We start from the raw sequence: 288,358 nt of genomic DNA, 5'->3' as shown, positions 1-288,358 counted from the left end.
CAATTTACCCAAATAAAGAGCAGTGAGAGAAATAAATATTGCACAGGATTATAGTTCCTGCTGGTAGCACAACTATAATAAAGTATGACAAGCAACAAAGCCATGGGTAAATAATAATGCTAGTGTCACATTTATCCCAAGAGAAGCCCCGGAACGCCGGAGGCACACCTTAGGCAATGTTCACACAGTTTTTTTTTTTACACATTTTTTGACACAGAAACCCCACTAAAAACGGCCAAAAATGGCTCCCATTGATTTCAATGGAAGGCGGAAGAGTTTTTTTACCACGAGCGGAAAAACAGTCTCGCAGGAAAAAGAAGCGTTATGCCCTATCTTTGGGCATTTACGCCTCTGGCCTACCATTGACATTAATGGGGGGCAGAGAAAGCATATTTCGCTGCGTTTTTTTGCCCGTAGCACTCAATGGGCGCGAGCGAAAAACACAGCGAATATCGCAGCAAACGGCGTGCAGGCAGGTCAAAATCTGCCTCAAAATCCCAAACTGAATTTTGAGGCAGAATTTTCCTCCTGCAAAAAACTGTGTGAACAGGGCCTTAGAAGCACCGGAAGCTTCCTTGCACAAACACGTAGTGCTTACTTCAGTACAATAACACTGCTCAGCAACCAGAGCACTCATGGCCGAGTATATTCAAGCACTTCACAATGGCGTGTAATGAGGTAGTCCACTTCATTTCTTTACAACCTCCATTATTGACATTCCAGACTTTTATTTCTTCGTATATTACTACTAGGCTTACAATAAAACATGGAACACTGCAATCTTTATTTATTTTTTTTAGGCCCCTAATATTACTTCATATCCTTTACTGCTCAGAGTACCTGGACAGAGCATTCCCCATAGGCAGCATAGCTAAACTACCCGGCACAGGAGGTATGGCGCCTCCGCTCTTCTCTCACCCGCAGCCTTCGCATCACTAGTAGCGGGTGTCCCCAAATCAGGATACAGACAGCTTTCCCTCACTGAAACCTGATGCAGGGAGTCCGGCTGCTACCAGGATGAAGGCTGTGGGTGAGAGAAGAGGGGAGCCGCGGCAGGCACAGGACGTCTCTGTACAGTACGGCCCAGTTCACACAAAAAATTTTTGCACAGATTTTGACGTGGAAACCACGTCAGAATCCGCACCAAAAGACATCCGAAACCGCCTCCCATTTATTTCAATGAAAGGCGGAGGCGTTTTTTATCTGAAGGGCTTTTAGCCGCTCGTGGGAAAAGAAAGAGGCTTGTCCTTTCTTACCGCGGTTCCGGACTAAATAAACCTGCGAAAAACAGGTTAAGTGCAGGCAGGTTAAAATCTGCCTGCCAAATACTCTGTGTGAACTAGGCCTAGAGTTCCAGTGATAACTGACCAAGTATAGGAAGTGACGTCCCTGAAGCTTCGAAGCGTATACATTTAACGTAGGCCTATGAAGGATTCCATACAGTGGCATCCGTCACCCACAGGCCAACGTGGCATCCATACATTTTTTTTTTTTGAATGCCTTGGGATAGAATAGCATACTCGACTATGCTACGCTTTCCGGAAAAAAACACAAGAACATATGCCCGATGCATACTGCCCGAGGAAGGCCAAAAGATCACTATTGGCCTCCATCAGTATAATGGATTCCTTGAGTTGTACTTTGGTCAAGCACATACTACAGCTATACTCCATCCTGGAAAGCAGCTTCCACTACGGGTCTCAAAGAGAATGATATATATATACAGTCACTTTAAACAGAATTTGCTACATAGGGGCTGTACAAACCCGAGGAGTCAGGTAATCAATGCATCTAGAAGTCTGCTACTGGCCCCGAAGTTTTCTATTAATGTCTATGAAGTTCTAACTTCTTACACAAAAGGTCACATGAGCGCCAGGATTGCTCCTAAAGTCTACAGTATTCTCCATAGAAAAGTAGATGAAATTATAATTGACCAGACTGTAGCATATAAAATGACTGGGGTGCCGATGCTGAGCAGCAGTTTTTTAGCGGTTGCTCGGAATGATTCAGTTCCCATAGTGGAGACAGTTTGCTAGCGGACAGGTTTGACTAGCTGGGTGCGTGTGGAGCCCTAAATAAAGGCAACCCGGGACCTTATACTTTGAAAGCTGTTATATTTTGTGGCACAGTGAAAGCCTGAATGGATTGAATAAAGTAGGAATTGTTGATCGCATCCATTTAAAAAGCTGAACTGTGGACTTGCAGATACAGACATGCAAAAGAGACCTTATGCAAAGTGACGAAACACTGCAGGATAGCAAAAGAAACACTAGCGTTAAACCCATAATCCCAGCAAAAGCTGCTGGCAGATGTAATAAATGTGAGAAGCTTTTTTGCCTTTTGAGGAATATAATTCACACGTTCGCCTATACGTCTAAAGCTGGTCATCGTTGTAAAGATCCCTCAACCCCCTCCCCACTATCCGCTAGTTTCAATATTTTTGGTACACAAGAGAAGAGATCGGTCCCAGTAGGAAGCAAAATAAGAAACAATCTTTATTTTGCCTCATACATATTTTGCTCGGACAAGAACTAAGTAAAGTACCGAGCCTGCCAGGGGTGAATGTTACTGCGTCCTAAACCTGTACAATCATAAAAGATTAATCATCCTGCAACCGGGAGAAATTGTGATTAGTCCATTGTACTTGCTGAGGGTTTGACCATGGAATTTATCAAGTCAATATACGAGGTGGGGCTCAGATTATAAAAGCTTATAGTTCATTTATGTGTTTGAGGCAAAGTTTACGCAATATCACTCTACTTGTGGTTTGTCATATGCCTAACACTAAGTTTCTCTCTACCTTATCAACCATTGTTAATAATGTATGCAGAACAGGTTTGGCATGTAAGCTTTAACAAATAAAAATTTGCATGTCTGTCAAAAGGAAAAACATTAAAAAAAATAAAAAATACTAGATCCATTAAAGTAAAGCATTCTAGATTCTAAAACAAACTCTTCCCTATAACCTGATTTACACAGTCCCAACATAGTCCAAAGCACTGTACTGTCTGATGGAGAGGACGCAGAAGTGAGGAATTATTTATTGCATGACCAGTCACTCAAGAGGGCAGAAGTACAAGAAATCCCGCTTGCTCTGCTGTAACTACCACAGAAATATTAACGAAGTGTTGGGATTGTGAATAGACATCCCGTGGAATGTCTATTCACTGCCTAAACACTTCAGTATCGTGAATGTGTTAGTATAAGACAGCACATAGTGATCTAAAAGGATCCCTTTGTGCTGAGGAAATGAATGGAGAGAAGTGTATGACGCTGATTGGTCACTGATTGGTCAGCGTCATACACTCCTCTGTACAACGCCCACTTGGTCAATAGTAAAACACGCCCAGTTGTCCATTGAGAAACTCATTAGCATAAAGCTAAAATTGCTAATAAAGTGGTGAAAATAGCAGTGCTTTTTATTTTAAAAAAACGATCTGTCACCTACATTATAGCGCCGATCTCCTTATATAGGAGATAGGGCACTTATAATGTGGTGACAGAGCCTCTTTAAGACTGTGTTCACATCAGCGTTGGTTTCCGTTCATGGTTTCCGTTGCAGCTTTCCATCAGCAAATGGTTTGTTTGTCTCCGTTCTGTAAGGCTTCAGTTTTTTAGCCGGAACAATAGCCTAGTAGTGTAATAGCGAAGCTTTAATTTCCGTTTGGCTTTCTGTTCATGGGTTTCTCAGACAGAAAGCTGCAACGGAACCCATGAATGAAAGGCCGACGCGGATGTGAACAGGCCCTTACAGCGGAGTAAAGTGCCTCGCTGTACCCAAGAAAGTATGATCTGTGATCTGTAGAGGTACAAAGCGCAGAGGTATGGGCAGCACAGCAGAGCAAAAGTCTCAAGGGCAAACGGGTGCCAGCCTCCAGGAACCCGACTTGAAGATCCCACAATATACAGACAAGGACAAGAGGAAGAGGCAGCACTCCAAAGTAGAAAATCTCAAATTTTATATATTCTCCCATATGTGCAGAAAGGTAGTGCAACGTTTCAGCTGCTCAACTGCTTGACAAAGGCTGCACTACCTTTCTCGACAGACACCATTGACTTATAAGGGTTTCCCTCATAGAACGGACAGAATTGCTGATGGTAGTGTGAACCCAGGTATGTATAAAGATAGAGAGAGAATAAGGTCCTGTTCGCGCAGCGGAACTTGTGTGTCAAAATTCTGCCGCTCATTCATTTTAACGGGACGCTTCTTTTTCCCACTAGCGGGAAAAAGAAGCATCCTGCCCGATCTTCGGACAGGATTTTCACCCAAAACTCCCATTGAAGTAAATGGGATGAGGAATCTTCCTGTTGACGGCAGGAATAATTCCGCGGCAGATTTTGCAACATGACCCGCCACACAAAATTCGCAATGTGAACATTATATAGTAAAATATAGAGGGAAATTTCAATAATGGAGATATATATAGTATGATCCCTCCCACTATCATCGCCTTGTGTTCCCAGTGCCATCTACCTGCCCCCTCCCCAGAATCATCTCCATGTGTTTCTCGTACCATCTCCCTGCCCCCCCCCCCCCCAGGATCATATACCTGCGTTCCCAGTACAATCTCCCTGCCCCCCAGCATTCTCCCCCCTCCCTCACAGTATAATTTCTCTTCCCATTCAGTATTTCCCCTTACGGTCACCCCTCTTCAGTATCATCTCCCTCCTAGTATCACTTCCCTATATAAAGCCGCTGTCTTCCCCAGGTCGGCACGACCTCCTCTCTGCATGGAGTATAGTAATGCACTACATGTAGCAGCATCTGCTAATGTGCTGTGTAACTAGAGAGAAGAGACATGTTACACTGCACAGGAGCGGTCAAAGCCGTCAGTAAGAGTTGCCCACTGCTGCTGCTGCTACAAGTAGTACAGTATTACGCTGCAGTGTAGAGAGGAGATCGTAGATAAATATACCGGATGGCGTCCGTGGTCAATAGAAGTGAATGGGTCTGTAATTACGGGTGCATGGGGCCTTAAACAACGATGACAAACTGATACCATTTGCACCGGATCCGTCACCATTGAAATCAATGGCAATGCAAACGGACACCTATGGTTTTCGTTTGTTTGTTTAGATTGCGTTCATGGGTTAACCTGACAGAAGTCCGACGGAACCCATGAATGGAGTCCCAACGCAGATGTGAACGAAGCCTGAGATAGCTGCTGCTTATAGGGGGGGGTGATGCAATGATGTGAGGAGGGAGAGGATACTGGAGGGGGGATTATATAAGGAGGGAGTGGATAGTAGGGGGAAGATGATGTGAGGAGGGAGAGGATTGCAGGAAACCAGCGCATGTGCAGATAGATAGCAGGAAGTGCCGCCACATTCAGGCATGGCCGAGAGACTGGTCACATGCTCCACCATGTCACGTGCTAGGGTGGACAAGAGCAGGAGGCAGAGGAAGAAAGGTCTCCACCAGAGGGCGTCTTACAATAGGATGAAAAAACAGCATAACTGGTATTGAAGGTAGATTACTAAGTACTATTTTCCTGCCTGTAACACATTAGAAATAAGTCAAAGTGGCCAAACTTTTAATTTGCAAAAACAAGACAATCCCTTTAAAGTGCAGCTAAACGTTTGACAAACTTCTGACTTGTCATAGTGACATGTCAGAAGTTTGCATTGGTGGGGGTCCGAGAACTGAGACCCCCACCAATCGCTAGAACGAAGCAGCTGAAGAGATCGTGTGAGCGCTCAGCCGCTTCGTGTCTGTTCGGCTTTTTCCGGAAATAAATGTATCGGCGTACGGGCTCATAGACTTCCTATAGTCCATACACTGAAACATTTATTTCCGGAAAAAGCTGAACAGACACGAAGCGGCTGAGCGCTCACACGAGACCTTCAGCTGCTCAGTTCTAGTGATTGGTGGGGGTCTCCGTGCTCGGACCCCCACCAATCCAAACTTCTGACATGTCTCTATGACAAGTCAGAAGTTTGTCAAACGTTCAGCTACTCTTTAAAGCTATACTTACTGTCAATATATAACCCTGTTGTGTCTATGCTTCTTATCAACAAGTAACCATTGGCTTAGTAGCACAAAAAGAGGAGATCTATAGGAAAGCCCGTAATTTATGCCCCCTTACTAAATGTAGCAAATCGTACGAAACCTTAGGGAATAAATGAAAGGACTAAAGAGCAGCCATATTGAAGATGGACTGAGTAGGAGCCAGTTTTACTTTCCGATTAGTACGTTTTTACTATAGGGAAGGTGAATTATTAACAGCACATATTATTTTTACTGGTGTCTAATGTAACACAGGTGTGGTGGATAGGCAACAACAGGATTTCACACGAAGAATAATGTAATGTGCACAGGAAGAGTCCATATTAAATGAAACACCAAGACAGCAGACTTGTAGCTTTGCAGCAATGAAAGTAAAGAAAACAAAAAACCTCAGGCGTTAACAAATTAAAAAGTGTCTTAAAGAGCAAGTACATTATAGAAAAAACAGCCATACGACAATGGGCTCTTGTATAAATATGCATCTCAGCACCATCTTTGTATATGCAAAAAACACCCCAAAAAAGACCCAAATGCGCTAGAAGTCAATCAGACAAAAGGAAGAGGAAGGTGGTGACATCTTAAACATGCAGTGAAAAGTTGTGAATCACTTATACATATGATGCAAGTCGACCAGCAGGGAAGCTTGATAGGTGTGTGTGTGTATATTTAATTTTGTTTATTTAATATTACTTTATGTTTTTACTTTATTTTTAAACTTTAATGTACTGGCATATATCTATATATTGATAGTACACAGGCAGTTGTTAGGACATACCTAAGTATGCCCTAACAACAGGAAATATGGTAAGACAGCCCCGGTGTCCTTGAAAAGACCCTGAGCTGTCTGCCCATATATGGTATGCCCTCAATCGAGTCACAGGGATTCCTGTGATGCGATCCAAGGGGCATCCCACCTTCTAACTTCCTCTTGAATGCTGCAGTCAGCTTTGATCGCAGCATTCATGGGAATAGCGGTAGAGGTGAGAGGTTTCTCTGATCTCCGCCGTTATAGAGCGGGGCTGCGGCTGTGTAATACAGTCATCGACCCCGCCACTGACAACAAGTGCACGCGGTCAGCATGAGGTGATGCGGCCGGTGCTGCACTAATGAGCGGTGGCGCAGGCACTGAAGACAGAACGTGGGGGGTGTTTTGTAGTTCGCCCGCCATGTTCTGTCTTCCGTGCCGCCGCTCATTAGTGCAGCGCTAGCCGCATCACCTCATGCGGACCGCGTGCACGTCAGAACTCGGGAGCGGGGCAATGGCTGTATTACAAAGCAGCAGCCCTGCTCTCATACATTCATTTGTTACTATACTTAGCTGTATGTATGTATGTATGTATGTATGTATGTATGTATGTATGTATATATATATATATATATATATATATATATATATGGATGATCACAGTGTGGAAGCCTGTGCCACCCATTTTTACTCTAAATGTTCTGTTTTTTTAAAATTGTTATTTCTTTAAAATATTGATCAAAAGAGAATAGGGGAGATTTCAAAGGAGGTACTATACAGTTCAGCAGCATAAATGGGGGGGGGGGTGAGAGCCAAAATGTCCCATCTGCCCCGCTGTCATCCAGACATGGCAAAGGCGTTAACCAAATATAATACTAGTACTCTTTATATCCAGACCGCTTCACGTAAGAGGTTCATCTGTGTGCGATTTATTCCCAACAAAACCCTCTTTTCATAACGGTGTCATCTGATTCCACAATAGGGAGCAGTAATTCAATCCACCCAGACCCGTCATCATTTGAATAGTTTCTCAAATGACCCCAATTTTGCGAAGTTAATTCCACAAATATACACAGCCAGATGGGCGCGACTGTACATCTGCTTTATCTTTCACTAACTAAAATCAAGGGAAGTTGACATTGTTCAGAAGTTCAGAGCATTATTATAACCAGCTCATAGGGAGTTCCTCCACACATGCAAATACACTTCCTTTAATTCAATAATAATCAGACAATGTCGGTGTCGTACTATGGGACGTTCGGTCTGTTATAGTGAATTGTATTCCCCATGAAACAATGATGGAGCATTCTTAGAATTCTGTTACTCCGCCTGGAAATGTTTGAATAAGTTGACAACTGTTTGTTACCATTCCTCTTGTCAACGGGGCAAGCCCCTAGACACTTTTGCACTCTCCATTTGTGCTGACTGTGTCACATGTGTGGACACACACTATTGACAAGGGGAAAGTGAACGCCCAGTTGTCAAGTTATTCATAAATATCCAGGAAGATTAACACCGGAACAGCAAAAAGCAAAGGATTCTCCAGCATTATGTCAGAGAGAAGGTTCTACTAAAACAGACATGTCCTATTTTTGCCCGTTTTCCCAGATTCCTCAATAGACTTAAAGGGAAGGTGTCATGACTTTTTTTTATTATTATATTGCTTTTAATATAATGTAAACAAAAATTGTATTCATTTGTGTTGTCACTTCTAATGTATTCATACTTTTACTTCTCTATGGGGTCTGCCATTTTTTTCTTCATCTCTGTATGTGTTGATTAACGACACATACAGAGATGGAATACGGCAGCTACAATACATAGGAGCCAATGAACGGCTCCCGTCCATTACCTCTGCTATCTGGCAGGCGCCATCATGAAGACCAGCTGCACTGCAGGTAAGGTGTGTGTGTCTCTGTCTGTCCCTCTCTCACAGACCGCCGCTCTCGTGACCCCCGACGGGTCCCCCCACCCGACGGCCCCCCCCCCCTGTAGTCGTGCAGGAGACTCTGTATAAAGGACGCAGCTTATCCTTCTATGTAATGTGATGTCTGCCGTCCACACATGTGGATGTGACTGTTCGTCCCCCCCCTGTGTAGCGACGGTTGGTGTAGGGTAGGTTGTGGTGTCTGTCGGTGTCCTGGGAGGCGAGTTCTTCTCCTCGACCAGTGATTCAGGTGTTTATCACACGGTCCTGTCCTGGGAAAGCTGGGTGATAACAATTTGCCCACTGTTAGTGTGGTACCCGGCTTTCCCAGACCCCTGAATGGTAAATCTCTAGTTGTGCTGAGACTGTTTGGGGATGTGACTAATGAACCTCTCACACTCCAGTAGGAGGGGTAATGGTGGTCACCCAGCTTTCCCAGAAGCAGGTATAACCAGGAAAGGGCTGGTTGGACGGGCTGAGGGTGCACAGGGTTTTTGGTGATCCCCCTCTGTCATGTGATCGGACCTAGATTAGCGGTTCTGATGGAGACGGGGTTCATGTGACTATAAATCTGTCGATAACAAGAGAGAGTGCACTCAGGACAAGCCCTGCCCTCATGCCGTAGTTGTGTGGTTCTGTCAGCAGTGATGGCGCTGGGTGGCTCTGACACCCGCCTCCCCCGTCGGGTCATCTCAGGACAGAAGGGGGTGTCCGGATTGGAGACACAGCGCCGCACCTGTCCTCAGGTTGTGTCTGGTATTGCAGTTCACCTCCATCGAAGTGAATAGGACCGAGATGTAATACCACACACGAGACAGGTGCGGCGCCATGTTTTCCTGGACGACCCCGTTAAGACTTTTCCCGTATCTGCAGTGCTGTGTGTGGCAGAGCGGAGTGTGCACGGGCGCCGCTGATACTTCATAGCCGCTTATCAGCCGTTTTGAAGAATCAGCGACACACACACAAACATTTTTTTATGTGGCAAACACACGCCGTGTGAACCTGCCAACTGAAAAGTCATTCACTTCACTTTCATCATTCTAAGTGTATGTTCACGCGATATGTTTTCAGCTGAAAAATCGGAAGCAGGCGTTCTGTTCCGACGGGGTGTTTTTTACGTGGTCGTTTTCCAAAAACGGCACGTAAAAAGGACACCCGCCAAAATGAAGTTCATTGACTTTATAGAAAAACAGCTCCAAAAACGGCCGTAAGAAAGGCCGCCAAAAACGCGAGTTTGATTAAAAAATGGCTGAAAATCAGGAGCTGTTTTCCCTTTGTTTGGTAAGCGTGTGAACATACCCTTAGCCTTTTGGTGTGTCCTATAACTTCTGCCAGCTGCAGAATCACACCCAAAATGGCTGCCGGACACTGCTTAGCAATTTGAAGACACCTTTTCCTGGTTTGTAGGAGGGGGGGGTGAGATTCCCTCCCACATCTACAGCAGCTGTGAGTCAGGTTGCTTTGCCTTATTCACCTTGCTGTAATTCTGGGAAGTGCTCCCCCTGGTGGGCCAACATAGGAAAACATGTCAAATTATTATTTAATTTTTAATACTTTTCACTATATGGAAGAAAAAAAAAAATACACCAAAAAACGTAAAAAATATAATATAAATAAGTAACGACACTATTAAAAAAAAAAAAAAGTTTGATTCGCGACACATTCCCTTTAAGTCTATGAGAGATCTGTGAAAACGGGACTCGCACAGATGAAAATCGGTTGTGAAAAAGGCCGTTCTGACATTTGGTCTTGTGACTATAGCCTAAGAACAAAGAAGAATTCTTGTGTCATGCACCATCCCCTCAGGTCCTGCCCTAGTCATCACACCACTGTGCATGAGCTTAGCCCTGGAGTGTTTCATCAAAGTATCTCTATCCCCTACATTCATCCATGGGATAAAAAGGAGATGGTCTTTAGGGCGGATTTACACGAGCCTATGTGTTTTGCGCACACGCAAAAAACGTGGCGTTTTGCGTGCGCAAAAGGCACTTAACAGCTCCGTGTGTCATCACATAGGATGTGCGGCTGCGTGATTTTCGTGCAGCCGCCATCATTATGACACTCCGTTTGGATGTCTGTAAACAGGAAAGCACGTGGTGCTTTTCTGTTTGCAAACATACTTTTGACTGCTGTTGCGCGAATCACGTGCGTCCCACGGAAGTGCTTCCGTGTGGTGCGCGTGATTTTCACGCACCCATTGACTTCAATGGGTGCGTGATGCGCGAAAAACGCAGAAATATAGGACCTGTCGTGAGTTTTACGCAGCGGACTCACGCTGCGCAAAAATCACTGACAGTCTGCACTGCCCCATAGACTAGTATAGGTCCGTTGCACGGACGTATTACACGTTCGTGTCAATCCGCCCTTAGGGGAACATACACGTAATGATTCTGCCTTGATTTGCATGTGGATTCTGCAGCAATTTTGACGGCAACGCACATGGTGTTTTGTTTTTTTTGCAGTAGAAGCAGCATATTCATTATTCACGTGGATTTCATCCTAAAAAGCTATAGAGTGGCTGCACTGAACTTTATTAAGCTAATCCGCATGCAAATCCACAGTAGAAATAAGAGTTTTAGACGCAGATTTCTCTGAAAATTCACAGCGTATATTTTATTAAAAATTCTAACAGTTAAAAGGGTTTTCCCATAATAATTATTTATCACCTATCCACAGGAAAGGTGATAAATATCTGTTAAGTGGGTGTCTGACCGCTGGGGCCCCCACCGATCACTAGAACGGGCCTTCTTTGCCGCTCATAGGAATGGAGTAGTAGTGCGCATGCTCGACCACCGCTCTATGGGGCTGCCGCTTTATTTCTATGGGGCTGCCGAGTGCTATCATTCAGCAGCCCCATAGAAATAAATGGAGCCGCGGTGGTCGGTCGGGCCCCCGCCGATCAGATATTGATCACCTATCCTGAGGATAAGTGATAAATATTGATTATAGGAAAACCCCCCACTATACATCTGGAGAAGACAACTGTCATTATTGTTACATATTTGCTATAATTATTGTACTTGCTTGGGCTGTAGCGGTAAAGACTGCGAATGCATAACTCCATGAATATTCAGGAAAATTACATGTATGGCAATGTGCGGGCACAACACCCCCCACCCACACGTGAATAATTTTCCATTGTGAAAATTAATTGTTTCACAGGAAAAACCTTTGTTTGCTCCATTCCCAACAATAGTCCTGTTAGAAAGAAATATCAGATCTGCGCCACATTTTACCATATAGGGCCAGCTTAAAAAAATGCGAACGATAAATGCACACTATACGTTTTACTTCAACAAAGAGCTAGAGAACCCGTGGCGGCCCTGCGTGGGAGAAAAGAGCGTAGGATTTCTATAGCAACTGGAAGCTCAGCAGTATTACAAGTAAAAGAGCAGCCCAGCCCTTCTGCAGCCTCATCTCTCAGGAGACCTCGGATTGCCTTGGTTTCATGACGGAGTGTAAATACAGGCTCAGCTCCACAATGCTATTGAGGAACAAACCGTGCAGTGTTGCAGCAACAGCGGGCGACAGAACTCGCCTGACAACTTTTCATTTTCTAAAGACGGAAACCAAACAAAAACAACCAAATAATAAAACCGAATTTTTAAAGCCTGATGCCAAAATAAAATGTAAGACTAATGCATGAATAAACAGAGGTAATGTTTTTTTACAAGACGGTTTAGCTGTGACATTGCCCAAGATGACAGTTTATGAATTGCAGAAATCAGGAGAGTCGCACGCCATTCAGGGCTTCTTAGGAGACTGTGCACAGACTAGGCCTCATACACACAACCGTAGCCATGTGCACAGCCGTGATTTTCAGGTCTGCCGGCAGCGGAGTGTCAGCCGCGAGCCGCCCGCAAATCGCGGGACATGCACATGGCCGCGGCCATTATTTTCAATGAGCCCGGACCGCAGAACACGGCCGTAATAAGACAGGACCGTTCTTTCTGCGGTGCTGGCTCCCGGGCCGTGCACGGACCGTAAAAACTACGGTCGTGTGCATGGCCCCATAGGAATGAATGGGGCCGCAATTCTCCCGTGGATTTTCGGGGGAATTGCAGCCACAAAAGCACGTTCGTGTGCATGGGGCCTAATGGATTTATTTGGGGGTTATCCCCTGCTTGATGTCAGGAAAAGAACTTCTATGTTGTGCATTTGTGGTCAGAGAGAGGGTTGTTAAAGGGAAACTCCTTCAGATGTTGCAGTCTTTAGGCCACATGCACACGATGCATATTACATGCAGTGGGTCTTTCTGCAGCAAATTGGCAGCGTAATACAGTGCCAGCAAAGTAAATGACAGCCTAAGTAACTTCAGCTACACATTGCAGAATTTTTTCACACGTAAATGGATTTTAAAATCCGCAGCACGTCAATTTAGCTCGTATTTCCACCTAAGAATTCTATCTGACAAATTCTTTAAAAAAAAATAAAAAAATTTGCATCTGTTCCTGCATAAAAATATGAAACGCGCACCCAAAAACACATTTTAAAAACTGCAAGTGCAGAATTTATCTGCGGATTTGATCCTGATAGTCCACATTAAATTCTGCAACATGTGCATGTAGCCTTAGTTATAGCATCGAAACCATGAAACGTCCAATATTCCTCCAGTTGAAATTCCACAGTATGAAGGTATCTGAACAGACATGCGAGTTTAAGCAAATGCACTTCTGTAGCATAGTGCTCCCAAGACATATCCTCCAGGCTGAAGAGTACATCCACACACCGCGTAAATACTGCAGTTTCCATCCGGATTTTCCGTGCGGATATTCAGAAGCATTTTCGCAAGAGAAAATTTACATGCGGCAGATTGATCTGCGGTGCAGATCCCCAGATTCCGCAATTCTTCTGCTGGTATTTTTCTGTGAATGTGGATGAGATTTATTCAGATCTCATCCACTTGCTACTGCAATACGGTGTATAATTTCCGCACGGAAAATCAGCAGCATTTATGCTGAAAGAAAACAGCGCCGTCTATATTCAGAACTACCGGATAATGATGCACTTACACAGAAAGTTTCCGCTCTTTCCACGATGAAACCAATAGCTCCAGTTTTGACCACTGTCTTTGTTTGGACCACTGTCAACCAAACTATCTGCAGAAATGTGCGCTGAACACAAGTCTTTCTGGTCCTAATAGGTCAAACAAAAAGTTGAAGCACACAGGGGCACCAGTGGGGGCTGAGAAGGAGCACTGCCTAATCCTGCTCATACACCGAATAACCTTTACAAGGTGGATACAAAGGGTGGCGCTCTTCAGCACCCAGCGGGTCGGTCATTACATGGACAGGCAATTGATTTCACTGGATGCCATGTCATTGTGGTGGCGCTACAGAGGCATTGATCACATGCTGTCAGGTTCCCCTATGGATCACAGATGATCGCTGGGGTCCCAGCAGTGGAACTAGTTGTGATTAGCTCATTTTCAGAGGACCTGTCTTCAACGGTGCATATATAGCAATTCCATAATATACTTCCATTACAGAAATCACTCCCTTTAGAAACAGCAGTCATCTAAGCATAGAGCAGAAAAGTAACGTCCAGGCTGCTGTGACGACTGAAAGTAATCTATGGAATAAGTGCTATAGGGTATAGGTTAGTGTTTAGATGAAGCCATACTATTAGATCTACTCCCCGAACAGCTATACATTTGTAATATTCCACAACAGACTGAAGCTTTAGCTGAGTATTATTAAGGAAAACCTGTCAAAACGCCCAGTGCCTCAGCTTATGAAACAGCGCAGGAAAACGGCTTTCAGTCTGAAGATCTGAACCACATGAAGCATGAGGATCGCTCCTGGCCATTGCTGTCCCACGCAAGAGAGAAGCAGATTGAAGGTAGAAACCACGTGAGCCGCGTCTCCGCATTACTGCACAGCTACATGAGGTTTGTTACACAGGGACATGGACATCATATGTTCTTTAACTGGCACAGCCTCATCTTTTATAATATACTTAACCCTTACATCTCTAACACTGCGGCTCTATGACTGCTACCCACGCTGGCTTCCTCCTCCTTACCACTCTTCCTTTTTGGGCAGCATTTCCTCTCACGAAGGAAAAGCTTGCCAGTAGAGATAAGGCCAACATCTTATTCTTAACCCTTTATGTTCAGAAGAAATCACATAGGTAGAGCTATACAGCGTTTTAAAGGGGTATTGATACGATGTAAGGCCCTGTTCACACGTAGTTTTTTTTTTACCACCGAAACCGCTGCAAAAACCGCAGCATAAAACTGCCGAAATTGCCTCCCATTGTTTTCAATGGGAGGTGGAGACGAAATGCCCTATCTTGAGGCGTTTCCCACTCAAAAACCCCATTGAAAATCAATGGGAGACAGGAAAAACACAGCGAACGGCCGACACGTTTGCCGCCAAAAACAGCTTGCGGTTTTTCACTTTGCCTGCTGATGAAATAGGTAAAAACTGCGTAAAAAAAAAAAAACGCTAAAAATACGCCTGTGATGCACAACCACTTAAAAAAACCGGAGCAGATTTTTTCAGGCAGAATTTCCTACCTGCAAAAACCTCTGTGTGAACATACCCTAAATCTTGAAAACTAAAAACATTGTAATTTATCTTATTCATTACACACAGCAAGAAACTGTAATAAACAGAATGTTACTAGGCCGACATGATCACATCATTACGTACAGCTTGTAAACTACACTGGGAAAGCCAGGGCATCTGTGCTGCGGGAATGGCGCAGATTTCAAGGGGTATTCCAGTTACTTGAATATGAACCTCTGTCACACATCTCTACCCAATATATAAAAAAAGTCTCAAATTTGCATCGTTCTCGTAGTACAAAATGACCTTCATGGTCGCCTGATCTTGTGGTTTGGCCTAATAGCTACAACCTGTAGGCTCCGGTTCAGCACATGCGTCGAGTGCATCTTTATTACCGGATGCAGGAGATGCTGTGGATGCCGATAACGCTTTAGGTCACGAGACGCTCTGAACACACAAACAGACTGATCTGTGCGCAGGGTATGATGGGATATGTAGGAGATCAGGTCACATGATAAAAGTGGCGGCGCCATTATACTTGATGAAAAAACGACAACGCTGCTGCAGCGGTAGGAGAGCAAAATAAGCTAAAGGGAATCGAAGAATAGCCACACATGTGGCATTAGAGAGCCTACAGGTGCAGAAAAACGTAGTTGCGTTTTTTTTTTGTTTTTTTTAAAACAAAAAAAATGAACTGGAATACCCCTTTAAATACCTTTTTTCTTTTTTACATCGCAGAATACACATACAATTGCATGTGATTTCTATTATTATTGCGAGGAATAATGTGATCACGCCTCATTTAGTCTTCGGCCCTTTGCACATCACATTTGGAAGATCCGTTTTGCCATATGGTTTATTATTATTTTTTGAACCTATCAAAATTGTTTCTCAGCACTTCATGAAAAAACACAACAAAAAAAAAACACATAACGGGAGAAAAGATCACCACAATGTTACGCGCAAGGGACCTCAAAAGGGTTGGTTCTCCTTAAAACATTGTCTGACGTGTCACTGATGGGGGTCACGGGGTTGCAGCACTCCTCTGAATTCTGACTCCATTGTCAGAATGTCCCATTCACTAAACTGGATTAGCATGCATATATACGCATTAGGTCTTCTTCACGCAGGGGTTTTATCTGGCATTTTAAAAGCTATGGACACCTTTTGAGGGCATTTTGTTTTTAATAAATTTGTCAGTGTTTATTGTAATGTTGTAAATAGTCTTTATTAAAAAATAAAAAAATCTTTTACTTTGAGATACAGCTGTTCTGTATTCTCCATACAGAACAGCTGTATCGCTCGTTTTACACTGAATCCATCAGTCCCATGGACCGGACGGGTTCAGTGTCGGCAGGTCTCTGACACGCAGGATCCACATGTAATCGTTCACATCTGCATAGGGGTTCCGTTCGTAAACCGAAACCTTACGGAACGGAGACAAACTGAAAACCATTAGCAATGGTAGCATTACCATTGAAATCAATGGTAATGCTGATTGAAAACTATGGTTTCCATTTGTGGGTTTCTCCTGACGGAAAGGTCTGACTGAACCGATGAACAGAAGCCCGACGCAGATGTGAACGAAGCCTAAGTTATGAACTATTAATAGTTGGATGCTGGGATGTAAACACCAAAAATATATTTTTCCCAACATTTAGGTTGCCATTTCTCGCCTCATCTTACGAGTGCTCGGTGTACATTCAATACTTAGTAAAGTACAAAAGATCAGTCCACACGATACAACACCCCGACTTGCGTGTCTGGCCTGGTGGGGCACCTAGGGTTTGCTGTCCGCATTATTGTAGCGGTGGGCTATACCATCTTGTGCCTTGCGTGTCTGGCCTGGTGGGGCACCTAGGGTTTGCTGTCCGCATTATTGTAGTGGTGGGCTATACCATCTTGTGCCCTTGCTTATTCGTGCGATGCAATAGCATTTGGATTCTATTTTTGAATACCTTGTTTTGGGCATTTATTTTCCGGTTTCTCTTCTCTCCTTGGTTCAATGGTTTGTGAAGGTGCCCTGGTTTGCCATAAGAGTATTGTAATGCAGGTTTTATGTGCTTTTTTAACAGTAGCATGCTTTTATAAATAATTTTTGGTGGCTTTTATTTACTGTCATTTTGTACATGCGTTTTATTCTGGTGTTTTTGAAAACCTATAAAAAAAAATGCCATAATCCGAACATGCGATGCTTTGAAAAAAAAACAAAAAAAAACACAACTGACCCCAAACCAAAATGCTTTATATGTAGTGTTTTCTATATTTGACTATAGACTTTAAAGTAATATCTGGCTGCAGAGTTTTTGATCGAAGGAAAAAAAAAAACGTCACGAAAAAAAAAAAGCAGCAAAACGCTTTAAATCAATAGTGGTACAAGTCCCAGATATCACATTGCTGAGGATCCCCAAAAAAAGCAAAAAACATTTTAAATAAAGTGATTTATGAGTAAACCATGAGGAAACCATTTATGGAATAAAAGTGAGAGTAGTATCCGTGAACATTACAGATCTTTTCATTGACGGCAATGTTTTAATTACATGACTCAAACCCAGCAAAGTTTCTCTATGAGTCAGACAATGTACGTATACCTGGCACCACACAACAGAAGTGGCCCGGGCCTGGCAGAGAACAAATGCTCATATTAGAAGTCATACAATTTACCTTACAGGGTTGTATATATTTATTGTACAGTTAATTAGGCTCCATTTACCCTATAATTTTAGGCTGGGTTCACACGGTGCTGTCAAAGTGTGGATTTTGAGTGCGATGTGTGAACCTAGCCTTACTGTGCAGGCGGATATACATTTTATAAAACCCCAAACCAGGTGGTCACATTTTACATACTGGATTATAGTGCTGTATTACACAAAATGGCCCAGGTCAGATGGGGCTCATGTGTAATATTCCATGCAATATGTGGTGATCAGAGTGGGTCCTCACCATGGCCAAAGTGTGCCCACAATGCATCCTGCAGGGAAAGGCACTTTTATTGTTAATGCCCGCGCGATTATGCAGCTAAATGTCAGTTTACCACACGGACTTTAACAATAAAAATGCTTTCATCTGCAGTCAAGGCGGCGGTTCTCGGCCACATCGCGGGCACGTCTCAGCCTCGGTGCATCTGCAATGGGAGAAACGAGCCTTATAGTTCATTCTGGCCTATGAAAAATACAACAGTGTTTGATCGAACAACAAGAGTGCTGACCAGGTCCATGAGAACGTTGTGCACATTGCATTTTCTTGTTACTTACTGCAGACCATGTAGAGAAGTACCCAAGAAAAAAATCAATAAATCACCAAAGCATGCCATTCACCGCAAAGAGATCCAGCATGCAATAAGGAAGAGCATTCCCTAATCTCTAGAGGCCTGAGGGAGGCTGAGGAGCACGAGGTGCGAGATTCCAGGGTCATGTGCTCCCAAAATCATATGTTCATTTTGTACTGATTTCAGTATGAACATCAAAACTAAACCAATATTCACAGTGCCCGGTTTTTGCCATGGAAAGAGTATAACCATCACACACAACATGGATCCCCCAAAAGTAACCATGGAGTACGGAACGCATGATATTAGATATTTGGCTCTATTTAAGTTTATGCTAAATATAAGCAACGAGAAATAAATGATAGCAAGAGAACATTACAAAAGCAATAAAAAAAGCTGAGGAGAAGGCAAAAAGACAAAGGATCCATGTGACAGATTCCAAATGACAGAAGGTGCACGTCAGACAGGATAGCTGTTGACAAAACAATAGTCTATTGGAGGGTATCGTCTTTCACAAGACACGGAGGTAGCCGCTTCAAAGTGGCTGCTGTCACAGGGTACATTAAAGCCAATAGGTGGAGTAACAGCTGGACAACGCGCAAAACACGTAGCAGCTAAATCCTCCATCTATTAATGCAGGAATGTCGCACATCTGGTCCGTGTGATATGAAAGAGTGAGGTCAACTGGCATAGCCTACATTTACATAACTGCCACTAAATAATTTAGGTCCATTGGAGTTATATATCAACCACCAATGTATAAGGCCCGCAAGTCAATCTTCTAAACAGGGAGCATCACCATAGTTTTATTTTCACTTGCCAATCCGCATTTAAGAAGAACATATTGGTGCATATATCTGTTCCGAAAGCCCATATACCAGGGCCAGAAGACGGTCACCAAAGAGGATTATGGGAGCTGCATCTGCACATCACCTGCGACTTGGAGGAGTAGCATGTAATCACCCGATCCCTATAATATAATAATGATCCACCCACGTCTGAGCTGCATAGATAAACTACACAACTAACCGATCAAATAAACATCATGATCTGGTATATCGATCATATCCTTTTTACTGGAAATGGCAACGGTCAATGTTTTTGCTGTCACAAAGTCACCTTTTTAACTTTTGGATTAGAAGTACACAAAACACTGACCTGCCAGCTCACATTATATGGCAATACACGTCGAGGCAATGAAGGGTTTCCAATATATAGTGGATTTAAAAAGATTTGTGTGGCATACAGAGCAAGAAGTCTGAACATTTAACTAGTCCGAAGGATACAGGGATCCATGACAAACAGAAACGTCTTCCATCTCAAATATACTTTAAAGAGGCTCTGTCACCAGATTTTGCAACCCCTATCTGCTATTGCAGCAGATAGGCGCTGCAATGTAGATTACAGTAACGTTTTTATTTTTAAAAAACGAGCATTTTTGGCCAAGTTATGACCATTTTTGTATTTATGCAAATGAAGCTTGCAAAAGTCCAACTGGGCGTGTATTATGTGCGTACATCGGGGCGTGTTTACTACTTTTACTAGCTGGGCGTTCTGACGAGAAGTATCATCCACTTCTCTTCAGAACGCCCAGCTTCTGGCAGTGCAGACACAGCCGTGTTCTTGAGAGATCACGCTGTGTCGTCACTCACAGGTCCTGCATCGTGTCAGACGAGCGAGGACACATCAGCACCAGAGGCTACAGTTGATTCTGCAGCAGCATCGGCGTTTGCAGGTAAGTCGATGTAGCTACTTACCTGCCAACGCTGATGCTGCTGCAGAATCAACTGTAGCCTCTGGTGCCGATGTGGCCGACACGATGCAGGACCTGTGAGTGACGACACAGCGTGATCTCTCGAGAACACGGCTGTGTCTGCACTGCCAGAAGCTGGGTGTTCTGAAGAGAAGTGGATGATACTTCTCGTCAGAACGCCCAGCTAGTAAAAGTAGTAAAAACGCCCCGATGTACGCACATAATACACGCCCAGTTGTACTTTTGCAAGCCTCATTTGCATAAAGACAAAAATGGTCATAACTTGACCAAAAATGCTCGTTTTTTAAAAATAAAAACGTTACTGTAATCTACATTGCAGCGCCTATCTGCTGCAATAGCAGATAGGGGTTGCAAAATCTGGTGACAGAGCCTCTTTAAGGGGTAATTCACACGTCGTCGATAAATTTGCAGCGAATACGAAACGTGTGCAAGGGTCTTAGAGTGCAGGAGGAAAGCCAAACAAACTGGATGGGAACGTACAAACCGCACCGGAATCAGCACCAAGAAACGCCCTAAATCGCCCCAAGTTTATTTTGGCAGCTCGCGGAAAAAGAAAAGTGGCTTACTTTCTTCGAGCGGTTTCCACCTGTTAGCTCCCATTGAAATCAATGGGAGGCAGAAAAATCCTATAGCGGAAATTCGGAGCGTTTGTTTTTTTTTGCAGATGGCAACTCAAAATCGGTCTCAAAATTCCTGAAGGAATTCTAGGGTTTAAAGTTCCTACGGAGCATTTCTCACAATAGTACACGGGTTACACAAGTTCAAAACACTGGACGAGAATATCTCATGGACGTCAGTCTCGATTCTGGACAGTGGTAAACGTATCCAGTTATTGCCAAGTTGAAATAATCCATGGGTTTTATTAGCAGTTGAAAGTTGGTTCCAAATGCATATGCCCACAAAACACTGAAGAGCACTGATGTACAATGTTACTGCCGCATCAACAGAGTCAGCTGGGGGCATATTCTAAAAATAACAATATAATCTCAATCTGTATGTACCAAATCCAAAAGAAAAGCAAAGTCCCCAAATAATGTAGCCACATACCGTAATATAAAAGCATTGTTGTATATTTAAGAATCAGTGACATACTTTACCCAACAGACCTGATACGTTCTACTGTAATGGTAGATGACCATATTGCAGTATTGGACAAAAGGAGTCCATAAGAATACCATCGAGACACAATTTATTTTTTTTAAGTGGCCCAGCCATAAGATCCATCATAGATATCAATTCAGAAGCTCAAAAAGTTGGGCAGCCGTAGAATATTTTTAGGAATATTGGATACCTGGCGCCTCTGAATTTTCCCAGCATTACCACAATGTATACTGCTATAAAGAATGAGAATGTCTCCAGCCGTTCCCGAATGTATACTGCCGTGAAGAAGGGTTTTTATAGCCACCAACCCACAAGATGACTACCCATGGATTCATTGTTCGAGATTCAAGAACCGATGAAGTCGACATTAAAAAAAACAAAAAAAAAAAAACACCCCATCGTCTGTATGAAAGCGGCAGATGCTACATCATTTCCAAGTTCATCCTACATCCATGTTCTACTGATATCTCAGAATAGGCAGAACTATAACAGTGTTTCGAATAGAAAGAGAATAACCATAGTTTTTACAAAACTATTCCGTGTTCATTGTATATATACACGTGTTCAATTCAAGAGTGGAAGGAGAGAAAGGTCGGCTTGGCGAGGTCTCTAAAACCTAGATTTGGTAAGCATGGAATCTATTAATTTTTTTTTATGAAGAGGTGAGCAGAAGCCTAGACAGAGGGGCTGCTGTTGATTATAGTGTTTTTGGATCTCTCGAGAACACGCTGTGTGTCTGCACTGCCAGAAGCTGGGCGTTCTGAAGAGAAGTGGATGATACTTCTCGTCAGAACGCCCAGCTAGTAAAAGTAGTAAACACGCCCCGATGTACGCACATAATACACGCCCAGTTGGACTTTTACTTTAAACACGCCCACTTGGACTTTTGCAAGCCTCATTTGCATAAATACAAAAATGGTCATAACTTGGCCAAAAATGCTCATTTTTTAAAAATAAAAACGTTACTGTAATCTACATTGCAGCGCCTATCTGCTGCAATAGCAGATAGTGGTTGCAAAATCTGGTGACAGAGCCTCTTTAATGTAGATAAATGTAGTTATGCATCTGGGTACCAACAACCTGCATGCATCATATGTCCTAGGGGGAGCTACACTGGGGGAGTCACTTGTTGAGAAGGATCTGGGTGTACTTGTAGATCATAAACTAAATAACAGCATGCAGTGTCAATCAGCTGCTTCAAAGGCCAGCAGGATATTGTCGTGTATTAAAAGAGGCATGGACTCTCGCGGGACAGGGATGTAATATTACCACTTTACAAAGCATTAGTGAGGCCTCATCTAGAATATGCAGTCCAGTTCTGGGCTCCAGTTCATAGAAAGGATGCCCTGGAGTTGGAAAAAATACAAAGAAGAGCAATGAATCTAATAAGGGGCATGGAGAATCTAAGTTATGAGGAAAGATTAAAAGAATTAAACCTATTTAGCCTTGAAAAAAGACTACAAAGGGGGGACATGATTAATTTATATAAATATATGAATGGCACATACAAAAAATATGGTGAAATCCTGTTCCATGTAAAACCCCCTCAAAAAACAAGGGGGCAGTCCCTCCGTCTGGAGAAAAAAAGGTTCAACCTGCAGAGGCGACAAGGCTTCTTTACTGTGAGAACTGTGAATCTATGGAATAGTCACCGCAGTACCTGGTCACAGCAGGGACAGTAGATGGCTTTAAAAAAGGGTTAGATAATTTCCTAGAATAAAAAAGTATTAGCTCCTATGTGTAGAAGTTTTTTCCTTCCCTTTTCCCATCCCTTGGTTGAACTTGATGGACATGTGTCTTCTTTCAGCCGTACTAACTATGTAACTATGTATTATAATGTAGATTGGGAAATCTGTGGACCACAGCAGCACGCCTCTGTCCTCTCCTCCATCCCCATGACTGGCCTCTGCACAGGACTGCTGAAGGCAAGGCAGGCAGCACTATTGTGGGAAGGAAATGGACAACGGTCACCGTAATAAGACGTTCCACCAATACCATGACAGCGCCCAGTTACTACATCCCGGTACGGCTCATTATCTCTCACCCAGTGTCTCGAGCACAGGAAACTGAAGATGACAAATACACCACAAAAGAATGCGGGTTTCTATCTCACTGCTGCAAGTTTCAAGAGAGTATAATTACTATGTGGAATTAACTCTACGCTCGTATAAAAATGAATGCAATGTGATAAGAATCAAGAAATGTGACTATCACTGACTGACATTCTCATGGTATCACTGAGTTAGCTGACAGAAACCCATGGATTCCAGAAAAAAAAAGTGTCTGCATCCCTCTGTAATGCATCCGGACCCCTTCGGTCCTGGTAGGTGTGTTCTGTAACTCGCCTATGGCACGGCGCTGCTTCCAACCTACCACAGATTTCACCGACGAGTTTCCTGATGAACCCCATGGGCCATTTCTTTCTGGGAACCAGCAATTCATGCTGGATGAAGACAATGCAAAGAAACGGTTAACACTCCCTTTACTAAACTTTATCTGAAAACTAAATCCAAATGATGGGTGCCACAGCACAGTAGTTGGCAATGCCAGTTTGTTAGAAAGGGAAAATATTTGCAAGGAGTTTGCAGGTCCTCATTAGGTTTGCGCGGCTTTCCTCCTGCACTATAGGGTCCTCTGCACACGTTGCGTATTAGCTGCAGATTGAACAACGGCAAATCCGGAGCGGACTACAGTACCAGCCATGTAGACATTGTGATATGGACAGTAGATTGTGAGCCCTATGGGGACAGGAATAGGTAAGAACACAATCCCTGTGAAATGCTGCAGAACATGTTGGTGATACATAAATAATAGATAAATGGAATGAATGTATTAAACTAGGGAATGCTGTGGTTAGTAGTCGGCTTTTCCAGGTAAGAATATATGTGCCATTTCCCAGGCCTTTTATCAAGGATTTAGTACAACATTTGGTTGTGTCTGTGACTAGTACTGCAGCTCACAGTAGATCAGTCCCATTCACATGCATGGGACAGAGCTGGAGCGCTGCAGCCCCTTTATTTAGTGGACCAGCAGTGGTGCTGGGAGTGGGACCCCCACTGATCAGTTATTACTGGTCTACCCTAAGAACAGGCTGTCAATGTTACATTTCATTACCTGTAAAAATAGGAAATAGAAATCTTCAAGTCAACCCACAAGTCTAACAAGGGCGACGTACATTGCTCATATTTCTAGTAAATCCCACAAAGACATTTGCATAACACAAGGGAGGTTTTACTTCAAATCCGGCTTTAGTACAGTCAATTGAGTATTGTATGTATGTATCTATGTATGTATCTATGTATGTATCTATGCATGTATCTATGCATGTATCTATGCATGTATGTATGCATGTATGTATCTATGCATGTATGTATCTATGCATGTATCTATCTATGCATGCATGTATCTATCTATCTATGCATGTATCTATCTATCTATGCATGTATGTATCTATCTATGCATGTATGTATCTATCTATGCATGTATGTATCTATCTATGCATGTATGTATCTATCTATGCATGTATGTATCTATCTATGCATGTATGTATCTATCTATGCATGTATGTATCTATCTATGCATGTATGTATCTATCTATGCATGTATGTATCTATCTATGCATGTATGTATCTATCTATGCATGTATGTATGCATGCATGTATGCATGCATGTATGTATGTATCTATGCATGTATGTATCTATGCATGTATGTATCTATGCATGTATGTATCTATGCATGTATGTATCTATGCATGTATGTATCTATGCATGTATGTATCTATGCATGTATGTATCTATGCATGTATGTATCTATGCATGTATGTATCTATGCATGTATGTATCTATGCATGTATGTATCTATGCATGTATGTATCTATGCATGTATGTATCTATGCATGTATGTATCTATGCATGTATGTATCTATGCATGTATGTATCTATGCATGTATGTATCTATGTATGTATGTATCTATGTATGTACATATTCAAAATCTAACAAAATAGCAAAAAAACGAGACAAGTAACTACATATTACAGCAGTAAGTAGTAAAACGTGCCATGTAATAATACGCGCAGCCCCAATCACTGCCCATAATTAGTTCTATTTTATACAAAACAATAATAAAATTAAACCAGGCAATTACATCTTCTACAGTGTCAAAAACATAAAATACACTGAATTTCTAGATTTGCCCAGAACATGTATGTTATGTACAACTGTCAAGGGGAGACAAAAATAAGGGTCCCTTTACATTGGCGGATTTCTTCCAGTCAATGAGCGTCGGTCGACGATATAGATCATCAATCGGCGCTCGTTGAGCTCCATAAACAGAGTAGTCATTGTACTGTATGCAGAAGAACAAGGTCATTCTTCCCCATACAGTATATATCACGGTCAGCTGCACATCCCGTTTAGATGGGGAGACGTGCTGCCGGCAACGAAGATTTTTACTGTCTCGTAAATGATCAGCCAACAAACAAGCCCTCCGATCATTGCCTCATGTAAAAAGGCCTTTAGTATAAATGGAAACAATCCTTTTTCTATCCATTGAATGCGAATGGTTGCTAAACATTTAGGTAATTTGGTATGCTGAACCAATATTAAAGTAGAACTCCACCATAATGCAACATTTTGTAGATTTAAAAATGTGGAAACGTTGTAATAAGTTACTTGATAGCAGTCTAAGGCTGGATTCACACGAGCATGTGCGGTCCGTAAAAGTACGTAACGTATTTCAGCCGGAAGTCCCAGGACCGAACACACTGCAGGGAGCTGGGCTCCTATCATAGTTATGTACGACGCTAGAAGTCTCTGCAGGACAACTGTCCCGTACTGTAATCATGATTTCAGTATGGGACAGTAGTTCCACGGAGAGGCAGGGACTCCTAGCCTCGTACATAACTATGATGCTAGGAGCCCGGCTCCCTGCAGTGTGTTCGGTCCGGGACTTGCAGCTGAAATACGTTCCGTCCGGGACTTGCGGCTGAAATACGTTCCGTCCTTTACGGACCGAACATGCTCGTGTGAATCCAGCCTTAAAGTAAGGTTATGTGCACACGATAACTGCAATTACGTAGCGGTTTTCAGGAGAAAACAGCTCCTGAATTTCAGACGTAATTGCTCGTACTCGCGTTTTGCGGGGCGTCTTTTATGGACGTAATTTGGAGCTGTATTTCATTGGAGTCAATGAAAAACGGCTCCAATTACGTCCCAAGAAGTGTCCTGCACTTCTTTTGATGAGGCTGTAATTTTACGCGCCGTCTTTTGACAGCGACGCATAAAATGACAGGTCGTCGGCACAGAACATCGTAAAGCCCATTGAAAGGTCAGATGTTTGCCGACGTATTGGAGCAGTTTTTTCAGACGTAATTCGAGGCGTAAAAAGTCTCCATTACGTCTGAAAATAGGTCGTCTAAACCCAGCCTAAGGGCTTATTCAGACGAACGGGATCTACGTCCGTGCAACGCGCTTGATTTTCACGCGTGTCGCACGGACCTATATTAGGCTATGGGGCTGTGCAGACAGTTGCGTGATTTGCATGAGTCCGCTGCGAAAAAGTCACGACATGTCCGTTCTTTGGGCGTATTTCGCGCATCACACACCCATTGAAGTCAATGGGTGCGTGAAAATCACGTGCAGCACACGGAAGCACTTCCGTGTGCTGCACGTGATTCGAGCAACAGCAGTAAAACTATGAATGAAAACAGAAAAGTACCACGTGCTTTTGTTTACAAACATCCAAACGAAGAGTCATAATGATGGCGGCTGCGAGAAGATCACGCAGCCGCGCATCATTCGGGGCTGACACACGGAGCTGTTAAGTGCCTTTTGCGCACGCAAAATGGCTCGTTTTTTGCGTGCGCAAAACGCACACGCTCGTGTGAATCCGGCCTAATGCTCCATACATACGACATGGTCATGTGCATCGACGCTGTAAGGGTATGTTCACACAGCAACGCCAATTACGTCTGAAATTACAGAGCGGTTTTAAGGCGAAAACAGCTCCTGAATTTCAGACGTTTTGACAAGTGAATGCGTTTTTCGCAGTGTTTTCTACGGACGTAATTGGAGCTGGTTTTCATTGGAGTCAATGAAAACGCACTCCAATTACGTCCCAAGAAGTGACATGCACTTCTTTGAGGCGGGCGTCTTTTTACGCGCCGTCTTTTGACAGCGGCGCGTAAAAGCCTGTCTGCACAGAACAACGCAAGACCCATTGAATTCAATGGGCAGATGTTTGAAGGCGTTTGAGACGTTTTTTCGGCCGTAAAACGCCTGAATTACCTCCGTAAATAGGGCGTGTGAACATACCCTAAGGCGGCACGTGGAGTCCCTAACATGAGCCACCCTATGTTATTACCATGAGACATTGCTTTTCCATGAAGACTACACACATAATATCGCATGCTAATCTTTTTCTCTGTAATATGTTCGGTACGCGGTACAGAGTTTTAGTTTGTAACTATGGAAGGCTTTGTACAACACAGATCTGTTATACGGTACTGTACATTTTGGGGTATGTACACACTACCTATTTTCACATTCTTTTCGGGCCGTAAACACCCCGAAAAACGGCGGGGGCTGAACACCTCCAAATATCTGCCCATTGATTTCAATGGGAAAAATGGCGTTGAATTCCCACGGAGCGTTTTTTACGTTAAAAAAAAACCTCGTAAAAAGAAGTGCATGTCAGTTCTTGAGCCGTTTTTGGAGTCGTTTTTCATTGACTCTATAGAAAACCAGCTCCAAAGACGGCCAGAGAAAACGCCGCAAAAAACGGCAGTTGCTTTTCAGCCATATTATGTTAAGTGTGCGAACATCGCCTTTGGCTACGGTCACACTGGTATTTACATTCCGTTACGTCAGGTTTCTATTGCCCCTGACAGGTAGAGGGGATTTATCAGCTATACGCGGTAACAGAAAGGACAACTGATGGATCGAATTATAAATCCACAGAATCCCTTAAACCAAAGTTTACACGGCACAGATTTGCCACAGGGAAAATCAGCCGCAGATTTTTTTTAATATAATCCGCAGCTGAATTCTGATTGGCTAGCAGATACGCACATGGATTAGTCCGACTGTAATTCAATGGAGCTATTCCACGTTTCTTTCAGGAATCCGCAGCAATAACGAACATGATGTGTATCGTTTATGACGCCCGGCGGATGTTGTCCGTGTGCTATCCGTTTCTTTTCTTGCAACCATAAACTTCAATGGGCGAGTCTGATCTGCAAAAAACGGGCCAGAATAGGACACGCTGCGAGTTCCTTACAACAGACACGCTCAGTAAAAAAAAAAAAGGTTGCTGAATAGCAGCATTGACTTGTATTGGTCAGTGTGCTAAAAACGGACAGCGCACAGACGTGAAATATGAATGTGAATAAGGCCTTCAGAGGGTATTTGGGCTGCGGTTATCCAATAGGTAAAATCCTCCAGAAAATAGATATTAAACATAGAATGTACCTTCTCAACAACAACACTGAAGAGGATCTGCACTTTCTGCAGACAATTGTTATGTCATAAAGACATATCAAAAATACGGATCGGTGGGGGCCGGGTACGTCAGCTGAGCGCCCTGCATCTTCGGCCGTGATCGGAACGCTCTAAGGCTGACTGAGAACGTCTACGTAAGCGTCTTCAGCCTAACAAGAACAACTAATCACAGCTGAGCTCTTTTGCACCTTCGTTTCAGCGACTCTAGGGGTCTCAGCACCCGAACCCCCACCGATTCAAACTTTTGATATGTCTCCATGACATATCAAAAGTTTGCAGAAAGTGCAGATACTCTTTCAAGGTGGACTCACACACACAGCATTTTTTTAGTGGCGTTTTAAGATGTTAGCTTGAAAATGTGATCCAAACATGACTTTTTTTTAGGCAGCTTGGTTTTATTTTAATTTGCGCTTAAGTCAATGGCGTTATTTAAAAGTCAGACGTTTTTTTTTTGCATCATTTAGTAACATTTTTGTCCCATAGACCACCATTTTTACTCTAAGTGTCATTGTGTTTTTTAATGGCTTTTTTTCTGAAAAAAAAGCACGCGTTGCAAAGCGGAATTTTTGCATCACATGAATTTTGAAACACTTGAATTGCAATGTGAAAAACGCCACCTACAGAAACCCAGGTTGTAGAACACACTATTTAGAAAAATGCCACCCAACTGGCAATAAAAAACGCATTTACTATTTTCCCCAAAAAGTGAGGTGCGCTTTTTTTTTTTTAGGCCCAAAAAACCCCACCAAACCAAAAAACGTGCGTGAAAGAGGAATTCTAGAAGAATACTACTGAGCCTTCACCTGACAAGGATCTAGCAATGTCTCAGGTAAATGACCTCACAACGGTTACTAATGGCCACACATTTACCTCATGACATAGTTACCTCATGACAGAATGCTATTTGCATTGGCTTCAGTCCTAATGACATTTTTCAAACACCGCTCCTAAACGGCGAGCAGCATCCATAAACAGCGCATATTGAGAACGTTACTCACTTTATTGAACAGATTTCTAATCGCTCTCTAAATCAAAGAATAATAAAAACCTCCATCATTCAGGAGAGAAGACAAACCGTGCCATGGTCCCGCACACCACACTCAGTCCGGGGAGGCAAATTGCTGCAGACGTCAGGAGCCCGTTTATCATTTTTGGTAGCCAGGCAAGAAGAGCTCCCATCAATAGAAAACAATCCAAAGAAGTCGTCCACCAGCCACGACTTTCTGGACACATTGTTCGGGGGAGGGGGGTATTGGTGGAGGAAAAGTGGGGTAGTAGTCCCTAGCAACCAATTCGATTTCAGATCTTACATTCTCAAGAGGGCCTCTGAAAAATAAGGCAACGGGGCCTTGAGTCTAGGGGCCACACGGGCTCACGGCACATTATTATTTAAGTGGTATGCTCCCATTTTCTCCCCCCGTTAAGATTTTTTTTTTCCTTCTGTAACCTGCGCGAGGCAAGCTGTGGATCACACGGATAGGCCAGCAACAGTTTCGGCATGACGGTTTTCTTTTATAAAAAGCGGCGCTTCGGCTGAAGAGGTGTCAGTCTGACTAGAAGAGGATCCGGAGCAGCGCCCCACACTCCCTCCCTTACAGCAAGTCGATGAATTTTTTAGCGGGTTGTCGCCGTTTTTAAATATGGGCGAACGGTGTCTAAAAATATTGAAAATTTTAATTGGACTATTTGGCTTGAGTGTTGAAACTAAGGGTCTGTTCACATCAGCGTTGATTTGCGTTCACGGGTTCCATTGCAGCTTTCCGTCGGAGGAACCCATGAACGGAAACGCAAACAAACCATAGCTTCCATTTGCATTACCATTGATTTCAATGGTAATGCTTCCGTTGCAAATGGTTTCCGTTTGTCACCGTTCTGTAAGGTTTACGTTTTTCTAGCAGAAACAATAGCATAGTTGACTACGCTATTTCCGCAAAAAAAAAAAAACTTTCGTATATGGTTTGTTCATGTGTAACCCTTAATACCGCAGCATTATTTATTTCAAATTATCTCGTGTCTTTGTTATTATGTTTTCTGGTTTATTATAGAAGTGGCGCCTGTGAGCCCACGTAAGACGCAAGCCCATTGGTTACCATGGGCAACTCCTTCACTTTTCCTTTGTACCGGTTTTGATACATCTCCCTCATACCTGCCTCCTTGGATTTGTCCAGCCCTGCTCACAATAGATCAATTATGCGTCCAAGGAGACTTTCTATTCCAGCCCAGAAACATGGGGTGAGGCGCATAGTATGACACGTACCGTAACTTTTTTTTTGCCGCTTCTCTCTTTTTTTTTTTTTTTTTTATTATGCTTTGACACTAAAGTCACAAGAGCATCAGATATTCTAGATACACCATGTGGAAAAAAAGTTGCACAATTTTTTTTTTATTTCGTTAATATCCCATCTAGCCGCAGCTACATAAGTTTGGTTGCAAGTTATTCCTATGTGCTGCAGCCGCGGTCATCTCACAGTACTTCTTGGAGAAAGATAACCAGCCACGTGTATCATTGCCCTTTGATACGGTGCAGTGACTGGTGCGCTATAGTTATAAACCAATTCCAATACTTCCTAGAAAACTAATTGACATTGGCGACAGTTCTCACAACAATACGCAAATAGTCGCTTCGCGAGAGACAATATCATAGAGTGCGCCATTTTGTGCAGGTGTCATGTGACATCAAGAGGAATATAATGCATAATTCAGTATAGATACGTCCCCCAGTGCGGATACATCTGACCATCAGGTTACAATAATAGTCGGAGAAGACGAGGACACTTTCATGACAAGTCTCCTTGAATGACACCATACAAGACGTGACCCACAAACAACGTCCTGCCCACCAAAGCATCTAAAACTGGTACAAGAACCCTATAAATGATGAGAAACATATTCCCACAATTATTCTCTCACCAGACATAGCGCATGTAACATGAGCGGGCAGCGTAGGGCACCTCTACATCCAGCAGGCAGGTGGCATGGATATATGAGTGGTCCTACTTGCCATTAGCTATCACTACTCTGCCCAGTTACAGGCACACCCCCGGCATCTGACCAGCCTGGTACATGCAGTTACCTGGGTAATTGGCGACCTACTATCTACCACAATGTACCAGGTGTCTATGGAGGAAATGCCAGTCATTAATAGGAGCAGCCACACCATCATGCCATTCACGCTGCTCCAGAAAGGAGTGGCAGGGGCCTGTTACCAGTAAAATGGTCTCCCCATGCCCTGATGCCACCAGCCCCCACAAAGACCACAGTGCCACTCACCTATGCCAGGGGCCACATACACGAAGTACAAGCAGGACGAGGACAGCGAGAAGAAGAAGATAAAAGCGAAGATGGATCGGTTGGAGACCCGCAGGAGCTTCCGGAAAAGCGGCCTCATGTTGCCCGCAGACGAAAGGCGGCTCTCAGAGGAGCTCACTGGCGGACCGGCTACTGCTGCTGGAGGACAAGCCCATCAGGTGACAGGAGTGAGGGACGAGGAAGAGCACACCACCGGGAGGAAAGAAGCCGGAGATCGCGGCGGCGGCGGCGCCTGCACAGAAGCTGCTACACCAACCCCCAGGGGGAGGGGAGAGAAATCAGATAGCAGCAGCGGCGGGAGGAGGGAGGTCACTGGGCTGTGTGAGGAGGCGGAGGAAGGAGGAGGATGGGGGTTACCGGCAATAGGAGGGGGCTGCTCTTCAGGATGTGTCCTATATGTTCTAATAGTGTAATAATGTGTATCCAGTGATACACAATGATCGGGGTGTATAGAAATATAGGAGGGGGCTGCTCATCAGGACGTGTCCTATATGTTACAATAGTCAGTACATATATCTATATGTATCCTCCAGTATATAATGATCGGGGTGTATACAAATATAGGAGGGGCTGCTCATCAGGACGTGTCCTATATGTTACAATAGTCAGTACATATATCTATATGTATCCTCCAGTATATAATGATCGGGGTGTATACAAATATAGGAGGGGGCTGCTCATCAGGACGTGTCCTATATGTTACAATAGTCAGTATAATAATATGTATCCAGTATGTAATGATGGGGGTGTATACAAATATAGGAGGGGACTGCTCATCAGGATGTGTCCTATATGTTATAATAGTCAGTACATATATCTATATGTATCCTCCAGTATATAATGATCGGGGTGTATACAAATATAGGAGGGGCTGCTCATCAGGATGTGTCCTATATGTTCTAATAGTGTAATAATGTGTATCCAGTGATACACAATGATCGGGGTGTATAGAAATATAGGAGGGGGCTGCTCTTCAGGATGTGTCCTATATGTTATAATAGTGTATACATCTATATGTATCCAGTATATAATGATCGGGGTGTATACAAATATAGGAGGGGCTGCTCATCAGGATGTGTACTATATGTTATAATAGTGTATACAGTACATCTATATGTATCCTCCAGTATATAAAGATCAGGATGTATACAGCTAAAGGAGGGGGCTGCTCGTCAGGATGTGTCCTATATGTTATAATAGTCAGTACATATATCTATATGTATCCTACAGTATATAATGATCATGATGTATACAGCTATAGGAGGGGACTGCTCATCAGCATGTGTCCTATATGTTCTAATAGTCAGTGTATACAGTACATCTATATGTATCCTCCAGTATATAATGATCGGGGTGTATACAGCAATAGGAGGGGCCCATTTCAGACCTTCATCTCCAGTAGAAACTTCATGACAGAACATGTGTGGCAAAAATGTAAATGTTTATTAAAACAACCCAAAGAAGGAATGCAACGTTTTGACTCATGCAGGAATCTTTGGGTACATTCACACATTGCAGTTGAGGTGCGGTTAAAACTGCATTGAAAAACCACATCCGAAACCCACATGCAATGTTTGGACTCATGCAGGAATCTTTGGGTACATTCACACATTGCAGTTGAGGTGCGGTTAAAACTGCATTGAAAAAACACATCCGAAACCCACATGCAACGTTTGGACTCACGCAGAAGTCTTTTTCAAGCATACATAGTATACAAAGTTGCAAGTACAGTATATATAAGGCTTTCATTACAGAATCAGCCAATCAGTGTGTATACCAGGCAGATCACCATCATTATTTCCCCTTCTTTACCACAAATGAGAAGTATTCTTAGGCTATGTGCACACACAAAATCAGAAACGTCGGAAAATACGGAGCTGTTTTCAAGGGATAACAGCTCCTGATTTTCAGGCGTTTTTAAATCAAACTCACGTTTTTCGTAGCGTTTTATTACGGACGTTTTTAGAGCTGTTTTTCTCCATAAACGTCTCAAGAAGTCACATGCACTTTTTTTTCGCGGCGTCTTTCTACGTGCCGTTTTTGGAAAGCGAGGCGTAAAAAACACCCCGTCGGAAAACAGAACCCCGTATTTCCTATTGAAATCCATGGGCAGATGTTTGGAAGCGTTTTGCTTCCGATTTTTCAGCCGTTTTTTGGGACGCATACGCTGCGTGAAATTCACTGACAGTCTGAACGGCCCCATTCCGTTCGTAGCACAGACGTATTATACGTTCGTGTGAATAAGCCCTAATAGTAATTAACCCCATCATGTACCTCACACATTAACCCATTATGACTGAGAAACATGATGGCGTTAATTACTATTGGCCGGATTCACACGAGCGTGCGCGTTTTGCGTGCGCAAAAAACGCGTCGTTTTGCGCGCGCAAAAGGTACATAACAGCTCCGTGTGTCAGCCGCGTATGATGCGTGGCTGCGTGATTTTCGTGCAGCCGCCATCATTAGGACACTCTGTTTGGATGTTTGTAAACAGAAAAGCACGTGGTGCTTTTTTGTTTTCATTCATACTTTTTATTGCTGTTGCGCGAATCACGCGCGTCACACGGAAGTGCTTCCGTGTGGTGCGCGTGATTTTCACGCACCCATTGACTTTAATGGGTGCGTGCTGCGCGAAAAACGCACAAATATAGGAAATGTCGTGAGTTTTACGCAGCGGACATACGCGGCGTGAAACTCACGGACAGTCTGCACGGCCCCATAGACTAACATAGGTCCGTGCGACGCGCGTGAAAATCACAGACTGTCTGAACGGCCCCATTGACTAACATAGGTCCGTGCGAGGCCTGTGAAATTCACGCGCGTTGCACGGACGTATTATTCGTTCGTCTGAATAAGCCCTTAATGTGAGGCACATTCAAAATTCATTACACCTCGCGCCTCACATCACAAAATGGAAGAACTTTTTTTTTTTTTCTTATTACTGTTGGCAAAGTATCGTTTTGGTATCAAAATTGCTATACTACACGAAGTATCGGTATCCAAGTCCAAATTCTGGTATCGATACATCCCTACTGGAAAGAGATGGCATTCCAGTGTCTGAAGTCTGAGCAGGACCCTGTCAGTACCGGCCCCACCATGGGGTTTTAATAAATGACATTAAGTTGTATTCACACAACCGTGATTGGACTGTGAAAAACAGCCTGTCAGCCGGATTTCCCAGCCCGACCACGGTACATGTGAAAGGGACTCCTGGCATCAGACATTTAGGCTACAGTCACACAACAGTGAAAAAAAAATGGCCATTAAAAACTGATCAACTGTCAGTTTTTCATGTCCATTTTGCATCAGTGTCTCCAAATAGATTTCCTTTGTCAGAGTTTAGTTTGTCCCAATCCCCTGAAAATGCAACAGTGCCCATCTAGATAGTGCCACAGTGCCCACATACTGACACAGTGCTCACTTAGGCCTCATTCACACGGCAGGGTTTCCCGGCCGGGTGCCGGCCGTTCATAAATCGGCCGGCACCCGGCTGCATTAGGAATAATAGACCCCTAATGGGGCTATTCACACGGCCGATTTTTTTGACGGCCGGGAAAACCGCCCGTCAAAAAATAGGACATGCTCTATTTTCGCCCGGGTACCCAGCCGCCCGGCTCCCATAGAAGTCTATGGGGCCGGGTAATACCCGGCCATCACCGGGATGTGTCCCGAGTGACGGCCGGGTTTTCCGGCTCTTGCGCTCTATCTCCTCCTCCTCACAGCGCAGAGTGCATGTGAGGAGGAGGAGTTGATGCCATTCTGACGAATGGCATCGCTGTACACGGTGTGGCAGGGCCGGGGTGTACAGCAGGTGGAAGGGAGCGCTGCGCTGGCTCCCTTCCCCTGCTTGTTAAAAGCGCCCTGGCCCGGCGACACCTTTGATGGCGCCGCTAGCAGCTGCAGCAGCTGCTGCTGCTGCTACTACTGTAGCGACGCCACTATAGCAGAGCGGGGAGGTATCTCCCCGCTCTGCTATGTGCTAGCCGCACTTTAGCTCCTTGAAGGAGCGGAATCCCCGTGTGTTCGGGGATTCCGCTCCTGGACAGAGCGCTTGATGTCTCTGTCCATATCTGGGCAGTGACATCAGGGGAAACTCCTGAAGCGGAATCCCCGAACACATGGGGATTCCCCTTCAGGAGTTGCCGATGATGTCACTGTCCGGATCTGCCCGGCCCGGCACGGATGCATAACTTTATGCAAACCGGCCGGGCAGAATGGCCGATTTTACCGGCCGGCACTCGGGCTCGGACGCGACCCGGTCGTGTGAATCCCGCCTTATAGTGACATAGTGCCACACCCCATATAGTGCCACACACACTTGCATATAGCAGCCCCATGCAGATCGCACCCCCACCGCCCCTTGTAGATCACAGCACCACCCCCACCTGCCTTGCAGATCCCACCACCACCCCCACATGTAGATTGCACCTCCACTTGTAGATCGCAGCTCCACCCCACCTTGTAGATCGCACCCACATCCTCCATGTAGATCGAAGCAGCACCCCCTCCCTTGTAAATCGCACCACCACATGCAGATGGCACCCCCCCCCCTTGTAGATCGCAGCCCCCAGATCCTTCTTGTAGATAGCGCCATTGTAGATGCCACTAGGAGCTGAATCCCCGGCCAGAGGTTGCCGATGCTCTGACCGGGGATTCAGCTCCTAGTGGGAGCTACAGTGGCGCTATCTACAAGAAGGATGGGGGTGGGGGTGTGATCTACAAGGGGGGGTGCAATCTGCAAGGGGGGTTGGTTGTGCGATCTGCAATGAAGGGTGGTGGTGTGATATGCATGGGAAGTAGTATCCGCAGGGCGGTGTGGCTATATACTCGGAGTCCCTGCTTCCCCACGAAACTGCTGTTCGGTACTGTATCATTTTGTTCAGTACAGAACAGCAATTCGGTGGGGAAGCCGGGACAGAACAGGGCAGACCAGGCAGGCGGCGTGGCAGATCTTCCTCCTGCAGCACGGCACGATGGCGCCACTAGAGAATCAATTCAAAGTTTCTGTTAAAAAACAGAATCGTCAGAGACCTTGAGGGCGAATTAATCTCATTGAATTATTCGCCCAGCCCTACCTCCAGGATATAATGATCAGGCTGTATACAGCTATAGGAGGGGACTGCTCATCGGGACGTGTCCTATATGTTATAATAGTCAGTGTATACAGTACATCTATATGTATCCTCCAGTATATAAAGATCAGGGAGTATATAGCTATAGGAGGTGACTGCTCATGAGGATGTGTCCTATATGTTATAGTAGTTAGAGCATATATTTATGTGCATCCTCCAGCATATAAAGATCAAGATGTATACAGCTATAGGAGGGGCTGCTCATCAGGATGTGTCCTATATGTTACAACAGTCAGTGCGAACATCTGTATGGATCGTCCAGCATATTGAACAGGATGCGTCTATCCATAGGAGGGGGTCAGGACTGCTGATCAGGAAGTGTCCTACACATTAGGGCAGTCAGTGCATTTAGATCAATGGATAATTCGGTATAAAAAGCTGAGCTATGTGTTATAATAACCAGTGTATTCAGCTTAATGGATCACTTAGTATAATGCTCAGGGACTACATGAGGGTACTGCTCATCACCATGTCTCCTATCTTTATATATATAAATGGATTTCTGTTGTGTGTTCTTTATGCACGGCCAACGACTGGACCAATCTGCACCAAATTTGGCACATAAGTAATTCACGCGCTTTCGAAGGTTTTAGGCCTCATTTACACGAGCGTGTGCGTTTTGCGCGCGCAAAAAACGCAGCGTTTTGCGTGCGCAAAAGGCACTTGACAGCTCCATGTGTCATCCGTGTATGATGCGCGGCTGCGTGATTTTCGCGCAGCCGCCATCATAGAGATGAGGCTAGTCAACGTCAGTCACTGTCCATGGTGCTGAAAGAGTTAACTGATCGGCAGTAACTCTTTCAGCACCCTCGACAGTGCATTCCGATCACCATATCGAGTAACCTGTTTAAAAAGAGGTTCATACTTACCGAGAACTTCCCGGCCGTTGCCTTGGTAACGCGTCCTTGGTGACGCGCCTCTCTTGACATCTGGCCCCACCTCCCTGGATGACGCCGCAGTCCATGTGACCGCTGCAGCCTGTGCTTGGCTTGTGATTGGCTGCAGCTGTCACTTGGACTGAATTGTCATCCCGGGAGGTCAGACTGGAGGAAGAAGCCGATGCTTTTCTGTTTACATTCAGTTTGACAGCTCTAGCGCGAATCACGCAGTTCGCACGGAAGTGCTTCCGTGCGACCTTCGTGGTTTTCACGCACCCATTGACTTCAATGGGTGCGTGATGCGTGAAAAACGCTGATTTTTAGAACATGTCGTGAGTTTTTTTCAGCGCACTCACGCTGCGCAAAACTCACGGACTGTCTGCATGCCCCCATAGAGTAATATAGGTGCGTACGACACGCGTGAAAAGCACGCGCGTATATTACGCTCGTGTAAATGAGGCCTTAGACCAGGTTTCAGCTCTCTAGGGTCTACCGGTCTCAACCTATTCACAAAAAATTGCAATACAAAAGCAAATATGGCACCACTGGCTTCCACATCAAGGGTCCCCCTCATTATCACATCAGCTGACCCGAATGAACCCCTTTTAGACCAGTCATATATCCAAAAAGGAACCCTGCACCTGGACGAAAGACTCCAGCAACAAAACGCATCGATGCTGCCCGAACTGCTGAATCCTCCCAACAGACCCAAGGCCGTCTCCAGGCTGACAAAATACGTCACAGCCAACAGCGAGCTGCTTAAATGCCCCAGCAGACTGAGGCACGACTGCAGTCTCAGCGAGACAGACGAGCAGCAGAGACTCCCCAGCAGACTGAGGCACGACTGCGGTCTCAGCGAGACAGACGAGCAGCAGAGACTCCCCAGCAGACTGAGGCACGACTGCAGTCTCAGCGAGACAGACGAGCAGCAGAGACTCCCCGGCAGACTGAGGCACGACTGCGGTCTCAGCGAGACAGACGAGCAGCAGAGACTCCCCGGCAGACTGAGGCACGACTGCGGTCTCAGCGAGACAGACGAGCAGCAGAGACTCCCCGGCAGACTGAGGCACGACTGCGGTCTCAGCGAGACAGACGAGCAGCAGAGACTCCCCGGCAGACTGAGGCACGACTGCGGTCTCAGCGAGACAGACGAGCAGCAGAGACTCCCCGGCAGACTGAGGCACGACTGCGGTCTCAGCGAGACAGACGAGCAGCAGAGACTCCCCAGCAGACCAAAGCCTGTGGAAACTACATTTTTAACCACACACACACAAACAAAAAAATAGACCCGTGCAAAGCCGGTCACCCTAAGGGTATGTTCACACGGCCTATTTTCAGACGTAATTCTGGAGTTTTAAGCCTCAAATTACGCCTGAAAAAATGTCCCTAATACACCTACAAACATATGCCCATCGCCAGGGGCGTAGCTAAAGGCTCATGGGCCCGGGTGCAGGAATTCAGCTTGGGCCCCCCTACCCCTCCCCAGCACCACCATCATCATCAGACCCCTGCGCGCTCCTATGCCCAGACGCCTTGCCCAACAGCCCCCGTAGTATAATGCCCCCACACAGTTAATGCTCCCATAGCTGCCCCCACACAGTTAATGCTCCCATAGCTGCCCCCACACAGTTAATGCTCCCATAGCTGCCCCCAATATCAGCCCCCCCATACAGTATAATGCCCCCATATGTGCATAATTACTTACCTATCCCCGTTCCCACGTCGAGTGGAGGATCCTTCGCCTCCTCCGGTGTGTACTATGAGTGACTCAGCGCAGGAAGGCGCGATGATGTCGCTACATCCCGCCTGCCTGCGTCGAGCCGCTCACGGCACAGGGAATGCTGGATCATGGAGATGTCAGCTCCTTGCTCCAGCATTGATTGGAACCGGGACCTCGGTGAGTGACTCACGAACCCCCAGGGGGACGCGACCCACAGTGTAGGGATGTCACGATACCAAAATTTGGATTTCGATACCGATACTTTGTTTACTTTGCCAACAGTAATAAAAAATAAAAAAAAGTTCTTCCATTTTCTGATGTGAGGCACGAGGTGTGATGATGAATTTTGAATGTGCCTCACACTAATAGTAATTAACCTCATCATGTTTCTCAGTCATAATGGGTTAATGTGTAAGGTAAATGATGGGGTTAATTACTATTAATGTGAGGCACATGGAGGTTCATCATCGCACCTTGTGCCTCACAATTAGGCCCCATGCGCACGACCGTAAATAACCTCCATTCACTTTCATTGAGCGCAGACACATTTCCGTAGCGCTACGGATGGGTGTCCGTGCCGTAGAAATGTTCCGAAAATTATGGAACATGTCCGTCCTTTTGCATTTTGCGGGTCGTTCTCCCATACTTTGTATGGGAGCACGGCCCGAAAATGCGGGTGGCAGTCGGCGACCGGCCGTGCCTGCAATCGCGGGCCCTGATTGCGGGCACAGTCGTGTGAATGGGGCCTAAGTGATAGAAAGCAATTTTTATTTTATTTTTTTACAGAGTACACATCATAAATGATGCAAAAAAATTGTTGTGCAGGTTATTACGGGCGCGCCAATACCGAGTATGTGTATGTTTTATGTATTGAGACTTATTTTAATGTTTATTGTAAAAAAGTGTATGTGTATTTTTTTTATTTAACATTATTTTATTTTTAAACTTCAATGTACTGGCCTATAGCTATACGCCAGTACATTAGCCTGTGTACGGATAGTACACAGGCAGTTGTTAGGACATACCTCAGTATGCCCTAACAACAGGAAATATGGTAGGACAGCCCTGGGGGTCCTTCAACAGACCCTGGGCTGTCTGCCCATATATGGTATGTCCCTTAATCGCATCACAGGAATTCCCTGTGACGCGATCCAGGGGCATCCCCCCTTCTCACTTTCCCCTGAATGCTGCAGTCAGCTGTGATCGCAGCATTCAGGGGAATAACGGCGGAGATGAGCGGTTTCTCTGATCTCCGCCGTTATAGAGCGGGGCTGCAGCTGTGTAATACAGCCATTGCCCCGCTCCTGATATAAGTGTGCGCGCGGTCAGCATGTGGAGATGCGGCCGACGCTGCACTAATGAGCGGCGGTTCAGGCAATGAGGACAGAACATGGGGGTGTTTTGTAGCGCGCCCGCCATGTTCTGTCTTCAGTGCCGACGCTCATTAGTGCAGCGCCGGCCGCATCACATCATCCTGACGGCGCGCACATGTTAGGACTCAGGAGCGGGGCAGTGACTGTATTACACAGCCGCAGCCCCGCTCTCATACACTCATGTGTACTATACTGTATTGTGCAGTTTGCGGTGGAGGAGGGGGGGGGGCTGTGATTTAACGCTCCCCCCATCTCCACCGCATACAACACAATACATTACAAGGCATCACATACATTACATTACAACACAATACATCACATTACACTGCAGCTTACCTGGAGTCCTCCGCACCTACTCTTCTGCTCTGTCTGGAAGCCGTGTCACGTGACAACACGGTCACATGGTACACTAAGTGTACCATGTGACCGTAACCCGGAAGTGCCGGCTTCACGGCACAGAAGATTTTTTTACAAAAAATGCTGTATGGCAACGGGGGCCCGTGGGCCCCCCAGGCTTAGGGGCCCGGTCGCAACTGCGACCGCTGCGACCCCTATAGCTACGCCACTGCCCATCGCCTGCAATGGGTTTTACGATGTTCTGAACCCACGAGCCTTTATTTTACGTGTCGCTGTAAAATCAAGGCTCGTCAAAAGAAGTGCAGGACACTTCTTGGGACGTTTTTTGGAGGCGTTTTTCATTGACTCAAGTGGCTTAAAAAACGTCTGAAATTCAGGAGCTGTTTTCCCTTGAAAACAGCTCCGTATTTTCAGACGTTTATAGTCTAGTGTGTGGACATACCCTCATAATGAGCAGGGTGCATTCATCAATAGTGAGGCATGACGTATATACACAGTGGAGTCCCATTATTATGACCAGCAGCTAATATCCGGAGTAACCGCCATGTGCAGCACGGACAGCAGCCAGACGGGCTGCGAGTGACTCAATAAGGTGCTGGTAGGTTCTCTCAGGTATCAGGAGCCGCTGACTGCAGTGCATCCCACATCTGGAGGGTGCGTGGGGGAGAATCCATAGAGCGAACAAGACGATCGAGGTGGTCCCACAAATGCTCCATTGGGTTCAAGTCTGGCGAATTAGGGGGTCAGGGAAGTACTTGGAAGTCTTGGTCGTGCTCTTCCAACCAGACGGACATTTCTAGCCATGTGACATCTCGCATTGTCTTGCTGGAAGATTCAATCTGCCCCAAGGAAGACAAACAGCATGTATGGGTGGACGTGATCTGCAACGAAGGATTCATACCCAAACCGGTTCAGAGTGCCTTCCACATGGATGAGTCGGTCCAGAGAATGCCATGAAAGAGTTCCCCAGACCGTAACGTTGCCGCCACCAGCTTGTTTTTCCAGCAATGGTTGCAGGGTGTCTGTTCTATTTCTCGCCTGACACGCCAACGTTCATCCGTTCGATGAAGCACAAAATGTGACATCAATTCCGATACTGTTGTGCAAATTAAAGCGTTTTTTCCGATGCACCTTTGTCAGCACAGGAGCAGTGACCATCCGTCTGATTCTGAGCCCCATACGCAGTAGGGTTCGCTGAGCTGTTGTTTTAGACACTCGTCTGGTAGCCCCCTGGTTGATTTTCACGGTGAGCTGCTCCACTGTAGCGTGTCGTTCGGCCCTCGCGCACCCTCGTAACTGACGTTCAGCTCTCACATCATTGGCACGTGGTGCTCCGGTGTTTCCAGGTTGGTTATTCCCAATGGTGCCATTTGTCCACTCACGATACACTTTCACCACAGCAGCACGCGAACAGTTCACAAATCACCCCCTTTTTGCAACCGCTCAATCGACGAAAAAATAATTATAAAAAGTTACGGCTTTCAAAATATGGGAATTTTTTTTTTCTTACAAATAGTTTTTTTTTGTAAAAGGAGCAAAACATTAAAAAAAAACCTATATAAGTTTGGTATCGCCGTAATCGTATTGACCAGCAGAATAAAGAAAATTAGCATTTTTACCACAAGATGAAATACTTAAAAACTAAACTCAAAAGAAAATTTAATTTTTTTCCAATTCCACCCCACATATAATTTTTTTTCCGTCTCCCAGTGCATTATATGGTACTTTATATATCGTGCCAATATAAACTACAACTCCTTCCGCAAAAAATAATCCTTCACTACATTGATGGAAATATAAAAAAGTTATGGAACAAAGTTATGGGGGGTGTAAAACTAAAATGAAAAAAAAAAACACAGCTTGGCCTGTAAGGCCCTGTTCACACAGTTTTTTTTGCCACGACAAAAAACAGCAACGACCGCGGCAAAAAACTGCCGAAGTTGTTTTCAATGGCAGGTGGAGGCGTTTTTTTCCCGCGAGCAGAAAAAAATGCTCACGGGAAAAAGAAGCAATATGCCCTATCTTCAGGCATTTTCCACCTCAAAAACCTGAAATGAATGGGAGAAGTAAAAAACGCTGCGAACGTCCGATGTGTTTTTTGACGCGTTTTATGTAAAAAACCGCTCACGGATTTTTCCTTTGCCTGTTTTAGAAATAGGTAAAAAAAAAACGCCTGTACTGCAAAACTCCTCCTGAAAAAACTGCACCAGACGGTTTTTGCACAGTGGTTTTCACAAAAACTCGTCAAAACACTCGTCGAGGCGTTTTTTTCCTCTTTCTGACTGATTGAAATGGGGTTTTGGAGGTGGAAACCGCCTCAAGATGGGTCATGATGCTTCTTTTTACCGCGATGCGTTTTTTTACTCGCGGTAAAAAAACTCGTCCAACTCCCATTGAAATCAATGGGAGGCATTTTCGGGCGGTTTTTGAGGAGTTTTGCGGCGCGGTTTCCGCGTAAAAAAAATTCGTCAAAAAAACAGGGCCAAAAAAAAACCGGAGCTTATTTTTCCAGGCAGAAATTTCTGCCTGCAAAAAACTCTTGTGTGAACATACCCTAGGGGTTATAGAGGGCTGCAGTGTAGAAAACTGGATATGCAGCGAGAGCTGTCAGGTGGTATATACATGTATATACACTGCAGGGCTGCACAGATGATGAGCTGTTACACCTGTCACGCAAGGCCGGGCGGGCATCATACGAGCGTGATCACATAAGGCAAGACCGGACAGGTGCTGAGCAATGGGCATGGCAGCGCCAGGAGAAGTGCGGCCGTGTTCCTATCATCACATTACTGTATGTACATGGCCGGAGCGCAGGCCTGGCACTAAACAGCGGGTGTAATTATTACGTGCGTCCCAGAGCGTCACTCTCATGGGCGGGGCCGGTTTCATAGGGGTGGGCTTATTAGAAGGTATCCAGAGCCTAATCCGCCTACATTCCTCCGTCACTCTAACGACCAATCACGACCTCTTCAGCAATCTCACTTCACGCTGATTGGTCGGGCCTCTTTCGGAGCTCCGCCCCGGACACGATTGTGACTTGTGATTGGGTACCGGAGACGCTTGGGTAGGGCATTAGTCGGGTGTGGTCTTTGCACTATCCTTTGTACCATGATTACGGCCAGTAACATGGAGGGTGATCGTCACAGCCCGGACATTCCAGGACACGTGATGTAGCTGCAGTCATTGAAATGTTGTAATGAGTCATGGAGGGATGGGTGCCGTTCTGTAGGAGAAGGGTCTGTCGGGTGGAGCGATATGACGACATCTATCACCTGCGTCAATACAATGAGAAATGACGTCAGGGAGATTGCGAGAATCCGTTGCAGTGCCCTGCCTTTTTATATAGGGCACATGACCGTGCATGTGACCCCTTCATCACACCCCAAAATCAATAAACACCCCAAATCCCCTAAACTAATACAGACCCAGAGCAAATTGGTCTAGGGATATATTAGACAGTTCCATGAATAGCAGTTCTGTAATATCGCACCATTTACAGTAGGAATGGTCCTTGAATAGACAAGTCCTGAGGAGGACAGTGAATTTATAAGCAGATTGCTGGGTGCAGTTTATGGTAGACTGTAGTCCAGAGTCTGTTACTGGACTGCTGTAAGTAAACGCTGACGGGTGTGCAGGTGAAAAGTGGTATTATGGGAGCGCGCCCATATCCAAATGATGGTATTCCAATAATTAAAACCAGCGCTGCCTTTTGGAATATATAAGCCCCATATAGTCAGGAGTCCGTTGCCTCCCTCCCATCCTCAATCTTGCATCGCACCGTCTACATGTCATTGGCATGTGGACTAGATATATGATTGGTTTTTATATGTGGTCCTCTATGGATGGGCACATAAGGAGGAGATGATCTTCATATACAATATATTTAGTGAGGTCCTAATGAACAGAGCAGGGAGTAGTGGGGGGCAGTTTACAGCAGCGTGTGGCTCCATTTTTCTTTTTTACTCCTTTTCCGGGGCCCCTGACAGTATTACCACTTGTAGTGCCACGATGGTGGACCTAATCCAAACGTATGTGGTGTTTGTGCTAGAGGACTACCTTCTTCCATCTGGTATCTTCCCCAAAGCTGAGCTGATCACCAGGTAAAGCCGTCATCGCCTACACATAATTGTCACTACTGTGGAAATTGCAATGTAAGCCCCATTCCTCAGTACAGGTAACACACCACACCACCCCCCCCCCCTCTTATTCATGAATATAAGGCATAATTCATACCAGCGTATCAGATTTGTATCCGCAAAAAAAACGGATTGTTTTTCATCAATATAAATTTCTGTATTGCGTCCTTGTGTCGTAAATTTTTTCCCCCCTGCCAGCACATCATGGTTTCACTTTTCTTTTTCTGCATTTCTTTAGCAACTGGTCCATGAAAACCGGACAGCACACGTATGTTGTCCATGTGCTGTTTGCTTTTTCATTAAGCCATAGACTTAAACTGGCGAGCCTGGTCCGCAAAAACGAACCAGAATAGGACATGCTGTGAGTTTCTTGCAACGGCCGCACACTCTGTACGAAAATGGATGTGTGAATAGTCCCATTGAATTGATGGGTCAATGTGCTATCCGTTGTTTAAACAGACAAGCACACTGACGAGAAACAAGTCTGTGTGAATAAGGCATAAACCTGTGATCTCACGTCGCAATTGAAATGTGTTTTTAATCGTAAATTGTGGCAAAACCACGCGCGCATTACCAGCCGCTGGCTATAGAGTTAAATAATAAAAGACTGGCTGCCTTCAGTGACCACTAAGGGGATCTCACTGCTTACCTATTTATACTGCTCCCATTGAAGTCAGTAGCAACCATATACCTCTAAATACATATGCAGAAATGAGGGGCTACAATCAACCTCTGCAGAACACTAGTCTGCTCTGCTCTGAGATCTACAATATTTCAATAGACTCCATAATAATCTTGGAGAGTAGATAAGCATACCTCCAAACTTTCAAAGAATGGAAAGAGGGACAATTTAGGCGAGTTTGTTACATTAATCCTCTTACCACACCTAATCCCTGTCCAAAGACGCTCAAATCCGCTCAGTCTAGTGTTACTGCGCAGGGACAATCGGTGTAGGGGAGGCAGCATTGAAACAGCGCCATGGCCCCTTCATTTTTAGGATTGAAGATACACAGAGTTTCTCCCAGTAATGGTCTCTCCTTAGTGTCTCCACCCAGTAAGGATGCCCCATTATTGCCCACACACAGTAAGGATGCCGCCTTATTGCCCACACACAGTAAGGATGCCCCCTTAGTGCTTCCCCAGACAGAAATAATTCCCCTTAAAATAATAAAATAAATACTTAGCCCCATTCTCACAACGAGCGGAGCTTATCATCTGGAGCAGAGCCTCCTCTGGCTTGTGCAGTCTGCAGCCAGGTGCAGACAGTCACCATGACGTCAGGGATCAGAGAATGAATGGTGGAGTAGGGAGCTGATGGCTACCTGCTCCACCATTGAATACAACTCTATCCTGAGGGCTCAAATACAGTTGGAACATAGGAAATGCAGCAGGCGAAATCCGGGACTGTCCCGATGAATCCAAGACGGTTGGGAGGTCTGGACAAGTATTACAGATTGTTTATTGAAATTAATGAGCGACTTCTAGATTTTGTGATTTTGATCCACTACTGATTCCCAGAACTAAATGACTGTATAGAGGGGTTAAAGGGGTTGTCCAAAGTTGATAAATGGAGCTATAAAGCTCCCCCATGTAAAAATAAGAAGAATTCTAATTACCTGTCCGTCGTCCAGCGATGTCGTTTTCTTGATATCGTTGATTGAAGTTGCGGTCGGTCCCTCTTTGTATCCTGCTCGTTGCCTAGGTTCCCGGCCACCGCTATTTACCTTTAGCGGTGGCCGCGCATGCGTAATGACATCCTCTGCGTCCGGAGCAGAGGATGTCATTTACTCATGAACGCGCATCTCGGCGCATGCGCAGGAGATGCAAGGAGATGAAGTGGAAGGCACCCGTCGCGAGAAGTCTGCGCTCCGCTAAAGGTAAGTGTGTGTGTGTGTGTGTGTGTGTGTTAGTCTGTGTTTGTGTATATATGGGTGTGTTTGTGTATATGTGTGTGTGTTTATGTGTGAGTGTATATATGGGTGTATTTGTGTGTATATGTTTGTGTATATTTTTGTGTTTGTGTATATGTGTGTGTGTTTGTGTGTGTGTATATATGGGTGTGTTTGTGTATATGTTTGTGTGTATATGTTTGTGTGTGTGTGTGTGTGTGTGTGTGTGTGTTTTTGCATATGTGTGGGTCTGTGTATGTGTTTGTGTATATATGGGTGTGTTTGTGTACATATGTTTGTGTGTATATGTGTATATGTTTGTGTGTATATGTGTGTGTGTTTGTGTATATATGGGTGTGTTTGTGTGTGTGTGTGTGTATATATGGGTGTGTTTGTGTATATATGTATATGTTTGTGTATATGTGGGTTTGTTTGTGTACATGTGTTTGTGTATATGTTTGTGTGTATATGTGTGTTTGTGTATGTGTGTTTGTGTGTGTGTGTGTTTGTGTGTGTGTGTTTGTGTTTGTGCATATGTTTGTGTGTACATGTTTGTGTGTATATGTATATGTGTGTGTGTATATGTGTGTGTGTTTTTGTATATATGTGTGTGTGTGTGTGTGTGTGTGTGTGTGTGTGTGTTTGTGTATATATGGGTGTGTTTGTGTATATGTTTGTGTGTATATGTGTGTGTGTATATGTGTGTATGTGTTTTTATGTGTGTGTTTGTGTAATATATGGGTATGTGTTTGTGTATATGTTTGTGTGTGGTTGTTTGTGTGTGTGTAGGTGAGTATAAGTATCGGTATTGTTCACATTGCTAACTTTTTTTTAATGTTGTTGCAGATTTTGATGTACCGATTGGACTACGTCTTTCGATTCGTTGGACTACTGCGTAGATCTACGTTTTTTGAAAATTGTAATAAAATGGTTAACGAGGGTTTTGTTGGGGATTTCTTATTTCAATAAAAAAAATTGTCTTTGTGTTTTTTTTTTCAAACTTTATTAGTGCCTAGATAATGGCAGTTGGCTGATTGACAGCGTCCATTATAAAGGCGGTACTTAGTGTTAGCCGGTGCAGAGGCTAGCACTAACCACCCATTATTACCCCGGTACCCACCACCACCAGGGGTGCCGGGAAGAGCTTGGTACGATCCAGTACCCGACCATCTGTTGTGATGGTCGGGTACTGGGGCGGCCGTAGGCTGGTATTATGAGGCTGGGAAGGGCCAAAATCAGTGGACCTTCCCACCCTTGTAATGCTAGGCTGCTGCTGCTGTGTTGTATCTGACTGGTTATAAAAATGGGGGGGACCCCCACGTCGTTTTTTTGTAAAATTTAACAATAGACGTTGGGTCCCCCACATTTTTAATAACCAGCCATATACAAGGCCGCAGCAGTCTGGCATTACATGGGTGGGAAGGGCCACTGGTTTAGTACATTCCCAGGCTAATAACACTGTGTTGTTTGTGGCTGGTTATGATAAATTGGGTGGAACCCCATGTCTTTTGAATAAAAATAATAAATAAATAATTAAAAAAAACGACATGGGGTCCCCCCCCATTTTCATAACCAGCCAGATACAACACAGCAGCAGCAGCCTAGCATTACAAGGGTGGGAAGGTCCACTGTTTTTGGCCCTTCCCAGCCTCGTAATACCAGCCTGCGGCCGCCCCAGAGCCCGACCATCACAACAGATGGTCGGGTACTGGATCATACCCAGCTCTTCCCGGCACCCCTGGTGGTGGTGGGTACCGGGGTAATAATGGGGGTTAGTGTTAGCCTCTGTACCGGCTAACACTAAGCCTCCCCTTAGTAATGGACCTTGTCACTCAGACAGCGGCCATTACTAAAGTGATAGTAATAAAACTTGAAAAGAAAAGACAAAGATATAGATAATATATTTTATTGAAATAAAGCACCCCCAACACAACCCTCATTAACCATTTTATTGATGAAAAAAAAAAGCGTCATCTAAGTAGTCCTCGAAACCGACGTAGTCCAAACACCAAACCTGTAAAAAATCAAAAATATAAAAACAAAATGAAATAAAACATGTCGTAGGCTTACTTTCACTTTCATGTGTGATACTGACTGTTATACCATGTATAGAAGCCTGCGGCAAAGTTGGCTTAGATACATGGCCATACAGACATATATACAAACAAACATACATACATACATGCACGTATACACATACAAACATGACAACATACATGAAAACATACATACAAACATACATACATGCAAACATACCTACATGAAAACACATACATGCAAACATACACACATACAAACATGACAACATACATACATACATACATGCAAACATACATGCACATATACACATACAAACATGACAACATACATACATGAAAACACATACATGAAAACATACACACATACAAACATGACAACATACATACATACATACATGCAAACATACATGCAAACATACATGCACATATACACATACAAACATGACAACATACATACATGAAAACACATACATGAAAACATACACACATACAAACATGACAACATACATACAAGAAAACATACATACATGCAAACATACATACATGAAAACATATACATACATACAAGCAAACATACTTACCTACAAGCAAACATACATACAAGCAAACATACATACAAGCAAACATACATACATGCAAACATACATACATACAAGCAAGCATACATACATACAGTGGAGGTAATAAGTATTTGATCCCTTGCTGATTTTGTAAGTTTGCCCACTGTCAAAGACATGAACAGTCTAGAATTTTTAGGCTAGGTTAATTTTACCAGTGAGAGATAGATTATATAAAAAAATAAATAAAAAAAATAACATTGTCAAAATTATATATATTTATTTGCATTGTGCACAGAGAAATAAGTATTTGATCCCTTTGGCAAACAAGACTTAATACTTGGTGGCAAACCCCTTGTTGGCAAGCACAGCAGTCAGACGTTTTTTGTAGTTGATGATGAGGTTTGCAAACATGTTAGATGGAATTTTGGCCCACTCCTCTTTGCAGATCATCTGTAAATCATTAAGATTTCGAGGCTGTCGCTTGGCAACTCGGATCTTCAGCTCCCTCCATAAGTTTTCGATGGGATTAAGGTCTGGAGACTGGCTAGGCCACTCCATTACCTTAATGTGCTTCTTTTTGAGCCACTCCTTTGTTGCCTTGGCTGTATGTTTCGGGTCATTGTCGTGCTGGAAGACCCAGCCACGAGCCATTTTTAATGTCCTGGTGGAGGGAAGGAGGTTGTCACTCAGGATTTGATGGTACATGGCTCCATCCATTCTCCCATTGATGCGGTAAAGTAGTCCTGTGCTCTTAGCAGAGAAACACCCCCAAAACATAATGTTTCCACCTCCATGCTTGACAGTGAGGACGGTGTTCTTTGGGTCATAGGCAGCATTTCTCTTCCTCCAAACACGGCGATTTGAGTTCATGCCAAAGAGCTCAATTTTAGTCTCATCCGACCACAGCACCTTCTCCCAATCTCTCTCAGAATCATTCAGATGTTAATTTGCAAACTTCAGACGGGCCTGTACATGTGCCTTCTTGAGCAGGGGGAACTTGCGGGCACTGCAGGATTTTAATCCATTACGGCGTAATGTGTTACCAATGGTTTTCTTGGTGACTGTGGTCCCAGCTGCCTTGAGATCATTAACAAGTTCCCCCAGTGTAGTTTTCGGCTGAGCTCTCACCTTCCTCAGGATCAAGGATACCCCACGAGGTGAGATTTTGCATGGAGCCCAAGATCGATGTCGATTGACAGTCATTTTGTATGTCTTCCATTTTCTTACTATTGCACCAACAGTTGTCTCCTTCTCACCCAGCGTCTTACTTATGGTTTTGTAGCCCATTCCAGCCTTGTACAGGTCTATGATCTTGTCCCTGACATCCTTAGAAAGCTCTTTGGTCTTGCCCATGTTGTAGAGGTTAGAGTCAGACTGATTAATTGAGTCTGTGGACAGGAGTCTTTTATACAGGTGACCATGTAAGACAGCTGTCTTTAATGCAGGCACCAAGTTGATTTGGAGCGTGTAACTGGTCTGGAGGAGGCAGAAGTCTTAATGGTTGGTAGGGGATCAAATACTTATTTCTCTGTGCACAATGCAAATAAATATATATAATTTTGACTATGTGATTTTCTTTATTTTTTTTTATATAATCTATCTCTCACTGGTAAAATGAACCTAGCCTAAAAATTCTAGACTGTTCATGACTTTGACAGTGGGCAAACTTACAAAATCAGCAAGGGATCAAATACTTATTTCCTCCACTGTACAAGCAAACATACATGCACATATACACATACATGCACATATACACATACAAATATGCAAACATACATACATACAAGCAAACATACATATATGCAAACATACATACATGCAAACATACATACATGCAAACATACATACATGCAAACATACATACATGCAAACATACATACTTGCAAACATACATACATGAAAACATACATACATGCAAACATACATGCACATATACACATACAAACATGACAACATACATACAAGAAAACATACATACATACATACACACACATACATACATACATACATACATACATACATACATACATACATACATACATTCACACACATACATAACAACATACATACAAAAATAAACTCACCTAAGACGTTCCCACGAAGAGCTGAACGGTCCCATCACTTTTCTTCTCCCATTCACAATAACAGAGCGGTGGGCGCAGATGAAGTAATCACGTGTGCCTGATATGATTACGTCATCTGCGCCACAACGCATTGTTACTATGAATGCGAGCGGCGCCAAGAAGAAGGAAGATGGCAAGTGACGGGGCCGTTCAGAGCGCCGTTAGAACGTCTTAGGTGAGTTTATTTTATTTTATATATTTTTAGTTGTTCGCCGGGTGCTGATGCAGCACCGATGCGGCGGGTACAAAAATGTAGTGACAGGGTGGGGGAGTGAAAAGTGGCTTGCCGAAACGGGGTGAATGTAGTGTAGTGTAGTGTAGGGTTGATGACATTCACGGTAAGTTCGTCTCAATCGGGCTTACCATGCCCGCTTGAGACGAACATTCTCCCGATGTTGCTAGAACTACAGTATCTAGCAACATCGGGAGCGCGCACACTGCAGAGCAGGGCAGCTTGATTGACATCGAGCCGCTCACGCCCCTTTTTTAGAAAAGATAACCAGCACTTGCTGAGTTATCAAGTGTAAAAAAAAGGCACTTAGGAAATGAATTTTAATTTTTTTTTAACACCAAATGTTTTAAAATTCATTTCCTGCTTAGAATGTATAAAAAAAAAAATTTGAGTCAACTTGGGACAACCCCTTTAACCCACTTTGGCAATCTCAAGAGATTTTTGTTACTGAAAATCTGACTATATTCTGCGCAAAAGGCCATTCAAATGATTTGATTTAGAGAGTTGTGTCACATCAGAAATCTCTTGAGAGGTTGGAAAGCCCCCTCTTAGGCCAGGCCACCACAGCGATTATATGCGCACGATCATCGCACATGTCCGGTAAAAACACATTGCGGTATACCATTAAATATATTCCTATAATGTGGATTTTTAGAAATTATTGCAGAGAACCAATATTAGGAACCTCCCCCTACTTAGTACTATGGGAGCTAGAATATCATATGATCACAACACAGAGTATGTTATATGTCCCCGGCCACAGAATAAAGTCAGCCCAGAAATCAGCTGGTCACTGAGGATCTAAGCCACCAAGTGTTTACCTATGTGCGTCCACTCATTTCAATGTGGTATTACACTGCGCCCATCCAAATACGTAATAAATGGCATGTCGAGTCTGCTTGAGCATGAGCTGCTCTCTGCTCTGGAGTGGGGAATACCCCATCTATGACGTCACTATGTCCTAATAAAACAAACGCTTTAAGCTCTGTATCGAAACATTTAGGGCTCGTCCACATGCTCCGGAATTGCCGCGTTTTTTTCAGGCCGGAAAAAACGCAGCAGAATACTGTAGCAGCATAGTGGATGAGATTTAACAAATCTCATCCACATGCTGCGTAAAATGTCAGAGCCGGGGCGTGGCTTGGACATGGTGGTGTAGAGACGTGTCCGCTCGGAGCTCCGGACCCACGCCACAGAAATCGCTCGTTAAGGGCATACTTACCGATCCCGGCGCCGCATGACGAAGGGGAGAAGTCGTAGGAACCCGCCGGACACTTCGGGAACCCCCTCCATAGGCTGATACCTCCGGTCTTCACTGGACGGCACTCCGCCGCGCTCCTCTTCCTCACCGCCTGTAGGCCGCACTCAGCCTCCGTCACCGCGTGGGGCTTCCCCGCCTCCCCTCTTCGAGGAACGGGACCCGCCCGGCGGCCGCTTGCACCTTCCAGGAGGAGAGAATTCGTCTTAGGCAGGAGGTCAGTGCATAGCGGGTGACATCGGAGCGGCTTCCCCACTCCAGTCCTCGGCCCTGCTCCCTATACTGCCTCAGGCAGCCTCCGGCCAGGGGACACCAGCAGCACCATTACACGCGGTCGCGCAACAGCAGCCCCCGCCGCCACATCCAGGTGCACTGAGCCAAGACACGCCGGCCATCTTTACTCCAGGGAGCCCCAGCCAGTCTCTTCCCAGGGTCCCCCGTTACCCATGGAGCGTGCCCTAGCAGAATTATGGGAGATGGTCAAAAGTACTCCCCACCAAAACCGACCTAGATCATCGTCTTGCCTGGTTGGAAGAAAAACACGATCGGGCCATTGGCGAGGTCACACAGGAGGTACGTGCACTGACCGCTCGGGTTGAAACTTTGGAGCGACAGCATTCCATAGCCTTACTAGACATCTCGGTCCTATCACAGGCCCAGGCCACCCAAGCTACGCAAATACGGGACTTCTCTCTACACCTGGATGATGTAGAAAACGGGGAGACGGAATAATTTGAAATTACGAGGCATAGCAGAGTCTGTCCCCCCAGATGGACTTTATGACACTGGGTCACAAATTTTTAACCACCTCCTCGACTGACCGCGTGACATGGCCATCAAAATGCACAGAGTCCACAGACTAGCGGGCCCCCAGAACAGAGAAGGCAACCAACCCAGGGACGTGATTTGCAGAGTACACTTCTACAAGCAAAAGGAAGAAATAGCCAGGAGAGCCTGGGAGAAGGGGTCTGTTCCTTTTGAAGGCGCTGATGTCACAATCCTGCCAGATGTCTCGAGGTTGACGCTCTCCATGCGTAGATTAGTCCGACCCTTGCTAGAGGCGACAAAGGCTGCTGGCGCAACCTACAGATGGGGACATCCTTTCCACATTATTCTCCGCAGGTTGGGACAATCATTTGCAGTTCGGTCCCCAGATGACCTAGAGGAGACGTTCCGCTTTTTGGAGATCTCACGGCTACCTGACTGGACCGAGCCCCCAACTTCGTCCGCACTCAGAGTGGGTACGTTCGCAGAGTTTGTGCCCCGCTTCCCGCCTCGTCATGGAGAGGAGCAATCCGTGACCCGACCTCCAGAGCGACGACCCCCGCACGGAGGGCACAGATGCGGGCCTATGGAATCCCGGCCATCAGGACGCCGCTCTCCACGAAGGGACTGATTGCCCCCCTGTGTCTATAAATATGGACAGATAAATGCAAACCCTTGCTTCCCTCCTTTTTCTCCAGCAGGATTCTCTTAGAGCGGTGACTGGCGTTGAAGGGGTTGCTTTCAAGGCAGAGCTCAAACGGAGGGTCGGGGAAGCAGGTCTATATTGGTGGGGGAGGCTACTACTGCAGTCTAGTGTTGAAGAAGGGGTTGGGTCCATTTGATAGATGTTCTGGTGGGTTCGGTGTTTCGATACAATTTATTGAAATTTTTGCTGTTATTTGCTGTGTTTGTGAGACACTGTTTTCTCTGCACCTCTGTTCTTCCGCATTCCCCCATTAGGGTTCCGGGAGCTGCGCAGTGGCGGGAGGCTTCCTCTGGGAAGGCGTAGCTCTCGTAGAGTACTGGAGGTTTTAGCACTCCAACCTTAGAGTGTTTGTGTCTTTCGTTTTTCTCTTTTTCTTTCCTTTACTTCCTTCCCCCCCCCTTCTGTCCATACATTCGTCTGTCATCATGCCTGACATAACTGTTATCTCTCTGAACGCACAAGGGCTGAATATTCCCGAGAAGAGGTCCTCCATTCTCTTTCTCCTGTGGAAAAGGAAAGCACAGGTGGCGTTCCTGCAGGAGACTCACTTTCGGGCTGACGGTATACAGAGGCTCACAGACTCCAATTACCCGGACGTGTACCACAGCACGTCTCCCGACTCCAAGACCAAAGGGGTTTCTATCTTGATTTCCCGCACTCTACATTGGGAGCATCTGGATGCACAGATGGAGCAGGCTGGTACCTCTTCGTGAAGGGTAAGCTGGATGACACAATGTACACTCTGGCTACCTACTACCTCCCCAACACTGGTCAAGTAGCCTTCTTGGAAAAGGTGCTTGGAGCGTTGGACGGCTTTCTGGAAGGCACACTCATACTGGGGGGAGATTTGAATGTCACACTTGACCCCATGTTAGACTCCTCAAGAGGCCATTCCTCTTTGTCTCGGGCGGCACATCGTCGATTGCGTCGGCTATTGCACGAACACCAGTTAGTGGACACGTGGAGGGTCCTACATCCAGCGTCCAGGGATTACACGTTCTACTCAGTGCCCCATAACTCCTACTCCAGGCTCGACTACTTCTTCCTGCGCCACACGCACCTCCCTAACCTTGCTTCGGCATCCATTGACAGCATCACACTTTCTGATCATGCCCTCATTACTCTTACTCTATCCCGCCCTGCCGCTCACTCTCGCTCTTGGCAGTGGCGACTCAATGAGTCACTTCTTCAGGACCAGACGGTGGTCGCGGAGATTCGCAGGGACTTAGTGGAGTACTTCGCACTAAATGCCACATCAGGGGTAGATCCCTTTTGCATCTGGGAAGCACACAAATGCGTGGTATGCGGGGCGTTTATCCGGGTGGGTACTAAACTTAAAAAAGAACGAGCGGCACTCTTGAGGGACTTATTGACCCGAATACACCGATTGGAGCAGTCACATAAGGCGACTCAGGATAGGGAGGTGGGGGCGGAACTGGGACAGTTGAGAGAGCAGGTGCGTTCAATATGTCTGGCTAAGGCAAGGGCCTCCATAGTTAAATGTAGACGTCACTTTTATGAATTCAGTAACAAACCCGGAAGGACTTTGGCTAGAGCACTTAGAAAGACCCGCGCCCGTACATATGTCCCATATGTTTTAGGTCCACAAAATCGCCGACTCCAGCTTCCACAAGACATCTCAGAAGCCTTTCGTGCCTACTATCACGCTCTTTATAATCTCCCCAGAGCACCTCCTTCCGCGGAAGGTGGTGGTCACATGGAAAAGATTGACCAATATATACGGTCATCGGGGATGAAATGTATCCCTCCTGAGGCGATTGCAGCTCTGGAGGCACCCATTTCCCCGGAAGAACTGGAATGGGCACTGAAGGACTCACCCACGGGGAAGGTACCGGGCCCAGATGGTCTGCCTCTTCAATATTATAGGGCCTATCCGGACTTACTCTCGCCCCACTTTCTCCAGGCATTCAATCCTATTACCGAGGGGGGGGGGGGGTCATTCCCCGAGACACCTTGAGGGCCCATATTACGGTCATACCGTAGGAAGGGAAGGATTCCTCTCTTTGCCAGAATTATCGTCCCATTTCGCTACTTAATGTGGACTTGAAACTATTTGCTAAGATCCTGGCACAGAGGCTGACCCCGCTCTTGCATGACGTGATACATAAGGACCAGGTGGGCTTTATGCCTTTGCGTGAGGCACTGGATAATACCACTCGAGCGATCAATTTAATGTACCAAGCGGCTATTGCCACCCCTCCCACATGCTTTCTGTCAACGGACGCGGAAAAGGCGTTCGACAGAGTCAACTGGGACTTTATGCAGGCTACCTTGCGGCACGTGGGCTTAGGAACACACATGATAGAGTGGATTTCAGGCCCATACTCCTCCCCGTCGGCGCAGGTTAAGGTCAACGGGTACCACTCCCCCTCATTTACAATCACCAATGGCACAAGACAGGGCTGCCCTCTGTCCCCATTAATTTTCATTTTATGTCTGGAGCCCTTTTTGTGCCATATTCGATCCAACCCGGACATATCAGGCATAACCTTGGGCGAACGGGTCCACAAGGTCGCGGCCTATGCGGACAACTTGCTCTTCTTCCTCACGTCCCCCCGGATTTCCCTGCCCAACCTCATGGCCGAACGACATAGATATTCGCAACTGTCTAACTTCAAGGTCAATTACCAGAAGTCCGAAGCGCTCAACATTTCGTTACCGCAAAACCTGGTCGACGACTTGTCAGAGTCCTTCCCATTTAAATGGGCAAGAGACTCCCTTAAATATCTAGGAGTGCAGCTTCCCGGGGACCTGTCTCGCCTCTACGCGGTGAATTTCCCGCCGTTGCTTCAACGGGTGAAACAGGATTTGGACTCGTGGACTTCTGGTACTTTCACCTGGTTTGGGAGGTGCGCAATTTTCAAAATGAATATTTTGCCAAGGATCCTGTACCTCTTCCAGGCTCTCCCGATACATGTCCCACGCCTGTTCTTTCAATCTCTGTTGTCTCTCCTACACAAATTCATCTGGGCGGGGAAACCTGCGCGTATTGCCCGTTCCATGCTTTTTCGTACAAAGTGGGAACGGGGTGTGGGTCTTCCAGATTTTATCTCCTATCACCGCGCATCCCACTTGGCACGAATCCTAGACTGGTTCAGACATACGGAGATTAAGGAATGGGTGTCTATGGAACAGGCATTTCTAACGGTCCCCCTGCAGACCCTACCATGGTTAGGTAATCATACTCCCCTAGCCGCACGGACACACCCGACGATCGGGCCCACCTTGGCAGTAGCGGCGCGGATATTCCCTAGAGCAGAGATCTCGCCGTCTCCCTCCCCATGTACCTGATCTTGGGTAATCCTGCCTTTCCGCCGGGACAGGAATTTGGCCCCTTCCTGTTATGGCTGAGGGCGGGGCAGGGACGTGCGACACATTTCATGCAGGAGGAAGGTTGGATGTCGGGCGCACAACTACAGTCCTTGACAGACCCTGTCTCCTTTTCTACATGGTAGGTCACCCAGCTACGACATTTCCTGGTGAGCTTACCTAACCCGGCGGTGTATGCGCGGGATAGCTCCCCGTTTGAACTTTTATGCACAGGCACGGGCACAATGCGACATTCCCTGTCCAAATTATACAGGCTTTTGGTCTCGCCATCTAATCAGCACATCCCTTCCTACCTGCTTAGCTGGGAACGTGATCTGGGGCTCACGTTCACTCCTGAACAACGAGATCGTCTGTTTACTATGACACACAAGTCTTCCATGGCCAGCAGATATCAGGAGGCAGGGTATAAAATTCTGTCACGCTGGTATAGGGTGCCTTCCAGATTGCACGCTATGATTCCAACGGTTTCACCTCTGTGCTGGAGATGTGGGGACCATGTGGGTACAATCTTACACATTTTCTGGGACTGTCCACTCTTGGCTGCTTTTTGGTCCGAGGTGTGGCGCATTTCCTCTAAATTTACGGATTTCTCCCTGCCAAGATCACCAGATTTTTTCCTGCTCCATTTGTGTGAGATGCCTTTGCCCATGTACAAGCGATCAGTCGTTCGACACTTGGTGAATGCGGCGAGGGCATGTGTACCAGCATTGTGGAGACAGACCTGTCCCCCGTCAGTCGGCATGTGGTGTCATAAGATCCAGGAGATCATGAGAATGGAGGACCTCACAGAATCAATGAAAGGGTCCCATTCATCCTTCCTCAAAACCTGGCGGGAATGGATCAGGTTTCAATCCTCCGAGGAATACAAGGCCATCATGGTTCCGGGTCCCCCTCCCTAGGCTCAAGTAGGTCAGACACTGGTCTATCCTTCCCTTCTGTCTCTGCTTTTTTCTGTTTTCCTTCTCTATAGCTCTGTTTTGCAATGGAGTCTTATGCATCACTGCGGGTTCAGGGTGCATAGCTGCATGCCTTCCAAAACCACTCAGAGATGTTGCACTTATTTTTGCTCTTACTGAATTTATGCAATGTATGTAACGGGCCTGAGGCCGATGTCAATAGCACATTTGAGTGTATTCTGATGATTTTTGTCTGATTGTCTGTTATCTTTATGGTGCAAAATCAAAAATAAAAGAATTTATATTAAAAAAAAATAATAATTCAGAGCCGAAATTGACCTGTAATGCGTATTTTTCAGACAGCAGCATGTCAGTTCCTGGTACTGAAAGTGTGCAGAATTGCCACGTTTTTCATAGAAGTTGTCTCCATTTCCTACATTGGGAAAAACGACGCAATTTACGCACCATTTTCTGCTGCAAAAACCGCAGGAAATGGTGCGTTTTTGCCGCAGCGGAAAGCCTGTGACTTTTAACGGAATTGCTGCAGAAATTTTCTGCAGCAATTCCGTTGTGTGTGGACAAGCCCTTAGTCACTCAGACTAATGTGGGTAATCGGGTCAGACAGTAGACATCCGAGCGGGCAAAGTTTAAAAACCCGCTATCAATTATGTCATTGAGTTGTCTTGGTTGCCGTGGCAGCAGAATGTGACTACAGGTGAGAGGCAAAACCAGAAACAAGGGAAGGTGAGTGATATGTGGCATGATGCCAGTTGCCAAGAACACGCAGTCCGAGACACAGGATTAAAGAGAGGAGTAACAAAACTTTTCAACGTGCTGGAAGTAGAATTCAGTCCTTTTTTTCCCGCTCAAACGTTTAGTCAACGATAATAGAACAACATGAAGACGGTCCCTGTTTTCCTTAGTCATAAAGTCATATGAGGTTGATTTTTATGTCCTGAGAAAATGTAAGTCACATGGGCGTCTAGGAAACACAAAACGATGTGATCCCTGAACACAAGAACTTTGTGCGTCTGCATATTGTAGCCCTAGCAACTTGGCAATTCCACGCTCTATTTATCTGCACATAATTATTAGAGTAAATGCCAAGTTTCTGTCACATGAGCTGCCATTGAAGAATTCTGCAGCATTCACAAAAAGGGCAGCATTCACCCGTATCCCAGCGAAAATGAGAGGTTTACAAAACTATTTATAGCCAAACTTCCTTGATGAGGAAAAAAATGCATAGAAGCAAAAGACGTAGTTCAGTCAACATGCCTTCATTCTCCACCTGGATGAGGCGGCCGGCATCAGGTGGGTTGGGGGACGCTTGTTCACCAGATGTAGGACCTGCACCTATCAGACATTTAGGGCATATCTTGTGAAATGTCTGAGTTGGGAAGTCCCCTTTAAGAAAACAGCAAAATTAGGCCTTCAAGACAGCGTATTTTACCATTTTTTGGCTCACCGCCTTCCATCAGCCATAATTTTTTATTGTTGCCATTGCTGTGTGAGGTCTTGTTTTGTTTTTGTGTGTATTTTTGGATAATTATTTCGGTATATATTTTATATTTTACAAATGAATTGAAATACCGGTGTATTCCAATGCATTACTACCTGTTCTTATAAAATATACAGGTATCTGTTCGTATGCCCTAAGGGTATGTTCACACGCTTAACAAAAAACGTCTGAAAATACGGAGCTGTTTTCAAGGGAAAACAGCCCCTGATTTTCAGACCTTTTTTGAGCAACTCGCGTTTTTCGCTGCGTTTTTTACGGCCGTTTTTGGAGCTGTTTTCATTGGAGTCTATGAGAAAACGGCTCCAAAAACGTCCTGCACTTCTTTTGACGAGGCTGTAATTTTACGAGCAGTCTTTTGACAGCGACGCGTAAAATGACAGGTCGTCGGCACAGTACATCGTAAAGCCCATTGAAAGTAATGGGCAGATGTTTGCCGACGTATTGGAGCCGTTTTTTTAGACGTAATACGAGGCGTAAAACGCCTCCATTACGTCTGAAAATAGGTTGTGTGAACCCAGCCTAAAGGTGGCCATACTAACAATTGTGGTGGCTCCAGCCAACCATCTGATGTGTATTTGATGTTTGGCCGACATTTATTTGGCAGATGTCCGGTAAAAAAAAGAACCTTCTGCATTTGTTTACATTGGCCCCTACTTAGCCTTGCTGTTTGGTATACTTAGTATACCAAAGCATTATTGCCTGTCAGTGTAAGGCCTTATTAACACGGACCTGTCCGTATTGCTCGCGCAAAAAACACTGCGTTTTGCCCGTGCAAAAGGTCAGTGTGGCATCAACATATGGTGCGCGGCTGCGTGATTTCCACACAGCCGGCATCATTATGACACTGGATTTATGTTTACAAACAGAAAAGCACGTGGTGCTTTTCTGTTTTCATTCATTTATTTTACTATTGTAGCACGCATTACGCGCGGCACCCGGAAGTGTGTCCGTGTGCCGTGCGCAATTTGCACGCACCCATTGACTTTAATGGGTGCGTGCTGTGCGAAACAAATATAGGACATGTCATGAGTTTTACGCAGCGCACATACACTGCGTGAAATTCACTGACAGTCTGAACGGCCCCATTCATTAACATAGGTCCTTGCAACGCGTGTGAAAATCACGCGCATAGCACAAACATATTATACGTTCGTGTGAATAAGGCCTAAAACTGACAGACAATCTATTAGGATGTGCCTCTGGCACGGCCTAATAGGTATACAGCCAGGGCAGACCTGGGGACCTTTGTTAGGCCCACCGCTGCCATGACACCCCATTGGAGGCCCGCGATTGCATTTGCGGGCCACCAATGGCTGACCGAGGGAGCTCCCTCCCTCTGTAAACGACTTAAATGCTGCGGTCGCTTTTGACCGCAGCATTTAAGGAGTTAAACGGCCGCAATCAAAGTAAACTTCGATCGCTACCGTTGGAGCAGGAGCCCGGCTGTAATCAGACATCTAAGCACCCGCTCCAGTCTGCACGGGGCACCCGTGCAGGACTTAGACTAGGCTGCCGTGAAAAGGCGGCAGACTGCCCTAAGGCCCCTTAGTGACTGCTGTGAAAAGGCGTATTGGTGGTCACTAAGGGGTTAAGGCGTAAATCTGGATAACCCCTTAGATTTAAGCCACTCTGTCATTCAACTGATTTGGCTTCTTTAACCCCTGACAATAGGCTGCCATTGCCGGTGAAGCTCGGTGTGGCCGCTGCAGGGGAAATGTAGTATTATATGGTGCCAATTCAAATAAATGGGCAGCCATGTTATATATACATGGTCGCGTTGAGTCTGTTAGGCCTCATGCACACGACCGTAGCCATGTGCGCGGCCATGATTTTCGGGTCGGCCGGCCGCAGAGTGTCACCCGAAAATCGCGGGCCGTGCACATGGCCGCGTCCATTATTTTCTATGAGCCTGGACCGCAGAACACGGCCGTAATAAGACATGTCGGTTCATTCTGCGGTGCAGGCTCCTGGGCCAAGGTCGTGTGCATGGGCCCATAGAAATGAATGGGACCACAATTCTCCCGTGGATTTTCGGGGGAATTGCGGCCGCAAAAGCACCTTCGTGTGAATGGGGCCTTAGAGTAGAAGCCACTATTTTCAACGGCTCCGTGCTCTGGCTCATAGAGGAGGGTTTTAGGTGGTTAAGCCATTTCTAAGCTATACTTTGTTTTTCTCTCTAATTAGACAAGTCAAGCATTGTGACATGAAGTAAATTGTGGGCAGCCAGTCTTCATCTACACCATAAATAAATTAGATTTGGCCACAGTGACAAAATGTGTTCTGTCTTTGACAAGATTCCAATAATGAGAAGGCAGATGTGGTTATGTGTATGGGAGGGTCAGTGAATTGCTGGAGATTAGCATTCTCCCCTGACCTTCAGGCAGCCAGAACTGAAATGATAACAGTTGTGCTCTGAATTAAATGGATTGTAAATGCGTGAAGGCAATAAATAAAGCAAATATTCAATAGAACTTCATGTGCAGTTATCACTCTGGATACTGCATTACTACACTAAAACACACAAAATCTAGAGGACCGGTCATCTGTCCTGACATGTTTTAGTAAATAGTTGCATTCCCCATAAAATACACTACCGTTCAAAAGTTTAGGGTCACTTAGAAATTTCCTTATTTTTGAAAGAAAAGCACACTTTTTTTCAATGAAGATAACATTAAATTAATCAGAAATACACTCTATACATTGTTAATGTGATAAATGACTATTCTAGCTGCAAACGTCTGGTTTTTAATGCAATATCTACATAGGTGTATAGAGGCCCATTTCCAGCAACCATCACTCCTGTGTTCTAATGGTACATTGTGTTTGCTAACTGTGTTAGAAGGCTAATGGATGATTTGAAAACCCTTGTGCAATTATGTTAGCACCGCTGTAAACAGTTTTGCTGTTTAGAGGAGCTATAAAACTGACCTTCCTTTGAGCTAGTTGAGAATCTGGAGCATTACATTTGTGGGTTCGATTAAACTCTCAAAATGGCTAGAAAAAGAGAGCTTTCATGTGAAACTCGACAGTCTATTCTTGATCTTAGAAATGAAGGCTATTCCATGCGAGAAATTGCCAAAAAACTGAAGATTTCCTACAACGGTGTGTACTACTCCCTTCAGAGGACAGCACACACAGGCTCTAACCAGAGTAGAAAGAGAAGTGGGAGGCCCCGCTGCACAACTGAGCAACAAGACAAGTACATTAGAGTCTCTAGTTTGAGAAATAGACGCCTCACAGGTCCTCAACTGGCAGCTTCATTAAATAGTACCCGCAAAACGCCAGTGTCAACGTCAACAGTGAAGAGGCGACTCCGGGATGCTGGCCTTCAGGGCAGAGTGGAAAAGAAAAATCCATATCTGAGACTGGCTAATAAAAGGAAAAGATTAATATGGGCAAAAGCACACAGACATTGGACAGAGGAAGATTGGAAAAAAGTGTTATGGACAGACTAATCGAAGTTTGAGGTGTTTGGATCACACGGAAGAACATTTGTCAGACGCAGAACAACTGAAAAGATGCTGGAAGAGTGCCTGACGCCATCTGTCAAGCATGGTGGAGGTAATGTGATGGTCTGGGGGTTGCTTTGGTGCTGGTAAAGTGGGAGATTTGTACAAGGTAAAAGGGATTTTGAATAAGGAAGGCTATCACTCCATTTTGCAACGCCATGCCATACCCTGTGGACAGCGCTTGATTGGAGCCAATTTCATCCTACAACAGGACAATGACCCAAAGCACACCTCCAAATTATGCAAGAACTATTTAGGGAAGAAGCAGGCAGCTGGTATTCTATCTGTAATGGAGTGGCCAGCGCAGTCACCAGATCTCAACCCCATAGAGCTGTTGTGGGAGCAGCTTGACCGTATGGTACGCAAGAAGTGCCCATCAAGCCAATCCAACTTGTGGGAGGGGCTTCTGGAAGCATGGGGTGAAATTTCTCCCGATTTACCTCAGCAAATTAACAGCTAGAATGCCAAAGGTCTGCAATGCTGTAATTGCTGCAAATGGAGCATTCTTTGACGAAAAAGCAAAGTTTGAAGGAGAAAATTTTTATTTGAAATAAAAATATTATTTCTAACCTTGTCAATGTCTTGACTATATTTTCTAGTCATTTTGCAACTCATTTGATAAATATAAGTGTGCGTTTTCATGGAAAACACAAAATTGTCTGGGTAACCCCAAACTTTTGAACGGTACTGTAATTCTGTAGAATCTTTTCTTTGAGATCTGCTTTGTGCAATTCCTCTGTTAGTCCTCCTGAAAATCTATGTATAAATTGACAACGGGTTGTTACAAATCCCATTGTTAATGGGCATGTCTTTACACACGGACACTGTCCAATCAGTGCTGACTGAGTGAGACTGTATAGGGACACACCCAGGGGCGTAACTAGGAAACACTGGGCCCCATAGCAAACTTTTGACTGCGCCCCAGTGTTCCACACACAGCCCCTCCTTGTAGATAGTGCCCCCCTGTACATAGTGCCCCCTGTAGATAGTGCCATACAGCCCCCCCTGTAGACAGTGCAATACTGCCCCCCTGTAGACAGTGCAATACTGCCCCCCTGTAGACAGCGCTATGCAGCCCCCCAGTACACTGCTATACAGCCGCCCCCCCCCCCCTTGTATATAGTGCGATATAGCACCTTCCAAACAAAAAAAAATAATTATACTCACCTAGCCCTGTTCCCCTGACGAACGTAGCAGCTCCTCGTCGCCCACTGAATCCTTGCGTAGGCCGGCGTAATCCAGTGACGTCATCAAGCCGGGATCCTGACCCTGCGCCTGATGGGCTGCAGACCGAATGTGACCCTGCGCCTGATGGGCTGCAGACCGAATGTGGCCTGTAGTCTATGGCAGAGCAGGGAGTTACCTCCCTGCTCTGTCATAGTTTACAATAGTATCTGCGACCTAAGGATGCAGATACTATTGAATGCCATAGCGCCAGGGCCCCCTCATGTCGCGGGCCCCGTAGCAGCCGCTATAGTTGCTAGAGCAGTAGTTACGCCAATGGACACACCCTATTGATAAAGAAAATGATAACACCTAGTTGTCAATTTATTTATACATTTTCAGGAGGAATAACAGAGGAATGGCACATTGCAGAGTTCTAAAGAAAGATGCTTCAGATTTGTAATTTTAGGAGGAATGCAGGTGTTTACCAAAACAGACATGTCAGGAGAGCTTTTCACCCATGCAGTATGCATCAGGAATTGCATTCGCTTTAGGCCGGATTCACACGAGCATGTGCGTTTTACTCACGCAAAAAACGCAGCGTTTTGCGTGCACAAAAGGCACTTATCAGCTCCGTATGATGCGCGGCTGCGTGATTTTCGCGCAGCCGCCATCATTATGACACTCTGTTTGGATGTTTGGAAACAGAAAAGCTTGTGGTGCTTTTCTGTTTACATTCATAGTTTGACAGCTGTTGCGCGAATCACGCTTGTCCCACGGAAGTGCTTCCGTGTGACATGCGTGATTTTCACGCACCCATTGACTTCAATGGGTGCGTGATGCGAAAAATACGCACAAAGAACGGACATGTCGTGACTTTTTCGCAGCAGACACACGCTGCGTAAAAATCAGGCAACTGTCTGCACGGCCCCATAGACTAATATAGGTCCTTGCGACGCACGTGAAAATCACGCGCGTTGCACGAACGTATATCCCGTTCGTCTGAATAAGCCCTTAGAGCTATATCTAATAGGAGCCACAGAGAGCGAGGAAGAAGAGAGCACTGCACAATTCATTCCGATTGTCAGCTGATCGGTGACTAGAGCTCCCTAGCTGCTAAACATGGCTGCCATTACTTGCGGTCTCCTGGATACAGCTACAAGAGGAAGCACTCAGAAGAACTGTCTCACATAGGAATAAAAAGCACAGCACTCCGTGTAGAAAAGGAGCTCATGTAAAATTCATTAGGTCAAAGACTAAAAAATCGGTTTCTTTCTGTCTGTACGTGCTGCGCCCACATCATCTGTATAAAGAAATAAAGTCAATACTGGCACAGGAAACATTTATTTGTTCAATGCATCACTACCAATTCTGATGGAGTCATGAACTGCCCTAACAAGGCGGAAAGCCAATGAATTTTTGCAGAGAAAACCCTAGACGTCCCAGCCAACACTGCACCCTGGGTAAGTGACATTGTGCATGTCCAAGCTTGTTCAATGTGCAGAGTTTTCACTTTACTAAACAGTGAGATCGACTCTCAGATGACTCTAGAAATCCAGAAAACCATTGAGAACATATGTGGTTCCAAAAATCCTTCGATTTTATTCATCTTTCTTTCAAACATATACTTTCCCTTTTTAGAAACTTCAAAGGATAAAATGCATTGTCCCATCACGAGAACTCTATACTCTCTATGTATGTATCTTTTGAATGGCCGCCATGTAATACTACATTTCCCCTGCAGGGGAAATGTATGGCGGGCCACAAATTCTAAAGCCCCCAAATACCAACTGTAATTGCCAGCTTTATTGTCAGTAGGGGTTGTTGTGGTGAGACATTAAAACTTGAAAGGGAACTGGGGGCAGAAGAGACAACTTGAGTGTTGGTATTATTGTTATTCATTCATTTATGGATGTATATAATGTATACGTAGTCTACCATTTCACACAGTATTCTAATAGAAAGTATGTAAAAACATTTCCCTATAAAGCCGAAATAACATCACCTTACTACATAAAAGGTTTTTTTCCCAGGTACACAAAATTCTTGTAGGGCAGCCTAAAATACAAAAATAATAAACTTTTCTATATACTTACTTTTATGATCATACTCTTTTCTCATTAACATGTTGTTTACAAGGAGAGACAATTGGGGCCCATTTTGGTGACATCATGCGGTACAGGCCATTACACCAGGAGAACAGAGCATAATCACAAGGTTAGTTTAATGTATGTATTACAGGTATATGGCTGGAAAACTCCTGTTAAATGTATCTAGTCACAAATAAAAGAAAATTTGAGTTTTTGAATGTTTTATTCCAAAATCAATGCTGGATCCTTTCATAGAGAAAAAATTTGCAAAGGTTTTCCAGCTTACCTCTGAAGGAATCTAATCCTAAATATACGCCCCTGTGGATGAGACCTTACTCGCTTCCTGCAGGTTGTCTTGCAGCTACTATTGTCAGCCATATAACCTCTTATGAGGCTGGTTTTTCTGTCACTCGGTCATCCAGTGGATCGTCCTCCCTTCCTCTCTTAGGCAGTCAGTTACATTGAGAGAACCATCATCTCCCAACCCCCACACTTGATTGAATTTCTGTAGTGTTTCAATAGAATTCACTATAGCTGGCAGCCTGGGAAATAAATAAATGAAACGGAAAAGATAAAAAAAGGGGGGGGGGCTACCAATTGTATCAGTTTTATTGTATGCTCTGAGACATATACAGTACCGGACACAGGTTTTGTAAATACATTATAGATCTATTATTCTTTTATGGTATATCCCTTGGATATACACATTTGCTTATGATGATTATCATTACCATTTCATCTCAAAATGTCCTGTTTATAGCACCATAAATAACTAATCCAACAAACTAAAGCATAAATTGGTGGAGGTATATAAAGGCAGCGATGTCATTGCTGCTCCCAGTGACAGTACCCTCAATGCAGGTGCTAAAAATGACAGAACGGTCAACAGTCTAATGTGAATGCAGACTGTGCAGTTTTGCCATTTAGAGGGAGCTTCCACTTTGGTTGAGTAGATGGAGCACGTATAATGTTCTAACATTGTAATGTAAATCCTGTCAATGTTCAGTCTCTCAATGAAGTTAAAGAATAAACGTAAAGGCAAATAAAACTGCGATTGTCACTGGTTCAATAATCTGCTTTGCTGGTCGGGGAAAGGGGGTGTGTGGAGTTTTCTTTACATTTTTTTCTAATATTCTCTTTGCCGTTATATCCCTAAACTTTTACCAAACTCTTTGCTAGAATCTATTCTGTGAACTAATTTCTACATACGTCTCTATCATGGACTCCTTATGCTTACTGTATGACTCAAAACCAAACCACCCACACTACAGCCTCAGAGGGGGCGAAACAGCCATAGGCTGAACGTCGCGTGTTTGTCTCCATGTGAATACCTACTGCAATAAAGAAGTGGTGAATGCCGTGGACATTTCTTCTCATACCACATATATTTGGAAGGCTGCCCATACATAATAAATTAAAGGGGTTGTCCAGTTTTCATTTATTTGTAGAATATTAAATCATACAGTTTTCTAAAATACATGTATTAAAAATTCTGCTTACATACATTTATTATAGTGCATGAGGCCCCTGTCACAGTGGAATGGTATAGCCCACAGAGTAGTCCTGTGTAATATATCCACAGGCTATATGAATATGGCTAAACATGGCGTCAGTCATGTGACCCAACCCCCCCCCCCCCCCCCCACACACACACACACACCATGTGACATCTAGCATTCAGTTAGTAACAGACACATCTAAGGACCAAGTGAATAGGACTAATGGTGGAATAATGATAAACAACTACTTCATTGTGCCTGTATTCACTATCTCTAGATGATTTATAAAATGGCTGCCTGCCTCTGGGGGATGTTGTCATGTTGTAAATAAAGTAAAATATACAGGTTACTGAGGAGCAGAAGTTATAAAGTATTTCTACATACAGCACTATTATATACCTGGACAGTGTTACCTGAATGCCAAGGGTCACATGATGTGTGGGTAATGAGTCACATGACTGCCGTCATCTTTAGTCTATTCCGATATCCTATGGATGCATTTCTATGGACTATTCTGTGGGCTATACCATTATTTATTTTTTTAGAAAAATACAACTACACTAGTATAAGAAAGGTATGTGAGCAGAATTTTAAATATGTATACATTAGAAATCTGAATAATATCCTATTCTTTAAATAAAATAATAAAACAAAAGTGGACAACCCCTTTAAAAAGTTATCCGAGACTCAACAGGGGCTGAATGGCAGATTGTGCCTGCTTCTGCAGCTTGTCCCATTCACTTGGGCAGCGCAGCTCCTTCATTGTGATCAGCTAGGGTCGAGGAGGTCAGACCCCCTTCGGTCAAATATTGATGGCCTATCCTAAGGATAGCCATTTAATGTTTGTCCTGGATAACCCCTTTAAAAATTAACCATCACTCATCCTATAGATTCTACACACAACCGTCCCATTATCATGCCAGAAGAGTTTACATTATCATGTCAGGTTTCCCAGTTCCTGTTCATGAGAAACCAATTAATAAAATTATTTCAGCTGCCACTAGGGGGAGCTTAGTGCATGTGGATTTGCAGTGAGCTCCCCCTAGTGGTGGCTGCAAACAATTTTGTCATGTAAATACAAAGAGATTTATTAACTTTTCTACACCGCTTTTCTGTATAGAAAAGTTGCGAACAGCACAGTAGTAACAACTTGTGGGAACTTTTGTGCGGTTTCCGCTGCTCGGGTCACGTAAAAAAAAAGTGGGTGGAGCAATGGCCGATTCTAGCTTTTCTGCTGCCTGAGGCAAAAATTGAAATGGCGCCCCCCAGATCTTGATTGATGTCCCCTTCGCTGTTCTACATCACTAGCAGCTCACAAAAAAAAATCATACCACCCATTATCTCACTGCAGATCTTACAGTGACTACAGTACTGATTAGAGGCAGAATAAACATTTACATTAAGTGACTCACAGGTGACTTTCTCTGATTCTGCTTGTTCTTTTTCTCTTGTCTTCTCTATCCGGTCCAGACCTCTTTGATGACGTCTCCCGGCCACAGCCCATTTCTGCAGTTTGCCGCTCAGATGTCTTCAGCTTCTCACTTTTCAAACATTTCTGTACCTATAAACGAAGATAAAATTCTCATGGTGCCACACACTACGCCCCTAAATATAATAGTGCCATACACTGCACCTCTAAGTCTAATAGAACCATACACTGTCCCTGATTATAATAGCACCATACACTATGTCCCTGTTTAAAATAGCAGCATATACTGTGTCCCCCACACAGTGACCCCTGTAGATAATGCCCCCATAGAGCATCTGTAGATAGTGCCCTTCATAGAGCCTCCTGTAGATCGTAGCCCCTGTAGATGGTGCCCCACATATAGCCCCCTGTAGGTAGTGTCCCCTATAGGCACGAGGACGTCATTGCGCCGCTTGTGTCGTTCAAAGGCGCTGATTGGCAGAGCGCCTTGCCCTTTCATTCAATGACGTCATCACGCCACTTACATCATTGAAAGGCGATGAATAGCGGCGCACGTTATGCATGTAATTGTATCTGTGTCCTATACACAGGTACAATTATAGTGCAGGAGGGGGTGGCGGCTGGTTTCAGTGGTGCCCCCACTCAGAGACGCAGCAGGCCGCCGCCTCAGGCGAGATACTCATCTCGCCTCATGTACGGTGCGGCACCGGGTGGAGCATAGTGGAATAGAGCATGGCCCACATTTATTATAATCATACGTAAATTATAGTGAAACCTACGTCAGCTCCTAGCTGGTGAAGAGTTCATTCTGTGATGAATGGACAGCCAAAGATGCGGCAAATTTATTAAGAGGTATGCACCGAAATCTGTGACTTTTTATGCGAGAAAACTGGTGTACACCTTTTAATATATTCCGCGCATTGTGTTTGCAGTGTATGTCTAGAAAGCCTCTGACACATACTGCTGTATGCTACTTCTATTATAAAAAAATATAAGTGTACCCTACAAATAATGTAGACAACTAGGCATTTCAATGCAGGTAAAAAAAATAGTTATGTCGATGCAAACCACCCCGACATAATCCAAAAGTACGTTCTTTTTGTACACGTCGGGTCAATGGCACCTATATGTCTGGAGCATTCCTTAGCACATATGTCTGACGTACACTGCAGTGTGAAAAGACCTCAACCAATAGTCTGTAAAGGAGGCTTTTGCGGTCTCCGCTGTGGGCAATATTTGGAACGTGATTAATAAATTCTGCCTTTGCACCTAGCCGTAAAAAAACCAACATGACCACTCCGCTTTTCTGTAGACCATATTCAGTCGTTGGCCAATACAACTGACTGTATACAATTTTTTAGACAAATGATTAGCTGAAATGACTAAAATTGCCCAATTTAAAAACCCTCTTTAGGGCTGAGAAAACAAGACTACAGTAGATTGAGTACAGAAGAATCTGGAGTATGCGCCACTACCCATGTCTCCGGTAACCACTGAACTACGTAATTGAGATAGAGACTGTATTGTGTTAGGATACAATTCAATTATATGTGACACTGGAGCCTGTAATTCACCAGTAGATATTTGTATACAGAGCCGGCTATCGTGTTGATATAAGTTTCCGAGAGAAAGCTGTGAAATGTATTTACACATTAGATTATTAGTAAGCCATTTCTTCTGATGATTTAGTCTTTCTGGTATGTAGCAAGTCACACATTATAAAAGGAAATTAACATATATAACAGTGGAGCCGATTTACTAAGCTGTTTACGTTTTAGACAGCATCAACTTAGACCAGGCAGTCTGGAAGATGCGCCAATTTGATCACAGTGGTGCACGCTATATAATAAATCTTGCTAGACATGCTAAACTTTATTCTCTTCCTTATACCAACTCTTCGTTGGCTTGGGTTTCTTTTGGCGAACTTTAAGCCCCATCACCACTAAGACCCCCCTTTTTTAGACATTTTTTAAAAGTGTCTAGTGAGGTAAAAATATATTTTTAAAATGAAATGCACAAAATTGTGCCAAAATTTGATGCATTTTTCTAAAGATTCTAGGAGCAGCCAATACTAAATCTATCCCACTATTCCCTACCTGCAAGCATTAATGAAATTGTTTGCATTGACATTAGCTCTGTACACATGTTTTCATGACTTATGTAAACCAATTGGACTGGGTCATTGGTACTGAACTGGTGGACCACAGTCCGAATCCGGATGTCAGACAACAGCTGTCCAGACCCCTGCACTCAATTGTATCTGCGTCCTTATGACGCAAATACAATTGAAAAACCTAAACTGCGCAGGCAAGGGAACATCAGTTCCTTGCCCAGCAATTTTCCTGTGATGCCTGCCTGCGTCGATCCGATGGAGAGGGCCTGGCCAGAAGAGGCCAGGCCTTCTTCGCTTGATGACAGCTTGGGAACGGAGACGGGCGAGTTTGTGGCTGTTTTCTACTTTCTATAGGGGACACTACCTACAGTGGGCGCTGTGTGGCACTGCGACACTTTCTAGTGGGGGCACTGCGTCACTTTCTAGTGGGGGCACTGCGACACTTTCTAGTGGGGGCACTGCGTGACTATCTACAGAGGGTGATGTGTGGCATGTACAGGAGGCACTGTGTGGCACTATGTACAGGGAGCACTGTGTGGCACTATGTACAGGGAGCGCTGTGTGGCACTATGTACAGGGAGCGCTGTGTGGCACTATGTACAGGGAGCGCTATGTGGCACTATGTACAGGGAGCGCTGTGTGGCACTATGTACAGGGAGCGCTGTGTGGCACTATGTACAGGGAGCGCTGTGTGGCACTATCTACAGGGAGCGCTGTGTAGCACTATCTACAAGGGTCAATCTGTGGTACTATGTACAGGGGGCAGTGTGTGGCACTATGTACAGGGGGCACTGTCGTTGCAATAGGCACTGTGTAGCACTTGCATCTTTGCTTGTTCAAATTCAAACAATCTCACCAGAAAGTCAGAGAATGGAGAGTTGATTTCAAAGGATGTATGTTCCATAGAGGTATACTATGCAGCTGTTATTTGGCCTCTGGAGAGAGGTGGCCTTTATAAAGATGGCTGCAACCCTTATTTTTATCACTAGTGAGAACTTGTGCAGGGAGCCCCTGTCCACTGATTCTACAAACAAGGGTACTGTGAATTTACTTGAGGATTATGAAGCAAGATGGGGAAAAGCGGCATTAAAGGGTTATCCGGGATGTAAAATGAATGGCCTATCCTCAGGATAGGCCATAAAGATCAGATTGGTAGGGGTCCAACTCTCGGCACCCAAGCCGTTCAGCTTACACATCTCCGCTCTGCACAACGCCGTCACATTTGTAGCGGCTGTGCACAGTATTACAGCTTTGTCTGTTCACTTGAATGGGATAAATCTGCAATACTGTGCATTGACACTATGAATATGACAGAGTTTTGCAGTGCGGAGTTGCGTAGGTAATGAAGGGGTAGCAGCAGCTGCTGGAGCGGCACAGCCCCTTCAAACAGCTGATCGGCAGGAGTGCTAAGAGTCAGACCCCCACCCATCAGATATTGATGGGCTATCTTGAAGATAAACCATTCATTTTACGTCACTGGATTACTCCTTTAGAACTTCCTGGTCCAGGTGGTTAGGGCTCAATCTTTGCTATGGGGCCCCTCACCTCTATGTACACCCCTGATGATTCCATCACGTCAAGGACAGAAACAGAACACCAATGAAGGTAAAAGGCAATTGCCACGCATACAATAAAAAAAAATAAGCCTGAATAAGGAAGGGGGGAAATTCTGGATTCCAGTAATGTATATCTGAGCCTCATATTGTTTAACTAAGTGGCAATTTTATAAGTAAAACAGCACTGTTTCTTATATCATATCGTCTTATCATGTAATACCTTCTGCCCAATGAAAACGACAGAGGTGAACCACTAACTTTAATGGGTTGTTTAGAATTAGAATACATTTTTTTTTCCAGAACCAGTGCCACTCTGGTCATTGGGCTTGTCTGGTATTGCAGCTCAGTCCTATTAGAGTAAATTGGGGATCAGCTTCAATACCAGACACAGCCCATGGACAAGTGACACTGTTTTTTTCTTTTATAAAAGCAGACCCTTTTTCTAATCTTGTACAATCTCTTTAAGCTTTCAGTGGAGCAGATAACTTTCCTTCCACTTACAGCCAATCAGTTAAGCATCTTGAATTAAGTAGCGTCAGTGCTGACATAACTAGTTCCAGCATGGGGGCCCAATACACCCTTCTCTGTCTCTGGTTATGCTGCCTCTTATGATTTCTATACAAAAGCATTGGATCGGCAGTGACAATTAATGAATGAAGTCACTCCTCTCTGACATACTTACAGTTAGTAGATCCTCTGTTTCATCATGTTATTTGCGTAACCCCACAAGGAACTATTGACAGGCGGAAGTTCAGCGGAACAACTATAGATTTATTCTTATGAGTTAAGATACCAAACTATGAGAAGGAAAAGAAAAATCACAGGTGTGACAACAATGCTCCATCTCTTGCAGTTGGCCAATATGTGGGACCCAACAGTGCTCCTAGTTTGCAAAGGCCCTGCATCTATTTTTCTTGCAGTAGAGGATACCTGTTGAGGTGGAAAAGACTTTGGGTACATTCAGTTATGACTAGTGGTGCAGTACAAAATGTACCTATAACTGCTCCTATAGAAAACAGTGTTTACTACAATGTACATCCGGCTAAGCCAATTTCGAGTTTTTGGTCGAGATTTCCTTTAAAAGGTTATTCCCATCTTAGACATTTATGGCATATCCACGGAATATGTCAGAAATGTTTGATAAACGCAGGTACCAACACTAGGACACACATCTACATTGAGAATAAGCGTCCTCCGACCCTGTCCCACCCAGTGAGGTGGACAGTGCATCCAAGCAGGGAATGAACGTGGCCACGCACATTACTCTCCATTGTGAAAACTGTCCTACACGCTTAGTCGTGACTCCTATAGAACAAAACTAAGAGAGGCAACCTCGCTATTCATCCTCTGCCAGGATGCATCGGCCACCTTACTGTGCGGGATTGGGGTTGGGGGCCCCTGTTCTCCACATAAGTGCAGGTTCCACAGCTGGGATATTTATGGCATATCCTGTGGATATGCCATAAATATCTTAGATGGTACTAACCCTTTAACCCCCTTAATGACCGCCGATACGCCTTTTCACAGCGGCCACTAATGGGCTTTATTCCGATGCAGTAGCCTTTTCACACGTTGCATCAGAATAAAACAGAGCAGGGAGCCGTTAAATGTCCCTGCTCTCAGGTACCAGAGGTAGCTGAGGGCTGGGAGCATCCCTGCTCGAACGGGTGAGATCGATATCAGTATAGATCTCACCCATTTAACCCCTCAGATGCGGTGCACAATGCCGAGTGTCTGTGTCTCTGATGGCAGCCGGGGGCCTAATAAAGGCCCCCAGGTCTGCCTGTAGTGTATGCCTTCTAAACAGACAGGCAGGCAGTAATACACTGCAATACAGAAGTATTGCAATGTATTATAAAAACGATCAGATGATCGCATATCAAAGTCTCCTAGTAAAAAAAAAGTTGACTAAAGTTAATAAAAAAAAGTGAAAAAAAATATGAAAAACCCACTTTTTCCCCTTACAAAATGCTTTTCTATTAAAAATAAAAACCAAAATAAAAGCAAAAAAGTTACACATATTTGGTATCGCCGCGTCCATAACGACTCAGACTACAAAGCTATTACATTATTTAACCCACACGGTGAACGCCGTAAAAAATTAAATAAAAAACAATGCTGTTTTCTGTGAATCCTGACTTTAAAAAAATGTGATAAAAAGTGATCAAAAAGTCGCATCTACTCCAAAATGGTACCAGTAAAAACGATGTCATCCCGCAAAAAAAAATCCCTCATACAACTGCATCGGCGGAACAATAAAAAAAGTTATGGCTCTTCAAATATGGACACACAAAAACAAATAATTTTGAAAAAAAAGTGTTTATACTGTGTAAGTAGTAAAACATATAAAATCTATACAAATTTGGTATCTTTGCAATCGTAACAACCCGCTGAATAAAGTTATTGTGTTATTTATATCACACGGTAAACGGCGTAGATTTAGGACGCCCAAAAGAGTGGCAAAATTCCTGGTTTTTTTTTCTATCGCCTCCCCCAAATAAAAGTTAATAAAACGTAATCAATAAATAATATGTACCCCAAAATGGTGCTATTAAAAAATACAACTTGTCCCGCAAAAAAAAAAAGACCCGATAGAGCTATGTCGACTCAAAAATAAAAAAGTTAGAGCTCTTCGAATGTGATGATGGAAAAACTATAAAAATTGCTTGGTCATTAGGGCCCAGAATGCAAGCAGGGGGAAGGGGTTAATGTATTCTGCGTGCAATGTTTCTACCACCCAGACCTTTACACTTGATTTCCTATCACCTACTGTGTATGAAGTGACATTGTCTACTTTTCAGGCTATTATTTCAACAATACTGATATGTCACAGTTTATGTGTCATAGGAAAGATTAACAAGGATTAAAAATCTGCAAGAAAGACAGGAGTAACAACATTTCTAAGGAAGTAAAAAAGAAGAGATGTAAAGTACCGATAGATTACGAGGGTGACATTTCTGAAAATAGCCGTCTGATTACGAGAAGTGTCGCCTACTGGCTACAGCAACAAATGCATCATACTGTGTAAACATGCAAAAGTAATGCGGAGTCAATAGACTAAAACCGACCTGATGTAATTCTTAACAGGAAGTAAAAGAGAAAAATACCTGGACTATCCCAGTGTTACCTCAGATGTGTGATTCATTCTATTCATGTTGCAACATTTTCGAGTAATAATTTAGCCCAATGATTTTATTAACATATCTCAGAGAAAATAACTATATTAATTAAAAAAAATAACGAAAAAGGCCATACTTACTGATACAAGTGCAGGTAAAACACCAGTTCCCAACAGGATGCAGACAAACCACAATGTTATATAGAGGGAGATAGAACAGGTGCAAAAATACTGATGAACATCCACTCTCTCACCTATTATTTGTGAGGGGGTGGCTGCTTAATATTATCATTGCACACATAAAAGACTTCTCTTAGTGTGCCAGTCCCACGGTTACATGTAGCGCAAGATGCTGGCATACGGCCTATTAGTTACACCCATACTAGTAGATCAGGCGTGCTGCCCAGCGCCTCTAAGGCCCTGCTCACATGGAGTTTTTTGACACTTTTTTTTTTTTGCAGTGGTCGAAAGTGCCACCCATTGTTTACAATGGGAGGTGGAGGCGTTTTTTGCCCACGAGCAGAGAAAAACACTCGCAGGAAAAATAAGCGACATGCCCTATCTTCTAGGTATGTTCTGTAAGCAGTTAGCAGGCAAAGTGCTAGATGGCAGGTATGTGCCACTGAGACTGCTACTCTCAGTGGTATAAACCCCAGAGCAAATGGCCACTCCAGGATTTCTACGTCTGACTTCACACAGAGTTTTTCGCAGGCAGAAAATCTGCCTCAAAATTCTGTTTATTTTGCTCTGCCTGCACGCAGATTTTCATGGCGTTTTTTGCCCATGGCCATTGAGTGCCGCGGGCAAAAAACGCAGCGAAATACGCTTTCTCCGCCAGGGAGGCATTTTCGGCCATTTTTTGGCGCGTTTTCCGATGCGGTTTCCGCGTCAAAAAACTGTCTGTAATGACCCTTAGAGTCCAGATGGGGGGCTCCTGGTTTAATTAAAAGAGACCAACTGACTTGGGCAGAGAAGCGGTTATGTGTGAGCTGCATGAAGGTGAAGTGCTGAGTCTGGTGGGCTCTACTGAAGTGGGAAACTATTGCCAGAAACTACAAGGTTCCTGGGTGAGCAACAACCAGAGTTTTGGTTGCTAAAAAAACCCCCCACAAGGTTCTTTAACCCCTTAGTGACCAGCCTATTTTAGGCTCTAATGACCAAGCTATTTTTCTAGTTTTTCTATAGTCGCATTCAAAGAGCTATAACTTTTATTTTTCTGTCGACACAGCTGTATGAGAACTTGTTTTTTTTTGCGGGATTAGTTGTACTTTTTAATGGCACCAATATGGGGTACATATTTTTTGATTAACTTTTATTAACTTTTTTTTCGGGGGAATAGAAGAAAACCCTGATATTCCGCCATTGTTCTATGCGGTTTAAATTGACAACATTCACTATGCGGCGTAAATAACCATTTTATGTTTTACGACTTTTGCACAATAAAAACACTTTTGAACTAAAATTATTTGTTTTTGCATCGTCGCTTTCCAAGAGACGTAATTTTTTTATTTTTCCGTCAATGTAGTGATTTTTTGGGTTTGTTTTTGTCGGACGAGACGTAGTTTTGATTGGTACTGTTTTGGGGTACATGGGACTTATTGATTAACTTTTTTTGGGGGCAATGGCAAAAAATAGCAATTTTGCCATTGTTTTTTGCGGTGTAAATTCCATACTAACATTATTGTTTGAGTCATTACGGTCGCGGCGATACCATATACATGTGTCATATATCCAGAAGAGGATTGAAGATCAACACAGTGGCCAGAGAGTGACGTCACCCGTCAAATACCCCACGGCAGCATCTGGAAATGGGGCCAATTTGAAAAATGTAAGTATATTACCAATGTATTTACATGAATTAGTTACAAGCATTAACACATACACATTTTAACTCAGAAAACCCCCTTTAAGTTTTAGGCCCCATGCACACAAACGTGCTTTTGCGGCCGCAATTCCCCCAAAAATCCACGGGAGAATTGCGGCCCCATTCATTTCTATGGGGCCATGCACACGACCGTAGTTTTTACGGTCCGTGCATGGCCCAGGAGCCCGCACCGCAGAAATAACGGACCGGTCTTATTACGGCCGTGTTCTGCGGTCTGGGCTCATTGAAAATAATGGGCGTGGCCATGTCCCTCAATTTGCGGGCGGCTCGCGGCTGACAGTCCGCAGCCGGCCGACCCGAAGATCACGGCCGTGCACATAGCTACGGTGGTGTGCATGAGCCCTTAACCCGTTACTGACCGCCAATATGCCTTTTCACGGCGCTGCAGCAGAATAAATCTGCGGCCCTGGGAACAGTTAAGACTCCCTGTTCTCAGCTACCTCTGGTAGCTGAGAACTTGCAGCAGCACTGCTCGAGCTGGCGGATCAAAATCCGCCCGTTTAACCCCTTAGATGCGGCGCTCAATAGCGAGCGCCGCATCTAAGTGATTTTGGAGAGAGGGAGGGAGCTCCCTCTCTCACCCCACTGGCACCCTGCGATGAGATCGCAGGGTGTCAAGTGTCCGCGGGGCATTCCTTAACCAGGGATGTATCCTAAGCTTTCGGCTTTAAACCCTTTCTGTAAAATATCTTACTCCAATATAATTTTTTTTAATTTTTTTTATTCACATTCAATTAAAATAAAGAAAAAACAGCAACACTTACAATGATGTTGTTCTTTCGTATATCGCAGTCCACACATCTTTTATAGTTGTCCTGGAAGGCAGCGATTTTCTATTATTTATTTCCCCTCCCCCAGTGCTAGAGCATGTAAATGGGTTGTCCTGGCACGGTCAGAACAACCACTGCTGCACTTTACTGGGCTTGCAGCAGCAGAGGTCAGAACCATCTATTCTAGGATTTCTTCCCAAAGATTCTCTACTCCTTTAAGTAAACGGTAAATACTTTTCTATGTCCAATAATCCAGAATATCTGCTAATCTGGCACATATCAGGTCTATTTAATGCTGGATAAGAAGAGTTTTACTATATTTATCGTACCATGGGGTTATATAAGCTTCTCTTTCTCGGGGTCATATCGCTTTTCATACTGTCTTCCCTTCTGCAACTCTATTGTTAAAGTTGATAACACGATTATAAAGGAAAGTATTATGATAAAGAAAGTAATTGTGCAGGATCATTATTTCCTGAAGTGTTGACTGCATTGCTTATACTACAATAATCATAACATTATCTCTAGTCATTTTCAGATGGTTGTGTCACATCTGTACATGTATAATTACACGTTATTCCACAACCATAACAATATCATTTTCTGGCAATTATCACAGAACAAAGATTACACCTTCGGACTAATATGATGCACCGATCCATCCGATCACTTTCAGTATTTTATTCTAGCCGTAGACATACAGGTAAGTCATGTGATACAGTGAAGGAAATAAGTATTTGATCCTTTGCTGATTTTTTAAGTTTGCCCACTGTCAAAGACATGAACAGTCTAGAATTTTTAGGCTAGGTTAATTTTACCAGTGAGAGATAGATTATATATAAAAAAAACAAACCTGAAAATCATAGTCAAAATGATATATATTTATTTGCATTGTGCACAGAGAAATAAGTATTTGATCCCCTACCAACCATTAAGAGTTCAGCCTCCTCCAGACCAGTTACACGCTCCAAATCAACTTGGTGCCTGCATTAAAGACAGCTGTCTTACATGGTCACCTGTATAAAAGACTCCTGTCCACAGACTCAATTAATCAGTCTGACTCTAACCTCTACAACATGGGCAAGACCAAAGAGCTTTCTAAGGATGTCAGGGACAAGATCATAGACCTGCACAAGGCTGGAATGGGCTACAAAACCATAAGTAAGACGCTGGGTGAGAAGGAGACAACTGTTGGTGCAATAGTAAGAAAATGGAAGACATAGAAAATGACTGTCAATCGACATCGATCTGGGGCTCTATGCAAAATCTCACCTCGTGGGGTATCCTTGATCCTGAGGAAGGCGAGAGCTCAGCCGAAAACTACACGGGGGGAACTTGTTAATGATCTCAAGGCAGCTGGGACCACAGTCACCAAGAAAACCATTGGTAACTCATTACGCCGTAATGGATTAAAATCCTGCAGTGCCCGCAAGGTCCCCCTGCTCAAGAAGGCACATGTACAGGCCCGTCTGAAGTTTGCAAATGAACATCTGGATGATTCTGAGAGTGATTGGGAGAAGGTGCTGTGGTCAGATGAGACTAAAATTGAGCTCTTTGGCATGAGCTCAACTCGCCGTGTTTGGAGGAAGAGAAATGCTGCCTATGACCCAAAGAACACCGTCCCCACTCCGAAGCATGGTGGTGGAAACATTATGTTTTGGGGGTGTTTCTCTGCTAAGGGCACAGGACTACTTCACTGCATCAATGGGAGAATGGATGGAGCCATGTACCGTCAAATCCTGAGTGACAACCTCCTTCCCTCCACCAGGACATTAAAAATGGCTCGTGGCTGGGTCTTCCAGCACGACAATGACCCGAAACATACAGCCAATGCAACAAAGGAGTGGCTCCAAAAGAAGCACATTAAGGTCATGGAGTGGCCTAGCCAGTCTCCAGACCTTAATCCCATCGAAAACTTATGGAGGGAGCTGAAGATCCGAGTTGCCAAGCGACATCCTCGAAATCTTAATGATTTACAGATGATCTGCAAAGAGGAGTGGGCCAAAATTCCATCTAACATGTGTGCAAACCTCATCATCAACTACAAAAAACTTCTGCCTGCTATGCTTGCCAACAAGGGTTTTGCCACCAAGTATTAAGTCTTGTTTGCCAAAGCGATCAAATACTTATTTCTCTGTGCACAATGCAAATAAATATATATAATTTTGACTGTGATTTTCTGTTTGTTTTTTTTATATAATCTATCTCTCACTGGTAAAATTAACCTAGCCTAAAAATTCTAGACTGTTCATGTCTTTGACAGTGGGCAAACTTACAAAATCAGCAAGGGATCAAATACTTATTTCCTTCACTGTACATGCCTTACAAAGCATTTGTATAAAACATCGGGCACCTCATATTTGGGCAGGCCTTCTCCTATAATCCAACAAACCCATATTCCTCCATGAGAATGCTAGATAGTAAATTATAAGCTGCCCCAGGAAGCAGCGATACACGTGGGGTAGATTCCAGGCTGCAGCGCTTTTTTGGGTCATATATACCATTGCTTATACATAACTAAAATTCATTTGTATTATTTATCATTTTTTATCTCCGTTCAAAATCCTTTTCTGGGTACTTAGACATAATTTCTACTGTAACTTGCGATTTGTCTTGCATTACTATACCGGATAATGCAACTTGTATACATAGTTGACCCATGAGTATTCTTCATACATTATTATGGGTAATTTCTGCAGTGGGTCCTGTAATATATTGCATGGACCTAGTTTTTGTGTCTTGTTTAGATGTTTTTTAACCTTACTTTTGTATCAAATAAAATATGGATTTTCACTATTTGTGGGGGTGCGCTTTTCATAATGTGCATTTTTGTCTTTTTAAGGATACTTACATCTAAAATAATAAATTTCTACTGCTCCTGAATCTAATGCTTGTAGTGTGCTTTAGGCCTAATTCACACGAGCGTATTTTACGTCCGTGTTACGGACGTTAAAACAACGGCCGTCACACAGACCTATGTAATTCAATGGGGCTATTCAGACATGCGTGGTTTTTCATGCAGCGGACACGAAAAAGCAACGCTTGTCTGAAGTGCAGGTACTATTTTTGTGTGGTTTTGTGCACCATGCAGCCCATTGAAGTCAATGGGTGCGTAAAAACAACAAATAGCACATGAACGTCATCTGTGTGATGTCAGTGATTCGCGCACTAATTGCTAAAGAAACGAGGAGATAAAAAAAAAAAAAAACACCTCCTTCAGGTTTTTTTTCAGACGTAAAAAAACGCATGACATACGCACGTAAAAAACGCAGATACACCTATCTACTACAAGTGCTACCAATTGACATCCCTTTGACATTTTTCAATAAACTGAAAAAGATAATAACGAAATTTATATGGCAAGCTAAAGGATGTAGAATTAAATATTCAACACTCGTAAAACACAAAAATGCAGGTGGAATTGGCCTACCAGACATAGAAAACTACAAAAACGCTGTTCACCTATGCAGATATATATAGTGGCAAAGCCCTACGAAACGCAAACTCTGGGTCGATCTCGAGCTGAGTTTACTAAAAAATAGAGTTGAAGATATCATATGGCCAACACCTTATAATAGATTTAAATATTCTGATATACTCAATCCTTTAACAAACCAAACTATCAGAATATGGCACAAACTGAACAAAAAACACAATTTTATACATAATATAAGTAGTCACACACCAATCTATTATCTGATACCGAATAAACTCAAAAAAATTAAGAAGAAATTATCCACGAACACGAAAGAAGCTTTACTCTCAGCAAGTAAGTTTATTTTAAACAAGAAACTGATTACAATGGAAGAAATGGAAATTGCATCTTCTAATATTAAGTTGGATGAGCAGACATTCAATATAATTGCCGACTCAATTAAAGCCTTTCTGACGGATATTCTACATACAAGTTCAGTTAGTTTGTTCACTAACTTTTACTCCTCTAAGATTGTTCCCAAAAAGGCAGTTTCAAAAATTTACCAACTTCTCATCAATAACTCAGAAACACCCTCATTCATGACAAAATGGGAAAGAGAATTGGGTAAAAAGTTCACTAAGGAACAGACAGACCGAATATTAAAAAACTCGCAGTCCACTTCCAGTTCTACAAAAATACAAGAGCTAAATTATAAAGTAATAGCACGTTGGTACAAAACGCCAGAGCTTCTGAACAGAATAGATCCCAACCAAAGCCCAATATGCTGGCGCTGCAAAAAAGAAACAGGGAATCTGTCACACATCTGGTTTAACTGTGATCTAATCAAGCCATTCTGGGAGAAAATAGAAACAATCATAAATACTGTTGAAGATATCAATATCACTTTGACATTAGAATTAGTAATCCTAAATCTGGACATGTCATACCGGATCATAAACCACAATTCCTTAATTCCCCACCTTCTAAATGCAGCGAAACTTATAATTGCTAGACACTGGAAGGAGATAGATACGCCATCCACCTCGGAATGGATGGCCGAGGTCTGTTCGGTACAGTCATTCGAAAAGACTAAATGGTCAATTGAACAAAATCTAGAGAACTATTACAGGACTTGGAATAGATGGATAGATACCCAGAACGCAGATGCTTTGTATAACATAATGGGTTAGATCACATTACAAACTTCCAAACCAAAACTAAATTGGTAACATTAACCAAATTTGCATAACTTGAAGTACATGTAAACTTATGTGGAGAGTATATATGTAGCTTTCTGAATTTGAGTATAATACAGCAGAGACAACCGTTAATTGTTATGTTATTTCTTTGTATTGGCTTATTATGTTACCCCTGTCCCCCATCCATTCCTTTCTGTACCCCTATCCCCCTCCCCTCCTTATTATGTCTCAAAAATGTAAACAAATAAAAAATTTACAAAAAAAAAAAAACGCAGATACACAAATGCCACGCGGAACTGCAACACAGCAAGAACGCTGCGTTTTCTGCGGACGCAAAATGGAAACGCTCGTGTGAATCTAGCCTTACACTACATGATAATTGCCATTTCATATGTTGACATCAGACTTGTGATTACTCAGCCATAAAAAACAATCTTTGATGAACAGTTAATATGCTTACATTGCTTCCACAGGAAGTCTGAAGCGCTGTAGTCAATGTTGTAACCTTTTTCCTGTTTTGGAATTAAAATGAATATTAGACCTGACAAAAAAGTCCACATTTTTACATTGGAATAAAAAAAATAATAAATAGATAAAAAAAGTTGTCTGTGAATTATGTATTAATCGCCTTTGCAATGAAATACCTAAATAAGATCTGGTCAAACCAATCACATAATTAGTTGAATAAGATCCCTCTTGTGTCCAATCAAAGTGTCTAAAATAGTATAAGTACACCTGTTCTGAAAGGCCCCTGAGTCTACACCACCACTAAGCAAGAAACAAAGACTCAAGGAGCTCTCCAAAAAATATCCAAACCTTTGAACATCCCACCGAACACCATTAAATCCATTATAACAATGGTAAGGATATGGCACAATTACAAACCTGACGAGGTCGCCCACCAAAACCCACAGACTGGGCAAGGAGGGCATAAATCAGAGATTCAACAAAAGACACTCTTCTGTCTGTTTAAAGATTAAGCTGTCGCTGGCTCGACACACCGCACTTGGCCTCAAAGTGAAAGCTCACCAGAACAAGGAATTCATTTTAAAATGAAATAATAATAAAAAAAGCTGGTTTGTTTTGGGCTAGGCATAGTCAGCAACTATTAAAATTGGATTTTTTTGTACTCACCGTAAGATCTATTTCTATTTGCCACTAGGAGGCGGACACAAGGTAGGAAGTGTTAAAGGGAATGTGTCGCGAATTAAACATTTTTTTTTTTTAAGTAAGTTACTTATTGCTATTATGTTTATGGTTTTTGCTGCATGTTTTTTTTCTTCCACATGGTGGTGATGTATTAAAAATTAAATAATAATTTTACATGTTTTCCTATGTTGGCCAACAGAGGGAGAACTTCCCAGAATTACAGCAAGGTGAATAAGTCAAAGCAGCCTGACTCACAGCTGCTGTAAATTTGGGAGGGAATCTCACCTCAAGGGAAAACAGCTCCTGATTATCAGCCGTTTATAATCAAACTCGCGTTTTTCACATCGTTTTTTACGGCCCTTTGTGGAGCTGTTTTTCTATAGAGAAAAACGTCCCAAGAAGTGACATGCACTTCTTTTTCGTGGTCGTCTTTTTATGTGCCGTTTTTTGAAAATGAGGTGTAAAAAAAACACCCCGTCGGAACAGAATGCCGTATTTCCCATTGAAATCAATGGGCAGATGTTGTAGGCATTGTGCTTCCAATTTTTCAGCCATTTTTTAGGATGTTTATGGCCCAAAAAACACTACGTGTGCACATACCCTAAGGGTATGTTCACACAGCTTATTTTCGGCCATTTTTCGGGCCGTAAATGGACGAAAAATCGGAAGCAAAACGCCTACAAACATCTGCCCATTGATTTCAATGGGAAATACGGCGTTCTGTTCCGATGTGGAGTTGCCAAAACACTGCGCACACTACACACACACACACACACACACACACACAGTTACAGCAGGTGTGCGGGGGGGGGGGGTGTGTGAGAGGGAGGGAGACACACACACACTGCAGTGTGACCGGTCTTCATAATGGCGCCGGCTTTCCCTCTAAAAAACAGCTTCTACGCCATATGGCAGAGGCAATGGACGGGAGCCGTTCATTGTGTCCTATGCCCTGTAGCTGCCATATTCCATCTGTGTATGTGTCGTTAAGAGACACATACACAGATGAAATAAAATATGGCAGCCCCCGGTACAGTGAGAAAAAAAAACAAAACCCCCAAAAAACCAGCTAGAACAGCAGATGTTAGGCCTGGAAAAAAAGAAAAAATAGGGCGGGATCTGTGTCCCCTAATGAATACAACGAGAAAAAGATGTCACCAAGTACAAAAATCCAAATTTTCTCGTATATTTTTTTTGGGGACACAGCATCATGGGACGTTATAAAACCGTCCCAGAGGGTGGGAGGAAAAATTCAAGTAAAGACTACAGCAATGGGACCCGCCTAACGCACAGCTTCCTGCAACTCGCGACCTAGACTAGCATCAGAGGAGGCCAAGGAATGGATCTGGTAAAATTTGGTAAATGTGTGAACTGAAGGCCAGGTAGCAGCCTTGCATACCTGAGCAACTGAAGCTTGATGCCTGACCGCCAAGGAGGCACCAGCAGCCCTTGTAGAATGGGCAGTGAACCAAAAGGTAGGAATTTCACCCATGGACTAATATGCTTCCAAGCTTACAGACCATATCTAGCACACATTTGTGGCCTTGGACGCCACCAAGCCCTAGCGTGGCCCCTTGGGAACAAAAAAAAGGAATCAGAGTGCCGAAATGACTCAGGTGCAGCAAAGTACAGATGTAGCCATCTTTACCTTGACTTAACGCATTAAATACACAATGGCTAGATCTCTTATCTTGACTTTTTCAATGACTTCTATGGCTTTTGTTGTGTGATATCACGCTGCAGCATGTTATCAGAATAAAATTAAAGATGGCTACATCTGTAGATGCGAATTGGCCTCACCACATCCAAGCAATGTAAAGCCTGTTCCCTTGGATGAGAAGGGGAAGGACAGAAAGAAGGGAGAACAATGTCCTTGTTGATATGAAAAGCCAAGATGACCTTCGAAAGGAAGGTGAAAGTCGGAAAACCACCTTATCGATGACCAAAAAGGGGGACCTGCATGACAGAGAAGCAAATTACGAAACCCTACTGATGGAAGGGATGGCTATTAGGAAGGCCATCTTCCAGTAGAGTAAACACAGTGAAATATCCTGCAAGGGTTTAAAAGGAGCAATCTGAAGAGCCTCGAAAACTTAAGATGAGATCCCAAGACTCTGTGGATTGTCTAAATGGGAGGACAGCATGAGCCCCTGCAGGAAAGTCTTCACCTGAACTAAAAGGGCCCAGGTCTGCTGGAAAAGAATGTAGAGATCAGAAACTTTAGGGTATGTTCACTCAGCCGTTTTTCGGGCCGTAAACGCCCGAAAAAATCGGAAGCAGAACGCCTCCAAACATCTGCCCATTGATTTAAATGGGAAAATGTAATTCTGTTCCGACGGAGCGTTTTTATTGGTGTTTTTTTTACACGTAAAAAAATGTCCGCGAAAAAGAAGTGCGGGACACTTCTTGGGACATTTTTGGAGCCGTTTTCCATAGAATCTATGAAAAAAAGCTCCAAAAATGGCCGTAAAAAACGAAGCGAAAATCGCGAGTGGCACAAAAAACGTCTGAAAATCAGGAGCTGTTTTCTCTTTAAAACAGCTCCGTATTTTGAGACGTTTTTGACTCTGCGTGTGAACATACCCTAACTATTAAGTGAAGACAAACCAAGTCCCAGATCAAGACCTAATTGCAGGAAAGACAGAAGTCTAGGTGTAAAACATGGGATGAAAATTACTCCTCACACAAGGCAAAATGAGTCCTTCCAGGTGCAGTGGTACAACTTGGCGATTGAGGTTTCCTGGCCTTTAGCATAGTCTGAATTATGGAGTCAAAGACCTTGGGACCTCAGAACCTCCGCTTCAAAAGCCAGGCCGTTAAAACACTTCTCAGGTAAAGTTGGGTGTAATAACGGACCTTGGATAATGAGGCTGGGTCGATTGGGAAGGCGTCAAGGTGGGTCAGTGAGCAGGTAGACAACATCGGCGTACCAAGCACAATAAGGCCAATCTGGCACCACCAGAATTGCAGGAAAGTCTTCCCTCAAGTCTGAGAACTATGGACAAGAGCGGAAGGGGACGGGACGGAACAGATACAAAAGGGAAAACTTGCCCACGGAGTGACCTGTGCGTCAACCATAATGGCCCTGGGATCCCTTGCTCTGGCCACATAGGTTGGAACCTTGTGGTTGAGACACGATGCGAAGTGATCCATGACCGTGTGCCCCACATCTCCCAAAGGCGTTAGAAAATGTCTGGGTAAAGCGACCACTCTCCTGGATCCAGCTTCTCTAGACTTAGGAAGTCTGCGGTATAGTTGTGGAGTGATGTTTGACAATTTTCCTGCCTGGAGGGATCCTTCACCAAGAGATCGTCCATGTAAGGGATGACAGCAACTCCCCTGGTGCGGAGAAGCACCAAGAGTTGCCAGAACCTTGGAGAAGACCTGAGCAGCTGTGGCGAGCCCAAAGGTAAGGGCGACAAATTGGAAATTACAAGAAACGAAGGAAGCTGATGACACCTTGAGATGGGAATGTGGAGGTATGCATTACGCATGTCGATGGACGAGAGGAACTCTCTAATAATGCCACCACCATGCAAAACCTCCTTAGGACATGAACAAAGCGGTTCAGCTTCTTCCGATCCAGGACTAGATGGCATGACCCATCCTTTTCTGACGAGATTGACATAGAATCCCTGAACACTTTTCACCTGAGGAACTAGAACTACTCTGCAGGAGTAAGGAGCAAACAGCCTGGGAAACCGCAGAGGCGCGATTCGGTGCGGTGTGTAGTCCACAGAAAGATTCTTCCTGTGAGAAAGGTGGAAAACTATTTTGTAACCTCTCAAACTCAAGCATCGTTCACATGAGCGAGCCAAGTCTCCTGAATGAAAGCAGTAGTCATCCCACACGAACATCCAATACGAGTGGGGAGACACCTTCATGGCGAAAATGTCTTGGCAGAAGAGGACTTCTGGGGTTTAGGTCGTGGTTGCCAGGCAGGTCTAGGCTTGAAGGATGGCCGTCTTGGCTCGGAGGAGCTAGGAGAACGCTCTCTGGAAGGAAGAGTTAGGAAAGGAACGAAACCTTTGAGATTGGAGAGAAAAATGCAGATGGCATGGCCCGTTCTGGGGCAAAAGAGAACTCTTACCGCCAGTATATTCCGCAATAATAGTCTTCAACAAAGGGAAGGCCAACAAGGGCCTTTTTGGAAGCCTGGTCGGCCGGACAAGACTTCAGCCAAATAGAACACCGCATGGCAATGACATAAGCTGATGCACGAACAGTGAAGCGAGCTGACTCAAGCGAAGATTCAAAAAGAAATATAGAAGCTTGAATTACCAAGAACGAAGATCAGCCATGTCCTGTTGTGGCGCATCTTCCAGAATACCACAGTGCAGCTGCTTACTCCTAACAGAGCAAGCCTTACTCACCTAGGCTGATCGCATTGCTGACCTGTGGTTACGAAAGCAAACTCGGTCTGGGAATCCAGCTTTTTGTCAAGAGGGTCACTGAGTAATGCTGCATCAGACATTGGATGGTGGAGCTTAGACAGCCGTGAGATTGGTTTCTCCCTCTGAATCCACCTATCATTTAGAAACCAATTCTAGGGATAGCTGTCCAGGGATAGGCTGGAAGTATCAAATTAACATATGCAGCGGCTGTTGCAGGAAGCCCTAGTGAAATGGGAGGTTTTTTTTGTGGTATGGGTCTGTCCTATACTGTATAGGACAGACACAACACAAAAAAAAACTCCCATTTCACTGTTAAGGCCCCTGCAGCTTCCCCCAACAGTTGCCCAACCTCAATAAAAAAAAGCACACCCTCAACCCCTGACCGGTACCTCAGGCAAGGGGACTGAGACAGGGGAGAGTGGTGTTGGAATCTTTCATACTCCCCCTCTGCTGTTTGCAGGGTCACCTCTTCAGTAACCTCACACTAAAAGGAGGGTTACATACACTCCACCTGCGGATGCAGATCAAACAGGTTAGGTTACCGGTGGAGAGGGATATTCAGTGCAGAGAACTGCCTGGTTTCATGGCACCCACAGGGGGTTGACTAGCTTGAGAACAGGCGGACAACCTGCAGCTAAAAATGAGAGAAAATCATGTCTGTCTCCTATGGACACTAGGCTGCCTGGGTAGAGCTTACACTTGCTACCTAGTGTCAGCATCCTAGTGGCAATGGCCTATACCCATGCTGCTGTCTGCCCATTGATATTAACGAGAAAAGTGCTTTTCCACCACATTCGTGACATTATTAGAAATGTACGTCTGATTGGTAGGGCTCCCTATCAATCCAGAGAAGGAGGCTTTTGTTTGGCAGTTTCCATAATTTTTTTAATAATGAAGTCACCACACACGTGTAAATGAGGAACATGGGACATTGAGTCATCAAATGGAGTTAAGGACCATATCTGAAGTCTCCTTACTATGGTGGGTTAACCTCTGATGCTCTAGATCAGGGGTCTCAAACTCAGCAGGGTAAGTGGGTTGCATAGAGAAAAAATGGGAAGTTGACGGGTCGCATTACTTTCAAATTTGATACAATACAAAATTGTTAATAAATTACTTATTTGAACTACTAACACTATATTATAATAATAATAATACTACATTACTATAAAATTAATACTACATTACTATAATAATACCGCTAGGTTAAAAATTTGAGATATTTCGCCACGTGTTTATTTCAACAATCCAGTTTTCCATTTTAAGTGTCGCTAAATGCAGTCCGGCGGCTCAGTTGGCAGCCACACGTCAAGATTGGGCAGCCCCTTTTTAGATAGTGCCACAGTGCCCTCCGCAGATGCTGCCACAGTGCCCTCCGCAGATGCTGCCACAGTGCCCTCCGCAGATGCTGCCAGTGCCCTCCGCAGATGCTGCCACAGTGATGTCAGGGGCTTGCCCAGAGCTGGAGTCCCAGAGCAGAGCCGCTTCTAGCACTCTGCCTGGGATTCCAGCTCTGCTCCTGACATCACTAGCCGATACTAGCGCTCTGCTCGGGACTCCGATCTGGGGAAGACCCTGACACACTGTCCATATATGGACAGCGATGTCAGGGAATTCCACAGAGTCCCGGAGCAGAGCCGATACTAGCGCTCTGCACGCGACTCCGCTCTGGGGAAGACCCTGACACACTGTCCATATATGGACAGCGATGTCAGGGAATTCCACAGAGTCCCGGAGCAGAGCCTGTACTAGCGCTCTGCACGGGACTCCGGCTCTGGGGAAGCCCCAGACATCGCTGTTCATATGTGGACAGCGATGTCAGGGAATTCCAGAGTCTCGGAGCAGAGCCGATACTAGCGGCTCTGTGTCCCGCGGGCCGCAGCTCACTGCCCCAGGGGCCGCATGCGGCCCGCGTGCTTGAGACCCCTGCTCTAGATAGTTCCCATTCACAATAACTGCATGTACAGAATACCAGGGCAGAACTAGCAGGAAAGACACCTGAAACATGTACTTAGTGGATGGAATCCGAAGTGCCACGTCGAAAGTGTCTGAGCTCTACAGTATGAACCAGTCTACTGCTAATTGTAGTCTATGAAGATTTTGGGCAATGTATAACTGTATGCTTTATTTTATGTACTTGTTAACAATAGGTATCGGTCATTGACAGTATCATAATAGGAAACCTCACTAATTTAAGTGGAGCACATACTATCGGCCATATGTGTATGTGGACAAATGCAATATTTAAGTAATATTGCCATTACAAATTTTAGAAATGAAAATCAGGAAAATCACGAATTCAGTATGGTCATTATAAAGCAATACATAGCCGTTGGTGAACATTTTGCAAGCTACTTGACTTACGGAAATACTGGAAATAAAGTGCAACAATCATTGCAGAATACCCATTTCATAACTTACCTCTTGCTTCAATATAGCTACATTGTATCTTAAAAAAACATTTGATTTAAAGTGCAATATGTGAGTTTTTAAAACGTTAGTTTTTAAAGTGGCCAACAGCGGTATTCGCAAATACATGTTAGTGCATTAGTCCTGCTCATCTGATTATAGCCTAATTCACACTTATTTGCTATCTGTATTGTTTCCATATAGACTAGGTTAACGATTAACGACACATACAGAGATGGAATACGGCACATACATCCCCATAGAGAATGCGAACGGGTGCCGTGGTCTGTGTGGGAACGGCGCATGCGCTGCTCCCACACAGTCCAAAAGGAAGGTCTTCGGCAGAGCTACATCCGGCGCCATTTTCATGTGGACCAGAAGCCGCGGCTGGACAGTAAGATGACTACTTCCGGACATATGTTCCAGGCAGCGAAGACGCGAGGAGTAGGATGGGAGGCAGCAGCGGCGGCAGGAGCAGGTAAGTTATGTTTGTGTATGTGATGTGTGTATTATGTTCGTGTTATACTGTCCGATTACCACTGTATCTAATTCTACTGCACTGTGTGCTGCCATTTTCTGAGCGAATGCACAGTGTAGGAGGATTAGAAGATTCAACCACCTCCTTCTCCTGGCACTAGCCAGGATAAGGGAGGGGGGATTGTGTGAGCTCACTAGAGCGAGTGTCTCTACACAAAATTTGCAGCATAAAGCACTGAGGTTGCTTTACCACATTGCAAAGCTGCAATTTTGGAAATTGCTCCCTCTAGTGACCAGCACATGGAAATGTTATGAATTAGAATCTAATTTATAATATTTCCTGACTTGTGAAAAAAATTAAAACAATGTTTAATCACTTAAATACTAACTGCTTAACTGAAAAAAATAAAATAATTTATAGCGACACATTCCCTTTAAGACAATTTTTGTTAAGTTTACAGTTGAATAACCCAGCAGTAAGGCCTCATGCACACGACCGTAGCCATGTGCACGGACGTCATTTTCGGGTCGGCCGGCCACAGTGTCACCCGTGAACCGCACAAAAATCGCGGGCCGTGCACATGGCCATGTTTATTATTTTCGGAGCCTGGACCACAGAACACGGCTGTAATAAGACATGTCCGTTCTTTCTGCGGTCCAGGCTCCTGGGCCATGCACGGACAGTGGAAACCACGGTCGTGTGCATGGGCCCATAGAAAGGAATGGGGCCGCAATTCTCCAGTGGATTTTCGGGGGAATTGCGGCCGCAAAATCACGTTCATGTGCATGGAGCCTTAGTGTTTTCTTTCCCAGTGGCACAACCACAAGGAAAAAAAAAAGAATTGACTATGCACGTAATGCACGGACTAGCCAGGTCCCCTAGAGTGGGAGGGTTCAAATATGGGACCCACATTTAATAATTCAAGACTTTCTGAACCGGACTGCGGATAAAATGAGATCTTTCTTGATGATCTATGCTGACAATCTAATTGTCTATGGGTAAGGTCTTCAAATGTCTCCCTTTGGAGAAAAAAAGCCGGATTTTAACCTATCTAATGCAATTTGTTTGGGTCATATGTCTATGGCCAGCTTTAGACTAAATCACATAAGAATTAAAGATTTCTAGAAAAACAAAACAAGTTTGTTTCTGCACATCATAAAAAATGAGGTGAAATTAAATAAAAATAATCAATTTGTTTACTCACGTAATTGTTAAAACTTTTAATGTAGTATGTACATTATTTTATACTGTTAACATAATTAAGCAACAAGTATTATATATTATGGCCCTTCTTACAGCCTATTATATGCAAGGAAAGTCTTTAAAACAGCAAATATGGCATATGTTTTATTCTATTTACATTACATTTGTTATAAATATAATACATCATCCTCTATTCAAAAGCATACTTTTCATCATACGGAGGCGATAAAGTTACGCAATAAAGTGAATTGTTTGACTTGAATGTAATGGTTGTGTAAAATAGTGCATTCTTTTCTGAGATGAAACAAGTTGTTACAAATGTGAAGCAAAATAGTCATTATCTTTTGCTTTTGTCTACACACTCCTGTATTCAAATCATAAAACATCCCCAAACAAATCTAGCTACATCTGGGAAATTAACAGCCATGAAGACCAAAGTGCAAATGACAGCAACACGTCACATGAACGGGCTTAGAGACGATCGTTATTCTTTCGGAAACATGTTTTAAACCATACTGTAACATTTTGATTGACTATGAGAAAATATTTTTTTCCTGGTAAAATTAAATGAGTTCATGTACAGAGCCGGTAGGTGAATCAGTCGGGTCCAAATGTCTTGCATAAGGGAATATTAATAGTCAATAGTCTTAATGTTTTCTACAGGAATCTCTCAGAGTATCAGATAATGAGGCGGAAGGTGATTTACCCTCCAGACATCCGGGAACATGGGAGCTTTTATGGTAAGACCATTTATTTCATCCATTGAACATTGGATTAGGAGGTAAACACCCGTCACATGTTATTAATGACGATCAGCGCTGGCATGGAACTCTGCTGATTGGTTTCGAATAGCGTCACTTGGTTGGCCAGCTTCGCAAACACTCTTGGAGTTCCAAGGTTATAGATTCCGGTGTGGACAAAACAAGCGTTCAGCTTCAGGCTAAATACCTCTTGGCTTTTTAGTTGGAGTTTGTACTGAGTTTGCCCCAGCCAGGTAAAAGAACCATGGATTTCTAAAGCTTCAGGGCTAAAAGAAAAAAAAAAAAAGAAAAAAAGTTATTATGTGACCTCCCAGAGGCTTTGCAGCTATAACCTAGAGCATCCTGTTTACTGATCCTGAGTCGGAGAAAGCAAGGCATAACGACTATAGAAGCTGTAATGACGTCTTGGCACGGTGCCCAGATATAGGCACAAAATGGCTGAATAGATTTATTTTTTTTAATTGTTCTACAGAAGAACTAATGGTTGTTTTTTTTTTTTTCAGTTGAAAATGCACTTTACATTTTTTTCTGTACTAATGTAAATGTATATTACAAACAATCAGCACATCAAGTAGTAACACTTTGATAATTCTGCCCCATCGCACATAACAGTTTCAGCATAAATACATTAAAAAAATATGGGGTTCAAGCCAAACTCCATATTTATGAAGCCCCAGTGGCTTATTTTGTAACACATACGAAAGGCGCGAGGTTTCTTAGAAAATCGATAGAAAACAAACCCAGGTTCGACAAGGGCTTGCATCCGGTTTATAAATCTGGAACACAGGGGGAGAGATTGTGGCACCGCTCGTACAGTGCACCTGTATTAATAAATCCCCCTTATAGTGTTAAAATATATCGGGAGCTGTCAGGAGCGGCTTCACATGCGACACTGTGAGCAGCTGGATGGAAGAGCTGGCTTCAATAGACCACAATAGAAGCAGACTTGTACATTTTGTAACCAATCTCCGTGGCAGAATTTTAGCATAATGTATAGGACATAGTGATCGCACTTGAAGTGCTGACACTTTGTAACATACATTTACATTAGTGCAGAACTCCTTTAGGACACAGCCTGTTTTGGCCTTGTGGACACAGATTATTTTTTTTTAAATCTGCTGTGTCGCTTCATGTGGTAATAACTTTGGAATGCTTTAGCCTATCCAAGCGATTGAGATTATTTTCTTGTGACATATTGTACTATGTTAGTGAAAAAATTTTGTCGATTAAGTCAATATTTGTGAAAAACGTCATTTTAGAGAAAATGTGCAAAAATGTGCACATTTTTACATTTTAATGTATCTACTTGAAAAACAGACAGTAATACCACACAAAATAGTTACTAGCTAATATTTCCCATATGTCTAATTAAATTGGCATCGTTTTTTTCACGTCTTTTTATTTTTCTAGGACATTACAAGGCTTAGAACTTTAGCAGCGATTTCTCGCATTTTCAAGAAAACGTCAAAAGGCTATTTTTTCAGGAACCAGTTCAGTTGTGAAGTGGCTTTGAGGGCCTTATATATTAGAAAGTCCCCATAAATCACCCCATTTTGAAAACTGCACCCCTCAAAGTATTCAAAACAACAGTCAGAAAGTATTTTAACCCTTTATGCGTTTCACAGGAATTAAAGCAATGTAGAGGTGAAATATACAAATTATTTTTTTTTTGCTGAAATGCATTTGTAATACATTTTGTTCTGTTACACAAAGTTTTACCAGAGAAACACAACTCAATATTTATTGCCCAGATTCTGACGTTTTTAGAAACATCCCACATGTGGCCCTAGTGCGCTACTGGACTGAAACACTGGCCCCAGTATCAAAGGAGCACCTAGTGGATTTTAGGGCCTCCTTTTCTTTAGGAATATATTTTAGGCACCATGTCACGTTTGAAGAGGGGGTTGTGGTGCCTAAACCGTCGAAGCGCCCCAAGAGTGACCCCATTTTGGAAACTACACCCCTCAAGGCGTTTTTCTAGGGCTATAGTCAGCATTGTGACCCCACTGTTTTTTTGCAGAATTTAGTGGAATTAGTCTGTGAAGATGAAAATCTACTTTTTTCTGCTAAAACTTAGATTTTTTTTCATTTTTACAAGGAAAAAAGGAGAAAAAGCACCCCAACACTTGTGAAGCAATTTCTCCCGATTACAGCAATACCCCATATGTGGTCGTAAACTGATGTTTGGACCCACAGCAGTGCTCAAAAGGGAAGGAGCTCCTTTTGGATTTTGGAGCGCCTTTTGGATTTTGGAGCGCAGATTTTGCTGGAATGGTTTCAGGTGCCGTGTCTTGTTTGTAACGCCCTGGAGGGACCATAACAGTGAAAACCCCCCAAAAGTGACCCCATTTTGGAAACTACACCTCTCAAGGAATTTTTCAAGGGGTATAGTTAGCATTTTGACCCCACAGGTTTTTTTTGTAGAACTTAGTGGAATTTGGCCGTGAAAATTAATATCAACATTTTTGTCCACTAAATTGTTCCATATTTTCACAAGGGATAAAAGGAGAAAAAGCCGCCAAACATTTGTAAAGCAATTTCTCCCGAGTACGGCAATACACAATTTGTTTTTGTTTTTTTATTAGAAACGAATTAACCCTTTCAGGACTGATCCTTTTTTGCTTTTTCATTTTTCACTCGCCGCCTTCCAAGAGCCATAACTTTTTTCTTTTTCTGACAAATAGAGCGGTGTGAGGGCTTATTTTTTGCGGGAGGAGTTCTAGTTTCTATTTGACACCATTTAAAGTACCATATAATGTACTGGGAAACTGAAAAAAAATATCTTTGCGGGCTGAAATTGGAAAAAAACGGATTCCTCCAATGTTTTTTGGGTTTTGTTTTTAAGTCTTTCACCGTGCGGTAAAAACGACAACTTACCGTATTTTTCTGACCAAAAGACGCAGTTTTTAGCCCCATAAAAATGGGCTTAAATTTGAGTGTGTCTTACGGAGTGAAGGTCCCTTTAAGATGTTTTCTAGTACTCTTTATGCAGGAAAGTACAGGAGGGGTTTATTGCAGCTTGGAATGTCTTCCGGTGGTCTGTGTCATCTTTGTCCCCTCGGCTGCCGTGCTTCTGCTGTCTGTATTGTCGGCAGCATGGAGGCTGGGGTAAGAGGTCAGGAAGGATCGCTCATTTCTGTGCAGTGTCCGGAGTCTTTTGAGAGAGTTTAAAACGTTGTTTCTTGCATGATACCGGCAGTGTGATGGCTAGGGGAGGGGGTGGGAGGGAGGTCAGAAGGGGTCGCTCTGCAGTAGCTGCTTAGGTCTGCTAATGCATCTTCTCACAGCCACTTCCCTGCCCCTGTCTTTAGGACAACACAGTTGGAGGACCTTGGCGTGTACCACACAGAGTCAGAGATGGGCTATGCCCTCTTTGAATCAAAATATAATAAAAGAAAACACCTTTCTCTGTTCTATCCTGCAACCTTTTCTGATTAGCCTAACTGCATAACAATAGGAAGCAGCCACTACAGGACAACATATTGCTGCTCCAGTGGCAGATCATCCATTAGGGCGGTTCGGGCGGCAACCCGGGGCACAAGGCTCTTGGGGGGCCCATGGTCGCCCGAACTGCACGTGCGTTATCCACAGCGGTATGTGTGTGGCTCTCTTTACAGGGGGGCTCTGTGGTGCTATTTACAAGAGGGGGAGGGCTGTATGGCGCCATCTATAGGGGGCTGTGTGTAACACCCTCTACGGGGGGGGGGGGATGTGTGTGGTGCAAGCTATAGGGGGCATGTGTGATATATACAGGGGGCTGTGTGTGGCACTATGTACAGGAAGCTGTGTGTATGTGGTGTTTTACAGTGTATGGTATAATTATATACAGGCGCGCAGCATTTGGCACTATTATATTTAGGGGCACTGTATGTGGCACCACGATAATTTTATTTTCGTTTATAGGTGTGGAAATGTTGGAAAAGTGAGGAGCCGAAGACATCCGAGTGGCAGATTCTGCAGAAATGGGTCATGGCCAGGAGAAGTCGTCATGAGAACTGGACCGGATGGAGAAGAAAAGAGGAAAAAAACAACTATAATCTGAGACGTCGTCACCTGTGAGTCACTAGATTCATAGAGAATCTGTCACCTCTCCTGACATTTTTATTATAGGAAATTCTTGTATTTCACAAAAAGTCTTTCTGCAGTCCAGGACTGATAGACAATTCCCCTTGTCAGGAGGATGTGTCCCTGCACAGTGTGATACGGTCAGTATGTAGGGACACAGCCCTGTGACAAGGGGAATCGTAACACCGATTTGTTAATGCTTGCCCAAAAAGGTAGTGTTAAAAATAGTTGCGGCAGGGCGGAAGGGGGGGCCCAAGTTTGGGTAACAGCCCAGGGCCTATGGTCTACTTAATCCGCCACTGTGCTGCTCCCTATTAACAGACCGCAAGATACAGAAAAGAAGAACAAGTGTAATAAGGCAGAAATATACTCTCCCCATAAGTGTGACATTTGTAGATGTACCCCCAATTCTTTTTCTCATTTACTTTCAACTAAAATTAGGGTGCGTCTTATGGTCCGAAAAATACGGTAACTTTATTCTGCGTCTTTTACAAAGAAAAGCCTATTTGTTAAAAAGAAATAAAAATTGTTTTGTATCATGACATTCTGAGAGGCATAACTTTTACATTTTTTTGGTCGATTGAGCATGTGATGGCTTATTTTTGGCTGGACGAGCTGTAGCTTTTAATTGTACCATTTTATGGTACATACAACTTCTTGATCACTTTTTTAAAAATAATTTTTTTTTAGCGCTATGGTGACCGAAAAAAAAAAAAAAAGAGCGATTTGGGCGTTTTAAATTCTAATATTTGTTACAGCGTTCACCGTGTGCAATAAATTACATTTTACTTTATTCTGCAAGTCTTATGATTATGGCAATACCATATGTATATAGTTTTTTTTATGTTTTGCAGCGTTTGCACAATAAAAATCACACAAGGTGCATCGGGAACGACACGGATAGGCTTCCTGTCAGAGTGACAGGAAGTCACTATCACCCGGAGGCTGGTCCTAACAGCTTCCGTCCATGGCAGACACGGAGGCCATTGTTTGGCCTCCAGTTGCCATGCCAACCATCGGCAAACCCCACAATTTCAGAGCTAAGATGTGGCTATTGCAACTGATCGCCGCATTTAAGGGGTTAATTGCCAAAATCAGCGGCAAAGGACCGCTGCCCGGCAAGAGTGAAGTGTCAGCTTTTGGAGACAGCTGACCTCCCAGTTCCCGATGCACACTGTCGCTGACAGTGTGCGCCAGGAACGACTCAGTAACTATACGTCCTAGTTCGGGAAGTAACCTCCCGCGACAATGTATAGTTACTGAGTGGTACGGCATGGGGTTAATAAAGCTTAAAGGGGTTTTCCAGCTTCTGACAACTGATGACCTATCCACCGAATAGCGGCCGAGTTGCAGTACTGCTCCTATTCAAGTGCATAGGAGCAGATAGATCTGCAGCACAGCCGCTATGCTATGTACGGAGCCAACTGCTTCCGGGCTCCGTACATAGCATTATGTGTGCCACAACATCCGGTGCCCGCAGGCTTATCAGTGCGGGGTCCGGGTGTTGGACCCGAACCGATGACATACTGATGACCTATCCGGTGGATAGGTCATCAGTTATCAGAAGACAGACAACCCCTTTATCTGAAATGTAGCTACATATCACACCTCAATATGAAAACATACTTTTCACTCTGTCTTTTATGCACAGAGATTATAACACATTGGATAACAGGCACATCTAAGGGTACTCTTACACAGCATGGATCGGCACTTGTTTGCTCCATTCACAAGGAGCTAGTATAGGGACGAGCGCTCGTTACTACGACCGCTCGTCCCCATACATTTCTATCATGGCTGTACACAGGGCAATTATCGAAAACGAGCGTTCTGTGAACGCTTGTTTGCCTGATATTTGGGCGGTGTAAAAGGGCACTTATAATCCAAAATCTGTATTCTGTTTATTCATGGTGTACAGTACTGATAAATAGGTATGCAAACTGTGGCTCCTCTATGAATACAGCATCAACAATATCAAAATATATATATATATATATATATATGTATATATATATATATATATATATACACACACACACACACACACACATACATATACACGTAGATACATACATACATACATATGTACGTACCTTGTTGTCTTATGTCTTAGATCTATTATTACTTCAACTTCTGCCTGAGAACTATTGGAGAGCACAAGAGTAACTGGAACTATACAGAGACTGCAAAAGGAGAAAAAAAAAAAAATGGCTGTCTGGTGGTCATTTTTAGATCATCCTTAATATCACAAACATTCACTGCGTACTCTCCCCAACGATCCCTGTGGATCAGTGCTTCTCAAACTGTGAAGTGCCCCCAGTGGATTATAAGGCGCAACTCGAGAGGCAGTTTTGATAGGCTGATCTCTCCTGTTGCACAGGCTGCTCTAGCTGATGTAATCTCTGATTTAGCAACAGAATTTATTCCTTTTGTGCTTATTTTAATGTTACATTGAGTACAGGAAAAAAAAAAAACAAACATTTTTTTTTCTTACATTTTGACATGCACTTTGACCACTGATGAGGCCCAGCTGCGGAAGGTGAGACCTCAGTAGAAAAAGTTTCTGCCCCTATGACTTACTATGGCACTGGGGATGCATGTAGTTCCTACGTCACTATTTTAGGGCTTTGTAGTTCAGCTTTTATAAGAACTTATAGATATCCCAATCAAAATAGAAACAGTTCTTACAACATACACCTTTTTAAATATCACAGAGCTTAAAGGTGTTTTACAGCGAATAAAAACCACTCACAATGCGGTCTAAAACATAAAAAAAAAAAGTCGCTCACTTGACCGATCCCCTGTCGGTCGCCTTTTGCTGCAGAGACGTGTCGACACAGGGACATGTGTCAACACTGCAGCTAATCACTGGCAGCAGCGACCCACTGCATCGGTCACATGTCCATGTGTCGAAACGTCTTCGCTGAAGCAGGAAGAAGAGACCGGCAGAAGATCAGAAAGCGATGGAACGGAAGTGGGGAAATCGGTCAAATGAGTATGGCTTTTTTTATTTTTTGTACAGCATTGTGAATTAAAAAATGTGTTTTTATTCGCTGGAAAATCCCTTTTACTATTTAACAGTGTATGTGAAAGACTTCTCAAATGCCCAATCAAATTACCTTTTCTGATGGAACTGGTGGTTAAAAGATTCTGGGTAGTGAAGGCTGGTTTTAATCAGATTCGAGAGTTGTTCTGGTGACGGTCTCACAGCTACAGCCGTATTTTCTGGTTTACTAAATCTCAGCAGAACCATTTCTGGCGGCTCCTTAGAGAAAAAAACAAAAAGAGAAAACGTTTTTTTTTTTTTTGAATTTAAATATACTGAAACTTAAAAGGGTAACTAAACTTTCAAAAAACTTTTGACATGTCATAGTGACATGTCAGAAGTTTTGATTGGTGGGGATCTTAGTACTTAGACCCCCATGATCATTAAAACAAATCGGAAGAAGTGACGCTTCATTTCTGATCGGCTTTTCTCAGAGAGTCGAGCAAGTAGAGCACGGGCTCAATAGAAAGTCTATGATCCCGTACACCACTCGCATGTATAGATGTACATAGCAGCATAATATATGTTTCTCTGCATTGTACAATACATAAGAGGATACAATATACAATGATAACCAATGAGGCGAAGGCTGCATTCACATCTGTGTCAGGGCTCCGCTCCGACTGATCTTTTGGTCGAAACGGAACCCTGACACCATTGGTTACAACGGTGACTGATCTGGTGCCAATGGTTTCCGTTGGTCTCCGTTGTGTAAGGTTTCAGTCGCTTTGACAGAATCAATACCGTAGTTGACTGCACTATTCATTCCGTCAAAGCGACGGAACCCTTGCACAACGGTGACAAACAGAAACCATTTGCACCGGATCCGTCACCGTTGAAATCAATGGTGATGCAAACGGAAACCTATGATTTCCGTTTGTGTCAGTCAGGGCCCCATTCTGACGGAAAGCTCCAACAGAACGTCAGAATAGAGTCCTAACGAATATGTGGACAAAGCCTAAAGCTGGCAATACAGAGAAGATCAGCCGACAACCTGAGTTTATGGGGGCTTCCAACAACAGTATTAGTGGAATAGATCCTTTGTTTCTGCAAAAGATAAGCTGAAGTGTCTGGCCACGGCTTGTTATTCCCCTCTTCCCACTGAAATAAGCATGGAGCGGCTTTACACATGCCAATAAATAACCGAAATATAAAACTTTGTGATAACCCTTCCCGCAAATTGACTTACCAATAATCTTCTGACCACAATAGGATGTAATGGTATGCCCAGTGAATGGCATGGGCACAGGAGCTGTCCCCACACCATCAGCAGCGGGTGACGGCCGTAATATACAGCTGACATCCCGCTGCAACAGCTGGAAATCGGAGATGAAAATTAATAATGTATATGTACCCCAAAATAGTGCCATTTAAAAACCACTCATTCCACAAAAAGAAGTACTCATACAGCTATGTCATAATAAAAATAAAAGTTATAGCTCTTTGAATATAGCAAAATGAAATTCCTGCGGTAGAACAACTACACAAAAAACATTATTGTAGTTAACGGATCGTGGCATCAATAGATCACCTGCTTTTGTGGGAAAGACAATGCCTCTGTTCCAATTGTGTGTAGCGTCACATGATGCTGGCCTTCTAAAATTAGCTGTTTGTTATCTTCTATCACATATGCCTGAAATGAAAACAGTTGAGAAATGTTTAGTATTGTGAACCTTGTTAGCCAATAATTGCTATTAAAGAGCAACTTTATGAAAAACGACAAATTCAATTTTGGGTAAAAGTTGCCCACAATCATCTACCCACATTAACCTTGGATTTTAGGATATAGTGATTTGGAGAAGAATAAAACAGTGAGATGTTAAAACATCGCCGTTTAACTGCTCTCTCTTAGAATGTAACGGTTTAAAAATAATTTTTAGAATAAGCCGTCGTGTGTGTACATGAAGAATAACACTATATCTGACCATTATATGACTTGCATCCTGTATTTTCCGCGCTGCAGGCTTCATATCTAGCAGTAGACTGCAGTATTGATTCCGTCAAAACAAAGGAACCCTGTCACAGCGGTGACAAACGGAAACCTTTAGCAATGTTTCTGTCACCATTGAGGTGAGGGAAACGGAAGCTAAGGTTTGAGTTTGCCTTTCCATTGAGGGATTAACCGGACGCAAATCTCAGACGGAACCCCACAACGGAAGGGCAACGCTGACGTGAACACAGCCTTACTGTGAATCCACTGGGGTGACAGAACAATTAAACAGACGCTGATCCTTCTTGTGGGTCTCTCTCCGCAGTATCTCCCTCCTCCTCTCCATGGCCATCTATGGGAAGCGGCTGTAACCTGATCCATCAAAAAACAAGAAAATCTGTTTTCATGTCTAGGCTTTGAACGCCGCCAAGCCGTTGCATGTAACCTCGAGAACAACCAAAAAGGAATTGCTGTAACGAAAAGACTCTGTCGTAGCTAAATAAATGCTGACTACTCTCACCACTTCAAGGCAATGTAAAACATTCTAACTGGGATGAGAAGGGGAAGGGTAGAAAGAAAGGAGAAACATCTCCTCGTTGATATGGAAGACCGAGACGACCTTCAGAAGTAAGGGACAGGTCAGAAAACCTCTTTGTGGATGACTAAAAAGGGGGATCTGCAGGACAGGGCAGAAAGTTCCGAAACCCTACTGATGGAGGTGAATGATACAAGGAAGACTACCTTCCAGAAGAGTAACCGCAGTGAAACATCCCACAACAGTTTAAAAGGAGCAATCAGAAGAGACTCTAAAACCACCATAAGATCCGAAGGCTCAGTGAGTTTTCTAAATGGATAGACAGCATGAGCCACTGCTTGTAGAAAAGTCTTTATTAGTGCCCGAAGGGCTAAGGCCTGCTGGAAAAGGATGCACAGGGCAGAAACTTGACCTTTAAATGTAGACAATCCAAGTCCCTGAAAATTCATTCGACGGAGTGACCAGGGCGTCAACCGCAATGGCCCTGGGATCCCTTGCTCCGGCCACGTAGGTTAAAACCTTGTGTTAAGACATGACGCAAAGAAATCCACATCCGGTGTGCCCCACATCTTGACATCTGGGTGACATGACCACTTTCCCAGATCCAGCTTCTCTCGACTTAGGAAGTCTCCTGTATAACCGTCTCCTACTCCTGGTATGTGGACAGCTTATAACGCTGGAACAGGACTCTCTGCCCATAGAAGAAATCAAAAGGACTCCTACCGAGTCCATCGACTCCTGGTGCCGTCCTGGTGATTGAGATAGGTGACCGCTGTTGAGTTGTCGGGATTGGATCCTGATTGGATTACCCTGGATAAGGAGCGTCCGGTGGGAAAGAGCCAGAAAGATTGCCCTTCATTCCAGAAGATTGATGTGTAGACAAGACTCCTCCGTTGGCAAGGTGCCCTGGACAGTGTGCCCCACTCGGACAGACTGGCGTTTGTTGAGATGACAAGCCACTGGAGGGGAAGGAAGGAGCGACCAAGCACGATGGCAGGCAAAGTCTTCCACCAGCACAACTCCTGACGAATCTGAGAGGGAAGGAGAATCAGTTTGCCCAGAGAAGTCAAAGACTTGTCCCAACGCAACAAAATCACTCCCTGGAGAGGCCTGGAGGGGAACTGCTATGAAAGTCAAGACCATCCTGCCTAGTACTCGCATGCAAAAGCGAATGTTAGAGGGTGTTTTTTTTGCAGAGGAGAGCCATTTCTGCTCAAAGGGTCTTGATCTTGTCCTCCAGGTGAACTCTTGCAGATATGGTGCAGAATTTCATTTCCAGAAACTTAATGCTCTGAGATATTATCGGGGAGGACTTCTTGTTGATGGTCCAGCTGAACCAATTCAACATGTCCAAAGTGATGTGTAAATTGTGACAATTTTCCTGTGTGGAGGGGGCCTTCAGCCATACTAACGGTTGATGCCAGCCTGCAAATATTTGTGATACTTGTCAGCATAGAATATAAAGTTCCCTGTGGCTGATCTGTCCATTACTTCTAATTGGAGGCATTCCAATAATAGATACTTTATATGGCCTAAAGTATTTGGAAAGCCCTCCTAAATACTGACATCAGGTGTTTAGCCACTCCAATTGCAAACAAAATCAAGCACACAGCCATGCAATCTCTATAGAAAAATATTGGTAATAGTATGGGTCATACTGAAGAACTCAGTGACTTTTTAACGTGGCACTGTCATATATGCCACAAGTCAGTTCATTAAATTTCTGATCTGCTAGATCTGCCAAGGTCAACCTGAAGTGCTATTATTGTGAAGTATAAGCATCTGGGAGAAACCGCAGCTCCGCCACAAAGTGGTAGACCATGCAAACTAACAAAGCAAGGCTACTAAGTTCTGATGCGCGTGGCACATAAAAATTGCCTATCCTCTGTTGTATCACGCACTACAGAGTTCCAAACTGCCTTTGGATGTTGCATCAACACAAGAACTGTGTGATTGGAGCTTCATGAAATGGATTTCCATGGTCAAGCAGCTGGACACAAGCCTAAGATCACAATGCCAAGAATAGTCTGGAGTGTTGTAAAGCACGCCATTACAGGACTATGGAGCAGCGGAAACGTGTTCTCCGGAGTGATTTCACTATCTGTCGGTCTGATGGAAGAAACTGGGTTTGACGGATGCCAGGAGAACGTTACCTACCGGAATTGATTAGTGCTTACTGTAAAGTTTTGTGAAAGCGGGATAATGGTCTGGGGCTGTTTTACATGTGTTTGGCCTCTTATTTCCATTGAACTGTAATTTTTAATGCTACAGCATACAAAGAGACCGTGGTATGCTTGAAACTATGTGCCAATAGCTCGAAGAAAAAAACAAAAAACTGCACAGAACCCTGACCTTAAACCCATCAAACACCTTTAGAATGAATTGGAACGCAGAATGACAGACCTTCTCGTCCAACATCGGTGTCTGAAATCATAAATGCCCTTTTAGCTGAATGGGTAAAAAATTCCCACAGACACTCAAAAATCTTCCTAGAAGTGGGGAGACTGTTATATGGTCAGGTGTCCACATACTTTTTCCCATGTAGTCTATATTTTGGAATATTGCTGACTATGAAATTCCCTATGATCATATTTAAAGGGGCTACCATTACATGCAAAAGTTTTTCGGTGTCTGCAGTAATGACATCTAGAAAAGCAGGTTTATGTTGCTAAATACTTTCTAGAATTTATTTTAGTTTATTTTCTTAGAATTTTTATGATGAATATTGGTGTGCATTTAATTTGTCAATTATTTTAAATTGTAGTTATACAATGTGCAAAGTATAACACTTTACACGGATATCAACTTTGTCGAATAATTAATCTTTCATTATTGTACATAGTATAAATCACTTCATTTTTTTTTTTATCTTCTACCCATTTGTTTATTTCCCACAAATCTAGTGTTTTGAGAGCCTGTTTCACTGAGTATTGCGTCAATTTAGTTTTTTTTTGGCAGTTTAGAAACCAAATCTGTATACTCAACACTAGTTGTTCGGTGTGAGTAATCAGAATGTATAAGGTGCAGATTCAAGTCTGTGTGCACTTGTGTATGCAGCTCCTATGCAGACCTATGTTTCTCCAATTTTGCAGACTACAAACAAACCCTGTGCAAGTATGATAACTAATACAGTGCCTCACAAAATAATTTTCCCCTTACAACCTGGAATCAGAATGGATTTTAAATTTGATTTTAATGTAATAGACCTGACAAAATAGTCCAAATTGTTACAGAGGAATGAAGAACATACATTGTTTTAAAAAACAAAAGAAACCCTGAAAAGTTGTGCATAAGTATTCAACCCCGTTGCTATAAAATCCCTAAATAAGTTCTGGTCAAACCAAGTAACTTCAAAAGTCACATAATTAGATCAAGAAGGTCCCCCTTGTTGACGGAAAAAGCAATTGCTTAACACCTTAACGACCGCCGGTGTTCTTAGTCTACAGCGACGTCTTTTGGCGTCGCTGTAGAAGAGGCTGATGAGCGCTCCGGTGAGCTCATCCTCTAAGCAGGAGCTGTAACTTACAGCTCCTGATCTTAGAGAAGCCTACTGAATACAGCTGGGGTCGGAAAAGATATGGATCCCAGCTGTTTAACCCTTTGATCACCATGGTCCGTGACCGTGGCAAGATCAAAGGGAACTCCACGGTGACGTGATCAAACACCGGGGAATCCCTCTGCAGTCAGCCCTGGGGACCTACAAAGTACCCCAGAGCTGTCTGTTAAATAAGTCTGCTGTTTGGGCACACCATGTGCTGCCCTAACATAAGCTTGTGTCATAGTGGGAGTATACGTTACAAGTAAAAAATAAAGTTATAAATAAAGTTATCCCTTAATGATTTAAAAAAAAGTAAACTAAATTTAAAAAAAAGGTCCAAAAAATGTCATTTTGCATAAAATATCTTTTATTGCACCTACACTAATTGCTCCTACACTAAATATTGGGTATCTAAACGACCGTAATAACCTGAAGAATTTATCTAACAGGTTATTTAGCGTGAAAGGGATAAAAAATAAGGAACGACGATCCTGAGAATCGCTTTTTCTTCTAGTCACGCCGCAAAAATAATTTTTTCTCTACCTCCAAACTATGAAAAAAATAATACAATTTCTCCCACATAAAACAAGGCCTCATACGGCCACGTCAATGAAAAAATAAAAAAAGTTATGGCAAAAACTGAAAAATGTAGCTGGTCATTAAGACCTTTTCAGGCCCAGTCATTCAGGGGTTAAAGAATAAACCTAAGAAAACACGCTTTGAGTTTACCCAACAGCATATTGCAGATTCCCCAAGCAAAACAAAAGAAGGTTCCTTGGTCAGATGAGACTAAAATTGAACTTTTTGGCCATCATGGGAAACACTTTCCATCACCCCAAGAACACCATCCCCACAGTGAAGCATGGTGGAAGCAGTCATGCCGTGGGGAAGCCTTTCACCCCCCTAAATGGTAACCTAGCAATTAAGGTACTTTTCATCTGTGTGAAATTTTATATTTTCATTTTATTCCTACGATCCGAACAATAATAATATGGGATCTTTTAGTCTTTATTTGATCATTTTATGTCACTTTGATAATCTTTATTCGTCTTTGTGAGAACGTCATGTCATTTCCGTGGGGCAAACAGGAAAGCGGGATTAATAACTATTTAAATGTTGGTATCATGTGAACACCTGTATGTACTGGATGATGAAGTCAGACCGACCTCGAAACCTGTTGTACGTTGATCAATAAATGCTTTTATGATCGAATGATCCTTCTCTCCTCTTACTTTACTGGTGGCAATCAATAGATCTTGATATTTACTGCATTATTAGATTCTAGAGGTGAAGCAGCGGCTATGCGGACCGGAGCACCGTTCTCTGAAATACATGTGCATCCCAGATATGTGGCTGTTCGTTGCACAACTCGGTCTGGTGAGTGCAGCTCAGTTTCCTCTGGCCAGAGGACCATTGCACACTATGGAGCGCTTTTTATTCTATTTGCCTCAATCCAATTGAGAATCTGCGACATGACTCCAAGAATTACTTACATCAACTCATCCCACCTAACTTCAAGGAGTTGGAGCAGTTTTTCCTGGCAGAATGGGCTAAAATCCCAGTGTCTAGATGTGCTAAGCTAATAGAAAAATACCCCAAGAGACTTGTATCTGTAATTGCAGCAGAAGATGACTCCACAAAGTATTGACTTTCAGGGGGTGAATACTTAATGCACATTAAAGTTCTTATTTTTTTGCCTTAATTATGGTTTGTGTCATCATAAAAAAAGCATTTTGCTCTTTCAAAATGGCAGCCATGTAGTGTAAATCAAGTAGTCCAAACCCCCCAAAAATCTAATTTTTTTTATTATTCAAGTTTGAAGTGCAACAAAACACCAAGGGGGTGAATACTTTCGCAAGCCACTGTAAATGTAATCCTCGATCACCATTATATGCATAGCTGAAATTTCACATGGCTCACCTTCCACAATACAATTATATTAAGGTTTACTTCACTGCACTTCTGTATCAACCGAACGGGTTCATCAGGTGATGATTTTAATGATCCGTTTATATGAGGAAGCGTTTTTTTCTTAAACTGTGATAAGCAACTTCGGAAAAAAAAATCTGCACAGGGGGTGGTTGAACTTATTATCTGCAAAATAAAGACATTACAATAAAATTGCTGTATAGATTTCAGAGACTGGCAAACTGTACAATACTGGTCATGTATTTTCAACTCTGTAGCAATAGACATGTTGTTCAAAGTAGGGTTGCATGATGCATCAAAATATCGATACTATATTGATGTGCACCCTCATGTATTTCGATACTGTAATATATAAATGTAGTCACAAGCATGATGTGATGCGGCTGGCACTGCACTAACAACATGGCGCACGCACACCGCAGCGCCCGCCACTTTCTTTATCTTCAGTGCCGGTGCTCATTAGTGCAGCGACGGCCGCATGACATCGTGCTGATCTGACTCTTGCTGTGCCCGCACGATCAGCCGCGGGACAATTGCTGTAATACACAGCCGCAGCCTGCTCTTACGGTGGAGATCAGAGAAACCTCTGATTGCCGATGTTATCCACCTTGAATACCACGATCAAAGCGGACCACGGCATTCAAAGGGAAAATGAGAAGGCGGAATCCATGTGATACGATCGAGGGACATACCTTATATGGGCAGACAGCCAAGTGTCCATTGAAGGAACCCAGGGCTGTCTGGCCATATTTCCTGTTAGGGCATACTTAGGTATGCCCTAACAACTGCCTGCGTACTATTACTACACAGACTAATGTACTGGCATATAGATATATGCCAGTACATTAAAGTAAAAAAAATAAAAATTACAAAAAAAGTAATGTTTAATTGAAAAAAAAAAATCTGTAAAACAAAAATACACAAATGATTTTTTTTTTTTTTTTTACAATAAACATTAAAATTTAAGTCCCAATACATAAAATAATATATTTTCAGATGACCTTGTTTTTTAACTAATTCAATTGTCATTTATAGATCCTTGTTCCTTGGATTTTGAGTGTTATATTTTATTGAAGGAAACAGTATCTATTACACCTTTTAATTAATAAATATTTTTGTATTTCTTTTGATACTAATTAACTTTACCTAGTGTGCTGGTTTTGTCGAATAATCTTTTTTGTTTTTGTTTTTGTCACTTAATCGGATTTTGGACGGCGCCGTGCATAATAGTTTTGCATTTTTCTAGGTTATTTAATTAGATAATATTTATATTTATATTTATCTTATAAAATAATATATACACATATTTGGCATAGCTTCGACCTTAATAACCAGCACAATAAATTTATTGTGTCATTTATGATAATTGGCATATGCTGTTAAAACCCAAAAAACTTTTTTTCCGAAAATAAAAATGTATATAAATTAAACAATATAAATGTACAAAAAAATATATAGAAATCAAACAAAGCCTCATACAGCCACGTCAACCAAAAAAAAAAAGTTGTGAATGCCGGGATACAAAGAGGAAAAAATAATTACAAATTCTATCCTTAGAGAGGCTCTGTCACTAGTTTAGTAATACCCTCTTAGCTAATCTAATAGGCGCTGGCACACTGATAATGCTAGTGAAAATTTTGTCCCAAAAAGATTTTAAAACTTGAGCTTTTTTTCTAAATATGCAAATGAGCCTATAATTGACAACAGGGTGTCAACAGCAGCAAATCTCCTGAGGTGGAGCCTCCTCACAGCCTCTGACACTGTCCTATCAGCATGAAGCTGCTTCACACAGTGTGAGAGACTGAGGCTGGAGGGAAGGAGGATCTCCGTCATATCTCCAGCTGTGGTTCTAGTGGCATATGAAAGATGATATTCTAATCTTTCATATGGCACCAAGATCGCAGTAAAACACAGTAGGGAATAGAAGCTGTATACTATATGATCACACTGTGTTGCTGGGCAGGGAAGGGGGGAGAAGCTGTATGATGATTGGACAGCATCATTCAAAAAAAAGTATCGCCAAATTAGCATATTTAGAAAAATGCACATAACTTTAGTGTAATTTTTTTTTTAAATGTTTATTTGCAGTTATCAGCATCATATTAGATTAGTTAGGAGATTGGGAATTAATAAACTAGTGACAGATCCTCTTTAAGTATCGTTTTGGTATCAAGAATCGCAAAACTACACGTAGTATCAATCGAAGTCTAAATTCTGGTATCGTGACAACCCTAGTTCAAAAGGGGATGCCCCATCAGAAAAATACCGCCTTATTTTAATGCAACCTCGCGGTGAGCTGATCAATGCAAGTCTAGCCATTGGAAAAGATTCAGCTGACCACACATTTCCTCTGCTGCAAAGAGTAGTGTAGTATTACATGGAAACTATCCATTGGCTGACAGAGGGGACCGCCCCCATTCTAACAGATTAGGTGCTGCAGTCGCTGTAGACTGCAGCACCTAAATGGTTAAACGGCCGGGATCAGAGTTCGGATCTCGGCCGTTGCAGTGAGGTGTTGGGTGTAACATACAGTTGACAGCCACTGAGTATGGTGCGGGTTAAGCCAATGACCCCCTTCAATACTCCACCTTGGCGGCTGTGACGTACAGTTAAGTGACATATTGCCAAGGAGTTAAAACTGGGTGCATACAGATATATAACACTTGAGTAAACAGGGAATATTCTTTACATTTAGAAACGGAAAACTTGTAATGGTTATGTCCACCTCTCAAAACGTGAATGGCTCAAGACAGTGTACCAGAGCGCTCCTGTAAAGTGCTGTCCATCTGTGTCAGCGTCCAATTTTATTAACTAAAATGACATACCTGTTCTCCTCCAAAAACGATGTCACCAAAGGTGTAATTGTCCGATGGCTGTTCAGCACCTAAATATGGTAGACATAGGTATATTTAGACCAACAGCAAAACTTGTGTAATATATAGATTAGTAAACTGTATACACTGTGCACAATTAGGCAAGTTGTATTTTTGAAGATGAATTTTATTATTGAATAACTACAGTGATGTCTGTCAATCCAAAATTCAACCTGAATATTTAAGTAAAAGTGAGGTTTTGTCTTTCTTAGGAGATCTGTGTGCGCAGAATTATTGGGCAACCATTAGGCGATGTGCACACGTAGTGATTTCAGGCATTTTTCGGGGGCGTAAACACCTCTAAAAACGCCTGAAAGAAACCGTAAGTGGACCGCCTCCAAACATCTGCCCATTGATTTCAATGGGAAAAACGGCGTTTCGTTCAGACGGGGCGTTTTTTTTACACGGTCGTTTGAGAAAATGTAAATAATGGTCTACAAGCACTTTGCGCTTTTTATCGTAATAATCCGGTCTCCCTTTTGTGCGCACACACCAGAAGATGACATCAATGCACAAGCGTGGGATTGTGTGTGCTGGGGGAAGACGTGGAGCTGTCAATCAAACGTAAGAAGGCTAGGTAAACTTGGAAAGACTTAATGAACGAAGATTTGACTCTCTCCAAACGAAGATTTGACTCTCTCCAAACGAAGATTTGACTCTCTCCAAACGAAGATTTGACTCTTATGCTCATTAGCATACGGTGTGGGAATACAAAAATACTGAATACTAAAGCTACAGAGCCGACTATGAAGACAATTATAGGTTACATAGAAATGATTTTTCACCCACTACCACCAAATATTGCTGGTTTAATAGGTGAAATTCTGGTGACAGGTTCCCTTTAATGACCGCCCACCCTCTTGGCAGCAGGCGGTGCAGATGCTCAGTCTACTGCGACGTCTTTTGGTGTCGCTGTAGAAGAGGCCGATGAGCGCTCTAGTAAGTGCTCATGCTCTTAGCAGGAGCTGTAACTTACAGCTCTTGATCTTAGAGAAGCCTCCTGAACACAGCTGGGATTGGAAAACATTCGGACCCCAGCTGTTTAACTCTTTGATTGCTGCGGTCCGTGACCTCGGCATGATCAAAGGAAACTCCCCTCTTTGATCTAGTCATCGGAAACCTGGTGACGTGATCAAGGAGCAGGGAATCCCTCTGCAGTCAGCCCTGGGGACCTACCAAGGACCTCAAAGCTGTCTGTTCAGTTAGCCTGCTGTTCGGGCACACTATGTGCTGCCCTAACATAAGCCTGTGTCAAAGTGACACCGTATAATGTATTAGCATACAGGAGTATGCTAATACATTATAAGTAAAAAATAAAGTTGTAAGTAAAGTTATCACTAAGGCCCCATGCACATAAACGTGTTATTGCGGCCGCAATTCCCCCGAAAATCCACGGGAGAATTGCGGCCCCATTCATTTCTATGGGGCCATGCACACGACCGTAGTTTTTACGGTCCGTGCATGGCCCGGGAGCCTGCACCGCAGAAAGAACGGACCGGTCTTATTACAGCCGTGTTCCGCGGTCCGGGCTCATTGAAAATAATGGCCGAGGCCATGTGCATGTCCCGCGATTTGCGGGCGGCTCGTGGCTGACAGTCCGCAGCCGGCCGACCCGAAAATCACGGCCGTGCACACGGCTACGGTCGTGTGCATGAGCCCTTAATGGGATTTAAAAAAAAAAAAAGTAATGAAAAAATGATAAAGAAAATATCCCCGAAAAAAGTGTCGTAATTTAGCATTAAATATATTTTATTACGGCTACATTACATAAAAACCTACACATATTAGATATCTGAACTGCAGTAATAATCTGAAGAATTAATCTAGGTTATTTAGTGTGAAACCTGAACGGAATAAAAAACAAACAAGAAAAACTATTTAGAGATTCGCTTTTTCCTATATTCACGCCGTAGAAATAAAAAAAAATTCTACCCCCCAAACAGCAAAAAAACAAACAAAAAAAATACAAGTTTTCCCGCATAAAACAAGGCCTAATACAGCCACATCAATAAAAAATTAAAAAAGTTATGGCTGCTGAAATGCAGAGGCAAAGATAGAAAAACGTAGCTCATCATTAAGGCCTTTTCAGGCCTGGTCATTAAGGGGTTAAAAACGGCTGAAAATCAGAGGCCGCTTTCCCTTGAAAACAGCTCCTTATTTTACAGCCGCTTTTATTTTAGCGTGTGAACATAGCCTTAGGCGGGATTCACACGACCGGGTCCCGCCCGAGCATCGGCCGGTAAAATCGGCCATTTTTCCCGATCGGTTTGCATTATTTTTGCATCCGGGCCGGGCAGATCTGGACAGTGACATTAGCGGCAACTCCAGAAGGGGAATCCCCATGTGTTCGGGGATTCCGCTTCAGGAGTTTCCCCTGATGTCACTGCCCAGATATGGACAGAGACATCAAGCGCTCTGTCCAGGAGCGGAATCCCCGAAAACACGGGGATTCCGCTCCTTCAGGGAGCTAAAATGCAGCTAGCACATAGAGCGGGGAGATACCTCCCTGCTCTGCTATAATGGCGTCGCTACAGTAGTAGCAGCCGCAGCAGCAGCTGCTAGCGGCGCCATGGAAGGTGTCGCCGGGAAAGGGCGCTTTTAAAACAAGCAGGGGAAGGGAGCCAGCGCAGTGCTCCCTCCACCTGCTGTACACCCCGGCCCTGCCACACAGTGTACAGCCATTCGTCCGAATGGCATCAACTCCTCCTCCTCCTCCTCACATGCACTCTGCGCTGTGAGGAGGAGGAGAGAGCGCAAGCCACGGAAAACCCGGCCATCACTCGGGACACATTCCGGTGATGGCCGTGTATTACCCGGCCCCATAGACTTCTATGGGAGCCGGGCGGCCGGGTACCCGGCCGAAAATAGAGCATCTCCTATTTTTTGACGGCCGGCTTTCCCGGCCGTCAAAAAATCGGTCGTGTGAATAGCCCCATTAGGGGTCTATTATTCCTAATGCAGCCGGGTGCCCGACGATTTATGAACGGCCGGGAAACCCTGTCGTGTGAATGAGGCCTTAGGCTATGTTCACATGGAGTTTTTTGCAGGAGGAAAATTCCTCCTGCAACAACTGCTCCAGACGTTTTTTGCACAGTGGTTTGACAAAAACTCGTCGAGGCGTTTTTTCCTGCTTCTGACTGATTGAAATGCGGTTTTGGTGGTGGAAACCGCCTCAAGATAGGTCATGTTGCTTCTTTTTACTGCGACACGGTTTTTCCGCTCGCGGTAAAAACCTCGTCCACCTCCCATTGAAATCAATGGGAGGCATTTTCGGGCAGTTTTTGACGAGTTTTGCGGAGTGGTTTCCGCAACAAAAAACTAGTCAAAAAACTGTGTGAACAGGGCCTTCGTGTGCAGAATTATTATGTAACGAAATGAAAAAGGAACATTTTCCCATCTCACTTGTTTATTTCCATCTGTTAACCCCTTCCCGCTTTGGCCACTTTTGACCTTCCTGACAGACTCATTTTTCAAATCTGACATGTTTCACTTTATGTGGTAATAACTTCGGAATGCTTTTACTTATCCAAGCGATTCTGAGATTGTTTTTTCGTGACACATTGGACTATGTTACTGGCAAAATTTGCTCGATACATTCAGTATTTAATTGTGAAAAACACCAAAATTTTGAGAAAAATTAGCAATTTTCAAAATTTCAATGTATCTGCGTGTAAGACAAAATAGTTGCTTAACATCCCCCATGTCTACTTTATGTTGGCATCGGTTTTTGAACATCCTTTTATTTTTCTAGGACGTTACAAGACTCACATTTTTAAGAAAATTTCAAAAGGCTAATTCTACAGGGGCCAATTTAGTTGGGAAGTGACTGAGGGCCTTATATATTAGAAACCCACAATAAGTCACCCCATTTGATAAACTGCACCCGTCAAAGTATTCAAAACATTATTTGGAAAGTTTCTTAACCCATTAGGCGTTTCACAGGAATTAAAGAAAACGTAGAGGTGAAATTTACAAACTTCATTTCTTTTTGTAAAAATTCATTTTTTATCCATTTTTTTGTAGCACAAAAGATTTTACCAGGGAAACGCAACTCAATATTTATTGCCCAGATTGAAATATCCCACACGTGGCCCTAGTTTGCTAATGGACTGAAGCTCATGCCTCAGAAGCAAAGGATCACCTAGAGGATCTTGGAGCCGCCTCCTTATTGCAATATATTTTAGACACCATGACAGGTTTGAAGAGCTCTTGCCATGCCAAAACGGTGCAAATCCCCCACAAGTGACCCTATTTTGGAAACTACACCGGTTGAGGAAATTACGTAGGGGTAATAGTGAGCATTTAGACCACACCGTTTTTTTTGCAGAAATTATTGAAAGTAGGCCGTGAAAAAGAAAATCTAATTTTTTTCCAATAAAATGTAGGTTTAGCCTACTATGTAAGATGGATGCATATATTTTCTGTATTGCTGTACATTTCTGGCTTGTTTTGATTTCTTTGTGTTGAAAAATACCCGAAAATAAAGAATGTTAAAAAAACAAAACGTAGGTTTAGCGATTTTTTTTTTCCATTTTTACAAGGACTAAAGGAGTAAAAGCACCACAAAATTTGTAAAGCAATTTCTCCCGAGTAAAACAAAACCCCATATGTTGTCATTAATCTCTGGACATACGACAGGACTCAGAATGGTAGGAGTGCCATTTGGAGCTCAAATTTAAAAGGGATGGTTTGCAGAGGCCATGTCACATGTGCAAAGAACCTGAGGGGCCAAAACAGAGGAAACCTCCCAAAAGTGACCCCCATTTTGGAAACTACACCTCTTGAGGAAATTATCTAGGGGTATAGTGAGTATTTTATCCCCACAGGTTTTTTGCAGAAATTATTGGAAGTAGGCCGTGAAAATGAAAATCTACATGCTTTTAACGAAAATGTAGGTTTAGCTAATTTTTTTTCGTTTTCATAAGGACTAAAGGAGAAAAAGCACCACAACATTTGTAACGCAATATCTCCAGAGTAAAACATTACGCCATATGTGGTCATAAACGGTTGTTTGGACACGTCAGGGCTCAGAGGCTCCATTTGGCTTCTGGAGCTAGGATTTAGCTGGATTCGTGTGTGAACGCAATGTTGCTTTTGGTATAATAAAGGGGTAAACGAAGGATGAAATGACTAATTCATAGACGTTTGGTACTCTTTGAAGCAATCCTTGATACATAGGCCTGGTTTTTCGGGGTAGGTTTCACAGTGGTAAATAGTGTCCTTTCTAATTCCCCTTTTGGAGAACACTGCACCTTTTTGTGTTCTTTCCTTCTTTGCAATTTGGGGCACTTCATTGGGGACATGTTGCTTGGTACCATACGTGGACCATCGCTACCAGCAGATGTGCTTGGGCCCTCTCCTGCCTGGATCCCAAATGGAAGTGCCTTGATAACCACCTTTTGAAAGTTAAGGAATATCCCTGTTCGGCCTGCACATCGGGATAGCACGTAAGCATTATACAATGCCATCTGTACAACGTGTACGGCCAGCTTTTTGTACCATACCTTTGTTTTCAGAATTGACCGACCAATAGCAGCAATTTCCGATGAGGGGGGCCGCAACGGCACCCTTGGCGAATAATAGAGATGGCCTGCTGTCAGGGACAGTAACCATCTTTACTTTGTCACCGTGCAATCAGCACCGGTGACCGTTTCCTGCTGCGCAGTACCTATACATAGCGAGTGCCGCATCAGCGTTGTTTTGGAGAGGGGGTAGCTCCCTCTCTCTCCCAACACCCGGCGATAAGATCGCCGAGTGTCTGTGTCATCTATGACAGCCGGGGGCCTAATAAAAGGCACCCAGGTCTGCCTGTAGTGAATGCCTGCTAGGTCATGCCAGAGGTCTGTCCGTATTAAACGGAAGGGCAGTAATACACTGTAAGGCCTCATGCCCACTTCCGTTTTATCCTTCAGGGTGCTAGCCTTTTTTTTTGACGGCTAGCACCCTGACCCATTAATTAAAATGGGGCCATGCACGCTTCAGTTTTTTTGACGGTCCCGTTGTACCGTTCCGACAAAAGTAGAGCATGTCCTACTTTGGTCCGAGATTCCGTGAGCGTGGGGCCCATACAAGTCAATGGGTCCGTCCAAAAAACTGAAGGCATACGGAAGGCATCCGTGTGCCGTAGCCGTTGCCAAGCAACGGCCGGGCGGGCAGAAGTACACGTAGAGAGAGATATTGCACTGCACTAATCGGCAGCACCTTCTCTCTATCCAGCACTTAGAGAGAAGAGGCTGCTGATTAGTGCTGGATAGAGAGAAGGGGCAGCCCTGTCTGGCAGAGTTTACGCAGCAAAACAAATAAAAAAGAAGCTCAAACGTACCCCGGCCGTTGTCTTGGTGACACGTCCCTCTTAACATCCAGTCCAACCTCCCTGGATGACGCGGCAGTCCATGTGACCTCTGCAGCCTGTGATTGGCTGCAGAAGTCACATGGGATGAAAAGTTATCCCAGGAGGCCGGACTGGCGGAGGAAGCAGGGAGTTCTGGGTAGGTATAAACTTTTTTTTTCTGAGTTGTGATTTTTGCAGCGGAAGTCGCTGCACTTGACTATTTGTTGCAGGTTTTTGAAGGAAACATTAGAAATCTATATTGTGAGCGCCGCGCATGGTACTCACTGTCCAGCGGTAGTCACTGTCCAGGGTGCTGAAAGAGTTACTGCCCATCTCTCCATCCAGCACTGATCAGCAGCCTCTTCTCTCTATCCAGCAATGATCAGCAGCCTCTTCTCTCTATCCAGCACTGATCATAACTCTTACAGCACCCTGGACAGCGACTACTGCTGGACAGTGAGTACCATGTGCGGTGCTCAAAATATAAATTTCTAATGTTTCAGGACCCTGTCCATGCTGTGTACCGCTACTCACAATGAAACGCGGATGGAATTGTGCATGAGGCCTAATACAAAATTATTGCAGTGTATTATAACAAAATGCTTTACTATTAAAAAAAACTAAATAAAAGTTAAAAAGTTACACATATTTGGTATCGCAGTGTCCGTAACGACCCCAACTATAAAGCCGTTACATTATTTAACCCGCACGGTGAACGCCGTAAAAAATAAAATAAAAAACAATGGAAAAATTGCTGTTTTCTGTGAATCCTGCCTTAAAAAAAATTTGATAAAAAGTGATCAAAAAGTCGCATATACTCTCAAATGGTACCAATAAAAACTACATCCCGCAAAAAAAAGCAGCCCTCATACAACTGCATCAGCGGAACAATAAAAAAAAAGTTATGGCTCTTCAAACATGGAGACACAAACAAATAATTTTGAAAATAAAGTGTTTTTACTGTGTAAAGGTAGTAAAACATACAAAATCTATGCAAATTTGGTATCGTTGCAATCGTAACAACCCGCTGAATAAAGTTAGTGTTATTTATACCACACGGTAAACAGCGTAGATTTAGGACGCAAAGAATGGCGAAATATCAGGGTTTTTTTCTATCCCCCCATCAATAAATTGTGTGTACCCCAAAATGGTGCTAATAAAAAATGCAACTTGTCCCACAAAAAACAAGACCTTATACAGCTATGTCGACGCAAAAATAAAAAAAAGTTAAAGCTCTTGGAATGCGACAATGGAAAAACGTAAAAAATGGCTTGGTCATAAAGGTTTAAAATAGGCTGGTCATTAAGGGGTTAACCCCTTAACGCTCCTTGACATACTATTACGTCATGGTAAGCGCCCTGTTCGCGCTCCATGACGGAATAGTACGTCTCGGGAGTAACGGCCGTTTCGGCCGTCCTCCCGACACATACAGGAGCTGTGACAGCTGCTGTCTCGTAAAGCAGCTGTCACAGCTCCTACAGCGGGGACCAATCGCTGTGTCCCCGCTGTTTAACCCCTGAAAAGCAGTGTTCAATAGCGATCACGGCTTTTTAGGGGTTAAGATGCCATCGCCGGCCTGCTACACGATAGCGGCCGGCGATGGTGACTATGGCAACCGGACACCAAACAATGGCGTCCGGCTATGCCATAGACGGAAGCCTAGTGGGTCCTGACGAAGTCAGGACCCACTATGCTTGCTGTCAGTGAGTAGCTGACAGTTCTAATACACTGCACTACGCATGTAGTGCAGTGTATTAGAATAGCGATCAGGGCCTCATGCCCTCATGTCCCCTAGTGGGACAAAGTAAAAAAAAAAAGTTAAAAAAGTTAAAAAAAGATGTGTGAAAATAAAAGGTTTAAAAGTAATAAAAGTAAAAATCCCCCCTTTTACCTTATCAGTCCTTTATTATTAATAAAAATATATAAACAAACAAATAAACTATACATAATTGGTATCGCCGCGTCCGTAACGGCCTGAACTACAAAATTATTTTATTATTGATCCCGCGCGGTGAACGCTGTAAAATAAAATAAACCGTCCCAGAATCACAATTCTTTGGTCACTTCACAAAAAATGGAATAAAAAAAGATCAAAAAGTCGCATGTACCTAAAAATGGTACTGATCGAAACTACAGTTCGTTACGCAAAAAATAAGTCCTCGCACGGCTTTATTGATGGAAAAATAAAACAGTTCTGGCTCTTAGAATAAGGTAACACAAAAAGTGAATGATTGTTTACAAAAAGTATTTTATTGTGCAAACGCCATAAGACATAAAAAAAAAACTATAAACATCTGGTATCGCCGTAATCGTGTCGCCCCGCAGAATAAAGTGAATGTCATTTATAGCGCACGGTGAACGCTGTAAAAAAAATAGAATAAAAAAACAATAGTAGAATTGCTGTTTTTTAGACACCGCGCCACTTAAAAATAGAATAAAAACTGATCAAAAAGCTGCATGCACCCCAAGAAAACTACAATGAATTCCTCAAGGTCTCTAGTTTCCAAAATGCTGTCACTTTTGGGGGGTTTCCACTGTTTTGGCACCACAAGACCTCTTCAAACCGGACATGGTGCCTAATAAAAAGGAGGGCTCAAAATCCACTAGGTGCTCCTTTGCTTCGGAGGCCGGTGCTTCAGTCCATTACCGCACTAGGGCCACATGTGGGATATTTCTCAAAACTGCAGAATCTGGGCAATAAATATTGAGTTGCGTTTCTCTGATAAAACCTTTTTTGTTATAAAAAAAAAAAATGGTATAAAAAGGATTTTCTGACAATAAAAAAAGTAGATTTCACCGCTACTTTGCTCAAAATTCCTGTGAAACACCTAAAGGGTTCATAAACTTTCTACATGCCGTTGTGAATACTTTGAGGGGTCTAGTTTCTAAAATGGGGTGTTTGATTGGGGTTTCTAATATATGGGCCCCTCAAAGCAACTTCAGAACTGAACTGGAACCTAAAAAAATAAATAAGGCAATACTTTGCTTCTTACATTATACTGATAATGAGCCGTGCCCACCCCGAGATGACCCCAGTTTTGACCGTTTGTATAAATGGAGACCCCTATTAGACCGTTTTAGTGCCCGGTTTTCCCAAGCATACACCCCCGAGAAGTGTATTTCTATTGATGAGCCCCTGGCACATTTTAAAGGGAGGGTTCAATTCCGCCAGTACCTGCCGGGTAAGAGGGCAAGGTATGGCGTAAAGATGTATAAGCTGCGAGAGAATCAGGGTATACCTACAAATTTAGGATATATGAAGGGAAGGACAGCAGTATTCAGCCCCCAGAACGCCCCCCCCCCCCTTACTGGGAGTTAATGCAAAAATTGTGTGGGATTTGGTGCACCCACTGCTGGACCAGGGTTACCACCTCTACCTGGATAATTTTTATACCAGCGTCCCACTCTTCAACTGCCTCACTCCCAGAAGTCCTGCGGCATGCGGCACTGCTAGAAGAAATCTGAGAGGCCTCCCTAAGACTCTGAAGGCAAACGCTCAGAAGGGGTGAGAGCAGGGCACAATCTAGCAGCAACATATTGTGTGTCAAGTACAAGGACAAGAGAGATGTCACCAGTACCCATGTACCAGTACAGAGACCCCCAAACCAGACTGCATCCTGGACTACTATAGGTACATGAGAGGGGTGGACTTGTCAGATCAAGCCCTGAAGCCCTACAGCGCTATGCGGTGTGGTATAAGAAGCTGGCGGGGCACATCATACAGATGGCATTGTACAACGCGTACGTACTACATCGATGTACAGGCCAGACGGGAACTTTCCTGGAATTTCAAGAGTTGGTTATCAAGAAACTAATTTTTATGGACAAAGAAGGGGGGGGCACCCAGTACTTCTGGAGGCGAGGCCACACGCATCGTACCAGGGCAACACTTTCCAGGAGAAGTTCCCCAAACTGGCAAGAAAGGAAAAAGTCAAAAGAGGTACAAAGTCTGCTATAAGAGGGCGATAAGGAAGGACACAATATATCAATGTGACACGTGTCCCGAAAAACTAAGGCTCCGTATGAAAGAGTGCTTCAAAATGTATCATACAGCCCATGATTTTTAATCTACCCCAGTTTTACTTACCCTGATGCACTCGGCACAGCTTATCCCCCCTCGTCTTTCCCCTCTGAGCCCTGCTGCGTGCATAGGCAGCGGATTACAGCCACATGTAGGGTATTGACGTACCCGTGAGAACCCACATTACAGTTTATGGGGTGTATGTCTCCGGTCAAAATGCTCACTACACCTCTAGATGAATGCCTCAAGGGTGTAGTTTTTAAAACGGGGTCACTTCTTGGGGGTTTCAACTGTACTGGCACCTCAGGGGCTACTGCATACATGACTTTGCACCAAAAAATCCCCAGTAGGCCAAATGGTGGTCCTTTCCTTCTGAGCCCTCCCATGGGCCCAAACGGTAGTTTATCACCACAAATGGGGTACTGCCGCACTCAGGACAAATTGGGCAACAGAATGGGGTATTTTATTTCTTGTAAAAATTAGACATTTTCAGCCAAAACTACATATTATTGGAAAAAATAATTTTGTTTTTATTCCCAGCCCAATTCAAATAAGTTCTGTGAAGAAACTATGGGGTCTAAATAGTCACATTACCCATAAATGAATTGTTTGAAGGGTGTAGTTTCCAAAATGGGGTTACTTCTGGTGGGTTTCCATTGCTTTGATACCTCTGGGACTCTGGAAATGCGACATGGCACCCGAAAACCAATCCAGCAAAATCTGGACTCCAACAAACACATAGCGCTCCTTTCCTTCTGAGCCCTCCCATGGGCCCAAACGGCAGTTTATCGCCACAAATGGGGTATTGCCGCACTCAGGACAAATTGGGCAACAAAATGGGGTATTTTGTTCCCTGTGAAAATAGGAAATTTTGATCATAAATTACATCTTATTGGAAAAAATTTAATTTTTTTAATTTCACAGCCCAATTAAAATAGGTGCTGTGAAAAAACTGTGTTGTCAAAATGGTAACAACAACCATAAATTAATTCCTTGAGGGGTGTAGTTTCCAAAATTTGGTCACTATTGGGGGATTCCTACTGTTTTGGCACCTCAACACCTCTTCAAACCTGGCATGCTGCCTAAAATATATTCTAATAAAAAAGGGGCTTCAAAATGCACTAGGTGCTTCTTTGCTTCTAGGGCTTGTGTTTTAGTCCACAAGCGCACTAGAGCCACATGTAGGACATTTCTAAAAACTGCAGAATCTGGACAATACATATTTAGTAGTGTTTCTCTGGTAAAACCTTCCGTGTTACACAAAAAAAAATTGAATAAAATTGAAATTCAGCAAGAAAAATGAAAATTGCTAATTTCACCTCCACTTTGCTTTAATTCCTGTGAAATGCCTGAAGGGTTAAAAAACTTTCTAAATGCTGTTTTGAATACTTTGAGGGGTCTAGTTTTTAAAATGGGGTGTTTTATCATGGTTTCTAATACATAGGCCCCTCAAAGCCACTTCAGAACTGAAGAGGTACCTCAAAAAAAAGGCTTTTGAAATTTTCTTTAAAAAAAAGAGAAATTACTGTTTATGTTCTAAGCCTTGTAACGTCCAAGAAAATTAAAATAATGTTCAAAAAACGATGCCAATCTAAAGTAGACATATGGGAAATGTGAACTAGTAACTATTTTGGGTGGTATAACCGTCTGTTTTACAAGCAGATGCATTTAAATTCTGAAAAATACTATTTTTTTATAAATTTTCCCTAAATTTTGAAATTTTTCAACAATAAACACTGAATATATCGTCCAAATTTTACCAGTAACATGAAGCCCAATGTGTCCCGAGAAAACAATCTCAGAATCGCTTGGATAGGTTTAAGCATTCCGACGTTATTACCACATAAAGTGAAATATGTCAGATTTGAAAAATGGGCTCTGAGCCTTAAGGCCAAAACCAGGCTGCGTCCTTAAGGGGTTAAAGAGAACCTTTCTCCTGCCCATACATGTGCAGCTGAGTGCAGCAAGTAATAGCCAGGGCTTTACAAACACTTTCTCACTTGAAATTATTTTCGTATCTTCCTCCGTTATTTACATATCGGTGCCATTATATCTGGCGCCAGATATGTAAATAAGCCCCTGAACCGTCAATGGGGCATTTCTATCTAACTAAATGGCAAGGGGGCGTGATGTCTTAGCTCTGACACTGTCCAATCAGCTACGGACAGTGGAAGGGCGGCTTGCGCGGTGCTCCCTCCTGCGAGCGCGCGCACACACACACACACAAAGAGAGAGCGCTCTCTGCAGAACCACCAGTATGTGTGTTCCCGCAATGGGACATTATATCGTTAATAGCTTCAGGAACGCGGGGAACCAAGCATCGGTTCAAACAGTGCTAGGTATGCATGGCAACGTCAGTTCTGGCCATGCAAGTATCAGTGGCTGACGCCCATCCATCTTGTCCGTCAAGAGTCACTCATCTCCTCAGGCCATAAAACCTTTGAAAAAAAAAAATATATAAAAAAAAACAAAAAAAACGGTCTTCAGATATTTCTTCGCCAATCTTGACGTCTTAACTTCTGCGTCTTGTTCAGTGGTGGTCGGGTTTCAGGCTTCCTCACCATGGCCATGTCTCTGAACACCTTGTACTTCTGAGCACTCCAGGGACGTTGCAGTTCTGGAATATGACTGCACTGGAGGATAATGGGTTCCTGGTCGCTTCGCGTTTGATTCTTCTCAAATCTTTGGCGGTTAATTTGCGGTTTTTTTTTTCGCAACACGTTTCTAGCGACCCTGCTGTCCATTTGCAACAAAACGTTTGATGGTTCTGGGTTCACGCCCCAATATCTTAGCAATTTCAAGAGTGCTGCATCCCTCTGAAAGACTCAACAATTTTTGACTTTTCAGAGTCCGTTAATTCTCTTTTTTGGCCCATTTTGCCAGAGTAAAACAAGCTGCCTAAAAATCCTGCACACCTTGATATAGGGTCTTGATCTCCTTAGGCCACACCCACCCTCATTACACAAATACACATCACCTGATATGCTTCATCCAATAAGCAGTCAAGTTTACACAGCTTGGAGTTGGAAAATATGCATAAAAATGATGATCTGGCCAAAATACTCATTTGCCTAATAATTGTGCACACAGTGTAGATTATAATATTTAAAAGGGTTATCCAGGAATATGTACATATTAATCTAATGATAGCAATGGGCTGGAAATATAAAAAGAATGACTGTAGATGGGTCTCCTGTCAGCCAGTGTCGCAAACAATTCACCAGCCAGGTGACCCATGGGACCAAGTCATCCTATGGCTAAAGTGATGCAATGTTTGCAAAGGGCCTTGGGTTAGGACATTCATGGATATATTCAAGATCGGGGAGAATTTTGACCACATACTTCCAGCACGTTGCCATCCCAGTTTTAATGTCGGAACCTTTAATCTAATAAACGAAAGGCTTATAAAATGTATCTTTATAATGTAAACTGTGAATATTAATTAATAAATTACATTGAAATATTACTTTACCTAAGCAGGATTGTTTGCACCGAACCACCTTGAAGCACATTTTGGACCTCTCTCTGCTGGTCAGTTTAGTATCTATTATGGAACAAAGGAATAAATACGTTTCCTCAGCTTCAGTAACACCCTTGCTGAGCTCCTACAATGCAGTTGGACAGTTACATCAGATTACTACAATACAGCGCCTGTGGTAAGAACTCCACTCGCCATAATGAAAATCAACAGTACAGCAAGAATGCTGGGAAATTTGAGGCCTGAAGATTTGTGAATGCAGATCTGGACTATAATACAGGCTGTAACTTCGGATCCGAATAGAAGTAAACAATGTACTTTAAAAAGATATTGCGAAAAAGATATTGCGAAAAAAAACATAAAAAAAAAACAAAACTGTATGTAAACTGTAAAAAAAAAGTGGACACACGCTCAACGGTAACCTATTCCACAAGTTTAAAACACATGTGTAACATGCATTTGATAGGAAGCAATAATTGTGTAAAATCTGAATATTGCTTTATGGCATATCCTGCGCCTACGCCATAAAAGTGTAAGATGAAAAAAACCCATTAAAATGTCTTTGGAATGAAACAAATTCATTGTTGGGTGCAGCAAGGATTTAAGTAGGCAGATATTGTCTATGGGCAGTGCGCATGTCCTGTTAGATGCTTTTGACCCGGTAGTAGAGGTAAGGCCCCATGCACACGAACGTAAAAACGCCTGTAATTACGGCACGTTTTTACGGGCCCATAGACTTCTATTGGCCACGGGTATCTCCCGGTATGCTTACAGGAAGGTGCCCGTGCCGTTGAAAAATATAGAACATGTCCTATTTCAGGCCTAATTACAGGAGCGTTGCTAGGCGACGTCAGTAAATAGTCACTGTCCAGGGTGCTGAAAGAGTTAAACGATCGGCAGTAACTCTTTCAGCACCCTGGACAGTGACTTCCGATCACAATATACAGGGTGGGCCATTTATATGGATACACCTAAATAAAATGGGAATGGTTGGTGATATTAACTTCCTGTTTGTGGCACATTAGTATATGGGAGGGGGGAAACTTTTCAAGCTGGGTGTTGACCATGGCGGCCATTTTGAAGTCGGCCATTTTGTATCCAACTTTAGTTTTTTCAATGGGAAGAGGGTCATGTGACACATCAAACTTATCGAGAATTTCACAAGAAAAACAATGGTGTGCTTGGTTTTAACGTTACTTTATTCTTTCATGAGTTATTTACAAGTTATGGGTGACATTATGGGTGTCAGGTCCGAGCATTTCTAGATGAACAGTTTCCTGGAAAGTGGATTGGTCGTCGTGGGCCAGTTGAATTGCCCCCTAGGTCTCCCGATCTGACCCCCTTAGACTTTTATCTTTGGGGTCATCTGAAGGCAATTGTCTATGCTGTGAAGATACGAGATGTGCAGCAACTGAAACTACAGATACTGGAAGCCTGTGCTAGCATTTCTTCTGCGGTGTTGCTATCAGTGTGTGAAGAGTGGGAGAAGAGGGTTGCATTGACAATCCAACACAATGGGCAGCACTTTGAACACATTTTATAAGTGGTCAGAAACTTGTAAATAACTCATGAAAGAATAAAGTAACGTTAAAACCAAGCACACCATTGTTTTTCTTGTGAAATTCTCGATAAGTTTGATGTGTCACATGACCCTCTTCCCATTGAAAAAACTAAAGTTGGATACAAAATGGTCGACTTCAAAATGGCCGCCATGGTCAACACCCAGCTTGAAAAGTTTCCCCCCTCCAATATACTAATGTGCCACAAACAGGAAGTTAATATCACCAACCATTCCCATTTTATTTAGGTGTATCCATATAAATGGCCCACCCTGTAGATCAACCTTTAAAAAAAAAAAAAAAGACGTTCATACTTCCCCAGAACTCCCTGCTTCTTCCTCCAGTCCGGCCTCCCGGGATGACGTTTCAGCCCATGTGATCGCTGCAGCCAATCACAGGCCAATCACAGGCTGCAGCGGTCACATAGACTGCCGCGTCATCCAGGGAGGTCGGACTGGTTGTCGAGAGGGACGCGTCACCAAGGCAACGGCCGGGTAAGTATGAATTTCTTTTACTTTTTCTGCGGAAAGGGCTGTCCCTTCTCTCTATCCTGCACTGATAGAGAGAAGGGCTGCCGATTAGTGCAGTGCAATTTTGCAGCGAAAACGTGCCCGTAAATACAGATGACCCCGGACCCGTATTTACAGGCACGGGTCCGTAAATACTGGTGCAATACGGGTCCGTAAATACTGGTCGAATACGTGTGACCAAGAACCCGTATTTACAGGAGGACAAAAATACGTTCATGTGCATGAGGCCTTATGCACACGACCGTATTTTTTCCCACCCGTAAATACGGGTCCGGTGTCACACATATTCGACCCGTTTTGCACCTGTATTTACGGACCCGTGCCTGTAAATACGGGTCCGGTGTCACCCGTATTCCACCCGTATTTACGGGCACGTTTTGGATGCAAAATTGCACTGCACTAATCGGCAGTCCCTTCTCTCTATCAGTGCAGGATAGAGAGAAGGGGAAGCCCTTTCAGAGGTAAAAGTAAAAGAAATTCATTCTTACCCGGCCGTTGTCTTGGTGACGCGTCCCTCTCCTGACATCCAGTCCGACCTCCCTGGATGACGCGGCAGTCCATGTGACCGCTACAGCATGTGAATGGCCTGTGATTGGCTGCAGCGGTCACATGGGCTGAAACGTCATCCAGTGGTGTCGGGCCGGATGTCGAGAGGGACGCGTCACCAAGGCAACGGCCGGGAGACCGGACTGGAGGAAGCAGGAAGTTCTCGGTAAGTATGAACATATAGGTAGCTCTATATTCTGATCGGAATTCACTGTCCAGGGTGCTGAAAGAGTTACTGCCGATCAGTTAACTCTTTCAGCACCCTGGACAGTGACTATTTACTAACGTCGCCTAGCAACTCTGCCGTAATGACGGGTGCACACACGTAGCCACCCGTCATTACGGGAGCTCCATAGACTTCTATGGGCTGCCCGTGCCGTTATTACGGCCTGAAATAGGACATGTTCTATCTTTTTCAACGGCACGGGCCAATAGAAGTCTATGAGCCCGTTATTACGGGTCGTAATTACGACCCGTAATAACAGGAGTTTTTACGGTCGTGTGCATGAGGCCTTAGGTAGTGAAATAGTAGAACCTAAAGATGTTCAGGGGAATGGTGACAGCATAGATTGCCTTGTGCATTCGTCCAACATGTGTTTTCCCCCAATGTTCACTTATAACACTTTCACTTCCCAATACTTTTCAGGAGTGTAAAAGGACATCCCTAACAACGGTTTCCCTATTATTTTAGCACAAATCAACATACCTTTGTCAGCTGTGGGATTGACAGACTTCTGCAGCTTCCAGGTTCTACTGCTGCTAGAAACTTGCACTACATGAAATTCTTTAACAGCAGCTTCACTCTAGAATCAGAAAATACAATTTGTTTTTGGACCATTTATTATAGTAAATACTAAATAAAAGCAATGCTATAATCATGCATATACATAGCAACCATTATCATAAAACTAAAACATCCTTGAGAAACTATCATTGAACCGCAGTGCTAAAAATCGTACAAAATAAGGAATCCTAGATACCCAAAAGGTACCGCAATAACCGTTACTGGGTAATGAGTGGAGCCAATAGGGGTAATGGTATGTAAGAATTAATTGAGAGGAGGCAGGAAAGTGATCAAGTCCCTAACCTGGCCCTATATATAGTCCAAAAGGGACAACCCCATTGACTAACCCTAGCACCCCCTTAGGGGTCCCTAGCAAAACATCGCAATGCATTTTCCTACAACATTTGAGTTCATCAGGGGAAAAAAAAAAAAAAAAGGATGGATCATGCAAAAAGCAGAATCTCTCTGAAAAATACAATGCTCATGCACAGGGATTCCCCGGACAGACACAACATGACGAATAGGCAAATACCGGGTGGATTCTGTATGTACAGGTAGTCAGCCACCAACTATTGTGTCACCGTTTCCTGTATGATGAAATAAGGTGTCTATCGCTGCAGTGTCACAATATGACAATTTACATAGACAGTCAGGAAGTTGAGAGGTTTCAGTCTCAATTAAAGGAAAGGAAACAATATATATAAAAAAAAATAAAATAAAAAAAATAAAAAAATAAAAAGTCCAGTTTTGTAAAAATTTATGTTATTTTTTGCATAATTGAAAGTTTACCAAATTTTTCTATTTACTTTCTGTATTAATTCCTCAGTGTTCAAGATCTCTGCTTGTTGTTATTCTATAGGAACTTTCGTGAGATAAAGTTCTGTCCATGGTCATGTGATGGACACACGTGCACGGCTCGCTAGAAGACAGCTCTGATCCATATACTGTAACGAGCCCTGCACGTGTGTGTGTCCATCACATGACCATGGACAGAATTGTATCCACTGGAAGTAAACAATGAATATTCTGACTGAACAACAACAAGGAGAGACCTTAAAAACAGTTATTAGAAAATTACATAACCCCTTTATGGACATGAGAGTTTAGGGACCATCAGGCAACTTTGTTAACAGGAATAACACAATTGTCCCTGACAAAAGGTGTCATCCTCAGATTCTAAACATTTTGACTCAAAACCTAAAATACAACCAAACAGCGACATTAGAGACGGGGCCGAGGTAGGAGGCAGATAATCAGAGTTATTACAATAAAAGATGACGGGGGTGGTAGGGAGAGAGACAAACAACTGGTGTACAGAGGACGTCACAGCAGTAATCACTTTTTCTTCACATTTGCAACCCTCCATATCCAACAATTTGACACAAGCATTGTCCCCTGTCTTTTTTAGAGAGAGGAGGCCCCTGCCCCTCTGTATCAACTACAGGAGCGGCAATGACCAAACAACATAGGTGCACATCCGTGTGATGTCCGTGTTTCACGCATCAATTACATAAAAAAAAAAAAAAAAAAAAAGTAGTGCTGGCAAGTGCGTGAAAAAACACACGCCACACGCAAATCACACGGATGCAAAAACGCAATGCACACAGATTTACGTGCGTTTTTTACGCTCATTAGAATGTAGCCTAAAGGTTAGTAATTGTTATCATATTCTAGATGATGACCAGAGATCTGTCTGTCTCAAACAACTTAGACTTTGTATTGAGTCCGTACACCGCTGCATCGATGTCCGGAAAAAGACGAACAGAAATGAAGAGGCCGAGTGCTCACACGATCGCTTCTGCCGCTTCCTTTTAGCGATTGGTGGGGGTCCAAGCACTGAGACCTTCACCAATCAAAACTTCAAACATGTCACTGACCTGTCAGAAGTTTGCTTTTGAAAGTTTAGTTACTGTACGTGCTAGGGGTTAAGGGGAAGTATGGAGCGTACGGGCTGAGCTCGCTCCATACACAGCGGGTGACGGGCTGCTACACGCAGCCAACATCTCACTGCAACGGGGGGAATCAAAGTTCTTTTTGATTCCGCCCGTTTAACACAAATGCCGAAGTCAATCGCGACCGCTGCATTTAAACGGTTAGAATCAGGGGGCGCCCCCTCAAATATGCCATTAACTTAGCAAATCGTTTTATTTTTTTAGAAGTGGTAAAACATAAAACAAAAGCATATTCACATGGTATCGCCGTAATCGTATCAACCTGTAGAATAAGGTGAATATATCGTTTTTACCACCTGATGGATGCCGTAAAAACAAAAACACCCATGCCATGAAAAACTACAACTTGTCTCGCAAAAAACAAGCCCTCGTATGGCTATATAGACGGAAAAAAACCCAAAAAAAACTTATAGCTTTTGGTGGGGAGGAAAAAAACAAAAGTGAAAATATGGAAAATGGCTGAAGAGGGAAGGGGTTAAGGGTATGAAACTGTTCTGACATGCCATAGAAGTCGAAGATCAACCTGTACTTTAGAAGTAATTTTACTTTGTGATTTACGGAGTTGTCATACAAAAATAACCTTTTTAGACCCATTAATGACAAGTTATTGACGATACGGTAGTCTAAACTTACTAGCGGGCGGCCAGTTTTACGGCCAGCTTTTTTTCCAACTTGTTCTTTCAGATTAGGGCAATGCACTTTAGTCAATATTCTGCTAAATCAGAGACATGACAGAAGATATCAAACCCCATTAACTCCCAAATCAAAAAGGCTAAATTGCTCTGTAAAAGTACCAGAGCCTTGTAGTTATACAGAAAGATTCTCACTGATGGAACTAACAAAAAGCTATTGTCACCGCACTGAACTCACAAAATGAACGTTGAGGTTTCATGACACAAGTTCATCTTGTTCAAACTATTAGCCCATTTTGATAAAAAAATGCTTGAAGTTTGCAAACAATAAAACTTGTTCAGGTATACAAAGCAATTTTGATGGTAAGCAGGAGCACAAACGGTGAAATCCCCTATTGAAATAAAGGAGTCTTCTAATATTCAAGCTCAGTAGAGGGATTTTCCAAAATTTACCAGAATCTAAGAAAACAGGATTTTCAATCCCTTTCTCAACACATTGGGGAATACAGATGATGACCTTGGGGTATAGCTGCTGCCAATAGGAGGTGGACACTAAGTAAAAAGGTGTCAGCTCGACCAACCAGGCTATACCCCTTCCTACAGACACTTTGTTTCTTCTACTGCTTATGTACAAACTAGTTAGCGAAGAAAAAAAACAAAAAACGGTTACTACTAACAAGGAGAACCGCAAACCATATGAGAACTAGAGTAAAAATGCTCCCCTTAGAGCTCCCACTGTCATAACACCAGAAAACATTGGGTGGGTGCTGTGTCACCCAATGAACATGACAAGAAAGGGATTTTACGGTGAGTAATGAAAAGGAAAAAAAAACCACCCTTTTCTCATCTGCGTTATTGGGGGAAACAAATGACCTTGGGATGTACAAAAGTAGCCCCCAGGGAGAGAATAGATTGGGCATGGTCAGTGTCCCACCAACTGCAAAAACCTGAAACCGAGAAAAGCGTTGGAGGATGCAAAAGGTATACATTCTATAGAACTTAGAGATGTGAAGACAAGACCGAGCGGGTGAGAGCACATTGAAGACCCATGGGCCAATGACAATCTGAATGGACAAGCCCCAAATTGGTGATAGCAGGAATGAATGACAAAGAAAAGAAGTTGCTGATTGGACGCACAGATGGGGGTGTAGATACGCATCCTTGATGTCCACTGAGGACAGGAATTCCCCCTGCACCATGGATGCAATCACCGAGCGTAAATATTCAAGGCGGAAACTGCAAACTGACATAATGGTTGAGGCACTTCAGATCCAAGATGGGGCGCATCGTTCCCTTTCTGTGGAACGACAGGGATGGAAAAAAAATCCTTGAAATCTTTCCTGTGGAGGAAATAGGACGATCACTGGGATTTGAGAGAGTAAATGGCACGGAAAAAAAAAAGATGGAAGCCGTGAAGACTCATGGGAAAGGATTGGAACCAGCGGCACAGAAGAGTATTCTGTTTTGTAGCCCAGAGAGACCAACTTTCTGGACCAAATGTCCGGAAAGAGAAGTCGCCCTTCACGGAGCAGACTTGGAAGGTTGAGCGAGCCATGAGGGATGTGGTTCAAAGAAAAGCTTCTTCTTTTAGTCTTGCAGGTTTTGTTCCTGGAAGAATGGGAACAGACTAGAGTAAAACCGAAAAGACAAAACTAAGCAACCCTCTTCCTGACGGAGGCTGTTTTGGGTTGAATGAGCGCTCTTACCGCCCGAGTCCTCATAAATGAAGAGGCGGGAGCTGTAGAAGGGGAGAGCCGTTTAAGATCCTAGACTGCATTCGCAGGCCAGCACTTAGTGACCGAGGGATTTAGGGGATGAGCCCTCGCAGAGGTACTTCCCTGTACGGTAAAGCTGGTGGGCAATTTGGCAAAGGAATCCAGCTTGCTTTCAAGATGATCCTGTAAGGCACAAGCCATAAACCCCACGTTAGGCTCCCAGAGGTCCAGAAGGGTCACCCCTCCAGCATGCCTCCTCTTGGAAGATGATGGACGCCGAAAGGAAGGTGGCTGGAGCAGTGTCCGACCCCAGTTCTGGTGGATAAAAGGAGAGTAGGAGCTCCACTGTGCCTTCCTTTCTTCTAGAGTTAGGGTAGTCAACAGTGCGGTTATGACGCACTGTTCTTACTCCTCGTAGTGGGGAAACAGGATGATCAAGTCAACCCTATATTCTTAACTTAAAGTGGTTGTCCAGGATTACAAATACATTCCTGCTTTTTTTTTTTTTTTTAAACAGCTCCACAAATGTCCACAGGTCGTGTGTGATATTCCAGCACAGTCCATTTCACTTCAATGGAGTTCAGCTGCAATACCAGACACAACCCATGGACAGGTGTGGCGCTGTTTCTAGTAACAGTGTTTCTAGCAGCTGTTTTTCAAATCCTGAACAACCCCTTTAAAAGAGGGAAAAAATAAATAAAGAAGAGTAGGTGGACCTGCCTAACAGGTAGGTCTGCCTCCTACTGACACTATGCTAAAACCGGTTAGCTCAGTGACGCAGGAGGGTTATAGTCTGGGAGTAGGGGCTTACAGTTTGTTTTATCAAAGAGGCAGCAACTGTATCCCCTAATGAAATAGACAATAAACTGTTAACTCCTTAATGACCGCCCACCGTTATTGACGGCAGGCGGTGCAGGTCCCCAGCCTACAACGACGTTTTTTGGCGTCGCTGTAGTGGAGGCTGATGAGCGCTCGTGTGAGCGCTCATAATCTAAGCAGGAGCTGTAACAAACAGCTCCTGAACACAGCTGGGGTCAGAAAACATTCGGACCCCAGCTGTTTAACCCTTTGATTGCCGTGGTCCGTGACCGCGGCATGATCAAAGGCAATTCCCCTCTTTGATCACATCATCGGCATTCTGTTGGTGCGATCAAACACCGGGGAAGCTCTCTGCAGTCAGCCCTAGGGACCTACAAAGGACCCCAGGGCTGTCTGTTCCGTTTGCCTGCTGTTCGGGCACACTATGTGCTGCCCGATCAGCAGCCTGTGTCATAGTGACACAGTGTAATGTATTCGCATACAGGAGTATGCGAATACATTAGTAAAATAAAAATAAAAAAAAGTTATCCCTTAATGGGATTAAAAAAAAAAAAAGTCCCCCCAAAAATATTTTATTGCCCTATCTACTTGACCGTAATAACCTGAAGAATTAATCTAACGGGTTATTTAGCATGAAACGTGAAAAAAAAAGAAAAACAATGCTGAGAATCGCTTTTTCCTATATGCACGATGTAAAAAAAATAATTTTTTTTTTAAACCCTATTTATCCCGTATAAAACAAGGCCTCATAGAGCCACATCAATGAAAAAAATTAAAAAAGGCAAAAACGGAAAAAACTGAAAAATTTAGCTGGTCATTAAGGTCTTTTCAGGCCTGGTCACTAAGGGGTTAAAGGGAACCTATTATGTTGACAAGGCCGGTCCTACTCAGCGATTGACAGCTATCTCTGCATGCACACTCATGGAGGGAAGGTTGTTAATAACAGAGTAGGACTGACCACTGACTTTCTAAGCCCGGATTGAGCAGGAACTTAAATGAGAAATGACAAGCTACACGGAGTCATTTTGCACAAAGCTATATATTATGTGTTCAGCTCGTACTATAGAACGTGCAGCTCGCAGATCAGAATGGCATGTCCCACATGACACGTTACCTTTAAATCTGTGGCCGTCCCACGAAGGAAAAGCTAAAGCAATGGTAAATTGTTCCTCTCCCAGAGCTACATCTTTTCTCACAATGTGTTTGGGCTTCAAGGTAAACATCCACACTTAACATTGTAGCCTATATTCAGTCTGCGCCTGAGTAAACGTTCACCAACATTTCAGGCAACTTACCGTGTTCATGTTTTCTACATCCACAAACGCAAGCATGTTTCCCCCTCTGCGTTCTTCGTCTTCTAGTGCATTGCTTCTGGAGACGGTAGCCCGGACATTCAAAGACTTGCTGGTACAAATAACTGCAGTGTGTCTTAACACTCTGTGGCTGAAGAATAAAAAAATCATAACAAAACAAGATCGTTAATGCACGCACCGTACGTTGCTGCAAATATATTGGCACGCAAGTTCACATGGGGAGATTTACAATCCACAATGAATTGGCCTCACAACATGTACACTATTTGTGTCAGAATTCTGGTGCATTCTGTTTAGACACTTTTTGCTCCTTGGCTAATACATTAAAAAAAACAAAACATTTTTTTACGCCATTCGCCCCTTTTTTGGCCCAAACTATGGCTGTCAAGTACGCCAGCCATGAGTTGGCATAAGGAAGTGAAGTGTAACACGTCTAGCGAAATGCGCCAAATTTATCATACAGAATGCACCACTGTGATAAATTTGGCAGAGTTTCTGCCTATCCGGTCTAGTTTAATCTGGTCTAAAATTAGGACAGAATTAATAAATCTCCCCCACTATTACGTTGTAAAGCAGCAGGATGGCAGATGTACAAGTGAGTAAATGTAAAATGTGTTTCGTTGTATGTAAACCACTATCGTCCATTGCATCTACTTATAAGTCTATGGTCTATCATGATTTAAAACCCAAACAATTTCAATCTGACTACTCCGAGAAGCCTTTTGACATGAAACCTGTGTGTGCTTTTAAGAAAAGGTCTGTATTTAGAAGCCACGTGAAATATTCACAACATTAAGGTATTTTTCCATCTGTACAAATACTTCGTACCAGTGAACAATCGATCTCCGCTGTTCTGCTACCCGGGGTCCGCAATGGTGGGAGCTGCTCTTTGCACCAGCTCTTGTACTCTGATTTAAAGAGGGTGCCTCCTTTTTGATATTATGGAATCGGTGGTCCAGATGGGACACCACCTATAGCGCTCTGTTTACATTGCATCGGAGCCTTCTGTCAGAGGTATGTGTCAAAAGTATAAAACCATAAAAAAATATATATATTTAAAAAATGCACAGTATACTATTTTTTTTACTCAAAGCCTCTATGTAGACTAGCGTTGTCTACTACACTGTTCCATACCGCAAAAAAAAAAAAAAAAGGTATGCCAAAGCATATCGGCCCAGCGTATGACAAAAGGAAACCACACGGGGGTCATTCACTCAAAGAATTACGCCACTTTAGTGGTGTTCACAAGTAGCAAATTATAGCGCATGCCATATCGGCACCATAATTTGCAACGTATTCACTATAATTTACGCCAGAAACTGGTGCAAATTATAGCAGAAATCTACGCCAGTTCATAGTACGGACAGCAGAAGAGGATATAAATGTATTAAGCGGCGCATCTTACTCCTGTGGACTTCTGCCCCTCTGTGTTTTCAGTGTCACTTATACTCTTGAGTTGTTTAGCCCAGCTTCTTGTCTTTAACCCCCTGTGGTTTCACTTTGTCCGTGGAAGAGTTTACATTTATGGTGGACGACTAACTTCTGCTTTTATCCTTATTTGCGCATGTTGACTATTTGTCCTTGTTATCGACTAGGGCCATATATACAAATATCCTGCAACATAGTTGGATATCCATCTCGGTAGAATCGGGAGATTAGTAGCTGCTTTGCTCCCAATCCTGCTAGAGCATTACATATTGCAGGATCTGGCTGTAATCCACTCATCCCAATGTGTGAATGAATTCATGATACTAGTGACCATTAAATCATTTTGATATAGATTTTAAATATATTACAGAATGCATGTTTTGTGTTTATTTTCAAAGAAACATCCATTAAAGTGTAGCTAAACTTTTGACAAACTTCTGACATGTGATAAGGACATGTCAGAAGTTTGGATTGGTGGGGGTCCGAGTACGGAGACCCCCACCAATCGCTGGAATTGCCGATGTATCAGAGTACGGGCTCATAGATTTTCTATTGAGTCCATACACCGATACATTGATTTCCGGAAAAAGCCGAACTGAAACGAAGCGGCTGAGCGCTCACACGAGTGCTTCAGAAGGTTCGTTTTAGCGATTAGTAGGGGGTCTCAGTTCTCGGACCCCCACCAATCCAAACTTTTGACATGACACTGACATGTCAGTAGTTTGTCAAACGTTTAGCTACACTTTAATCTAAGAATGTGGTGAATATATATATATATATATATATATATATATATATATATAGTGTGCTGTATTGATATGTGTGTGTAAACAGATCTGTACACAGAGGTCCCATCATTATAACTGAATTGCAGTGGGCCATGTAGTAAGATCTTTCAGCATTTCATGTGAATGAAGCAAATAAGGCAATATTTTGATCCATTTCTTATTCACACTTTTGGCTTGGAGCCAATATATTGTCCTACATACGTGGACTGCTTTAATAATCTGCCTAGGAGGGAGAGTGGTTTCTGATATTAACCCCTTCCCTCTTTAGCCACTTTTGACCTTCCTGACAGAGCCTCATTTTTCAAATCTGACATGTTTCACTTTATGTGGTAATAACGTTGAAATGCTTTCACCTATCCGGGCGATTCTGAGATTTTCTCGTAACACATTTGACTTTAAGATAGTGGTAAAATTTGGTCGATACATTCAGTATTTAATTGTGAAAAACACGAAAATATAGTGAAAAATTGCAAAAATTAGCATTTTGGAGACTACACCCATTGAGGAAATTATCTAGGGGTATAGTGAGCGATTTGACCCCACAGTTTTTTTGCAGAAAATATTGGAAGTAGGCCCTGAAAATAATAATCTACATTTTTTCAAAAAAAATCTAGGTTTAGCTAATTTTTTCTCATTTCCAGAAGGACTGAAGGAGAAAAAGCACCACAAAATTTGTAAAGCAATTTCTCCCGAGTAAAACAATACCCCACATGTGGTAATAAACGGCTGTTTGGACACACGGCAGGGCTTAGAAGGGAAACAGCGCCATTTGGCTTTTTGAGATCACATTTAGCAGGAATGATTTGCGGAGGCCAGGTCACATTTGCAAAGCCCCTGAGGGGACAAAACAATGAAAACGCCCAAAAAGGGACTCCATTTAGGAAACTACACCTCTTGAGGAATTCATCTAGGGGTGTAGTAAGCATTTTGACCCCACAGACGTTTCATAGAATTTATTAGAATTGGGCAGTGAAAATAAAAACAGTCCTTTTTCTTCAATAAGACGTAGCTTTAGCGCAAATTTTTTCATTTTCTCAACAAATAAAGGAAAAAAAGAACCCAAAATTTGTAAAGCAATTTCTCCCGAGTACGGCAATACCCCATATGTGGTCATAAACTGCTGTTTGGGCAAACGGCAGGGCTCAGAAGGAAAGGACCGCCATTTGGAGTGCAGATGTTGCTGGATTGGTTTCTGGGCGCCTGTGGGCCCAAAACAGTGGAAACCCCCCAGAAGTGACCCCATTTTGGAAACGACACCCCTCAATGCATTTACCAAGGGGTGTAGTAAGCATTTTAACCCTGCAGGTGTTTAGTAGAAATTAGTGTTCACTCGATGTTGCAGAGTGAAAATGGGATTTTCTTCCATAGATATGCCAATATGTGGTGCCCGGCTTGTGCCACCATAACAAGACAGCCCTCTAATTATTATGCGGTGTTTCCCGGTTTTAGAAACACCCTACATGTGGCCCTAATCTTTTGCCTGGACATATGACAGGGCTCAGGAGTGAAGAGTACCATGCGGAGTGGAGGCCTAATTTGGCGATTTACAAAGTATTGGTTCACAATAGCAGAGGCTCAGATGTGAAATAATAAAAAGAAACCCCTGAGAAGTGACCCCATTATGGAAACTGCACCCCTCAAGGCATTTATTAAGAGGTGTAGTGAGCATTTTCACTCAACAGGTCTTTTCCATAAATGAATGCACTGCGGATGGTGCAAATTAAAAATTTATATTTTTCCCTAGATATGCCATTCAGTGGCAAATATGTCATGCCAAGCTTATGACACTGGAGACACACACCCCAAAAATTGTTTAAAGGGTTCTCCCGGGTATGACGATGCCATATATGTTGAAGGAAACTGCTGTTTGGGCACGCTGTACGGTTCAGAGCCGAGGGAGCACCATTTGGCTTTTGGAGAGCGGATTTTGCTTGGTACTAAATTTGTTTGAGTATTGCTGGTGTTTTATAAAGTGGGGGTACATGTAAGCGGGGCGGAGTATATAAGGGGCATAGTCAGGTGGTATGAAAAAAAATTAATAATCCATAGATGTGTGTTACGCTGTGAAGCAATCCTTTCCGCACAGGCCAGTGTCGCACTGATAAATGGTGTAATTTCTTATCCCCCTTTTGGTCCACACTCTGCACGTTTGTAGTTTGAGGAATTTTGCTGGGAAAGTGTTGTCCTGGTATAATACGGGCACCGTCGCTTCCAGCGGATATGTTTGGGCCCTCCCTTTCCTGGTTCCCTAATTTTAGGTCCTTGATAAATCGCCTCTTCAAACAGAAGAAATGTTCCCCTCGGGCACAACTGCATATTTTTTTATTTCCTGACTTATTGGAGCCATAACTAATTTTATTTTTCATAGACGTAGCGGTATGAGGGCTGGTTTGTTGCGGGATGAGCTGTAGTTATTATTGGTACCATTTTGGGGTACATGTGACTTTTTGATCACCTTTTATCCTATTTTTTGGGATGCTAGGTAAACAAAAAAAATAAATTCTGGCACAGCTTTTTTCGTTTTTTTTATACAGCGTTCACCATGCGTTATAAACTACATGTTAACTTTATTCTGTGGGTCAGTACGATTCTGGCGATACCTAATTTATAGCATTTTTTTATGTTTTACAACTTTTTTCACAATAAAATTACTTTTGTAAAAAGAATGTATTTTTTTTCTGTCGCAAAGTTGTGAGAACCATAACGTTTTAATTTTTTTTGTCGACGGAGGTGCATGAGGGCTTGTTTTTTGCGGGACGAGCTATAGTTTTTATAGGTACCATTTTTGGATACGTGCGACTTTTTGATCACTTTTTATTCTAATATTTGTAGGGCAAAGTGACTAAAAAAACAGAAACTCTGGTAACGTTTTTTACGGTTTTTTTTACGCTGTTCACCGCGTGCAATAAATACAATATTTTGATACCTCAGGTCGTTACGGTCGTGGCGATACCAAATACATATGGTTTATTATTATTTTTCAATAATAAAGGACTTGATAAGAGTAAAAGGGGGATTGTGTTTTATTTGATTACTTGAAACTTTTATTGTTTTCAAACTTTTATTTTTTGCACTTTTTTATACTTTTTTTACACTTTTCTTCAAGTCCCACTAGGGGACTTGAAGGTCCAACGGTCAGATTTTTTTTTTTCTAATACATTGCACTACCTATGTAGTGCAATGTATTAGATCTGTCAGTCATTCACTGACAGCAAGCCGATTAGGCTTCGCCTCTCGGCGGGGCCTAATAGGCTTCCGTAATGGCAGAGCAGGAGACCATTGTGTCTCCTGTTGCCATAACAGCAGTTGCCAGTCCCGATTGCCTGTCAGGGCTGGCGATCTGCTAGTAACCGCTACGATGCAGCAATCGCTTTCGATTGCTGCATCGAAGGGGTTAATGGCAGGGATCGGAGCTAGCTCCGGTTCCTGCCGTTACAGGTGGATGTCAGCTGTACAGTACAGCTGACATCCACCGCTGATGACGCCGGATCAGCTCCTGACCCGGCGCCATCTTGCCGGCAGCTACGGAAGCCGATCAGGCTCCGCCGCCGGGCGGATCTTGACCGGCTTCGGTGCTAGGCAGACCGGGAGGCCAGTATTAGGCCTCCGGTTGCCATTGTAGCCACCGGAACCCCGGCAATTTCATTGCTGGGGCTCCGATGAGCTGCAAACACCTTAAGTGCAGCGATCGCGTTTGAGCGCTGCACTTAAGGGGTTAATGGCGGGGATCGAAGCTAATTTCGGTCCCCGCCGTTACAGTCGGATGTCAGCTGTAAGATACAGCTGAGATCCGGTGATGATGGCACCGACTCAGTTTCTGAGCCGGTGCCAAACATTTGACGTACATGTACGGCATTTTGCGGGAAGTCAATGCTTTCCATGACGTACATGTACGTCAAATGTCGGGAAGGGTTAAAAGGGGTTGGTCAGGTCGCCTATAAACAGAGCAGATCCTTTTCTTTTCAGTGTCTGGTATTGTAGTTCAGACCTATTTACTTAGAGGAGGGTGAGGGTGAGCTGCAAAAGCCGACACAGCGGATCCTTGTTTATTTCTAATTTCGACAACCTCTTTAACGATGATGGAAGAGAAACCTACCGCATCGGTGACTGCTTTTCTGTGCTTTCATAGTAGAACAAAAAGTTTATCTCGTGAACTCCTTCTTCATCGGGTCCTCGTAGCCAAAGTGGGAGCTGCACTGATGCACCAGGAGCTAAAACAGAGTCTGTGAGTGGAATATCTACAACCTCTGGCTGATTTCTACCACCAAAACCAAAGTCTATTGGAGTAACAGATGAAGTCAGCGCAGAGCACCCAGAGGTAGAATCTGTAATAACCGTTTTATAGGCACTGCAGTTCATGGACGCTGCAGGACTTAGTGGTGTCAGTACTGCTGTATTGCTGCCAAACGTAAAGAACTCTGGTCTCTTGGACACAACTTTGAGCCCGGTCAGGGGGCTTTTGCTTACATTCACAAATTCAACATGAGCTTTTCTGATTTCTCCACATAACAGTCCGGTGGGAAAATTTATAAAGAACACCTGTCAGTGTAAGAAATAAGGACAATTATTTTCACTTAATAGAGCAATAATATGTAATACAGTATTTTCTTTACTGATTCACATCAGTTCAGTGACACAAAGGATAAAGCTATTGCAACAATTTAATTTCCCTACAACAATTTAATCCAGTTACACAATTAAAATGGGTTGCAGTCATTTTTGGAGAGGTTTAAGAAAAAGTGATCCAGTGTTATTTATTTAATAGGAGATACAAGCATTTACTAATACAGACATGTCAGGGGAACCGAAAGGACTGTAAGCAGGGAATTTTCTACATCCAGGGTAACCGTTCTAAGGACAGGTACACTAAAAAAGCACCGTGTGGAAAAAAAGTCCTCTTTAGGTAGCACTGTCCTTAGACCTATCATCTCGACTGACATGTCTGTTTTAGTGAATAGTTGTATTCCCCATTAAATCAAATTCTGGAGCATCTTTTCTTAGAACTCTAAATGTGCCTCTGTTATTCCTCCTAGAAATGTATAAAATTTACAACTGGGTTTTACCATTCCACTGATAGGACATTGTCAGACTGTGTAGTGACACTCATTTGTCAAGATATTCATAAATTTGTAGGAGGAATAACAGAGTAATGGCACAACGTAGAGTTCTAAGAAGAGATGCTCTAGAATATTTTGAGCCTTCAGGACCAGACGCCGTTTAGCCATTTTTCGCACACAGTTAAACGTTTTTATTTGTTGGGCTAGTGACCTGATTTTTAATATGTTTTTTTTTCGTAGACAATGCAGGTTTCTTTTTTTTTTAAACATTTTTATATACATCCTTTTTTCTATTTTAGAATTGCTAGGCTTAAAGTTTGAAAATTATAGTAAAAAAATATGCTTTTTTACTTTTTAGCCATTTTTTTCTGGTCATATAGTTTTAGCCTAAAATATACCTTTTATTTGTGGTAGTCGTTCGCTGTGCAGCCACAGTTACAGTGGAAAAACATGGTATAAAATCAGGGGAAATCAGCCCTCTTATAGTGACTATTGTCACTAATAGGGCTGTGCTGGGTTTAGTAAGACCCAGCAGCAGCCTGCCACTAACGGCACCCTGCGATCATGTGACCAGTCACATGATCACTGGGAACAATAGAGGCGGCGGCGCTGCTTCTATTCATATACACAGTGGTCATTGAGTGCTGTGCAGAAGGAATCAGAGAAGACAGAAGCAGCGAAAGCTGCTCCTATCTATTCCTCTGGGTCCCCGGGAGTCAGTGACTGCCGAGGACCCGACATTCAGCTGCCCAATCGCTCGGGCAGCAAGCTAAAACCTACACAGTTAATACTCTATGTCGTGGGCTTTAAAGACCCCGACCGCCGGACGTATATACACAGCTGGCGGTCTGAACCAGTTAAATAGAACTTGACTTCTACACTTGATAACAATGTTTTCAAGAATTGCTTGAAAAGTTTACCTCCAGTAAAGGCATTTGTGGGGTGATAATTGGGTCTAAACGACGGTCAGGTCCATACTGAATAGAGGTTTTCTCTTCTTTTGTACCATTAAGTCGAGGGCCTTGTATCTCCAAATCATGTCGTCCTCTGACTGACATTCCATTAGATATGAATTTTCCTAAAGTAAATACAACAGATAAACCTTATAGTAATTGTACTGCAAGAAACACACAGAATAGTAAAACAATAGTCTTAAAAACTATAAGGCAGTGTTCACACTATTCATTGTGATAAAGTGTAAACTTGGTCTGCAAACTGCAATGTGTGAACTTGGCCTATAAGGAACATTTACAATCAGGTAGGTTTCTGCTACTCCTAAGGCCCCATTCACACGACAGGGATTCTCGGCCGTGCGACGGTCGTTTTTTGAACTGTTGTCACACAGCCGCATTAGGAACATATGACCCCCAAGTGGGGCTATTCACACGGCCGATTTTTTGATGGCCCGGTAAACCGGGCTTTCAAAGAATGGAGCGTGCCCTCATTTGGGACGGTCTTCCGGCCACTCGGCTCCCATAGAAGTCTATGGGGCCGTGTAAAACACGGCTGTCACTTGGATGTGATCCAAGTGATGGCCGTGCTTTCTGCCGCTCGTTCTCTTCTCCTCACAGTGCGAAGTGCATGTGTGGAGGAGGAGGAGATTGTTTTTGCTCCCTGTAGAAGTCCCTGACGTCACTATATGGACAGTGACTTCTCCTGGAGCGCAATCACGGGCCGCTTTGGCTGGGGATTCCGCTTCAGTAGCAGGGAACCGCTCCAGGAGTAGTCTCTGACGTCACTGTCCATATGTGGACAATGGAGTCAGGGACTTTTCCTGGAGCGGAACTACCCGTCACAGCCATCCCTGACATAGCTGTGGCCGGTGATTCCGCTCCAGGAGAAGTCCCTGACGTTACAGTATGGACAGTGACTTTTCATGGAGCGGAATCAAGGACCGCTGTGGCCAGGGATTCCGCTTCAGTAGCAGGGGACTGCTCCAGGAGAAGTCCCTGACGCCACTGTCCACCAGTGTGTGGCGCTACCTCGAAGGGGGCAGTGTGTGGCGCTACCTCGAAGGGGGCAGTGTGTGGCGCTACCTCGAAGGGGGCAGTGTGTGGCGCTACCTCGAAGGGGGCAGTGTGTGGCGCTACCTCGAAGGGGGCAGTGTGTGGCGCTACCTCGAAGGGGGCAGTGTGTGGCGCTACCTCGAAGGGGGCAGTGTGTGGCGCTACCTCGAAGGGGGCAGTGTGTGGCGCTACCTCGAAGGGGGCAGTGTGTGGCGCTACCTCGAAGGGGGCAGTGTGTGGCGCTACCTCGAAGGGGGCAGTGTGTGGCGCTACCTCAAAGGGGGCAGTGTGTGGCGCTACCTCGAAGGGGGCAGTGTGTGGCGCTACCTCGAAGGGGGCAGTGTGTGGCGCTACCTCGAAGGGGGCAGTGTGTGGCATTATCTACAGAGGGCAGTGTGTGGCATTATCTACAGAGGGCTGTGTGGCATTATCTTTCATCGTTTTGACGGCATCAATAGCCGTTTCCGTTTGTGTCTGTCAGGGCTCCGCACCGACGGAATGGGGCCCTAGCACAGATGTGAACGAAGCCTAAACTTCAATTCTAGGGAATAGTTTTAAAAGATTTTAATGCTCTGCTTACTTGGATGAGGAATAGCCTTGTTTAAAAAAAAAAATTACAAATTTTGCACTTATAATATTCGTACATACCCCAATATTACACAGTCACACAATATTACACAATACGGTAATGAAGTAACATTAGATCAGAATTAAAACATACAATGATCTTACCTGTTGGTACATTATTGGGTGGAGCGACTCCATCGAGGCTGTTGGCACTCTGAATTGTGCTAAGATTATAGACTATACCAAGAATGTGCAACTCCCCTGCTTGATGTGGAAATAGCTTTAATCTTGCCTGTGATTAACAAAAAAGTAAGACAAAAGTTCAACTATTAAAAGCTGATGACCGATCCACCAAATCGTATATGATTTGTGGGGGTCTGACACCCGGTACACCCACCGATCAGCTGTTACGGTGCCCGCATGCAGCCGGATGTCATTACACAGTATGCAATGCATGGAGCTGGATGCAGTTGGCTCCGTACACTGTATTGCAGCCGTGTTGCAGAACTGCAGCTCTACTCCTATTCACTTGAACAGGAGGAGAGCTGCAGTACTGCAGCTCGGCCGCTATTCCGTGACCAGAGCCATCTGCTTCCGGCATAGACATCCGGCGCCCGGAGGAAGCAGGAGCAGCTGATCGGTGCGGTGCGGCGTCCCCCCCCCCACGATCATATACTGTTGACTTATCCGGTGGACGACCCCTTTAACCAATCAACTTATAAATAAGAAAGTACAAAGGTTTACACTTTTTTTTTGCTCCAAACAAGCATTTACTGAACTCATTGAAAAACTCATTTACTATGAGAAAAAAAAAAATCCTGAAATTGATATGAAAAAAATTGACCAGTTTACTTACAATTTTTGTTTCTTCATTGTTGAGTAAAAACTCATTGATTTCTTCTGTGCCAATTATGTCGCTGAAACTTTTCCCCTAACCATATAAAAATAATTTAGTATCACATATTCAGAGTAGGATTTCATATTCCAAATGCATTGCATTACCAGAGCACACTTTAGATCTTGTGCTTACCATCGTTTACAAATGTAGCAGACTATATAAACACTTTTTTTAATTGAGGTTGACCCAACGATTAGCTGATTGCTACGGGTCAAGCTTCAGAAACCACTGGTAAACAGCTGAGCTTGCCATACATTTCAGCAGCTGCAGGGAAAACGTAGCATTACATGCCAGCCACTCAAATGCACGGCCGACTACGTAACACACGGACAGGCCAGGTCTCTACCAGTGTAAGATGCTCTTTCTTAGCAGTTCTCTGCACTGGCAAACACATGGGGGTCTCGAGCGGAGGATTCCCCTCTATGATGTGCACATGCCCTTAAAAAAAGCCATGTGGAAAGGGGTTTTTGTGGCGAAACTACCCCTTTACAAGGAACATTTTCTGTTTGCACTTCACTAAATTATATAGGTCAGGAAACGAATATTAAATGGCAAAGGGGAAAGGTGAAGATGGTTCTTTCTACTGTATGATCCTCATGAACTCAATAAAATGTAACAAGACAGGTGATACAGATATTCTAAAGTGGTCTGAAGAAAGTAAGACCTTTGAGAGCAGATCCTTTTCATTGCTGATTGGTTCCTTCAGTTCTTCATTTTGCTTTGGACTAAAATCCTTCGGTTGAAATTTCCACAGGAGGGATAAGTCAGTCAATAAAAGTGGAACTTTTAGAGGGTTTTTAAAGGACACCTCTACTGTTACTGGTTCTGTTAAAACAGGAATAAGCTTTATTAGCCTATTAAAAATTATAAAAAAAGGAGACCGTAAAGTTTTGCACATGAAAAATAAAAACCGTCACTAATACAGTACAAGTGGATTAATAACAGAAAATAAACACTATGTAATATTTTTATGGGGAAAGCAAGATGAACTACACAAAACATGTTAAACCTTGACCGTTAAAGTAACTAAACTTTACAACTTCTGACATGTCATAGTGATATGTCAAAAGTTTTGATTGGTGGGGGTCCGAGCACTGAGACCCCCACCTATCACTAAAACGAAGCGGAAGAAGCGCTCGTGTGAGCTCTGAGCCTCTTCGTTTCTGTTCAGATTTTTCCAGAAACGAATGTAGCGGTGTACGGAGCCAATAGAAAGGCTATTACAGATGTTAAGCAAATATATTCCCTGGCCAACAATCAAAATACGATGGCACTACCACAATAGAGGATACTAATATATAACATTATTGCAGTACTTTTTGAGTAGTTGTATCATGTTTATACCTATTCTTATGTTTGTATTCAAATAAAGTTCTTTCCTTATAAATGGTCACTAACTTCTCAACAAACTTTGCATAAAGCAATAGTACAAGCAAATATAAGAAACTTTGTAATTTATCTTAGAGAAAAATGCCTCTACTTATCAGGCTTCCCCCCTCATAACTCTTCACTGACTTAATTTACTGCTACTATAAGCTTACTGAGGGTTCAGGTTACAGCTGCCCATAGGAGTCTATGGAGAGGGGAGGAGGGAGCAGTGTGAGAGAGGCAGAGAGATACACAAACGCTACTGCTGTTTCTAGTAAGTGTTATATCTAACCGCAAGGTTGGATTCAAAGATACACTGTTCTTTACTGCTGCATAACGTCCTCCATGTTGCTTCTTCGTCTATATATGCGATAGATATAGAGCGAGATTCTTCTTTTCTCTATGTGTATAGAAGACATGATAGCAGTTCGGCTACACCCACTAGCTCAGAGAAAACTGAGAAACCATTGAAATAAATGTGCTGTCAATGAAATGCATAGACATGCTGAGTCCTCCAGCGTCAGACTCTTTGTAGCAACTCTCTGCTCTGGCTAATAGATGAGGATGCTTATTCAGAATTCCAAAATAGTTTATTTGAAAATGGATTACTCTAAACCGAACAAGCCCTTTAAGTGTCCTACTCGAAGAGATTCACAATTCTTTATTCTTTTCTTAGGCACCACAAAGTAAGTTATGCATCACATAACATGTTCTAAATTTAGAATTTTATTTTTGTATGTGTAGTTTGTACATTACCTTGTGCAACAGCAAAAGGAAATTTGGAGTTATCGGAATTGCTGCTTAAACAATACTGTGTTGGCTGAAAGTTGGCAGGAAGGACACCTCTATTAACTACGGCTACCACTTGCTCTTCCAGCTCCCTCCACTGTTGAGAAGAATCGCCGTCATACTCTTGGTCTAGACTGACATGGGTTGCTGCTTGCTTTTCACCTTTATTTAAAAAGAGAAAAAAAAATTAGGATTACATTTAAAGAGGCTCTGTCAACAGATTACAAGTGCCCTATCTCCTACATAATCTGATCAGAGCTGTAATGTAGAGAACAGTGGTCATCCTTTTTGAGCAAGTTATGAGCAATTTTACAATCACTGCACAGCGTGATCTCGCGAGATCACGCTGTGCTGTCACATACACCCACATTAACTTTACTGAAGTGTCTTGAGAGTGAATAGACATTGCCTCCAGCCAGGACGAGATGTGTATTCACACTCCCAACACTTCGGTAAAGTTTTTATGGGACTTAATCACGCAGCGCAATCATGCTGTGCTGTGATTAAGTCCCACACAAACTTTACCGCCAGCATCCTGGCTGGAGGCAATGTCTATTCGCTCTCAAGACACTTCAGTAAAATTAAAGGGAATGTGTCGCTACAAATTATTATTTATTTATTTTTTAGTATTAGTATATAGTGATTACACATGGTTTTCATTTTTTCACAAGTCAGGAAATATTATAAAATTAGATTCTAATTTATAACATTTCCATGTGCTGGCCACTAGAGGGAGCAGTTCCCAAAATTGCAGCATGGTCACTGTGGTAAAGCAACCCCATTGATTTATGCTGCAAATTTGTGATGGACACACTCTCCTCTAGTGTCCCCACACAATCCCCCCTCCCTTCTTCTGGCTAGTGCCAATAGAAGGAGGGGTTTGAATGTCTTCAAACCTCCTACACTGTGTGCCACCATTATCTGAGCGAATGCTCAGTGGTAGGAGGATTAGATACAGGGCTCAGCAGACAGCATCACACATGAACATACACAAACATAATACGCACATCATACACGAACATAAATTACCTGCTCCTGCTGCCGCCTCCACTGGTCTAACACAGTTCTTGCCGCCTACGCTCCTCTTCCTTGCGCATTCGCTTCGTTGAACATGTGGCCGGAAGCCGCGGCCAGAAGTCGTCATCTTACAGTCCGGCAGCGGCTTCCGGTCCACGTGAAAATGGTGCCGGATTTCTCTCTACGAACGAACTTAGTTTTGGTCTGTGTGGGAGCGGTGCAAGCGCCGTTCCTACACAGACGACGCACGAATCTGAGAACGGAACGGCTCCCGTTCGTATTCTCTATGGGGTTGTATGTGCCATATAGCATCTCTGTATGTGTCGGTAATCGACGCATACAGAGATGAAAAAAAAATGGCAGCCCCCATAGAGAAGTAAAAGTATGAGTACAGTAAAAAGTTAAAAAATGAGAACACAAATAAATAAAAATTATTATATTAAAAGCAATATGATAAAAATAAAATAAAAATCATGACACCTTCCCTTTAATGTGTGAGTAAGTGACAGCACAGCGTGATCTCTCATGATCACGCTGTGCCGAGTACAAATGGCCATGAATGGAGAGAAGTGTATGACGCCGATTGGTCACTGATTGATCAGCGTCATACACTCTGTACAACGCCCACTTGGCCAAAAAGGTAAAAAAAACGCCCCGTTTTCTATTAAGAAACTAATTAGCATAAATCTAAAATTGCTCATAACTTGCTCAAAAATGATGGTTTTTATTTTGAAAAAACTACTGTTATCTACATTCCAGCGCCGATCACATTATGTAGGAGATAGGGCACTTATAATGTGGTGACAGAGACTCTTTAAGGATATACATCAAACGCTTTACATGGAAAAATCCTTTACTCATGCGGATTTCTCACACTACAAAAAAAATTATTTTGTCAAACATAGTCAAGTCAATAATAATAAAATAAGACAACTGGCCCATTGTGAAAACACTAACCAGCACTTTTACTCATTCACATGTTGAATCTAAGCGGAACATTTATTTATTTTTAAAAAATGTATAAAAAGTCGTGTGCGTGTCTAATAGTTTGACCCAAACAGAGACTTCGACGCACAAAATTCTAAAACAAAAAAAGTTTATGATGTGCAGAGGTCATGCATGCCACAGAAGTCCTTACAATCCAGACGACGGTAAACTACTCATCATCTCACTTTTTTAGAAGATAAAGAATAAGGCCTCCTTCACACACTTGTTTTCTGTGTTTTTTTTTTAACTTTTAAAAAAAAAAAAACTCTGGACATTCATCGCCATTTTTTTGTAACATTCCTTTTTTCGTTTTTGGTTTTTAAGTCCTATAGAGAAGACTATGGGAAAAACACCAGAAAAAAATTCTATAATTAAGAGCATGCGGTGTTTGAAATAAACAAAAAAAAAAAAAAAACGCACCAAAAGGCCAGAAAAACTGCAAAAACAAAAAAGCATTATGTGTAGTGTGTCTTATATTTCACTATGGACTTCAGCTTACACTTGGCCACAGCGGTTTGGCAAAAGAAAAAAAGCAGGGAAAAATGCCACAAAAAAAAAAACCCGCTGTGTGAAACCACCCTAGGGGTCTATTCACACAATGCAGTTGAGATGCAGTTAGAACCGCAACGGAAAACCAAAATTAGGTTTTACCGAGATTTGGTGCGTTTTTAGATTGTGTTTTTTACTGCGATCACATCAAAAAACACATCACATTGCAGGAAATGTGCATGCGTATTTTTAGATGCGGTTCTAACCGCAATGTGTGACTGGACCATAAATGTGACAAACAGAGGGAACATATCCCCTCAGAATGGTAGGGGGAAGGGAGGGGTGATAACATGGACAACAGCTTCTGTATCATCCCCCAGGGGTCACCGGAAGGCTGTACAGGGGGAAAGATTAGAGATTATTCCTGCTCCTCACATTTAAGTGCTGCATCCCGAATATTGCACCTGCAGCTGATTCTGGTATCTTCTGAAGGCTAAGATTATGGGCCATCCCTTGTATTCCAGTTGCAGCAATCATTTAAAATCACAATGCATTATAAATGTTCTTGGTAGTGAAAGGTTTAAAAGGACATTTCCATTCGTAGCATAAAAAAGGACATTTTACAATGTCTATTTTCTCAACGACTAACAATCAGCTGTCACGTCACAATCAAAAGTGACAGCTTAAAGAGGCTCTGTCACCAGATTCTGAAACCCCTATCTCCTATTGCATGTGATCGGCGTTGCAATGTAGATAACAGTAAAGTTTTGGTTTTTTTTAAACTTTCATTTTTTGCCAAGTTGTGAGCTATTTTATATATATATGCAAATGAGCTTTGAAATGGACAACTGGGCGTTTTTTTTTTCGTTATGTCCAACTGGGCGTGTATTGTGTTTTTAACTGGGCGTGTTTATGTGTATGACGCTGACCAATCCGTGACCAGTCAGCATCATAACACTCCTCTCCATTCATTTACAAGCAGCACAGCGTTCTTACTAGAACGATGTGCAGCCACATACACAAGTGTCCTGATAATGACTACACATGAAATCCAGCCTGGACGTCATGTGTACTCAGAATCCTGACACTTCTGAATCTTTTCTGTGAGATCGCAGCAAGCCACTCGTAATCTCGCGAGATTACGAGGTAAACGAGATTTCGTTTCTCTTGCTGGAAATCTCAGAGAAAAGAGTCAGAAGTGTCAGGATTCTCAATACACATGACGTCCAGGCTGGATGGTCATGTGTATTCATTATCAGGACACTTGATTAACGTTAATCTAGTGTCCTGATAATGAATACACATGACCATCCAGCCTGGACGTCATGTGTATGGAGAATCCTGACACTTCTGACTCTTTTCTCTGAGATTTCCAGCAAGAGAAACGAAATCTCGTTTACCTCGTAATCTCGCGAGATTACGAGTGGCTTGCTGCAATCACAAAGAAAAGAGTCAGAAGGGTCAGGATTCTGAATACACATGACGTCCAGGCTGGATTTCACGTGTATTCATTATCAGGACACTTGTGTATGTGGCTGCACATCGTTCTAGTAAGAACACTATGTGCTTTGTAAATGAATGTAGAGGAGTGTATGACACTGACGGGTCACTGATTGGTCAGCGTCATACACGTAAACACGCCCAGTTAAAAACACAATACACGCCCAGTTGGACATAACGAAAAAAAACGCCCAGTTGTCCATTTCAAAGCTCATTTGCATATATATATATATATATATATATATATAAAATAGCTCATAACTTGGCCAAAAATGAACGTTTTTAAAAAAACAAAAAAACTTTACTGTTATCTACATTGCAACGCTGATCACATGCAATAGGAGATAGGGATTTGAGAATCTGTTGACAGAGCCTCTTTAACCATCAATTGTGGAGATAATTATAAAAAAGTGACAACTAATGGCTGAAATAAAGCTTTGCTATTACCACAGCATTATCATGACGAATCATTGTGTAACAGATCCGAAGTAGTGAGACACATTCGCAGATTTCACCGCTATTAGGGTATGTGCACACACAAACGTCTGAAAATACGGAGCTGTTTTCAAGGGAAAACAGCTCCTGATTTTCAGACATTTTTTATTCAAAGTCACGTTTTTCGCTTCGTTTTTAACGGCCATTTTTGGAGCTCTTTTTCTATAGAGTCTATGAATCTTTCGACTGTTTACGGCCCTAAAAACAGCCGAAAATAGCCCGTGTGAACATACCCTTAGGCTGAACACTGGTTAACCTTTTGCGAGTCTGGATAAGTTAACATACAACCCCACAAATAAAGAGAAGCAAAATACATGTGTGTATACGTCTTCCCTAAGGACGAAAAAACACCTAAAAATATAAATGAGTTAATACTATAAAATACCCAAGAAGGGCTACTGAGATTAAGGAACAACCATTTCAGGAAATGCTGGTGTTTTGTGAAGGGATTTTGCATTGATTTGAGACAATATAAGCTTATTGCAACGTAAAAGGATACTGACCTTCAGCTGGCCGTCTATCATGACCAAAGAAGACGCGAGTCTCTGAGCTATTGATATAAGGTAATGGGAGCTGAGGCAAAGGACTGTCCGGAGACTGTTGACATACATTCTGAAGCAAAAGATAAAATACATAACTATAATCAGAAATCAACAGGATGTAAAGGGAACATAAATGAACAACTTCATACAATATTCTTTTCTACACACTGCAGCAACATACATAAAGGATCAAACCTGTGAATAATATAGGATAGAGCCCACAAGACGTGTAGGCAGAAGTCCCATACACCTTGCTTTACGTGAATACCACTTGTCTACACTATTTCTGCTGTTGCAGGCTGGACAATACTTTATGGGGGAAAAAAAAACAAAAAAAAAACGACCGTGTATTTGGCTCCCTCTGGTATTGAACATAATTAAAATCAGATAAATGTATTAACGGGGTATTCCAGTCATGTAAAACGGCTCTGCATTAAAGCTGTATTCCCAACTTAGACACTTATGGCAGAGGATATGCCATAAATGTCTGACAGCTCCTTCTCAGGATCAGTACAACATACGTACTACAATCTATTTACATTTTTACTTCACTTTTTATGTAGATACATTTTTTATGCGAACTCTTAACCCCTTCCCTCTTTAGCCACTTTTGACCTTCCTGACAGAGCCTCATTTTTCAAATCTGACATATTTCACTTTATGTGGTAATAACTCTGGAATGCTTTTACCTATCCAAGCGATTCTGAGATTGTTTTCTCGTGACACATTGGACTTTATGTTACTGGCAAAATTTGCTCGATATGTTCAGTATTTAATTGTGAAAAACACCAAAATTTAGCGGAAAATTGAAAAAATTTGCATTTTTCTCAACTTACATGTATCTGCTTGTAAGATAGGCAGTTATAATACACAAAATTTTTGCCAATTAACATCCCCCATATGTCTACATTAGATTGGCATCGTTTTTTGAACGTCCTTTTCTTTTTCTAGGACGTTACAAGGCTTTGAACTTTAGCAGCAATTTCTCACATTTTCAAGAAAATTTCAAAAGGCTATTTTTACAGGGGCCAGTTCAGTTGTGAAGTGGCTTTGAGGTCCTTATATATTAGAAACCCCCAAAAAGTCACCCCATTTTAAAAACTTCACCCCTCAAAGTATTCAAAACAGCATTTAGAAAATTTCTTAACCCTTTAGACTTTTCACAGGAATTAAAGCAAAGTAGAGGTGAAATTTACAAAATTTATTTGCAGAAATTAATGTTTAACCCCTTCCCTCTTTAGCCACTTTTGACCTTCCTGACAGAGCCTCATTTTTCAAATCTGACATGTTTCACTTTATGTGGTAATAACGTTGAAATGCTTTCACCTATCCGGGCGATTCTGAGATTGTTTTCTCGTGACACATCGGACTTTAAGATAGTGGTAAAATTTGGTCGATACATTCAGTATTTAATTGTGAAAAACACGAAAATATAGTGAAAAATTGCAAAAATTAGCATTTTTCTCAATTTAAATGTATCTGCTTGTAAGACAGGCAGTTATACCACACAAAATTGTTGCTAATTAACATCCCCCATATGTCTACTTTAGATTGGCATCGTTTTTTGAACATCCTTTTATTTTTCTATGACCTCACAAGGCTTAGAACTTTAGCAGCAATTTCTCACATTTTCAAGAAAATTTCAAAAGGCTATTTTTACAGGGGCCAGTTCAGTTGTGAAGTGGTTTTGAGGGCCTTATATATTAGAAACCCCCAAAAAGTCACCCCATTTTAAAAACTTCACCCCTCAAAGTATTCAAAACAGCATTTAGAAAATGTCTTAACCCTTTACACATTTCACAGGAATTAAAGCAAAGTAGAGGTGAAATTTACAAATTTCATATTTTTTTGCAGAAATAAATTTTTAATACAATTTTTTTTATAATACAGAAGGTTTTACCAGAGAAATGCAACTCAATATTTGTTGCCCAGTTTCTGCAGTTTTAGGAAATATCCCACATGTGGCCGTAGCGTGCTACTGGACTGAAGCACCGGCCTCAGAAGCAAAGGAGCACCTAGTGGATTTTGGGGCCTTATTTTTGTTAGAATATATTTTAGGCACCATGTCAGGTTTGAAGGGCTCTTGCGGTGCCAAAACAGTGAAAATCCCCCAAAAGTGACCCCATCTGGGAAACTAGACACCTCAAGGAAATTATCTAGGGGTGTAGTGAGCATTTTGACAGCACAGGTTTTTTACAGAAATTATTGGAAGTAGGCCGTGAAAATTAAAATCAACATTTCTTCAAAGAAAATGTAGGTTTAGCGATTTTTTTTCTCATTTCCACAAGGACTAAAGGAGAAAAAGCATCGCAAAATTTGTAAAGCAATTTCTCCCGAGTAAAACACTACCCCACATGTGGTAATAAATGGATATTTGGACACACGGCAGGGCTTAGAAGGGAAAGAGCGCCGTTTGGCTTTTGGAGCTCAAATTTAGCAGGAATGGTTTGAGAGGCGATGTCACATTTACAAAGCCCCTGAGGGGACAAAACAGTGGAAACCCCCCACAAGTGACCCCATTTCGGAAACTACACCCATTGAGGAAATTATCTAGGGGTATAGTGAGCGTTTTGACCCCACAGGTTTTTTGCATAAATTATTGGAAGTAGGCTGTGAAAATGATAATCTAAATTTTTTCAAAGAAAATGTAGGTTTAGCTAATTTATTCTCATTTCCAGAAGGACTGAAGGAGAAAAAGCACCACAAAATTTGTAAAGCAATTTCTCCCGAGTAAAACAATACCCCACATGTGGTAATAAACGGCTGTTTGGACACACGGCGGGGCTTAGAAGGGAAACAGCACTATTTGGCTTTTTGAGATCACATTTAGCAGGAATGGTTTGCGGAGGCCATGTCACATTTGCAAAGCCCCTGAGGGGACAAAACAATGAAAACGCCCAAAAAGGGACTCCATTTAGGAAACTACACCTCTTGAGGAATTCATCTAGGGGTGTAGTAAGCATTTTGACCCCACAGACGTTTCATAGATTTTATTAGAATTAGGCAGTGAAAATAAAAACAGTCCTTTTTCTTCAATAAGACGTAGCTTTAGCGCAAATTTTTTCATTTTCTCAACAAATAAAGGAAAAAAAGAACCCAAAATTTGTAAAGCAATTTCTCCCGAGTACGGCAATACCCCATATGTGGTCATAAACTGCTGTTTGGGCAAACGGCAGGGCTCAGAAGGAAAGGACCGCCATTTGGAGTGCAGATGTTGCTGGATTGGTTTCTGGGCGCCTGTGGGCCCAAAACAGTGGAAACCCCCCCAGAAGTGACCCCATTTTGGAAACGACACCCCTCAATGCATTTACCAAGGGGTGTAGTAAGCATTTTAACCCTGCAGGTGTTTTGTAGAAATTAGTGTTCACTCGATGTTGCAGAGTGAAAATGGGATTTTCTTCCATAGATATGCCAATATGTGGTGCCCGGCTTGTGCCACCATAACAAGACAGCCCTCTAATTATTATGCGGTGTTTCCCGGTTTTAGAAACACCCTACATGTGACCCTAATCTTTTGCCTGGACATTTGACCAGGCTCAGGAGTAAGAGAGTACCATGCGATATTGAGGCCTAATTTGGCGATTTACAAAGTACGGTATTGGTTCACAATTACAGAGGCTCTGATGTGAAATAATAAAAATAAACCCCTGAGTAGTGAACCTATTTGGAAACTGCACCCCTCAATGCATTTATTAAGGTGTGTAGTGAGCATTTCACCCCACAGGTCTTTTCCATAAAAATGTATATTTTTCCCTAGATATGCCATTTCAGTGGCAAATATGTCATGCCCAGCTTATGACACTGGAGACACACATCCCAAAAATTGTTAAAAGGGTTCTCCCGGGTGTGGCGATGCCATATATGTGGAAGGAAACTGCTGTTTGGGCACGCTGTAGGGTTCAGAGCGGAGGGAGCGCCATTTGGCTTTTGGAGAGCGGAGTTTGCTTGGTAGTAGTTTTGTTTGAGTATTGCTGGTGTTTCCGTTTATAATGTGGGGGTACATGTAAGCGGGGCAGAGTACATCAGGGGCAGTCAAGTGGTATAATAATGGGGTAAAAAAAACAATAAAATGATCCATAGATGTGCATTACGCTGTGAAGCAATCCTTTCTGCACAGGCCAGTGTCGCACTGATATATGGCATCCTTTCTTATGCCCCTTTTGGTCCACACTCCGCACCTTTGCAGTTTGGGGAATTTTGCTGGGAAGTGTTGTCCTGGTATAATACGGGCACCCTCGCTTCCAGCGGACATGTTTGGGCCCTCCCTTTCCTGGTTCCCTAATTTTAGGTCCTTGATAAATCGCCTCTTCAAACAACTGCATATTTTTTATTTCCTGACTTATTGGAGCCATAACTAATTTTATTTTTTCATAGACGTAGTTGTATGAGGGCTTTTTTTTGCGGGACAAGCTGTAGTTATTATTGGTACCATTTTGGAGTACATGCGACTTTTTGATCACCTTTTACCCTATTTTTTGGGAGGCCAGGTAAACAAAAAAACCGCAATTCTGGCATAGTTTTATTTAGTTTTTTTATACAGCGTTCACCATGCATTATAAATTACATGTTAACTTTATTCTGCGGGTCAGTACGATCCGGCGATACCTATTTTATAGGACTTTTTTATGTTTTGCAACTTTTTGCACAATAAAACTACTTTTGTAAAAATAATGTATTTTTTCTGTCGCCAAGTTGTGAGAACCATAACTTTTACATTTTTTTGTCAATGCAGCTGTATGGGTCTTGTTTTTTGCGAGACGAGCTATAGTTTTTATAGGTACCATTTTTGGAATACGTGCGACTTTTTGATCATTTTTTATTCCAATATTTATAGGTCACAGTGACCAAAAAACAGAAACTCTGGTATAGTTTTTCAAGTTTTTTTTTATGCATGCAATAAATATTATAATATTTTGATACCTCAGGTCGTTACGGTCGCAGCGATACCAAATACGTATGGTTTATTTATTTTTTTCAATGATAAAATGACTTGATAAAACGCAATCCCCCTTTAACTCTTATTTTATTACTTGCAACTTTTATTGTTTTCAAACTTATTTTTTTCACACTTTTTTTACACTTTTTCTCAAGTCCCTCTAGGGGACTTGAAGGTCCAGCTGTCAGATTTATTTTTTTCTAATACATTGCACTACCTACGTAATGCAATGTATTAGATCTGTCAGTTATTCAGACAGCAAGCCGATTAGGCTTCGCCTCCCGGCGGGGCCTAATCGGCTTCCGTAATGGCAGAGCAGGAGACCATTGTGGCTCCTGTTGCCATAGCGGCAGTCGCCAGTCCCGATTGCCTGTCAGGGCTGGCGATCTGCTAGTAACCGCTACGATGCAGCAATCGCTTTTGATTGCTGCATCGAAGGGGTTAATGGCAGGGATCGAAGCTAGCTCCGGTTCCTGCTGTTACATGTGGATGTCAGCTGTAACATACAGCTGACTTCCACCGCTGATGACGCTGGATCAGCTCCTGAGCCGGCGCCATCTTGTCGGCGGCTACGGAAGCCGATCAGGCTCCGCCGCCGGGCGGATCTTGACCGGTTTCCGTGCTAGGCAGACCGGGAGGACAGTATTAGGCCTCCGGTTGCCATTGTAGCCACCGGAACCCCGACAATTTCATTGCTGGGGTTCCGATGAGCTGCAAACACCTTAAGTGCAGCGATCACGTTTGAGCGCTGCACTTAAGGGGTTAATGGCGGGGATCGAAGCTAATTTCGGTCCCCACCATTACAGTCGGATGTCAGCTGTAAGATACCGCTGAGACCTGACTATGATGGCACCGGCTCAGAAACTTTTGGCGTATGGGTACGGCAAAATGCGAGAAGTCAATGCTTTCCATGACGTACCCATACGGCAAATGTCGGGAAGGGGTTAAAGGTTCACAAAAGGATATTCATGTCATAGGTTTCCCATCACAGAAAGCTGTAGTGGTAAAGACTATGAAAGTGTTAAACAAGCAACGTTGTCCCTTCATTCTCAAGATCGTGGAAGCCCCGACAGTTGGACAGCCATTATTCAGAAAGTGATGGCATGTCCTCGCGATATGCTATTACTTTGTGATGGGAAAAACGTTTTAGCATTATGCAAATTCAAAATAATATGTCAATGTATTTATACAGTATAATGTGCGACCAGTAAAGCTTTCATCATGGGACATGCTTCAGAGGGAATATGCAATCTAGGTGCTCAGTGATCTAATTTTTAGATTACGATGACCGACTGTGCTTTGATGGTGTGAAATGTTATTTGGTACATTAAAATGTGATTGTTTTTTGCTCTTTGCAAGTATGCCTGGCAGATCACCAAGCTGGTTTCTTTCACAGAAAGTGATGTTTGTATAGTATGCTCCACACAGATTTCCTTTTGCTCCTATTTCAATACATTGTGAATACTCGTAACAAGTGACTGGTGGACCACAAGAACGGCAAAAATTAAAAAAAAATTCCACCTGGCTCCGGAAGGATAATTTCCGAGTTCGCCAACTCCTGGCAGACTCCCAAAGTGCTCGGCTCTTTGACAACTGGCACTCTTCCACACATCTTTTGGCCTGGTCCTAAGATACTTTATAGCAGAGTGTCCGAAACTTTTCTTGTCGTATCACAGGATGGCAACTAAAAGACGATCTGCATGGTCCCTTCATTCAGTTAATCGTCAGGGGGGCCAAGAGTCTAACCCTCATCGATCGGATATTTATAGGCTATTATTAGTCTTGGAAATCCTGTTTAATACCACCAAATGATAAACACCTCCCTTATGGAAATTCACACAATCCCAGTCTTTGTAACAAGAATGTGCACATGGAGCGACTTACCAGCTCAGAGTAGACAAAACCTGGTTCTAGTAGACCAGACTTCATAGCTCGGATGACTATTGCTCCCTCCCAGCTTCAGAGGATCCTTTATGAGTGCAATCTGGACTTGTGTCTGGATACCCCCATTTCTTGTGAGTACAGCCTTTCAAAATTTACTTATGCCCCATCCCCCTCTTTTTTTTCTTTCATTAATTTCTGTCTTTCTTCTCTGCCCTTTGCGATTTTGACAGATTTTCTTGTGCCCAAATTTCCTCCCTCGGTTTCTTTCTGGACTTGATTTGAATTTGATCTATGGTGTGATGGCTCATTTCAGGTCACGGACTGCCTCTTCAGATTTTTCTATTGGTTTCTCCACAGCGCTATATGCTTTTAGTTTCACGTTTAATCTACTATTTATAATTATCATTTCGGAATTTGCAATTAACTTTAAATGCATTCTTGCAAATAGAACCATAAATGCTTTGTAAATGAAGATTTACCTTATAAACAAAGAGGTACTCCCGGAGAAAGGTTCCTTGTTGTGACGCTGGCTGTTTGCTGTCATTAATTAAAATATGCCTAAAAGCAGATACAGCATTGTCCAGTTGCCGCAGTGTAACAGACTGACGGCCAATGGTAAAATTAATGTGGTCCTCAGCCAATGACCAGCCTTTTCCTTTATACACTTGCATTGCCTGGCAATAACACCTAAGGGCGTGTTTTTTCTGGGCATAAGAAATAAGACAAAAAATTAGAAAACTAGGGAAAAAATAAGAAACTTCACTCAAAAATCATATTGTAACATTTTGCTAACTATATATTTTTTATTAAATCCTAATATTTCCAACATTTGCACTCGCTTTTCGGAAGTCCTGAACGTAAAAGAAAACGGTTTCCTGTAAATGTCATTCCTGGGACAACAGCTTGACTCGTTAGTCTTTTTTTTTTTTTTTTTAAAGTTCGTATTCTTGTAAGGCTCTTTTCTCGTCTGCGTCGGGAGCTCCTTTAGGAGCGTCCGTAGCAGATTCTGTAGCTTTTCCCGGACAAAATAGTGCAGCATTCTACGCTACTCTGTCCAGCATAATGTATCAGGCATGTACTGAGCCTAGAGGTGAGCAGCCATAAAAAAAAAACACAAAAAAAAAAAAAAAAAAAAAAACATTCTTGCAACTTTCCTTCATCCAGTCCCCAAGTTGCAGACTTCTTGTGCCAGCCTATAACCTGTGCTACAAACAAGTTTAAAAGAGGCCACAAGGATTTACATTTTCTTTTAACTGTCCCTTTGTCAGTCATAGTAAAGGAAAATGATCCTTTTAACACCGACTGAAAGTTTCCAGGCTTAAAACACATTTTCAGGTCATGTCTTTCATGTACTCACCTGGCCTGCTTTACTAAAACGATGGCCTGCCAGAATCATGTGGAAAGCAAACTTCCTCACCATAGGACTCTTCATGTTGATAAAGCAATGAGCGCCTTGCTCAAGAAGGAGTGCACTCCGAAGATCTGAATCCTATAGTCAAGAAAATAGTAAAATATATATCACTTTAAAAATATTAGTCACGCTGTATATCCCTTGATATGCAAGTAAAGTTTTACTACCTAAATTGAAAATTATAACCCACTATAAAAAGAATGGCGCTGCTAAAGTGGTAGGGCAGAAGCTTAATTTCACCTAATCCCCATAGTTAATGAAGAGGTTTATTTTTTTAGAACTCACAGCCTGAAATATTCAGACAAACATACTTTGTTGGATGAGTGATGGGATCAGTGGTTAATGACCGAATGAAAATGAATAATAAATGAAAATAACCTAACAGAGCGATGAACGTGCACCAGCTGCGCCTGTGTATCATGTGTTAGGGCATGCCCCCACGTGGCGGATTTCCTCCGCAACTGTCCGCATCAATGCCGCACCTAATCCGGGTTGCGGATTACGGCTGCGGATCTGCCCAAAATGTGCAGTAAATTGATGCGGACTAGCTGCTGCGGACTGCTGAAAAAGTGCTTCCCTTCTCTCTATCCGTGCAGGATAGAGAGAAGGGACAGCACTTTCCCTAGTGAAAGTAAACGAATTTCATACTTACCGGCCGTTGTCTTGGTGACGCGTCCCTCTTTCGGCATCCAGCCCTACCTCCCTGGATGACGCGGCAGTCCATGTGACCGCTGCAGCCTGTGATTGGCTGCAGCCGTCACTTGGACTGAAACGTCATCCTGGGAAGCCGGACTGGAGACAGAAGCAGGGAGTTCTCGGTAAGTATGAACTTCTATTTTTTTTACAGGTTGATGTACATTGTGATCGGAAGTCACTATCCAGGGTGCAGAAACAGTTACTGCCGATCGCTTAACTCTTTCAGCACCCTGGACAGTGACTATTTACTGACGTCTCCTAGCAACGCTCCCGTAATTCCGGGAGCCCCATTGACTTCCTCAGTCTGGCTGTAGACCTAGAAATACATAGGTCCAGCCAGAATGAAGAAATGTCATGTTAAAAAAGCAAGACGCATCCGCAGCACACAACATGTGCATGACAGCTGCGGACTTCATTGCGGAATTTAGAATCTCCATTGAAGTCAATGGAGAAATTCCGCCATGAGTCCGCAACCAGTCCGCCACTGCTCCGCAACAGACAGAGCATGCTGCGGACACCAAATTCCGCTCCGCAGCCTATGCTCCGCAGCGGAATTTTACACATCGTCTAAACGAACACTTCTAAATTTAAGTGGAAGTCAATGGAGAAACGGCTCCGCTGCGGATTAACGCTGCGGAGTGTCCGCAGCGGAATTCAAGTGAAATTCCGCCACGTGTGAACCCAGCCTAACTCTGAAGCTAAACACGGCTCGCCTTCTCGCACTATTCTAGGCCAACAATGCAGACAGTAAACAGAGCCAGACAATTTTACTTAGGTACCAAAAATGTACTATTGTTTAGTTTTGTAGTATTTCCAAAAGAGGTTTGGAGCAGGGTTGCCAAGTCTTCTGTACCCAGCAAAGAGGTGGTTGTACTTCACCAGTCGCTCAATTATATGTATAGCGAATGGTGATATGGGAAGAGGCCAGTATACCAACTTGAATGTTCCTAAATCCTCCCTAACACTAGAACAGAAAGCAGTAGAGCAAGTGGGGCCACCCCAGTGCAGGAAATGGGGGGCTTGGCTCATATCAATATGCCATAAGCATGAGGGTATTAACCCCTGCCCGATATTTGATGTATCCATAAGTCATAGGCGGGTAGGGGGAAGTACAGAACAGGCTCACGGAATGAACCCGCTCCATACGATGCGGATGTCGGCTGTATGTTACAGCCGACACTTCACAGTAACGAGCGGGATCGCACTCGAGCGTGATCCCACTAGTTTAACCCGTTAAATGCCATGGTCAATAGTGGCCGCAGCATTTAAATAGTTAGAAAGAGCGGGCGACCACCTCTAGCAGCTAATCGCGTCCCCGCAATGCAATCGCGGGGTGGTGATTGTTGCTATCGCTGCCTGGAGTCCTAATGAAGGCCCCCAGGTCCGCCATCTTTGCGCTCCTACTAAGCCCTGCCTCTAGTATTGCAGTATATAGTGCAAGCGATCCAACGATCGCTGGTTGAAGTCCCCTAGGGGGACTAATAAAAAATGAAAAAATTAGTAACAATTTTTTTTTATTTCTTTTTAAAAAGTTCAAAAAACCTCCCTTTTCCCATTTCCCCCCTAGAGCATAGTAAAAAAATATAATTGTAATTGGTATCGCTGCATCCGTAAAAGTCTAAACTATTACAATATATCATTATGTAACCCGCACGGTGTACTCTGTAAAAAAAATAATAAAAATTGTAAATGGCAGAATCGCTATTTTTTGGTCACCTCATCTCCCACAAAAAAGAGAATAAAAAGTGATCAAAACGTTGCATGTACCCCAACATGGTATCATTAAAAAGTACAGCTTATACCGCTAAAAATAAGCCCTCATACCACTTAATCGACGGAAAAATAAAAAAAAGTTATGGCTCTCAGAATTTGGCGACACAAAATAAACTTAAAACACTTAAAACTACATATATTTGGTATCGCCGTAATCGTATTGACCCGCAGAATAAAGTTAACATGTTGTTTTAATTGCACAGTGACTTCCGTAAAAACGAAGCGCAAAAAAAACAATGGAGGAATCGCTGTTTTTTTAATTTTCTACCCAACAAATAATTTTTTCCCTGTTTCCAAGTACATTATATGGCACAATAAATAGCGCTACGAAAAACTACAACTCGTCCTGCAAAAATCAAGCCCTCATAGGACTATATGGACCGAAAAATAAAAAAGTTATGGCTTTTGGAAGGTGGGGAGGAAAAAATTTAATTGAAAATCTGAAAAATGGCTCCGGCGGGAAGGGGTTAAGAATCGATGGGAACGAAGACAAGCAAGTTTTGCTTTTAGCATAGAAATTAAGCCAGGATTTGACAGCAATAATACCCAGGCGGAAACATTGTATAGGCGTTAAGGTTACAGTATTTTGGTTAGATTTAAAAAACTATTAAAGAGGTTTTTCGGAGTTAAATGTTTATAATGTCTCTGATTACTCTCCTATAACACACGTCAAATTGACTTCCATTTCCTAAAGTGTTTCCCTTCTCTACTCTCCCTGCTCGTCACGTGACTTGTGATGTCACTTTTTTCATCCTCCAGTTTCGTGCCATGTACCAATCACATGGTCTTGGACCCTATAGTTCTAGCTCGGTATATGGCTCGTCATTGGTGACATTTCATTCCACAGCTATGCAGGCGCACTCCCGATTTTACAGAGAGGACCGAGCTTCCCAGCTACTTTCACAATGCGATTCCCAGCTGTTTATGACACATGAAACTTCATTCATTCTGCTGCGCTTCCCCTGACTGCTATATTAGGAGATTCCGATCTAGCCAGGCAGATTACAGACTCCCATCCCCCTGTTCACCCAATCCAAGTGTTCTTTTCAGTCTGAACACAACGTTGATATCATTCAGGTGTAAATTTTATGTTTGTTGACCTTCTAAACTTATTACAATTAGTCTGTATTTGGCACTCTTCTTGTTCGCTTGTTATTTAATGCACGTATTTACTGGACTCAGGATGTTGCAGTGCCAAGAGCAGATACAAAGGATGCAAACGGAAGGATGCTAACGTTAAGTAAGGATTGGAAAATTGGGAGGGTGGGGGGCGCGACATATTTTACCATGGTTGCTGGAATGAATTTTGGACTCCGGCGTGGACGAGCATGAAAGATACTAAAGGGAGGAGCCTAATGCAGTAATGTAGTCTCAGCAGGTAGCGGAGTAAACAAAGACGACACGAAATGGATGTAAACAAACGGACTGCAACGTGAGATACTGCCTGCATGTTGTCTACATATCGGGAAATGAATTTGAGATATTTTTTATTTTTTTTTATTGTGGGGGAACTCTGAAAACCCCTTTAAAGAGGCTCTGTCACCAGATTTTGCAACCCCTATCTGCTATTGCAGCAGATAGGCGCTGCAATGTAGATTACAGTAACGTTTTTATTTTAAAAAAACGAGCATTTTTGGCCAAGTTATGACCATTTTTGTATTTATGTAAATGAGGCTTGCAAAAGTCCAACTGGGCGTGTTTACAGTAAAAGTACAACTGGGCGTGTATTATGTGCGTACATCGGGGCGTTTTTACTACTTTTACTAGCTGAGCGTTGTGTATAGAAGTATCATCCACTTCTCTTCACAACGCCCAGCTTCTGGCAGTGCAGACACAGCCGTGTTCTCGAGAGATCACGCTGTGACGTCACTCACTTCCTGCCCCAGGTCCTGCATCGTGTCAGACGAGCGAGGACACATCGGCACCAGAGGCTACAGTGGATTCTGCAGCAGCATCAGCGTTTGCAGGTAAGTCGATGTAGCTACTTACCTGCAAACGCTGATGCTGCTGCAGAATCAACTGTAGCCTCTGGTGCCGATGTGGCCGACACGATGCAGGACCTGGGGCAGGAAGTGAGTGACGTCACAGCGTGATCTCTCGAGAACACGCTGTGTGTCTGCACTGCCAGAAGCTGGGTGTTAACGAACAGAAGTGGATGATGCTGATTCGTCAGCATCAGACACTCCCATTCCTAACGCCCAGCTAGTAAAAGAAGTAAAAACGCCCCGATGTACGCACATAATACACGCCCAGTTGGACTTTTACTTTAAACACGCCAACTTGGACTTTAGCAAGCCTCATTTGCATAAATACAAAAATGGTCATAACTTGGCCAAAAATGCTCGTTTTTTTAAAGTAAAAAAGTTACTGTAATCTCCATTGCAGCGCCTATCTGCTGCAATAGCAGATAGGGGTTGCAAAATCTGGTGACAGAGCCTCTTTAAGCATAGCTATAGTAATCCTTAAATGTACTCACCTCACTTGTAAGACGGATCAAAAGGCTAGCAGATTCAGAAAATTTCCCCTGACTTTTTAATATTTCAGCACTCAACAGGACGCACCTTTCCGCCAGAGCCATACTCCTACAGCAAAATGAAATATGTAATTAAAAAAACAAACACTGCTGGAAACTTCAGACTGCTTTGTTTTACAACTGGGTTGAACAATATAAAATTTATCAGAATGACTTAAAAAGTTCCCTATATGTCACACTTATAAAGTTATTCGTGCACATTACAGCTTTCCCTATGTAAAAGTATTCATTTATTTAAAGAATTAATTCTGCCACTAAGGCCTCAAGCACACGATCTTAGTGGTTTTGCAAGCCACCAAACCACAGATCCGTTGCGGTCCATTTGCCTACGAAAAACAAAAAGTTTTTTTGTGCATCCATGGGTCAAAAAAAATAAATTGATAATCACCAGTTTGTGAAGCCGCAAATTCGGACCATAAAATCACGTGTCACGAGTTTTTGCGGCCCGGATTTGTGGCCCCCACAGGGATCTGAATACCACAGTGGTGTGCATGGGGCCATAGAAATTAATGGGTCCGCAATTTATATGCAAAATGCAGATAAATTGCGGACACAAAGGCACGGTCGTGTGCATGAGGCCTAAATCCTAAGTTTCATCTAAGTGAATTTGTGATGTTAGCCTTGTGCTTGAATCTAGAGCTTTGAAAAATGCAATGCAGATTTACAAGAGGTTGTTGGAACCAGACACCCTCTGTAGGGCATGTTCACAAGCAGCAGATTTGTTGTAGAAATTTCTGCAACTGAAAAATCTGTTCCATACATTTGAATGGGGATGTTTGTCCAGCGTTTGATTTTTACAAAACCCATTCAGATATATTTTTTAAGTTGCAGAAATTTCTTTAACAAACCTGTTGCATGTAAACTCTTGAGAGTTTTACGCAGGATGATTATTGGGCAGACGAGCGTTCATATAACACTTGTTGCCGAGAATTGCCCTGTGTAAACAGGGGAACGATCAGCAGATGAACGAGCAAACACTCAATCATCTGCTGGTCGTATCGTTTTAAAAAAGTGAAATGTTATCGTTGTTGGCAGCCCATCCCCGACACTCTGCTGACATGATAGAAATGTATGGGGATGAGCGATAGGAGTAACGACCATGTGACAGGAGCAAACGAGCGCCGATCGACAATGTCTCGTGGATCGGCGCTCGCTGCATTGGCCAGTTATCGGTCGGTGTAAAAGGACCTTTAGTTGCAATCGGACTAAACGGTGCCAGTTCACGTGCCCTTTGCTAGTATAATCGGAATACTGGAAAATCAGAGATTTTGTATCAGTCACACAAGGTACCTGGGACCACTGCAGTAATACAAGGAATATCTGTTATTTAGTTTCACAGTGAAAACGAACAAAAAATGTCCTGCAGAGTCCGTGTCTTACTTGCATATATCCCTGTACGTCTGGATTGCAGTGTCCATGTAATGAGCTGGGTACGGCCTGGGAGCACCTGGCTGCAGAAAAGCAGATACCGCAGCCATTTCCTGAAAAAAGAAAGAATATCAAATAAGGGTATCTAACGCTTACACACAAGATGAAGAGCTGCCAGAAAGTGAGTTTTTTTTTTTTATAAATGTAGCTTTTTAGTGTTTCAGGATATACAAAAGCATGGTTTTGGTCTGTTACATCATTATAGTGATCTAGCAGTACAGTTAGAAAATTTAGCGGACATGGATTCACGGTTCGTAGGTTCTGACTGTTGTACAAATACACGGTGGGCTGATAGAGAAGTGGAAAAGGACTATGGGGTGTAGAGTGTAAGAGGGGAGCCATACCACATACCCCACACCAGGTAACATTGTCTTTGACAGCCCCTACCTTTTATATAATTTACGGTTGAACGGAACTATAGGCTTAACTAGAACTCTCCACATGGAAAGAGGGTGAGGATCTACGTTACATCCAATGCAGAACTGCTGCTTTTTCTGTCCAGAAATAAGATTTCACAAAGGAATAGTCTCAGATGGTATTGGAAAATATCTTCCTCGAGAACCCCAAATAAGCAAACTTCTGAGCTATGGGGTATTGGTAGGTTTAGAACCTCAGGAGGAAATCCGTGACCTCTTTGAAACAGCTTCCAAATCTTTAAGCATTAGACATTTGAAAGAGACAAGCAGGTTCCCAAGGCACTGACGTTTTTTATTTAAATTAACCTTTATTCCCGTTTAGTGTAAAAAGGCAACGATTCTGCCTTGCAATATCAGTATTTCAGCTTGAAAAAGTCCCTGCGAGCCCAAAGTGTTGTCTTTTTACACTATGCCTGAATAAAGGTTACGTTTAATCAAATATGCTGGTGCCTTGAGAGCCGGCTCCTGGTCCCGGGGAGCTACATTGCTTTTCATAATTGTTTGAATAAGACATTTCTTACACTGCCGCAATATGGTTAATAAAACATACAAAAAATAAAAACAGGAAGTGTAATCCTATTATAATTCTATAGCAAATAAAACCATTGCAGAACAATTGAATCCAATATGTAATGTGCTGCATACCAGCGCGCCTGCAGCATAAAGCATTGCTTGGTCATTCAGGAAGTCCTTTTTTGCAGTGTGATAGCAGCTATAGGCCAAGTCATAATGTTGCACCAAAAAACACAAGTCGGCCATTTTCCTAATCTGAAGTTCAGGAGCCTCTGGTGGATATCTAACACACAGACACAACACAAATGTCAAAAGATCAACTCAATAGATTAATGACTATTATATTCTCAAATTCAACACGTACCAAACTTGGTTAAAAAAAAGAAAAAATATTAATCTATACAAGGTTCGAACTTAAAATAGGCACAGTAAGAATATCCACTTATGTGAGTTACTAGAAACGCTCACTTATTTTTCTCCCAAAAGCAAAAGCAACAAGATTAAATCAATACAGTTCATCAACTTCTTAGGCTATGTTCAAATCTGCGTCAGGGCTCCGTTCCGTCTGAGTTTTCCGTCTGAACGGAGCCTTGACTGACACAAACGGAAACCATAGGTTTCCGTTTCCTCCACCATTAATTTCAACTACTATCGACTACGGTATTCATCCAGTCAAAACGACGGAACCCTTGCACAACGGAGACAAACGGAAACCATTGGCACCGGATCCGTCACCATTGAAATCAATGGTTATGGAAACGGAAATCTATAGTTTCAGTTTGTCAGTCAGGGCTTAGTTCCGACGGAAAGCTCCGACAGAACGGAGCCGTGACGTAGATGTGAACGAAGCCGTAGAGAGTTCTCTTTATCACGATGCCATCGCAAAAACATTTCAAGGGAGATTTTAGGACATGTCATTAGTCAAATTGAGGGGGGTATGAATTTCAAGAACAAGGAGGTCCTGTAGTAATTTGCTTATCTCCTATTCAAATAGCAACTTAACTGTTGCAAACTGAGTGGTTGTACACGGTGAACAGCTCGTACAATCTAAATTGAGCTAATCTCAAAGACCCATGCCAGGGATGCTGATGGAACTATTTATTAAGGATATGACATTTGTGAGAAGTTGTGCTACAGGCACAAAGGGCTGAGCCGAGCATGCATGTGTATGGGGTAGTTGGGAGGAATAGCTGTCTGCCAAACGAGCAGTTGGCCAACAGCTATCTAAAATATATGGCCAGCCTTAGTAGCCAACAATGTCCAACACCAAGCCACAATACATATATTTAAGTTTCAGCTGCCAATGCACCGTGCACCAAAAACGCAAATATATGTGGTCCTCATTAAAGAGGCTCTGTCACCACATTATAAGTGGCCTATATTGTACATGATGTGAGCGGCGCTGTAATGTAGATTACAGCAGTGTTTTTTTTATTTAGAAAAACGATCATTTTTGACGGAGTTATGACCTATATTAGCTTTATGCTAATGAGTTTCTCAGTGGACAACTGGGCGTTTTACACTATATGGCCAAGTGGGCGTTGTGGAGAGAAGTGTATGACGCTGACCAATCAGTGAACAATCAGCGTCATACACTTCTCTCCATTCATTTACACAGCACTGGCGATATAGCTATATCGCTATGTGCAGCCACATAAACACACTATAACGTTACTGCAGTGTCCTGACTATGAACATACATTACCTCCAGCCGGGACGGGAGGTGTATTCAGAATCCTGACACTTCTCTACACTTCTCTGTGATTTACAGCATAGCAGGCGTAGTCTCGTGAGATTACGCTGTAAACTGTCATTTACAGCGAGATCTCGCTGTGCTGTAGTCTCACACAGATGCTACAGAATTCTGAATACACATCCCGTCCTGGCTGGAGGTAATGTATATTCAGAATTCTGTCACTTCTGTACCGTCTCTGTGAGATTTGCAGCAAGGCAAGCGTAATCTCGTTTGAAATGACAGGTTACATCGTAATCTCGCGAGATTACACTTGCCTTGCTGTAAATCTCACAGAGACGCTACAGAAGTGACAGGATTCTGAATAGACCTCTCGTCCTGGCTGGAGGTAATGTATATTCATTGTCATGACACTGCAGTAATGTTATAGTGTGGTTATGTGGCTGATCATAGCGATATAGCTATATCGCTATGTGCTGTGTAAATGAATGGAGAGAAATGTATGACGCTGATTGGTCACTGATTGGTCAGCATCATACACTTCTCTCCACAACGCCCACTTGGCCATATAGTAAAATACGCCCACTTGTCCATTGAGAAACTCATTAGCATAAAGCTAAAATAGGTCATAACTCCATCAAAAATGAAAGTTTTTCTAAATAAAAAAACACTGCTGTAATCTACATTACAGTGCCGATCATATTATGTAGAAGATAGGCCACTTATAATGTGGTGATAGAGCCTATTTAATGGCAGATTGCGCCGTTAATTATTTTAAAAAGTATTACAGTGAGGACTTACAACAATCCTGAGGTATTCTTCAGCTCATTAACGCTCTTCTCAGGTACTTTACCACCAGTAAACCACTTCTTTGTGGCAGAAAGCAATGAACGACTCAGGCCTTTTCTAGATATCAACTGAAATAGAAACAACTGACATTATTGACCTTTATAGTGTTTTGCGATTTAAAAAAAAAAAAAAAAGACATATGCAGATATTGACGCGTGGCAATGGCTACATAGTTTTGTCATTTACGGTTATTTGCACAGGATCAAAGGGCACACTGCACTGCCAAAAGTGTGCAGGAACCACCTTTTACAACTTATTTCCCCATCTGGTGAAGCCAAGCAGAAAGATTTAGAAGCCCAGCCATAGAGAATTCTTTAATTGCGCATATGAAGTAAAACAAACTGCAGACACCTAAACATGAGGTAAAAATCACACGAAAGCATTCTTACCTGATCATTCAGCTGTCGAATGGTCTTTTCTACGTGTGGTATGAGCCCTCGGAAGGTGAATTCCTGTATGAACTGTCTAATGCGATCATGGTCAGTTAGCGTCAAACAACTGCCATGGGGAGTTCCAGTCATTGTCTTCTTTGTCTCAGTCATAGCACCTGGTGGCCTTCCATTATCGAGACCATCAAAACTACCACCAACATCACTAAACTGGTCAAGCGGGTGTGTCTTTAAACTGTTTGACAAATTATCTAAGAAGAAAGCAAAAACAATGCAAAAAGCCCAACATTACATTTCAGGGGAAGTGGAATTCATCTCTAAACAAGCTCCTGACATGTCAACAGCCACCACTATCCTGGCATGAAACAAGGGCTGCAGTGCCTGGTAGAGAGATGGTCCGCTTCGCACCTCATGAGGAGCGCATTGTTCGCGTTCAGTGACGAAAGGGTACGTCGCGGGGAGGACCAGCCACTCCGCCCCCCCCCTCCCGGCAAATACAGGAGCTGTGACAACTGCTGTCTTGTACAGCAGTTTCCGCAGCTCCTTAAGCAGGGCCCGTTAGCGGTGGTCCCCGCTGATTAACCCCTGCGTTTAATAGCGATAGCGGCTTCTTAGGGGTTAAAACACCATCGACGTCCCGCAACACGATCGCGGGCTCCGATGGTTGCTATGGCAACCGGAGGCCTAACAATGTCCTCCGGCTATGCCATCTACGGAAGCCTAGTGGGTCCTGACAGTCAGGACCCACTATGTTTGCGGTGTCAGTGAGTAGCTGACAGCTCTAATACACTGCACTACGCATGTAGTGCATTATATTAGAATTGCGATCAGGGCCTCCTGCCTTCAAGTCCCCTAGTGGGACAAAAAAAATAAAAAAAAAAGTTTAAAAAAAAAGTTGTGTAAAAATAGAACCTCACCAATCGCTAGAACGTAGCAGCTGAAGGTCTCGTGTGAGCGCTCAGCTGCTTCGTGTCTGTTCGGCTTTTTCCAGAAATAAATGTATTGGTGTACGGACTCAATACAAAATCCATGAACCCGTACTCCGATACATCGGCTTTCCAGAAAAAGCAGAACAGAATCGAAGCAGCTGAGCGCTCACACGAACGCGTCAGCTGCTTCGTTCTAGCGATTGGTGGGGGTCTCAGTGCAGCCGATGCTGCTGCAGAATCAAATGTAGCCTCTGGTGCCGATGTGTCCTCGCTCGTCTGACACGATGCAGGACCTGTGAGTGACGTCACAGCGTGATCTCTCGAGAACACGGCTGTATCTGCACTGCCAGAAGCTGGGTGTTCTGAAGAGAAGTGGATGATACTTCTCGTCAGCACGCCCAGCTAGTAAAAGTAGTAAAAACGCCCCGATGTACGCACATAATACACGCCCAGTTGGACTTTTACTTTTAAACACACCCACTTAAACTTTTGCAAGCCTCATTTGCATAACTACAAAAAAGGGCATAACTTGGCCAAAAATGCTCATTTTTTAAAAATAAAAACGTTACTGTAATCTACATTGCAGCGCCGATCTGCTGCAATAGCAGATAGGGGTTGCAAAATCTGGTGACAGAGCCTCTTTAAGCCCCAAACTAGGCGGCATCATTAAGGGGTAAAAGTTAAATAACGTCTAATATTTTTTGTGATCAAAGGCCATGACTATGCAGAACTGCCAAGCACACAGAGTATTATATACATTGGAAAGTTTGAACCACATTCCATAGCACCAAGAGGTAGCAATGAAAAACTAAAGAATGCAGATCACATAACAAAAATATACGTTAGTCATTTTCTAACCTTCTTCATGGCTTTCCAGCCCATCAACAGGTACATCATGGTCTAAATTTCTATTTAGTAAAGCAGCATTAGAACCATCTTCATCAGAATCCTGGGAAAATTAAACCAAAGAAAATTTCAGATACATGGTGGCTGGCATCATCTACACTACTCCAGTAATGCTAGTATGGTTTAGCAATGTGGCAGGCAGTAGCTACTTGAAAAAAAAAAAAAAAAGTGCAGAGTCTTAGCCCTTATTCACACGACAGGGTTTCCCGGCCGGGTGACGGCCGTTCATAAATCGGCCGTCACCCGGCTGCATTAGGAACAATAGACCCCTAATGGGGCTATTCACACGACCGATTTTTTGACGGGCCGGGAAAACCGGCCGTCAAAAAATGGGACATGCCCTATTTTCGGCCGTTTACCCGGCCGCCACCGGAATGTGTCCCGAGTGATGGCCGTGTCTACCGTCGCTCGCTCTCACCTCCTCACAGCGCAGAGTGCATGTGAGGAGGAGGAGTGTATCCCATTCATAAGAAGCGCTGTATGCTGGAGGTAACACTGTGGGGGTACTGCTGTAGCGACGTCCCTGCTCTGCTATGTGCAGGGGTACTGTGTGGCAGGGCTGGGGTGTACAGCGCTGGCTCCCTTCCCAAATCGCCCTGGCCTGGCGAATCAGCCTCCTTTCCGCCCTGGCACTTCTTCAGGCATGGCTACAACAGCCATAGCGGCTGCTAGCGGCGACACCTACCATGGGCGATGGCGCCGCTATCAGCTGCAGCTACTGCTGTAGCTTCGTCCCTGCTCTATGTGCTAGCCCCACTTTAGCTCCCTGGAGGAGCGGAATTTCCGTGTGTTCGGGGATTCCGCTCCTGGAGAGAGCGCTTGATGTCTCTGTCCATATCTGGGCAGTGACATCAGGGGAAACTCCTGAAACGGAATCCCCGAACACATGGGGATTCCCCTTCAGGAGTTGCCCCTGATGTCAGTGTACGACCCTGTCGTGTGAATAAGGCATTAGGCCTCATGCGCACGAGCCTGTGCATTTTGGCCTGTAATTCAGTAAGGAAAGCTATGGTATGTACCATATTGTGGCCGCTTAGCCTGGAGCGACAGGGAGTGACACACACGCTATTGACAAGTGGATTGGTAAAGCCACTCGTCATTCTATTCATACGTTAAATTACTAAAACAAGCATGACTGGAGAGCTAACAGGTCCTCTAATAGTCATTTGGTGTAAACCTGTCACAAATCCGCCAAGTATAAAAAGAGGGCCTAAGAGAAGTTACTGGGAGTGAAGAGGCAAGAGAAAAAAAACACTCTATGGAAAGCCACTGAACAGCGTCAGTTGAGGATAAAAAAAACAAAAACTAGAGTATGTTTTTATTTATCGGTGTATCTGACATAAAAGGACACCATTTGCCTAAACTACTCAAATTGTGCCCTGCAGGGAAGGTCCTATGCTCTTCTCTGGCTAAGCGATGAAGGTTGTGAACTGGGCACCCCCTCTATATACAGAGAAATGCCTAAAATGTGATTTGAAAATAGATTTTCTAAACCTGCCTCTAAAAAGGAAAAGCAGTGCCCACCGGAGTCGAACACTGTACTGCGGCTGCCCAACATGCTTTTCAGTGGGTACTTTGCAGAGCCTGTAATTCTGGTGCAGCTTGGCTGCTTATGTCGCCTGCCTCCCCCGGGACATTTAGGTAAAATATATTGCATAGAAATGCAATATTGAAGTCACAGGGACCTAGCCCCTTCTAGCAATTTAAAACCATAATAAAGCTAAAATCTGCCACACAAAAAAAAAAAAGTACATAAAAACACATTCTTTTGCTATAAAGCAGTTATGTAAGGCAGTGTTTACAGTGTACATTGGTGTATAAGAGGGCAACCTTCTATACTACACAGTCAAACACAGCAAAACCCATGTTGTATACATTTGGTCTTGGTTTGTTTTCTACAATGGTGACCTATGGGCAAATTATGCTTATGTCGATGTTCGTTGTGTATGTCGTTGTGAACAGAGTACAAACATACTAAAAATCTCTAAAAGGCTTCTGGTTTAGAACGCCAAAAAAGTCAGTCATTATAGAGCTAAAAGTTCGATCCGCTGAACATTATCTTTATAAAAGGCTATAGATTTTTATGGTCACTTATGTTAGTTTATTTTAAATCCATAGTATAGGATCTCAAGCATGAGCAGGTTGACACATTACAGTATGAAAGAAAGCCCAAAAAAAAAATTACGGTACAAATAATGCTCCTCGCAAAAAACATGCTCAGTATTGTCCACTGCTTTGCCCCACACTGCAGGAAAGTGGACAGAATTCTAGGGAAATAAATATACCATAAAAGTGCAAGGCCTCATGCACACGACTGTGGCCGTAACTACGACCCGCAATTACGGGCACGGCCGGCCGCGGGCAGCTGGCCGTTTTTATGAGCCGTGCTCCCATTATAAAGTATAGGAGCACGGTTCGTAAAATGAAAAAATAGGACATGTCCTATTTTTTCGGCAGGTTTCTACGCAAAGGACACCCTACCGTAGACATACGGGTAGATGTCCGTCTGCCATAGAAATGAACAGGCCCGTAATTACTGCCGATTTTACGGTCGTGTGCATGGGGCCTAAGGCTTTATTCAGACGAACGTGGGAAAACTCTGACATGAAAAACGGCCGTTTTTCACATCCGTGTTGCCCCCGTGCGAGTCCCGTTTTCACGAATCCCCATTGACTTGAGTCTATGGAGGGATCCGTGAAAATGGAAAATAGGACATGTTCTATTTTTCAACGGACCTTTCACACGGTCGTGAACAGCCCCATTGAAATACATGTGTCGGTGTGACCGGCCGTCACACAGACGTATTCTACGTTCGTATGAATAAGGCCTAAAAATTATATAGTGATGAATGCAGAACGGGAAATTCAAACTACTAGCTCCATAATAATGCAGGTACCCACATAGAGGGCACAATTCATCCAATGACTGAACAATGCTTTTACAACTGGACTGGTAAGGTATTTCCTTTTATTACATACCTGACTATGAATGCTGTTCTTCTGGATGTACTGACTCCAGGGATCAGGGATCTGTTCATCTGCTTCTTTACTGGATGTTCTAGAATTTATTTTGAGTAAGTAGCATCCCTGAGTCCCATAGCGCTGTATCATTTCTTCATAAATTGAATCAGCCCTTGACAAAAACAGACGCCATAACCAAAAATAATGAGTAATAGTTGAAACAATAAGAAGCCAGCAAAACAATCGTAGAAACAAAAGGTGGTGGTCTAAGGCGCCATGAGAAATATACATCAATTGACTCAAGTGAAAATTACTTCCTAAAGTAAGGATCAGCAGGAATTCTTGGTGTAGTAAATATGCCAGGTGCCAAGTGTAAAACCAACACTTGGAAAAGTGACTTATTAAAAAAACAAAAAAAACCATTAGGCTTCATTCACATTTGAGTATTTTGATCAGTGTTTTGCATCAGTGTTTGCAAGCCAAAACCTACACCGAGAAAGTAGAATGGAAAGATTTGTATCCCTTCCGCATTTTGGACTCACTCCTGGTTCTAGCTTACAAATACGGATGCAAAATACGGACCATAATATGCAAGCGTGAAAGTGGACTTCCCGCAGGCCGATAGCGCGCCGCGCGTTAAAAAAGTGCATGTAAATCGTACACGTGTTACAGTGCAGTTTCTACAGGTGTTTCATCTGTTAATACCGTGCAGCCAAAAGCTGCATTGCCAAACCACGGAAAGTCGCTGTATAACACGTGCGGTTTTGCAGCGCAGCCCTTTAAATGCTCAATATGTTGAAATTAAAACGAATAAAATCACGTGGCACATAAGATTTATTTTTAATCTGCCAGTACTGTGCATACTGCGGTAGATAAACAGCACTGTATTATGGGGACATATTGCATGGACTGTATATATTGCACTGATTATTTTGCATGCATTTCACAACAAAGCGGTTATAAATCTAGATTCTCATCTCACCTTTTCTCGTCCCCACCGCTGACATCATGCAGCAGCACATAGTACTTTAAGGTGTTTGGTGTAAACCATTTGGGATAGGAATAGTCATTACTGTGTTGAATTCGATGTTGCTCTTGAGATAACTTTAAAAACTGTTCCACAGGTTCGGGTTCATGTGAAGAAACAACCAGCATGCCTAAAAAGCTTGTTAAGTCAATGACTGAAATGCACGGTGGAGTTCTAGAGCATGTCATTAGGAGAGGTGGTAAGCAAAATCCCAAGGCTATGTTCACACGGAGTATTTTGGGGGAGGAATATCTGCCTCAAAGCTCCAAACGGAATTTTGAGGCAGATATTCCTCCCCCAAAATACTCCGTGTGAATAGCAATTATCGCGCCGTTTTTCGCCCGCGGCCATTGAGCGCCGCGGCCATAAAACACGCTTTCTCCTGCCTCCCATTGAAGTCAATGGGAGGTCGGACGCGGAAGCGCCCGAAGATAGGGCATGTCGCTTCTTTTTCCCGCGAGGCAGTTTTACTGCTCGCGGGAAAAAGACGCCGACGCCTCCCATTGAAATCAATGGGAGGCGTTCTCGGGCCGTTTCTGCCGAGTTTTGCGACGCGGTTTCCGCGTCAAAAAACTCGGCAAAAGACCCCGTGTGAACATAGCCTAACACCTATACTCAAATTCTGGACACTATACAGTAGGAAAAAAAACAAACATTTATTTTGTAATTGATATCATGCATTTTAAATACAGTGTTAACCATTAAAAAATCCTGGTTCCGTCTGTTAGTAAATTCCACTTAACCCCTTAATGACCGGGCATGTTTGTACCTTAATGACCAAGCCAGATTTGTCAAATCTGGTATGTCTGACTTTATCAGAGAATAAGGCCTCATGCACACGACCGTAAAAACTCCCGTTATTACGGGTCGTAATTACGACCCGTAATAACGGGCTCATAGACTTCTATTGGCCACGGGTACCTTCCCGTTTTCTTAAAAATGCCTTTAAAAAAAGATAGAACATGTCCTATTTCAGGCCGTAATAACGGCACGGACAGTCCATAGAAGTCTATGGAGCTCTCGTAATGACGGGTGGCTACATGTGTGCACCCGTCATTACGGCAGCGTTGCTAAGCGACGTCAGTAAATAGTCACTGTCCAGGGAGCTGAAAGAGTTAACTGATCGGCAGTAACTCTTTCAGCACCCTGGACAGTGACTACCGATCAGAATAAAGAGCAACCTGTAAAAAATAAAAATAAAAGACGTTCATACTTACCGAGAACTTCCTGCTTCCTCCAGTCCGGTCTCCCGGCCGTTACCTTGGCCCGACGTCCTGGCCGTCCCTGGATGACGTTTCAGCCAATGTGACCGCTGCAGCCAATCACAGGTCAATCACAGGCTGCAGCGGTCACATGGACTGCCGCGTCATCCAGGGATGTCGGGCTGCATGTGAAGAGAGGGACGCGTCACCAAGACAACGGCCGGGTAAGTATGAATTTCTTTAACTTTTATTACAGAAAGGGCTGTCCCTTCTCTCTATCCTGCACTGATAGAGAGAAGGGGCTGCCGATTAGTGCAGTGCTATTTTGCCGCCAAAAACGTGCCCGTAAATACGGGTGACACTGGACCCATATTTACGGGCACGAGTCCGTAAATACTGGTGCAAAACGGGTCGAATACGTGTGACACCGGACCCGTATTTACGCCAGTATTTACGGGTGGAAAAAAATACGGTCGTGTGCATGAGGCCTGTTTCATGCACACGACCGTGCTCGTAATTACGACTCGTAATTACGAGCACGGCCGGCCGCTTTTGCGAGCCGTGCTGTCATTATAAAGTATAGCAGCACGGCCCGTAAAATAGAAAAATAGAACATGTTCTATTTTTTTAACGGCACGGGCACCTTCTCGTGAGAAAACGGGAAGGTACCCGTGGCTAACAAAAGTCTATGAGCCCGTTATTGCGGGTCGTAATTACGACCCGCAATAACGGGTGTTTTTACTGTCGTGTGCATGAGGCATAACTCTGTGAAAGTTTTGAATATCCAAGTAATTCTGACATTGTTTTTTCGTCACATGTTGTACTTTATTTTAGTGGTAAAAGTAGACTGATACAATTTGCGGAAATTAAATAAAAAAAATAGAAAAATGTAAGAAATTTTTCCCTATTTTTAACTGCAATATGTCACATATGTACATACATACTGTACAATTTTTTTAATTAAATATATATTTCCATCTCTTTACTCTATTTTGGCAGCACTTTTGAAAAAATAAAATAAATTTTCAGCAATTTAGAGGACTTACAAATTGAATAATAATTTTATACATTTTGAAGTACATTTTGTTTTCCTGCACCAAGCCAGGTTTTCAGAGGCTCATAGGTCTCAGAGTGATGGAAACCCCCACAAATGACCCCATTTAGAAAACTAGACCCCTTAAGGTATTTACTTAGGGGTATAGTAAGTATTTTGACCCCACAGTTTTTTGTTAAATTGAATACTAGCAGGTGAAAAAAAAAATAAAAGTATCAGTTTGAAGACCGATTTCTTTGTAAAGCGAACATGAGAATGAAGAAACACACCCCAAAATCTATCACCCTGTTTCTCCTGTCTTCAAAAATACCCACATTGTGGCCCTAATGCGCTGCCTGGACACACGGCAGGGCCCCAAAGGAAGGGAGCACCCGGAGGCTTTCAGTACTCATATTTTGCTTGAAAATGTTTTAGGCCCCACTGTATATTTGGAGAAGCTTTGAGCTGCCAGAACGATATAAAGTCCCCATTAACGACCCCATTTTGGAAACTAGACCCTTTAAGGTATTTATCTAGGGGTATAGTTAGCATTTTGACCACACAGGTTTTTCGCTAAATATATTGGAATTAGTCTGTAAAAATTAAAATGTACTTTTTTTCTGAAACAGAAATTTTTATTATTTACAAGGAATAACGAAGAAAATGTACCCCAACATTTGTAAAGAAATGTCTCCCAATTACGACAATACCCCATATGTGGTAATAAACTGCTGTTTGGACCCACAGCAGGGCTCAGAAGGGAAGGAGCGCCATTTGGATTTATGATTTTGCTGGAATGGTTTTCAGTGCCATGTCACATTTGCAATGCACTGGAGGGACCAAAACAGTGGAAACCCACCAAAAGTGACCCCATTTTGGAAAAACCTTCAAGGAATTTTTCTAGGGGTATAGGGAGCATTTACACCCCACGGGTCTTTTGCAGAGTTTATTAGAATTAGGGCGCGAAAATTAATATCAAAATTTTTTCCACTAAAATGTTGCATTTTCTCATTTTCACAAGGGATAAAGGAGGAAAAAAACAACCATTTTTTATAAAGCAATTTCTCCCGAGTACGGAAATACCCCACATGTGGTCATACGTTTTTTCATTAGAAATGAATTAACCCTTTCAAGACTGATCCATTTTTGCTTTCATATTTTAGATTTTCCCTCCCCGCTTTCCAAGAGCCATAACTTTTTTATTTTTCCATCAATAGAGTGGTGTGAGGGCTTATTTCTTGCGGGAGGAGCTGCAGCTTTTATTGGTACCATTTTTTGGTACATAAAAAGGGATTCAAAAGTTGTATTACATTTTTTTTTTTAGAACGAAGGTGACAAAAAAACAAACAGCGATTTTGGCGGTTTCAATTACATTTTTTTAAGGTGTGCACTGTGCAAATTAAATAATGGTATATTGTAATAGTTCGGACTTTTACGGATATAGCGATAGCAATTTTTTTACATTACTTTAGAAGAAAAATGCGAAAAGGTGTTTTGTTTTTTTTACTTTAAAAAAAATAAAAATTCTCACTACTAATAACTATAATTCTTCTACACATTTTATTAATCAATCCCCTTAGGGGACTTGATCCAGCGATCATTGGATCACTGGTACAATACACTGCAATACTAATGTATTGCAGTGTATTGTTATTCTTACAGGTTCTATAACAGAGCGATCGCTGTACTTATCCGTTAGTACCGAGGGGGCCTGCTGTAATACAGAGCCGACACCCGCAGCGTATGGAGCGGGCTCCGCACGTGAGCCGGCTCCATACATCAACCGCCGCACCATGACGGGCAATTAAGTCATAGTGCGCAAAGGGGTTAATGCACAGCGGATGGTTCAAAGTGAAAATTGCAATTTTCCACGGATATGCCATTTTAGTGCATAATATGTTGTGCCCAGTTTGTGCCACAGAAGACAAATACCTCATAAAATGTTAAGCGGATCTCTCGGGTATGGCGACGCCATATATGTGTGGGCGCAAACTGCTGCTTGGGCACGCTGCAGGGCTCAGAAGGGAGGGAGCGCCATTTTGCTTTTGGGGCGCAGATTTTGCTTGGTAGTAGTTTTGTTTGGGGTTTTGCTGGTATTTCAGTTTATAATTTGGGGGTATGTGTAATCTGTGCGGAGTACATCAGGGCATAATAAGAGGGTATAATAATGGGGTAAATAAATAATATTTCATAGATATGTGCCCGGTGTCGCACTGATAAATGGCGCCCGATCTTATCCACTTTTGGACACTCTGCACATTTTGCATCGCCATATTCTGAAAGCCAGAACTTTATTTTTTCACCACCGGAGCCCTGCGAGGGCTTATTTGTTGCGGGACAATCTGTAGTTTTCATTGGTACCAGTTTGGGGTACGTGCGATTTTTTTTGATTACTTTTTATTCCATTTTTTTGCAATCCTGAGCAAAAACAGGAATTCTGACACCGTTTTTTAGGTTTTCTTTTTGCGGCGCTCACCGTATGCTATAAATGACATTTTCACTTTATTCTGCATGTTTGTACGATTACGGCGATACCATATGTATATAGGTTTGGTCCTTTTTTTTAGCGTTTGCACAATAAAATGACTTATTTATAAAATAAAAAAAATATTCTGAGACAATTTATTTATTGTTTAGTCAAAAAAGCTGTGTAAGGGCTTGTTTTTTGCGGGACGGATAGAAGTTTTTATTGGTACTATTTTCGGGTACATGCGACTTTTTGATCATTTTTTATTCTTTATTTAGGGAGCGGTGGTGACCAAAAAAATTGTGATTCTGTCGTAGTTTTTTATTGATTTTTTTGGGGTGTTCATCGTGCGGGAAAAACAACATTATAGTTTTATAGTTGGGTTCGTTACGAACGCGGTGACACCAAATATGTGTACTTTAACGTGTTCATTTTTTTTCTATAATAAAAGTCTTATTATAGGAAAAAAAAGCAGTTCATGTTTATATCACTTCTAACTTTTATTTTTACACTTTTTTAAAAACATTTTTATTACTTTTTTTTACTTTTTTCACTAGGGGACACTTAGTCTTGCAGATTTGATCGCTGCTAGAGTACATTACACTACACATGTAGTGTAATGTACTCCAACTTTCATTGTGACGTAACTTTCACTCTGACAGGAAGCCGAGGAGGACCGGCCGGAGGCTGCTCCTCCGAGGCTTCCGTACATGGCAACCCGGAGGTCATTGTCTGACCTCCGATTGCCACGACAAGCATCGGTAGCCCCCACGATCACTTAGTGGGGGCTGCCGATGTGCTTCAAACCACTTAAATGTGGCGACGGCAATCTGTCGCCGCACTTAAGGGGTTAATTGCCGAAAGCAGCGGCTATGGTCCGCTGTCCGGCGAGACTGATGTGACAGCTGTATTGGACAGCTGTCAGCGCGCGCCTGTCACTCTGTTCACACAGAGTGACAGTTTTAAATGCTGACGAAGATGAACGTCCTGGTGCGGGAACTAGCAGCCGACCAGGACGTTCATTTTCGTCCTTGGTCGTGAAAGGGTTAAAGGGTAAAACTTTTAACAAGTCATAGTGAAATTTCAAAAGTTTGGATTGGTAGAGGTCCGATCGCTAAAATGCAGCAGCAGAAGAGCTCAGGTGAGCGCCGTGCCACTTCAGGTCTGATCAGCTTTCCTCAGAAAGCTCAGGTCACAATACGCCATTGTAACTTTTTCAATTATATGGAATTCCATGACAGGAAAAACACAAGTTCTTTTAACAATATTATTTCACATGAAGATCAATCGGAAAATAAACATTTTCTGGATACCATAAAACATTTTTCCGTAGTAAAAGGGTGTTTTCCAACCTCAGCATCATTCCCATGGTGCTAGTAGACGGATCACCCACGACGTCTTGCTGTCATCATAGGGAGATACAGTTTCAACAAATGAGGGTGACTTTATAACAACCTGTGTCTGTAGGCGGAATATAGGCTGCTAAAAACAGTCTATTCCTGACAAATTTGCAGAGTGATATGCAAATTTAATTAAGCAGACAAATTATTTGCTACCTAACGGGTTATTCCCATCTGAGATATTTATGGCATATTCAAGGGATACGCCATAAATGTTTGATCGATGCGGGACGCACACCTATAATCGAGAATGGGGGGGGGGGGGTCATCGATTCAAGACGGGGAATGTGTGGAGAGGTGGCCACACATACACAGCGCTCTCCATTATGTTCTGTGGGAGTTACAGAAACAGCCGAGCAAGCAGTGCTTGGCTTAATCCCTAACCCTAATAGCAAATAATGGAGGTGGCCACGTTCATGCCAGCGGTCACTTCACCAGATGGGAAGGAGTGGGTCGGTGACCCCCATTTTCGATAAAGGTGCGGGTACCAGAGTTGGAACCCACATCGATCAGACATCTATGCCATATCCTGTGGATGGACATGTGATAAATGTCAGATGGGAATAACCCTTTAACTTTATCCAATGCAAAAAAAAAAAAAAAAAATGAGATGAGATGAGGCTAAAAAGGATACACGCCAAAAAGTGGTTTAAGAATTCGTGATCGGAGGCCGGCATGCACTGGAAAAAGCTTTCCCGGTAGGACTCAAACCAAGTTGTCGTTGCTGTAAAATACAAAAGGGATTGATTAATAAGATACTCGGTGTGCACATATGTAAAACTGGTCCGAAGGGGAAGAGCGACGAATACAGACAAACTAAACAGACTAAACAATGTTGAGATAAAATTAGGAAAAAGTGTTAATTAGAATTAAAATACAATTATGAAAGTAAAAAAAGATAAACAAAACGTTTACGAAACAATACTAGTTACGCATTAACTATAGCTGAAAATGAAAGAAATTTTTTTTTTTTTACTACAGGTCACTACCGGTCAAAAATTTTTGAACACCAATTTTTCCAGTTATTTTTTACATTAACACAGTTCTAGTACAGCAAAATAACGTGAAATGATTCAAAAGAAAGTTAAAAACATAAAAATATGAATTTGTAACCTCAGAACGCAGCAATAGTCTGAATTTCTGATTTTAGCCAAAAGGGCTTTTTTTTTTTCAGGAAGGACATAAAGAACAGCTGCTCTGCAGCACAGAAAGCAAATTATGGTTTAAATTGGATGCAAAACTATTCCTACAGGTCTCTCAACTTGTGAAGATTATTTTCAAACCCTCTGATTCTAGATAACCAGTGTTGGAACAGACTGCATCGCAACACCCTGTAGGGCAGGTTTTATACAGTTTTTCAATTCAGGAAAGAGCACATTGCTAATAACAATCTTTATTTATATAGCGCCAATATATTCCACAGCACTTTAAAATTTAGAGGGTTCATATACAGACAATATCAGACATTACATAGTGACAAAACTAATTTACAAATCAAATAGGAGTGAGGACCCTGCTCGCAAGAGCTTACAATCTATGAGGAAATAAGGGAGACACAAAATGTAAAAAAGTGCTTGTTAAGAATGGTCCGGCCATCTTTTATACACATGGGGGTGATACACATAAATCCGCATGAGCCGGTCACCAGCCAGTGTGTGCATGAATTACATTACATTAGAGTGCAAGGAGTGTGGGGGATACTGCTGAATGAGGGGGGGGGGAGGGGGGTCAAGTCCTCATGACTAATGTAAAAGGAGGGCCATGGAAAGGAGTCAGATTAGGGAATGTTATAGGCCTGTCTAAAAAGATGCGTTTTCAGGGCACGTTTAAAACTGTGGATATTGGGAATGAATCTGATGTTCCAGAGGACCGGTGCAGCGTAAGAAAATTCTTGGAGACGGGTGTGGGAGGTTCAGATTATGATGGATGTTAATCTAAGGTCAGAACGTAGAGCCCGAGTAGGGTGGTAGACAGAGATGAGGGAGGAGATGTAAGGAGGTGCAGCACTGTGGAGAGCTTTGTGGGTGAGAGTAATAAGTTTGAATTTCATTCTGAAGGGTATGTGCAACCAGTGAAGTGACTGGCACAGGGTAGAGGCGTTGGTGTAGCGGTTGGTCATAAAGATGAGCCTGGCTGCTGAATTAGGTATAGATTGGAGAGGGGAGAGTTTAGTGAGGGGAAGACCGACTAGTAATGAGTTACAGTAGTCAAGGCGAGAATTAATGTTCACACAGTGTTTTTCGTAAGGCAGAAAAAAAAAAAAATCTGCCTCGAGATTCCTTTAGGGATTTTGAGTCCGATTTTGAATGGACAGCGCTATAAGACGCTTTTTTTTTTGCCCACATTTTTTTTTAAGCTGTAGAAGCGAATACAAAAACCGCAGGCAAAAAAGCACCAAACGAGCACCGCAGATATTTTCTGCCTCCTATTAATTTCATTTTTTTTTTTCTTTTGCAGTGGTTCAGCGGAATGTCGCGGTACCCATTGACGCCACCCCGGTTGGGAACTACTGCCTTAGGGTATGTTCACACACTAAAGATAAAAACGGCTGTAAAATACGGAGCGATTTTCAAGGAAAAACAGCCTCTGATTTTCAGCCGTTTTTTAAGCATCAAACATTTTTTTACAGACATTTTTGGAGCCGTTTTTCTATTGAGACAATGAAAAACTGCTCCATAAATTGCTCAATTAGTGACATGTACTTTTTACACGCCTTTTCTGAAATAAAACGAACGAAACGCCGTGTTGGGATGTTTGGAGACGTTCAGCTTCCGTTTTTTCAGCAGTTTTTTGGGGCGTTTATGGCCCCAAAAACAGCTGAAAATAAGCGGTGTGAACATACTTTTAGATGAACATGTTCACACATGCAGGCAGGTTGGACAGAGAACTGTAAAAAGACTTACCGGAATATAAAAAGGCACAATTAAAAAAAAGTTTCTTCTATAGAACCAAACACACAATACCTTGCGGTTTTATGCAATTGTGATGCTCAACTGCTAGATAATAATTGTGCTTTACAAAAACACTGATATCAATGTATATTTTTCTCTGCAGAATGAAAAACAAAAAACAAAAAAAACACTACAAAACCTACATGTGTGAACACAGTTTTAGGACTAACAATAAAATATTCTCATGAGATCCACTATTAGGGTCCGTTAACACAGTTTTTTGACACGTTTGACACGGAAACCGCGCCAAAAAAATGTCCAAAAATGCCTCCCATTGATTTCAAGCGGAAAAAACGCCTCGCGGGAAAAAGGAGGGACATGCCCTAACTTCGGGCATTTCCGTCTCTGACCTCCCATTGAGATCAATGGGAGGCAGAGAAAGCGTATTTTGCAGCATTTTTTGCCCGCGGTGCTCAATGGCCGCAGGCGAAAAACGGCGTGCAGGCAAAGCAAAATTTGCCTCAAAGTTCCAAAATGAATTTTGAGGCAGATTTTCCTCCTGCAAAAAACTGTGTGAACCCAGCCTAAGGCCTTATTTACACAAACGTGTTTTACGTCCGTGATACGCGCATTAAAATCACACGCGTCAGACGGACCTATGTTAGTCAATGTGGCCGTTCAGACAGTCCATGACGCAGCGTGTCCGCTGCATAAAACTCACAACATGTCCTATAGTTGAGCGTTTTTCGCGCATCACGCACCTATTGAAGTCAATGGGTGCATGAAAATCACACGCAGCACACGGAGGCACTTCGTAGAGTTCTCTACAACGGTAGATAAAGAAATGAAGGAAAAAATAAAAGCACTTCCTTCTTTTTCTAAACATCAAAACCGCATGTCAGAAGGATGGAATATGCGTGAAAATCACGCAGCCACGCACCATTCACTGATGACACACAGACTTGAAACGCGTGCAAACCGCACACGCTCGTGTGAATCCGGCCTAACAATGCTCAGAAAACCATACAAGAAAATGTTAAACCAGGAGTTAGTACAAGTGGCATGTACTATAGAAAACCAGACTCCACGAGCATTTTGCATCAATTTACCAGATCTGAAAAGTCACAACTCAAACTATTAGGGTATGTGCAAATGTTGAGTAAAAAACGGCTGAAAATTACGGTGCTGGCTTCAGAGAGAACAGCCTCTCATTTTCAGAAGTTTTTTAAGCTGAAAATGAAGCTTCCTTCAATTTGAAGCTTCTTTTGAGTAGTTTTTCATAGTGTTCAATGAAAAATCAGCTCCAAAAAACGGCTAAAGTAGTGACATGCTACTTCTTTTTAGAGCAACTTTTTACACTCCGTTTTTTTAAAACAGCGGCGTAAATAGACTACTATATGAACTAAATGCTGTCATTCCTATTTCAATGGGCAGATGGTTGTAGGAGTTCAGCATGCGTTTTTTCAGGTGTTTTTCAAGGTGTAATAGCCCAGAAATACGCCTGAAAACACAGTGTGAACATACCCATAGACATATTTTCACAGCGGTTGTGTTTTAAGTACATTTAAAGCATGGCCACAGTTCGCATTTTTTTGTGGCGATTTTCATAAAGTTGTGGCAAAACCGCTACATGTGGACACCCCAAAGCCAAACTCATGAGTGGGTACAGGTAACCCCAGTGATCACCCTCCCCCACATCATAGGAGTCCAGCTAGTTGAGATCTTGCCTTCTATTTGAAGGGTCCAGGAACTGTTGTCAGTGTTGCTCCTATGACATGGAAGATACAAGGTAGTCTCCCAGTTGCAATGAATTGTGGAGAGTCCGTACACGACATACTGGCAAATGCTGCAGTGTGATCCTGACCCCTCACCAAGCAGCAGCACTTAGGCTTTAGAGCTTATTTTCTGATATAAGATACTTGCCGTCTCAGCTCAAGGGTTAAATCTCCCAGCAGGAGACTGAGCAGAGATGATCCTGTATCCAAGGTAAACCCCTATTAATTATAACAGGAGCGACTTAGGCTTGGTATAGTCGTCTCAGATACAGGTCAATCTCCAACCTGACGTGCACTTTGACGGACTATATTAAAATCCACAAAGTATTGACCCCTGATTGCTAACCGTGTATATCTTAATATTAAACATTGTAGATCATGCATATTGTCGAGCAGTGACACTCCAGAAGTAGAGATATACATAAGAGCACAGAAGATACGTATATGCACAAAGCAGAGGACGGGCTCAACCATAACGTTACCGATGTCAGGACCATCCAATTTTACACGAATACAAGAAAAAATGTCATATTACTATTTTTACCTACATAAAATAGCTAAAAGATACAATATACACTCATAATGATGAATGACGTGTTCTCTCAACCTAAAGACCACTATGTTGGTAGCAGCCATATAGGATAACATATGTAGTGCAGACTAATAAAAATGGTTGCAATATTTTTACACATAACGGGACCCATGCATCAGAATTAAAAAATAAATATGTGTCTAACAAACCAGAATCCGCCTTTCCTTTTCTACATAGCAATGGGAAAAAGAGACGAGTGCTAAATGGTTGTTCTGGACGACATCTAAACATTTTCAGTCGGTATTGATACGTAAGCTCCATTATTTCTTCCTCTGGCGTGGCTTATGCTCCTTGCTGTGCATCTTCTAGCAGGTTGTTCTGTATACCTATTGCAGGATATGCCATCGCGTTGCTCTAGTTGTTCAAGCGGACCTGTCCGTTTTAGTAAATACCCGTATTCCCCATAAAGCAATGATTCTGGAGCAACTTTCCTGAGGGTATGTTCACACGGTGCTTTCAGGCGTATTTCAAGGCGTTTACACCACTAAAAATGCCTGAAAACCGGAAGCAGAACGCCTACAAACTTCTGCCCATTGATTTCAATGGGAAATACTGCGACCTGTTCCGACAGGGCGTTTTTTTACGCCTCATTTTCCTTTGAAAACAGCTCCGTATTGTCAGACGTTTTTGAGTTTGTGTGCACATACCCTGAGAATCGTGCGTTGTGCCCTTCCTCTGGCATTCCTCCTACAAATTTATGAATGAATCGACAACTGGGTGATACTAGTTGGGGGCGTATAACTACACAGTATTAGGCCCCATGCACGTGACCGTGTTTTTCATCCGTAAAGACGGACCCATTCATTTTTATGGGCTACGAACACCTTTCCGTATTTTTACAGATGGGTGTCCATTCCGTAGAAATGGCCACTAAAACATAGAACATGTCCTATTCTTGTCCGTAATTACGGCACGGACTCCCCATAGAAGTCTATGGGTGCTTCCGTAATTTCACACTGCTACAGATGTGCACCCGTAGCCGACAGTAGTTACGGAAGCGTTGCTAGCCGATGCCAGGTTTGCATATGTTGCACATCATTCGGTTTTCTTCTTTTTGCGCATCCGTATATACGGATGCATTACGGACCGTAATTGCGGATACCGTTCCGTATATGCGGATAAGTTGTGGATGACTACAGATCTGTATTTATGGATGGATGAAAATACAGTCGTGTGCATGGGGCCTTACACGGTCCAATCAGTGCTCAGTGTCTCAGACGGTAAAGAAACCCCTTTTGCAAAATGGGAATGTTAACACCCAGTTGTCAATTTGTACATTTCTAGGGGGAATAACAGAGGAACGGCACAATGCAGAGTTGTAGGAAAGGATGTTCCAGAATTGTGACTTTATGGAAAATACTTACTAAGAGAGATGCAAGAAAAGATGACAAGTTCTCTTTAAATGCCAGGTTCAGGAATCACAGCGAGGGAAGAGAATATGGAAACTCAAACAACAGACCCAAAACATAACAGGAAAAAATAAATAAAAAAAAATATCACATTCAATTACACATTTTTTAAAAACAGGACATTTGGGTTGAAAGACAAAAACTAGACAAATTACAAGGCAACAAGTCCTCACGGTTTTATTTTAGTAGATTTACATAAAACAAGTCGGATCACAGGTATAACCATCACCAATTGCTAGTCTTTGTCAAAATTAGGTAAAAACACTGCTAGATTAAGAGGTTGCTAGATAGTCCTAGCACAAGAAGGGAAAAGGGACTGAAAAATATGGACAAGGATTAGGTAGGGGGCAATTCTTTTTCAGTCCCAGCCACAATACTACCTGAATAAAACTTGGACTTGTTCAGTTCCGTCAAGGTTTCTTTCCAACAATTGTACCAAGGGACACTAGCTTTAACAGAGCGATCTGATAGAGAGAACATGGCGTTATTGACCTCAAATGCATACATCAAGACGTGTTCTACATAGAATAGACCAGTGACGGTGGGTAAGGGTATACACAGGGCAGTAAAACATGAAACATATATATAAGCAGCATTCCTAAACAAAACCAAGAGAGCAGACATCCGAAAATAGCAAACAGCGAAGGGATTAAAAACATCGACATTAATCTCAAGCCTATTTCATCTGTGAACACCAGTTTACATGTACAAGCTAAATAAAAAGCAATGGATTTGCAAAGTAACTCATCTTATTATGAAGGACAGGATGGTTGGATCCAGCGTTGGTAGAGATAAAAGGAATAAGGACGGAGACACCGTCCGAAACGCGTAGGCTACCTACCATTACACCTTTTTTCATTGCAAGATAATATTTATGCTACTGAATACCCTATTTTTTAACAAGAATAATTAAAACTTGGAAAAAGATTCCTTTTATCTCTACCAACGCTGGATCCAACCATCCTGTCCTTCATAGCAATTTTTTCGTGTGCCACCACGAGGATCCGAGCGCCAGGATTACCTATCACAAAGCAGGCAATCTGTTACAAGGGGAGCTGGAGAAATCCTCCCTATATTACCTAACTCATCTTATCTTTTTATATATTCTGAATTACAAACTGTATTTTAATCCTGAATTGCATCCAAAATTCTGCACGTTTCCGAGCTGAAAGCTACCAGCATTCCTTACTGCAACAGAGCTTGTTCTGAACACCTGCAGGTAAGGCCTCATTCACATCTGCGTTGAAAGCTCCGTTATAGGCCTCCATCGCAGATTTGGCTGAGAATACCGGAAACAATAGCGCAGCATACAGTGGTAAAACCATGGACACCCAAGTCAACTGGTTCGCTGGTGGTGTCCGCGGTGCAATGGAAGCGGCTCTTCCAGCTTTTCCCTTGTTCTGCTCCTCTGACAGAGCAGAATAGCTAACGCTTGTGGGAACCCAGCCTTAGGGCATGTGGGCACGACAACGCCAAAAACTTCTGAAGTTACGGAGCTGTTTTCAGTAGAAAACAGCTCCTGAATTTCAGATGTTTTTACAAGTGCACGTGTTTCCGCGGCGTCTTTTTCGGACGTAATTGGAGCTGGTTTTCATGGGAGTCGATGAAAAACAGCGACGCGTAAAATGACAGCTCGTCCGCACAGAACATCGTAAGACCCATTGCAAGCAATGGGCAGATGTTTGCCGACGTATTTGAGCCGTCGTTTCAGGCGTAATTCGAGGCATAAAACGCCTCCATTACGCCTGAAAATTGGTCGTGTGCACACACCCTTACAGATAGTAATATGAAAGACTGTCAGTGCCCATCAACAAACTCGCTGACTGTGAATGCAGCTCTATACTACAAGTCAAGATCAGTATTTAAAAAGGCTATCTGGGATGTGAATTTTTTTTTAGTAGGGGCTGAAAATGAAACAAAGAAAAAAAAAACAACTTACCTATCCTTGCACCCAGCAATCCAGTGCGGAGACTCCGGCGGCACGCCCGGTGGTTGTTTACATGCACGTAGCATGCAACTGCTGCAGCCAATCAAAGGACTCAGCGATCGTGTGATAATGACAGAAATACAATTTGTCACCACTAAGCCCTGCGGAGTCCTCTGATTGGCTGCAGCAGTTACAGGATACGTGCATGTAAACAACCCACGGTAGTGCTGCAGAAGCGACAGCGCTGGTTCGCCGGGAGCAAGGACAGACAAGTATTGGTTTTTTGGTTTATTTCATTTGCAGCCCTTACCGAAAAAAAACCAGAAAAAAAAACATTCAAGATAACCCTTTTAAGTATTGCAATGTATTTATAGAGCAGCCCAAGTTTTGACAGATTACAACTATATAATATAAACGGTTAAATTATGCTCAAAGATTAATTTATGTCATCAAGTAAAAATCCCCATAAAATTGTGAAAACACAATAAGCAACCATTGCAATTCATTCTTGCTTGGTTTTCAGCAATATCGGAGTAAGAATAGATCAGTGTATTACTAGGCAAAATGACAATTCAGAAAGCTGGGTGACAACCCATAGTGGTTAAGAAGAGGGCGCCCCAAAAACACATGTTTACAGAAGTTGTTTTTTTTCTTGATTTTTTTTTTTTTTTTTTTTAGAGGAAAATGCATTATAAAAGGGAATGATAACCATGAACAGAGCAATACCAGAGGAATATAATGTATCAACTAATGTGATCATACTAAAGTAGAAAAAAAAACTAAAACGAAACTAAAGATATCATTCACTTTTGCGCAACTCCCTATTACAAATTTGCATTACAAAAAAAAAAAAAGGAGATAAAGAGCAAAACACTGGAGACTTTACAAGCCTGTAATTATCCTATACTAAACGGGTTTTATACTGAGACGGAAATCGAAAACAGGGTGCAATTTTTCCTCACAAAACAAAAAAAAAAAAAGAAGAGCTAAACAAAAATAAGTGCTATGGTTTACAGTGGTCCTTTAACTTAATGTGCTTTTTATTGGGTCATTTGCAATAAGGGCCCCTCATGGTATCCCAGGTTTTCATCCCGTATTAATACATGTGAAACCATGTCATGCCCCACCCCCTTAAACCCTGCACTCGGCATAACAGTATGGCCTAATGCACACGACCATGGTTTTTTGTCCGTGTACTATCCGTAATTTTGCGCATAGCACACGTACCCATTCATTTATATGGGAGCATGCTCATGACCGTGGTGTTCACGTATCCATGTGGGGGGCCACGATCCTGGCTGCAAAAACTCAGGATGCCATTTTACTGATCCTATCTGCGCACCATGTAACCTACTCAGGGGGGTCCCAGCCATCCTATTTTTTTTACAGATCCATAGTGCATCAGTGTGTTATATATATTTTTGCAGACAAATAGACTGCAAATACAGACAATGGATCCGTGGTTTTGCAGACCGCAAAATCACTTCAGTCGTGTGCATTAAGCCTAGGAGTTTTGCCTAGTGTGTTCCTCTAAGTGCCTTAGGGTTAGAACACATGGTTTGGCCGCCGCAGATGGCCGAAAACCACACCCACATGCAATGGCGGATGGATGTAAGATTTTGCTAGTAATACCAGTTTTACTGGCTAAATCGTGGGGCCATCCATCACCCATGTGGGCGCGGTTTGTGGCCGTCTGCAGCTGCCGCGCTGTGTATGCTCACCTTCAGTGTAACATTAGTTGTGGGTACTCTCTTTTCATCCTTCTTTGTTTGTCATTTTTGCAATTATTTTTTTTACTTTGTAGGTGCCCAACATTTCTATTACTTAAGTTCCATTCCTGATTTTGGCTTAAAAAAAAAAAAACTAATGCAAGAACTGTGGGAACCCAGCCTAAAAACACACCCCATCTCGATTCTTCCTGCCTGCACCAATCATGGGGCTTACAAAGTAGAGCTGTAGAATAGCATGTCGTCACGCAGAAGATAGAACATAGGCAGAATAACAGGGAGGAGGGAGACGACCGATGGGGTAAAACCTGGTCATATACACACTCCCTTCAAATTGCTGCTGCTTGGGCACCAAATTATTAAAGTGTAAAACCCTTTATGTTTCAATAATTTTTATTGAAGGTTTTCAACAAAAGGTAAACTTTACATCAAACAATGCAAGTAGTAGCCGGGGACAATGACAGACAAATATATTCCAAATATCGCTACATTACAAAAAAGAAAGAAAGGAACAAAAGGTAGAGAGAAAGGTAGGAGAATGAGGGTCAAATATCTTCTAGGCAAAATGAAATGTAAAACCCTTTAATATTTTATTCTGTCTTGCACACAACCGTTGTGCCACTCAAGCCGTTTTTGACAGCATCCGAGTGGCACCCGATAGTCTTCACTGACCAAATCCCCTTAGCGGGTGAATAGGCTCCGTGAAAAATGGTCCGAGCCTCTGATCCGAGGAAAGATAGAAAACGTCTTATTTTTCCTCCGATAACGGATGGGACTCGGACGGCAGACTCGGTCGTGTGCATGAGCCGTTACTATGCAGTGAACAAAAGTAGATGCTGGTGTATATAAAAAAGGTTTGCATTTACCAAGTAGGGAACCCCGACCACTATTCTTCAGGTAAAGGAGTTATTATTTATGTTATTTTCAGTAGTGGTGTTGGAGCATATCATAAGCAAGAAGTACAGCTCTATGCAGATAGCGTGGACGTTTCCAAATGCAAAGTAAAGTGGAAACCTGGTGCTGCCCTGCTCTGTGTCACATGGACGTTTTTAAAAGTGAACAATTCTTTAATATTTGCTTATTAGGAGGAAACCTCAACTTCTCAATGTGCATTACTATTCTAAACCTATAGACTTACAAAAGCCAAATGGCGCGCAAAAAAACACTTGTTAGGCACAGTATGATACAATAATTGGGAACAAAGGTTACACGTAAAAGCATATCACAAGTTCTGTACAACTTGTTGTAGGAAACAAAGAAACCACAGGATATGCCATAACTATTTGATAAATGCACCGGCGGGACCCAAACCTAGTGGACAACGAGGGTCCGCCGGCCCCGCCTGTTGAGGCAGCCGAAGGCAGAAGACTGTGCGGAGAGATGGCCAGGCTGTTTACAGAGCTCCCATTCACTTCTATGGATGCTACAGAAACAGCGCAGCACAACGAGCTACGGTGTTTCCGTAAGCCCAGCCACTTCTCCACAAAGTTACCGGCTGGATGCGGAAACCAGCAGCTGCCTAACCATAAGAGGGGGACAGGGGGCCCTCGTTCTCAAGACAGAAGTGGGTTAAAGCTCTGGGACCTGTACCTATCTGATGCGTATGGCCTATCCTGTGAAGGTGGGAATACCCCTATAATCTCCCACCACTGCCAGTCCACAGTCCTCCACCTGTGATAGGCTGAGGTATTGGTAGGTTACAGCTTCAGCTAATGTAAACGGATTGGCAGGGAACCGTGGATTGGCGGAGGATTCTAAGGTGTGTATGGACTTTTTTCCATTAAGTTATGAAAAATACATTAAAAGCAATTTTTGTTTTAATGAAACCTGAATAACCCCTTTAATGCTTTCTTTACCCAATGGAAGCTGAAGGGTCACAGTGCTCAGTACAGGGTTTATGTACCTTCATTCTAGAAACCGGTAGGAGTGGGTTTTCAACACCATGACCCACTTCAATCAAAACCCTGCTCTGAGCGGCTGGAAATGCCAGGAGAAGTAAATGGTCCAATCCTCTGTCCGGTCATATGTGCAAAAGAGTGAGGAGACGTTACAAAGACTCCTGAAAACCTCTAACTATGGATGACAATACAAGAGAAGATGACAAAGATCTGTATTTGTATGCCAGAAAACATGCACATCGATCGTCATGAATCTATAGCAAGGATTCACAAAAGGCAGATGCCATAGGATGAATTGGTCCAAAACAGAAGCATAAAGCTAAAAGATTCCCTTTTGGATAGAATTACAATTTTGGGTAAAGAAACACATAAAACCTGCATTGCTGACCATACCTTTTAGGCATTAACATGGCCATACATGAGATTATAGTCGGACGAATTTGGCCAAGCATGGTTTGCAAAATTAGTGAGAAAGATCAGACTTCTGTCTGGCCAAAATATGATCGGCAAGGTTGGAAAATTTTGGCCAGGGTCAGCCAAAACTACCTGTTAGGCCTCATGCACACGACCGTATTTTTTCCCACCCGTAAATACTGGCGTAAATACGGGTCCGGTGTCACACGTATTCGACCCGTTTTGCACCAGTATTTACGAACCCGTGCCCGTAAATATGGGTCCGGTGTCACCCGTATTTACAGGCACGTTTTTGGCGGCAAAATAGCACTGCACTAATCGGCAGCCCCTTCTCTCTATCAGTGCAGGATAGAGAGAAGGGACAGCCCTTTCTGTAATAAAAGTAAAAGAAATTCATACTTACCGGCCGTTGTCTTGGTGACGCGTCCCTCTCTTCACATCCAGCCCGACATCCCTGGATGACGCGGCAGTCCATGTGACCGCTGCAGCCTGTGATTGACTGCAGCGGTCACATGGCCTGAAACGTCATCCAGGACGTCGGGCCGGATGTCGAGAGGGACGCGTCACCAAGGCAACGGGCGGGAGACCGGACTGGAGGAAGCAGGAAGTTCTCGGTAAGTATGAACGTCTTTTATTTTTATTTTTTACAGGTCTATTCTGATCGGTAGTCACTGTCCAGGGTGCTGAAAGAGTTACTGCCGATCAGTTAACTCTTTCAGCTCCCTGGACAGTGACTATTTACTGACGTCGCCTAGCAACGCTGCCGTAATGACGGGTGCACACATGTAGCCACCCGTCATTACGAGAGCTCCATAGACTTCTATGGACTGTCCGTGCCGTTATTACGGCCTGAAATAGGACATGTTCTATCTTTTTCAACGGGAAGGCACCCGTCGCCAATAGAAGTCTATGAGCCCGTTATTACGGGTCGTAATTACGACCCGTAATAACGGGAGTTTTTACGGTCGTGTGCAGGAGGCCTTAATGGAAGAGTCGTCTGAATTCGGAAGATCATTCGCCATTTTGCGATTGCCCTCAGGAGTCCATTTTTTCAAAATCGGACTCCTTGATCGCAAGTTTACTCTGCTATATTGCTGGTGGAATCATTCGTATGAACATTTGGCCGCATTCTGGTAGTCCTATTTGTATTTCCAAAAGTGAACTAACCTAACAAAGGAAAATATCTAGACACCTAAGCAATTCTCCAGTAGTGAAACAGTGTCCCTCCTATCAGAGCGCACTTACCCCCTAAAATTAAAAAAATATACAAAAAATAAACCTACATCGGACTACCCACATTGCACTACTGCAGCTGTCCCACCATCTTCCTAGGCTACATGCACACGACCATATCATGGATTTGTATAATATGGATCAATAATACATGGTTCATAAAAATCTATGATCCTACACTATAACTCTTTGTGACTTGAATTTCAAATGCTCATTAAACGCCGTGTTATAGAGGTATTCTCTCCAAGAAGCATTGCTGTACTGTACCTCGAGGTAAAGGACCATAAGGCCTCATTCCCACGACAGGGTTTCCCAGCCGGGTGCCGGCCGTTCATAAATCGTCCGGCACCCGGCTGCATTAGGAATAATAGACCCCTAATGGGGCTATTCACACAACCGATTTTTTGACGGCCTGGAAAACCGGCCGTCAAAAAATAGGACATGCTCTATCTTTGGCCGGGTGCCCGGCCGCCTGGCTCCCATAGAAGTCTATGGGGCCGGGTAATACACGGCCATCACCGGGATGTGTCCCGAGTGACGGCCGGGTTTTCCGGCGCTTGCGCTCTACCTCCTCCTCCTCACAGCGCAGAGTGCATGTGAGGAGGAGGAGTTGATGCCATTCTGACGAATGGCTGTACACAGTGTGGCAGGGCCGAGGTGTACAGCAGGTGGAAGGGAGCGCTGCGCTGGCTCCCTTCCCCTGCTTGTTTTAAAAGCGCCCTGGCCCGGCGACACCTTCCATGGCGCCGCTAGCAGCTGCTGCTACTACTGTAGCGCCGCCACTATAGCAGAGCAGGGAGGTATCTCCCCGCTCTGCTATGTGCTAGCCGCACTTTAGCTCCTTGAAGGAGCGGAATCCCCGTGTGTTCGGGGATTCCGCTCTTGGACAGAGCGCTTGATGTCTCTGTCCATATCTGGGCAGTGACATCAGGGGAAACTCCTGAAGCGGAATCCCCGAACACATGGGGATTCCCCTTCAGGAGTTGCCGCTGATGTCACTGTCCAGATCTGCCCGGCCCGGCACGGATGCAAAACTTCAAACCGGCCGGGCAGAATGGCCGATTTTACCGGCCGGCACTCGGGCGCGACCCGGTCGTGTGAATCCCGCCTAAGGGCTCTGTGGGCTACCAAACAGGCTTTGTGCACAGGAGACAAGTGTAAACGCTGGTTGCACATATGTTCACACGGCAGCGTCCGTTACGGCTGAAATTGCGGTGCTGTTTTCAGGAGAAAACAGCACCGTAATTTCATCCGTAATGGCATGTGCAGGCGTCTTTCGCTGCGTCCATTACGGACGTAATTGGAGCTGTTTTTCCATGGAGTCCATATAAAACGGCTCCATTTACTGAAGAAGTGACTTCTTTGACACGGGCGTCTTTTTTATGCGCCGCCTTTTGACAGCGACGCGTAAAAAAAATGACCGTCGGAACAAAACATCGTAAGACCCATTCAAATGAAAGGGCAGATGTTTGCCGACGCTTTTGATCCGCATTTTCGGACGTAATTAGGGGCTAAAACGCCCGAATTACGTCCGTAAATAGTGTGTGTGTGAACCCAGCCTTATACAATACTTTGCAGTAATCCCTACCATAAATCTCGGTTTAATCGCACCCTGTGAATATACTCTAACACTAGGACATCACAAGATTATAGGAAGAATTGCCCTAAATTAGATCTACCATGGGCCTACATGTATCGAGAAAATTGCTCCAGGCATCCATATTATCTATATAAACTCTGAAAACGTAGATGTTGGTTGACACCATTGATATCTGCAACACACCCAAGGTGGTTGATTTATTGTTTGCTTGCCAACTACAATTTTAGCCAATCGATGACAGGCAGCGGAGTTGCCTTCATGAAATCCAGCTCAACATCACTGCCCATCGTTTTTATTTACAGTCTGTGTCAAATATCCATACACTTTTTAAAAAGAAAACTGGGTGCAAGAATATTATTTTAGCCCTCTTTTGATGTGACAGAGTAGCATTATACGCTTTTAAGTACTTTAGTGTCTATGTATTTTAGGAGTTGTCCGTTTTTCATCCTTATCTGTTCCATTTTTAGTTAAAGTATTAATTACTTTTTTGCAGTTTTTGTTGTTGCTGAAATATTGATGTAAAAAAAAAGCACAATAAATGCGCACATGTAAACTATGCAAAAACAGAATGTGTTTTCAAAAACAACCCATTGACTTCTATGGGCTAAAAACAGCAGAAATACAGTTCCATTAAAACATGCTGTGCATTGAAAAAAAAAAAAAACTGCTTACACAAAAAAACGTGCGTATAAAAAAACAAACAAACGTGAATAAAGTCATTTAAAATGATTGGCGTCATATTTTCCAATGAATAAAAATGAAATAGCCAATATACAAAAGTGTGAATAAGCCCTGAGAAGTATTTTTTTATTGCCAAAGGGGAGTATAACATGGGCGGCAATTCAGTTTACTAGTATATAGGTATATGTGATGTTAAAAATTACAAATTAGAAAACATTCTAAAACGGATTACAGTGCTCCATGCATAAAAAGTAGTAAACATTGTCGACTTTTTCAAAGTTAGTGGAAAGCAAAAACGTAGTAGTTGCCCATAACAATATATCGCTATATGGTATATACCTATAAGTAACACCCACAGCTACCCCATAATGTATAGAAGGCAGAGACCCTTCCCCATACAGTAGAAAAGGCACAGCCACTATACTATATAAAAGGCACAGACCCTTCTCCATTATGTATATGAAGCACAGACCCTGGTTTTCCTGGTCCCCGTAATCTACCTGTGCAGCTTATTCGCTTCCTCATTTAGATGTACAGGTCCGGGGCCATTGCCAGGATTTTATGGATCAGTGGCAGCGCAGAAAGGGTTCGGGCGTGCTCCAGTGTCCCAGGATGTGTCTAGGAAGAGGAGATGCAGCGCAGTGGAGGCGATGTCCAGGAAACAACACAGCAACAGCCCCACACATCTCCTATAGGATCTACCTAGCATAGTGCCATGGCGCAGCTCTCCCTCCTAAACACATAATTCAGACTACGCAAGGGTGTAAAAAATTCCATACCAGGAGTCAATGACACCTGTAGAGGCGCTATCACAACCTCCGATCACAAGTTCATGGTGAACAATGAACGTTTCATTTCATTATAGACAATCATCAGCAGAACAGAAAAAGAAGAAACCGTGCAGCATTAGAAAGAGATAAAAGTGGTAAGCTATCCATAAAGATTGCACAGCATATAGGAAATAACACAGTAGTGTGCTTACCACCGATATTAAGGTCGTAGTCTCCGGCCGTGATCACATTTGGGACTAATCCTTCTGCAGGTTGATTCGCGGCAACAACATCATTCAGAAGTTTGCGAATTGCTGCTTGCAAGGGAGGCTGCGTATCAATGCCGTTAACTGCGATCTTCAGGTTTTTTATCACATGGAGTTGATTGTTGGGATCCCGCATGTGAACTTGAGAAGAAAGAATAAATGTGTCAGTAAATATCCCATTATTGATTTAAGGGTCAATCTAAATCGGCCTAAAGCTAGTTGAGGGTCATCTAAAAGTGTTTTTCTACCCAGCTCCAGCGAGGACGTGTTGTCTCAGCACATGATCACTGCATCCAATCACTGTACGACATGGTGACATGTCCACCTCGGCGACGTCATTGCTGCTGCCTTTGATTGGCTGCAGAGTCTTGACATCGCTGGCGCCAGATGTTTAAAGACTGGCAAGGGACCAGGAAACCATCAGCAGGGAGTGGCGGAGGATTGCTTCCTTTTTGTTTTTTTATATTTTATACCTGTTTCCAGGTAGTTTCCATCAGCTGATCCATGAGGAAAGATCTCTTTACCTTTTAATATACGTCTATTTTTAAAGGCAGGACTAGGGTTGTCAGAATACCAGAATTTGGACTTCGATGCTGATACTTTGTGTAGTATTGCGATTTTCGATCCCACAACGATACTTTGCCAACAGTAATAAAAATAAAAAAAAGTTCTTCCATTCTCTGATGTGAGGTATGTGGTGTGATGAATTTTGAATGTGCCTCACATTAATAGTAATTACCCCCATCATGTTCCTCAGTCATAATTGACAACACTGGGTTAATGTGTAAGGTACATGATGGGGTTAATTACTATTAATTTGAGGAACATGGCGGTTAAATTCATCCCACCTCGTACCTTACTTAATAAGAAGTAGTTTGTTTTTTTTATAGCGTGCACAATTATGACGACGCAAAAAAATTGTTGTGCAGGTTATTACGGCTGCGCCAATACCGAATGTGTATATATTATATGTATTGAGACTTATTTTAATGTTTATTGTAAAAAACGTGCATGTGTATTTTCTTTATTTAACATTACTTTATGTTTTTACTTTTTTATTTTTAAACCTTAATGTACTGGCATATATCTATATACGGACATACCTCAGTATGCCCTAACAACAGGAAATATGGTCAGACAGCCCTGGGGTCCTTCAATGACCCTGGGCTGTCTGTCCATATAGGGTATGTCCCTCAATCTCGTCACAGGGTTTCCCTGTGTCGCGGTCAGCATGGGGTGATGCGGCCGGCGCTGCACTAATGAGCGGCAGTTCAGGCACTGAAGACAGAACATGGGGGTGTTTTGCAGTGCGTCCGCCATGTTCGGTCTTCAGTGCCGTCGCTCATTAGTGCAGCGCTGGTCGCAACACCTCATGATGACCACACACGCACTTGTCAGGACTCGGGAGCGGGGCAATGGCTGTATTACACAGCCGCGCCCCGCTCTCATACCTTCACGTGTTACAATGCTAAGCTGTGCGGCCGCAGAGCTTAGTATCGAAATACAAGAAATAATGGTATTGAACCGTTTAAGGGTGAACAGCATCGAAGTTTGGATGCATCGTGCATCCCTAGGCAGGACAACTCCATCTTTGTAGAGATTGTTGCGGCGAAACAGTCAACATTGAAGTCTGCATTTAACCAGAAATATGCCATGGGAATGCCTCTGCTGTGTACATTATATTTGTGACTTTTCTGTGACTGACCGACTTCTATAGCTCTGCTAATCCTGGATATCACAGGCCGTCTAGAACACAGCTCTGTTCTAACACTAACACCAAACAGTGATTATACAGAAGACCCCATTGTGGGGATTAGAGTATATGCCCACTTGTATTTTTTCTGTTCAATTAGCCATTTTTTACAGCATCACAGCTCATTTCAATGCTAGAATAGGAGAAAATTTCCCAAAATATTAAACCACAGCAGAATGAGTAATTGCAGAGCTGCAATAAGCTGGATATTACTGGTTTTATACGAGGTGGGGGGGGGGGGGGCTCTGTTCACATATATGAAGCTTATAATGGGGTCCATCGGGTTACGTTATTTTAGCTGTCAGATTAGCACTGCACGCTGTACTATTCTTGCAGACAGAACTGCCAATGGAGTCTCCGCGTTGCAGTGTAAATGTAATTTTAAGGCCTCATGCACACGACCGTAGTGTTTTTCTGGTCCGCAAATTCCAGGACCGTGTTCCGTGAAATGTCATCCGCAGTTCATCCGTATGTCCTCCGCAGTTCATCCGTATGTAATCCGCAAAATGCGGATGAAAAATAAAAAGCCTAGGTAAAACATGATGACGACAGAACTCATTCCCGGTCGTCGCCTAGCAACACTTCCGCAAATCCGCAAAACTGCGGATGACACACGGCGGTGTATCCGCAATTTCCACGGGCCCATTGACTTCTATTGGCATGTCCGCACCGCATTTGCGGCCCATAATAGGACATGTCCGTAGTTTCTGCGGCACGGATGTGCGGACATGCGGAGAGCCGTGAAAACACGGATAGTGTGTATGGGCCCATAGAAATGAATGGGTCCGCAATTTACCCGTGGATTTGCGGTTGAATTGCGGACGCAAAAACACGGTCGTGTGCATGAGGCCTAACCCAACCATATAAAAATCAAACAGGAAAATCTATGCACTAGATCTGCTGCTCTTCATTTAAAAATCTAAAAGTTTTACAATAAAAAATATTTTTTATTTACAGGGGGTTTCCATTTTCAGTAAACAAATCTTATTCATTTTCTAACAAAAAGTTATGCAGTTTTCTAATATAACTTCTGTATCAATTTCTCAGTCTCTGAGATCTAGTAGTCATTGAATGGAAAACTGATGCACAGGTTGTTAGTTAGGGCTGCACGAACGCTTGCGATTTCCGTCGTCCTGTCCATTCTTAAAAGGGTTTATCCCATCATAGGAAGCGATGGGATATGGTTAGGCTACGCTATCATTTTCTGGTCACTTGAGATATGCTGCACTCAGCGGGTGGCTGGGAGTGCCGAAATGTAGGAGAAATGCAGAATGAACCTCAGTCACTTCATTCTCAGGATCGTTGAGCACCCAAGAGGTCAGTCCCTTGTGATTGTAAAGTTATGGCACATCCTACCAATAGTCCATAACATTACAAGAGAATACTCCTTAAAATAACAAAAATAGGATCAGAATCAAGCTCAACAAAGAAGGGTAGCATTCAGAGAAAAAGGTTATGGGATGGTTTCCCTTGTCCCGAGCTGGGTTCTAATCCTATTTTTGGCATTGAAGAACAGACAGGAGGATGGAAATCCTTAAAGGGATTGACCAGTCATAAGAAATATATGGCCTATCCTCAGGATAGGCTATCAATATCTGATCGGTGGGGTCAGACTTCAAGCACCCCTGCTGTTCAGCTGTTTAGAAGGGGCCGCGGCGCTCGTGCCAACGTTGATTGCCATTCATTCCTTACCAGCTTGCACTGTGAATCGCCTACACACTTGTAGTAGCGGCAGTTCACAGTATTAGGGTATGTTCACACGCAAAGCCAAAAACGGCTGTAAAATACGGAGCCGTTTTCAAGGAAAAACAGCCTCTGATTTTCAGACGTTTTTTTAAGCATCAAACATTTTTTGATGCGTTTTCTTACGGCCATTTTTGGAGCTGTTTTTCTATTGATACAATGAAACACTGCTCCAAAAATGCCTCAAGAAGTGAAATGCACTTCTTTTCGCGGGGCTTTTTTTTTTACGTGCCGTTTTTACAAATGGCCGAGTAAAAAAACGCCCCGTCGGAACAAAACAACTTTTTCCCCATTGAAATCAATGGGCAGATGTTTGGAGGCGTTCAGCTTCCATTTTTCCTGCCGGTTTTCGGGGGGGTTTACGGACCGAAAAACCGCTAAAAATAAGCCGTGTGAACGTAGCCTTAGAGCTTTCTCCCATGTGAAGGCTAATACTCTGAAGCGTCATACGAGCGTCACAGCTTCTTCAGAACAGCTGATCGGCAGGGGTGCCGGAGTCAGACCACCACCGATCAGATATTGACGGCCCATCCTGAGGATAGGCCACATAGGCCCTTCTTATGACTGGACAACTCTTTTAAAGCGATGTTCACATAGGCGTTTTCCATTTCCGCTGTTCTGTTATAGTAACAGAACGAAAATGACGGCAACGACTGGTACATCGTATTACGGACCCCATTGACTATAATGGGGTCCTTCTGGTTTTCAGCATTTTTCTGCGCTCTTGCTGAGCTATTTGGCGAAATATGGAAATAAAGAATGTTCCCATGCAATGACAACAAGCAGAGATCTCGAAAAACCATGAGGAATTGATATAAAAATGGTATAACTTTTCCTTTCACTTGCTGAAGGTAGAAACCCCTTTAATAAACAGGGCCCAAATGTAACACGAAAGAGGGGCACGAAGGCCAAACTAGTATGGCAGCAAACAAAACAAACACGAGCGAAGCAGCAGCCAGAGCAGCGACCCTGCAGGGAAGATATCATTACACAATGTGGTACTATAACCCCCAGTATCTCCAGGTAGGAGCTGTCATTGATGAGGCAATGCTGTACACTTCACACTCACACTCACCCTCAGTGCTGAGTCTGCAGAAGGGCCGGACGAGCTCGCAGAAAGACAACTGGTTTTTCCGGGCCAGCTTCTCGGACTCATCACTACACAGGGCCGCCACCTGCGGGATGAAGGAATCCTGGAGGAACTCCTGTACGGAGAGCAGGCACTGCGCCATCCCGGGTCCTGTCTCCTCCGCTGACACTAGTACCGCGGATCAGGGCGCCGGCTGCTCTGTACAGTGGGGTTGTGGTGTCCTTTGCCTCCGGTACAGCGCTGTCTTCTCCGCCCTCTCCCGTCAGCCGGTCTTAGGCTGTCACGTGACTTCCGTGCCTGTCACCAGGGCAGTTGAAAGCGCGCTCCCGGGATATCCAGCGGCGCAGTCTCGCCACCGCGATAGGCGGATTCTCCTAGGACGTGACGTCAGCTGCTAGGGGAAGAGTCGCACAGTGATGGCGTCATCATGTTGCTGACGGCTGAGCAGCGTTCTGTGCTTTACTAGAGTTGGGGGTTGCTGTTTATTGTCTATGAGGACTGTTACCCCTCATGCATATAGCGCCATGTATTTTATGTATTATTCTTTGTCTCACTCCATGGGAGAAATGTATCAAAACTAGTGCAAAGGAAAAGAAGATTAGTTGCCTATACCAACCAATCAGTCAGGGGCGTAGCTAAAGGCTCATGGGCCCGGGTGCAAGAATTCAGCTTGGGCCCCCCTACCCCTCCCCAGCACCACCACCATCATCATCATCAGACCCCTGCGCACTCCTATGCCCAGACGCCTTGCCCAATAATGCCCCCACACAGTTAATGCTCCCATAGCTGCCCCCATACAGTATAATGCCCCATAACGTATACTGCCCCCCATACAGTATAATGCTCCCCATATCGGCCCCCCATACAGTATAATGCCCCCCCCCCCCACAATATCTGCCCCCCATACAGTATAATGCCCCCATATGTGCATAATTACTTACCTATCCCCGTTCCCACGTCGAGTGGAGGATCCTTCGCCTCCTCCGGTGTGTGCTATGAGTGACTCAGCGAGGCAGACGTGATGATGTCGCTACATCCCGCCAGCCTGCGTCGAGCCGCTCAGGGCACGGAATGCTGGGAGGGCACAGGGAATGCTGGATCAAGGAGATGTCAGCTCCTTGCTCCAGCATTGATTGGAACCGGGACCTCGGTGAGTGACTCACGAACCCCCAGGGGGACGCGATCCACAGTGTAGGGATGTCACGATACCAAAATTTGGACTTCGATACCGATACTTTGTTTACTTTGCCAACAGTAATAATAAAAAAAAAAGTTATTTCGTTTTCTAATGTAAGGCACAAGGTGTGATGAATTTTGAATGTGCCTCACATTAATAGTTATTAACCCCATCATGTTTCTCAGTCATAATGGGTTAATATGTAAGGTACATGATGGGGTTAATTATTAATGTGAGGCACATGGAGGTTAAATTCATCAACGCACCTTGTGCCTCACAATTAGGCCTCATGCACACGACCGTAAATAAGCTCAGTTTTTGCGGACCGCAATTGCGGTCCGCAAAAATGGACCCATTCACTTTCATTGAGCGTGGACACATTTCCGTAGCTCTACGGATGGGTGTCCGTGCCATAGAAATGTTCAGAAAATTATGGAACATGTCCGCCCTTTTGCATTTTGCGGGCCGTGCTCCCATACTTTGTATGGGAGCACGGCCCGAAAATGCGGGTGGCAGTCGGCGGCCGGCCGTGCCCGCAATCGCGGGTCGTGTAAATGGGGCCTAAGTGATAGAAAGCAATTTTTATTTTATTTTTTTACAGAGTACACATCATAAATGATGCAAAAAAAATAGTTGTGCAGGTTATTACGGCCGCGCCAATACCGATTATGTGCATGTTTTATGTATTGAGACTTATTTTAATGTTTATTGTAAAAAAGGTGTATGTGTATTTTTTTTATTTAACATTACTTTGTTTTTACTTTATTTTTAAAGTTCAATGTACTGGCCTATAGCTATATGCCAGTACATTAGCCTGTGGACTGATAGCACACAGGCAGTTGTTAGGACATAACTCAGTATGCCCTAACAACAGGAAATATGGTAGGACAGCCCTGGGGTCCTTCAATAGACCCTGGGCTGTCTGCCCATATATGGTATGTCCCTTAATCGCGTCACAGGAATTCCCATGTGATTTAACGCACCCCCCACCTCTCCACCGCAAACACCACAATACATTACAAGCAATCACAACACAATACATTACAATACATTATATTACAACACAATACATTACATTACATTACAACACAATACATTGCATTACAACACATTACATTACAACACAATACATTACATTACACTGCAGCTTACCTGGAGTCCTCCGCACCGACTCTTCTGCTCTGTCTGGAAGACGTGTCACGTGACAACACGGTCACATGTACAAGTGTACCATGTGACCGTAACCAGGAAGTGCCGGCTTCACGGCACAGAAGATTAATAGGAAACATGCTGTATGGCAACGGGGGCCCGTGGGCCCCCCAGGCTTAGGGGCCCGGTCGCAATTGCGATCGCTGCGACCCCTATAGCTACGCCACTGATCAGAGTTCACCTTTTCATTTTGCAGAGGTCCTTTAAAAAAATAACAGCAAAAACTTGATTGGTTGCTAGGGGCATCTACTCTGCTATACCTTTTCAACAGTTTTGATAAAGCTCCTCGAAGTCTTTTGTTACCTTTCGCTGAAGACGTTATTCTTGGCATAGGTTGTTCTGGGAAGGAACAATCTGAAGTAACCAATCAGATTTCAGCTTTTTACGTTCAGCTCAAAAGACACATGTTCATTGAGTTCAACATTTCTCAGATCAACTAATCATTCATTGCTAAATATTTATAACCCTCAATGCGATTCCTCAGTAAATCAACATCTAGAGTGTTTCGAATGCTAACATACTACCTCTTTCTAGGGGCATCTTCACACATTTGGGATTTGCCATAGTGAAATGTTTTGCATATTTTTAAAGGGTAACTAAATGTTCAACAAACTTCTGACATGTCACAGTGATACTCATCTCAGAGAGTGTGTCAGATGACACATTAGACCTTTCTTCCATTCAGGTTATTGATCAGATAAGCGATTGTGACAAAGTCTGGGATAGGCCGAAACATCCTAAAAGCTAAAAGAATTGCCTGCTTCAAAAAAAATCATTTATACCTTGGAAATAAAAGCATTTGAAAAATTTACGTTTACGTTTACGTCTACGTTCATCTTTACCACTGAGAGATAGGGTTGTTTTTCTATACAATTTGTGGGGTATCCAACCCGAAACCTTACAGCACCTGAACATTCCATCCAGGAGTGCAGTCCATCGTTTCTTTTCTATGTCATAGTGACAGGTCAGAAGTTCTGTTTGGTGGTGTCCAAGCACTGAGACCCACACCAATCTCTAAAACGAAGCGACAGAAGCGCTCGTGTGGGCGTCCATCCGCTTCATGTCTGTTTGGCTTTTTCCGGAAAGTCGATGTATCGGAGTACGGGCTCATAGACTTTCTATTGAGTCCACACACCGCTAACTGACGTAAGAGTTTGTCATGGTGATGGAGCGGGCACAGGAGCTGTACCTGCGCAATTACTTGTGGGTGTCGGCCGTATTACACAGCCGACACCTTGCTATGATGGTCAGGATGACAGCTACACTATATGGACAAATGTATTGCGACACCTGCACATTACACCAAAAGGAGTTTTAAAATCCATAGGCATTAAGATGGAGATGGTCGACTTCCGGTTCCGGCGCTGGGGATGCAGGACGCGAGTGACTGAGCTCCCGCTCCCGTCCAGCCTGTTTACTCGCAATAGTCGCTTCGGCGACGACAATCAGCGGTGAAGTCACCAGCCCTGCACACGGAAACATCACCGGTGGTGCCTGTATGGACAGGTACCTCCTCAGAAGCGCGCAGAAGCCAGTCATGGAAGACTCAGCCGCGGCCGTGGTAAAGGGAGGTAAGATGGCGGCGCTTCCCGCCACTGCGACCCTGCTATACACACAGGAAGATGAGCTGCAGCACCATCAGTCCCAGCTTTCAAGCCCGGCAGAACACATAATGTCCGCTCTTCCTGCAGCCATTGATTATGTAGCCCTGGCCCGTGAAGTAGCCAAACAGATAGCGCCAGACCTGCAAAAGGCGCTGGAAAAAACGGTGCAAGATTCCCTAAACCGCGTGCATGCGGAGCTGGCACAAGTCACTATCAGAGCTGATGAGTTAGAACAGCGTATGACGCTGCTGGAGGATGAAAATGAGCGTCTGCAATCCAAACTTAGAGGGGTGCTGTCTGTTACTACGCAGTTGGGGGACAAGGTGGAGGATCTGGAAAACCGCTCCAGGAGGAGCAACCTGCGACTGGTGGGGCTGAAAGAAGCGGTGATATCTTCTGATTTGCAACGAGTGTGTGAGAGGACATTGCCAGAAGCTTTAGGTCTTCCCCGTCCCTGCCGGGTGGAGAGGGTGCACAGAGTGGGGCCGGACCCCAGAAACCTCCCAGCAACAGACGACCACAGTTCGCTACGTCCCAGACAAGTAATCTTTAAGTTGTTGGATTACAATGACAAGGTGGCACTTATGAAAGCATTCCGCAGCAGATCGCGTCCTTTGGAAATAATGGGCATGAAAGTGCTCCTTTTTGAGGATTTCTCGGCGGAGGTTGCAAAGCGAAGGCGGGCTTTCAGCAAGATCTGCACCGCGCTGTTCCAAGCGAAAATACGCTTTAACCTGCAGTACCCAGCCATCTTGCGGGTGTTTCAAGAGAACGGGCGAAACAAAGTTTTCACCACGCCACAGGAAGCGGAGGACGCACTTACGGAACTTTGTAGGCACAGACCCCAGCAAGAGGAGCGTCACAGTCCAGTACACAGTCCAAATCGCAAGTCGAGAGAAGCCAAACGGAACCGACTAAATATGGAGCGAACCTGGGCAGAAGCTTTAATGCCCACACCTGGAAGATCCCGGGGGGCTCGAACCGGAAATGGAGGGGACTCTCCGAAACCGCAGAGGTGAACGTGGGACCGCCCCAGATCCATGTGTTTTGACACAACAGAAAAAAGTGAAGTCACGTACACCAGTGGGTATTAAGGGGTTGCTAACCCTTGCCGTAGGTGATTTTATGGTTTTGTTAGATAAGGGCTGGTTGGCCTTGACATGGAGTTTGGTTCCGGCTTATAAGCCGGGTTTTGGTTATGTTGTTAATGTTTATACATGGCTCTTGGAAAAGGACGGATCTGACTCCCCGAACTTAGCACGACTTTTAGGCACTTTAGCTCATCTTATACACGGCCCAATAACATGAAAATAGTCTCTTGGAACGTTAAAGGGCTGAGATCCCCACAGAAACGGACCAAACTTTTGCGACACATGAAACGATTGCACCCAGATGTGGCCCAATTGCAGAAAAATTCACCTTACTGAGCCGGAGTTTAAGTATATGCAAAAATTCTGGGTGGGTCAGGTTTTTGGCTCGTCGGCAAGGGAGGGTAAGGCGGGAGTTATAATTTTCGTACATAAAAATTTTGCGTTTACGCTGGTGTCCCAGGAGCGGGATGACGAGGGTCGTTGGATCCATCTGGTGATGGAGCATGCAGGGGAAACCATCAGTATTCATAATGTGTATGGCCCAAATACGGTTAACACTGGTTTTTTTGGTCATTTGGAAACCCAACTCCAGCAGGATCGCACTAGATTTTTGATTCTAGGGGGAGACCTTAACACTGTAAGGTCGTCAAAGGAGGATAGGAGCGCAGGGACTAGTTCGCAGAGAAATAGAGATAGGATCTTGCCCGACTTTTTAAGACACACGGCCCTAATAGATGCGTGGAGGAGTCTACACCCAGATGCGCGGGAATATACACATTTCTCCCATGTTCATCAGTCATGGTCGCGTATTGATTACTTGCTAGTTAGTGACGCATTATCGCGGCGTTTACGTGAAGCGGCAATTGCAGATCTAGTTATTTCGGACAATGCCCCGGTTACCATTACCTTGGCCGACACAGTAGCTAGAGGAACGGATTTTATTTGGAGGTTTCCCGCCTTTCTGGCAAAGGATGAGGGCTTTATACAGAAGCTTAAGGGGTGGTGGATGGAATTTGATGGGGATAATGTATCGCATCGCTCGGAACCGTCATTGTATTGGCGTACAGCCAAAGCGGTAATACGAGGGAAAATTATGCAATATATGTCTAATCTTAAACGTAAGACGACCGAAGGATACAAGGCAGCGAGCGACAGATTACAGTGTGCATACACAGCATTCCTACACTCTCCATCACTGCCATTGGGGGAGGAATGGAGGGAAGCCAAGCGACAGTTTGATCAATGGTTAGACAAAAGAGAGAGTATTTACCGGTCCCAATTTGATGCCGAGTTAATGCGTTTTGGCAATAAAGCGGGCAAATTATTAGCGCGATTAGCAAAGGGGAGGTATGCACCGTCACACATTTCAACACTTAACGAATCAAATGGAACTCCTACCTCAGACCCAAAAAAAATCAACACCATATTAAGTAAATACTACCAAGCCCTTTACTCAGAAACACCCATAGATCTCCAAAAAGGGAGGGAATTTTTGGAGAAGGTGAAGTTGCCAGGGCTCACCCAGGAGCAGAATGGTCACTTGAGCGCAGAGATTACATTAGAGGAAGTTTGGAGCGCCATTAAGACCTTATCTAACGGAAAGGCCCCGGGTCCGGATGTATTTACAGGGGAGTTTTTTAAATCTCTGAGAGAAGAAATCAGCCCTACCTTGGTGGCATATTATAATATTTTACTAGGAACGGGGGCTTTACCAGCAGAGGCCAAGGTAGCGCATATAAAGGTGTTACCCAAGAAGGCGAAGAATCTTCTTGACCCGGGGTCGTACGTCCCATTTCACTGATAGACCAAGATCAGAAATTGCTCACAAAAATATTGGCCAATCGGCTGGCTATGTATCTACCCATACTGGTGGGAAAATCCCAAGTAGGATTTGTAAAGGGCAGGGCAGCAGTGACGAATCTACGCAAAGTGTTGACGGTGCTAGAAACAGTCAGGCACGATCCCCAGCCAGGTACCAGGCCGGCACTTTTAGCGCTAGACGCAGAGAAAGCCTTTGATAACATATAATGGGAATGGCTGGGGATGGTGCTAGACAAAATGAACATTCAGGGAGACTTCCGGGTCTTCCTGAAGGGAGTCTACAATAGCCCGCAGGCACGTGTTCACTCTTCAGGGTTCCTATCAGATCCCTTCCAATTACATAAAGGAACACGACAGGGTTGTCCCCTGTCGCCCCTGTTATTCAATCTTGCATTGGAACCTATGGCTAGATTCCTGGAGGAATCGGATATGTTCAGAGGCATTCAAGTAGGGTCTTGTGCAGTGAAGTTAGCCCTGTTCGCTGATGATGTTATACTTTTTATGTCAAATCCTCAAAAGCATTTAGGGACGATTTTTCAATTTTTGCAGGAATTTGGGCAATGCTCGGGATATAAAGTCAACATAGCTAAGAGCGAACTGCTGGAGTTGGGCAGGCCATTGCCTAAGACCTTTTGGCAATCCTTGGGTTGCGGGATATCACCGGTTGAGCACTGCATTACTTATCTGGGTATCAGAATAGGGAGGGTACCAGACACTCTGTATGGCCTAAATTATCCCCCGTTAATTAAAAAAATACAAGCGGAACTCACTAGATGGGGCCAATTGCCGTTGTCCCTCCTTGGAAGATGCCATCTGATTAAGATGGTTAGTTTCCCCAGATTGCTATACCCTTTTCAAACACTTCCTCTCTTATTGAAGCATGTGGATGTCTCTAAACTGACGGCCTCATTCACTAAATTTATATGGGCAGGAAAAAGGCCGCGCATAGCACTTACCAAGCTCATGATGGGTAAACAAGAAGGGGGTGTGAACTTTCCGAATGTCAGGGGTTATAACGTGGTCTGTCTTTTTCGCCATGTAGTAGATTGGCTTCATGAGACAAGCAATTATTCCAACTTAGATCTGGAGGGGGAGTATGCCTCACCCTGGAACCTGAAAGCTTTGTTACATTGTAGAGTTGCTTCTCTTCCGTGCCGTCTCAAAACCTCCATTGTATTGAGAGATACAGTCCTAGCTTGGAAAGTGGTATTTAAGCAGTTTGGGTTACCCCACCTGGTATCGAAATATATGCCGTTGAGCGGACACCCGGAATTTTTACCGGGAATGGACAAGGGGGACGGAATTGCCTCATGGGGGAGGGTAGGCATTGGCAACGCAGGGGATCTTATGCACACAGAGGAAAAGAGGTGGTTAACTGGGGAGGAAATCACCACTAAACTCAGACCCATAGCGGGTAGGGTCAATTTTTTGCAAGTACTCCAGGTACGAGCATTTTGCACCTCCAGGCTCAGGGATTTGAGTAAGGAAGCTACCTCGCACACTTTGGATGAGGTCATAGGTCCAACAACTGGGCGGGCGACCATTTCAGGGTTGTATAGAGCATTGAGAGATGGTTTTGTTCGTCCGCAATTAAGGATTAGTTTTAAAATCTGGGAACGGTGGACTCAGGATCCAGGTATAGGAGAGACCATACTGGGGTTGGGAGATGGTATGGAAGAGTGTTATAAATGAGAGCTGGAGGGAAACCTATTTTAAGTTGATGCATGCAGCTATATATGGCTTTAATATTTTGCCTTCACAATCTTTCCCTGACCGCATTACAAGTTGTAAAGGATCTGCCAGGCACTACGTCTGTGGATACTCCCAGGATTAATCAATCGACACCTGAGGCCGGACCTCTTAGACTGACTCCGGCTCCCACCAATCAGGGTGGCAGGCTCAGGAGTGGGAGAGCCTATCGCGGCCTGGTCAGTCTGAGTTAGCTCCGCCCCCTATCCATTTATACCTGCCGTTTTCTCTTCCTCATTGCTTGTGATTCTTCCGGGTTTCCTGGCTCTGCTACAGCCTTGCTCCAGCCTGCTACAGCCTTGCTTCAGCCTTACTACAGCTGCCGCTTATCCTGCTTCGCTCTGACCCCGGCTTGCTTCCTGCTCCTTGCTCTGCGTTTGTATACTTCGTGACATCCTGATTCTGACTGCTCGTTTACCACTCTGGTTTCCTCACGGTGTTCCGTGGGCTACTGCCCCTTCCCTTGCTTGTTCCCTGTTTGTATTCCCTTGCACTTAGTCAGCGTAGGGACCGCCGCCAAGTTGTACCCCGTCGCCTAGGGCGGGTCGTTGCAAGTAGGCAGGGACAGGGCGGTGGGTAGATTAGGGCTCACTTATCCCCTTCCCCTTCTTCCTGCCATAACATAATCACAAGCCCATACCTAGTCTACCCTTTCTCCTACTCTATCATGGACCCCCTTGAGACCCTGACGCAGCAGATGCAGGGCCTCTCCCTACAGGTCCAGGCCCTGGCTCAGAGGGTCAACCAGCCTGACGCTGCCATAGTAGTACCCCTCGCCTCACCTCTAGAACCTGACCTCAAGTTACCGGACCGGTTCTAAGGGAACCGTAAGACTTTTCTCTCCATTCGGGAGAGTTGCAGACTTTACTTGCGTCTAAAACCTCACTCCTCAGGTTCCGAGAACCAGCGGGTGGGAATCATTATATCTCGACTCCAGGAAGGGCCCCAAGAGTGGGCCTTCTCCTTGGCTCCTGACGCCCCTGAACTTTCCTCCGTTGATCGTTTTTTCTCTGCCCTCGGACTCATTTACGACGAGACTGACAGGAATGCCTTGGCCGAGAGCCAGCTGGTGACCTTACGTCAGGGTAGGAGACCTGTTGAGGAATACTGTTCGGACTTTAGAAAGTGGTGCGTAGCTTCTCAGTGGAATGACCCTGCCCTAAGGTGCCAGTTTAGGTTAGGCTTATCTAACGCCCTGAAGGATCTGCTTGTTAGCTACCCCTCTTCTGACTCCCTAGACCAGGTTATGGCCTTAGCAGTACGACTTGACCGACGTCTCAGGGAACGACAGCTTGAACGTTTCAGTGTTTTCCCCTCTGACTTCCCTGCGATCCCCCCCCGAGGTCCCGTCTCCTCGCTCTTGCACGGAAGACTCGGAGGTACCTATGCAACTCGGGGCCTCCGTGTCCCCTCGACAACGTAGAGAGTTCCGCAGGAAGAATAGTCTCTGCTTCTATTGTGGGGATGACAAGCACCAACTGAACACCTGTCCCAGGCGCAAGAATAAGCAGCCGGAAAACTTCCGCGCCTAAGTGATCATCGGGGAGGTCACTTGGGCGCACAGGTATTTCCCGTTAATATGAAACGCAATAAAATTTTGCTTCCCTTTCAGGTCTCGTTTGGTGGTCGGTCTGCCACCGGCAGTGCCTTCGTGGATTCAGGCTCATCTGCTAATATCATGTCTGTGGAATTTTCTATGTCTCTAAAAATGCCTTTTATTGATTTGCCTAATCCTGTCCCGGTAGTCGGTATCGACTCCACTCCTCTTGCTAATGGTTATTTTACTCAGCATACTCCTGTTTTTGAACTCCTTGTTGGCTCCATGCATTTGGAGCAGTGCTCTGTACTGTTGATGCAGGGATTATCGTCCGATCTGGTATTAGGTCTTCCCTGGTTACAGTTGCATAATCCCACGTTTGATTGGAATACTGGGGATCTCACCAAATGGGGTAGTGAATGCCTGACGTCATGTCTTTCGGTTAACTCTATTTCTCCCCGTGAGGAGGTAAACACGCTACCTGAGTTTGTTCAGGACTTCGCTGATGTTTTCTCTAAGAAGGCCTCCGAGGTGTTGCCCCCTCATAGAGATTACGATTGCGCTATCGATTTGGTACCAGGTGCTAAGCTTCCTAAGGGTAGGATATTTAATCTTTCATGTCCTGAACGTGAAGCCATGAGGGAATATATCCAAGAATGCCTGGCCAAGGGTTTCATTCGCCCCTCTACTTCTCCTGTAGGTGCTGGCTTTTTCTTCGTGGGGAAGAAGGATGGTGGTCTTAGGCCGTGCATTGACTATCGTAACTTAAATAAGGTCACCGTAAGGAACCAGTATCCCCTTCCTTTGATTCCGGATCTTTTTAATCAGGTTCAGGGGGCCCAATGGTTCTCTAAGTTTGATCTACGGGGGGCGTATAACCTTATCCGCATCAAAGAGGGGGATGAGTGGAAGACTGCGTTCAACACGCCCGAAGGTCATTTCGAATACCTGGTCATGCCCTTTGGGTTGTGTAATGCCCCTGCTGTCTTCCAGAATTTTATTAATGAAATTCTGAGAGATTACCTGGGAATTTTTCTTGTAGTGTACCTTGATGACATACTGGTGTTTTCCAAGGATTGGTCCTCCCACGTGGAGCATGTCAGGAAGGTGCTCCAGGTCCTCCGGGAAAATAATCTGTTTGCGAAAACCGAAAAATGTGTGTTTGGGGTACAGGAGATACCATTTTTGGGTCAAATCCTCACTCCTCATGAATTCCGCATGGACCCTGCCAAGGTTCAGGCTGTGGCGGAATGGGTCCAACCTGCCTCCCTGAAAGCGCTACAGTGTTTTTTGGGGTTCGCTAACTATTACAGGAGATTTATTGCCAACTTCTCGGTCGTCGCTAAGCCTCTTACGGACCTCACTCGCAAGGGTGCTGATGTCCTCCACTGGTCTCCTGAGGTCGTCCAGGCTTTTGAGACCCTCAAGAAGTGCTTTATCTCGGCCCCAGTGCTGGTTCAGCCCAACCAAGGGGAGCTATTTATCGTGGAGGTTGACGCGTCCGAGGTGGGAGTGGGGGCTGTCTTGTCCCAGGGTACCAGGTCCCTAACCCATCTCCGCCCCTGTGCTTACTTCTCCAGGAAGTTTTCGCCCACGGAGAGTAACTATGATATTGGCAACCGCTAACTTTTAGCCATTAAATGGGCTTTTGAAGAGTGGCGTCACTTCCTGGAGGTGGCCAGACACCAGGTAACAGTCCTTACTGACCACAAGAATCTGGTTTTCCTAGAATCTGCCCGGAGGCTTAATCCGAGACAAGCTCGATGGGCGCTATTTTTTACCAGATTTAACTTTTTGATTACCTATAGGGCTGGGTCCAAAAATATTGAGGCTGATGCCCTGTCACGTAGTTTCATGGCCAATCCTCCTTCGGAGAAGGATCCTGCTTGTATTTTACCCCCTGGTATAATCGTTTCTGCCACTTATTCTGATTTAGTCTCTGATATTGCGGCTGATCAAGGTTTAGCTCCCGGGAACCTCCCTGTCGACAAGTTGTTTGTCCCCCTGCAATACCGGCTAAGGGTACTTAGGGAAAACCATGACTCCGCACTATCTGGTCATCCTCGCATCTTGGGTACCAAACACCTCATTACCAAAAACTATTGGTGGCCTGGGTTGCCTAAAGACGTTAGGGCTTACGTCGCCGCTTGTGAGGTTTGTGCTAGGTCTAAGACCCCCAGGTCCCGACCTGTGAGCTTACTACGTTCTTTGCCCATTCCCCAGAGACCTTGGACCCATATCTCCATGGATTTTATCACCGATTTGCCTCCATCTCAAGGCAAGTCGGTGGTGTGGGTGGTAGTAGACTGCGTCAGCAAGATGTGCCACTTTGCGCCCCTTAAGAAACTACCTAACGCCAAGACGTTAGCTTCTTTGTTTGTTAAACACATTCTGCGTCTCCATGGGGTCCCAGTCAATATCGTTTCTGACCGAGGGGTACAATTTGTTTCATTATTTTGGAGAGCCTTTTGTAAAAAGTTGGAGATTGATCTGTCCTTCTCCTCCGCCTTCCATCCCGAAACTAATGGCCAAACGGAGAGGACTAATCAATCCCTGGAACAATATTTAAGGTGTTTCATCTCTGACTGTCAATTTGATTGGGTCTCATTCATTCCCCTCGCCGAATTTTCCCTGAATAACCGGGTCAGTAACTCGTCAGGGGTCTCCCCATTTTTCTGTAATTACGGGTTTAATCCACGGTTCTCCTCCGTTTCTCCTGGTAGTTCCAATAATCCCGAGGTAGAGGTCGTTCATCGGGAACTGTGCACAGTCTGGGCCCAGGTTCAGAAGAACCTAGAGGCGTCCCAGAGCGTACAAAAAATTCAGGCTGATAGAAGACGTTCTGCTAACCCCCGGTTTGTCGTCGGGGATTTGGTGTGGTTGTCGTCTAGGAACTTGCGCCTTAAGGTCCCGTCCAGGAAGTTTGCTCCCCGATTTATTGGGCCTTATAAGGTCATTGAAGTCCTCAACCCTGTATCCTTCCGTCTGGAGCTGCCCCCATCCTTTCGCATACACGACGTCTTTCATGCCTCCCTCCTTAAACGCTGCTCCCCGTCCTGGTCCCTCTCGAGGAAACCTCCTGTTCCCATTCTCACCCCTGAGGGGGTGGAATTTGAGGTGGCCAAGATTGTGGACAGTAGGATGATCCAGGGCTCCCACCAGTACCTGGTCCATTGGAGAGGATACGGGCCGGAGGAGAGGACTTGGGTACCTGCTCGAGATGTTCACGCTAGGGTATTGGTCAGGAGGTTCCACCTTCTCTTCCCCACTAAACCAGGTCCTCTTAGTAAGGGTCCGGTGGCCCCTCATAAAAGGGGGGGTACTGTAAAGGATCTGCCAGGCACTACGTCTGTGGATACTCCCAGGATTAATCAATCGACACCTGAGGCCGGACCTCTTAGACTGACTCCGGCTCCCACCAATCAGGGTGGCAGGCTCAGGAGTGGGAGAGCCTATCGCGGCCTGGTCAGTCGGAGTTAGCTCCGCCCCCTGTCCATTTATACCTGCCGTTTTCCCTTCCTCATTGCTTGTGATTCTTCCGGGTTTCCTGGCTCTGCTACAGCCTTGCTCCAGCCTGCTACAGCCTTGCTTCAGCCTTGCTACAGCTGCCGCTTATCCTGCTTCGCTCTGACCCCGGCTTGCTTCCTGCTCCTTGCTCTGCGTTCCTATACTTCGTGACATCCTGATTCTGACTGCTCGTTTACCACTCTGGTTTCCTCACGGTGTTCCGTGGGCTACTGCCCCTTCCCTTGCTTGTTCCCTGTTTGTATTCCCTTGCACTTAGTCAGCGTAGGGACCGCCGCCAAGTTGTACCCCGTCGCCTAGGGCGGGTCGTTGCAAGTAGGCAGGGACAGGGCGGTGGGTAGATTAGGGCTCACTTATCCCCTTCCCCTTCTTCCTGCCATAACACAAGTTGTCCCAAGGGCAATACACCACTGACGAATTTGTGGCATGGAGTGTGGGGGTGTGTACATACGAAACGATTTTGGGGGATGGTACAGAAATATATTGAGGACCATTGGAAAACGAATCTCCCAATGACGCCTCAAGCGCTACTATTCCATCAGGCGCGGCCGCCGGAGGAAGAGAGTGCTCGAGGAGTGAGATCACCTCCCGTGCTGGTGCACACGATTTTACTGGTAGCCTTGAGATGCCTCCTGAGTAAATGGTTAGAGACAGATACGCCGGGGTTAGAATTGATTGTGTCACGGCTGAAACAGCTATTAGTTCTTGAGAGGGTGGAGGTGGAAAGGCGGAAGGAAACGGGAACCAAGAAGCTATTTGATAAGTGGCAAATATTCATAGAATCGCAATGTACAGCAGCCGAAATAGCGGAAATTGTTAAGCCTTTCCAGTACACAAAGTGGTACTGCACACAGCTCTTGGCAGGCACTTTAGGGGGGTTGCAACTTTGAACCAGCAGGGGGATAAAGGATGAGTAGAAACTTATTGATGACCTAGGTCGTGTCGGGGTTGGGGGAAGTCATGCTTTAGGTCCATTTGAAGATCGACAATTATGCCATGTTTATATGTTTATATGTTTATATGTTGTGTTGAATTTAATTCAAAGTTAATTCCATGCCAGTTGAGTGCTGCGCACTCATGATGTAACTTTTACGTGAAATGTTTGTAAGAAAATGTGAAAACTGACAATAAAAAGGATATTTAAAAAAAAAAGATGGAGATGGTCCCCTCTTTGCAAGTAAAAAAAAACACCTTCCACTCTTCTGGGAAGGCTTTATAAAAGATTTTGAATTGTGTCTGTGGGAATTTTTGCCCATTCATCCAGAAGATCATTTGTGAGGTCAGACACTAATGTTGGACGAGAGGGTCTGGCTTGCATTCTCCATTCTAGTTTATCCCAAAGGTGTTTGATGGGGTTGAGGTCAGGGCTCTGTGCGGGCCAGTCAAGTTCTTCCACACCAAACTCACCCAACCATGCCAAATGGACCTTGCTTTGTGCACTGGGGCACAGTCATGCTGGAACGGAAAAGGGCCTTCCCAAAACTGTTCCCACAAAGTTGGAAGCATACAATTGTCCAAAACGTCTTGGTATGCTAAAGCATTAATATTTCCCTTCACTGGAACAAAGGGGCCTAGGACAACCCCTGAAAATGAACCTCATAGCATTATCCCTCCACCACCAAACTTTACAGATGGCACAATGCAGTCAGGCAGGTAACGTTCTGGCATTCACCAAACCCACTGTCACGATACATGGGTATGTGGGCCCATTAGGCCACACTGCCGTAGCGGGGTAGCAGCTAGCCAAACAATAGTCTATACAAAGTCTAGTACAAGAGAGCCTGTAATAGTCCAGATAGTAGCAGGGGCTTAGGCACAGATGAAACTTGAAGGTAGATGACGCCACACGTGGTGGAGGATATCAGGTGTGGCAGATGACACCAGACAAGGTGTATGGCAGCAGGCGTGACAGGTGGCACAACACGACTCCAACACTCGATAAGGCTCAGGAACAAACACAGCACGGGATACAGGTAGCAGGGCACAGGAACACTAGCAACAGGATAACACTAAGGGACCATTTGCTAAGAATAACATGGGAATACACAACAACGCTCAGGCAAGGAGTGAAAGGGCAGAGACCCTTTTATAGTCCAGTGTGATTAGGGCTGATTTGCATTTATTTTTCATGCGCGTGTGCCCTGGCACTTTAAGGCCAGGAACGTGCGCATACCATACCGGAGACTGCGGAGCGGAAGTGAGTGCTGGCGTCTCCTAGGAAGGAGATGCCGGCAGCACTGGGGAGTCTGTGGTTACGGCCGTCGACGGGTGAGTGGGCACCACGGGCCGCTGATGTTACACCCAGACTTATCCATCAGACTGTCAGAAAGAGAAGGGTGATTCGTCACTACACAGAACACATTTCCATTGCTCCAGAGTCCAGTGGTGGTGTGCTTTACACCACTCTATCTGACGCTTGGCATTGTGCTTGGTGATATAAGGCTTGCATGCAGCTGCTCGGACATGGAAACATGTGAAGCTCCCGGCACACAGATTTTGTGCAGATGTTAATGTCAGAGGAGGATTCGAAGTGAGTTAGCAGAGAGTTGGCGACTTTTATGCCCTATGTGCCTCAGCACTCGGCGACCCCGCTCTGTAACTATATGTGGTCTGCCAAATCGTGGCTGAGTTGCCTAGATTCCGAAACACTTCCACTTTGCAATCATACCACTCACAGTTGATCATGGACAGGGTGTTATTGCAAAGTGGAAGTTTTTAGGAATCACAGCAACTCAGCCACGAAGTGACAGACCACGTAAAGTTATGCGCCCACAGCCCGTCCTGCAAGAAGCCTGTGATGCTGTCAGCAAGGAGAGATGGTGAGTTTCTATGTGTCTCTGTGTTTGTGTATACAGTATGTGTCTCTGTGTTTGTATGTGTTTATGTCTCTTTGTAAAAGTGTGTGTTCAATATTAAAGTAAAACAGATAAAATTAAGATATCTGTTCTGCCCCGTATATACCCTGCTGCCCCTATAAACCCTACTGCCCCTATATATGGTGAGGTCCCCTATATACCCTGCTGCCCCCTACATACCCTGCTGCCCCCTATATATCCTGTTTCCCCTTATATACCCTGCTGCCTCCTATATACCCTGCTGCGCCTTATATACCCTGCTGCCTCCTATATACTCTGCTGCCCCTATATACTCTGCTGCCCTTTATATATTCTGCTGTCCCTTATATACCCTGCTGCCCCTATATATCCTGCTTCCCCTTATAACCCTGCTGCCCCTAGATACCATGCTGCCCTTATATACCCTGCTGCCTCTATATATCCTGCTGCCCCCTATATACCTTGCTGCTCCACATATACTCTGCTGCCCCTTATATACCCTGTTGCCTCTTACTCTGCTGCCCCTTATATACCCTGCCGTCCCTTATATACTCTGCTTCCCCTTATATACCCTGCTGTCCCTTATATACCCTACTGCCCCCTATATACCCTTGTGCCCCTTACATGCCCCGCTGCCCCATATACCCTGCTGCCCCTTATATACCCTGCTGATCCTTATATACCCTGTTGCCCCTTATACAATCTGCTGCCCCTTATATACCCTTCTGCCCCTTATATACCCTGATGCCACTTATATACCCTTCTGCCCCTTATATACTCAGCAGCACTTTTTGGCTTTTGGAACTCAAGTTTTGCTGAAATGGTTTTAAGGTGCCATGTCACATTTGCAAACTACTGAGGGACAAAATCAGTGTAAACCACACAAAAGTGACCCCATTTGGGAAACGACACCCCTGAAGGAATTTATCAAGGGGTATAGTGAGCATTTTGACCCCACAGATTTTTTGCTGAATTTAGTGGAATTAGGCTGTAAAAATGAAAATCTACGTTTTTTCTAATACAATGTAGTTTTAGCTCCGATTTTTCCAATAGATAAAGGAGAAAAAAGCACCCCAACATTTCTAACGTGAACTCTTCTGAGCACGGCAATACCCCATATGTGGTGATAAACTGCTGTTTGGACCCACGGCAGGGCTTAAAAGGGAAGAAACACCATTTGGCTTTTAGAGCTTAATTTTTGCTGGAATGGTTTGTGGCGCCATGTCACCTTTGCAAAGCACCTGCGGGAACAAATCAATGGAAACCACCCAAAAATGACCCCATTTGGGAAACTACACCCCTCAAGCAATTTATCGAGGGGTATAGTGAACATTTTGACCCCACATTTTTTCCTGAATTTAGTGGAATTATGCTATAAAATTTAAAATCAAATTTTTTCTGATAAAACGTGGACATTTTTACATTTTTACAAGGAGAAAAAGCACCCCAACATTTGTAAAGCAATCTCTCCCTAGTACGGCAATAGCCCACATGTGGTCATAAACTGCTGTTTGGATACACAGCAGGGCTCAGAAAGGCAGGAGCGTTACTTGGCATGCAGATTTTGCTGGAATGTTTTTTGGGTGCCATGTCGCATTTGCAAAACCCCTGCCGGACCAAATCAGTGGAAACCCACCAAAAGTGACCCCATTTGGGAAGCTACAAGGGGTATAGTGAGCATTTTGACCCCACAGGCTTTTTGCTGAATTTAGTGAATTATGCTGTGAAATTGAAAATTAAATTTTTTCTGTCAAAACGTGGAAATGTTCAATTTTTACAAGGAATAATGGAGAAAGAGCACCCCAACATTTGAAAAGCAATTTATCCCGATTACGGCCATACCCCATATGGGGTCATAAACTGCGGTTTGGTCACACTGCAGGGCTCAGAAAGGCAGATTTTCCCCACTTGGTTTTTTGGCGCCAAGTTGCATTTGCAAAATCCTGAGGTACCAGAGTACAGTGGAAGCCCCCAAGAAGTGACCCCATTTTAGAAACTACACCCCTCAAGGCATTTATCATTTGCCTGGACATATGACAGGGCTCAGAAGTGAAGAGCACCATGTGCATTTGAGGTCTATTTTGGTGATTTTTACAGCATTGGCCCACAATTGCAGGGCTCTGGGCTCAAATAGTAAAACAAACCCCCAAGGAGCGACCTCTATTTTGGAAATTACACCCTGTAAGGCATTTTAAGGGATGTAGTGAGCATTTTGACCCCACAGGTGTTTTTTCATTATAAATGAAGGCGCAGCGGATGGTGCAAAGTGAAAATTGCAACTTTCCACTGATATACCATTTTAGTGCACAATATGCTGTGCCCAGTTTGTGATACCGAAGACAAATACCTCATAAACTGTTAAGCTGGTTCTCCCGCGTATCGCGATGCCATGTATGTGGACGTAAACTCCTCATAAACTGTTAAGCTGGTTCTCCCGGGTATCGCGATGCCATGTATGTGGACGTAAACTGGTGTTTGGGCACGTTGTAGGGTTCAGAAGGGAGGGAGCGCCATTTGGCTTTTGGAGCGCAGGTTTAGCTTGGTAGTTGTTCTGTTTGGGGTTTTAATTGTATTGCAGTTTATAATGTGGGGGCATATGTAATCTGTGCGGAGTACATCAGGGCATAATAAGAGTGTATCACCATATTCTGAGAGCCAGAACTTTTTTATTTTTTCTTCACTGGATCTGTGTGAGGGCTTATTTCTTGCAACATGTAGTTTTCATTGGTACCTTTTTGGGGTACGCACAATTTTTCTATCACTTTTTATTCCATTTTTTGGCAAGCAAGGTGACCAAAAAACATGAATTCTGACAAAGTCTTTTATTCTTTTTTCTTACGGCGTTCACCCTGGGCTATAAATTACTATTTTTGATCACTTTTTATTCCATGTTTTGGGAGGGGTGGTGATAAAAAAAATATCAATTCTGGCATTGATTTTAATTTTTTGCGGTGTTCACCGTGCAGGAAAAATAACTTTATAGTTTGGGTCGTTACGGATGCGGCAATATCAAATATGTGTACTTTTTTTAACGTTTTCATTTTTTTCCTATTTTAAAAGACTTATTATAGGAAAAAGCGAGGTGTTTGTTTTTATTAACTTGAAACTTTTATTTTTACACTTTTATTCAACTTTTTTTTTGTCCCACTAGGGACTTGAGGGCCTGCACTTCTGATCTTTTCTCTATTGCACTACCCACGTAGTGCAATGCATTAGAGCTGTCAGTCATTCACTGACAGCAAGCCTATTAAGTCCCGTCTCTCGACGGGGCCTAATAGGCTATCGTGCGTGGCCGACCAGGAGGCCATTGTTAACCACTAAGATGCCGCCATCGCTTTTGATTGCGGTATCTAAGGGGTTAATGGCGGGGATCGGAGCTGTAACATACAGCTGACACTTGCGGCTGATGTCGCAGGCTCAGCTTCTGAGCCTGCACTATATTTCTTTTGCAGCCAGAAGCATTTCAGGCCCCGCCTCTGGGCAGGACCTAGCAGGTTTCCGTACTTGGCAGACAGGAGGCCATTGTTAGGCCTCCGGTCTGCCAGAGCAGTCATCGGAAACCCTGCAATTGCATCGCGGGGTTCCGATCAGCTAGTAAACGCCATAGATGCAGCGCTCGCTTTTGAGCGCTGCATCTAAGGGGTTAATCGGCCGGATCGGAGGCTAGCTCCGATCCTGGCTATGCAGCAGGGTGTCAGCTGTAATATACAGCCGACACCCGCTGGCGATGGTGCGGGCTCAGCTTCTGAGCCCGCAACAGCAACACAATGTATCAATACGTTGTGTTGCGTTAAGTCCTTAACCCCTTAGTGACCAGCAATATGCCTTTTCACGGCAGTCACTAAGGGGTCTTAGGCTAGGCCGTCGCCTTTTCACGGCGGGCCAGTCTAAGCCCTGCACGGGTGTCCCGTGCAGGCTGGAATCGGGGCTTGGCTGTATGAAGACAGCCGGACTACTGCTCCAACGACCACAATCAAAGTTTACTTCGATCGCGGCCGTTTAACCCGTTAAATGCTGCGGTCAATAGCGACCGTGGCATTTAACTTGTTTACAGAGGGAGGTAGCTAACTCTCTCGCCCATCGGCGGGCCGCAAATGCAATGGCGGGCATTCGATGGTGTGCCATGGCAGCCGGGGGCCTGATAAAAGCCCCAGGTCTGCCCTGGGCATATGCCTATTAGGACGTGCCAGATTTACACTGACAGACAATAATGCTTTGGTATACTAAGTATACCAAAGCATTATAGCAGCGATCTGAAGATCGCATAGTAAAGTCCCCTAGTGGGACTAAAAAAATAAGTAAGCAATGTGAAATAAAAATGATTAATAAAAATTACAGTAAAAAAATATTTTATTTTTTTTTACATAAAAAGTGGTTTTATTTAGTAAAAGTGTAAAAAAGAAATAAAAGTACACATATATGGAATCGCTGTGACCGTAATGACTCAAACAATAAAGTTAATATGTAATTTAAACCACAAGGTGAACACCGCAAAAAACAACAACGAAATCGCAATTTTTTTCCATTGCCCCCCAAAAAGTCATAATAAAAGTTAATCAATAAGTCCCATTCAACCCAAAACAGTACCAATCAAAACGACGTCTCGTCCCGCAAAAAAAACAAGTTTAAAAAATCACTACATTGACAGAAAAATAAAAAAATTACGGCTCTTGGAAAGCGACGATGAAAAAACAAATAATTTTAGTTCAAAAGTGTTTTTATTGTGCAAAAAGTCGTAAACCATAAAAAACCTATAGATATGTGATGTCGTCGTAATCGTACCGACCCATAGAATAAAGGTAATGTGTTATTCACGCCGCAGAGTGAAAGGCGTTAATTTAAAACGCATAGAACAATGGTGGAATTTCAGGGTTTTTTTATATTCCCCCCCAAAAAAAGTTAATAAATGTTAATCAAAAAAAGATATGTACCCCAAAATGGTGCCATTAAAACCTACAACTAATCCAGCAAAAAACAAGTCCTCATACAGCTATGTCGACGTACAAATCAAAAAGTTACAATGCGTGTGTATACAGTGAAGGAAATAAGTATTTGATCCCTTGCTGATTTTGTAAGTTTGCCCACTGTCAAAGTCATGAACAGTCTAGAATTTTTAGGCTAGGTTAATTTTACCAGTGAGAGATAGATTATCAAAAAAAAAAAACAGAAAATCACATAGTCAAAATTATATAGATTTATTTGCATTGTGCACAGATAAATAAGTATTTGATCCCTTTGGCAAACAAGACTTAATACTTGGTGGAAAACCCTTGTTGACAAGCACAGCAGTCAGAAGTTTTTTGTATATAACCGAAAAGCACAGCATGGATCTAAAAAGGTTCAGATAGAGTAAAGATGCAGCCGTCGGGGCGTGGCTTGGACATGGCGCTGACCAGACGTGCTGCTTGAGAGCTCCGTTCCTGCACTTCCCTAACCCGCTCATAAGCACATTAATAAGCATCATTTTATCACCCTGATGGTCAGGAAATCCAAGGCCTCCACGGGGACTCCCTACTGTACACGGCAGATGTCTTCAGCCGGCTCTATCCAGAGATTTCTGACCGACGCTGCATCTGGAACATCATCTAAGATGGCGCCGCTGGAGGGGAGGCGAGATGGCGCCGGGACTTCGCTTCCAGAGGGGCTATCATCTGCGGCCGGCGTAGCTGCATCAGGTACCGCTAGTACCTTCCCCTCGATATCGGGCTCTCAGGGGCAGTTTCCCTCCTTGCTGGATGGGATTGAGCCGAGCTCTTCTGGGGCTGAGATGGCGCTGCCTACGCGGGACTGTTCGCCACGTGGTGCCTGTAATGGCGGCCGGGTTTCTCCCTTATCCTCCCCTCATGTGCTGGGGCCTGCAATCCTGCCTTCTACCTCTCCCAGAGATATAGCTGTTCATCCCTCCTCTCATATTGGTGTTACTGCTGTCCTAGGGGATGATTTACAGGGCATGAGACGACAGCTATCAGCATTGCCCACTAAACAGGACATGGAGCGTTATGTAAACCGCCTGGAGACTACATATAAATCGAAAATACAATCTCTTACTACCAATTTATCTCAATTGTCCGATCAAGTACAGCGGATGGAAAGCGATGTATCCAGTATTACACAGCAACAAGTTTCTCATGCCGACCGATTAGATCAGCACTCTCAGCAGATTCACACATTATTTAATCTTGCTGAGGATCATGAGAATCGGAATCGCCGTAATAATATTCGGCTGCGGGGCATTCCTGAGGATATCTCTCCGGGTCAACTTATTCCTGCTTTACAGTCTCTGTTTAATTCTCTACTTGGGCGCCCTGCTGATGATCCCTTGGAGCTGGATAGAGCACACAGGACTCTAGGTCCGCGCAGCCCGGATCCTGATAGGCCTAGAGATGTGCTATGCCGTGTTCATTTTTTTTCTCTTAAGGAGCAGATCATGAGGAAGGCCCGAGATAAAGGCGAGGTTTTATTACAGGGAGTCAAGATCCAGCTGCTGTCTGGTTTGTCCAGGATGACTCTGGACAAGCGCCGGGTGCTACGTCCTTTACTGGACGTCTTGAGAGAACATGAGATCTCCTATTCCTGGGGTCACCCCTTTCAGTTGCAAGTTCGCAGGAACGGGGCACTGCTGAGTGTTCGGGACCCGGGGGACGTTCCAGATTTCTGTGATGCTCTCCGTTTGCCTAGAGTCTCTCTCCTGGATTGGCCTTATGTTCCCAGCCCGCCGCCGCGTCCACGGTCACGCAGGCGAGGTCGTTCTCCTGCTTCTCCTATGAGGCGTCATGATGGGCGTCCTGCAGAGCCGATGTGATGCCCTTTTAATGTCTCTTAATTGCAGCCTGCTGTCGGAGTTTAATTACAATGGTTATTGCGTTTATCAGCTGAAGAAATTATATTCGGAGTTACATATGGTCATTACTGAGTGGGTCTGCATTATGTTTCACAGGTGATTGCTGTTGGATACCTGGTGGTCACTAATAGCGGTCGATTGCCGTTAATATGCCACAATTGCGAATGTATTTTTTCTTATTATTTTTCTTTATTGCTAACCTGTTTGTACATTTATGCTGACAATGAATGTATTCAGGGGTGTTCGCTGCCGGGGTTTCTTTAAGGCCCTACTAACAATGTAACTCCTTAATTAATTATTTTTGGGTAACGCACTATGTGCCTTGGTTTTCCTTTTGGGTTATATCGTTATTTACTACATAAAATTTGCTGGGTTGGGGGGTGCGGGGCGCTGGCTAGACCTTGTCCTGACACTCCTCCTCTTAGGGTTTCACTGGTTATATCCGGTGTATATTGGATTGTTTCTCCTTGATTAGATCAAGGAGTGGGTGCTTGTTTCACCCACTTGTTTGTCCTTGTTGTCGTGTCTCCCTTCCTTGTCTGTCTTGTCCTTCTCTTCATTGTTGTAGCACATTTCTTGATTTGCTAGACATACGTGCGTTGGAAATGGCGCAGCTGAAAGTCTGTACCTTTAATGCTAGATGGCTTAATGTCCCGGAAAAACGGTCGCAGATATTGTATAACATGCACAAAGAACGGGTAAATATCCTGTTTTTACAGGAGACTCATTTTCAGGTGGGCCACACTCCACAGTTTACAAATCGCTATTATCCAGTATGGTTCCACAGTACCAACCCGGAATCCAAGTCCAAGGGAGCTAGTATTTGTATACACAAGTCACCCTCTCATAAACTGGTAGACGTTCTGCTTGACCCGGGTGGTCGGTATGTGTTTCTTAAACTGTCCATTCGGAATAAGCTGTTCACCTTGGCTAATATGTACCTCCCCAATCAGGATCAGGCGCGAGTATGTTGTGGGTATTTGCGGAAATTGGAAGAGTTCACGGAGGGAGTTTTGATTGTGGGCGGTGATTTTAACCTGACGTTCGATTCTAGGCTTGACACCTCCTCGGGCAGGTCTACGGTACCGAAGTCCCACTTGGGAGCCTTGAAAACTGTGATGCATTCCATGCAATTGATTGACGTGTGGAGGATTCTACATCCTCAGGTAAGAGAATACACTTACTTCTCCCCGCTACACAATATGTATAGTAGACTGGATGCCTTTCTTATTAGCCACCATTTGCTTACCTGGTATCCTATTTCTGAGGTGGGCCCTATGGTTTGGTCGGATCATACCCCTGCATTTCTGACACTTACGTTTCCTAGTTCAGTACCCAATTTCCAATCTTGGAAACTTAACGATAATTTATTGGGTGACTCGGTGTGTGTGTCAGCCCTTAAGGACTCACTTAACAGTTTTTTTGAGGTACACACACATGACACTACCCCATTACCATTACAGTGGGAGGCGCTAAAGTGTGTAGTCAGGGGAGTTCTGATCCAACATGGGGCTCGGTTGAAGCGGGAAAAAGGGGTAGCCATTACGCGGCTCCTTGCTCAGATACGGGACCTTGAATCCTGCCATAAACGAGTGCTTTCCTCGCAGATATTTGCGGAACTTACTGCAGCGAGAGAATCCTTGCATTCTCTGATAGACCAGTCACACGCTCGATTCAGGGACCGGATGAGAAAACACTCGTACGAATTTGCAGATAAATGTGGCAAGTCTCTAGCACGGATACTACATCCTCGCACCCAGGCGTCGTATATCCCTAAAATTACTTCTCCCTCGGGCGGTGAGGTTCATGATCCGGTGGGGATCACCGACTGCTTCAGACAGTATTACTCGGCATTCTACAATCTTAAAGGCCATTTTCAGGATATACAGGCGGATGCGTTACGTGATAAAATAGACCGGTATGTACATGACACTGCGCTGCCGTCCTTGGGGGGCGGGGAGGCTTTGGGACTCGAGGAGGATTTTTTGGAAACGGAGGTGGAGCGTGCTATTGGGGATTCCCCCTTGGGCAAAAGTCCAGGACCCGATGGGTTTATTAATAAATTCTATAAAACATTTAAGGATCAATTGGCTCCGTTCTTGACGAAAGTTTTTAATTCAGTGTCTTCCTCGTGTCCCTTTGCACCCCAGTCCCTTGAGGCTCATATTACCCTTTTACCAAAACCGGGCAAAGATCCGACGGTGTGCGCAAACTTCCGACCAATATCATTGATAAATGTAGGTGTTAAGATTTTTGCGAAGTTACTGGCCTCTTGACTCTCGCCTCTCTTACCAGATTTGGTCACAGATGACCAGGTGGGGTTTGTGCGCGGCAGAGAAGCACGGGACACCACTAACAAGACCCTCCTTTTAACATCATACTGCCAATCCCATAAGATACCGATGTGTTTACTTTCGGTCGATGCGGAAAAAGCATTTGACAGGGTACATTGGGTGTTTCTCCGCATTGTCCTGACACAGGTTGGCCTTGGCGCCATTATGGTGGATAGGATTATCGCATTATATCATGGGCCTACGGCCAGGGTTCGAGTTAATGGGTTGTTATCTGACTCTTTGCATATCTCTAATGGCATGAGACAAGGGTGCCCACTCTCACCTTTACTATATGTTTTGGTCATGGAACACCTGGCCGTGGCACTGCGGAACAACCCTAATGTTAATGGCGTCTGTGTTGGCGCAAAACACCACAAACTAGCATTGTATGCCGATGATCTCCTTGTGTACATTACAACTCCCATGGTTTCCTTGCCATCTTTGACCGGGGAATTCGAGCGTTTTGGCCATGTGAGCAATTTCAAAGTCGACTATTCCAAATCGGAGGCATTGAATATATCTCTCGATACTACCTTAGCCACCCATCTCGCTCGGGTTTTCCCGTTCAAATGGCAATCTACATCTCTAAAATACCTGGGGGTGCAAATTCCCACACACCAGTCGGATCTGTTCGCTTTTGAATTACACACCCATTCTGCAGCGCACCTTGAAGGATTTAATGGCGTATGGTGGGAATCGCATATCGTGGTTTGGGCGCATTAACGCGGTAAAAATTGACATTTTACCCAAATTCCTTTACATATTCCAAACCGTCCCTATCATGATTCCAACGAGCTTCTTCCAAATTTTGCATAGGGCCATAACTAAATTTGTCTGGGGCTCCTCTAAGCCTCGTGTTCGTTTTGCTGTCCTTAGTCGGCCGAAAAAGGAGGGAGGGGGGCAGGTTTGCCGGATTTTAAATGCTACCACCAAGCTGCGTTACTGATGCGATTAGTAGACTGGTTCCGTTCAGGTGCGGGTAAGCAATGGGTGCGCATTGAGAAGGCTATGTCTCCCCTAGCACTGTTGTCTCTGCCTTGGTTGTCTGCTTCTCAGCGACCTTCATCTTCTCTGCCTTACCTCACACGTCAGTTTCTTGTAGTCTGGGAGCGGATCATTGCTACGATGGACATTGTTCACCGTCCAGGCCCTCTAACCCCTCTTTTTGATGATCCTTCCTTTCCTCCGGTGGTGGGTCTGGACACATTCCTCTGTTGGGAGAGACAGGACGGTAGTTTCTTGGCTAAGACTCTTACACCTGAGGGTACAATCTTGTCACAGGCTGTGGTCTCCGGGGCCTGCCCGGGGGGACGTCCGGTTTGGTGGTCCTATTTTCAGTTGCGCTCCTATCTTCTTTCAATGGGCGACCATTTTGCTTTGCTGCAGGTTAAGACTCCTCTGGAACACTACTTGTTGTTGACTACTGCCCCCTCTCATGTGCTGTCTTTTTTACACGGGATCCTCCTCCCTAAATACGATTACTCCCAGCTGACATTCACCACCGCATGGGATGAGGAATTGGGGACTCGACACTCTGCTGAGGAGTGGGGCACATCTTTCTTCCTGGCGCATAAACTGCCGACTTTGTGCCTTGCCCAGGAAAAAAATTATAAGATTCTCACTAGATGGTATCGCTGTCCTTCTTTACTGCATAGGATATTCCCTGATGTACCTGATGAATGCTGGAGGTGTGGGGAGGCTCCTGGAACCATGCTGCACATTTGGTGGGATTGTCCCAAACTTCGTCCCTTTTGGGGAAAGATTTTTGATCTCGGTAATAAACTTTTTCATACTGAGGTTCAGACTTCGGCCTCTATTGGTTTACTTTCCATGGTTCCGGGATCACTCTCACACCTCAAAAAGAGTGTCTTTCGGCATTTTTTGACCGCAGCAAGAACAGTGATTCCTCGTCATTGGAAGTCCAGCACTGTACCTTCCTTGAAGGAATGGGTGACGGAGGTGAACGGAATTATGAGGATGGAGGAGTTGATGTCTGCTGATCAGGGTAAAGCTGAGCTCTTTGTCCGCACCTGGGAAGTGTGGTCTGGGTGGTGATGATTTACCTCTCTGGCTGGATGGCCTCTTTTGAATACCTACATAAAGTCTACTTTTTGCGTGCTATGTCCGTATGTGTTTCCCTTTGTTGTCTTGTGTCAGTGTTAGTCTGTCGTATAATGTGCACTTATATGCGATAATTGTTATCCACCTGTGGGGACTGGCTCCCCTAAATAATGCACTATCTTTGCTGCACTTATGGTACTGTTATTTTCATTGCATTCTTATATAGTTTTTGCTTACTAGGCTACCTCCTACTGCTGCTCTGTGTCTTTGCATACTTTATGTGATATTGAAGTGGTTATAGTGCACTGTATGTGAATTTTGCAAATGTATGAAACCATGTATATGCTGTTTTGTTGTGTATATTTTCAAAATAAAATCTTTGATAAAGAAAAAAATAAAATAAAGATGCAGCCGTCAGCAAGCATGTATTCAATTATGAACCAGATCCTGGGGTGTATACCCATGGAGCATCCTAAAGCATTACATATGACCGAAAAGAGAAAAGATGCCACAAGACAAGAACATATGAGAAAATAGAAAAGTACTTTAATGAAAATTACACATAAATACATAATGATAAAAAAAGGAATCCATCAACCAACAGGTTAAAAAAGACATGCACGCCATGCACTATACAAGGTAAGTAACGTCTAAGGTAGACAAAGGGTATAATCTGGTAATAAGGGTACGTCGGTACATAAATATAAATTAATACAAAATGACTACAAATGTATGCCAGATGAAATGGTCAAAGGAGAAGTACTCAAAGGTATAAAGATAATACCATAAATGGATAACATCAATGTATGGACAAATGTGAACAACATATGATGATGGAGCACGTACCCATTTAACGTCCAGGTGAGTACACGGCAATGTGTCTGCCCCAACGCGCGTTTCGGCGCAACTGCCTTCGTCTGGGGGTAGCATTGAAATGATGTATGTTCCACTATATATAGGAAAAAGCCAGCCAATCATAGAACATCCAAAAGCGGGAACCCAGGTGTAGAAAGTATAATAATACATATATCGCCACATATTTACCGTTCGCTTTCCTCGTGGTGAAGGTAGTGGCCGCGCCTACCGGAAACGCCGGTCACGAGGGGCCGGGGCCGGATACACGTCATCGCGTCAATAGACGCGGTCACGTGAATCCGGAGTCCGGCGCGTCATGAGCGGGGAACGGAGGCCGGTCACCCGTACACCAATCAGAGGAAGCGACTCAGCGAAAGAATGGGTAACCCTGGATACGCAGTGTATATGGTGACGGCCATAGAACCAGATGTGATTGAAACGCCAGTGAATAACATTTTGTGATTTAAATGTAATGCAAGTGCGGAGAAACAAATATACATAAGAATATTATTATATGTTAAAAGGAATAAGACATAAAAAAAGATGAGTGTGTGAAGCAATATTGTATATCAAAAAGATACACTGAGTGCATTGATAATGAGTAACAAACCTATGAATATGAATGGGAATGTAGATGAAGTGGTAAATAAGTAGACAATGCAAAGTGTAAATGTGAATGAGAAAATGATGATGTTGATAGGAAGTGAAACATAAAGACAAAAAATATATATATACAAAAATAAATAAATGTGAAGTGAAAAATAAGATGTAGTAATGTTGAATAAAGTGGACAATAGGTCCAATGTGTAGAGAAATATTAAATTAAGAAAAATATGTAATAGATGTATATATTTAATAAAATACAGGTGACATTGTGAGAAGTTTGACAAAAGTAAATAATAAATAAATAAAACATAACACTGGTTATTATATTAATAGAAATGGCCTCAGGCCAAAATGACAGACACAGACATAAATCTGTATGTTGACTGGTCACTGCACATCACAAAAGGACAGGATCAATAGTGAGGTAAAATGGCATCCCAGGAAGTGGAGAGGAAGGAATCCGAATAATGAAATACAAAAGACCGTGTCAAAAATCTAATCTGTGAAGAAATAAAAAATGTTAAAATCACATAGACACACAGGATCCTTAGTAAACAATGACAAGAAAAATCCAACACCATTAAAAGCTGCTGACAGTCAGAGAAATGATGAAAACCCTGCGGTCTCATTGAGACCTGCCAGGTGCATAGTCTGAAGTCTCCATATCCACTTGCATTCACGCTGCAGTAGACGTTTTTTTGAGATCACCCCCACGCATACCAAGATTAATGTGATCAATGCCCCTAATTTTTAACATCTTAGAATTACAGGCATGGTGTAGTCGGAAATGTCTAGGAATCGTCTTGAGTTTTTCAGCATTAACAGCATTCTCAATGTCCCTGACATGCTCTCTAACCCTCAAACGCAATTCGCGGGTGGTCATGCCTACGTATATCTTCGGGCATGGGCAAAGGGCATAGTATATAACACCCTTAGTTCCACACGATATGGGCCAACAAATTTTGAAATCATGATTTCCGCTGGAATCTGTAAAGTTTTCTGTACGTTCAATGTTTGGGCAACTAATGCAATCGCCGCATGGTTTGCAACCCCATTTCGGCCCCTTGCTGCTGAACACCTTACCAGGTTTGATAGGTGAAAGGTAACTACGTACCTTGGCATCGCGCAGATTGGGAGCTCTGCGAGGTGCCATGACAGGATAATGAGGGAGGACCTTCAACAAGATGGGATCAGTCAGAGGGAAGGAGGTTGTCACTCAGGATTTGACGGTACATGGCTCCATCCATTCTCCCATTGATGCGGTGAAGTAGTCCTGTGCCCTTAGCAGAGAAACACCCCCAAAACATAATGTTTCCACCTCCATGCTTGACAGTGGGGACGGTGTTCTTTGGGTCATAGGCAGCATTTCTCTTCCTCCAAACACGGCGAGTTGAGTTAATGCCAAAGAGCTCAATTTTATTCTCATCTGACCACAGCACCTTCTCCCAATCACTCTCAGAATCATCCAGATGTTCATTTGCAAACTTCAGACGGGCCTGTACATGTGCCTTCTTGAGCAGGGGGACCTTGCGGCGACTGCAGGATTTTAATCCATTACGGCGTAATGTGTTACCAATGGTTTTCTTGGTGACTGTGGTCCCAGCTGCCTTGAGATCATTAACAAGTTCCCCTCGTGTAGTTTTCGGCTGAGCTCTCACCTTCCTCAGGATCAAGGATACCCCACGAGGTGAGATTTTGCATGGAGCCCCAGATCGATGTCGATTGACAGTCATTTTGTATGTCTTCCATTTTCTTACTATTGCACCAACAGTTGTCTCCTTCTCACCCAGCGTCTTACTTATGGTTTTGTAGCCCATTCCAGCCTTGTGCAGGTCTATGATCTTGTCCCTGACATCCTTAGAAAGCTCTTTGGTCTTGCCCATGTTGTAGAGGTTAGAGTCAGACTGATTAATTGAGTCTGTGGACAGGAGTCTTTTATACAGGTGACCATGTAAGACAGCTGTCTTTAATGCAGGCACCAAGTTGATTTGGAGGGTGTAACTGGTCTGGAGGAGGCTGAACTCTTAGGGTATGTGCACACACACTAATTACGTCCGTAATTGACGGACGTATTTCGGCCGGAAGTCCCGGACCGAACACACTGCAGGGAGCCGGGCTCCTAGCATCATACTTATGTACGATGCTAGGAGTCCCTGCCTCGCTGCAGGACAACTCTCCCGTACTGTAATCATGTTTTCAGTACGGGAGAGTTGTCCTGCAGCGAGGCAGGGACTCCTAGCATCGTACATAAGTATGATGCTAGGAGCCCGGCTCCCTGCAGTATGTTCGGTCTGGGACTTGCGGCCGAAATACATCCGTCAATTACGGACGTAATTAGTGTGTGTGCACATACCCTTAATGGTTGGTAGGGGATCAAATACTTATTTCTCTGTGCACAATGCAAATAAATATATATAATTTTGACTACGTGATTTTCTGTTTTTTTTTTTAAATATAATCTATCTCTCACTGGTAAAATTAACCTAGCCTAAAAATTCTAGACTGTTCATGTCTTTGACAGTGGGCAAACTTACAAAATCAGCAAGGGATTAAATACTTATTTCCTTCACTGTACATATATAACTTCCACCAGCAATCTCAGTTTGTGGTGTCTGAGTTTTACCAATACATTGAATAGAGCCACATGGTCCACACAGCTCTCCATGCTGCATGTTTTTGTGCTATATACCAGAACTAATAATTTTTGTAATTTGAATTGCTTGCCTTTAAAACTAAATGCATGGCCAACAATGCAGCTGCTGCTTCCTATAAAATGGATATTAGTTATTTTTGTTTCCAATGGTCCAGTTCAGCAACGATATACAACAGTTGATCATAAAATGGGGTCTTCGCCACGTGACCGGCCCCTGCTATACTCTATGTAATCGATGTACCACTGCTACTGCTTGTACATGGAGTACAGCGGGATCAGTCACATGACGAAGAGTCGTATCGACATCAAACAAGGCTGTGCAACTAGACTTCAGGTCCCCCGCCAGCGCTACAAAATTCTATGAAAAATCTCAGAATCAGCGAGACGGGGGACCGGAATGTTTATTAGAAAGTGTACACACAGACTGCAGTGAGCACACTGCTAATAATTTTTGGTCCCCACATAACCCCTTTAAAATAAAATGGATTTTTTTTTGGGAGTTGTACCATCTGATTTACACAATATGCCTAAAAACTATGAGGGTACAAAATATTTTTTACTGTGGCACAAACAATAATTAAGACAAAAAAATATTGAACTTTAATGTGCATATTCAACTCTTGAAAGTCAGTACTTTGTGGAGTCATCTTTTGCTGCATTTACAGATGCAAGTCTCTTGGGGCATGTCTCTATTAATAATAATAATCTTTATTTATATAGCACTAACATTTTCTGCAGCGCTTTACAATTCAGAGGGAACATGTACAGACAAAATCAGACATTACATAGTGACAAAACACGAGAAGTAAGGACCCTGCTCGCAAGAGCTTACAATCTAGCACATCTTAGCTTAGTACATCTAGACACTGGGATTTTTGCCCATTCTTCCAGGCAGAACTGCTCCAACTCCTCCAGGTTAGATGGGTTACGTTGGTGTAGGGCAGACTTCAAGTCATGTCACAGATTCTCAATTGGATTGATGTCTGGGATTTGACAAGGTCATTCCAGGACATTTAACATTTCCCCTTAAACCCTTCCAGTGTAGCTTTAGCAGTATATTTAGGGTCATTGTCCTGCTGGGAGGTGAACCTCCGTCCCAGTCTCAAATCTCTGGCAGACTGAAGCAGGTTTTCCTCAAGAATTTCCCTGTATTTGCTGCCATCCATCTTTCCTTCAACCCTGACCAGTTGTCCAGTCCCTGCCGATGAAAAGCATCCCCACAGCATGGCGCTGCCACCATCGTGCTTCACTGTGGAGATGGTGTTCTTGGGGTGACGGGAAGTGTTTCCCATGATGGCCAAAAAGTACAATTTTAGTCCCATTTGATCCGAGAACCTTCTTCCATGTGTTTGGGGAGTCTGCTAAATGCTGTTTTGCAAACTCAAAACGTGTTTTCTTAGGTTTTTCTATAAGTAATGTCTTTTTTTTCTGGCCTCTCTTCCATAAAGTCCCACTTTGTGGAGTGTACGGCTTATACTGTTCCTATGGACAGATACTTCCATTTCCTCTGATCTTTGGAGCTCCTTCAGTGTAATCGTTGGTGTCTTTGGTAAATCTCTGATTAATGCCCTCCTTGCCCAGTGTGAGATTTGTGGTGGGCGGCCTTCTCTTGTCAGATTTGTAGTTGTGCCATATTCTTTCCATTTTGTTATAATATATTTAAAGGCTATCAAAACCTTTGAAGGTAATTTTTTTTTATAAATCAATTTTTTATTTTATTTAGAACAAGTTTTGAATTAGGCCTCATGCACACGACCGTAGTGTTTTTATGGTCCGCAAATTCCAGGACCGTGTTCCGTGAAATGTCATCCGCAGTTCATCCGTATGTAATTCGCAGTTCATCCGTATGTAATCCGCAAAATGCGGATGAAAAAAAAAAAGGAAAATTTAAACAGGATGTCAAAAGCTTGGTCCAACCCCTTTAGAAGGTCACATGATCGCTCAGGAGTCATTTCCTTGTGCATTTTTCCAGATCTTTGCTTTGTGCGAGTTCGGACACATTGCGCTGCTGATATAGCTGTGGTTTTTGTGAGTTCCTCACTGCGAAGATGTCTTCTGATGATGTGGACGATGTACTCCTGTACTGGCTCCTCTCCAGGCGATTTGGACAGCAACCACCAATGCTGGACGAAGAACCGAGGAGGAGGAGGAGATATTGGGTTCACCCCATTGTCTCCCAACGGCTTAGGAAGGGGCATTTTAATATAGCCATAGCGGCTGCTAGCGGAGCCTCCGGACATGGTGGAGCCCCCTCATGCCGCGGTCCCCGTAGCAGTCGCTACGGCTGCTACGGCGGTAGTTACGCCACTGACTACATGGCCAGACTACAATGATCAAAGTATATAAGCAATACTTACGGGCCAACCTGCATGACATCCAGAAGGAACGACAGCTGTTTTGTGTACAGGTATGGTCTTTTTTTCTGTCGTCCGTCTCCGCTCTTCCCCTTGTCATTCAGCTCACGCTTAAATTGGTCACGGCATGTGTTCCATCGTGTTTTCACGTATTCAACTATGATATAAAATAAAACAATCACAGATCAACATATTTGAAGTGTACATTACTAGATCTTTAAATGTTGTTTTTTTGCTGAAAATGTTGGTGCAGATTTGGGGCGTTTACGCAACAAATCTGCACCAACATTTGCATATTTGACAGGTAATTGAGACGTTGCAGAAACGACTGCGTACTTGCCACAGTTTTCTGTTTTCTCATTTAATTCAACATCAATTCAACCACGTCTGCCCGTGCCCACACGACAGCTGAACGGCTGAAATTACGTTGATGTGTTCAGGAGAAAGCATCCACGTAATTTCAGCACAAAGGCATGTGCAGGTGCTTGAACGGGCGTAATTGGCGCTGCTTTTAATTGGAGTCAATGAATAACGTCTCCAATTACGGCACAATAAGTGACAGGTCACTTCTTTGACGCGGGCGTATATTTACGCGCTGTAATTTGACAGCGGCGGTTAAATATACACCACGCTTGAACACATAAACGTCAGCCCATTGCTTTCAATGGGCAGATGTTTGTCCACGCTACTGCGGCGTATTTAGCGGACGTACTTCAGGGCAAAAACCCCCGAATTACGTCCGTAATTAGTGTGTGTGAACATACCCTCATAGTGACATGTCACGTTTTGATCGGTGGTGGTCCGAGCCATGAGACCCCCACAATCTCACGTGCACTTCTGCAGCTTCATTTCAGAGATTGGTGGGTGTTTCAGTGATCCAACCCCCACCAATCAAAACTTCAGGCATTTCATTATGACATGACATGACAGGAGTACTCAGAAACCGCATCAAGGTGTGAAACTAACCCATGCGTTTCTTTTGCACGTTCGTTGCCTTCTCCCACTCAGGATGCACCTCACTGCAGACCTCCTGCCAGGCAAGATCTTTCAGATTCCTGTCAGCATACTCTTCAAGGCGCTTATTCCACAGACAGGGCTTGTGCTGGACCAGGATGATTAGCTTCTCCACGCTAATTGAAGCCATGCTGCTCTCTGCTGCTTTCCTGCACTGTCTCCAGCCTTCACGACGACGGAACTCATTCCCGGTCGTCGCCTAGCAACACTTCCACAAATCCGCAAACTGCGGATGACACACGGAGGTGTATCCGCAATTTCCACGGGCCCATTGACTTCTATTGGCATGTCCGCATCGAATTTGTGGCCCGTAATAAGACATGTCCTGAGTTTCTGCGGCACGGATTTGCGGACATGCGGAGACCCGTGAAAACACGGATAGTGTGTATGGGCCCATAGAAATGAATGGGTCCGCAATTATCCCGTGGATTTGCGGGGGAATTGCGGACGCAAAAACACGGTCGTGTGAATGGGGCCTTAGGTTTTATTTTAAAAAAAAAATAATAAATTTTTGAGATACAGCTTCTATGTATATATGAAGCTGAAAAGTGAAAAATTACGCAAACATAGGGCATTACCCACATCGGATATGGAGTAAATGATGTTGTAGCGATATGCTCACCTGGTGATGTCGTGCTAGGAGAACGACACCCCTGTAAATAGGGTCTTTGATATGTGGATTTTCCAGGGAACTGCAGGCCACGGGTTGTGCCAGATACAAAATTCTTTGTCCAGTTTCCAGAAATGATAGCAGTGTAGTGGGAAGTTCCCAAAAATCAGCCCTACGAACTACGCTGTTCCCTTTTGACGAGGTGTACTATTGGTTCCTTAGTGTCACATGGCAAGGAGGCAAACACTGTATATAGATGAAAGTTCTTTAATAGAATAGATGGATACAAGCGATGCGTTTCGGAGCCGGACTGGCTCCTTCCTCAGGCAGTATCACAGAGATAGAAGAACTATGCAGGACAGGGGCGTAGCTAAAGGCTCATGGGCCCTGGTGCAAGAATTTAGCTTGGGCCCCCCTACCCCTCCCTAACACCACCAGACCCCTGCACACGCCTATGCCCAGCTGCCTTGCCCGACAGACCCCATGAATGCCCACACAGTATAATACACCCCATAGCTGCTCCCACACAGTATAATGCCCCCACACACAGTGCAATGCCCCTCATGACATGACTATTAGTGACTGGTGCTGTACACATTACCTACATGACTGTTAGTAACTGATTCCTGTGGTCTGGTGCTGTACACATCACATACATGACTATTAGTGACTGGTCCCTGTCCTCTGGTGCTGTACACATCACATACATGACTATTAGTGACTGGATCCTGCGGTCTGGTGCTGTACACATTACATACTATTAGTGACTGGTCCCTGTCCTCTTGTGCTGTACACAGTACATACATAACTATTAGTGACTGGTCCCTGTCCTCTAGTGCTGTTCACATTACATACATGATTATTAGTGACTGGTTCCTGTGGTCTGGCGCTGTACACATTACATACATGACTATTAGTGACTGGTGCTGTACACATCACATACATGACTATTAGTGACTGGTCCCTGTCCTCTGGTGCTGTACACATTACATACATGACTATTAGTGACTGGTCCCTGTCCTCTGGTGCTGTACAGATTACATACATGACTATTAGTGACTGGTCCCTGTCCTCTGGTGCTGTACACATTACATAGATGACTAAAAGTGACTGGTCCCTGTCCTCTGGTGTTGTACACATTACATACATGACTATTAGTGACTGGTCCCTGTCCTCTGGTGCTGTACACATTACATACATGACTATTAGTGACTGGTCCCTGTCCTCTGGTGCTGTACACATTACATACATGACTATTAGTGACTGGTCCCTGTCCTCTGGTGCTGTACACATTACATACATGATTATTAGTGACTGGTGCTGTACACATTACATACATGACTATTAGTGACTGGTCCCTGTCCTCTGGTGCTGTACACATTACATACATGACTATTAGTGACTGGTGCTGTACACATTACATACATGACTATTAGTGACTGGTGCTGTAAACATTACATACATGACTATTAGTGACTGGTTCTGTACACATTACATACATTACTATTAGTGACTGGTGCTGTACACATTACATACATGACTATTAGTGACTGGTGCTGTACACATTACATACATGACTATTAGTGACTGGTGCTGTACACATTACATACATTACTATTAGTGACTGGTGCTGTACACATTACATACATGACTATTAGTGACTGGTGCTGTACACATTACATACATGACTAATGGTGACTGGTGCTGTACACATTACATACATGACTATTAGTGACTGGTGCTGTACACATTACATACATGACTATTAGTGACTGGTGCTGTACACATTACATACATGACTATTAGTGACTGGTGCTGTACACATTACATACATGACTATTAGTGACTGGTGCTGTACACATTACATACATTACTATTAGTGACTGGTGCTGTACACATTACATACATGACTATTAGTGACTGGTGCTGTACACATTACATACATTACTATTAGTGACTGGTGCTGTACACATTACATACATGACTATTAGTGACTGGTTGTAATGACAGGAAGGAGGTGAAGGGAAAGTGAGCCCTAATCTACCCACCGCCCTGTCCCTGCCTACTTGCAACGACCCGCCCTAGGCGACGAGGTACAACTGGGCGGCGGTCCCTACGCTGGCTAAGTGCACAGGAAGACAAACAGGGAACACGCAAGGGAAGGGGCAGTAGCCACGGAACGCCACGAGGAAACGGGGCGGCGAACGAACAGTCAGGACCAGGACGAAGTGAGTACACCCGAGCGGGCACGGAGACAGAAGCAAGCCAGGGGCAAGCAAAGCAGGTCAAGCAGAACTGCAGCAAGGCAGAAGCACGGCAGAAGCAGGCTGGAGCAAGCAGCAGTGGGGCCAGGAATCCAAAAGAATTACAAGCACTGAGGGAGAGCACAGGGCAGGTAATAAAGGGCAGGGGGCGGAGCTAACTCCGACAGACCAGGCCGCGATAGGCTCTCCCACTCCTGAGCCTGCCACCCTGGTTGGTGGGAGATGGTGTCAGTCGAACAGGTCTGGCCTCAGGTGTGGATTGATTAATCCCAGGAGTATAGCTAGATGAAGTACCTGGCAGATCCCTAACACTGGTGCTGTACACATTACATACATTACTATTAGTGACTGGTGCTGTACACATTACATACATTACTATTAGTGACTGGTGCTGTACACATTACATACATTCAGTGGCGGACACAGACTGCAAAAGGCCCCTGTGCAGATAATGTGCCAGGGCCCCCCCCCCCCCCACCCCGCAAACTTCTCATGGCCGACGGTCCGCTTTCAGCTGCATCGCTGGGTCTCCTAAGTGACCCAACAATGCAGCACTAGCAGCCGGGGCGTCACTAAGGCTGGGTTCACACACACACTATTTACGGACGTAATTTGGGCGTTTTAGCATTGAATTACATCCGAAAATGCGGCTCAAAAGCGTCGGAAAACATCTGCCCATTCATTTGAATGGGTCTTACGATGTTCTGTGCCGATGGTCATTTTTTTTTACGCGCCGCTGTCGAAAGGCGGCGCGTAAAAAACTGCCTGTCACTTCTTCAGATGTAAATGGAGCCGTTTTCCATGGACTCCATGGAAAACCAGCTTCAATTACTTCCGTAGTGGACGCAGCAAAAGACGCCTGCACATGCCATTACGGCTGAAATTACGGTGCTGTTTTCTCCTGAAAACAGCACAGTAATTTCAGCCGTAACAGACGCTGCCGTGTGAACATACCCTCAGGGCTTAAAATGTCCGGGAAATAGCCCCAATACATATGTGTCCGCCCCAAAAAAAAGTGTGTGTATAGGAGACAGCATAGCATATCTATAGCACTACGACCCTATAAACTATGGATAGGATTAGATACAGTGGCTGAGCAGACAGTATCACACATGATAGGATTAGATACAGTGGCTCAGAAGGCAGTATCACACATGATAGGATTAGATACACAGCTCAGCAGACAGTATCACACATGATAGGATTAGATACAGTGGCCCAGCAGACAGTATCACACATGATAGGATTAGATACAGTGGCTCAGCAGACAGTACCACACATGATAGGATTAGATACAGTGGCTCAGCAGACAGTACCACACATGATAGGATTAGATACAGTGGCTCAGCAGACAGTATCACACATGATAGGATTAGATACAGTGGCTCAGCAGACAGTACCACACATTATAGGATTAGATACAGTGGCTCAGCAGACAGTATCACACATGATAGGATTAGATACAGTGGCTCAGCAGACAGTATCACACATGATCGGATTAGATATAGGGCCCAGCACAGTATCATACATGATTGGATTAGATACACAGCTCAGCAGACTGTATCACACATGATAGGATTAGATACAGGGCCCAGCTCGCTGACATTGCGGCTCCAGCGCTGGACCCAGGAAAGGTAAGAATAATAATTTTGCTTCTTTATGTGTTACTGATTATTTTTGTGTGTTTGTGTTTTTTTTACAGGTTCGGTTGTTGGACTTCGGATACGAGGACTTCAATGACGGCGTTTTTTTTATTCTCAATAAAATGGTTAATGAGGGTTGTGTTTTTATTTCAATAAAAAAAATTTCTATGTGCTTGTATCTTTTTAAACTTTATTATCACCGCCTTAGTAATGGCCGCTGGCTGATTGACAACCTCCATTACTAAGGCGAGGCTTAATGTTAGCCGGTGCAGAGTCTACACTAACCCCCATTATTACCCCGGTACCCACCGCCACCAGGGGTACTGGGAAGAGCCGGGTACAAACCAGTACCCGACCAGCTGTAGTGACGGGCAGGCACCGGGGTGGCCGCAGGCTGGTAGTATTAGGCTGGGGAAGGCCAAAAACAGTGGCCCTTCCCACCCTTGTAATGCTGCCTGCTGCTGCTGTGTTGTATCTGGCTGGTTATGAAAATTGGGGGGGACCCGACATCGTTCTTTCCAATTATTTTTTAAATGACGTGGCGTCCCCCCCATTTTCATAACCAGCCAGATACAATAAAGCAGCAGCAGCCTAGCATCACCAGGGTAGGAAGGGCCACTGTATCTGGCCTTTCCCCTCCTGATAATACCAGCCTGCGGCCACCCCAGTGGCCGACCATCACTACAGATGGTCAGGTACTGGATCGTACCCGGCTCTTCCCAGCACCCCTGGTGGCGGTGGGTACCGGGGTAATAAAGGGGGTTAGTGTTAGCCTCTGCATCGGCTAACACTAAGCCCTGCCTTAGCAATGGATGCTGTCAATCAGCCGGCGGCCATTACTAAGGCGGTAGTAATATAGTTTAAAAAAAACCACAAAGACATAGAAAAAATATTTTATTGAAATAAAAAAAAAAAACACAACCCTCATTAACCATTTTATTAATAAAAAAAAAAGCTGTCATCGAAGTAGTCCTGGAATCCGCCGTAGTCCAACGACCGAACCTGTAAGAAAACACACAAAAAATGATTAGTAACACATGTGTTAGGGTATGTGCACACACACTAATTACGTCCGGAATTGACGGACGTATTTCGGCCGCAAGTACCGGACCGAACACACTGCAGGGAGCCGGGCTCCTAGCATCATAGTTATGTACGACGCTAGGAGTCCCTGCCTCGCTGCCGGACAACTGTCCGGTACTGAAAACATGATTACAGTACAGGACAGTTGTCCCACAGCGAGGCAGGGACTCCTAGCGTCGTACATAAGTACGACGCTAGGAGCCCGGCTCCCTGCAGTGTGTTCGGTCCGGTACTTGCGGCCGAAATACATCCGTCACTTACGGACGTAATTAGTGTCTGTGCACATACCCTAAGGCTTAGATACAGGGCCCATGTGTGATACTGTCTGTGGGACCCTGTATCTAAGCCTACCACAAGGTAGGCTTAGATACAGGGTCCAGCAGACAGTAATCTTATACAGTATAAGATTACTGTGTGCTGGGGCCCTGTATCTAAACCTACAGTGTGGTAGGCTTAGATACAGGGCCCAGCAGACAGGATCACGCATGGGCCATGTATCTAAGCCTACCATGTGATTGGCTTAGATACAGGGCCCAGCAGACAGCATCACACAATCTGTGATCCTGTCTCATGGGCCCCCTAAGCCTGCTACATCGTAGGCTTAGGGGTTGTGCAGTCCCTAAACATTGATGGCCTATCCTCAGGATAGGCCATCAATAGCTGATGTGTCGCCCGGGACCCGCAAATCAGCTGTTTTGAAGGGGCCGCAGCACTCGTACGAGAGCTGCTTCCCCTTCATTTCACTACTCGCCCACACTGTGAATCGCCGAAACCGATTCACAGTGTGACCGGAATGAAGTGACAGGAATGAAGGGGAGCAGCTCTCGTACGAGTGCTGCGGCCCCTTCAAAACAGCTGATTGGCGGGTCCCAGGAGTCGGACCCCGCCAGTCAGGGCTATCTTACCTTCCTCTTCGGCCGCGGCGGGAGTTCTGTCGTCTCGATGCTGTGCGCGGCGCATAGCGCTGTGACGTCATGTGCTGCGCACAGCGCCTGACGTCAGGACCTCCGCTGCGATCCGGAACCAGGAAGGTAAGTAAAGTATGTTACTATAGTAACAGGGGCCCGCGGCCCGAGTTACTATAGTAACTTTTTATTGATGTGGTGCGGGGGGCCGTGGGCCCCCCTGGCTTCGGGGCCCGGTCGCAATTGCGACCGCTGCGACCCCTATAGCTACGCCAGGCCTCTGTCTCAGTCCTCAGCATCGCGCAGCTGAGAACTGAGTCGGCCAGCAGAGGAACGGGCCCCCTTCCCACGCGGGGCCCTTGTGCAGCTGCACCGGCTGCACATGCGGTATGTCCGCCCCTGCATACATTACTATTAGTGACTGGTGCTGTACACATTACATACATGACTATTAGTGACTGGTGCTGTACACATTACATACATGACTATTAGTGACTGGTGCTGTACACATTACATACATTACTATTAGTGACTGGTGCTGTACACATTACATACATGACTATTAGTGACTGGTGCTGTACACATTACATACATGACTATTAGTGACTGGTGCTGTACACATTACATACATTACTATTAGTGACTGGTGCTGTACACATTACATACATGACTATTAGTGACTGGTGCTGTACACATTACATACATGACTATTAGTGACTGGTGCTGTACACATTACATACATTACTATTAGTGACTGGTGCTGTACACATTACATACATGACTATTAGTGACTGGTGCTGTACACATTACATACATGACTATTAGTGACTGGTGCTGTACACATTACATACATTACTATTAGTGACTGGTGCTGTACACATTACATACATGACTATTAGTGACTGGTGCTGTACACATTACATACATGACTATTAGTGACTGGTTCTGTACACATTACATACATTACTATTAGTGACTGGTGCTGTACACATTACATACATGACTATTAGTGACTGGTGCTGTACACATTACATACATGACTATTAGTGACTGGTGCTGTACACATTACATACATGACTATTAGTGACTGGTGCTGTACACATTACATACATTACTATTAGTGACTGGTGCTGTACACATTACATACATGACTATTAGTGACTGGTGCTGTACACATTACATACATGACTATTAGTGACTGGTGCTGTACACATTACATACATGACTATTAGTGACTGGTGCTGTACACATTACATACATTACTATTAGTGACTGGTGCTGTACACATTACATACATGACTATTAGTGACTGGTGCTGTACACATTACATACATGACTATTAGTGACTGGTGCTGTACACATTACATACATGACTATTAGTGACTGGTGCTGTACACATTACATACATTACTATTAGTGACTGGTGCTGTACACATTACATACATGACTATTAGTGACTGGTGCTGTACACATTACATACATGACTATTAGTGACTGGTGCTGTACACATTACATACATGACTATTAGTGACTGGTGCTGTACACATTACATACATTACTATTAGTGACTGGTGCTGTACACATTACATACATTACTATTAGTGACTGGTGCTGTACACATTACATACATTACTATTAGTGACTGGTGCTGTACACATTACATACATGACTATTAGTGACTGGTGCTGTACACATTACATACATGACTATTAGTGACTGGTGCTGTACACATTACATACATGACTATTAGTGACTGGTGCTGTACACATTACATACATTACTATTAGTGACTGGTGCTGTACACATTACATACATGACTATTAGTGACTGGTGCTGTACACATTACATACATGACTATTAGTGACTGGTGCTGTACACATTACATACATGACTATTAGTGACTGGTGCTGTACACATTACATACATTACTATTAGTGACTGGTGCTGTACACATTACATACATGACTATTAGTGACTGGTGCTGTACACATTACATACATGACTATTAGTGACTGGTGCTGTACACATTACATACATGACTATTAGTGACTGGTGCTGTACACATTACATACATTACTATTAGTGACTGGTGCTGTACACATTACATACATTACTATTAGTGACTGGTGCTGTACACATTACATACATTACTATTAGTGACTGGTGCTGTACACATTACATACATGACTATTAGTGACTGGTTCTGTACACATTACATACATGACTAATGGTGACTGATGCTGTACATAGTACATAAATGACGTGCATTGTATGTAATATGATTTATTCTGTTAATGGCGCTGACATAGGCAGTGTCAGGTGTATTCCCGTTATCTAGTGTCACTCATTGCCGGTAATGCATAGTATCACACAGCTCGGTACGGGAGGTTTGCTGGGCTGTGCGTTATCTCTCCACGTCCTTTGTTGCTGGCAGGATAGTGACAATGTGCTCCGCCCGCTCGTTAGTATCAGCTAGCAACAAGCACGTGTATGGCCGGGAGGAGGGGGCGCCCGTCCGCTACAGGGTCATGTTACCGCTGTTTACCCTGCTGGAGCGCTGCCACCGAGCACATGCTGCTTCCCAACAATACCCCAGTCAGCTGATTGGTCAGAAGCAGAGCTGTAACCCGAGCTGCCGCCTCACATGCTCGCTGTGCCCCTCACAAAGGATCCATCTCGCTGCTCACACTGTCCTCCGTGACTCCCGCCGGACACCGCAGACATGGGCTCTATACTCAGCAGCGACCGAGACCAGAAAGTTCTCACAGAAAATGATCCCAACCAGAGCTACGACTGCGCCGTGTGCCTGGAGGTGCTGAACCGGCCGATGAGGACACGTTGCGGACATGTGTAAGTTCATCCTCGGTTATTATGAGAGGGGGCCAAGGAAACAGGCTTTGTGTTACTGGCTTATGATCTGTGGCCTTCCATCTAATGTATGTCCTGAATGGCCGGAGCCAGAGAGCTGCAGGTAAGTTTATTGTCCAGCCAGTCCTACTCTGCCCAGGTCCCCAATTGTCCCGTATTGACTTGTTCTTCACTACACAGTCACATATTGTCTCACTTTACTGCAACTTTGTAGCCACACAACAGCTGCACTCCTATAGTAGGGAATGGGCACCAGGGCATCTGTGCTGCCCACTTTTCCCTTTTACCTCTACAGCAGTGTGACTGAAGGAGTAAAAAGTCACATGGCTAATGGAGAATCGTGCATCTCACCCTAAATTGTGACTATGGGGCCATTAGGGGTTACTTGAAGCCCCAAAGAAAAATCCAGAACAGGCCTTTATGTGGCCTATCACCCCCCAGGGGCAATTGCTACCTATGCACCCTTTTATAGCTACTCCTTGGTGGAATCTACTGCCCTAGTTTTAGCCATTTCCTGCTTAGTTTTAGGATTTCTCTGCCTGACCTCACACTCTTTGTTTCTGGTCATGTCCCATGGAGTTGCCAGTGACTTGTTGGCAATGCCGCATGGGGCACAGCGGGGGTCATTGTTCTTTCTTACATTTATACTGTATGGCGTACTGTAACAGATCAGTATTCACAGCCCTGATTTACATTCCCTGGGAATATCTCCCATTGTTCTTTGTTCTATCACCTAGCCAAGTAATAAGGCTTAGACATGCTCCTCCACCACTAACCTCTATGTTCCGTTCAGGGGATTATTTCTTGGTCTTCAGGAAAACTTTATAAATATAAAATAATAATTTACAAGTAATCTTCTTAAAAAAATATAAAAAAACAGTGATCACAATGCCTGAAATGTAAAAACACACTCGATTCATGTTATCGGAGTATGGTGAGAATCACCAACAATGTAATGTGTATGGGGCCTTCCGATTGTGCTCCGACGGTAGATGTCTGGGGAAACGAGGATCGGGCATGTTTATGGGGAGGGTGAGGGAGGTCGCTGCTGGCCAACAGCTATCTGTTGGGGGGAATTATGAAGACTGGCGATTTCTACTATAAAGTGGGGTAAAATTGAGCCTAATTTATTAGACGCACGCCTCTTAATAAATTAGGCCTATCTCTGGTCGTACCTGCGCCAGAAAATGAAATTACATTTGTGACATAATTTACACTAGATTCTGTAAATAAAACAAAATTTGTTGGCCGTGGGTGGCCCTTTTGCAAAGCCACACTCACTTTTTTAAAGTTAACAAAATAGTGAAAATATGCATTTAGACTTTAATGAATTCTTCCTTGTATAGAGAGGCTTAAGCCTCATTCACACGGCAGGGTTTCCCGGCCGGGTGTCGGCCGTTCATAAATCGGCCGGCACCCGGCTGCATTAGGAATAATAGACCCCTAATGGGGCTATTCACACGACCGATTTTTTGACGGCCGGAAAATCCGGCCGTCAAAAAATAGGACATGCTCTATCTTTGCCCGGACACCCGGCCGCCCGGCTCCCATAGAAGTCTATGGGGCCGGGTATTACACGGCCATCACCGGAATGTGTTCCGAGTGATGGCCGGGTTTCCCGGCGCTTGCGCTCTATCTCCTCCTCCTCACAGCGCAGAGTGCATGTGAGGAGGAGGAGTTGATGCCATTCTGACGAATGGTATCGCTGTACACTGTGTTGCAGGGCCGGGGTGTACAGCAGGTGGAGGGAGCGCTGCGCTGGCTCCCTTCCCCTGCTTGTTAAAAGCACCCTGGCTCGGCGACACCTTCGATGGCGCCGCTAGTAGTAGTAGCAGCAGCTGCTGCGGCTGCTACTACTGTAGCGACGCCACTATAGCAGAGCGGGGAGGTATCTCCCCGCTCTGCTATGTGCTAGCCGCACTTTAGCTCCTTGAAGGAGCGGAATCCCCGTGTTTTCGGGGATTCCGCTCCTGGACAGAGCGCTTGATGTCTCTGTCCATATCTGGGCAGTGACATCAGGGGAAACTCCTGAAGCGGAATCCCCGAACACATGGGGATTCCCCTTCAGGAGCTGCCGCTGATGTCACTGTCCGGATCTGCCCGGCCCGGCACGGATCCATAACTTTTATGTAAACCGGCCGGGCAAAATGGCCGATTTTACCGGCCGACACTCGGGCTCGGGAACGACCCGGTCGTGTGAATCCCGCCTTAGGAGCCACTTAGACCGCTCTACAAGTCAATCTAGTGGTCCAGTGATAAGATCTTTCAAAGACTGAATAAGTTAGTAGCGAATATCGTTACAAATTGGCTCCTGAGATCATTACATGTGAATGTAGCCTAAAAGTCTACAGCATTATGCCCATCCTTGTTTAAAGGCTGCATTTTGTGGTATTTTCCCCCTACAGACTTCAAAAGGAAAAACGACATTTACATTTATTACTTCAAACTTTTTATATTTATTACTATTCAAACTTTTTATATTTATTACTATTCAAACTTTTTATATTTATTACTATTCATAGTTTTTTGGGTTGATTTTTATTGACATCTTTGGAAGTTGTAATTGCCTAGCTACAAAAAAAATCTAGGAATGGTCTATCGGACTAGTGACTTTGTCATACCTTAGAGGGAGAATCGGAGAGATAAAGCCGTCATTTGTTGCATGTACCTTGTCATTATAGATAAAGATCTGCTGCACTTATTTTACCGCTAAGGCCTCATGCACATGACCGTAGCCACGTGCACGGCCGTGATTTTCGGGTCGGCCGGCAGCGGAATGTCAGCCGCGAGCTGCCCGCAAATCGCGGGCGATGCACATGGCCGCGGCCATTATTTTCAATGAGCCCGGACCGCTGAAGACGGCTGTAATAAGACATGCCCGTTCTTTGTGCGGTCCAGGCTCCCGGGCCATGCACGGACCGTATTAACCACGGTCGTTTGCATGGCCCCATAGGAATGAATGGGGCCGCAATTCTCCCGTTGATTTTCGGGGGAATAAATGGGGCCGCAATTCATGCGTGGATTTTTGGGGGAATTGCGGTCGCAAAAGCACGTTCGTGTGCATGGAGCCTTAGGCTGGTCATAAACATTCAAGAATTGTCAGTTAGGGTATGTTCACACGCAGTGTTTTCAGATGTAATTCGGGCGTTTTACGCCTCAAATTACTCCTGAAAAAATGCCCCTAATAAGCCTACAAACATCTGCCCATTGCTTTCAATGGGAATTACGATGTTCTGTTCCCACGAGCCTTTATTTTACGCGCGTCGCTGTCAAAATACGGCGTGTAAAATGACGGCTCGTCAAAAAAAGTGCAGGACACTTCTTGGGACGTTTTTGGAGGCGTTTTTCATTGACTCCATTGAAAAACAGCTCCAAAAAATGGCCGTAAAAAACTCTACGAAAAACACGAGTTGTTAAAAAAACTTCTGAAAATACGGAGCTGTTTTCAGGCGAAAACAGCTCCTGATTTTCAGATGTTTTTGGTCACTGCGTGTGAACATAGCCTAACACTAAGCCATTTCCAATAATGGATTATCACAGGCTATATATATTGTACCATTCTTTGTCTTCAGTTTACAGTTCAGCTCTAGATTTGCAGTAAAACTGCTTCTTAAAAATGGGTTGTACCAAGATTATCATTTATCTCCTATCCGCATGTCTTTGTCCAAACTAAAGTACTCCTCTTTTATCCTCCAGTTTTCATGTTCATCAAAACTTAGGCCTACAAGGCAAATGAATGTTCACAAGCTGAAGTAAGCAGGAACTTTCATGTAAAACAGCTGCCGTATCCATCCTCTTGACATCATCCATAGGGCTCAAGTTGCAAATGGTTTGTATTTGTTTTACTTTAGTCCCCAAACAGACAGAAGCTGTGCTGTCGAGTCAAGGAAATGACATCATATGAACCAAAACACAGGCCGCTTCCTGAAAAATACAATGAGAGTGGGAGAACAGCATGACTAAGGGTGATGCCGGAGATTAGTGGGAATATTGCTGGAAACAACAGTGCACAAAGAACGTTGTGTCTTATATATTTACTGCCTCATATCTCGGCCTGGTTTTCTACAAGACGCATAGTGAGACAGTTAGGGGTAACATAAAACATCTGCAAAATCCAAATATTATGTGCAATGTATAGTCCTGCTGTCCTCTTATGTAGCTTAGGGGACATTGGGCCACTAAGACACCAGGGCACAGGAGCGATTGCAACCTTTGCATCCACTGTTGTTACACCTCCACTACCTCGGCCGATGGTCATCTCATCGTCTTAACAGATTCCCTAAGTTGAAAAGGCTGTGTTCACACTTTCAAGTCAATCCGCCTGACAGGTTCCTTTAAAGAGGCTCTGTCACCAGATTTTGCAACCCCTATCTCCTATTGCAGCAGATCGGTGCTGCAATGGAGATAAGAGTAACGTTTTTTGTTTTTTTTAAACGAGCATTTTTGGCCAAGTTATGACCATTTTTATATTTATGCAAATTAGGCTTTCCTAAGTACAACTGGGCGTGTTTAAAGTTAAAGTACAACTGGGCGTGTATTGTGTCTGTACATCTGGGCGTTTTTACTTCTTTTACTAGCTGGGCGTTGTGACTAGAAGTGTATGATGCTGACGAATCCGCATCATCCACTTCTCTTCACAACGCCCAGCTTCTGGCAGTGCACAGACACACAGCGTGTTCTCGAGAGATCACGCTGTGACGTCACTCACTTCCTGCCCCAGGTCCTGCATCGTGTCGGACCAGCGAGGACACATCGGCACCAGAGGCTACAATTGATTCTGCAGCACCATCAGCGTTTGCAGGTAAGTAGCTACATCGACTTACCTGCAAACGCCGATGCTGCTGCAGAATCAACTGTAGCCTCTGGTGCCGATGTGTCCTCGCTCGTCCGACACGATGCAGGACCTGGGGCAGGAAGTGAGTGACGTCACAGCGTGATCTCTCGAGAACATGCTGTGTGTCTGCACTGCCAGAAGCTGGGCGTTGTGAAGAGAAGTGGATGATGCGGATTCGTCAGCATCATACACTTCTAGTCACAACGCCCAGCTAGTAAAAGAAGTAAAAACGCCCAGATGTTACACACCCAATACACGCCCAGTTGTACTTTAAACACGCCCAGTTGTACTTTAGAAAGCCTCATTTGCATAAATATAAAAATGGTCATAACTTGGCCAAAAATGCTCGTTTTAAAAAAATCAAAACGTTACTCTTATCTACATTGCAGCGCCGATCTGCTGCAATAGGAGATAGGGGTTGCAAAATCTGGTGACAGAGCCTCTTTAAATACATCGTTAGCACAAATTTCCTGTCCTGCTACAATGGATTAGGCTGGGTTCACACGACCTATTTTCAGACGTAAACGAGGCGTATTATGCCTCGTTTTACGCCTGAAAATAGGGCTACAATACGTCGGCAAACATCTGCCCATTCATTTGAATGGGTTTGCCGACGTACTGTGCAGACGACCTGTCATTTACGCGTCGTCGTTTGACAGCTGTCAAACGACGACGCGTAATTTGACTGCCTCGGCAAAGAAGTGCAGGACACTTCTTTGCAACGTAATTTGAGCCGTTCTTCATTGAAGTCAATGAAGAGCAGCTCAAGATTACAGGCGTCAAAGACGCCTTGCATAATGCGAGGAGGAGCTTTTACGTCTGAAACGACGCATCTGTTTTCTCCTGAAAACAGTCTGTCTTTTCAGACGTAAAAGCCTCTCATCGTGTGCACATACCCTTAGTGTAAATGGATCAGTCTGGAATACAGGCTGTTTAGCTGACAAAGGATTGGCAAGACTGGCTATAATTGTACCCACATCTCAGATGTATTTTGTCTAGCACAGTCAGAATTCATATAATGAACATATGGCACGGTATAGGACCTAAAATGAAATGATGGCCCCATTTTTATTACTTTTCTTTCTTATACTGGGTTTACATGTCGCGGTCAAAATGCGTTTTTTGCCACGGTTGCAGCAAAAAGGCATTTTGACCATGACATGTGAACCCAGAAAACGGCTGTAAAATACGGAGCCGTTTTCAAGGGAAAACAGCCTCTGATTTTCAGACGTTTTTTACGACCGTTTTTGGAGCTGTTTTTCTATTGACCCAATGAAGAACGGCTCAAGAAGTGACATGCAATTCTTTTTTACAGGGCTTTTTTTATGTGCCGTTTTTAAACACGGCTGAAAATAGGCCGTGTGAACATACCCTTACGGTGGAAGCCCCAAAAACTTTTCTGCACAGTAAATAACTTAACAAGCAAAAATGTTAAAGCAACCATATGCGTCTTCTGATTGGCGACAAGGCGTCATGTGACCAGACCAGGACTTTGCAGCCTGTAACTCTCTTGGATATTTGCATATGCGGTGACCAATGTTTTGCACCTTGGAAGGCCATACAGGAAAGGAATTGGAAATAATATGGTGACATTAACTATTTCAGGTCCTAGGCAGCCATGTGTTCATTTAGTGAGAATCTCTATAAAAGGATATTCCACCTTTGTATATTGTATGCGCTTGTTCAGTTCATAATACAACAGAAATAATATCAGTGGAATTTACAAAGCAATTCTTTGTTTGAGATTTCACATTATCATGTCCTTTACTTCGTTGTCAGTGTTGTTGGCCGGCCTAGCTCATGTACCCCTCACCCACCAGATTTCGCTTTTGTTAGGCATATCATAAGTCGAGATAGAATCCCCTTTTAAATAAGATCACACTTTAAGAACATGTCTTAAAAAATGAACGACTTGTTTGAACCTCTATTTGCTAAAAACAATTAAGGAAATCAAAGGAATCTGGAACATAGTATGTGCTGTGAGAGCGAAATGTACAAATCTAATAACCTTGTAGTCACTACAGAGAAAAGCAGAACATTCCTCTCCATATTTGTAGTCGGAGTGACATTGTAGGTTTGGAACTTCTCAGTTTTGCCTGCAGAGAAGGGTTAGGAGTTTTTTCCTTGTCTGTGACATTGCAATGGGCTGACGTTATTCTAACACCTCCATGTTTAGTGGCATTCATAGTTGTCTGGTAGTGGAGGTTTTTAATCTGAGTGGTTTCCCTTTGATATGTTCTGGAGTTTGAATTAATCTAAACTCCCCTTACGACCTTTCCTTTTCAGAGTCAGGTTGAACTTTGATTTGTTTTTCTGGTTATTTGTTTGATTTGTTATGTGACTGATGTTTTTAGCCAAGGTTCAGTTTATTAGATTGTCCATTAGGATATTAACCAAACACAGCTGTTATTTTTATCTACATATCTTATTTCAGCATGTGGTTTCTCGAGTAAAGTGGGCAACTCAGACAGGTTATTGTTATTGTTAGCACGCTTTCCCATTCAAATGTAGGTTTAGCCCCCAGTGTAGAAGCTGGACCTAGATCAACACCCTGCATATGAATTGAAGAGCCTATATACTCTGTAAGGGCCTGTTCACATCTGCATTGCAGGCTCCGTTAGGGCCTCGGTCACAGATTCAGTCAAAAATACCGGAAACAATAGCTCAGCATGCTGGGCTATTGTTTCCAGTAAATTGTCAGAAACCCGACGGAACCCATTAAAGTCAATGGGTTCCGTCGGCTGCCGGTGGTGTCCGTGTTGCAACGGGACCGTTGCGTCCGGCATTCCCTTGTTGTGCTCCTCTGACGTCGCAGAACAGCGGAATGATCCGACGCAGATGTGAACAGGGCCTAAATGGGAGACGATGTCTAAAGCTATGAGTATTAGAGACATATTTTCATAATTACAGTTTTTTTTAGCAGCAATGTAGTTTAATAGGAAGAGTTGGAAGAAGGCGCTGTGCCTGGTAAACTATGAAGAGGCCGAAGCATTCGTCACCGCGGCCCCTTTCAGTCAGCTAAAGGATAGGCCAACAATATAAAAGTCCCGGAGAACCCCTTTAATTGTGGAAGTTCAAGTCTGGAAATCAATAACAATCCCCTTACCACAGGTTGGAAACGTAGTACTTTTTGAACTATACTTGGGTTTTCATACTCACTGTCTTTTCTGGCTTGTGCCCAAAATGATATCATCCTGATCCTCTATGTCCATGAGTTGTAGAGGGGAAACATTAAAGAACAAAAACATTCCTGTGTACGTGAGGGCATATCCTGCTCCATGAAAAGGGTCTTCCAGACGACAGGTCTGATTACAAAAAACATGAATTGTGAAACCAGGTCATTATTGAAGTGCTTGGCTATGCAGTCTGGATTTTCTAGACCTATATTCACCAAAGTACACTGGATGAGGGGAGCCTTGTGTCCTAGAACTATTTAACAAGTCAGTGTTATAGATTTTTGTTTTCTTTCCCAGATCTCTGCCTGGCAGTACAATGTATAGTATTCACATGGTTTTTGGTTCACAAAGGATCACTAAGCCTTAGCCGAGATTATTGAGTTATTTTCTGTACTTTTTGTCAATTATTTTTATTAAGCAGGAAATAATTGAAGAAGACTGCAAAAAATGTTTCCCCAGCCTGAAATGGCTGCTTACAGACAACAACTGCATATCAGGAAAATCTCCCGACGTATGCTTTAAACATAGGCTGCGACGAATGCCCTAACAGTGGCATTCTTCACCCATATATAATGGTATCCGTTTTAACGTATACATCAAGAACACTCATGACCTTTTCATGATACGTATATGTTAAACAGATGCCATAATAGCCTATGGGTGACAGATGCCACTGTTAGGCATCCGTCACAGGCATCTGTCACCCATATGCTATTATGGCATCTGTTTAATGGATACGTCACAAAAAGCTATTTAAAAGTTAATGACATATACGTTTAAAAGATGTCTGCGTCCCATAGTCTCCCAAGTTTAAAAAAAGTATATTGCGCAGTATACTTTTTTTTTTGTGTTGCCGTTGGATGGAATAGCGTAGTCTACTACCCTACTCTATACATAAAAAAAGGGCATAGCAGTCCAACAGAGAACAAGAGAACACTTTTATGGCCCCCGCCAGGCTAATGGAGCTCTATGGGTGTGCTTAGCGTGTACATCAGGAAGTTTCCTGGCGTACATGCTAAACACAGGGCATAAACGTGATCTGAATGGGACCTAAAGTGCACCTTTACCGATCATCTAAAATAACATTGAAAATGTCAGAAGAATAAAGGGGCTTCCATGCCCAGGAGATTTGCATTTTTATTCTAGTGTTCTAGTGATCCTTTTTTTTTGACAGGTCTCCATGACATTGTTAATGTGCACATACCCTTTAAATCGAAGGTTCACCTTTGTCCTCTGGCTCGTCATTGAGAATGTTATAATATATAATTAGTGAGGGTCTCTCAGCTTAGACCCTCACTGATTGCTCAAATAAAATCAATGAGATTCAATTTTCATTTAAGCCTCATTGGTTTTAATGGGGATCACCACCGCGATGGAGATATGAAAAGAGTCATTCCTATATTAAGTAATATTAATTTAATCAGAAATGTCAAACTATAAATGACTGTAAAACGTGTGAATAGTTGTCAATGGATCAGGCTAAGGGCTCATGTTGTGCAGAGCTATTATAGGGCTTCCAAAGCGGTGTTGCTTTGAGGGGAGAATATCTCAGTACATATCCAGTCGACCAGAGCCTGTACGGCTGCACATAGAGGTTGTGTGGCTCGGTACTACATGACTTGTGTACTGTACAGGATCCATGATCAGGGATCTGCAATGTACATCAGCCCGAGGCTTCCATTTAATCCATTCTGTCTCATGTCCGCTCATAGTCCCTGTATTGTTTTTGTATAAAAATAGGTTTATGTGCAGAACAATACATCTTATTACTTTACACAGTCTTGGGGAAAAAAAGAAAACATCCCCCCCTTCAATTCTCTTTATATATCTGTAAATAATAGTTGTGTTCTCCTCACCAATTTTTATAAACAAACTAATAATGTCTGGGGACAACAAAAAACACAACAGATTTCAATATTTAGCAAAAACAAATTCACCAAAAAGTAAACAAAAATTCAGGAACCCAAGTGGGAAAAATAAGTACACCTACTACCTACTACCTACTTCCACAATTATTACAGGGGTTATCCCAGAATCGACAATTATCTGTCCATAGGAATGCATTGAGTAGCTCGAAAATCTCTTCAGAATCGCTCCAGTCAAGAGATTTGTTATCTACATGCTGGGAATTCAGAGCTACACACTTGATTGGAGTGATTTTGAAGAGATTTTTAAGATACTCAATGCATTCCTATGGATTGTGATATTACAGATTCTTTAAAATGTAATTCCTAAATATATTCACGTAGGTTCACCAAAAACGAACTGTATACTATAACAAGTCTACATCTAATCAGGTGATCATTTTCTGATCGCCGGGTGCCCACCGCTGGGACTCCACTGATAAAGAGAACGGGGGGTCCCAAACCCCCAGATCCTCCATCGTCCTTACTGCACTGCCCGCATTGAGGAGGACATTGAATGGAGCAGCGATGGAGCGTCAGCGCGCATGCTTGACCGCGATATGCCATTACTTTCTTAAAGACCAATTTTTATATACCCTATTAGAGAATTCTGAAATAAAAGAGGGGGGGGGGGTCCTCTGTTCAGGTTCCTCATCTTTTGACCAGAGTGTAGAGCGGTTTCAAAGAGCATCTCTCACTTTGGAGGACCTGTCCTGACTTAGGCCCCATGCACATGACCGTATTTTCATCTATCTGTAAATACTGTTTGTAAATACGTATCCGTAGTCATCCGTAATTCTTCCGTATATACGGAGGGGTGTCCGTAAATAAGATCTGTATTGTATCCGTATTTAAACTGTATATACGTATCCGTAAAAAAAAAAAAAAAGAGGGGGCTGCAAATTATGTCACCAACATGTTGCATAGCAACGCTTCCGTAAATAGGGACGGTTTACGAATGCACATCCGTAGCCGTCCGTATTTAGGGAAGTGCCCATAGGCTTCTATGGTAGAATCCGTGCCGTAATTTACGGAATAGGACTGGTTCCATAATTTTTTCAGCAGGGACACTCATCAGTAAAAATACTGAAAGGTGTCCGTGGCCAATAGAAATGAATGGGTTCGTAATTACGGATGAAATATACGGTCGTTTGCATGGGGACTTATTGTGTAACCTCTAAACACTGGGGTCCCATCAGGGGGGCACTTCGTTATCAGCTAATTGTTAAGGCTCCTAAAGATTGGATTATCCAATGCCAAAACCCTTAAAGGGAATGTGTCGCTAGAAATTGTTTTTTCTAATTTTTTTAATTTTTTCACGAGTCAGGAAATATTATAAATTAGATTCTAATTTATAACATTTCCCTGTGCTGGTAACTAGAGGGAGCAATTCCCAAAATTGCAGCATTAGCATGTGGTAAAGCAAAATTTGAGAAGACACACTCGCTCACACAATGCCCCCCACTTTATCCTGGCTAGTGCCAGGAGAAAGGAGGGGATTGAATGTACAAACCTCCTACACGGTGTGCCGCCATTTTTTGAGCTAACACACAGTGTAGTAGGCTTACATACAGTGGTAATCACACACTAAAACACGAACATACACAGACCTAACTTACCTGCTCCTGCCGCCGCCGCTCCGTCTGCTCCCTCCGCTCCTAGTGCTTGCTTCAGAACACATGTCCGGAAGCAGCGACCGGAAGTAGTAATCTTACTGTCCGGCCGCAGCTTCCGGTCCACAAGAAAATGGCACCGGATGTGGCTCGGCCGAAGACCTTCCATTTGGACTGTGTGGGAGCGGCGCATGCGCCGTTCCCACACAGATGGTGTACACCATAGTGAATGCGAACGGCTCCCGTTCGCATTCTCTATGGGGATGTGTGTGCCGTATTCCATCTCTGTATGTGTCGTTAATCGACACATACAGGACTGAAAAAAAAAAATGGCAGCCCCCATAGAGAAGAAAAAGTTAGAAAATAAAAAAAAGTAAAACACAAACACACAAATAAATATTTTTTTTTAAAATAAAACAGTAAAAGCAAATTGATATAAAAAATGTTTTTTTCGCGACACCCTTCCTTTAATATCCGTTAGGGCTCTAGTCTGACGTTCTCACAGAGGTTTCCGTCAGAATAGAACCCTGACTGACACAAACGGAAACCTATGTTTCCGTTTCCATCACCATTGTTTTCAATGGTGGCGGATCCGGTGCCAATGGTTTCCATTTGTCTCAGTTGTGGAAGGGTTCCATCGTTTTGATGGAATCAATACCGTAGTCGACTACGCTATTGATTCCGTCAAAACGAAGGAACCGTTGCACAACGGAGACAAACGGAAACCATTGGGACCGGATCCGTCACCATTGAAATCAATGTTGTTGTAAACGGAAACCTACGGTTGTGTCTGAAGGAAACCACTGATGGAACGTCAGACTAGACCCCTAACGGATATGTGAACGAAGCCTAAGATCTCTTTTTCATTAATCCCCAAGTTGTGTACAGTGCAGCCAATGTCTAGATATATAGATATATATGATATAATATACAGCAGCAGCTATAGTACTGATAATTCTGATCTTCCTGTTTTAGCAATTGAATGCTGAATCACATTCAGTGCAGTAAGACAGATGGAAGTAGGGTGGCAGTGTGGTTCTGCAAAATGTAGTGCTTGTTATCTATGTAGAAAACCAAGAGAACTCAGAAAAGGCCAAATAGAATATTAAAACAAACAAATATTCATTTATTATTATTTCTTATTTTAGTGGAGGGTCACTTTGTAACTGAATATGATCCACATACTGAGGGGTTTTAGCATAACCAGTCTCCCAAAAGCATATTGTATCTTGGGAGGTTCTTGATGCAGTATGTGAAATGCTCAAACGTATTTTTCTTCTATTGTCTACGCTGGTGTGATAATAGCTTTTAAATACACCGTGTTTTTTTTAACCAATGATGACAGTTCCATGTGGAATATTCCTTACAAAGAGTAGTTCATTCTTGTTGTTTCTACTTGTGCCTTATAGGTTTTGTCACACTTGTATAAAAGCTAGTCTGAGGAATAACGCTTATGCATGTCCTTATTGCCGTACTCACCTATCATCAGAAGGAACCCTTGCTGTGGACATCATGAAGAAGATGAAGACTGTATTTCAGAATTGTGAGGAATGTGAAGAAAAGGTGAGTTAGAAGCGAGAACGTGTAAGAAATTGGCCGGAGCCTGCTAAACCTTGCCGTCTAAAAGCATCAGACATATAAACAGTATATGTCTGATGCTTTTGTAATACATTCCAAAAATACGGCTCAGGCAAATGCAGTCTGCTCATGGTTTTACTTGTATAAATAGTTCTTAAAATATTCCAGCTAATCATGGAAAAGTGGAAAACATGATGAATTCCTTTGTAAATGCATGCTTGGGAAAAAATATATCTTCATATCATATACTATGGATGTCTTTAAGACAGATCTTAAATGTTCGTCATATTATGTCTGTGACAAAAGCCAGCAGTATCTTAAAATGTAATACTTAAAATGACCCTCCGGTCTCGGGACAAAATTATAAATGTGATGGGGTATATGGAGTAATATTACCTGGTGCCCTCCAGTTGTGCCCCTCTGCCGTGGATCCGCTGTTTTAGGGTCCCCTTTGTGTTGTCTCAAAATGGCCATAGCACTTAGACAGAGTCTAAGGCATTCCCTCTGTTAACGGATTGGACAGAACTGCGCACATGAGCAGCTCTGGCCAATCCGAGAACAGTGGGAGTGTCTCAGACTCGTAGTCTTAAGAAGTGCTGCAGCCATTTTTGGACAGCGCAAAGGGGACCCTAAAATGGCAAATCCACGGCACAGGGGCACAATTGGAGAGAACCAGGTCATATTGCTCCATATACACCATTGCATTTAGAATTGTCCTGGGACAGGAGGGTCGCTTTAATATACTTCTTAAAGGTCCAATAAAATGGATTTATGTCTTTTTGTCAATCTTACTGATTATGTTGTGTATAGTGGCGTCCAAACTGGTCTTCGACGGCAGAAATCGGAGGAAAGAGGTGCTCTGGCACAAGTTGGATTTCAATACGTCAGAACCTTTGTTCCCGCGGGAGATGAGCCGCTGGCAGATGTGTTTGTCAGTGGCTTATTCCCCCCTTTCCATTGATGTAAACATGCATGCTCAGATATAGCTGTTAGCCGAATTAACGTTCGAACAACAGCTATCTCATGTGTATGGTTAGCTTTACTGTCTCCCCCCAATCTCCCTTGCCACACTGCAGCTATCGGGTTTTGCCGACTCCTCAAACTCTTGTACTGGCTAAACTCTGTGTGTAGCTGATGTCGCGCTGCACATATACAGAGCTCAGTAACCTGCAATTCACTTATTTAGAATGTTCTGGGACAGCAACATTACATTCAACTTTTGTATTTATATTATGTCAAATGGTGTTTAAAGAGGACATCCCCTTTACCCTGACCATCCACCTAAGATATTTGTCTATGAGTCTTCCAACTACCTCATGTCCAGTACTCCGTTTGGTAGCTGGGGAAGAACTTATGTGTGTGGACAGTTTTACAGGTGAAACAAAAATGATGGGATAGTGAACCTTTAACCCATTGCCGCACCTTAACGTAATAGTACATCAAGGGCCTTAGGTAGTTGAGAGATTTTAGCTTACTATTATGTCAAGTTTATCGCATGGGTGCTGCCAATGAATCTGCGCCATCACCAACGGGAGGACGGCTGTAATGCACGCACTCCTGCCGTAAATACTTGGATCTGAAAAAACGACATCCCAGGCAGTTAATTCTTTTAGTGATGGGATCAAACTGATCACAACATTGTACAAGGAGGGGGGGGGGGGGTCATCCCACAGGAAACTGGGCTTTCCAGCCCTAGTGACTATGGAGACAACCTGGGAGCAGATAAAGTTCCACATTGATGTTTCCTGGAAAATCATGTTAGGGCATACATGTGGTATGCCATAACAGGTGACTTCATATTTGTATGCAAGGGCATAATATACTGGCATACACAAATATGGCAGTATATTGTAATAAAAAAAAATTAAGTTTAATGAAAGTCCCTTTATGGCTTAAGAAAAAAAAGTTACAGAAAATAAGATTGTATACATGTATGTATCTGTATATAAGTATTGTAAAAAAAAGATTAACTCCCACAAATGTAGTTTCTCTATAAACGTCAAAACATGTACTATAAATAAATACACACTTATTTCAGGTCAGCGAAAAAAAAAAGTTAGCATTTTTCTTTCTTTCACAAAATTACATTTTAAAAAATTACCTGCTAACATATACATACCCCAAAATGTAGAGACTATAACTTGTCCTGCAAAGAAACAAGACCCCATGCTTCTGCGTTGATGCAAAAATAAAAGAAAGTTATTAGTTCTGGAATGCTGAGATTAAAGAGCTACACGTTTCGCGTGGTCCTAGAGGCCAAAAATGGCCGGGTCCTTAAGAGATTAAAAAGCAGAGTATGATTGTTGCCAACACTTGCTGAGCTGTAAATCCTCTTTTGTGCTGTTCTGTATGAGTTTTTCTTTATATTTTAAGAGAAATAATGTTAATTCATGCTTTCTATTTGACACCTAAACCAATGATATTGTTAGTAATAGTAACTAATATTCTAACAAACAATTTCTATCCGTTTTCCTTTCAGATATGCCTGAGTGAAATGAGAGCACACTTAAATATGTGTCAGCAATACATTACAAAGTATGGACCTATAGAAGAGTTAGGGAGGAGAGTATGCAGGTACGTTTCATTGTGTGTTCTTTGCATAGTACAACCATATTTGAATTACGTTTTTGTCACTTCCAAATACTCTAAAACCAACAAAAAGAAATGAATCAGAAAAATTATACACAAAGAATTGACATCAATATATATATATATATATATATATATATATATATATATATATATATATATATATATACATATAGTGTATTTGGGAGCCACAAGAATGGTACCTGTTTTACATGTATTACCTGCCCCTAATTTCCAGCAGATTGTATACACTGGTTACTCCATATAAAATTTCCTTTAGTCTACATTCAGAAGAGAGTGGGCAAAAACTTCGGACGAGAAAAACGGCTGTTTTTCACATCTGAGTTGAACCGGTGTGGGACGCGTTATCACGAATCCCTCATAGACTAGAGTCTATGGAGGGATGCGTGAAAACGCAGGAAAATAGGACATGTCCTAATTTTCAATGGACCCGTCACACGCTACGTTGAAACAACGGCCATGTGAACGGCTCCATTGAAATACATGTGTCCATATGAAATAAGCATTACATTCTGGGAATTTAATCCAGGACTGTCGCACTGAATCCTGGATACTTGTTTGACTTGGGGCTAGAGCCATTTGAGTGAAAAACTTTGAAAAACTTTAAATCATATAATGTAGCCAAACAGAGCATAAATTAAGATTATGGTTATGCTATCTTGGCCCATTCATTGGCTGCCCTAATATTTACAGTGTTGAGAACATGCACAGAAATCGACTACTCAAGGAAGGGGTAAAGGGGAATTATTTATGGGATCTGGGGGGTTGTTTTAATGACTTTTGATATTATATATGTAACTCTCTAAGTTTCGATGTTCCTTTGCTTTTCAGAGAAGACACATATGTTTGCCCTTTCTGTCCAGTAGAGCTAGATGAAGATAATCTTGTACAGCATTGCTTCGCCTACCACAATTCAGAGAGCCGATTGGTGGTAAGGAATTTTATTACATTATTTAAAATGCATATTCTCTTTTGCTATGAATCCCAGGATTATGTCAAAGATATATTTGTTTCCTGTATCATGAGATGCATATAACTGCCTCGAATATTGCGATGGCTGTATGCATCTAATGTTATGTTTCAAAAGTTGAAAGGCTAAGTGAGGTGATGGTCAACTGGACCTTGACTTCTTGCCATGTCCTTCCCCAGTTTGCAGTGGATAGGTGGCCGCACATACACAGTCACTATGGGAGATATGTCAGCCTAGGGCTATACACAGACTTTTTGTAGTGAGATTTTTTTTCTATAGAGTAGGGATGGGCGATATGGATTACAAATAAAATTGGCATTTTTTTACAAACTTCAGTACAATTATCTATTTTAATCTAAATTTTCCTGATTTTGCTAAACGAACTAAAAAATATTAAGAGATAATTCTTTTACATAGGGGAATTGCATGCACAGCTATATACTGATTATAAAAATAGTTTTCTAGGTGATATGCGGGATCACCCTCACTTGTAAAAAGAGAAAATTCTGATAATCGGTATATATTAAAGGGTAACTAAACGTTCAACAAACTTCCGACATGTCATAGTGACATGTCAGAAGTTTTGATTGGTGGGGGTCCAAGCACTGAGACCCCCACCAATCGCTAATACGAAGCGGCAGAAGCGCTAGTGTGAGCGCTGAGCTGCTTCGTTTCTGTTTGGCTTTTTGCTTTAGCTTCTGCCTGTAAAGGATCTGCCAGGCACAGCTTCGGGGTTAACGCCCATAGATAATCAGTCTGCACCTGCTTCTATGTCTGTGAGACTGACTCCATCTTCCACCACTCAGGGTGGCAGGCTTAGGAGTGGGAGAGCCTATCACAGCCTGGCCAGACGGAGCTAGCTCCCGCCCTCCGTCTATTTATACCTGCCTTTCCTGTTCCTCCTTTGCTTGTGATTCTTCTCGTTTGGTTAACTGGCCCTGCTGCAGCTTCTTGTACTATTGTCCTTGCTTCATATTGACCCCGGCTTGCTGACTACTCTCCTGCTCTGCGTTTGGCACCTCGTACTCTCCTGGTTTGACTCGGCTTGTTCACTTCTCTTGTTGCTCACGGTGTTGCCGTGGGCAACTGCCCCCTTTCTCCCCCTAGCTCTGTGTACCCTTGTCTGTTTGTCTGTCGTGCACTTATTGAGCGTAGGGACCGTCGCCCAGTTGTACCCCGTCGCCTAGGGCGGGTCGTTGCAAGTAGGCAGGGACTGAGTGGCGGGTAGATTAGGGCTCACTTGTCTGTTTCCCTATCCCTGTCATTACACAATCACAAGCCCATATACCTACTCTACCCTGGTCCCTCACACTACTATGGACCCCCTTGAGACCCTGGCTCAGCAAATGCAAGGTCTCTCCCTACAGGTCCAGGCCCTGGCTCAGAGGGTCAACCAGCCTGATGCTACCATGGTAGTCCACCTCACCTCTTGAACCCCACCTCAAGTTGCCCAACCGGTTCTCAGGGTATCGGAAGACTTTAATCTCCTTTCGGGAGAGTTGTAGGCTCTATTTTCGTTTAAAGCCCCACTCCTCAGGTTCTGAGAGCCAGCGGGTGGGTATAATTATGTCCCGGCTCCAGGAAAGGCCCCAAGAACGGGCCTTCTCCTTGGCTCCTGACGCCCCTGATCTTTTCTTTTCTGCTCTCGGACTCATCTATGACGAGACTGACAAGACTGCTTTTGACGAGAGTCAGCTGGTGACCTTACGTCAGGGTAAGAGACCTGTTGAGGAGTATTGCTCTGACTTTAGGAAGTGGTGCGTAGCTTCTCGGTGGAATGACCCTGCCTTAAGGTGCCAGTTTAGGTTGGGTCTGTCGAACGCCCTGAAAGATCTGCTAGTTAGTTATCCCTCTTCTGACTCCCTAGACCAGGTTATGGCTTTAGCGGTACGACTTGACCGACGTCTCAGGGAACGACGACTTGAACGTCTTGATGTTTTCTCCTCTGACTCCCCCATGATGCCTCCCGAGGTTCCGTTGCTTCGTTTCTCGCCGGAAGACTCGGAGGTACCTATGCAACTCGGGGCCTCCGTGTCCCTCCAACAACGTAGAGATTTCCACAGGAAGAATGGTCTCTGCTTCTACTGTGGGGATGACAAGCATCATGTGAACAACTGTCCTAAGCATAAGAATGCAGCCGGAGAACTTCCGCGCCTAAGTGATCATCGGGGAGGTCACTTGGGCGCACAGGTATTTCCCGTAAATATGAAACGTACTAAAATCTTGCTTCCCTTTCAGGTCTCTTTTGGTGGTAGGTCTGCTACTGGCAGTGCCTTCGTGGATTCAGGGTCTTCTGCTAATATCATGTCTGTGGAATTTGCTATGTCTCTAGCTATGCCTTTGATTGATTTGCCTAAACCTGTCCCGGTAGTGGGTATCGACTCCACTCCTCTTGCTAATGGTTATTTTACACAGCATACCCCTGTTTTTGAACTCCTTGTTGGCTCCATGCATTTGGAGCAGTGGTCTGTACTGTTAATGCAGGGATTATCGTCCGATTTGGTTTTAGGCCTTCCCTGGTTGCAGTTGCATAATCCCACGTTTGACTGGAATTCTGGGGACCTTACCAAGTGGGGTAATGAATGCTTGACGTCATGTTTTTCTGTTAATTCTATTTCTCCCCCTGAGAAGGTGAACACGCTACCTGAGTTTGTTCAGGACTTCGCCGATGTTTTCTCTAAGGAGGCCTCCGAAGTGTTACCTCCTCATAGAGAATATGATTGCGCAATCAATTTGGTACCAGGAGCTAAGCTCCCTAAGGGTAGGATATTTAATCTCTCTTGTCCCGAACATGAAGCCATGAGAGAGTATATCCAGGAATGCCTGGCCAAGGGTTACATTCGCCCCTCTACTTCTCCGGTAGGTGCTGGCTTCTTCTTCGTAGGGAAGAAGGATGGTGGTCTTAGGCCATGCATTGACTACCGAAGCTTGAATGAGGTCACTGTAAGGAACCAGTATCCCCTTCCTCTGATTCCTGATCTCTTTAATCAGGTTCAGGGGGCCCAATGGTTCTCTAAGTTTGATCTACGGGGGGCGTATAACCTAATCCGCATCAAAGAGGGGGATGAGTGGAAGACTGCGTTTAACACGCCCGAAGGTCATTTCGAATACCTCGTCATGCCCTTTGGGTTGTGTAATGCTCCCGCGGTCTTCCAGAATTTCATAAATGAGATTTTGAGAGACTACCTGGGGGTATTTCTTGTAGTGTACCTTGATGACATACTTGTGTTTTCCAAGGACTGGTCCTCCCACATTGAGCATGTCAGGAAGGTGCTCCAGGTCCTTCGAGAAAACAAACTGTTTGCGAAGACCGAAAAATGTGTGTTTGTGGTGCAGGAGATACCATTTTTGGGCCAAATCCTCACTCCTCATGAATTCCGCATGGACCCTGCCAAGGTCCAGGCTGTGGCGGAATGGGTCCAACCTGCCTCCCTGAAGGCGTTACAGTTCTTCCTGGGGTTCGCTAATTATTACAGGAGGTTTATTGCTAACTTCTCGGTCAACGCTAAGCCTCTTACGGATCTCACTCGCAAAGGTGCTGATCTCCTCCACTGGCCTCCTGAGGCTGTCCAGGCATTTGAGGTCCTTAAGAAGTGCTTTATCTCGGCCCCGGTGCTGGTTCAGCCCAACCAAATGGAGCCATTTATCGTGGAGGTTGACGTGTCCGAGTTGGGAGTGGGGGCTGTCTTGTCCCAGGGTACCAGGTCCCTCACCCATCTCCGTCCCTTTGCCTTCTTCTCCAGGAAGTTTTCACCCACTGAGAGTAACTATGATATTGGCAACCGCAAACTCTTAGCAATTAAATGGGCATTTGAAGAGTGGCGCAACTTCCTGGAGGGGGCTAGGCACCAGGTAACAGTCCTTACCGACCACAAGAATCTGGTTTTCCTACAATCTGCCCGGAGGCTAAACCCGAGACAAGCTCGTTGGGCGTTATTTTTTACCAGATTCAACTTTGTGGTTACCTATAGGGCTGGGTCTAAAAATGTTAAGGCTGATGCACTGTCACGTAGCTTCATGGCCAGCCCTCCTTCGGAGGAAGATCCTGCTTGTATTTTGCCTCCAGGTATAATCATTTCCGCTATTGATTCTGATTTAGTCTCTGAAATTGCGGCTGATCAAGGTTCAGCTCCATGGAGCCTTCCTGAGAACAAGCTGTTTGTTCCCCTGCAATTCTGGCTAAGGGTACTTAGGGAAAATCATGACTCTGCACTATCTGGCCATCCAGGCATCCTGGGTACCAAGCACCTCATTGCCAGAAACTATTGGTGGCCTGGGTTGCCTAAAGACGTTAAGGCCTACGTCGCCGCTTGTGAAGTTTGTGCTAGGTCCAAGACTCCCAGGTCCCGACCAGTGGGCTTACTATGTTCTTTGCCCATTCCCCAGAGACCTTGGACCCATATCTCCATGGATTTTATCACCGATTTGCCTCCATCTCAAGGCAAGTCGGTGGTGTGGGTTGTCGTAGACCGCTTCAGTAAGATGTTCCACTTTGTGCCCCTCAAAAAACGACCCAATGCTAAGACGTTAGCTACCTTGTTTGTCAAACACATCCTGCGTCTCCATGGGGTCCCTGTCAATATTGTTTCTGATAGAGGGGTACAATTTGTTTCATTGTTTTGGAGAGCCTTCTGTAAAAAGTTGGAGATTGATCTGTCCTTCTCCTCTGCCTTCCATCCTGAAACTAATGGCCAAACTGAGAGGACTAATCAGTCTCTAGAACAATATTTAAGGTGTTTTATCTCTGACTGTCAATATGATTGGGTCTCATTCATTCCCCTCGCCGAATTTTCCCTTAATAACCGGGTCAGTAACTCGTCAGGGGTCTCCCCCTTTTTCTGTAATTTTGGGTTTAATCCACGGTTCTCTTCCGTTTCACCTGGTAGTTCCAACAATCCCGAGGTAGAGGTCGTTCATCGAGAACTGTGCACAGTCTGGGCTCAGGTTCAGAAGAACCTAGAGGCGTCCCAGAGCATACAAAAAACTCAGGCAGATAGAAAACGTTCTGCTAACCCCTTGTTTGTGGTCGGGGATCTGGTGTGGCTATCGTCTAAAAATGTGCGCCTTAAGGTCCCGTCCAAGAAGTTTGCTCCCCGGTTTATAGGGCCGTACAAGGTCATTGAAGTCCACAATCCTGTCTCCTTCCGACTGGAGTTGCCCCCATCTTTTCGAGTACACGACGTGTTCCATGCCTCCCTCCTTAAACGCTGCTCCCCGTCCTTGGCTCCCTCGAGGAAACCTCCGGTCCCTGTTCTCACCCCTGAGGGGGCAGAATTCGAGGTGGCCAAGATTGTCGACAGCAGGATAGTCCAAGGCTCCCTCCAGTACCTGGTCCATTGGAGAGGATACGGGCCTGAGGAGAGGACTTGGGTACCCGCTCGGGACGTTCACGCTGGGATATTGGTCAGGAGGTTTCACCTTCGTTTCCCCAGTAAACCAGGTCCACTTAGAAAGGGTCCGGTCGCCCTTCATAAAGGGAGGGGTACTGTGAAGGATCTGCCAGGCACAACTTCGGGGTTAACGCCCATAGATAATCAGTCTGCACCTGCTTCTATGTCTGTGAGACTGACTCCATCTTCCACCACTCAGGGTGGCAGGCTTAGGAGTGGAAGAGCCTATCACAGCCTGGCCAGACGGAGCTAGCTCCCGCCCTCCGTCTATTTATTCCTGCCTTTCCTGTTCCTCCTTTGCTTGTGATTCTTCTCGTTTGGTTTCCTGGCCCTGCTGCAGCTTCTTGTACTATTGTCCTTGCTTCATATTGACCCCGGCTTGCTGACTACTCTCCTGCTCTGCGTTTGGCACCTCGTACTCTCCTGGTTTGACTCGGCTTGTTCACTTCTCTTGTTGCTCACGGTGTAGGGACATAGTGCCACAGTGCCCACATATAGTCACAGTGCCCACATATAGTGACAGTGTCCACATACTGCCACCCCCCAATATAGTGCCACAGTGCCCATGTAGATAGTGCCACACCCCCTTGCAGATAGCACCCCCACCCCCCATGTAGATCGCATCCCCCCTTCTTCCTTGTAGATATCGCCAGTGTAGCTGCCACTAGGAGCTGAATTCCCGGCCAGAGGTTGCCGACGCTTTAGCCGGGGATTCAGCTCCTAGTGGGAGCTACTGTGGTGCAATCTACAAGGGGTGGTGGTGATGCGATCTACAAGAGGGGGTGGGGGTGAGATCTACAAGGGGTGGTGGTGATGCAATCTGCAATTGGGGTGGAGGTGTGATCTACAAGCGGGGTGCTGGTGCGATCTGCAAGGGGGGGGCATATCTACAGCGGAGTAGTATCGCTATACTAGGAGTCCCTGCTTCGCCATGGAATGCCTGTTCCATACTGTATCATTTTGTTCAGTACAGAACAGCAGTTCCATGGGGAAGCAGAGACAGGACGGGGCAGACCAGGCTGGCGGCTGGGCGGAGCTTCCTCCTGCAGGACGGCACCGCTAAAGAATCGATTCAACGACTCTGTTAAAAAACACAATGGTGAGAGTCCTTGAGGGCGAATTAATTGAATTAATTTGATTAATCGCACAGCCCTACTATAGAGTAATCAAAACCTTAACAAGCGATTTTCATATTACTCATTGGAGGAAAAAGTAACTGCTACATTTTAAACATTGCTAAGAAGTCCCAGCATGTAGCGAATAAAGAAATTAGTTGCTAGCGAATTGCTTGACTGGAGCGATTTTGAAGACATTTTCAAGGCACTCATTGCATTCCTATGGACAGTGATTTCATAGTAATTTTTTGAATTGAGCGATAAAAAGTCTAGGTGCAGCCCTAGCCTAAAAAATCGAGTGACTGTGCTGAACTGTCCATCTCCCATTCACTTTAATGGAGTGTGACTGTGCATGTCCTGGTCATGTAATAGAACAAATGTTCATTACATAAAAAGGACACATAAACAATGAAGGTTCCCTTTGAATAACTGCAAGCTGAGATCTTGAAATCTGTGAAGAGTTGATACAGAAAGTATATTGAAAAATTGTATAACTTCTCATAATACAAAGAACAACCTATATTTTCTGAAACTGTAATACCCCTTTTGCTGGCTACATATCAGAAAGAAGGTTAGGTCAAGGTACCAGTCTTTATGAAGGTGCATTAGGTCTTGTATGATGTAACTTCACTGATAATTCCATCGTCTTTTTCCTAGATGTGTCCAATTTGTCACATAATGCCGGGAGGAGACTCCAGCTATGACTCGAATTTTCTAAAGCATCTTCATGCCAGACACTCAATATACTATGAAAACTACATTGTGAGTACCAAAATACATATTCATTTTGCCTGCTCATTGTATGCTTTACTTTTACATTACATGTTGTCTTTAGTTGTCCTTTCATGACTACCCATATTTTTTGTTTGCTTAGCAGTCTTAGCTGGTAAAGGGTTAAGTACTGATTGACAGGACAGATCATACAGATAACAGATCCTTTTCTGGAATTTCTTTCATGTTGATAAATTCTGATTCTGTATGTACTAGCTCCAAGGTTGTACGTTGTACTGTACTAATATTTTCATAGCCTGAAGATCCCTCGCTGAACCTTATATTTCTACCACTAGGTGGCAATCTAGAAATATTGCATTGCATGTGCCTGGGCGTATTGTGGACCTATTTCCTCTTAGCCATGTGGTTAAGCACGTTATTATTAACATTATTATTATTATTATTTGATTTCTGATGTACGAAAGCTAAATTGTATCAAGCAATAGTTATATGTGTACCTAAATTCTCTTTAAATATTGATACATAGTCCACATGTAGTGTTTTGAAATAAAGACTATTTGCGTATGTTTTGCATGAACAAGACAATGTCACTGAGGACACAAGGAGAGTTTAACATTATTTTTATTTTCCTCTGGCATTTGGAGAAATCTCAAATGTCAGACACACCCTTTAAGTTGAAGGTTGATCTTTAGACATATTCTGACATGTCATTGTGACAATGTAATCAGTGGGGGTCTCTACCCTGGTACATCCTTCGATTGCTATAACAATGGGGCCACATCACTCATTGATCAAGTGATAGGAGTCCCAGGGCACAGACCCCCCCCTAATGACATCTTCTGACATGTCAGCTGTCTAAAGGTGAACAGTCACTTTAGTCTTTATTTATATAAGAATAGATGACTGATGTAAGATGACATTTCACACTATGGTCTAGGTTCTCTGTAATGTGCTGCTTTGCTTTACTGTAATGCTGTTCTAACAATCTTTTTCTGTTTTTAACCTTAGGATATAAACATAGTGGAAGAGGCACTTATTGAGAGAGTACTAGATCTTTCTTTGATACACTACATGAGACATTCAAACAGAACCTAAGCATCAAAAAGACAGACAAGATCATCAGTATGGCGTGTAGAAGAGTTGCTGATGTACTTTTGTGGTTTACAGATAAAGACTATTTTTGTTTTTCAATATATGATGAGGTTAAAAGAGACTGCAGCATAAAACAACAATTATTATAGGTAATTCGGATGACTGAATTCTGAGCAGATTATTACTTGATCTTACGGAACGGTTATATCGCTGGTGCTTTACAGTAGAGGTAGGTGATCGTAGCTCTCCGGGCATTGAGGAACTAGACGTATCCTTGGCTGGTTTGGCATGCTGTGAAGTTGCATAACACCTGAAGATCCACCGTTTTAGAGTTGGAGCAATACTTTGTTCCCATGTTGGATATGTGCACTAGACAAGTGTTCTGTTAGTAGTTCAGCCCCAGCATCAGAATATGTGAACTATCACACTGACACTCACTAACTTATAATGCGAGTAACACAGAAAATGGTCTGACAGAAAGAGGACTGGTAGAGCAAGTGTATGCAACTGGAGGAACAAGATAGAAGAGGTCACAGGGTGGCCCAAGGTATGTACAGTGAAAACGTAAGAAAGAAAGAATGTAAAGAACTTTGTTTCCTAAAATATTGGAATACATTAGGTTAGCAGTATGCGATCACATTGTTAGGCCTCTTTCACATGGCAGTATTTTACATCAGTATTTGGAAGCCAACGCCAGGAGTGGAATCTACACAAAGAAAAAGGATGATGGAAAGATTTGCACCTGTTTTGGACCTACTCCTGGTTTTAGCTTCCGAATACTAATGTACTGCAAAATACCACTGTATGAAAGAGGCCTAATAGAAGGAAAAATAAAACTGTTGGCATGGTCACAGTCTGATGACTTATCACGTCGTCCTATTACAATAAAAAAATGAAACCACATAGCCAAACCACATAGGATAAAATGACACCAGCTAGCCTGGTGGAGAGACCTTGGATTGAGAATGGAATGACCACCAGAATTTTTCTGTTTGATCAGTGTCATACTGTGCTGAAATAACTATGATGACAAACAAGAGTGTTCATTTTTAGGGACACTAAATCTAAAATTGTAGGAAAACAGGCAAAAGCTTTTCTCTAACAGCATAACACCCAGTCTTTCAGAGGTGTATCCCATGTGCCTGTGTATGCAGCTGAAAAGGACATTACTGTCGTGTTCTATAAGGGATTACTGACAGGATGTCTCTTTTTAAAGCTGTGTGTGAGCTGTATTTATATTACTGTAAATGACAGCTGTCATATAATGTTTTACCAAGTCTTACCTTTTTCAACAGCATCTTCTTTGTGCTGATGTTTTGCATATTTTGCTTGTGTGATTGGACTATTTTCTGAGTTTATTACTTTATTTTTAATGTCATTTGTGCTCCCTTAAAGGGGCTGTCTGCTTGGGAAAATCTATTTTTGTTACAAGGGTCTTGCAACATTAATCTGATCACAGGGTGTCTGGCAATCTGCTGTAATCTCTGGAGGAATCCAGCAGCAAGTGTTAAAATTATCTGCAGCACCACCACAGGGGAAATGAAGCATTGCACATGACTGATTGCTAGATACACAAGACTTGATAGGTCCTCCAGAGGTGCTGTTTGTATCTGCCCTCCACTTTGACTAATAGATGAGAGTCCTGAATGGGGAAGCCTCTCTATTATCTTATAACTCCCTAATGTGGTCTTTGAAAATAGATTTTCTAAACCAGACAACTCATTTAAGATAAGGACATACAGGTCACTCTTTCACATGTTATAAATTGAGTCGTCAGAGGCAGGACCCACTTATTGTGTTTTGATAGAATACTGCTTTTTGGCTTCATTATTTGAGTTACATTATTTCTATTTATTTTCTGTAGTTATACACTATTTGTACTCATATGTTATTGATTTCACATACACTAAACTAATATTGCAAGGAGCCTTTATGATGATATGTTGAATTGTTCTTTACAATTTGGGCATACATAACTTTACCTAATGGTAGTTTTGTTCGAGCACTGGTATATGGGCACTTTTCTAATCTGCAGAAGATGTCATTATTACGTAATCATTGCTTATATTCATCTAGGTTGCATTGTGTGTATATTAACCCTTGTACTATTATTGTGTTTGAATCATTTAAAACTACACGCCAATATTCAAATCACAATATTTTGCAATGCTACTAATGTCCAAAAGCCTTCTTGTGGATGTTAAGTCTAGTGCACATGACAGGATGGTATTTTCTTGTTTACGGGCTGTATAGATACGGCAATAAAATATTACTTCCTGCTTCTATTTAAAGGCTATAGACACCTTTGCAGACAGTTTTGTTAAAATTATTATTGCATTGTAAGTGTTTTATTAAATATTTACAATTCGTTTTGATTATAATTTTTCCACCATTTGTCTTTATCTTGTATATCATACAATACAATAAGGCTGGGTTCACACTGAGTTTTTTGCAGGAGGAAAATCTGCCTCAAACTTCCGTTTGGAACTTTGAGACAGATTTTCCTCTGACTGCACTCCGATTTTGGCTGCGTTTTTTGCCCGCGGCCATTGAGCGCCGCGGGCATATAACGCACCGAAATACGCTTTCTCTGCCTCCCATTGATGTCAATGGGAGGTCAGAGGCGTAAACGCCCAAATATAGGGCATGTCCCTTCTTTTTCCCTCGAGCTGGTTTTTCCGCTCGCATTAATTTCTTAGTCCGACAGACCAGCTTATTGTTGGCTCCTCTTTAGCCTCTCTCTGCTCCCCTGAACGCTATTCTAAGGCTGTGTTCACATCACCGTTGAGGGGTTCCGTCTGAGTTTTCAGTCGGGATAACCCCTCAGCAGAAAGCAAACGGAAATCTCAGCTTCTGTTTCCCCCACCTTTTGAACTCAATGGTGACAGAAACCTATCTAATGGTTTCTGTCTGTCACCGTTGTGACAGGGTTCCGTCGTTTTGACGGAATCAATAGCGCAATCGACTGGCTATTGGTTCTGTCAAGAACAACGGAACCTTGTCACAACGTTGACAGACGGAAACCATTAGCTAGGTTTCCGTCACCATTGATACCAATGGTGAGGGAAACGGAGGCTTAAATTTCCGTTTGCCTTTCCGTTGAGGGGTTAACCCGACGGAACCCCTCAACGGAAGGGCAACGGTGATATGAACAGGCCCTAAGTTGACAACTTATTTGATTTATGTTTATTTTCTTTGGTTGCAAAGATGTCAGCTTAGAATAGCATTCAGGAGAGAAGAGAGAGCTATTCAGCCGGTCTGTCGACCCCAGCACGGCATCCAGCAGCTTGTATTGTATTATAAGACATACAAGCTGCAGAAGGCAAGTGGTGCAACATTTTTAAAGAAAACTAAATATTTAATAAAATAAATACATTGCAATAAATAAATAAAACACAATAAATGTAAAGTTATCCATAGCCTTTAATTAAAATGATCATCCCGTATTATGTTGAAGAACAGGATTAGTTACTGTGAACTTTATAATATATAAACAGAAAGACTCCTACAGCAATTTAGAAAGGAAGGGGCTAGCTGCTGTAAGGTAAAGCATGCTCCCCGAGTAACAATAAAGGCACTCCTATATAAGCATTTAAACACAGAAGAAAGAAAAGGAGAATACGAGCCTATGCATTAAAATATAACTTTATTAACACTTACACGCAATGTGTTAAAAACAGGTACAAAAAGGACTGGAGGACACTATTACAATTACAGTTGAAAAAGCACGTATTGGCAGACTGTGTAATAGTACAAGTAAATAGCATCAGAGACTTCAAAAATGTGACTATAGAGTATGGCCGATATTCATATAAACAGCTTTAGTTTTCCAGTCATGGCAAAATGCCAGTAATGCAAGGCAGTGTGCAAGGAAAAAACTGGTATGTTATAAAGTGAATAAGTCACAAGAAAAATTTAGAAAAGGCCAAAAAGTTTTTAGTATTTAATTACAAAAAGAGTCTCTTACCCATAAATAGCTGATAGTACAGTCTGGCAATCGTGCACAGGACCCCAACGGGGAAGCACATCTGCGAAACACGCGTTGGGGTCCTGTGCACGATTGCCAGACTGTACTATCAGCTATTTATGGGTAAGAGACTCTTTTTGTAATTAAATACTAAAAACTTTTTGGCCTTTTCTAAATTTTTCTTGTGACTTATTCACTTTATAACATACCAGTTTTTTCCTTGCACACTGCCTTGCATTACTGGCATTTTGCCATGACTGGAAAACTAGAGCTGTTTATATGAATATCGGCCATACTCTATAGTCACATTTTTGAAGTCTCTGATGCTATTTACTTGTACTATTACACAGTCTGCCAATACGTGCTTTTTCAACTGTAATTGTAATAGTGTCCTCCAGTCCTTTTTGTACCTGTTTTTAACACATTGCGTGTAAGTGTTAATAAAGTTATATTTTAATGTATAGGCTCGTATTCTCCTTTTCTTTCTTCTGTGTTTAACTGTGAACTTTATAGTATACACACTGTTTGCACTGTGGTACCTGCGCTGCTGCACGTAGTTCAACTAAACAGCATATGATACTATAATCAGGTTTGTAAGGTAGAATATTCTTACCCAATGTAAACAGGATCTATCATGGCAGGAAAACTAAGTGTGATTTATTCAAAAAAGTTCCCCCCTATGATTCTGGAGTAACTGTTCCTGCAGCCGCTAAAGGCTGTATTCCAGAGATTTGGGCTTAAGGACATTTTCCCGTGACTTAAGCCAATGACTGAACTCTTATTTAATCATTTAAGGTGTAGATCTTTAAAACTGTCCTGTGCCTGTGACAGAGTCTTTGCAGATGCGCCATGTTTCAAATTATTGACATGACAAAAGTTGGTCATTTGCATACCATGCGGGGGTTAAATAATGAAGTTGTCTTGCCCTGACAGATCCACTTAAACTTCTCAGGCTATTAAAAGAGTTTCATTCAGGATGAATATGACTAACAATAACCAAATAATTTTTTATATTTGTTATATTTTGTTGTTGAGGATTACCAGGAGTTCTGTATATTGATTGTTCATGCCTACAGTTTTTATAACATCATTTAGCTGTATAATGATGAAAACCGACAACCAGGTATTGAAGAAACGGGACAAAATGTTCTCTCCTCTCGATAGTGCCGGTTGTGTGATCCAGGTGTACCCAGGTTTATTACTAAACATGAGTGCCTTTATTAATAACATAATATGATGTAGTACTAAGCTTCACAGGGTCACACAAAACGAAAGATTTCATTCAAAGTTCTAAAATGTTCGCTCTCTTACAAATGCAAGCTTCTTCTGTTTTGCTCATTTGTCATGGACCACCATGGTATTCTTTATAGACTTCCGAATTCCGACTTCCAAATTGAAACTGGTTTTAAGCTGAACACAAGCACCTGTCTTGTTATAAACTGAAAATGAAACAACTGAGTATGGGTAAGATGACATGCCGGTGTTGCCGCATATTGGAGCGGTGTTTAAACGATTGTTAATGTCAGCGCTTATTTGAAGGTAAACAGTATTTTAACCTGCAAAAAACGTGTGGACATTAATAATCATTTAAATACTGCCCTTATTTGCCGTAATACCACATGTCACTGCTGCGTTTCGACAGTGTCCCGGATGCTAGGCCTTCCCCTCATTCTTCTATTTAGTCCTGTGGGCATCAGTGCTATGTTTTTTCTAGACGGAGCTGTAATATTCTAGTCCTGACTGCTTTGTTATTGTCAAATTTGCACCGCTTCTCCCTATAGGTGGCACTGTTTATATTCACTTTTTATATGGGCTCCTATTCAGATGTATTGGTTCTCCAAATAGAAGAAATGATACCCTGATGCTCCATGAAGGGGGTGTATTACAGAATTTTATCAGCAGGATATTTTTTGCTTGCTTTTAGATTTTTACCTAAACAGGAGGTACACAAATAATAATATATCATCACAGAGGCAAGCAAACTGTGGCTTTAGAGCTTTTGCTAAGCCGCAAGTCTTGGGACTGGGAAAATGACACCTGGGACTTGTAGTTTGACAGCAGTGGAGGAGCTTCAGGTTGGCAACAGTTATAGGCAGACATTTTATTTGCATGTAGTTAATTTATGATTCATATAGTGAAATGTAAATATGTACATTAAAATTCAAGACATTTAAATGAAACATCTTGTGTTTTATAAGCTGTTTGATACAGTATGTATAAAATGTTACCTTTGATATACCTTCTAATTTCCACTATCATTATATGTACTGTTTCCTGTATTATATTTGTTTTTACATAGGCTAATAATTGCTATTTCATACAATAAAGAGGTTTTCAAAAATATGGTGTGTTTGAATTGTGGTTACCAAGCTCTTGTACTGCATGTAATTCTAAGCATCACACAACAGAAAAGTAAAACACGAAAAAAAAATACTGTACAGTCAACTCATTTGGAACTGCCTATTGTCCAAATATACACTATATGCCCAAATGTATGTAGACTCCCCTCCTAATTATTGAGCATGTGGTTCAGCCACACTCATTGGAAACAGGTATATAAAATCTAGCACACCGCATTGCAATCTTGTAGAAAAAAATTGGTAGTAGTATTGGTCGTACTGAAGAGCTCAATGACTTTAAACTGTCATAGGATGCTACCTTTGCCACAAGTCAGTTTGTGAAATTTTTGATCTTCAAGATCTGCCCCGAACAACTGTAAGGCCTGTTATTGGGAAGTGAAAATGTCTATAGGAATAACAACAGCTCAGTGATAGACCACACAAACTCACAGATCTGAGTTCTGAATTACGTGAAAGTCGCCTTTCTGTTGCATTACTCACTACAGAGTTCCAAACTGCCTCTATAAGTGACATCAGCACAAGAACTGTGCTTCATGAAATGGGTTTCCATGGTCGAGCAGCTGCACACAAGCCTAAGAAGCGTCGGCTGGAGTGGTGTGAAGCACACCACCAATGTGGTTTCTGGAGTGATGAGCCATGTTTCACTATCTGGCAGTCTGATGGACATTAGCAGATGCCAGGGGAACACTACCGACCAGAATACATATTTGCCTACTGTAACATTTGGTGGAGGGATAATGATCTGGGGCTGTTTTTCAGGGTTTGGGCTGGGCCTCTTATTTACAGTGTAGGGTAATGTTAATACTACAGCATACAAATAAATGGTACAGAATTTTATGCTTTCAACTTTGTGGGAACAGTTTGGGGAAGGCCCTCTCCTGTTCCAGCATGAATGTGCCCCTGTGCAAAAAGCGAGGTCCATAAAGACATATTTGATGACTTTGGTGTTAAGAAACTTAAGTTGCTGACTATATAATCTGAGGGCTGCGTATATAAATAAAAAAAAATAATTGCCCCACTGTACTATTTAAGATGTTTGGTTACATCCATCTTCACAGTTACGGGCCACGTACCCGCATCTTTTGTAAAAAAAAAAAAAAGTGGCCAGGTAGTTTGGGGCGACTGCTTTATGCAGTTCGATCTGTGTGGGCTGAAGCTATGCAGTGAGTATATAGGAAATAGGCGTCCCTAGGTACTGATACACGTCATTAAAGGGAACTTGTCACCAGCCTTTCACCTATTAAACCAGCAATACCTGGTAGAAGTGGGTGAAAAATCATTTTTATGTAACCTATAATTATCTTCTAAGTAGACTCTGTACCTTTAGTATTCAGTTTTTTAGTATTCCCGTGCTGTATGCTAATGATCATAAAAGAGTTTGAAAAGAGTCATATCTTCATTCCTCAAGCGCTTCCGAGTTAACCCCACCTCCTTACTTTTGATTGACAGCTTACTGTAGATTGACAGCATTCAGGGTGGGGCAGTTTTCGGCGGTGGGCGGGCATAAGAAGAGGTTTATGTCAAAGGAGAAGTTTAGGGGAGGGGATAACGCCAATGATCTTTTGACAGCAGAAGCCAGCGAGGGGTGAGTGGAGTTCAATAGGTGAAATGCTGGTGACAGGTTCCCTTTAACCCCTTCCCGACATATGACGTATCCATACGCCAAAGTCGGGTAGGGGAAGTATGGAGCGGGCTCACGCAGTGTGCTCGCTCCATACGATGACGCTGTCGGCTGTATGTTACAGCCGACACTTCAGAGTAACTAGCGGCATCACGCTCGAACGCGATCCGGCTAGTTTAACTCGTTAAATGCTGCGGTCAATACTGACCGCAGCATTTAAATTGTCAGAAAGAGGGGGCGACCCCTTCTAACAGCTCATCGCGCCCCCCGCAAAGCAATCGCGGGGGGGGGGGGATGGTTGCTATGGCTGCCTCGGGGCTTAATGAACGGCCCCAGGTCCGCCATCTTTGTACACATATTAAGCCTTGCCTCCGGCGTGGCTTAGTAGGTGCCTGTCAGAATCACGATATACTGCAATACATTAGTATTGCAGTATATCGTACAAGCGATCTAACGATCGCTGGTTGAAGTCCCCTAGGGGGACTAATAAAAAAAGTAAAAATTAGTTAAAGTTTTTTTGGTGCAAAAAAAAATAAAAAAAATTAAAAGTTCAAAAAAAAAACCTTTTCCCCCTGGAGCATAGTAAAAAAATAAATAAATAAACATAATTGATATCACCGCTTCCGCAAAAGTCTGAACTATTACAATATATCATTATTTAACCCGCACGGTGAACGCCGTAAAAAAAGAAAATTGTAAACGCCAGAATGTCTATTTTTTGGTCACCTCATCTCCCACAAAAAATGAAATAAAAAGTGATCAAACCATCACATGTACAACAAAATGGTATTATTAAAAACTACAGCTTATGCCGCAAATAATAAGCCCTCATACCACTTAATCGACGTAAAAATAAAAAAGTTATGGCTCTCGGAATTTGGCGACGCAGAATAAATTTTCTTTTTTACACTTAGGTTTTTACATGTAAAAGTAGTAAAATATAGAAAAAACTGTATATATTTGGTATCGCCGTAATCGTATTGACCCACAGAATAAAGTTAACATGTTGTTTTAATTGCACAGTGAATTTCGTAAAAACAACGCGCAAAAAACAATGGAGGAATCGCTGTTTTTTTCATTTTCTACCCCACAAATAATTTTTTGCCCGTTTCCTAGTACATTATACGGCAAAATAAATGGTGCTACGAAAAACTACAACTCGTCCCGCAAAAATCAAGCCCTGATAGTACTATATCGACGGAAAAATAAAGACATTATGGCTTCTGGAATGTGGGGAGGAAAAAACTAAAATGAAAATCTGAAAGTTGTTTACGACGGGAAGGGGTTAATGACGACAGCCAGTAATAATGTTTATAGCGTCTCAGGGCGCTGACAAGTGTCCTTGGATACTGGTGTATACCTAAGCTAGTCACGATGGTGCTGACGTCCCTTGTTACAGGCGTGGTTTAAAATATTCATGCTCTGGTGTCCGACCAGGATTAGATCCAATATAAGAAAGCTGTATTTTAGAGGGTTAGATGTAACTCAATGAGAGACAGTTTGGATTAGATACCACTATTGTACTTGTAGTTCTAGCCCGTATGGTCTGTTAGAAAACAAACGTCTTAATTCATTTTTTGTATATAATATCAGGTCCCTATTTAAATCCTTTGGTTTTAATTGATTTTTAATTATGTTTTATTTTTAATATTAGATGGTGGCAACAATGAGATCACCAGCGTGTGGAGCTACAGTGCATTCAAAAAGTCTTCAGACCCTTTACATTTTTTCACATTTTGTTATGTTGAGGCCTTGTGCTAAAGTAAAAAAAAAATGTCCCCATCATTCTGCACTCAATACCCCATAATGACAATGTGAAAACAGAATGTTAGTGAGCTAATTTATTGAAAAGGAAAAACTTAAATATTGCATTGACATAAGTATTCAGACCTTTTACTCTGTACATAGTTGAAGCACCTTTGGCAGAGGTAACAGCCTCCAGTCTTCTTGGGTATGATGCCACAAGGTTTGCACATCAGGATTTGGCGATTTTCTGCCATTCTTCTCTGCAGATCCTCTCAAGCTCTGTCAGGTTGGATGGGGACTGTCGGTGGACAGCCATTTTCAGGTCTCTCCAGAGATGTTCGATTGGGTTCAAGTCAGGGCTCTGGCTGAGCCACTCAAGGACATTCACAGAGTTGTCCCTTAGCCATTCCTGTGTTGTCTTGGCTGTGTGCTTAGAGTCATTGTCTTGTTGGAAGGTCCAGAGCACTCTGGATCAGGTTTTCGTTACGAATATATCTGTACTTTTGATCCATTCATCTTTCCCTCAATACCAACCAGTCTCCCTGTCCCTGACACTGAAAAACACCCCACAGCCTGATGCTGCCACCACCATGCTTCACTGTAGGGATGGCATTGGGCAGGTGATGAGCAGTGCCTGGTTTCCTACAGACATGACGCTTAGTGTTTAAGGCCAAAAAGTTCAATCTTGGTTTTATCAGACCACAGAGAGTCCTTTAGGTGCCTTTTTGCATACTCCAGGTGGGCTTTCATGTGTCTTTTACTGTGTAGAGGCGTCTTTCTGGCCACTCTACCATAAAGCCCAGAATGGTTGGGTGCTGCAGTGATGGTTGACCTTCTGGAAGTGTCTTCCATTTGCACATGGGATCTTTGGAGCTCAGCCAGAGTGACCATTGGGTTCTTGGCCACCTCTTTTACCAAAGCCGTTCTCCCCCGATTACTTAGTCTGGTGGGCGGGCCAGCTCGAGGAAGAGTCCTGGTTGTTCCAAACTCCTTCCATGTAAGAATTAAAGAGACCACTGTGCTCTTGGGAACTTTCAGTGCAGCAGAAATTTTTTTGTACCCTTCTCCAAATCTGTGCCTCCACGCAATCCTGTCTCTGAACTCTACAAGCAGGTCTTTCTGCCCCATGGCTTGGTTTTTGCTCTGATATGCATTGACAGCTGTGAGACCTTATATAGACAGGGGTGTGTCTTTCCAAATCTTGTCCAATCAAATGAATTAACCACAGGTGGACTCCGATCAAGGTGTATAAACATTTAAAAGCTGATCTAGAGAAATTGGAGGCCCCCAGAGCTAAATTTCATGTGTCATAGCAAAGGATCTGAATACTTATGTCAGTATCACTGCCTATATGAACAATTAAAATTGAATTTTATTGTAGACATCAACGACTAAAAATGGGCTAAATAGCCATCGACTGTGCATCCGGGGGGTCGCCTCGTGCAGGTGACGTCATTGGCGTGTGCTTGCATGGGATTGGCCAGCCGGGCGCCGTGTCCTCGTATGGTGGGAAGGACTACTACTATATATGGCCGGCGTTCACTCCGCTCGTGTTCGACCAGCTGACCAGTGTCGTGCACGAGCCGGGTGAATGTTAAAGCATGCAACTGGTGCTAACCGGCCTCTTGGTGTTCTGAACTAATAAACATTGTGTCCCCTGATGATGCACCCTGCTAACAAGGGGTGCTGAAACGTGTTGGGACACAATTCTAGTGGCATGGATGACCAGGTGTTTATACTATAACTTGAAGGGGTACAATTCTTCAGGCATTTGGAGGTGTATACAAATAAATACAATATCCATTTGCACCCCCCGACTGGTCGCCGTGCTTACACCTCTAATAGTTTCGTTGGCTATTTAGCCCATTTTTAGTAGTTGATGTCTACAATAAAATTAAATTTGAATCGTTCATATAGGCAATGATACTCATTTTGAACACAAGTGAACGTATATCTATTATTATTAATTCAATGTTAGTTGTGTAGTGTTAATCCTAATTGAATACTTATGTCGATTGTAAAGGATCTGCCAGGCACTGCTTCGGGGTTAATTCCC

General features: G+C 43.6%; 3 protein-coding genes across 4 annotated transcripts in view; 1 reads left to right on the top strand and 2 right to left on the bottom strand.

Moving 5' to 3' along the window:
• B4GALT6 (beta-1,4-galactosyltransferase 6) overlaps window positions 1–32,433 on the bottom strand; it is a 112,310-nt gene extending 79,877 nt beyond the window's left edge. Inside the window, exon 1 of the mRNA XM_075826310.1 lies at window positions 32,103–32,433. Within this exon, the coding sequence (XP_075682425.1) occupies window positions 32,103–32,220 (118 nt within the window). The 5' untranslated portion in view covers window positions 32,221–32,433. The remainder of the gene's footprint in view (window positions 1–32,102) is intronic.
• A 62,153-nt stretch (window positions 32,434–94,586) lies between these two features.
• On the bottom strand, window positions 94,587–207,341 carry TRAPPC8 (trafficking protein particle complex subunit 8). Of its 2 annotated transcripts, XM_075826308.1 has the most exons (30): window positions 206,943–207,341; window positions 202,318–202,512; window positions 192,236–192,319; window positions 185,823–185,912; window positions 179,042–179,216; window positions 178,078–178,231; window positions 175,052–175,142; window positions 173,265–173,515; window positions 172,828–172,943; window positions 170,466–170,616; window positions 169,357–169,457; window positions 167,920–168,025; window positions 162,921–163,052; window positions 162,043–162,267; window positions 154,705–154,813; window positions 149,681–149,875; window positions 148,221–148,381; window positions 147,515–147,589; window positions 146,824–146,950; window positions 145,006–145,163; window positions 143,125–143,567; window positions 136,795–136,942; window positions 130,304–130,400; window positions 126,957–127,028; window positions 113,085–113,143; window positions 110,251–110,424; window positions 103,859–103,960; window positions 102,401–102,546; window positions 101,375–101,464; window positions 94,587–95,482 (listed from the first exon to the last, which is right to left on the bottom strand). In XM_075826308.1, the coding sequence occupies exons 1-30, from the start codon at window positions 207,097–207,099 to the stop codon at window positions 95,248–95,250; spliced, it is 4,419 nt and encodes a 1,472-aa protein (XP_075682423.1). In that variant the 5' UTR covers window positions 207,100–207,341; the 3' UTR covers window positions 94,587–95,247. The 2 variants fall into 2 exon arrangements, with proteins under 2 accessions (XP_075682423.1, XP_075682424.1); XM_075826309.1 differs by lacking the exon at window positions 192,236–192,319 and having other exon boundaries at window positions 206,943–207,340.
• Window positions 207,342–251,193: 43,852 nt separating this feature from the next.
• RNF125 (ring finger protein 125) lies at window positions 251,194–280,247 on the top strand. Its single transcript, XM_075826307.1, has 6 exons — window positions 251,194–251,576; window positions 264,531–264,684; window positions 267,179–267,273; window positions 268,141–268,240; window positions 275,442–275,546; window positions 276,525–280,247. The coding sequence occupies exons 1-6, from the start codon at window positions 251,449–251,451 to the stop codon at window positions 276,609–276,611; spliced, it is 669 nt and encodes a 222-aa protein (XP_075682422.1). The 5' UTR covers window positions 251,194–251,448; the 3' UTR covers window positions 276,612–280,247.
• The last annotated feature ends 8,111 nt before the right edge of the window (window positions 280,248–288,358 follow it).

The sequence above is a fragment of the Rhinoderma darwinii genome, chromosome 5 (genome assembly GCF_050947455.1).
Source record: "Rhinoderma darwinii isolate aRhiDar2 chromosome 5, aRhiDar2.hap1, whole genome shotgun sequence".
NCBI classification, from domain to species: Eukaryota; Metazoa; Chordata; class Amphibia; order Anura; family Rhinodermatidae; genus Rhinoderma; species Rhinoderma darwinii.
The sequence above is the reverse complement of the archived record's forward strand: the minus strand, read 5'-3'. Positions and strand labels throughout refer to the sequence as shown.

What these genes read in the sequence shown, in the direction of transcription:
- TRAPPC8 (XM_075826308.1), bottom strand. Translation starts at nt 207,099, where the DNA reads ATGGCGCAGTGCCTGCTCTCCGTACAGGAGTTCCTCCAGGATTCCTTC. An exon ending in CTTAAACCACTTTTTGGCGT is followed by an intron (nt 179,217 to 185,822) that starts GTATCCTTTTTA and finishes CAAGCTTTTTAG; the next exon opens with GCATGCTGGTTGTTTCTTCA. An exon ending in CACAAATGCCTTTACTGGAG is followed by an intron (nt 143,568 to 145,005) that starts GTAAACTTTTCA and finishes TTACACTGACAG; the next exon opens with GTGTTCTTTATAAATTTTCC.
- RNF125 (XM_075826307.1), top strand. Translation starts at nt 251,449, where the DNA reads ATGGGCTCTATACTCAGCAGCGACCGAGACCAGAAAGTTCTCACAGAA. An exon ending in TTAGGGAGGAGAGTATGCAG is followed by an intron (nt 267,274 to 268,140) that starts GTACGTTTCATT and finishes TTTGCTTTTCAG; the next exon opens with AGAAGACACATATGTTTGCC. An exon ending in ATTCAGAGAGCCGATTGGTG is followed by an intron (nt 268,241 to 275,441) that starts GTAAGGAATTTT and finishes TCTTTTTCCTAG; the next exon opens with ATGTGTCCAATTTGTCACAT.